Source organism: Salarias fasciatus, chromosome 22 (assembly GCF_902148845.1).
Source record: "Salarias fasciatus chromosome 22, fSalaFa1.1, whole genome shotgun sequence".
Lineage (NCBI taxonomy): Eukaryota > Metazoa > Chordata > Actinopteri > Blenniiformes > Blenniidae > Salarias > Salarias fasciatus.
Window position 1 is genome coordinate 15,520,450 of NC_043765.1, and position 288,358 is coordinate 15,808,807.

At 43.0% G+C, this 288,358-nt stretch overlaps 11 protein-coding genes, 5 long non-coding RNA genes and 2 pseudogenes across 18 annotated transcripts; 7 read left to right on the forward strand and 11 right to left on the reverse strand.

Annotated features, from left to right (window-relative positions):
* Positions 1-23,114: 23,114 nt before the first annotated feature.
* LOC115409785 (ladderlectin-like) lies at positions 23,115-23,669 on the reverse strand. Its single transcript, XM_030121062.1, has one exon. It carries the CDS (start codon positions 23,604-23,606, stop codon positions 23,115-23,117), a length of 492 nt encoding a protein of 163 aa, XP_029976922.1. The 5' UTR covers positions 23,607-23,669.
* Positions 23,670-40,275: 16,606 nt separating this feature from the next.
* Positions 40,276-40,761, reverse strand: LOC115409879 (ladderlectin-like). The gene has a single exon (XM_030121173.1). The coding sequence runs from the start codon at positions 40,759-40,761 to the stop codon at positions 40,276-40,278; it is 486 nt and encodes a 161-aa protein (XP_029977033.1).
* Positions 40,762-53,346: 12,585 nt separating this feature from the next.
* On the reverse strand, positions 53,347-53,835 carry LOC115409590 (lactose-binding lectin l-2-like). The gene has a single exon (XM_030120829.1). It carries the CDS (start codon positions 53,833-53,835, stop codon positions 53,347-53,349), a length of 489 nt encoding a protein of 162 aa, XP_029976689.1.
* Positions 53,836-78,620: 24,785 nt separating this feature from the next.
* Positions 78,621-79,174, reverse strand: LOC115409786 (lactose-binding lectin l-2-like). The gene has a single exon (XM_030121063.1). It carries the CDS (start codon positions 79,110-79,112, stop codon positions 78,621-78,623), a length of 492 nt encoding a protein of 163 aa, XP_029976923.1. The 5' UTR covers positions 79,113-79,174.
* Positions 79,175-93,037: 13,863 nt separating this feature from the next.
* Positions 93,038-149,385, reverse strand: LOC115408979 (rap guanine nucleotide exchange factor 5-like). Its single transcript, XM_030119925.1, has 26 exons — positions 149,112-149,385; positions 136,850-136,900; positions 134,772-134,878; positions 134,089-134,210; positions 132,420-132,597; positions 125,036-125,117; positions 124,845-124,893; positions 123,879-123,952; positions 119,569-119,754; positions 112,908-113,053; positions 111,870-111,970; positions 108,085-108,163; positions 107,858-108,002; positions 106,156-106,247; positions 106,004-106,034; positions 105,549-105,627; positions 105,148-105,297; positions 104,840-104,937; positions 98,023-98,145; positions 97,456-97,634; positions 97,074-97,164; positions 96,940-96,990; positions 96,736-96,823; positions 96,583-96,647; positions 96,172-96,226; positions 93,038-96,066 (listed from the first exon to the last, which is right to left on the reverse strand). Exons 1-26 carry the CDS (start codon positions 149,253-149,255, stop codon positions 95,948-95,950), a joined length of 2,685 nt encoding a protein of 894 aa, XP_029975785.1. The 5' UTR covers positions 149,256-149,385; the 3' UTR covers positions 93,038-95,947.
* On the reverse strand, positions 98,183-102,036 carry LOC115408980 (uncharacterized). Its single transcript, XM_030119926.1, has 2 exons — positions 101,021-102,036; positions 98,183-100,571 (listed from the first exon to the last, which is right to left on the reverse strand). The coding sequence occupies exons 1-2, from the start codon at positions 101,570-101,572 to the stop codon at positions 99,015-99,017; spliced, it is 2,109 nt and encodes a 702-aa protein (XP_029975786.1). The 5' UTR covers positions 101,573-102,036; the 3' UTR covers positions 98,183-99,014.
* A 10,621-nt stretch (positions 149,386-160,006) lies between the features above and the next one.
* On the forward strand, positions 160,007-161,238 carry LOC115409787 (interleukin-6-like). Its single transcript, XM_030121064.1, has 6 exons — positions 160,007-160,118; positions 160,207-160,243; positions 160,314-160,389; positions 160,483-160,575; positions 160,664-160,771; positions 161,062-161,238. Exons 1-6 carry the CDS (start codon positions 160,007-160,009, stop codon positions 161,236-161,238), a joined length of 603 nt encoding a protein of 200 aa, XP_029976924.1.
* Positions 161,239-164,796: 3,558 nt separating this feature from the next.
* On the forward strand, positions 164,797-172,113 carry LOC115408982 (uncharacterized). The gene is made up of 3 exons (XR_003933833.1): positions 164,797-164,977; positions 169,774-169,777; positions 172,103-172,113. It is a non-coding gene; the product is annotated as an uncharacterized LOC115408982 (long non-coding RNA).
* Positions 166,509-186,514, reverse strand: LOC115408981 (hyccin-like). The gene is given in 12 exon segments (XM_030119927.1): positions 166,509-167,918; positions 171,979-172,141; positions 173,206-173,293; positions 173,462-173,578; positions 174,151-174,246; positions 175,021-175,136; positions 175,209-175,273; positions 175,276-175,288; positions 176,094-176,273; positions 176,858-176,959; positions 177,621-177,702; positions 186,364-186,514. Coding segments are annotated over 11 exon segments (1,512 nt in total). The 5' UTR covers positions 177,672-177,702; positions 186,364-186,514; the 3' UTR covers positions 166,509-167,397.
* A 4,226-nt stretch (positions 186,515-190,740) lies between these two features.
* Positions 190,741-195,673, forward strand: LOC115409335 (kelch-like protein 7). The gene is made up of 12 exons (XM_030120470.1): positions 190,741-191,162; positions 191,346-191,448; positions 192,288-192,381; positions 192,555-192,679; positions 192,763-192,938; positions 193,028-193,202; positions 193,324-193,466; positions 193,609-193,846; positions 193,968-194,169; positions 194,392-194,489; positions 194,574-194,757; positions 194,828-195,673. The coding sequence occupies exons 1-12, from the start codon at positions 191,034-191,036 to the stop codon at positions 194,991-194,993; spliced, it is 1,833 nt and encodes a 610-aa protein (XP_029976330.1). The 5' UTR covers positions 190,741-191,033; the 3' UTR covers positions 194,994-195,673.
* Positions 195,517-199,398, reverse strand: LOC115409338 (protein asteroid homolog 1-like). Its single transcript, XM_030120472.1, has 7 exons — positions 198,877-199,398; positions 198,533-198,799; positions 197,650-198,405; positions 197,482-197,617; positions 197,184-197,410; positions 196,894-197,086; positions 195,517-196,561 (listed from the first exon to the last, which is right to left on the reverse strand). Exons 1-7 carry the CDS (start codon positions 199,226-199,228, stop codon positions 196,237-196,239), a joined length of 2,256 nt encoding a protein of 751 aa, XP_029976332.1. The 5' UTR covers positions 199,229-199,398; the 3' UTR covers positions 195,517-196,236.
* Positions 199,399-199,966: 568 nt separating this feature from the next.
* Positions 199,967-207,914, forward strand: LOC115409337 (SWI/SNF complex subunit SMARCC1-like; annotated as a pseudogene).
* A 3,895-nt stretch (positions 207,915-211,809) lies between these two features.
* LOC115409339 (uncharacterized) lies at positions 211,810-213,595 on the forward strand. Of its 2 annotated transcripts, none has more exons than XR_003933936.1 (6): positions 211,810-211,996; positions 212,079-212,218; positions 212,321-212,525; positions 212,634-212,738; positions 212,850-212,975; positions 213,267-213,595. It is a non-coding gene; the product is annotated as an uncharacterized LOC115409339 (long non-coding RNA). The 2 variants fall into 2 exon arrangements; XR_003933935.1 differs by having other exon boundaries at positions 212,321-212,507.
* A 1,978-nt stretch (positions 213,596-215,573) lies between these two features.
* LOC115409336 (tripartite motif-containing protein 16-like) lies at positions 215,574-217,591 on the reverse strand. Its single transcript, XM_030120471.1, has one exon. The coding sequence runs from the start codon at positions 217,352-217,354 to the stop codon at positions 216,230-216,232; it is 1,125 nt and encodes a 374-aa protein (XP_029976331.1). The 5' UTR covers positions 217,355-217,591; the 3' UTR covers positions 215,574-216,229.
* Positions 217,592-237,052: 19,461 nt separating this feature from the next.
* Positions 237,053-238,573, reverse strand: LOC115409544 (uncharacterized). The gene is made up of 4 exons (XR_003933980.1): positions 238,515-238,573; positions 238,033-238,223; positions 237,481-237,922; positions 237,053-237,165 (listed from the first exon to the last, which is right to left on the reverse strand). It is a non-coding gene; the product is annotated as an uncharacterized LOC115409544 (long non-coding RNA).
* Positions 238,574-243,695: 5,122 nt separating this feature from the next.
* Positions 243,696-267,894, reverse strand: LOC115409545 (uncharacterized). The gene is made up of 3 exons (XR_003933981.1): positions 267,885-267,894; positions 261,929-261,932; positions 243,696-243,822 (listed from the first exon to the last, which is right to left on the reverse strand). It is a non-coding gene; the product is annotated as an uncharacterized LOC115409545 (long non-coding RNA).
* On the forward strand, positions 253,185-255,638 carry LOC115409543 (uncharacterized). Of its 2 annotated transcripts, XR_003933979.1 has the most exons (4): positions 253,185-253,318; positions 253,873-254,057; positions 254,168-254,601; positions 254,857-255,638. It is a non-coding gene; the product is annotated as an uncharacterized LOC115409543 (long non-coding RNA). The 2 variants fall into 2 exon arrangements; XR_003933978.1 differs by having other exon boundaries at positions 254,168-255,638.
* A 19,825-nt stretch (positions 267,895-287,719) lies between the features above and the next one.
* The window catches only part of LOC115409791 (G-protein coupled receptor 20-like), a 10,010-nt pseudogene continuing 9,371 nt past the window's right edge, over positions 287,720-288,358 (forward strand).

Consider the following 288,358-nt stretch of genomic DNA (forward strand, 5'->3'; position numbering starts at 1 on the left):
AGCTGTTCAGAGCCGTTTGAGGAGACTGAATCTCACAGAGGAGAAAGTCTTTTATATCTCTGAGAGAGGCGGAGCTGCACTGAGAGAGTCTCATCAACAGCTTTGTTCAGGTCAATAAAAACTGGTGATCAAATGTTTATTTTGGCCTGTCACTGCTAATTTCGTGCTTGCCACTGATCACCCTGATGAATCTCCTATGACGTGATCATGGTGATTGGATTCATAGACGAATTATTCATATTCAGAAAATTGGATGAAGAATGCAGTGATGCTAGCGTTAATGTCTTTCCTGGTCTGTATTTTAATGTTGTCAAATCTCACCTGTCTGGGTTTGTGTGAAATATGTGAGTCTTATGACTGATCCTGCTCTTGAAGTCCAGCAGAAGGTACAGTGGCTTGACGACTTTTGATAGGAACACTTAACACATTATGGAAAATAGTAGGATACAGCAAATTACAGGAGATGTAAATATTAAAATAAAACTTGCGAACGTGTCTATCCAACCATTTTAATGATGTCATACAATCTGTTATTATACCAGAACATTAACCATTCTGATACGGTCAGCAAGTTTAGTGTTATTAACTCTGGCATAGATCTCTAATCTCTGTGAGAAACGTGACTTTTATGGAGTTATGAGATGAACTTTGACTCCTCATCTGGCCTGCCTCTGTCAGGAATAATGTGGAGGTAAATTTGGCAAGGAATTTGTAAAAATACACAGAAAACTGTAGATATACATTTCTACGCAGAGTTTTATGAGGAAATTCCTCAGGTTGAAAAAAGTTCATTTGACTGTGCCTCACACAAATTAAGGGATGGAACAGAATTAAGGGTAATAAACTATTTATTAGTGTACTGATGACAGGAAGGCCTTGGTTTTTCTTCGACCATGAAGAATGTATTCAATGACATCAAACAATCTGTCATTATACCGGAACATCAGCCAGTGTGATACTGTCAGCAAGTTTAGTGTTATCAACACTGGCATTGATCTCTAATCTCTGTGAGGATCGTGACTTTTATGGAGTTAAGAGATGAACTTTGAGTGATAACACCCCATCTGGCCTGCCTCTGTCAGGTAATGCAGAGGTCTACTGATGACAGGAAGGCCTTGGTTTTTATCTGGAATGACAGGACTTACCAGTAAACTTGAAACATCAATCAACAAAAAAACAGTGCAGTCCGACCATGAAGAATGAACCATAAACCAAGTGGAAACTTTGAAGATAAAGAGTATGTTTGGCTCTAGAGAGGCATCGTGTAAATTACAATACAGAGATTTCTCCATTCTATAGATTTTTGTTTTTTGTTTTGTTTTTGTGGTTCATATAGTGGCTTCTGATCTTTTTCAAAAACTATTTCAAAGATTTTGTTGTGTTTAAATCTAAACTCATTCAATGCAGATAATTATTTTTGTGGTAAAATGTAATCATTGAGTGCAACTCCCTCCGCTCAGCTCCCCCCCCCCCCAAAAAAAAAAAAAAAAAAAAAAAAAAACCTCTGTCAGGTCAGTCCGGGATGTCTGGGACATTATTTACATGGCCACTAGGGGGCGGTTTTTTTTTTTTTTTTTTTTTTTAAATGGTTGTAATTTAAGGCATGAATTATTGACCACTGTGGTCGTTTGAGTCGGAAGACTTGTTGGAAGTACCGATAGAGAATCAGAGTACCAACAGAAGTAAACAGGATTGTACAGGGAGAAGATGCAAACCCCACACTAAATAGCCTGGCCCAGACTCAAACTCACAACCTATTGCAGTTAAATCTAACAATTCTGCTCAAAGCAGATATTGGATATGCCTTCACACAGTTAACTGCTGTTGTGTTGTACATTTGGGAAACTTAGATGAGGAAAGACGCCAGTGTTTTTGCTTGAAAGCATAAAAGGTACGGTGGTACAATAAGTAATATTACATCACATAACATACTTCCCCCCTCTTCCTTCTCCCCTTCGGAGAGCGTTGCACAGGTTGCCACTCTGAGAGAAGTGAGTTTAGAAATTTCAGGCATGTCTCTCTAGGAGCGTGCAATACGCAAACACTTGGCCGGTGATTTAGCAAAGATTTTACTTTCCTAAATTCCTCGTCAGTATAATAACTAACTGTTAACTAGATACAGGTCAAGCTCAGCTTCGGGGAGTGCAGGCGCGTCATTTAAATCCATGGTCCAGTGAAGATGTTCATATAGATCTATTCCACCGAGCTCAAAATTTTTTTTCCAGGTTCCGAGCCTTGGGAACAGGATCCAGCTTTTCTTGGTATCATCCAATTTCTTGTAATTGTGCAATGTAGCGTACATTTGAACCGATACGATACGTTTCGATACCACTACCCGGTACTGGTACTGAATGGTAGCAATTTCTGTTACTTTTGTGTGTGTTTATTTGGTAATAAATGTTAATTTGTTGCTGGCTGCAGACGACTCGCTAATGGATGGTAGCATGCCAACGAAGGCTAGTGTGCTAATAGAGGTTAGCATGCTAACGGTGCCAAATGCAGGAGTTGTAGCTGTAAATCTGAAGCTGTTGAAAAAACTGCACTCCTCAGCCTTGAGAAAAAGCTTCTGCCAAACCAGGCGCTTCGTATGATTTTAAATATTCCCACCGTGGCGAGAGTAATCCGATTCACATTTTGAAAAGAGGAGCTGTGCTTTAGAGCGCTTTGTAGTCACGCTTTGTGGTTGCTTGGTCTTGTGCATTCAACGCTGCATTCAAGTCCACCATGGAAAATTGCCTCCTTTTCCACTCCTGCACAGTCACAAGGATGCGTTCAGGTACCGAAACATGGTATCGTTTGATTTAATGTGAATCGGTCAGTATCTATAAAAGTACTGAATTCGGTACCCATCCCTAATTGTGGCATGGCCCACAGAAGTTCGAGATGCCAACATGTAAATGGCTGCTGCGGCCCATAATGAAGTGTAGTGTGATGTAGCCTTTCAAGGCCTATTAATTAAGTTCTCGTCCATTTCATAAGGGTTTGACAATGGTGCTTCGCACACGGCATCATTTCTTTAAATAATGTCAGGCCAAATAGTATTACGAGTTCCAGTTTTTAAACCTTACATTTGAAAGTACCATATTGGCCCGAATATAAGACGACTCTGATTATAAGACGACCCCTATTTTTCAAATATCATTTTGTAAAAATAAAAATATGTTGAAGACAATAAGGTTGCTCATAAAAGAACTTTTTGTACAATTATTCTAAACTCAAAAACTCACAACAGAGATAACATTTCATGTGATTTAAGATTAAAAAAATATGACTGTAGTATTAAATAAAAAATATATTCTCTTTCTCAAAATAAGCAACAATTAAGTACCTTGAAGGTTCAATAACTTTGTTAATGATGTAAATAATTTTATAATCGTCATATTCAAGTTCTATTCAACTTCATGAACATTAATAATTTAGCCCTCTGTGAATGTTGGATCCAGTTTGGCATGTAGAGAACAGTTCTTCAGAAAGAAAGCATGAGATTTCAGCTGGTCTGAGCTTTTATCACTTTTTCCTGAAGGCACTGTAAACAAACAAGATATACATATAAGTGAACATATACACAAGTTGTATCACAACACACATCACTGTCTGAAAACAAAACAAGTCAGTATTTAAAGGTATACTGGAGGATTGTCCGCCGATTTCGTACAACATGGCCGATTTGCCATTTTTGGAGCACTGCGCATGCGCGGCTCCCTCCGTATGAGGACTGTGGGAGCGCGCACGTCAGCCACATGTCAGTTTGTTTACATCCGTGCAGCTGGAGCATCGTCTTTCCTCATAGGATTAAAACACATTTGTAATCATGTCGGACTCTTCTTCCAATCATACCTAAGAATACGATCCGTAAAGTAGTGTCTGTTTATAGGGATGAGCCGAATACTCGTTTTAAACGAGTACTCGTTACGGATAATGCATTTTTTCCAAATCCAAGTACAGCCCGAGCATTGTCAGTCATTATTCGTACTCATGCTGATGGGAGATCCTCATTGGTCTTTCATTCTGCTCCGTGCTCCACCGAGATGACAGCATCCTTGTCAGAGAAGCCAATCAGAGCTGATAAATTACAAATGCGGTATTTTATTTCTTTGTAGCGTGCATTGTGCCTGAGGAAAACCTTATAAGGTCGAAACGTCGGGTGATTGTGCATGCTCATGGTTTTTTTTCGGGGGTTTTTAAGTTTCGTTTTTTTTTTTCCTTTTTTCTCTTCTTTTTTTTACAATAATTTGGGCTTGTGCTCCACTGGGAGGCTGTGATCTGTGGGAGAGAGATGATAACTGGACCGAGGTCCACGTCCTGGTCATGTCCGTGGCACTGCAGCTGCGGACATGACCAGGAAGGTCAGCAGGGGCGTATGAGAGGTTTCCCTGGACACTGGGGAGATTCCGGTGGGGGTCATGGGGGGAGGCATTCATACAATTAAAATATTCATGTCTGACTCAATAAAAAAAAACACTTTTTCTGTAAATAGTTCCTTTACTATTGTGACCAAAAATATTCAAATTTTATTTCTGAGGCTTTTGTGTGAATAAATAATCATTTATATAACTTTAAAAATATTCATGTTCTGACTAAAATAAAAAAAGCCCAAAAATCTATACATTGTATCATTGAGACTGTTCTGTAAATAGTTTTCAAATGAAGAATCAATATAGCAACTTCTGAGCAATCCATATCAATTTCAGACTTAAAATAGTGCATCAATTTCTGCCCCAGCCCGTTTCCAGTTAAACCACGCCCACTTCCGGTTTAGACCACGCCTCCTCCGAGTACAGATACGGATACAGATAATTTGGATGGGTAAACAGATACAGATACAGATACAGATAGTGGTGTACTCGCTCATCCCTACTGTTTATGCAGCAGAAACACATTTGAATGGGATAATCAGCATGTTACCTGTCCAGCAGAAACTTCCCCACGTCCTGATCAGTCCTAAATCCCTTTTGTGCTTTGAATGTCCGCCACCTCGTAGAGGAATCTCCGAGTAAAACAAAGGTTTTGCCCTTCTTTTCTATGGCCTTTCTTCTATCCTCCGCCATCTCAAACAGTGTTCTTTTTTGTGGCTGGCCATCTTCGGAGACAGGGTCGTAGTGGGGTTGAAATTCAGTCCGGGAGCTTCATTTGGAGACCCGTTTTATCCGATAATATGAAGGGGGGGGGGGGAAGGGGGTGCTCGTGCTTCAACTCGCAGACCTGGAACAAATATATAATATACCGGGAGAGCGGACACGCACACGGGCCGTGAGAGCGATGGGGGCGGGGGTTTGAGGGGGTGCTTGTGGCCGCCGGCCCAGAATAGACCCCACCGGCCCGGAACACACCAGCCGTTCGGGAGACCTCCCGAACCTTCCGATGGCCACCCCGCCCCTATTCGGAGGTGTTCGCGGGAGGAACAAGCCGCTTCTGCAATGGTCGCTCCCGCTGAATGTCACTTCCTAAACAATGCTCTGCGCATGTGCGCCTCAAAACCAGAGCGCGCATAGAGGCGTTGACTCGACATGATACGTCATCTCGTAAAAGCGGTCCCACATTGATTGGCATTATGACTGCCCAATCACGAGTTGGAACCATACAATTCTGATTGGTTCTAAGTATCCTCCAGCATACCTTTAAAATCAAAGCCACTAGTGCAATGCTAACCATTAATGGAAATTAACATGCTAACGGAATTAGCATCTGCGTTGAAACTTCAAAACAAACCGACAAACTCACAAGTATCAACTTCACCTCTATCCTGAACATCAACTAAGTATATTCGAGTACTTACAGGCATATATTTTCGATGCGCTGTTTGAAATTAACCCTAGAAAAACAAACACCGGCCACACTTGCTCAGTCTTCTTCTCACACTGCTGTAGGCTTACACTCTGTGCAACTCACTATCACCCCCTGACGGGGCGGCTGAGCCACTGCATGCAAGCAGAGGCAGTACAGGTCACCGGTACTTTGGCTCCATGTAGTCCTCGATTATAGCACGACCCCATTTTTGAGAATATCATTCCTGGAAAAAAATATTGTCTTATATTCGGGCCAATATGGTACTTTGTCCTTTAAACCTTCAAGGAGTTTTGCCAGTGTACATCAGCACGATAGCAGATAAAAAAAATTGCATACTTAAACAGTTAACTCTTTTTTATAAACTACTTAGACATTAGCAGAGTTCAAACATCTATAAGAATGAGATGGAGAGTTAATTCATCACTCTAAGGCTCAGCTTATGTGACGTTTCAAGTGAAAATGCATCATTTTTGCATTGTTTCAGAAAGGTTGCACCTGGAAAATGGGCCCTTGGATCAATACTCCGCTGTATGTATGGAGTATGGACCCTCCATATAGCAATTGTTACTGACTACAGTATTTAAAGAAGACCACCTAATTAGTATAAATATTAGTATAAATAACATTTTTATTTGAATCAGTACCCTTTTATGTGCGTGGGAAAACCTCCTTTATTGGAATTTTTTCATTTCCCCATTACATTTTTCAAATTTACTGTACTCTCATAACCTTAATTCTTTTTATTTCTCAATCCTGGCATGTATTTGCATACCATGTTTATAGGGTGTGCATGTGTCACATTTTCATGAAATTACTAAAGTACTGTTGTGTGTGGACAGCCCATTATGCTCTGTACTTATCAACCCAATAGGAGATTATCACACTGATCAATGTCAACTGTCCCTGAAAAATGCAACAAGCATCCCCGGAGACATGCGGAACCTGTTTCGGCCTTTTCAAACGTTACAAGCAGCTGCTTAGCAAAACAACAAAACACAGTAAAAAGGAACACAATCAGCTTAAAAAAAATGTTTTCTATGTTATCTATTATTATCTGATGAGACATGGTGACAATTTCAAATATTAGTACAGAGTTTCAAATGCTGCAACCTTTTTAATAAGATCTGTTTTCTGTAAAATATAAATTTAAATAGATTGTTGAATAAATCATTTCTGGTGTTTGAACGTTTTGAGTCTGTCTTTGCTCCTAATGTATAATTTTTAAGAAATCAATAAAAAACACATGATTTGGAAATATTTGTATTTCATTATTTTTTAACGCCTATTTTAGGATAGATTTATCTTTTGAGACAAAGACTTTCATACATTCTTTCTTTTTTAACTAGAGACCCCAAAATGTGGCAGTATTATTATGGACACTGATTTAGGTGAGAGTGAGTGTACGTTATTATTATTTTTTAATTTGAAAAACAAAAACAACCCCCATGTCAATTAGTCACTCATTTATAGTAAAATCAGTGTAATCAGTAAAACGAAGCCCTGGAGAGAAGAGATAATGTATGTCTCGTGACTGGAAAGAGAGACAGATACGATATTATATGTCAAACGAAAGATTTATGGCCCCCAATAAACCCCTCCCCTTGCCATTTGTCCACCATTTGTCCAGCGTATGTCCACTGCGCATTTGTCGTCCCCCCCCCCCCCCTCCCCCCCCCCAAACTTCCTTCCGTCTGAGGTCTTTTGAAGTTTTTACGACGGGTTAGGTGTTGACACATCTGAAGGGATGAGAAGGAGCCAGACAGACGGTTAGAGGGGGGTGAATTTATATTGTACCTGGAGATGGCGGAGAAACGTGTTATGAAGAGGTTATATTACAAGCCGAGTCATCATGGTAGTTTCGGCGGGGTAGAAAGAAAGAAAGTCAGGGTGGAAGATGTGAAAGACTTTTTATCATCTCAAGACTCCTATACTCTGCATAAACCGGCTAGGATACATTTTCCAAGGAACAGAGTTTTTGTTACAAGACCTCTCAAACAGTTTCAGGCAGACCTTTGCGATAGGAAGACGGGCTCACCTTTGAGCGTGGTTGAAAGATTTAACCGAACGCTAAAGACTAGAATTTCACTGCTAAGAACACTAGACAGTGCGTGGAAGTCCTACCAGACTTAGTAAAAAGCTATAACAACACTCACCACAGCAGTATAAAACTGCGCCCGGCTGATGTGACTAAGGGCCTTCAAGTGTTTCACAATTTGTACGGTACACCTACACCACGAGACAAGAGAAAAAAATAAATAAAGACAGGATTTAAGGTTGGCGATGTTGTCAGAATATCCAAGTTGCGAGGGGCCTTCAATAAAAAAAATACGAACAGAGTTTCACGGATGAAGTATTTACGGTGTCAGAATGCATTCTGCGTACTCCGCGTGTATAAGATTAAGACAGCGAAGTGATCGAAGGTTCATTCTGTGAGCCGGAGCTGCAGAAAGGGGAAAAAAAATAGACTCATTAACATTTAACTCATTAACATTTCTCAATCATACAATTTTCAAACAGTCTGTTAGATATTACATTTTACTACAAACAGATATGTCCGGGTGTCTGTAGCACTTTAGGTGGTTATATGACCTTTTTAAAGCTCTCCAGAGGTGAACCTAAAAATTATGATCTAAACAAGAAACTCAGGTTTCATCTTAACATGTAAAGCAAATAATCAAAAGTGTTACTATTTGTGACCTGAAGATAACCAAATCTGCTCCTAACTTGAAATTTTAAGTTACTGCTCTCAAAACTTTGAAACATGTCGTGTCCTTTGTGATAAGCATCGTGAAATTCTCTGATATTTCCCAGTTAACGTGATCACTGGAAAACCTTCACATCCACCCAAGTTCTAATATATAGATCTGAAAATTAAGGCTGTGACTTTAACGCGTTAGTTACGATTAATTAATTACAGAAATTTTAACGCGATAAAAAAATTATCGCAAATTGTCGCGGAACGTTTGTCACCGGACGAGTTTCACCCGGACATATTTCGCTGTGACACCACAACGAAACAGCTCCCGACTTGGTGACTTTCTCGTTAAATCTGGCGACTTTCCAAAGCCTCCTGCCGACTTTTTTTGTCAAAAGCGACTAGCAACAAATTTAGCGACTTTTTCTGGAGCTCTGGAGACGCGACAGGACGTCTCGCTCTGCAGCTGCTGTCCTCAATGAGCTGCGGTGCTGCGTGAGCCCCTCCCCCGTCCCAAAGCACTCACAGGCGGCCAGTCTCATGCAGCGCTCCCTCCTGCAGTCAGAGCAGAGAGGAGACCCACACCACTCCTCCACACTTCAAATGAATCGCGTGTGCGCAAATACGCCACTGCTCACTGCTGAAAAACCAAGAATAAACAGAAGAAAATTCATTTGTAGTTCTAAACATATTTAGGGTGTTTTTTTTAACTCACATTTTGCTTCTCCCATGACGTTATTCCTCTCTCCTACAGCGTCCATTACAATTACATGCAAATTGCAAATTAGGTAACGACCTCATCTAGCAACTTCTGGCGACTTTTAGGACAGCCAATAGGGACTTTCCTTACTGGGGAGTTGGCAACACTGCTCCCGACGACAGCGCACTACTTGGTCTCGTGCACAGAAAATTTAGATTTAAAAAGCCAGCGGATGGCAGCGTGGATAAAACCAAAGCTGTATGCATATTGTGCAGCAAAGAATTTGCATCCCATCGCAGCACATCGAGCCTGCTATATCATCTGAATGCTAAGCATGTCGCAGCAGCGGCCAACACGCAAGCCTGGCATACAGCTAGAGTGGAAGAGGACGTCACTCCGACTACTTCAAGGACCCTCGTCCAGCCCAACAAAAGTTGCACTAATCAATGTGTATTGGTTTATTTGTCTTGGTTAAATTCCTCCTTCCCTGCTGAAAAAATGAACAGTGTTTAGTTGCTTAAGCTTATGTATCACCATATTGATTCACTATACCAAAATCCATTAGAAAAAGAAAGGTTCTCACTGATCTCGGGTCAAATATCGATATGCGATTAATTGAGATTAATTAATTACAAAGGCCCTAATTAATTAGATTAATTTTTTTAATCGAGTCCCACCCCTACTGAAAATACAACTCAAAAGGAGGGAAGGTTTTTAAAAAAGTGTATAAAATACAAGAAAAGGTATAAATGAATAGTAAAATCATTCAAAGACAGAGTCTCATTCTAAATATTCAAAATAAAGCCACACAAACTTAATCAGGAAGCGTAGACACGCGCTTGAATAAAAACAGAATAACTGGTTGATAATTTTCACAAACTCAAATTCAATTTTCTGTATAAGAGACAATAATGATGTTGTCGATGTACGCCAAACAAAACCGAGTCAGCAGGTCATGTCAGCTTTGAAAGCTGCTGTCTCACAGCTGCAGCGTAGACGGTTGGACTGTCTGAAAAAAAACAAACAACGATAAATTTGTAAAGCGATATTGTTGGTCACAGAAGGTGAAACTAAACAAATCCTATGTATTCCTGTGTACAGCAGAATACAAATACACAACTGTGTACCATTTCGCTCTGGCTGCTATTGATACTAAAATAGCATTAACATCTGGTACAATCGGAGTTAAATGAATGACGCTGAAATTTATTTATTTTTCCTGTGCAAATCTGTACTTCTTTGTTCCTGGTTTCAAAATGGGGTTTATTGGTGTGGTGTTTGGAGACAGACATGACACTCCTCGTTTCAGCATTGTTTGAACCACTGGCCTGATCCCCAGTTCTTTTTCCTTTGATAAGAGATACTGTTTAACACAAACAGGATATTTCGCATAGTTAATTGTTGCTTGATAAGGTTCCACAGCCAGCAATCCTACATGATTTGCAAATACAGATTTTCTTCTCCTTTCTAACAAATCCACAGAAACATTACCAAAGAACAGAATATGACAAGACCATGTAAGGGCAGCATTTCTATCAGAACAAAGAAAGAACAAAATAAAGTGCTTAGTTTAAGAAACAAATATAAACATCAGCTTTACATACCTTTTCCTGTAGCAATTTCTTTTCTGATCAGTCTCAACCAGCTGCACAAGAAAACAGAATATCAGCTCAATTTACATTTTGTCACTCTTTTTCTACTCTGACAGACAGTAATGCGCGCAGCTTTACACACTCTGTGCTGCAGTTTGCGCCGCTGTTTTACATGATTTGCGATGACAGATTTTCTTCCCCTTTCTAACAAATCCACAGAAACATTACAAAAGAACAAAATATGACAACCCCTTGTAAGAGCAGCATTTATATCAGAACAAAGAAAGAACAAAATAAAGTGCTTAGTTTAAGAAACAAATACAATCATCAGCTTTACATACCTTCTCCTGTAGCAATTTCTTTTCTGAACAGTCCCAACCAGCTGCACAAGAAACAGAATTTCAACTCAATATACATTTTCTCACTCTTTTTCTACTCTGACAGACAGTAATCACTCCGTGCTGCAGTTTGCTCCACTGTTTTAGGTGGTGTAAAGATTTGTTGTGCGTCAACTCTTGCCTGTATCTTGTTGATAGCACTCCCTACATATAACGTGACTCTGTTGCTCGTCTGATACTTTAAAACTGAACCATCTCTGAATTACTGAGCCACTGTTTTTTTTTTGTTTTTTTTTTTTTCTTTTACTGAATGGGGTTTTTATTGGGGTGTTGTTTGGAGACACACAATGACTCCCTGTTTCAGCAGTGATTCAACCACTGGTCTGACCCCATTTCTTTTTCCTCTGATCAGGGATACTGTTTTAACAAACAGGATATTCTGCATAGTTAATTGTTGCTTGATAAGGTTCCATACCCAGCAGTCCTACATGATCTGCGTGCTGCGTCCATAATTTAGATGGAACAGACGCTCAAACTGACAGAGGTTGTAACAACACATCCAACTGAATGAACTTCTGCTTTCATTGTATTTTGCAGGATTTTAATGAACAAAAATGCAAAGTGTCCTCGTCATACGACCAAACAATAACATTTTAGTTGCTATCTTCATCATCTGGTTGTCTATGGAGAAACTGGTAACAAATGTCAAGCATTTTAGTCCCAGTGATCATTTGCAACTGCACTTTGAAGTTTTTACGATGGGTTAGGTGTTGAGGAGATGAGTAGGAGCAAGACAGACGGATAGAGGGGGGTGAATTTATATTGTACTGAGAAAAGCGTGCCATGAAGAAAGTTAGGGTGGAAGATGTGAAAGATTTTTTTTATCATCTCAAGACACCTATACTCTGCATAAACCGGCTAGGGTACATTTTCCAAGGAACAGAGTTTTTGTTACAAGACCTCTCAAACAGTTTCAGGCAGACCTTTGCGATAGGAAGACGGGCTCACCTTTCCTCCTCTCCTCTCTTTCATCCTCTGGTTGTCTATGAAGAAACTGGTAACAAATAGCTAAAACATTTTAGCTACTGTCCCAATGATCATTTGTAACTGCACCGATGAATGGTTCAATGTTTCCGTGCACATCTTTTAATAATAACATCAGTCCCTCTGGAGAGAGACAAACAGTATTTGTGGACTTTCTACTCTGTCTGAGAATGGTTTATCTACTGGTCTGCTTGACAGGATGCTAATGTTCTGATTCCCTCTATTGTGAACAGTCAAGTCACCACATCAACATTTAGCAAAACAGAGGCTGCTTTCTGCCAAACAGTGAAATACTGTCCTACCGTCTGATGTATGTTTGGAATGTTTTACTGTTACTCACTCTGGAGCACAAATTCTATATAATCTTAATTTTGATAGCATATCTTTTTCCTAAAAATGAAAACATTTCTAAATCACAAACACATGTTGAAATTTCCAGCCATCTATCTCAACCGGTAACAGTTTTGACAGCGGTTCTCTTGGTGGGACACCAGAAATGCTGACAGTTTGAACAGTGTCATTACTTCATGGACAGTATATCTCCTGCTGACGAATACAAGAGAGAAATGCACCTACATTTCCGAGAAACTTTTTTGGTTTCCCTTTAATGTTTAAACAAATCTTTGGTATTTTCTACCGGTGTATTTGAAACTTGTGCCTGAATAACCATCATTATTATTATTATTTGATCACCGTCAGCGTCCCAATACTGTCGGCCTCTTCATTGTGTAGAAGTTTTTCTCCACAGAAAGGAAACTGCTCTCTGTTCTGGTGTAATGTTTGTCTTTGGTACTTGTTGAGTTTTGGCCTTGATTCAACACTTGTGGCACTCCGGTGGGTCTAGCTACTTTAGCTTCATCTCTTTTTTTTTCTTTTCCTTTGCTCACAGTCTCTGATCATTAAGGTTTCTTCCCCCTTGCCAGTGTTTGATCATTAGTATTATTATAATAACGTCGGCCCCTAAATCGTCGTTGATTTGGTCTCATCCTGTCTCGTCCTCATCCTCTGAAGCCTGGTTGTGTTGATACAAACGGTCTATACTCTCCCAGAGTTGTGTACAGCATGAATCTTAGCTTTTTCTTTTTTTTTTTTTTTTTATGGATTTGCAAACAATCCAGTTGCATCTAATTCTCTATTCCTTTTCCGTAATCCCACAGGACTCATTGAAAACACGTCTGGGGCTGCTAATTCTTTAAAGTATCAGCATCCTGTGTTCCCAGTCCATTAATGATCATTGACACAAAGAAAGGTTCAGCTTTATGCGACACTTTTAATTTGACCATTTCTTTCCAACATTTAAGAAATCTTTCTGCATATTCAGACACCTGTTCTTTAGTCCGTTTCTTACAGTGAAGTTCTCGTGTTATCACATCTGCTAAAGTAAGAAGCTTTTCCATAACTTTGTCATGTATCGTTCACCATAAAGTCCACTCATTTGAGAACAGGAATTCCAGAGTAGTTTTTCAGCATGATCTATTTGCACAGGGGGGTTACTGACTCCATCGTAAGAATAAAGATGGGTTCACTAAGGAGCAGGAAATGGCTGTAGTACAGGCCTGCAAGAATGCCCCGGAATACAACTGGCCCCCAAAAAACAGCAAAACGGGTCGATACTCAGATGCTTTAAAGAACATTCTGTGAGAAGACACGGAACGAGGGAATCTAATCTAACTTATCTCTTTCATCCGTTTGTCAACTTCTCTGATTGACCTGACCATACTAAATACACATTGGGAAAAAACTCTGTGGAAAACCACAAAAGCGTCAACTGACGCAAACAAATGGCTTTAGCACCTCTGCATGGTGAGGCTGTAAGGCCTTATTTGTACTCACTTCCAGAATCAGCACCTGTAGCGAGCTTCAAACACTCACAGCCAGACTGAGCGTCTCTACAGGCCTGATGTGCTTCTCACCTCCAGAGAATCATCATCAGCGTCCAAGTTCCTTCAACTTCCTTAAATCAGACACAAAATACGCGTCTCTCTGCTTTTCTTCACCTAGACAGGACGCCACACTGTCAAATGACTTCCTCAGATCAGAACACACACACACACACACACACACACACACACACACACACACACACACACACACACACACACACACACACACACACCCTCCCCCATGCTGACTCAGTGGAGGTGGGGGAAAGGAGGAAAAAATAAAAACGCTGAAGTCCTGTGGGCCCTCCTCTCGCCCTCCCTATAGAAGGGGCTCCCTATAGAAGGGTCTCTATTTATACGAGTCGTTAAATACATCAAGCCCTTGTTGGATCAGTCCAATTAAAAAATACAGATTTTGGAAGAAAAAAAAAATGGCTCAGGAAAGAATTCACATACCGATCATCCGGGACACACCAATCATGGTGTACGAAGAGACGCCGATCATCCCGAATGCGCCCAAGAAGCATGTGATGCATCTGCTTCGGACCCAGCTCCGTCCATTGGAATCGTTGAAGGAAGAATGGCCGCTGAAACCGTATGGGCGGCGTGGTGCATGGGGCTACGTGTTCAAATATACGACGGGGGAGCTTTGCCTCTATCAGCGAGGTGAGGGTGAAAAGCAGGGAGCTGTACCTTCTATAGCGATGCTGAACTCCAACGACTGGGGTGTACTGTATCACATGATTGTTCGACATTTTCGGGCAAACCCTGATGAAGGTGGCGCGAGGCCCGTCGATCCAACGCTGACACCAGGTCGGCCTCTGAAGCGTGAGTCCGTGGAGGGTGATGCACAAACAGGGTCTCCTTCTTGGAAAAAAAAGTGCTTTACAGCATTGCGTGGCAGTCCAGAGCGGGTGTTTCAGGCACTATGTGCTTTCGCGCCTGCATTTGTTGCTACGAAGGGAAAAAAGGCTCGGAGGAGTTTTCTTTGGAGACCTTTAATACCAGCTGCGGCGTATTCCATACACTGCTAAATGTCCCGCTGGTCGCATGGAAGGAAAGGTTTGGAGGACCGGACGATAAAATCGGCTCACTTTTTCGCAGCTGCTGCTACTGGAAAGACCTTCTAGCGGTTAAAAAAAAAAAACCTGTTTCCTTCGGCCTCCATTCAATCCTCCAGCTTTTAGTCCACCACGTCCACGATCCTACCAGTTTTTCTGCTTAACCCCGCCCCACGGACCTTCCTGCCACCCGTACACATTATAAAGACTGCGATCGATCATTCCACATCAAGAAGATATGGAGAACATCAGGAGTATCCGTAGAACCAGCTCTCGCGTCCTCATCGATCCGCTGTGGAGCAGAACTCCGTTGGTGGAGTACCCGATCAACATGTTTGCGGATGAATCGTCGAATTTGATCTCACCCGCTTCCCCGGACCCTGACTCTCAGCCGGGTCCCTCTCGATCGCTGTACACCATTCCCGAGACCTGCGACCCGGATCCAGGGTCCCTGGGAGATGATGAGGATCGAAGCAGGGAGGTGAGCGCTGACGACGGAGACCTTCAAGTGGATGAATCCCAAATCCCCGACTCTGAGGATTTTGTGGAGCCGGAACCAGCATCTTCGCCTCCTGACACTCCAGAGGTTGAGGAATCCGAGGATGAGCTGGACGGCTGGATGCCCTCGGCCATCATCAAAACCGTCAAAACAGCGGTCATCCATCTGCTGGACATTGTGACTCACAAGTACCGGGATGAGCTTTGCTACGGGTGTCAGATCAGACATCCGAATGAGAAACAGCATCCTTGTTTACAGCAGGTGGACGAATATTTCTATCAAACTCACTTTTGCCGTCTGATGGAAAAACTGTGTACCGACCGTTTCATTCCTGCTATTCAATGTTTGTTATTCATGCGCAACATTAAAATCGACGATGTGCGAGTCAAAACTGTGGCAGAGACTTTGCTGAGAGAGATGAGATCCAAAGAAAAGTTTGTGGAAACTTTTGCAGATGTGTACGACAATCTGATCGGGCTGGATGTTGTGAAAATTGGTGAGCTTGGAATTGTGAAAGAATGCTGGAATGAGAACTGAGGCAGGCCTGGAGCTGTCCTGATGTGTTCAGTATTGTTTTTTCCATCTAATCTTATTTTTAGTTTTGCATGTCATCATTTCTTTGTAGCTGGGCATACTGTTCTTAATTTAAAAGAAACTTTAAGTTGTGTGTTCATGTACCTTTTCAGTTTCATGTCCGTCATGAGACAGGTTAGTTTTACCCTACTGATGATGTGTTGTTGCAATAGTAATCCTTCTTCCCTCCTGCTTGGTAGAAAAATTGCTTTGTGTGTGTGTGTTTTTTTAAATAAAACAACAAAAAAAGAATCTGGTTTTCTTTCAGTGTTTCTGAAAAAACATGACTGACAAACGGTGGTTGAAAAAAGCATTCTACCCCCCTTCATCGACCTGCCCTCATCTGACGAACCATTTACGACCCAACCGTAAGTGTGTGTGTGTGTGTGTGTGTGTGTGTGTGTGTGTGTGTGTGTGTGTGTGTGTGTGTGTGTGTTCTGATCTGAGGAAGTCATTTGACAGTGTGGCGTCCTGTCTAGGTGAAGAAAAGCAGAGAGACGCGTATTTTGTGTCTGATTTAAGGAAGTTGAAGGAACTTGGACGCTGATGATGATTCTCTGGAGGTGAGAAGCACATCAGGCCTGTAGAGACGCTCAGTCTGGCTGTGAGTGTTTGAAGCTCGCTACAGGTGCTGATTCTGGAAGTGAGTACAAATAAGGCCTTACAGCCTCACCATGCAGAGGTGCTAAAGCCATTTGTTTGCGTCAGTTGACGCTTTTGTGGTTTTCCACAGAGTTTTTTCCCAATGTGTATTTAGTATGGTCAGGTCAATCAGAGAAGTTGACAAACGGATGAAAGAGATAAGTTAGATTAGATTCCCTCGTTCCGTGTCTTCTCACAGAATGTTCTTTAAAGCATCTGAGTATCGACCCGTTTTGCTGTTTTTTGGGGGCCAGTTGTATTCCGGGGCATTCTTGCAGGCCTGTACTACAGCCATTTCCTGCTCCTTAGTGAACCCATCTTTATTCTTACGATGGAGTCAGTAACCCCCCTGTGCAAATAGATCATGCTGAAAAACTACTCTGGAATTCCTGTTCTCAAATGAGTGGATTTTATGGTGAACGATACATGACAAAGTTATGGAAAAGCTTCTTACTTTAGCAGATGTGATAACACGAGAACTTCACTGTAAGAAACGGACTAAAGAACAGGTGTCTGAATATGCAGAAAGATTTCTTAAATGTTGGAAAGAAATGGTCAAATTAAAAGTGTCGCATAAAGCTGAACCTTTCTTTGTGTCAATGATCATTAATGGACTGGGAACACAGGATGCTGATACTTTAAAGAATTAGCAGCCCCAGACGTGTTTTCAATGAGTCCTGTGGGATTACGGAAAAGGAATAGAGAATTAGATGCAACTGGATTGTTTGCAAATCCATAAAAAAAAAAAAAAAAGAAAAAGCTAAGATTCATGCTGTACACAACTCTGGGAGAGTATAGACCGTTTGTATCAACACAACCAGGCTTCAGAGGATGAGGACGAGACAGGATGAGACCAAATCAACGACGATTTAGGGGCCGACGTTATTATAATAATACTAATGATCAAACACTGGCAAGGGGGAAGAAACCTTAATGATCAGAGACTGTGAGCAAAGGAAAAGAAAAAAAAAGAGATGAAGCTAAAGTAGCTAGACCCACCGGAGTGCCACAAGTGTTGAATCAAGGCCAAAACTCAACAAGTACCAAAGACAAACATTACACCAGAACAGAGAGCAGTTTCCTTTCTGTGGAGAAAAACTTCTACACAATGAAGAGGCCGACAGTATTGGGACGCTGACGGTGATCAAATAATAATAATAATGATGGTTATTCAGGCACAAGTTTCAAATACACCGGTAGAAAATACCAAAGATTTGTTTAAACATTAAAGGGAAACCAAAAAAGTTTCTCGGAAATGTAGGTGCATTTCTCTCTTGTATTCGTCAGCAGGAGATATACTGTCCATGAAGTAATGACACTGTTCAAACTGTCAGCATTTCTGGTGTCCCACCAAGAGAACCGCTGTCAAAACTGTTACCGGTTGAGATAGATGGCTGGAAATTTCAACATGTGTTTGTGATTTAGAAATGTTTTCATTTTTAGGAAAAAGATATGCTATCAAAATTAAGATTATATAGAATTTGTGCTCCAGAGTGAGTAACAGTAAAACATTCCAAACATACATCAGACGGTAGGACAGTATTTCACTGTTTGGCAGAAAGCAGCCTCTGTTTTGCTAAATGTTGATGTGGTGACTTGACTGTTCACAATAGAGGGAATCAGAACATTAGCATCCTGTCAAGCAGACCAGTAGATAAACCATTCTCAGACAGAGTAGAAAGTCCACAAATACTGTTTGTCTCTCTCCAGAGGGACTGATGTTATTATTAAAAGATGTGCACGGAAACATTGAACCATTCATCGGTGCAGTTACAAATGATCATTGGGACAGTAGCTAAAATGTTTTAGCTATTTGTTACCAGTTTCTTCATAGACAACCAGAGGATGAAAGAGAGGAGAGGAGGAAAGGTGAGCCCGTCTTCCTATCGCAAAGGTCTGCCTGAAACTGTTTGAGAGGTCTTGTAACAAAAACTCTGTTCCTTGGAAAATGTACCCTAGCCGGTTTATGCAGAGTATAGGTGTCTTGAGATGATAAAAAAAATCTTTCACATCTTCCACCCTAACTTTCTTCATGGCACGCTTTTCTCAGTACAATATAAATTCACCCCCCTCTATCCGTCTGTCTTGCTCCTACTCATCTCCTCAACACCTAACCCATCGTAAAAACTTCAAAGTGCAGTTGCAAATGATCACTGGGACTAAAATGCTTGACATTTGTTACCAGTTTCTCCATAGACAACCAGATGATGAAGATAGCAACTAAAATGTTATTGTTTGGTCGTATGACGAGGACACTTTGCATTTTTGTTCATTAAAATCCTGCAAAATACAATGAAAGCAGAAGTTCATTCAGTTGGATGTGTTGTTACAACCTCTGTCAGTTTGAGCGTCTGTTCCATCTAAATTATGGACGCAGCACGCAGATCATGTAGGACTGCTGGGTATGGAACCTTATCAAGCAACAATTAACTATGCAGAATATCCTGTTTGTTAAAACAGTATCCCTGATCAGAGGAAAAAGAAATGGGGTCAGACCAGTGGTTGAATCACTGCTGAAACAGGGAGTCATTGTGTGTCTCCAAACAACACCCCAATAAAAACCCCATTCAGTAAAACAGAAAAACAGTGGCTCAGTAATTCAGAGATGGTTCAGTTTTAAAGTATCAGACGAGCAACAGAGTCACGTTATATGTAGGGAGTGCTATCAACAAGATACAGGCAAGAGTTGACGCACAACAAATCTTTACACCACCTAAAACAGTGGAGCAAACTGCAGCACGGAGTGATTACTGTCTGTCAGAGTAGAAAAAGAGTGAGAAAATGTATATTGAGTTGAAATTCTGTTTCTTGTGCAGCTGGTTGGGACTGTTCAGAAAAGAAATTGCTACAGGAGAAGGTATGTAAAGCTGATGATTGTATTTGTTTCTTAAACTAAGCACTTTATTTTGTTCTTTCTTTGTTCTGATATAAATGCTGCTCTTACAAGGGGTTGTCATATTTTGTTCTTTTGTAATGTTTCTGTGGATTTGTTAGAAAGGGGAAGAAAATCTGTCATCGCAAATCATGTAAAACAGCGGCGCAAACTGCAGCACAGAGTGTGTAAAGCTGCGCGCATTACTGTCTGTCAGAGTAGAAAAAGAGTGACAAAATGTAAATTGAGCTGATATTCTGTTTTCTTGTGCAGCTGGTTGAGACTGATCAGAAAAGAAATTGCTACAGGAAAAGGTATGTAAAGCTGATGTTTATATTTGTTTCTTAAACTAAGCACTTTATTTTGTTCTTTCTTTGTTCTGATAGAAATGCTGCCCTTACATGGGCTTGTCATATTTTGTTCTTTGGTAATGTTTCTGTGGATTTGTTAGAAAGGAGAAGAAAATCTGTATTTGCAAATCATGTAGGATTGCTGGCTGTGGAACCTTATCAAGCAACAATTAACGATGTGAAATATCCTGTTTGAGTTAAACAGTATCTCTTATCAATGGAAAAAGAACTGGGGATCAGGCCAGTGGTTCAATCATTGCTGAAACGAGGAGTGTCATGTCTGTCTCCAAACAACACACCAATAAACCCCATTTTTGAAACCAGGAACAAAGAAGTACAGATTTGCACCGGACCCGAGGAAAAATAAATAAATTTCAGCATCATTCATTTAACTGCGGTTGTACCAGATGTTAATGCTATCTTAGTATCAATACCAGCCAGAGCGAAATGGTACACAGTTGTGTATTTGTATTCTGCTGTACACAGGAATACATAGGATTTGTTTAGTTTCACCTTCTGTGACCAACAATATCGCTTTACAAGATTAACGTTGTTTGTTTGTTTTTTCAGACAGTCCAACCGTCTACGCTGCAGCTGTGAGACAGCAGCTTTCAAAGCTGACATGACCTGCTGACTCGGTTTTGTTTGGCGTACATCGACAACATCATTATTGTCTCTTATACAGAAAATTGAATTTGAGTTTGTGAAAATTATCAACCAGTTATTCTGTTTTTATTCAAGCGCGTGTCTACGCTTCCTGATTAAGTTTGTGTGGCTTTATTTTGAATATTTAGAATGAGACTCTGTCTTTGAATGATTTTACTATTCATTTATACCTTTTCTTGTATTTTATACACTTTTTTAAAAACCTTCCCTCCTTTTGAGTTGTATTTTCAGATCTATATATTAGAACTTGGGTGGATGTGAAGGTTTTCCAGTGATCACGTTAACTGGGAAATATCAGAGAATTTCACGATGCTTATCACAAAGGACACGACATGTTTCAGAGTTTTGAGAGCAGTAACTTAAAATTTCAAGTTAGGAGCAGATTTGGTTATCTTCAGGTCACAAATAGTAACACTTTTGATTATTTGCTTTACATGTTAAGATGAAACCTGAGTTTCTTGTTTAGATCATAATTTTTAGGTTCACCTCTGGAGAGCTTTAAAAAGGTCATATAACCACCTAAAGTGTTACAGACACCCTGACATATCTGTTTGTAGTAAAATGTAATATCTAACAGACTGTTTGAAAATTGTATGATTGAGAAATGTTAATGAGTTAAATGTTAATGAGTCTATTTTTTTCCCTTTCTGCAGCTCCGGCTCACAGAATGAACCTTCGATCACTTCGCCGTCATAATCTTATACAGGCGGAGTACGCAGAATGCATTCTGACACCGTAAATACTTCATCCGTGAAACTCTGTTCGTATTTTTTTTTTATCGAAGACCCCTCGCAACTTGGATATTCTGACAACATCGCCGACCTTAAATCCTGTCTTTATTTATTTTTTTCTCTTGTCTCGTGGTGTAGGTGTACCGTACAAATTGTGAAACACTTGAAGGCCCTTAGTCACATCAGCCGGGCGCAGTTTTATACTGCTGTGGTGAGTGTTGTTATAGCTTTTTACTAAGTCTGGTAGGACTTCCACGCACCGTCTAGTGTTCTTAGCAGTGAAATTCTAGTCTTTAGCGTTCGGTTAAATCTTTCAACCACGCTCAAAGGTGAGCCCGTCTTCCTATCGCAAAGGTCTGCCTGAAACTGTTTGAGAGGTCTTGTAACAAAAACTCTGTTCCTTGGAAAATGTATCCTAGCCGGTTTATGCAGAGTATAGGAGTCTTGAGATGATAAAAAGTCTTTCACATCTTCCACCCTGACTTTCTTTCTTTCTACCCTGCCAAAACTACCAGGATGACTCGGCTTGTAATATAACCTCTTCATAACACGTTTCTCCGCCATCTCCAGGTACAATATAAATTCACCCCCCTCTAACCGTCTGTCTGGCTCCTACTCATCCCTTCAGATGTGTCAACACCCAACCCGTCGTAAAAACTTCAAAAGACCTCAGACGGAAGGAAGTTTGGGGGGGGGGGGGGGACAAATGCGCAGTGGACATACGCTGGAAAAATGGTGGACATATGGCGAGGGGAGGGGTTTATTGGGGGCCATAAATCTTTCGTTTGACATATAATACCGTATCTGTCTCTCTCTGGAAGATTAATTAGATAAAGGCTGATTTATGCTTTCTGCACAGACTTGACACCATAAAACACAGTAAGTTACAACATGCATTTTGAAAAACAGTCCTGCTGGCGTCACAAAAACCTTTATGGGAAAACCCATAACTAACAGAACTTCCTGGAACAAATTAAACCAAGTGACATCATTTCACTCACAGAATAGAAAACACAATGCTAATTGTTACAATACTAACAGGCATATATTATCCTCAGTCAGAAAAAGACCAACAACAATCTGAAAACTCTGTCTCACTTTATGTACTGTTTACAATCTTTTGCTAATCATATATATGAATTGACAATTATGTTTACTTTTTCGGGTCTTTATGTATTGTATTTTTAATCTAAAAGTTATAAACTACATCGTTTTGAAACTAATCAAATGTATCAGCATGATTTTTTCTTTACTGGTAGTTTGAGGAACTTCAAAAAAACTGACAAGCAATGAATACACTTGAAATTGACCACAACACAACTCAGAACTCCTTCAGTAACTGCAGTAACCAGAAATAACACATTTAAATGTAAAAATATGTTATTTGTTACATAACAATAAACATAAGCAAAAAAAAGAAGATGAATATAAACATTTTATTTTGCGAATAAGACATGGTCAACATACAAATACATGAGTCCAGGGAAATTATTGATACAGTCTCTCAACGAAGTCATGTTTGTTTTCAAAACAAATTCATTTGGTCACTTGGAATGATTCATGCAATCTTATAGAAACACCACTCATATTTAAGTCAGGATAAAGATTAAGAGTCTTTATTTTATATGTGGGATTTAAAATCATGGGTTAAAAAAAAAGAAGTTGGATCAGATCTTCTCAGCTACTGAGGGCAGATTGTGCGTAATGCGCAAACAAACGGCTCCATGCGAGAGCATCTTTCATCATTCCACTTCTTATTCACACCGAAGCTGGTTTCAACACATGGCTCTGGTCCTCCATTGTTGTTTGGCTCTCCAGTTTTCCAAAAGACAAAATCGACCCTGGATCCGTCAGACCACATCCAACTTGATTCCTCATGAATGTCGGAGAGTCCAATCCAGGTGCGTCCTTCAGTCAGGTCAAAGTTCCTAATCAGTGTATTGACAAAGTTGTGTTCCTCCTCACTGTGGATGGACACCAGGTTGGCTCCCAGTGACACACAGTGGCGTTCTGCTGCAGCCCAGGTCCTGTCTGTGGCGAAGTACCGAAAGCAGCGGCCATTGAAGTTGAACCAGAACGCTGGACAACCGCCACGCTGGAGCTTCGTGTTTTTCTCCTCCAAAGGAGTCGCAGCACAAAGAGCGAGGAAACACAAAAAGAGGAAAAACATCATGTTGAAGCTTCAAATGTCTCTGAGTGAGAAGGCCTTGATGTCTTGCTGGAGCTGTTCAGAGCCGTTTGAGGAGACTGAATCACACAGAGGAGAAAGTCTTTTATATCCCTGAGAGAGGCGGAGCTGCACTGAGAGAGTCTTATCAACAGCTTTGTTCAGGTCAATAAAAAATGGTGATGAAATATACAGTGTATTTTTGACTTTTTCCTGCCATTTCTTGCCTGTCATTTATTAGTTCAATTATATGAATGATAGTGAGTGGAGTCACCAATAAAAGGCAAAACAAATATCGGGTCAGTTGTTGCCCTCTGCTTCAGGAGAAGATCCTGAAATCAGAGGGAATTTCTATTCAAATATTCATGGTATTGCCAACAGAATACTCTTAGCCAACAAATTAACAGAGTGCATTCAAATTTCTTTTCCAGTGTCCAATAGTAAAGAACATCCAAACTCCACAAAAAAAAATCTCAAATTCAACCCAAGACCTTTTCAGTGTGATGGAAGTGTGTTTACAACAAATAAATTACACAAATTTTCTTTTCAAACGGCCTCTCTTGAAAATGTGAATGTCTGTCTAAATGAGATTACATGTTATCACCAAAAGACATTCAAATGAAAAAACTAAATAGTAAATGACTAGAGTGTGGAAGGGTTCCTGACGCTTGGACTATAAATATATCAAAGCAAAAAACAATTAGATTAGATGTTAACTTCTACCTTCTCAATGTCATTAATTATTTTTCTCTGACTGTTAGAAGTGAAATCAATCTATGACGTAAAATATCAATTGTACACTACACTACATCAACATTTGATATTAAATTTAGGATGAGTAAATGTCAAAACAAACCAAAACGAAAAAAGCTTTCCTCAAAGGCTTTTAATTATTTATTTGTAAGAAATTGTGTTTTATCACTCTAACATCAGGTTTGTATTTCAATCCTGTCAAATCTCACCTGTCTGGTTTTGTGTCAAACATGAGCATAATGACTGATCCTGCTCTTTAAGTCCAGCGCAAAGTACAAGTACAGTAGGCAGGAGAAGGTGTTTATGACTTTTGATGAAAACACTTTGTTGTTGTTTTGTCAAAGCAATTGTTGAAACATCATTTGCTTATTATCCAAATTTAATAAATAAGCTGTGCTAAGAGTATTTGGCTCAACTAAACCAAGAAAACAATGAGGACAAATCAACATGTCCTTGTTTTTAGATAGTTGTTGAACTTTGGTACATTCAGGAAAGTTGTCACATTTGAGTTTAATCTCTTTATTGTAGGATAAAACATCTTATCACTGCAATTAAGGAAATTGATTAGTATTAAAATAAAACTAATGAATGTGTCCAGCCAACTATTTTTAAAGCATCATAAAATCTGTTATTATGCCAGAACATCAACCAGTCTGATACGGTCAACCAGTTTAGTGTTATCAACACTGGCATAGATCTCTGATCTCTGTGAGGAACGTGACTTTTAAGAGATGAACTTTGACTGAGTGATTTGATTCCCCATCTGGCCTGCCTCTGTCAGGAATAATGCAGAGGTAAATTCATCAGGGAATTTATGAAAAATACACAGAAAACTTTTTGTGGTAATAAAAAAAAAAAAAAAATACAGTTTTCTGAGAAAATTCCTGAAGTCTGAAAATATGTTTGACTGGTTATTTTTCTCAGTTTGGTGTACAAGCCAAACACAGTGCAACATCATCGATGCATCTTCAGTGGAGATGATCACAACAACAAAACATACTTTTTTGTAAAATTAGATGAATGTCATTCCCTGTGTGATTGTACGACAGTCCTTAAAAAGATCATTAAAAACAGTGAATTGGTTTTAATACAAGCAGAAACAAGTATCCAATTGCGGTTTTTTTTGTGTCAGATCCATAAAAGTCACTTTAGCATCAATGTTATGGGTCCCAGGCTCGGTGATCACAACAACAAAAAGAAATATTTTGTCTGTGAAAAAAAGGCAGAGCTGGACACTAAAGGCTCTAATTTGACGGCGCAACTTGGCGATGATCACCGGCGGAGGCTGCGCATTCCTATTTTCGACAGGCGCAGAAGAGGGTTTCTGACCGGTCCGCTGCACTTGCGCCGAGATGGGCGTGGCGGTGCACCAGGGGAGGGGTCGACAGAATCAGCTGGGCGCAGTGAGAGTTTGGTGCAGAAGGTGTGAGCAGGCTGGGGAGCGGAGGATCTGATGACACTGACAGCTTGTCAGTGTCATGAAAGATACACAGAATCACTCATGAAGCACATAATTGTTTTAATTATCTTCTTTAGCACTAGAACAGCCAAAATGGTCTGACAGAGCATTTGGGTTTTTGGAATTCAAATAAATCTCTTAAAACTAATTTCCCTGTCCTCTAATTCTTTGACTTTTCCTAAATATGTGTCTTGTATGTTTTTCTGAAGCAAATAAGGTCCTAACAATGACACAAATAATATTACAAAGCATTTCTACCTCCAAAGGCCAACAGCGGTCTCACAGACTGCTGATAAAAAAAAGACGCACTTCACGGGGCTTTTTTTTTTCTGCTATTGATTTGTTTTGGTTCATGCGCGCATCTGAACAGGGAACGAGCTCTGACAGCAGACAATCAGACAGACAGCCAAAAATATCAAGCAAATCCCAAAAGAAAGACAAAAAAAACAGGCATAAATAAGAGATATAAGGTGGAAGAAGCTTTAGCAATGATACAGGACGTAAGTGAGAGGGAATCGGATGGCGGAGACGTGTCGGACATCAGCGATCTTGACTGGAGTGAAGAGGAGGAACGTTCTGAATCAGAGTCAGAACAGGCACGCGCCAAACAGCGAAACAAATTTAATCCTGCTGCCCCAAAAATGCCCGATCGACCTCCGGCTGCAGTCCAGCGCAGAACCTGCAGTGGCGCATGAAGCGCTCACGCGTCACCTCCAGGTATAGAGAATTACTGTAGGCTACTGTTAGTTTACAACTAAATAATTATAACATAAAATGGTGTAAAAAAAAAATAAACTAATGTAATAAAATTAAACACAACAGTGAACACGGTAGTTGACAGCAGGAGCACTGGCCCAGCGACTCCAGAGGTGCCAATTACAGATTCAGGTAAAATATTATATCCTTCATCAAAGTGCAGCAAGCCAGGTATTTTTCGTTTCCAAAATTAATTTTAGAACGAACATATTTTCTAAATACAAACCTTTGTCCTGTCGAGCCTGTAGTCCCAGAATCAAATGAGCAGAGTCAGGATGGTACCGTGTGGGAAGGTGTCCATCCTGGTGTGCAGCCGGGGAGACTTATTTTACTAATTTTAATATGCTTTTGATTATTATTGACGGTTAATAATACAACTTTTTTATGTGTGTTGGTGTGTGTGTGCGTGTTTATCAGGGACACAAGTGCGCGGAGTGTCAGTGAGAGGTAACGCTGCGCAAATGCGCACTGTAAAAAGTTAAATAAATTTTGAGACCTGATTTGAGGCATTGATAAAGCAGACATGAGGCATTAAAAGGTTTGCTGATCCTCTTGACTTAATATTTTGTTTATCTTATTTTCGTGCTAGGTTTCGACCGCTGTCAATCTTCCTCAGGCAAAGAACCAACAAAAAAAAAAAACACACACACACAAAAAAAAAAGAGAAAGAAAGAAAAGACAAAAGAAAAACAAACCACACGCGAAAATGGTTTCAAGTGGGTCAATGTACAATTCGGCCGGGCCCAGAGCAGGATACGTTGTCTCTACAGAGTTGTGACACCAACTCTGTCATCATGAATGAGTCGAAAATGAGGGACTCTCCGCTTTGCGTCGCCTCATTTATGCATGAACAGTCTCTATTTTGTGCTCGGAAGATCTCTCAGGTCATTTTGAACCGGCTTAAAGAAAATCCTTCATATGGACAACCAGTCCGTTTGTCACTAGAGCTGACCGCAACACACTCCACACAATGACAGCGGCTTCATTCATAGTGCCGTGCGTAAAAGCGCGCACTGTATGTAAAGACCTCGGCGGAGCCAATCGGCGCTCTGAAAGAAGTATTAGCCTGTCTGCATTGTTATTTCATTTGTCTGGTTCCCCAAGCTCTTCAAGAGATTATTTATTTTAAAATACCTTCATATACATTGTTGCTTCACTATGGTTTATGTTATGACCCGGAGAGTCAAACACATTTCTCAAGGACACAGGACAAACAGGATGAGGGTCCAGTCATTTATTTAACACTTTCTCCAGAGTCGGCGTCTTGAAGCTGGAACCTGACGAGGCTCTGGAGGAAAAAGAACCCTCATCACCCGTGCCCCAAAAACTGTATTCAAAAAAAAAAAAAGAAACAAAGTAGCAAACCAAGGAAGGCCCAGATGCGCCAGCCAAACGTAAGAAAAAGACGAGTTCACAGCCCAGCTGCTATGCAGCCGTCGAAGCTGATCCCTCGTCCAAACTAAAGACAAAACCCCAACTAAACCCGATCAAAAGAAAGGCGAAAACGGGACGGCTGGTCACACCTGGACAGAAAAAGACAGCGATCCAAAACAAGGGAAAAATCGGAAAAAGGGAACACAAAGCCGGCTAGTGGGCTAGCATGCCCTGCAGCAACATGCCTGCCTGTCGGAGCCGGAGTCCATGGCGCGCTGGCGAGCGCACCTGGCGACAGGTGTAACGAGGTGGGTGGGCGAGCGAGAGAGAGACCGGACGACGACGACCCAGAGCGCCGCCTCCACGCTGCTATTTATAGCGCGGCGGCGCGACTCGCTCCAATCAAAACCGAACAAAAAAGGAAGAAGATAATTACTTCAAAAAAAGTAACAAAACACAAAACAGGATAAATATTCCCTAAATATCTGAGAGGGGGAAAAAAACGTGAAACTGTCCGTAAAAAAAAAACCACGATGTGCCCGCAGCACATCACACCCCCACCCAGAGACACTGAATAGGATCGAGCAAGGCAACAAAAAAAAACCCCATAATGATCGACCTATTCAGTGCAAAACAAACATCTACAGGCATGAGAGAGCATCAGCCACCACATTATCCTTCCCGCGAATATGCTTGATAACGATGTGAAATGACTGCAGCCGCAAAGACCAGTTCATGAGGCGCCGATTTTTGTTCCTCATGCGGTCCAGAAACACCAGCGGGTTGTGGTCTGTGAAGACGACTGTGGGAGCACTGGAACCACCAACATAAACTTCAAAGTGTTCCAGCGCCAGGACCAACGCCAGTGCCTCCTTCTCAATGGTGGAGTACCATTTTTGATGTCTATTCAGTTTCTTCGAAAAATACGAAACTGGATGCTCCACCCCATCCGATCCATCCTGCAACAGGACAGCGCCCACGCCGGAGTCACAGGCATCCACAGCCAACTTAAATGGCAAGTCAAAATGAGGGGCGGACAAGACAGGAGCGTTGACCAACAGCGACTTGGTGTGTTCAAACGCGGACTGACACCGGCCGGACCAGCGGAAATCGACTTTCGGACTAAGCAAGTCCGTCAAAGGGGCAGCCACAGCCGAGAAGTTTTTCCAAAAACCCCTGTAGTAGCCCACCATCGCCAGATACCGGCGCAGCTCAGTCCGTGTGGTGGGAACCGGAACAGAGAGAATGGCCTCCACCTTCGCCTGAACAGGGCGCACCTGACCTCCCCCAACTCTTTTTCCCAGATAAGTCACCGTTGCTTGACCAAATTCGCATTTGGATAGATTAATGGTTAGATTAGCCTCACTCAGAGGCGCGAAAACCGAACTCAAATGGTTCATGTGCTCACTCCATGTGACAGAACAAATAACCAAATCATCAATGTAAGCCTCACAAAATGGCAAACCAGACAAGACGACATTCATAAGCCGCTGAAAAGTCGCCGGGGCATTGCACATCCCAAAAGCCATGACCGTGTACTCGAGGAAGTCGTCGGGTGTGACAAAAGCGGAGATCTCCTGGGCGCGTGCAGTAAGAGGCACCTGCCAGTACCCCTTCAGCAGATCCAGTTTGGACACAAACCGGGCAGCCCCAACATGGTCCACACAGTCCTCCATCCGAGGCAGTGGATAACAATCCGGCTTAGTCACCCCATTGACCTTCCTGAAATCCGTACAGAAGCGGTCTTCTCCATTGGCTTTGATCGTTAGGAGACATGGCGAACTCCACGCACTGCTGCTCTTCACAGCAATGCCGTGCTCCACCATGTACTCCACCTGACTCCTCAAACGGCGACGTTTGTCTGGATTCACCCTGTAAGGATGTTGCTTTATGGGTCTAGAATCACCCACATCGATGTCATGGCTGAGCACACGCGTCTGAGTGGGAATATCGGCAAACAGCGACTTATAAGACTGGATCAAACGAGTGACATCAGCCTGCTGGGAAAAATCAAGGTGGGAGAACAAGAGAGGCAGGTTCTCCAACGCCACCGAATTAGCAAACCGTCCCTGCGTCAAAGCTGCAGAAAACCCGTCCGTGTCAGGTTCAGCTCCGGGCAGCTCCTCCCGATTCGCAGCCAAGCTCACACGCGGCTCCGACGCGGTGACGTCATCTTCCCGCCCTGTCGCCGAACTACCGGACGAGGAAGACGCGCGCTCCACATACGGCTTCAGCATGTTGACATGACATAAGCGGGACCTCCGTCGCCTGTCGGGCGTGGAAACTAAATAATCCAAGTTCCCGACCCTTTTCTGAATGGAATAAGGCCCGCTGTAGCGCGCTTGTAGGCTTGACCCGGGAATAGGTAGTAAAACCAGAACTTTGTCACCGGGCTCAAACACACGCTCCTTCGCACGCTTGTCAAACACTGCTTTCATTTTTGCCTGCGCCACTTCCAGATTTTCCTTTGCGATCTCACATGCACGGCGCAACTTCTGTCTGAAATTACTGACGTAATCAAGGAGATTCTGCTCGGATTTGCCGCACAGCCACTTGTCCCGCAACAACCGTAACGGTCCGCGAACGGTGTGCGCAAAAACCAGCTCTGATGGACTAAAGCCCAGGGACTCCTGAACCACCTCCCGAATGGCAAACAGCTGTAAATGCACCCCCTCATCCCAGTCTTTCTCAAATTCCAGGCAGAAAGTGCGAAGCATTGTTTTCAGCGTCTGGTGAAAGCGCTCGAGTGCGCCCTGACTCTCCGGGTGATACGCGCTGGAGTGACAATGTTTGATATCGAGCTGTTTCAACACCTGCGCGAACACCCTAGACATAAAGTTGGACCCCTGGTCAGTCTGCACAACCCGAGGCAACCCAAACACTGAAAAAAACTTTGTTAAAGCCTTCACAACAACTGGTGTGGTGATTTTACGCACGGGAAAAACTTCAGGAAACCTGGTAGCCGCGCACATCACCGTAACCAGAAATTTATTCCCTGCCTTAGAACGAGGCAGCGGACCCACACAATCAACCAGCACTCGTTCAAAAGGTTCACCGACCGCTGGGATTGGATACAGGGGAGCGGGAGGAATGGTTTGATTCGGCTTTCCAGATACTTGACACCAGTGGCACGAATTACAATGGCGCACAACATCGCGCTTCAGTCCAGGCCAGAAGAAATTACGCAGAATGCGATCATATGTTTTCCGTATGCCAAGATGACCTGCCAGCGGATTATCATGAGCAAGTTTCAAAATCTCGGCGCGGTATGAAACGGGCATCACAATCTGCGTAACCACACTCCACTCCTCAGCGGGAGAGACATGTAACGGCGTCCACTTACGCATTAACAGACCGTCTCTCACAAAATATCCAGTGGACATGGACTCGGACCGGTCATCAGTTACTGCACCAACAAACAAATGCGCCAAAGTTGTGTCAGCTTTCTGATCTGCAATGAGCTGTTGTCTGGACAACGACAACGCGCTCACATCAGGTTTGCGCTCCGCACAATCCCCGCCTTTGTCATTCAAAACGGACGCGTCATCACCGTCGCACAAGAAACTGTCACTCAAATCGATGTCTTCTTTATTCTGCTGCTGTTCACGTTTAGCAGCTGCGCGCGTAACCGCACAGGACGTGAACACATCTGGAAATCTACTCCCCAGCTCATCCGGGCCTGTGCGCACAACCGGGACAGGTGTAACCTCGGGAGTCACCAGGACTCGACCTCCCGCCAAGTCATTCCCCATAATAACGGAGACACCATTTATGGGAAACCCGGGACGCACACCGACCACTGCGTCACTGGACCACAGCTCTGATTGTATCACAATTTTGTGTAAGGGAACGCCAACATCCTGCATATTGAAACTGCGCACAGGAACGTCAGACCCAACAGCAGTGACATCATTCAATGGTAGAACCCCCTCCAAAATAAATGACTGAGAAGCAGCGGTGTCACGCAGGATTTTAACTGGGATCTTCCCTTCTCCGCCAGACACAGACACAAATCCGTCCATAACGAACGGCTTGAAATCACCATAATCGCACTGTGTCCGAGGCTGAAGTGGCTGGCTAACGGGAGTCACCGTTTTAATCAAAGCCACAGGTTTTGATTGTTTTTTCTTCAACACAGAACAATTAGAAATGACGTGTCCCTTCTTCCTACAATAGAAACAAGTGACGTCGTCTCTACTCTTAGACTCAGGTGCCTCGGTTTTAACGTCGGCACTGGACAGAGAGCCAGAAACGGGTTCAGTGGGCACAGACACAGCCTTATTGCCATTACCGTTAATTCGGTCCCGCTCAAAACGACCGTAACCAAAGGGACGATCCCCAAATCCAGATTTATGCGTCAACGCATACTCGTCAGCAAGCACCGCAGCTTTAGAGACGTCGGTAACCTTGCTCTCAGTCAGGTACAGAGCAATTTTGTCGGGGAGGCAATTCTTAAAATCCTCCATCAACATTAGCTGCTTTAACTGGACAAAATCACTCACATCCTGCGATGAACACCACCGATCAAAAAGAACTTCTTTCTCTCTCGCAAAATCAACATACAACTGGTTGTGCTGTTTTTTTAACTTGCGGAACTTCTGCCTATAAGCCTCCGGAACTAATTCATAAGCACGAAGAACAGCAGCCTTAACCTTATCAAAATCCAAACTGTCAGCAGCAGACAAAGACGCATGAGCTTCCTGTGCCTTACCAACAAGTGAACATTGTAACAATAATGTCCACACCTCTCTAGGCCACTTTAAGGACACAGCGACTCTCTCAAACAAAGTAAAATATTTGTCAACGTCCCTCTCATTAAAATGAGGAACAAGACGAATATTCTTACTTACATCAAAGTCTTTCTGCTGCTGCAGCTGCTGCTGCTGGCTCATGGCGAGTTCCAATTCACGCAGGCGGATCTGAGCTTCCTGCTCAACTTTAGTTTTCTCCAGCGCCAGTCGTTGGAGCTCCACTTCCAACTCCTTCAGCCGGACAGATTCCTCTCTGGTCGAGGACAAATGAGGACTTTTTGGGAGCACTTGGGCAGAAAACAAACCACGCTCAACCAGTGACTCAAGTACCGCGGCTTTAACAGTGTTCTTTTTATCCTGCTTCGAAACGAGCACCTTATAGTGATCAGCAAGCGCCAACAAATCATCTTTGGAACACTTGTGAATAACATCCACGTTAGGCGTCTTTACGAAATCATCCAGGGAAAAAACGAACGACATTTCCGAAGCCGACGATACAGCAAAAGCACTGAGAACAAAACTGTCGCGCAGCAAACTGCCCACTACTCCACAAAAAAAATCCCCACAAACTTCCTCACTCAAACACTCAAAAGACAACCCACATGCAGCCAAACGGAAATTGCCCAAAAAACCAAAAGTTACCACTGCACAAAAAAACCCAGATCACAGGGCCAAAAACACTACAGAGGCAACAAAAGGGCAAAAATGGCCATCTGCCAGGGTTTTAAGTTTGAACGAGCCCCCAAAAATATGTTATGACCCGGAGAGTCAAACACATTTCTCAAGGACACAGGACAAACAGGATGAGGGTCCAGTCATTTATTTAACACTTTCTCCAGAGTCGGCGTCTTGAAGCTGGAACCTGACGAGGCTCTGGAGGAAAAAGAACCCTCATCACCCGTGCCCCAAAAACTGTATTCAAAAAAAAAAAAAGAAACAAAGTAGCAAACCAAGGAAGGCCCAGATGCGCCAGCCAAACGTAAGAAAAAGACGAGTTCACAGCCCAGCTGCTATGCAGCCGTCGAAGCTGATCCCTCGTCCAAACTAAAGACAAAACCCCAACTAAACCCGATCAAAAGAAAGGCGAAAACGGGACGGCTGGTCACACCTGGACAGAAAAAGACAGCGATCCAAAACAAGGGAAAAATCGGAAAAAGGGAACACAAAGCCGGCTAGTGGGCTAGCATGCCCTGCAGCAACATGCCTGCCTGTCGGAGCCGGAGTCCATGGCGCGCTGGCGAGCGCACCTGGCGACAGGTGTAACGAGGTGGGTGGGCGAGCGAGAGAGAGACCGGACGACGACGACCCAGAGCGCCGCCTCCACGCTGCTATTTATAGCGCGGCGGCGCGACTCGCTCCAATCAAAACCGAACAAAAAAGGAAGAAGATAATTACTTCAAAAAAAGTAACAAAACACAAAACAGGATAAATATTCCCTAAATATCTGAGAGGGGGAAAAAAACGTGAAACTGTCCGTAAAAAAAAAACCACGATGTGCCCGCAGCACATCACAGTTTAGTATTGAGGAGAGGAAATAAAATGTAGTTCATCATGTTAATGAAGCAGTGTCCTTCGCTGCAGTGCATTTGTAAAAAAGGAGAGGTGTTCATTTGATTGGTCAAATTACTCTCAGCTGGGTTAAACCCACTTTCTCTCCTCCCTCTTGCGCCACCTGCGCCAGTGGGCGGGATGGAGGCGTGACTGTGCCTGGTTCACGAAATTAGGACAATTTTCTGGACACACCCCATTGACTTTATCCGCCGACGGCGCAGTTTGCGCTCCGCTGACAGCGGGCGGACTCGGCGCAGTCTACAAAGCTAGAGCCCTAAGAGTCACAGAGGAACTCATGCCTTTCCCAAATCTCGCCTGAACTCCGTCCACAGAGAGTATCGCATCCATAGATATAGACAGTAGATACTACGTCCACCACGAGTCCCTATTGGCGCTGACAGGTGGAGCATCGAGCGGTCGCCCTCAGTGTCAACTATTAAACAGTGGTACCTGTTTGTCAGAGCATTTAATCAATTTTCTGATATGTGACACATCATAAGTATTTTGCAAAACACAACACACACACACACACACACACACACACACACACACACACACACACACACACATTTATATAAAACTGTGTTCTCGCCCTTCCTGGGCAAGCTTTCAAGCTCGGGTCTTCCACCAGAGGCCCGGGAGCTTGAGGGTTCTGCAGGATCTGAGCTGTTCTTTGCACTGTGCTCTTCTGGACAGAGATCTCAGATGTTACAGGTATTTCCTGGAGCCATGCATCCAGCTTGGGGGTTACTGGCCCCTGTGCCCCTATCACTTCTGATGTTGCCGTCACTGGAGATTGCTACATCCATCCTTACTGCTCTCTTCTCCACCACCACTATGTCAGGCTGATTGGCCATCACCAGTTTGTCCGTCTGAATCTTGAAGTCCCAAAGGATCTTGGCTTGGTTGCTCTCCACTGCCCCGGAGGGGCCAGAACTATTTTTTTTTTCTTTTTTTTTTAAAAATGTATAAAGAAACATCTTTGCAATTAAACGATTGTGTTGAAATACCAAAGCTCAATAAATACTAAGGGCTCTAGCTTCGTAGACTGCGCCGAGTCCACCCGCTGTCAGCGGAGCGCAAAGTGCGCCGTCAGCGGATAAAGTCATTGGGGCATGTCCAGAAAATTGTCCTAATTTTGTGAACCAGGCGCAGTCACGCCTCCATCCCGCCCACTGGCGCAGGTGGCACAAGAGGGAGGAGAGAAAGTGGGTTTAACCCAGCTGAGAGTAATTTGACCAATCAAATGAACACCTCTCCTTTTTTTCAAATGCACTGCAGCGAAGGACACTGCTTCATTAACATGATGAACTACATTTTATTTCCTCTCCTCAATACTAAACCATAGTGAAGCAACAATGTATATGAAGGTATTTTAAAATAAATAATCTCTTGAAGAGCTTGGGGAACCAGACAAATGAAATAACAATGCAGACAGGCTAATACTTCTTTCAGAGCGCCGATCGGCTCCGCCGAGGTCTTTACATACAGTGCGCGCTTTTACGCACGGCACTATTCATTTACAAAGAAAGACAAGGCAAACTGACAGGTGCATGGCTGTAGCAAATGCGTCGTGACAAGATGCAAGATCAATAAAACACACTAAGAGCCTGCCCAAGACTGTCCGAACCGTGTTTGGTTCGATGGTGTGAAATAACTTCTGACATCGTGCGGGTTTCCTCCTCAAAATCACAGGTAGAAATGATGATTCACCTGCTTTTTACGCTGTCAACGCATGCATATACAGCCATGCAGGATCCACATAGTTTCCGCGCCTGCAATATGTTCATTTTATTTTTTTAATCAGATCAGTCAACTGAATGAAGCTGCTGTCATTGCGTGGAGTGTGTTGGTCAGCTCTAGTGACAAACGGACTGGTTGTCCATATGAAGGATTTTCTTTAAGCCGGTTCAAAATGACCTGAGAGATCTTCCGAGCACAAAATAGAGACTGTTCATGCATGAATGAGGCGACGCAAAGCGGAGAGTCCCTCATTTTCGACTCATTCATGATGACAGAGTTGGTGTCACAACTCTGTAGAGACAACGTATCCTGCTCTGGGCCTGGCCGAATTGTACATTGACCCACTTGAAACCATTTTCGCGTGTGGTTTGTTTTTCTTTTGTCTTTTCTTTCTTTCTTTCTCTTTTTTTTTGTGTTTTTTTTTTTGTTGGTTCTTTGCCTGAGGAAGATCGACAGCGGTCGAAACCTAGCGCGAAAATAAGATAAATAAACAAAATATTAAGTCAAGAGGATCAGCAAACCTTTTAATGCCTCATGTCTGCTTTATCAATGCCTCAAATCAGGTCTCAAAATTTATTTAACTTTTTACAGTGCACATTTGCGCAGCGTTACCTCTCACTGACACTCCGCGCACTCGTGTCCCTGATAAACACGCACACACACACCAACACACATAAAAAAGTTGTATTATTAACCGTCAATAATAATCAAAAGCATATTAAAATTAGTAAAATAAGTCTCCCCGGCTGCGCACCAGGACGGACACCTTCCCACACGGTACCATCCTGACTCTGCTCATTTGATTCTGGGACTACAGGCTCGACAGGACAAAGGTTTGTATTTAGAAAATATGTTCGTTCTAAAATTAATTTTTGGAAACGAAAAATACCTGGCTTGCTGCACTTTGATGGAGGATATAATATTTTACCTGAATCTGTAATTGGCACCTCTGGAGTCGCTGGGCCAGTGCTCCTGCTGTCAACTACCGTGTTCACTGTTGTGTTTAATTTTATTACATTAGTTTATTTTTTTTTTACACCATTTTATGTTATAATTATTTAGTTGTAAACTAACAGTAGCCTACAGTAATTCTCTATACCTGGAGGTGACGCGTGAGCGCTTCATGCGCCACTGCAGTTTCTGCGCTGGACTGCAGCCGGAGGTCGATCGGGCATTTTTGGGGCAGCAGGATTAAATTTGTTTCGCTGTTTGGCACGTGCCTGTTCTGACTCTGATTCAGAACGTTCCTCCTCTTCACTCCAGTCAAGATCACTGATGTCCGACACGTCTTCGCCATCCGATTCCCCCTCACTTACGTCCTGTATCATTGCTAAAGCTTCTTCCACCTTATATCTCTTATTTATGCCTGTTTTTATTGTCTTTCTTTTGGGATTTGCTTGATATTTTTGGCTGTCTGTCTGATTGTCTGCTGTCAGAGCTCGTTCCCTGTTCAGATGCGCGCATGAACCAAAACAGATCAATAGCAGAAAAAAAAAAGCCCCGTGAAGTGCGTCTTTTTTTTATCAGCAGTCTGTGAGACCGCTGTTGGCCTTTGGAGGTGGAAATGCTTTGTAATATTATTTGTGTCATTGTTAGGACCTTATTTGCTTCAGAAAAACATACAAGACACATATTTATGAAAAGTCAAAGAATTAGAGGACAGGGAAATTAGTTTTAACAGATTTATTTGAATTCCAAAAACCCAAACGCTCTGTCAGACCATTTTGGCTGTTCTAGTGCTAAAGAAGATAATAAAAACAATTATGTGCTTCATGAGTGATTCTGTGTATCTTTCATGACACTGACAAGCTGTCAGTGTCATCAGATCCTCCGCTCCCCAGCCTGCTCACACCTTCTGCACTAAACTCTCACTGTGCCCAGCTGATTCTGTCGACCCCTCCCCCTGGTGCGCCGCCACGCCCATCTCGGCGCAAGTGCAGCGGACCAGCCAGACACCCTCTTCTGCGCCTGTCGAAAATAGGAATGCGCAGCCTCCGCCGGTGATCATCGCCAAGTTGCGCCGTCAAATTAGAGTCTTAAGAGTTCGGGCCATACCATTGTGGGTAACTTTGGGTTGTAGTCCTTTGTGATGTGCACACGTCAGTATCTCCATCAGTGTGGTTCACTTAGTTGATAAATTAAAAAGGGAGAAACATTTCAGATAAAAGTAGCACTGCCGTTTCTTCTCACCACTGCTGCATTTAATAGACTTTACTGCTTCTCACTGACATTCAGGACAGTGATTTATTTTTTACAGCCTAATTTGCAGGATTACATTAAAACATATTTGTCCTTCAGTTGCACAGTTGTGTTAAATTGACAGTAAGTATTGACACACACTGAATTGAAATTCATTCTAATACTTAATACTGTCTACTTTAGTGAGTTCAAGAAGAGAAGCAGATTATTTTTAACATTCTCCCAGTGTAGGGCCCAATCAAATAACAGGAGTTAAACTACAGGAAGATTGTTTTGTTTGTGTTGGACAAAGGTGTGCACTTCAGAGAAGCAACAAAGAAAGAACACACATGTATCTAACATCATTAAAAAAACAAACAAACCTGATTTCATAAAATATATATAGAATTAATGTATTAAAACTGTCTATTAAAGACTCCAAAAAGAATGCTGATGTTGCCTGTCAGCACCTGAACAGTGGTATTTCTTTAGAACTGTCTGAATACTGTGCAGGTCTTCTTGCTGTGTGTCTGACAGTCAGACTGTGACAGAGGACGACTGCAGCAAATATGTGAACAGAAATACACCTGGACCGGCACTTTAAACCTAATCCTAATATGACTGAATAGAAACAAGTCTATATTTGTTTATGACGCTTTAAGAACATGGCGTGGAACACAAAATGTGAACTCATTTATGTTTATATTTTTTTGTGTTCATCATATCATTTTTGTGCATGTTAATCCTTCCTGTAGCTCTCACAGTGTTTCCTGAAGAAAGGACAGAAGGACAGTGAATTTATGTTCAAGGCTGAGCATAAATTAAAGCTTCATGACACATCAGTACACTTCACCATTGTCCAGCTGGGGTTTGCTACATGTGGCATCTGTCTTCACTGCTGCAGCGTCTTGTTATTTACAGATGGTTTCTGGGCATCAGATCACTGTCAGCTGAATGAAGAGATCAATGTTATTTCTGCTGAGCGAAAGACAGCTACTTTTGATAAAAGAGAGCTTGTAACATATTGTCCACCTCACAACGACAGGAAAGAGGTGTCCTTTGTGATTTTTTTGTTAAGGAATTATTGATGCCAAAGTTAAAGTTCAACTTTACCGGACAGCACAAGAGGAGTTGAAGTTAAAAATGTGTTCATTTGACTGGCAGTCACTGTGTTTCTTCATATGTGTTCTTTATATTCATTCATCACTAAAATGGAACGACTGGAACAACTGTGATCGACCAAAGTTCACAGAAATCTGCATTTTAACATGATTTGCTTTTGGGGACAAGAGAAGGAGGGTATTTTGATGAATTCTTTGATTTTCATGACTTTTTGATAAATTCTTTAGCTAATTTAATGGTATTTCCATATGTTTATCCAGTGTCTTGTTTCATCTAACTCAGGGTCACACAGAAGGTCAAAGCAGCAGGAAAATTATTGCTTCGAAATGCTTTTCTTAAAGGATTAACAATCAAGTTTGAAATGATTAAACTGTATCACTGTGGTGTCCTGGTTTTATGAACTGTATGCAACTCAAGTGTCTGGTAAACAGTTTCTGAAGACTCTGAGAGAAGATGTTGTATTCTTATCCATGATTCACATCGCAAAGAGAGATCAGACTAAAACACAAAGAAAGCTGAATTAACTATAGATTCAACATGAACACACATTCAGGACAAAACAACGTAATAAGTTCTCAATGTCTTCATGCTTTGTGTTTTAAATTCAAAATGTAATGAATGACATTTTGTAAAAGTAAACAATTGTGCAAACATGTATTTATCTGCAGTGGTGGTTTAAAGAATTTCAAAAAGCCGACAGTCTTTTTCCACATGAAATTGAGCACAACACAATTCTGAACTTCTTCAAAAACTGCAGAAAGAAATAAGGAAAATGGGAAGAAAACGGACAACGGAGGAACAGGACAATCAAATTGAACATTATCAGTAATTTTTTGGAAAAAACAATAAACACAACCATAAGAAAGTAAAAGAATATAAACATTTGATTTTGTGTGTAAGACATGTTCAACATACAAATACCTGTCTTCATGTGGGATTTAAAATCACAGAACAAAACGCATGAAGCAAGACAAGATCTTCTGAGCAGCTAAGGGTGAGCTGTGCGTAATGCACAAACAGATGGAAATCTCGCATTGCAGTGATAGTCATTCCACCTCTTAGTCGGTCCCCAGTTGGTTTCAACACATGACTCTCCTCTATAGTTGTTTGGCTGTCTTGGACTCCAAAAGAAAAAGTCGACCCTGGATCCATCAGACCATATCCATTTTGAATTCTGATGATGGTCGGTGAGTCCAATCCAGGTGCGTCCATGACTCGAGTCAAAGTTCGCAATCAGCAATCTGACAAATTCGTGTTCCTGCACTCTGTGGATGGACACCAGGTTGGCTCCCAGAGACACACAGTGGCGTTCTGCATCAATCCAGGTCCGGTGAGCCGCAACATACCGAAAGCAGCGGCCATTGAAGCTGTACCAGAACGGTGGACAACCGCCACGCTGGAGCTTCGTGTTTTTCTCCTCCAAGGGAGTCGCAGCACAAAGAGCGAGGAAACACAAAAAGAGGATTAACATCATGTTGAAGCTTCAAATGTCTCTGAGTGAGAAGGCCTTGATGTCTTGCTGGAGCTGTTCAGAGCCGTTTGAGGAGACTGAATCACACAGAGGAGAAAGTCTTTTATATCCCTGAGAGAGGCGGAGCTGCACTGAGAGAGTCTTATCAACAGCTTTGTTCAGGTCAATAAAAATTGGTGATCAAATTTTTTTTGGCTTGTTGTCGCCAATTTCCTGCCTCCCATTGATTACTGGGATGACTCTCCTATCATACGGTCATGGCGATTGGACTCACAGGCAAAAGGTCAAAATAGGTCAAACCAGGCACAGTTGCCCTGACTGAAAGCAGCTCAGGGGGAATCTGGATTAAAATATTCATGGCACTGCCAACAGAATAACCACAGATTAATTACAGAAGTGTCCCTTTAATGGGGCATTCACACCGGACGCGTCGCGGGCGTCGTCGACGCTCGGGACGCCTCGAAGCTGACGCTTGTGACGCTTTAAACACGACGCTTGACACCGGGTGGTCACAAAGCTCGCGACGCTCGCGACGCTCTTGATGCACGTCAGTTAATTGGCGCGCTGGAGGCTGATTTCTGTTTCCAGCTATGGCGGATCGCATCAGGAGAGCGGCTTGGCTTTATTTGTTAAATAAAGCTAGACCGCGTCGTCGTCGGAAAAGTCGCTATTGGCTGCTCTGCTCCTCTCTGCTCTGACTGCAGCGGGGAGCGCTGCTGAGACTGACCGCTTGTGAGCGCTTTGGGACGGGGGAGGGGCTCTCGCAGCACCCGCTGCTCATTGACGACAGCAACGAGACGTCCTGTCACGTCTCCAGAGCACCAGAGAAGGTTGCTGGATTTGTCGCTAGTTGCTTTTGACAAAAAAAACGTCGCCAAGAGGCTTTGGAAAGTCGCCAGATTTAGCGAGAAAGTCGTCAAGTTAGCAACACTGGCTGGTTGGCCCGCATCGGTGCTCGGATCACTCGTAGTGACGTAGCACCGGAGGGATCGTCTCTGATTGGTTGACGCTCAGCGGCAGCGCGTCGAAAGTTCAGTTTTCCCAACTCTCAAAAAGCGACGCTCACGACGCTCCTGACGCCGGGGACGAGCGTCGTGGGCGTCGACGCTCGAAACGCTGGAAAAGCGACGCTCATGACGCTCCTGATGCGCCGCCCCGCCGCCCGCCGCTCCACGACGCTCGTCCACCATAGACTTTGCATAGAAAAGCGCCGCTCACGACGCTTGCGACGCGTCCGGTGTGAATGCACCTTAAGAGTTCTGTTTTGAAAATATGAATGTCTGTCTCAGTGAGATTACCTGTACAAATAAATTCAAATGAAAAGAAGAAAAAAGAATAGTACATGTGGAGAGTGTGGAAGTGTTCCTGAATCGTTGAAAATAAATGTTTCAAAGCAAAAAACACTTTCATTAACAGATGACTGTCCACAACTTCTACTTTCTAAATGACAGACATTAATTCTTTCATTTTTTTCTTGAGTTGTTAAAAGCAGTGGCCTATTCTGAAGGGCAATTTTACACTGGTTGCATTTCGGATCCAGAACTGATGCACAGCAGAAAATTACGTCACGCAGCAGGAGGCATAGATATATGGCCATAGATATGCATATGACTACTGACATTAGGCCCCATTATAATAAAGATGTGTATTTCAACCAGATTCGAGTGGATCTGGAGGTCCTCACCAGAGGTTTACCATCCCCACCAGACAAGTATATGTCGTGGAGTGCAAGGGGGAATTTTTATTTTGGAGGACCGACATCCAGTCGTACTCGTATGTGACTTCACGGGTCCACCGTCTCTCATCCAATCTCTGGTGTGCTGGCTGCCGTATGGAGAGAAAATAGACCTGATGTCTGATCTTGTGGCTGTTGCAACTGCGTGCCTCAAGTCACAAGTAAAATGCAGAGCCGAATAAAAACAGCATTAGGAGAAGAAAGTGAACGGATGAATGAAAAATAGATAGAAGAAGGTTTTTCAAGAAAATAAGTGTTGATCACTGCTGGTAGTATAACAGCAAGTTAACTTCAGCTAACAGCTGACAATCCCAGGTAATACTCAACCAAATGCTCCGTGTCTGACAAATAAACACCTGTCTGAGCCACAGTATAGACCAGGGTTCTCAAACTTTTTGGATCCAGGGACCTCTTACAGAGCAGAACATTTTTCAAGGAGCCTCATTAATCCTCATGTCAATTAAACACTAGCTGGCATTTTAACCCTAAATGCCAAACGAATGAATGTTCAGACTGAAATATTTAAGATCAGTGTAGCAGAATTTGTAACTCGGCAGATAACTCACAACTTAGTCACTCACATCACTAAAAGGTTAAATTAGTGAGAAGGGTGACGGTGACGGATGTCAAAGAGACTCGAAGATCCTCCTCTGCCACTAAATAAGAAGAGGACTTATTTGAACGTTTCCACAGTCTGTTGACAGAAGCACTAAGCAGCAGCAGGAGCTGTGGATGATGCGAGCAATGATCACAGATTTACCTGACACGTATCAGTCATGTCAGAGTTTTTATTGGTCCACAGCTCAGCTACATTACTACCCATATGTAGATATACACCTGTGTAAACCTAAGTTTGTTGTTGTATGTGATTTATAAAAAAATGAAACAACAATGAATATCAACTCAATCTTTGTTGGCTGTTTGTGAAGTTTTGTGCTCGTGCGCTACGTTTGCTCACATCTTGTGCTTCTCCTGGGCTCTAAGAGCCCCTGAACTCCAAATGTAGTGATGCCCCTGGTTCAAAGTGAAATTATCGTAAGTTTAATTATTAAAAAATGTAATAAGCAGTTGGAGCTAAGAGTATTTGATTTAACTCAACCAATACAATAAAAGAATCAAACATGTCCTTGTTTTTAATGGTTGTTGAACTTTGACACATGAAGGAAATTTGTCACGTTTCAGTTTTTATTTCTTTATTGGAGGATCAAACATCTTATCAGTGCACTTGATTAGACTGTAAAGAATCATGTAAAAACATCATATAATCTGTTATTATACCAGAACATTAACCAGTCTGATACGGTCGACAGGTTTAGTGTTATTAACTCTGGTACAGATCCCTAATGTCTGTGAGGAATGTGACTTGATTTGACTCCCCATCTGGCCAGCCTCTGCAGGAGGAATGCATAAGTCAATTTTTCAAGGAAGTTATAAAAATAAAAAACTGTAGTTCTAAACTAGTACGAAGAGTTTTCTGAGAAAATTTCTCAGGTTGATAAAAAGTTTATTTGACAGCACCTTACACAAACTGAGGGATGGAAGAAAATGAAGGGTAATAAACTATTTATTAGTATATTGATGACAGGAAGGCCTTGCTTTTTCTCTGGAATGATTGGACTTATCAGTGAATTTGCAATCTCAATCAAAATATCCTTGAGTGATAATAAAAGAGAATTTCTTTTTTTTAAAACTGTGCAGCTCAACCAATGAAGAATGTTCTCTCAGTATTTTCCTCTTTTTCTTTTGCAGATAAAATTTGCAACAACAATACGTCCAGCTACCATAGTGATCTGGAGCTGGATCTGAACACACCCTGCACAGGTCTCTCTCTCTCTCTCTCTCACACACACACACACACACACACACACACACACACACACACGCTCAGTCTTGTATTTCTATCCTTGTGGGGACCGTCCATTGACTCCCATTCATGTCTAGCCCCTAACCCTGACCCTTACCCTAACCCTAACCCACACCACAACAAAGCCTAACCCTAAAGAAATGTTTTTGCACTTTTACTTTTTTCAGTAACAACAACACGGTCAAGAAAACACTGTTTCTCCTACTTAGGACCGGAAAAAGGTCCCCACAAGGCACGTCGTTCCACGTTTTGCTATCCTTGTGGGGACATTTGGCCCCGACAAGGATAGAAATACAAGAACACACACACACACACACACACACACACACACACACACACACACACACAGTCAGATTGAAGTTGCCTGGTTCAGAGAACCAGGAAGTAAATTGCAGTTAAACAGTTACTTCTATTTAATGAAGCAACATTTCACTGGAAGACTGGAATTACAGGAAAGTTTACTTTGATTTAAAAGTAGTGGAATTCTAATCAAGTTCATGGGGGTGCCAAGTGTGAACACGGGATGACATAGCTGATATTCCAGAGAGCAGATGTTGCAGGTATCGGGCCGGTACGATCACCACTAACAGTTTATATTTATTTTGTGGGGGAGGATCGGTGACTGGACATGCAACTGTAAATAAAATAAAGAAAGGAGACGGAGACTATAGTTGTGTTGCCTTTGCTCTCTGCTTCTGCCGAGTAACAGGAAGCAGGAGACGCGGCACCCTAAAGCCGTCTCACAGCGGGGGCTGCCCCCTAGTGGTGATAGACGATATTACATTGTTCCTGTCCAAGCATCTACTACTATTGCTTTTACTTATTAACAATTCATTCAGAAAGTTTTTAGAATTTAATCAGGGCTGCCGACCAAAAATTTAGAATAATGATCCAAATTACAAAAAAAATCGTTAACTTTAAACAGAAGGAGCAGGTGAAGAGCCAGGGCCGGCAGCTGAAGGGAACCCACTACGGCGTGAATGATCAATTCCCGAAGGAGAGCCTGGATCGGCGCAGAGTTCTGTTCCCGATCAGGAAAAAAATCCATCTCGGAGGGCTCCCGCGCCGTCATCGCCGTGGATAAATTATTCATCAACGGCCAGCTGTTCCGTGACCCAAACATCACTCCGTGGCTTAACAGATTTTATGCAATGGGCCATTTTCACAGCTCCACTACTTCCTGAAATTAACTGTGCACATTCATTTCCTGTCTTGCATTATTGGCCAAAATGATTAATCCAGGTGTGTCTTGTTGCAGAAGTCTAAACAAGACACACCTGGATTAATCAGTTTGGCCAATAATGCAAGACAGGAAATGAATGTGCACAGCTATTTTCAGGAAGTACTGAAGCTGTGAAAATACCCCATTGTAACATTGATTATGATCATTGTATGTTGTTGTTGCTGTTGTGAACATGTGGATAATTTAGTTGTCACTACATTCTGTTTTTTTTTTTGTTTTTTTTTTTTTTGGGGGGGGGATTTAAATATTGTACCAATCTTATCAGAATTGTAGTTGTACAAATGTACTCTTGTCAGAACATTGCCAGATATTTACTCATTTTCCAATGATTTGTGCCATACAGTCAAATGAAGTTTATTTACTCAGTCTTCAGTCAACTTTTATGAGAAGTACTATTGCTTGCCTTTAGTTGTAATATTTTCAAGTATTTAGATTTTTTTTTTGTCTTAAAAACAAAACAAATACATGTCTTGACTTGCATTAGGTCCTGTATGGTCTTCATCTTTTGATTTAACCATGGTGCAATGTGGATCTGTAAACTGTACTCATGGCTTTACCTGGATTCGCCACGTGGGGGCAGCAACGTTCTTAAAGATATTTTAAAAAAATTCATTACTATTCCAGAATGAAAATTACATAATGTAGTCAACAACATGGAGTTTTGTTATTTTTCTTAAAGATCTTCCATTTAATGCACTATTTCATTGCTTTCAGGAGCTTTCTGCCTGAGAGGCATTAAGAAGTGAAAGATCCTGCCTGGTTTATAAAAGATGAGGTTTTCGCTGAAGCCTGGGGAGGGATTGAGGGTGTTTCATGTTTTAGACAGGTGGTGCTTTATAATACTTCCTTCTGCTGTGACAAAAGATTGCTTCTCAAGATCGCGCATACTTAAAAAGAAAATCAAGACAACTGTTTATTTTGCAAAAAATTCAGTCTCTCACAAGAAATAAAAAAAATCACATTCACGAGTGTGGTAAAAGTTGTTTCTTTAAATTTAATTACAGCTTTTATTTTGACCACATTCAGCAACACAAATGCATTTTGTGAAGTAAATGTTACGGAATGTGAAACGGAGGCTCAGGTGCAGAAGGCAGCCAGACACAGGAAGTGGGCTCTATGCACAACTTCACCACTTCCTAAACTTCAGGAGGCTCCTTGTTTCCTGTCTTTCATGATAGGACAACTTGATTAATCCAGGTGTCCCTGACCACTATAACCACAACAGTAATGGTCAGACATACCTGCATTAATTAGCTCATCCTATCATGAAAGACAGGAAGCAAAGAGCCTCCTGAAGTTCAGGAAGTGATTGAGTTCTGCATACAGCCCATTTATCAGGTTTATTTTTGAAACTGGAAGGGAAAAGTCCAAGGGCCAAGGTTCTGCACGCTGGCAGCTGTGGAGGCGAGGTGCTGCTTCTGTTGCAGCCAGGTGAGCAGGTGGCAGGCGAGGGAAGAACAAGGGTGGTCAAGGCTGACGCAAAAGAAGAAACAGGATACTCAGCATGGACAGGGGGCTTACACGAAGACACCTGGTAGAACTAACTGAGGGAGTGCAACGACCCAGCGTTGGAGAGTGGACTGCAGCCAGCTTAAATAGACAGCAGAGCAGGTGGAACAGATGAGGCGACTCTCCGGACAGGTGACTCCAATTAGCTGATGAGCCGCCCACGCTGCCTGCTCACCGACAGACAGAAGAGGAGAGGGAGAGAGCAGCAAAGCAGGCCTGCTCCATAGTGCCAGAGGAGCGGGTATGACAGTAAAATGATGTTAGTCACTTCTGTTTAATTAAAGCAATGATTTACTGGAACTTGAAGACTTCTCATCTTATATATCTTTATGGCCATTGTGCGATACACACAGCTCACGTGTCTTTTATTGGTTAGTTTGTTTTGTGCGTTCCAGCAATTTTTACAGCCAGTTATAAAGTTATCCAGACTGGGATTTGAGGCATGTCGAGTTTTGTTGTTTATGTTCCAACACTCCAACAGCAGAAATCTCAGAGAAGATCAGTCTGGAGGGTTCAGCAGACTCAAGACATTCATTCATTCATTCATTCATTCATTCATGCTCACTGATGCTGATGGTGATCATTGCCACGTATAGTACTTGACCTCTGCTCAGTGTAGTCGATGTCTTTCTCAGCTTTCAACATGTCATCTCTTGCATTGTGAATGTTGTTTTTTTCTCTCTCATCATGCAAATAGCCTCATGTGTTGTTTCATAACCAGTCCTGAAGTTGGCAAACTTTGTGTTATGACTGACAGTCACTGTGTCCATATGCATTCTATATATTTAATTATTGCTAAAATGGAATGACTGTGATCCAGTGGAGTTTGCAGGAATTCATTTTTTAATGTAATTAGGTACTGGAGGCAAGAAAGAGAAGAAGTTCTGCTAATTTTTTTGCCTTTTATGACTTTTTGATAAAGTTTCTAGTTAGTTTAATGGTATTTCCACATGTTCATCCAGTGTCTATCTTTCAATTATCTATGTTGCATTCAACTCAGGGTGACTGTGGGCTCCATCTGGACACAACGCACCCAGAAGATCAAAACTGCATTTCGATTATGAGTTCAAAAAGCTTTCCGTAAATGATTAATGAGCAAGTTTGAATTGAATTAACCATGAATATCACAGTGAAATAAAACTGATACCACAGAGGTTTGGAAATGTGTAATTTTACTGTCCTGGGTTTATTTGTACAACAGTCAGACAAACAGTTTCCTGAGATGAAGACAGATGTTCTACTGTTGTCCACTGGATTGGCTGTGCAAAGGGAGGGGAAACTAAAACACAGAAAGCTGACTCAATTAGCTTGATTTAACATGTAAATACATTCAATACAAAACAATCTGACACATTCCCACTAATTCCAAAGTCTTTGAGGAGTTTTATGATTGAGTGGCCTACAAAGCCTCTGCAGCCTAGTTCGACTGGCCACACCTCAGCCTTCCAACCTCTTGCTGCAGCTTCAGCTACTAGGTCAGCATAACGAAGCTTTTTCTGTTCAAAGGCCCATGGCATCCTCCCAGGGGACAGTGAGCTCTATGAGAAAGGAGCGCTCCTGGGACTTTGACCAGAAGACCAAATCTGGACGTAGGTTGGTTGCTGCAATATCAGATGGAAATATCAGACAGTGGTCCAAGGCTGAATCCCATTTCACCCCTTAGCCCTTCCCCTTGGCCCTACCCCTTAGCCCTCCGCCTATGAAACGGAGTGCTAAGGGGTAGGGGAGAAAGTCAACCCCTCCGAATTGGGACACCCCTCCGACAATCGCGTACGTCATCAGTAGTCGCCGCTGCCGATGACGTAGGCAGATGCGACAATTATCTGCCGAAGAAGAATGTTTTTCTTACATTTTAAAACTTTATTAATTGACAAAATACTGACATTTATGAACGTCTTTCGTTGCGGACGCCGCCATCTTGCCGATCTTGGAAGGCTTTCTGAGAAATCTGTCATCCAGTGGCGCCGGTGGCGAGGGGCGCTTGTTTTGTTCGCCTGGACCGTCAGTGGCGGGTGGGGTTAGTTCACTTCCGCATTGGCGGGGGCGCTCGTTTCCCACCCGCGCATTCCAGGCGGGCCGTGTTGAAGAAACCAGTTTATTGAAAATAATCGTCTATCTGTTGGGTTTGGAATGTGCCTGGAATGCGCGGGTGTGGAAACGATCACTCCCGTCAATGCGGAAGTGAATTCACCCCGCCCGCCAGGCATGACCTAGGCTGAAAGAACAAGCGCCCCTCGCCATCGGCCGATACCCCTCCGTTTGGAGTGTGCCTCTCGAGAATCTCCTTTTGGAGGGGTGACTGGCCGTCTTTCTTGGCCCTACCCCTCCGTCATAATGACAATTGGGACACTCCTACCCCTCCACGTGAACGCGCAAAACGAGGGGTAGGGCCAAGGGGAAGGGCTAAGGGGTGAAATGGGATTCAGCCCAAGTCAACACGCATTTCCCAGTCTCTGGCTCCCTGTAGTTGTCTGAGCTCAGGAGAGCAAGAGTTTGGTGCCTGCCTCTCTCTCTCCCGTACAAACAATATGGTCTGCTTGCTCTGGTCCTTGGGGTGGAGAGGCGTGGTGTTGATGGCTACTCTCTTGGCCTCTAGCTCCACTGCTAAGTACCTCAAAACGTGGTTATGCCACCAGGTATACCTGCCCTGAGTTAGACTGGTCTTGTACCCTACCAAGACGTGCTTGAGCGAAGCTGGTACTGAGCACAGAGGGCAGGCTGGATCTTGGCCCATCCAGAAATGTAAGTTGGTGGGAGGAGGCAGGACATCATATGTTGCCCTGATAATGAAGCTCAACACATTTGATTCCATTCCCCACAGCTCAGTCCAGGTGATCTTTCTCCTCTCCACATCGTCCCATCTCGTCAAGCGGCCTTGCTGGCCCTGGGAAATGGCTCTGGCACACCTACTCACTTCCTCTTGCTTGTGCACTTCCTCTATCACCAGGAGTCGGCGTTCTGCAGGATTAGCCTTTTGCCATGTTGTTCTTGATCCTCCCAGGCCAAAGCCCCCTCTGCCTTGTTGGATATGGCCCACAATGTCTTGATGCTGGAGGGCGGATTTTGCATCAGCCACTGCAGCAGCTGGAGTCCATTTTCTCCCTGTGGCCAGAGTTGGTGCAACTGCCCTTACCACAGGGTCCTGAGATTCTGTGAGTGTCATCTCCAGTCTTGTTTTTGCACTCTTGTATTCTTTGACCACACTGGAAATGTGCAATACCCGGGCTCCCCTCCCATACAGCCCAATGCTACTCAGGCACCTCGGCAGCCCAAGCCACTTCCTCACCTGGGTGTTCACCATTCTTTCAAGACATTTGACCTGCGACAGACTCATTTCACACATGGCGATTGGCCACATAAGTCGGGGCAGTAAGCCAAATTGGAAGCACCAGAGCTTCAGCTTTCCAGGCAGGGCAGTGCTGTCAATCTGCTCGAGGCCCTTGATTGTATTCTTCCTGAGCTCCTGCACTTGCTGAGTGTCTTTGAGTTCGGCATTGTACCACCTTCCAAGGTTTTTGATGGGCTTTTCTTGCACTGTTGGTGTTACTTCTCCCTTGATGTTGAAACTCTCATCAGAGAGCCGACCATTCGTGATGGAAATGCTGCGGGATTTGCTGGGTTTGATTTCCATCCTGGCCCATGTGATGTTTTCTTGGAGCTTGTTCAAGAGCCATTTGGTGCATGCCTTCTTAGTTGTTAATGTAGTCATGTCATCCAGAAACACTATTATTGGAGGTAGTCGGAGTCCACTGTCCAATCACTGACCTCCAACCACCCACTTTGATGCTTGGATGATGAGTTCCATTGCCATGGTGAAGGCCAGTGGTGAGATGGTCCATCCCGCCATGATGCCTTTCTCCAGCTGCTGCCATCCAGTACAGCCAACCTGCATCATCACACAGAACTGGAGGTCTTGAGAGTGTGCCTTGACTGGCCTTGTCAGAGGTGTAGCTTGCCATTAGGCAAGGCAGGCAATTGCTTGGGACCCCCTAGCCAGGAGGGGCCCCAAGTGGGCCAATAGTTTGACCTAAACAACCGACAGAACAGCAGGGCGAGGGCAGAGGTGACGACAGCCCCCCCCCCCCCCCCCCCCCCCCCCCCCACCACCCCCCCACCACCACCACCACCACCATTCCGATGGTTCGTGAGGACATAGCACACACACACACGCACACACACACACACACACACACACACCCGCTGAACGAGGGCGCTCGCCACGGGCTTGTCTGGGGCACATAACAACTGCCTGTCACACAGTCCCTGTAGAGGCCCCTGCTACTTTTTCATTGGGGCCCCAGGGGACCCTTGCTAGGGTACTGAGCCTTGTGATACTCTCCGGGACATGGAAAAACTTGAATGCTATCCAGAGCATCTCATGGGGGACCGAGCCAAAAGCATTTCCAAGGTCAAGGAATACAACATAGAGATTTTTCTTATCCCTCTTGGCACTCTGAATCTGATGCCAGATGATATCATCATATTCCATACAGCCTGAGAAGCCTCTTATTCCTGCTTTCTGCACTGCTGTATCGATTACATTGTTGTTCTGTCGAAACACAGAGAGCCGTTGGGCAACCACCCCAAATAATATCTTTCCCTCAACATTGAGGAGACTGATCTGCCGAAGCTGTTAGCGGTGAGTTCAGATTTACTACAGTTAGAGAATTGAACTCTGGCAGTAATATGTTTGGATTCTCGCCCTGCATTGCTGTCCCTGAAGTCAAGTGCCACACGTGACTTTGTTCATGAATTACAGGAATTTTTACTTTGATTTAAAAGTTGTGGAATTCTAATCAAGTTCATGGGGGTGCCAAGCGCTAACACAGAATGGCATAGCTGGGTAACCCTAACCCTAACCCACTCAGGTATTTATGAATTTTAATTTGGCTTCAAAAATACAACTGGAAAATAAAAAAGTATTTTTTAATTGCTTTGAGTACATTTCATCCTCTGTGTATTTTGCTTGTATTGTAGTGAAAAAGGTGAAATCAGAAATACATTTCAATGTCTTTAAAAAGTTAATCTGTGAAGAATGGGTCTCCTCTGTCCGGGGAGCATCGGGCCATGAAACAGGTTATAAGGCAGCGAGAGTTACTAAGAACTGAAACTAAATGAATCACTTGATGGAAGGAGATTTCATCAAGTGATTCATGTTGTCAGTGAAAGTTGCGCTGCAACAACAAATCAACCGAAACAGATTAAATCAACTATTTAAAGGTGCATTAAGGAGTTTTACAACCTTAAAAAATACTTATTTTCCACCATAAACATGTTACACATTTTTAATGATGTGTACAATGTGCCCTGACATATTCATTACAAGTACCTCTAACAGCGCTAAATTGTCACTTGAAAGTTGCAGTGCCGGTCCGGCACCAGAATTTTTTTGGGGAGAATTTGAAAGGAATGACGTAATGCGCGCTCCGGCTGGTTAAGTTTCGTTTTGTCCGACATTACTCCGCCAGATGCTTAGTGAGCAACAACTGAACAGGATCTTCCAGAAAGTAAGAAAAGACTGGCTTCTAGCACTGCCACAGCTCCAGCACAGACTCCACCAGGTAAAAGAAAGTTAAACTTTAATTGAGCGAGAGAGAGAGAGAGAGAGAGAGAGAGAGAGAGAGAGGAGAGAGAGAGAGGGGGGAGAGGGAGAGGGGGAGAGAGAGAGAGAGAGAGAGAGAGAGAGAGAGAGAGAGAGAGAGAGCGAAGAATAAGAAAAGTGTTTCACAGGGCAATTCTCTATGGTTCCTGTGCTATTCTTCTAAAATGCATCCCCAGCCACAGGGGGTTGAAGTGGGTTGGGTTGTTGGGGTTTCTGTTCCTTTGACACTTCATATGTTCAATAGATGGAACTTCAAAAAACTGACAAGCAGTGAAGACACTTTGCAAATGAAATTGACCACACCACAACTCAGAACTCCTTCAATAACTGCAGTAAGCAGAAATAACACACTCAAATGTAAAAGTATGTTATTTGTGACAAAACAATAAACATAAGCAAAAAAGTAGAAGATGAATACAAACATTGATTTTGTGAATAGGAAATGTTCAACATACAGATACATGAGTCCAGGGAAATTAAAACAAATTCATTTGGTCACTTGGAATTATTCATGCAATCTCATAGAAACACCTCTCATATATTTACTTCAGGATAAAGATTAAGAGTCTTTATGTTATATGTGGGATTTAAAGTCACAGAACAAAACACAAAGTTGGATCAGATCTTCTCAGCCGCTAAGGGCAGGCTGTGCGTAATGCACAAACAAACGGCTGCATGCGAGAGCATCTTTCATCGTTCCACTTCTTATGCCCACCGAAGTTGGTTTCAACACATGGCTCTGGCCCTCTATTGTTGTTTGGCTCTCCAGGATTCCAAAAGACAAAATTGACCCTGGATCCGTCAGACCACATCCATTGTGATTCCTCATGATGGTCGGTCAGTCCAATCCAGGTGCGTCCTTCAGTCAGGTCAAAGTTCTGAATCAGTGATTTGACAAAGTTCTGTTCCTGCACACTGTGGATGGACACCAGGTTGGCTCCCTGAGACACACAGTGGCGTTCTGCTGCAGCCCAGGTCCTGTCTGTGGCGAAATACCGATAGCAGCGGCCATTGAAGCTGAACCAGAACGCTGGACAACCGCCACGCTGGAGCTTTGTGTTTTTCTCCTCCAAGGGAGTCGCAGCACAAAGAGCGAGGAAACACAAAAAGAGGAAAAACATCATGCTGAAGCTTCAAATGTCTCTGAGTGAGAAGGCCTTGATGTCTTGCTGGAGCTGTTCAGAGCCGTTTGAGGAGACTGATTCTCACAGAGGAGAAAGTCTTTTATATCCCTGAGAGAGGCGGAGCTGCACTGAGAGAGTCTTATCAACAGCTTTGTTCAGATCAATAAAAATTGGTGATCAAATAATTTTTTTGCTTGTTGTCGCCAATTTTTTGCCACAAATTGATTACCGTGATGACTCTCACATGATACGGTCATGGTGATTGGACTCACAGTCAAAAGGTCAAAATAGGTCAAATCAGGCACAATTCCTCTCTGCTCCAGGACAAATTACTGCACTGTAACCAGCTCAGAGGGGATCTCAGTTAAAATATTCATGGCATTGCCAACAGAATAACCACAGATTAATAACACAACTGTCCCTTTAAGTGTCCCTTTCTTTATTTTGGAGGACCGACATCTGGTCGTATATGGCTTTACGGGTCCGTCATCTTTCGTCCAATCGAAACGCCAACCTCCGCTGGTGACAAATGCAGGAAATGCGAAAGTGCAGAAAAGCTGTAATACAAGGGGAATTCCAGCAGGGGGCGATGATTTTGGTTTCAAAAAGCCTGAATCTCATTGCAACCCATTCAAAAATGCTGATTTTCAGAGTGCAATTAAACATATAAATAGCCCAGTTTCAGAACATACAGTATTTTGGTCTCTATCACTAGTTTCACCAGCTCTGTTGGCTTGACCAGACTGATTTTTTTTTTAAAGAAATCATCTGTTGATTTTATTTTTTGAGTCAAAGTTTTGCATGAATTACTCTATCTCAGCGCCCCCTCTGTTCATGTGACACGGTCACATGACAGGCTCAACCAATCATGTTTACATCCAGTTTCAAATGTTCAGTATGGAGACGTCTTGCTCAAATCCTCAAAATGGGATTCCGAAACGCGATGGGTGACTTCACGCAAGTTTGATATATCTTTATAAACAATCAGTGGTCTTCGGAAAAAAAAAAAACAGGCAGTGGTCCAATCTCTTGTGTGTTGGCAGCCCAATGGGGTGAAAATAGACCCGCTGTTGAATCACTTGACTACCGGTATTACAGCTGTGTGTGTCAAGCCACAAGAAAATGCATTGCTGAAAAGCAAAAACTTGTGAGTTATCACACCTGTCTGGTTTTGTGTAAAACACATGAATCTGATGACTGATTCATGTGAGGACTCAATGAGGACTCTTTAAGTCCAGCAGACGGTATGTAGGACAAAGTATTTACATGTATTGATAGAAAGAAGGTGTTGTTGTTTTAAAATAGGAAGATATTTATTTTCTTAAATGTTGAAAAATATTTTAATCAATTAATAGGTTTTCTTTTTAACAAATTTCATTTGCAGTCTAAAAGCATTTGGCTCAACTCAACCAAGACAAGGAAAAGAAGTCAGCATGTCCTTGTTTTTTAATGGTTGTTGAACTCTGATACCTTAAGGAAATTGGTCACGTTTGAGTTTTTACATCTTTGTTGTAGAATGAAACATCTTATCAGTGTACTTGAGGAAACTATAAATCTTAAAATAAAACTTGTGAACATGACCAGCCAACCCTTTTAAAGACATCATATAATCTGTTATTATGCCAGAATGTCAGCAGGTTTAGTGTTATTAACTCTGGCACAGATCTCGAATGTCTGAGGAACGTGACTGGATTTGACTCCCCATCTGGCCTGCCTCGGTCAAGAACAATGTATTTGACAAGGAATTTATAAAAAGAAATACACAAAAAACTGTAGTTATAAACTAATACCCACAGTTTTCTGAGAAAATTTCTCAAGTTGAAAAAAAGTTTATTTGACTGTGCCTTACACAAACGAGTAATTCGTCCAATCCCTGGTGTCTTGGCTGCCATATGGGGAAAAAACAGACCTGCTGTCGGATCACTTGTGACTATTGCAGCTGTGTGCATCAAGTCACAAGTAAAATGCATCGCTATAAAGCAAAGGGGGGAAAGAGCAGTGAAGCAAAGCACTGCCACTTATACACTGCATTACTGTTACCTTATTACCTTGTTATGGTCTAAATTATTATCCAGCCCAGTCTCATGGCAATTCGCGTTAAATTAATCTATTGACTCCTGTCCAGGAGCACGCTTTGCACAGTTTTTCGTGTCCCAATCCACGCTTGTTAAACTAATACATTTCAATGAGAGTCACCTGGCCACGCCCCGCTCATGATCAAACGGTGCATATGCTATTGTTTCTTTTATTCAGACACTCAGATAATCACCAGTTTTACTGTGATTGCCCTGTCCACACTAAAGGGAACTTTAAAGATGTGCACACGCACAATCTTGCCCAACTAACCCATGGTAATTGCCATGAGACCGTTGTATTATCTCTGCTTGTGCTAGGAGTGATTTCCTGAGTGGCCAGTTTGAGTCACAGTGGAGCCTCAGCGATCGAAACAGGTGGTAGTTGCATTTTGTGAGTAAATATACTTATATGAGTGCCCAAAATTTTTCCCCTCGGCTACTAACATGCACGGTGCGCGTGATCCCGGCAGTGTGCTCCACGTTGCCTGTGCACGCTGGGGGGATTGCTGCCGGCCTCGTGTCACTCACTATATTTGAATCCACTATGTCTGATAATAACTGCCCACCTGTCAAAAGAACATTTGGGAGGGCAATTCTGCGCCCCTCCTGTACACTGTGCCCCAGGCGGCCGTCCAGTTCGCCTATGCCCAGAGCTGGCCCTGCACGCCACCCCAGCAGACCATGAGCTCCGTGTGCCGCAGGTTGGATTCCCCATGACTGTCCAAAATCAAATAAATTCTCCCAAAGAGGTGTCACACCAAAATCTGTGTGACCCATCAGAATCTGTGACTGTAGGGGGAGATTAAAACTAAATAAGAAGCCCTCTGTTTCTAAAGTTGAAGCCAAATTCAACATTCGTGTTCTCTGCTGCTCGAGCTTGGCTGGCTGCATGGCTTCAATTGCAAACATGGACCAACATGTTCATGTTTTTTAATGGCTTCAGAACTTTGATACGAGAAGGAAATTAGTCACGTTTGTGTTTTATGAAACATCTTATCAGTGTACTTGAGGAAACTGTAAATCTTAAAATAAAACTTGTGAACATTACCAGCCAATCCTTTTAAAGACATCATATAATCTCTTATTATACCAGAACATCAGCCAGTCTGATACAGTCAGCAGGTTTAGTGTTATTAACTCTGGTACAGATCTCTAATGTCTGTGAGGAACGTGACTTGATTTGACTCCCCATCTGGCCTGCTGAGGCAGGAACAATGCATTAGTAAATCTGGCATGGAATTAATAAAAAATCACAGAGAACAGCAGTTATACCCTAATATGCAGAGTTTTGAGTGATTTGAGAAAATTCCTCAGGTTGAAAAAAAGTTTATTTGACTGTGCCTTACACAAATTGAGGGATGGAAGAAAATGAAGGGTAATAAACTAATTAATAGAATATTGAAGACAGGAAGGCCTGGGTTTTTCTCTGGAATGATAGGACTTATCAAGTGAACTTGCAATATCAATCAAAATACCCTCGACTGATAATGAAGGAGAAAAAAAGATACAAAAAACTGTGCAGTTTGATAATGAAGAATGTTCTGTCAGTATTTTCCTCTTTTTATTTTGCAGCTAAGTTTTTCAAGGAATTTATCCAAATGTAACTAAATACAACAGAAGCTCTGTATCAGATATAAAGTAAAACATTTTTCTGAGAAAACACCTGAGATCTGAGAGAAGCAGTAATTATTTGCCTTTGCTCCTTTTCCTCAGTTTGAATGAAGACAAAGTGGCAGCAGTGCAACAACAATCCATCCAGCTTCCATAGTGCTCTGGAGCTGATCCCTACTCTCAACTGAGCAAGGCAGAACACACCCTGCACAGGTCTCTCTCATTCTCTCTCTCTCTCTCTGTCTCTCTGTCTCTCTCTCTCGCGCGCGCGCGCACACACACACACACACACACACACACACACACACACACACACACACACACACACACACACACACACACACACACACACACACACACACACACACACACACACACACACACACACACACACACACACACACACACACACACACACACACACACACACACACACACGTTTGTACAGCTATATGTTGTGAGGACATTCATTGACATAATGTATTTCCTAGCCCCTTACCCTAACCCTAACCATCAAAACTGAATGCCTAACCCTAACCCTGACCCTGACCCTAACCCTAACCCACACTACAACAAAGCCTAACCCTAAAGAAATGTTTTTGCACTTTTACTTTTTTCAGTAGCAACAACATGGTCAAGAAAACACTGTTTCTCCTACTTAGGACCGGAAAAAGGTCCCCACAAGGCACGTCGTTCCACGTTTTGCTATCCTTGTGGGGACATTTGGCCCCGACAAGGATAGAAATACAAGAACACACACACACACACACACACACACACACACACACACACACACACACACACACACACACACACAGAGCGACAGAGATTCACGTGATGCGGAAATAAAGAGGACAGGAGGAGAAAAGTCTCTTCACATATCACCAAAAAAAAAAGAAAAACACATCCATGCTGGCAGAGGTAGAGACAGAGATGTGAAAACCGAGAGCAGACAGATCCAGCCAAGTGCAGTCGATGTGTGACCAGCGCGGAGAGCGCAGGCAGCAGATACGCCTCCAGTGCGAACAGCCAAGCGCCGGCGAGGAGACGTTCGCGGCGCTGCTTCTACGCTTCCGCGTCCAGTGCATTCCTATCAGGACTCGTTTTTTTTTTGGTTTTTTTTTACACTTACTCATGTATTCATTGTGTGATTGTGTGTACTGACCCGTGACCCCCGTACCATGACGGTACAGGATGAATACAAATAAAGTTACACTCCTAATCAGAGTCGTACTATATTCGGGCCAATACGGTATGTATACCAACAACGTCACTCGTGACCCCTGCTTGACCCAGGAACTGTATAAGTTCAGGTCTCCGCCCAGGATCAGCTCCTTTTTCTTCTCACGTACAGTTCGTACTCATTGTGGATTACAGGACGTGCCTGTGCGGCATCACGACGCACCGTCGCTGGGAGCCTTGTGACCCTGAAGGTCGGAGCTGCTGATGCCCTCCTGTAAGGCTGTGACGTGTTGCGGTCCTGTTCACCTACTCGGCAACGCTGAGGCAGTGTCGCCTGCGGTGAAAGATTCATTCATAACCTCCACGCAGATGGTGAGGTTTCTGAATCTATTACTCTTCCTGACTGATGTAGGGTTACGGCTCGCTCCTCCCGGGTTTGTTTGCATGACGACCGCGGCCATTGTGGCGTGGTCGGTGTTATTGGGGCTCGGGGACGCCGCTCACGTCCCTTGCCCGGCTTCAGGAAGTAAGCAGCGGTCTGGCTGTTGTGATACTGTGCTTCTGACTGTTGTGAAGCCGCGTTTGTGCTCCCCACCGTGCGAGGTGCTACCACCGCTGCCGCGGTTGGTGAGGAGCACAGCGGGTATGCGGCGTACGGCCGCTGGCTCGGCTAAGCAGCTAGCCTGTGATGTGTGTTGCGGTGTAGGAGGCCAGCCGCCTCTTGCAACCGGCCGCTGCGTGTCTTTATGGTCTGTTGCACGTACAGCCGGCTTAGAAATTGTGCAGAGACTACATGCTTGTCAACATGAGGCCAGCTCAAAAGAAGAGTTGGTTGATGACAGGAGGATTGTTTAATAAGGCTGTATTTAATGACAATTGTGTTTAAAGATGTAACGGGGTAAGATTAAATCAGTACTGGCTTCTTCCTACATGTAGATGACTCTGGCTCCACCTTACCTTTCGCTCTTCAACAGCAAACAGACTGAAGTGTGTGGTTTCCATAAAGGACCCTGTTACTGTAACGTGTCACACTACAGAATTGTCTGGATTGAAATTCATGATAATCACCATACAAAATATTCAAAACACCACCACTACAAGCTTTACAAATGAAGTTATTTCATCTCCATTCAGCACCACGACTTAGAAAGAAATGCCAAATGCAAAAACACTGCTGTGCTTGTGTTGAGCAAGAACCAGTAAATTCAGACACATATGGGTGTAAAGGACATCAGCACCAGCAGTTGTTGAGTTGCTCCTGTGTAGGAGGTTGCCAAGTCTCGTTTAAACAAAGAAAGTCAAGCTTACGGTCCTTGAGGAGATCGTGGATGAGGAGTCCTTTTCCAGTGAGGGAGCGGATGTTCAGCAGACCGAAGCTGACGTCAGTGTTGTCGCTGGAGTGAGTAGCGTTAGCTGGAGCATTAGCCGACCTAGCCAGGCGGGCTAACACGCTGTGGTTGACAGTCCGGCCGGTGTTTCTGGGAGGACGGCGAGTGGAGGACCAGATGGAGGTAATCCCAATGGAGCAGCCGAAGACAAAGCCCCGCCGAGAGCCACGGTGAACGTATCTTGGGCGAGGCTGGAAGCCGATGTCCTGGAGGAACTTCAGAGCTGCCGGTGAAGGTCCGGGCCATTGAGAGCGGAGCCTGCGTAGCTCTGTCGCCAAGTACTGCAGGACTCCTTCCACGGGGAGATGGAGGAAGGAAAAGACAGTCCAGACCAATATGGACCACACAAACACCCTGCAGGCCCACATCGGAAGGCGTTGAAGAGAGGCGATGACGTGGAGCCAGGTGAAGAGCCAAGCAGGTAGTCAGTGAGCTTACGGTGAGCAGCCAGTTAGCTTACGGTGAGCAGCGGCAGCAGAGCGCGCCAGCGTTCACTCAACCGGAAGAGGATGAATGCTGTAATGGATTCAATATTATCTATTGTCGTTTGTCCAGCAGTTTCTGTTACTTCACCAGTTTGTGTTCACTGTAACACTGGACGAGAGAGAGCTGTTCAGCGCAAATATCCACAGTGGCCATGACACAGGGCCAATAGAAACCCTTTTCAACTGTATTTCAGACATCAAGTCATGAATGGCAGCTCAACCAGGACAAGACTGAGGTTTTAGTTATTGGTCCCGAAGGTCAGAGAGAGAAAATTTTACCTAAATTACGCGATTTTAAACCAGCGCAATCAGTTAAGAACCTGGGCGTGATTTTTGACTCTGAGCTAAATTTTATTCCACACATTAAAAACATAACTAAGCTTGGATTTTATCACCTTAAGAATATAGCCAGAGTCCGCCCGTTTCTCTCTCAGGCCAGTACAGAGGTGCTAATGCATGCTTTTATCTCCTGTAGATTACATTACTGTAATGCCTTGCTCTCTGGTCTTCCCAAAAAGAACATTTTTAACCTACAACTATTACAAAACTCAGTCACACGCATGCTGATCGGGGGTCGGGCGCTGGAGCCCCATGCATTAATGACCCTTGATTTCTCCTGGTGTGGACGGCCCCACTGGTAGTGTTTCCCCAAGATGCTCAGTGCCATGCCATGTCTCCTGTGTTCTGCGCAATATAATGGGAGAGTGTGTGCGTGTGTGTGTGTGTATGTGTGCATGCGTGTGTGTGTGCTTGTGCGTGTGGTGCATAATGTTTTTAATTCTTCTGGTTTTTATGTGTTTTTAATGTTCAGCACTTTGCGTTATTTTCATAAATATAAAAAGGGCTATATCAAGTAAAATTTGATTGATTGATTGACAGTTCACCAGAGCAAGCTGGAGCTGCAGAAACATCAGCATAGATTTATTTCAGTACTCTGCATCAATAGTACTGCACACTGGGCCCTGTATCCAGCTGGAGCAGCAGTGGTGAACGGATCTATGTGATACTTGATAGAATTCTACTTGATAGAATACCAGTATAGATGCTGAATGGTTTCCTGCATTAACTACAGCATGAACAAAGCTGCTACTCACCTCCGAGCTGCTGGGGCTTCATAACACAGGACAGTTGTTTGGAGGTGGAGGTGGAGTGGATGCTCCATCCTGACAATGCTACAGCTCCCTTCTCCACCCCTGGGCCCAGAGGAGGAGGACTCCTGGTCCAGGAGTGACTCCTGTCCTCCTGCAGAAACGTTGCATAAACTACACTTCATACAACACGACAACGCTACATGGAATATGATGTCCAGCTGGATGCAAAGCTAACTGGCTTAGCCACGTGCTAATGCTAACCAGCTGGCGTGCTGCGTGTAAACAATTTAAGACAAAAACCTCAGATTTCAGTGGTGGATAACTGCATAGTAACACTGGTGGTTGTATAGTTAAGAGTTTTAAAACTTACCATCACCTCCACCTCAGCCGCCGTCCACACAGTCTCCTCTGCCTTCACTCGCTGGAAGGGGTGGTCCCTGCTCTCCAGGACCGAAAATGGTCCGGGTTGGTCACGGCTCGTCACCCTTATGACGTCACCACTGGCAATGGAACTGCGCGCTGAACCTTGTCCATTCCGATATATTTCATACTGTATCAAAAAAAAAAAAAAGCTCTGAAGGCCTTGGGCCCCTACTGGCTCTGTGGCCGTGGGCACACGCCCACTTTGCCCATCCAGTAATCCGTCTATTTGAGTTGCGCCTTGCTCTGAACATAGTTCCAAAAAAAAAAAACACACACACATTTCGTCTCCTCTGAAAATACTTACATCAACACTTTACAATAATTGAACAAACTATGACATTGACCATGACTAAAGAGTGACTCCAGCCTCCTGTTGGTTCCTCCTCACTGCAGGAGACCACTGACACATCCTCCCACTGATACTTCTCCTGCCATCTAGTGGTCACACCACTACACACATTCAGCTTTTTTCTTCTCCACTATGGACTTCGACAATAGTAGCATCTCTGAACCTGGCACAAAAACATTTTGTCACCTCTGAAAATAAAAATTTTACAATAGAAAAACATAACTATGTTGCTCTTCAAACACGATGTGCAGAGGCATGAATGTTCAATAGAAAAAGATAAACAGGGTTGTCGTTTCAATCTGAATATGAATAACTTATGATTCGTGATTTCTGAGCTTCAGCTGTTAAAGGGGTACTACTGCCCCCGCGCAGAGCGCGTCCCACTCCCGTTTCCTTTTTATCCGCTTCTCAGACAAAGGTTTTTTCTGTCTTTTTGGTTCTGCCATCCGTGAGCACCTAAGGGTGGCGTTGCTAACGGTGGCGAGGGTTTCATGTTTGTTTTACGCGCTTTTATACTTGTACTCCGTATCAGTGCCGTGAAGCAGGTTTGTTCTCGCGAGATTTAGTCGGTCTGATCCTCTGAAAGTTTCAAGTGCTGTTTTCAGGACACAGAGTGGAGTGACCGCTGAATCACCATGTCAAGTCTTTGTTTATCCCCACACGGATTCTGAAAAACTTTTATTGAGGTAAAAAAGTTGCATAGTTCTGCTTTAAAGGATCACTGATTTGAGTCTCACAAGAATATTTGAAAGAAATGAGAATAAAGAGAAAACAAGCTAAACAGGCGAATCAGGCGCGTTGGAAAAGGGAAACATCTTACATGTTGGACAGGGGGACCTGAGGACCAGGATTCAACCTGAACATGATTTACCGCTGTCTGAATGATGCTGCTTCTACCTCCTGTCAGTACTGTATTTATCTTATGATAGCTATTTTACGACTACACACACATGTTTACTCTGTGTTTTGCTGCTCTTTGGTGCTGACTGATGTTGAACTGCATTCTGTTGGCTCCCAGCTTAATATAAGTAGTTACAGAAAATGACCAGCAGGAGTCGCCCTGTATGGCTTTCCTCATCGCAGTGTGTATACACAATGTCTAGCAGGGGACCCACAGCAAACAGAGCTTCTGTCTCATGTTCCTTTAGCATAAAAGACTCCAAAAAGAATGCTGATATTACCTGTCTGCCCCTGAATATTGATATTTCTATAGAACTGTCTGATTTCTGTACAGGTCTTCCTCCTGGGCGTCTGACAGTCAGACAGTGACGGAGGACGACTGCAGGCTGCAGCAAACCAGATGTGTGAACAGAAATTCACCTGGACCTGCACGTTAAACCTAATATGATTGAATAGAACAAGTCTGTTTGATTATGAAAAATTGAGAACATGCAGTGGACATAAAATGTGAGCTCATTTATGTTTATCATTTCTGTGTTTATCGTATCATTTTTGTGCATGTTTATCCTTCCTGTAGCTCTCAGGGTGTTTCCTGAAGAAAGGACAGAAAGACAATGAATTTGTGTTCAAATGAAGGCTGAGAATAAATAAATGCTTCATGAGACATCTGTACACTTCACCATTGTCCAGCTGGGGTTTGCTACATGTGGTATCTGTCTTCACTGTTGCAGCGCCTTGTAATTTACAGATGGTTCCTGGGCATCAGGGCTCTGTCACTGCATGAAGAGATCAATGTTTTTTCTGCTGAGTGAAAGACAGCTACTTTTGACATATTGTCCACCTCACAACGATAGGACAGAGACATTCTTTGTGTGTTAATGATGTTTTGTGAAGGAATTATTGATGCCAAAGTGAAAGTTCAACTTTACCAGACAGCACAAGAGGAGTTGAAGTTAAAAATGTGTTCATTTGACTGGCAGTCACTGTGTTTGTTTCTTCATATGTGTTCTTTATATTCATTTATCACTAAAATGGAATGATTGTGATCGACCAAAGTTTACAGAAATCTGCATTTTAACATAATTTGTTTTTGGGGACAAGAAAAAGGAGGGTGTTTTGATGAACTGTTTGATTTTCATGACTTTTTGATAAATTCTTTAGCTAATTTAATGGTATTTCCATATGTTTATCCAGTGTCCTGCTTCATCTAACTCAGGGTCACACAGAAGGTCAAAGCAGCAGGAAAATTATTGCTTCAGAAAACTTTTCCTAAGGATTAATAAACAAGTTTGAAATGATTAAACTGTATCACTGTGCCGTCCTGGTTTTATGGACTGTATGCAACTCAAGTGTCTGGTAAGCAGTTTCTGAACATGAAGACTCTGAGAGAAGATGTTGTATTCTTAACCACATGAGTCACATTGCAAAGAGAGATCAGACTAAAACACACAGAAAGCTGAATTAACTATAGATTCAACATGAACACACATTCAGGACAAAACAGCGCAATAAGCTCTCAATGTCTTTATGTTTTGTGTTTTAACTTTAAAATGTAATGAATGACATTTTGTAAAAGTAAACAATTGTGCAAACATGTATTTATCTGTAGTGGTAGTTTAAAGAATTTCAAAAAGCCAACTGTCTTTTTCCACATGAAATTGAGCACAACACAATTCTGAACTTCTTCAAAAACTGCAGAAAGAAATAAAGAAAATAGGAAGAAAACGGACAATGGAGGAAAAAGACAATCAAATTGAACCTTATCAGTAATTTTTTGGAAAAAAACTATAAACACAACCATAAGAAAGTAAAAGATGAATATAAAAATTTGATTTTGTCAGTAAGACATGTTCAACATACAAATACATTCGTGCAGGGAAAATATTTGTGAATTGTATTATACAGTCTTGAAATGAATCTCTGTTAAATTTCAAAACAGATTTATTTGATTGCTTGTAATGACTTATATATTCTTAAAGACAGATCTTTTATTTCTTAATTTCAGGACAAAGATACTTAAGTCTTCATGTGGGATTTAAAATCACAGAACAAAACGCATGAAGCCAGACAAGATCTTCTGAGCAGCTAAGAGTGAGCTGTGCGGAATGCACAAACAGATGGAAGTCTCTCAGTGCAGTGATAGTCATTCCACCTCGTTCCCCTGTTGATTTCAACACATGACTCTCCTTTATCGTTATTTGGCTCTCCAGGATTCCAAAGGACAAAGTCCACCCTGGATCCATCAGACCATATCCATTTGGAATTCTCATGATGGTCGGTGAGTCCAATCCAGGTGCCTCCATGACTCGAGTCAAAGTTCACAATCAGCAATCTGACAAATTCGTGTTCCTCCACACTGTGGATGGACACCAGGTTGGCTCCCAGAGACACACAGTGGCGTTCTGCATCAATCCAGGTCTGGTGAGCTGCAACATACCGATAGCAGCGGTCATTGAAGCCGTACCAGAACGGTGGACAACCGCCACGCTGGAGCTTCATGTTGTTCTCCTCCAAGGGAGTCGCAGCACAAAGAGCGAGGAAACACAAAAAGAGGAAAAGCATCATGTTGACGTTTCAAATGTCTCTGAGTGAGAAGGCCTTGATGTTTTGCTGGAGCTGTTCAGAGCCGTTTGAGGAGACTGAATCACACAGAGGAGAAGGTCTTTTATATCCCTGAGAGAGGCGGAGCTGCACTGAGTCTTATCAGCAGGTCAATAAAAATTAGTGATCAAATATTGTTTTTGGCTTGTCATCGCCAATTTCCTGCTTCCCATTGATGCCTCCCAGCGATGACTCTCCTATAATACGGTCATGGCGATTGGACTCACAGACAAAAGGTCAAAATCGGTCAAACCAGGCACAGTTGTCCTGACTGAAAGCAGCTCAGGGAGAATCTGCATTGAAATATTCATGGCACTGCCAACAGAATAACCACAGATTAATTACAGAAGTGTCCCTTTAAAGGTGCTGTAGGCAGGATTCCGCATCGCGGCCATCTGCTTAGGGTTACCTAAGCAAGATGGCGATTTGACCCATCTAAGATGGCGATTTGACCCATCTAAGATGGCGATTTGAAAGCCAGCACAGCCAATCCTGTCCTGTTTTCTCTGACATCACGCCCTTACGCAAGTTAAGCCCCTCCCACAAGAACGTACGACGAACGCCCCTCGACCAATCACAGTTAGAGCCTCATGGGCTCTTCTGATTGGTCAAAGATACCTGGAGCTGTCCAGATTCCTTTTCAGCTCAGAACAGAGACAGATGGAAACGCTGTGCCCTCGCGGTAGTACAATTATACTACACTCCTAAAGGATTATCAATGGATACTCTAACATTTAATCCAAAGAAAACACAGAAAAACTAGCATTGACGAGCAAAATCCTGCCTACAGCACCGTTAAGAGTTCTGTTTTGAAAATATGAATGTCTGTCTCAGTGAGATTACCTGTACAAATAAATTGAAATAAAAAGAAGAAAAAAGAATAATACGACATGGGGAGAGTGTGTAAGGGTACCTGAAGTGTTGAAAATAAATGTATCAAAGCAAAAAACTATTTGATTAACAGATGACTGTCCCCAACTTCTACTTTCTAAATGACAGACATTAATGTTGAAAGCAGTGGCCTATTCTTAAGGGCAATTTTACAGTGGTTGCATTTCGGATCCAGAACAGATGCACAGTGGAAAATTACATCATGCAGCAGGCGCTACAAGCATAGATAAATGGCCATAGATATGCATATGACGAGTGGAATTAGCCCCCATTGTAATAAACAGGTATATTTCCACTGGATCCGAGTGGATCCAGAGGTCCTCACTGGAAGTTTACCATCCCCACCAGATATGTGTTGTGGAGTGCAAGGGGGAATTTTTGTTTTGGAGGACCGACATCCAGTCGTGTGTGACTTCACGGGTCCACCGTCTCTCATCCAATCTCTGGTGTGCTGGCTGCCGTATGGAGAGAAAATAGACCTGATGTCTGATCTTGTGGCTGTTGCAGCTGCGTGCCTCAAGTCACAAGTAAAATGCAGAGCCGAATAAAACAGCATTAGGAGAAGAAAGTGAACGGATGGATGAAAAATAGATAAAAGAAGAATTTTCAAGAAAATAAGTGTTGATCACTGCTGGTAGTAGCAGCAAGTTAACTTCAGCTAACAGCTGAAAGTCCCAAGTAATTAATAAACCAAATGCTCCGTGTCTGACAAATAAACACCTGTCTGAGCCACAGTATAGACCAGGGTTCTCAAACTTTTTGGATCCAGGGACCTCTTACAGAGGAGAAAATTTTTCAAGGAGCCTCATTAGTCCTCATGTCAATTAAACACTATCTGGCATTTTAACCCTAAATGCCAAACGAGTGTAGCAGAAATATATACATCCTAACAGCTATAGTCTTACAGTAAATATATGTAACTCGGGTGATAACTCACATCTCAGTCACTCACATCACTAAAATGTTAAATTAGTGAGAAGGGTGACGGTGACGGATGTCAAAGAGACTCGAAGATCCTCCTCTGCCACTAAATAAGAAGAGGACTTATTTGAACGTTTCCACAGTCTCTTGACAGAAGCACTAAGCAGCAGCAGGAGCTGTGGATGATGCGAGCAATGATCACAGATTTACCTGACACGTGTCAGTCATGTCAGAGTTTTTATTGGTCGACAGCTCAGCTACATTACTACCCATATGTAGATATACACCTGTGTAAACCTATGTTTGTTGTTGTATGTGATTTTTTTTAAAAAAAGAAACAATAATGAATACCTTCTCAATCTTTGTTGGCTGTTTGTGAAGTTTTGTGCTTGTGCGCTACGTTTGCCCACATCTTGTGCTTCTCCTGGGCTCTAAGAGCCTCTGAACTCAAAATGTAGTTATGCCCCTGGTTCAAAGTGAAATTATAATAAGTTTCCTTATTAGCAAATATAATAAGCAGTTGGATCTAAGAGTATTTGATTTAACTCAACCAATACAATAAAAGAAGCCAACATGTCCTTGTTTTTAATGGTTGTTGAACTTTGACACATGAAGGAAAGTTGTCACGTTTGAGTTTTTACATCTTTGTTGTAGAATCAAACATCTTATCAGTGCACTTGATTAGACTGCAAAGAATTAAATAAAAACTTGTGAACATCTCCAGCCAACCATTTCAAAAACATCATATAATCTGTTATTGTACCAGAACATCAACCAGTCTGATACGGTCGACAGGTTTAGTGTTATTAACTCTGGTACAGATCTCTAATGTCTGTGAGGAACGTGACTTGATTTGACTCCCCATCTGGCCTGCCTCTGCAGGAGTAATCCATAAATCTGTGTGACATGGGATTTATAAAAATACACAGAAAACTGTAGTTATAAACTTTTTTTCTGAGAAAATTTCTCAGGTTGAAAAAAAGTTTATTTGGCTGTGCCTTACACAAATTGAGGGATGGAACAAAATTTATTACCCTATTGATGACAGGAAGGCCTTGGTTTTTCTCTGGAATGATAGGACTTATCAGTGAACTTGCAATCTCAATCAAAATATCTTTGAGTGACAATAAAGGAGAAAATTAAACAAAAAACAAAAAAACTGCGGTTAGACCAAGAAGAATGTGCTCTCAGTATTTTCCTCTTTCTTTTTCTGCAGGTAAATTTTGCAAGGTATTTATCCAAATTTAACAAATTACATAAGAAACTCTGCCTCAGTTACAAACTAAACAGTTTTCTTAGAAAATACCTGAGATCTGAGAGAAGTAGTAATTATTTGACTTTGCTCCTTTTCCTCAGTTTGGATTGAATGAAGACAAAATGGCAGCAGTGCAACAACAATCCATCCAGCTTCCATAGTGCTCTGGAGTTGATCCCCACTCTCAACTGAGCAAGGCAGAACACACCCTGCACAGGTCTCAGAAACACACACACATTCACACCTACAGTCAGACTGGAGTTACCTGGTTCAAAAGGAGAACCAGGAAGTAAAATGCAGTTAAACAGTTACTTCTGCTGAATGGAGCAATGTTTCAGTGGAAGACTGGAAGGCTTCTCATCTGATTTTATCTTTATTGCTATTGTGTGACATGCACAGCTCACATAGCAGGATCAAAACACTGGACAATGTACAAAGAGTCAGGAAACATTGGTGTTTTGGTTGAAGACAGATTACAAACAGTATATCAAACTTTTGTTGAAGTCAATTATGACGGATCGATGGATCCTGTTTCAGGAAATACCGCGTAAGCAGTTCATGTTCCAGAATTGAAGGTTAATGTGATGAATATCAGAATATCAGATCATCTATCAGTGTACACAGTGGAACTGTTACCAATGAGTCCAGATTCACTACAGTTAGAGAATTGAACTATGGCAGTAATATGTTTGGATTCTCACCCTGCATCGCTGTCCCTGAAGTCAAGTGCCAGATGTGACATTGTTCATGAATTACAGGAAAGTTTACTTTGACTTAAAAGTAGTGGAATTCTAATCAAGATTATTGGAGCGCCAAGTGTGAACACGGAATGACATATGTGATATTCCAGAGAGCAGATCAGAGGCTCAAGGAGAGTAAAGAGGTGAATAATGAAGCAATGGCAGCACAGGTGGGTCACTTCACTCACTGGGAGACTCCTTTATTCAATTCTGCTGGAGGTGAGCACATCCAGGGACACAACCAGGAGCTCTGCAGAGGAAAACATTCTATCCAGGTTGAAGGGTTGGACATACAGGGTTGAATAAGACTCTGTATTTAGTGATCAGGCATCATAGCATCAAGAGGAACCATCAGTCTGCTCATGGCTGTAGTTCCACAGTTAGCTTTAAGACTGATGCCTTCCATCATGATCTCCAACACTAACTAACTATTCCAGCTGGTGTGGCAGAAGAAAACACAGTTTGTTCAAAATGCTGAAGCTTCAGAAAAGAAGTAAGAGAAAATCCCTCAACATCCCTGCATGTGTGTTTTTGTTTGGTGGTTTGTTGTGTGTGTTCCAGCAATTTTTACAGTCAGTCCTAAAGTCAAGGACACTTCAACAGAAGAACTCCACCCAGAGTTCCCTGGAATCAGCTCCATGCAGCAGTAAACGTGAGAAGGCTGAAATCTAATTCATGTTGAACAATAAAGATGGATTATTCACAGTAGACAATAAAATAATATCTATTCTAGGAGGTATTTGTTCTGGTGGAGTGATAGTAATGTTCTGCACATCTGATAACAGAGTTTGGGACTCGAGTCTCAACGTGATGACTTCAGACTCCACAGTTGACAGTTTTTACGATTGTACTTTTGTTGACGTCATGATCAATTCACCATTTGGAGTAATTTGTGGTCATTCTAGAGCAGGAGGCCTTTAATCTGAGACACACTGTCGGAGACCCTCGACTTAAACTGTAAACAGCAATATGATGTCCAAACACGACCTGACAAAAAGGGGATCAGAACACATTGACATGTCACAGAAAACTGAGAATTTATTCATTTTCAGTCAGAACTTTGATATACTAAAACAACACTTCAGAAAAGACGTGACTTGAGCTGACTGAAGGTTGAGGAGACACAAGGGGAGACCGAAGCCAACATGTCCTTGTTTTTAATGGTTGTTGAACTTTGACACATGAAGGAAAGTTGTCACGTTTGAGTTTTTACATCTTTGTTGTAGAATCAAACATCTTATCAGTGCACTTGATTAGACTGCAAAGAATTAAATAAAAACTTGTGAACATCTCCAGCCAACCATGTCAAAAACATCATATAATCTGTTATTGTACCAGAACATCAACCAGTCTGATACGGTCGACAGGTTTAGTGTTATTAACTCTGGTACAGATCTCTAATGTCAGTGAGGAACGTGAGTTGATTTGACTCCCCATCTGGCCTGCCAGCTCTGAAGTCAAGGACACTTCAACAGAAGAACTCCACCCAGAGTTCCCTGGAATCAGCTCCATGCAGCAGTAAACCTAAGAAGGCTGAAATCTAATTTATGTTGAACAATAAAGATGGATTATTCACAGTAGACAATAAAACAATATCTATTCTAGGAGGTTTTTGTTCTGGCGGAGTGATGTTAATGTTCTGCACATCTGATAACAAGAGTTTGGGACTCGAGTCTCAACGTGTCGACTTCAGACTCCACAGTTGAAAGTCAATTTCTGACTGTGCTTTTGTTGACACAATGATCAAGGCAATATTTGCAATATTTAACTTCCAATCAGTCCTGGAACTAAAACCAAGCAGAAAACCTTTGAATTTTCAGACTTTTTCTCCAGTTTAGTTCCAAATTCAGATCAAATCTTTGCAGTGGGTGACTAACATTCATGTAGATGTTGACACTGATCGCCTCAACACTACATTCAGGGACAAGGTACCTTTTGTTAGTTTGATTTCCTGTCAAATTGACATCATCAGATACCAATAAACGGGTCATTTTCTTGTTTTTTCGTTTTTGCCCAAAAACGAAAAAACGAGAATTCAACTCGTTTTCTCGTTTTTCCGTTCTGACTGACAAAACGGATTTTCCACCCATTATTCCCTTTTTGACAGGTGGGCGGGGCTTAGGCCGCTCCCGTCAAAATAAAAGTCTTCTCAACACAGCAGTAAATGTCTGTCTGCTGGAGGAGGGTCCAGCCTCCTGTCAGGACTGTAAATATCTCATAGCAGTAATAATACTACTACACACACGATTACTCTGTGCTTCACTGCTCTTTGGTTCTAATTGTCCGACAAAAAAACTGCATTTTTTTCGATTCACGACTTCATGAAAGTAGTTTAAAAATAACCAGCAGGGGTCGCCCTGTATTGATCTGCTCATCACACCGAATGTATAAACTTGATATCTTAATAATCAATAGATATGTTGATATGCTGAAAATAAAAACATCTCCTGTGGTTATTTCTAACTAATCCAGCCTCACTGGACTGTAGCCTTCATTTGTGATCAGTGGAGTAACACAGTTTATAGTCATATTTCATGTTTTTACCATGTAAATATCATAAAACCAGGACAACAGCTCGCTTCCATACATATTTCAAATAGTACTTCTGACAGAGAAGCATCATAATTCATTTCCACAGATGACATGAACTCTGAAACTGGAGCCATGACAGTCAGAATGGTCTCTTTGTTGTCACAGTGTACAATGAGATTGGAGAATTTCTCCTTGCAGGAACAGCAAATATTATAAATGTAAAAAATATACAACATAAATGTCACAAAGGATTAATATTCTTTTTTTAAGTGGGAAAGAATTTTGAATAACAATGTAAAAAGGTGAATTGTACACTTTAGTGTGACTGTATTGCAGGAATTGAGTGGATATGACTCAGTGAACAGCAGCAGAGACACAGCTGCATTATATTGTTGAGCAGTTGTTTCATGGGAGAGGATGGCGGTGGCTCTTGGAAAGAGTCTTCACTTTAATGCATCTGTAAAGCCTCTCAAAGGGCAACAGGTCAACGAGCTGAGAACTGGATGTAATCTGTCCTTGATGAGGTTCTGAGTTCTGCTGAGGCACCAGGTACAGTCGATATGAGGGAGGGGAGGGGACAGCCAACAGTCCAATTTTACTGATGTATGCCATAGAGGTTTTAGAATATACAATCATGTTAACCCAGATTACCAGTATTTTTGCTTAGAAATTAATAAATCAGAGACCCCATGTGGCCAAAGACCAAAACCAACCATGAACCCAGCCTGGATGAGCAGCTCCTCAAATCCTCACCAGGTCAAACTGTCTCTTTTAACCAAGTTGAAACTAAGAAAAGGCCGGTTGTTTGCAGTGCTGTCAACAAAGCAAATGGTGCAAACTTTGAGAAAAGGAAAATATAAAACATGCTTTGTCTTATTTCACACTCCATATGTATTCATTCATGGCTTTGACTGAACTCCTATCATGCAGACAGTCGTGAAAATTAAGAAAAGAAAAAAACATTGAACGAGAAATGTGTCCAAACTTTAGACTGGTCGTGCTCCTCAATGTCAAACAACCACTGCAGCTTCCTGTCTTTGTTGTCACTACTGGAAATATCCTTATTAGTTATATATCAAAGTTTCAGACTTTGCACATGGCAATTTCTACATTTAGACAAACTCCATAACTCCTGTTAGAGCTTAAACTCTTTTTGCAGGCAACTTACACTCCAAAGGAGTGAGATAAAAGATAGAATTTATTCATTTATTGAATGTTCATGTGATTAGAAATATGCAAAAGATAAATAAACACATGCAAATTGGTAGGGGGAGAGTTTGGGATTGAGTCTTTCACTTTAGAAAGACTCCATCTACATAAATCCAGACCACCACCCTACACACCACCAGTATGACAACAGTCTGAGAGCATGGGTTCACACTGCTGACATGAGACGACCATCAGAATGGATACTGACCATTCCCAAGCACATTAAGAGGACTAATACTGACTCATCCCAGATATTATTATTATGGTCCGGAACAAGGGAAATGTAGTACTGTTATATTTGTTGTGCCTGCACTGGTAAGAAGAAATTCTCCAATCTCATTGTACACTGTACAACCACAAAAACGAATATTGTGATTCTGATGGCTCCAGTTTCAGCGTTCATGTCTGTGGAAATGAAGTATTCTACTAGAAGTTCTGTTTGAAATATGTATTGGAGACAGATTTTGTACTGGTTTAATGATATTTATGTGGTGAAACATGAAAATAAAAATATAACAATAATCTTTTTTTTATTATTATTATTAGTGTATCTATCCACATTTCTATTGATTAAGATATTGATCACGGAACACGGAGTGATGAGGAGATCCACGTAGGGCGACTCCTGCTGGTCATTTTTTTAACTACTTTCCGGAAGTCGGGTGTAAAAAAAATGCAGTTTAGCGTCTAACAATCAGGACAAAAGAGCAGTACAGCACAGAGTGAGCTTGTGTGTTTAACACTAATGCAGCGGCTATGATATTTGCAGTACTGACAGGAGGCTGGAGCGTCAGTCAGGCAGTCATACAGCGTTTTAAGACAGACCTTTACTCTGAAGAGCACGGTGCAAACATGAGCCAATCAGGAGCGAGAAGTGTTAAGCCTCACCCACCTGTCTAAAAGGGAATAATGGGTGGAAAATCCGTTTTGTCAGTCAGAACGGAAAAACGAGAAATTGAGTTGAATTCTCGTTTTTTCGTTTTTGCCCAAAAATGAAAAAACGAGAAAACGACCTGTTTATTGGAATCTGATGATGTCAATTTAACAGGAAATCAAACTAACAAAAGGTACCTTGTCCATTCAGGTCATTACTTCATACAATTGTCTTTTCGCAGAAGGTGAATAAACCTACTCATTACTTCAATCACACCCTCGATCTTGTTCTCACTTATGATAATGACATTGATCAACTAACAGTTTTTCCCCACAACCCTGTACTATTTGATCACTTCCTGATATGATTTGAGTTTACATTAACTAGCTGTAAAGCACCTGGGAAAAAAATAAATTTGGCAGACGTCTGTCAGAGAATACTGTGACCAAATTCAAGGAAATGATCCTGTCAGTATTAACTTCATTCCCATATGTGGACCAGTGGACAGCAGCTGTCCCAGTATCAGCCCCACTCAGGTTGATTTAGTTGTAGATGGAGTGGCAGCCTCACTCCGCTCCACGCTTGAATCTATTGCTCCCCTGAAGATAACAACAACTGAGGGGAGGATAGCTCCATCGTATAACAAACAACTGTAGGGAGACCGGGGACAGCCGTAACACAGGGACCGTTGTAACACTCAGTTTGACCAATCAGGAAGGAGCTGTGGTGCTGTCCTCAATATAACCAATGCCCACTTCCAAAGTGAGCTCACAGGTGAAGCTGCATCTCCCTATTGTAAAAGCTCTCTGTTTTAGAGAAGAAAAACTTTTTTTTTTTTTTTAAGAGAGAAAGATAAAGAGAGGGAGAACGGGGGGGGGGGGGGGGGGGGGGGGTGCACAACCTATGTACACATTCATGATGCAAAACAGTGTTGTCGACGCACCACACATAACCAAGAATCATCATCACCAACAATCGTCATCACCAACAACAATCTAGACAACACCAAAACAGAGCCGACAACCAATGCAAAAACTGACAGAACCATACATATATGTATATATATATATTTTTTTTTTATCTCCCCCCGACGAACCACATTAGTGAACAGACCAGACCACAAAAATAAAAAGAGGTGTAGGGAAGGAAGGAAATGCAAAGACACCACAAACCATTTTTTTTTTTTTTTTTGTGAGAATAGAGCTAGTAGTAACTAGTAGTACACTCGGGGCGTGCAACAAGAGAAGGCTACTACAGATCACCATTAGTCTAACCACCACAAGAAGACAAGGTAACCGAGTATGTGAAGAGTGATTAAAGAAGAAAAACTATTTTTCAGGCAAGAAAGTAAAAAATTTCTCCCTAAATATTTTTTACAGTGTCCATTTTGTTAAAGATAAAGTTCTTTCACTTACATACGTGCAAATATTAATTTCTCTAGTTTAATTTGATATGTTACAGTAGTGTCATCCTTGAAGCTAAATGCTAAAAATGGCTGCTTTTTAATGGCTGCCTGGGTTGGGGATGTTTGTAACAATTTTTAAAAAGAAACCACACTGTAGTCACAAATTGCAACCCCTGTATCGTAGTGTGTATGGTCTGTTTAGGCATGATGACACAGAAGATGCTGACTCCTCGGATGGTAAAAACATCTGCATTGTGTGCTTGTCGCCTTTGGTAATTCATGGCCAAAGGAAGTGTGGATCAGATGTCAGCAATGTAGATTTTGGGCCCATGAAGCCTGCACCCCAGCCAGGGACAAGGACATTTGCCACAATTGCCTGTCTGATTTATTTGGCTTCAAAAATACAACTGGACAATAGAAAAGTATTTTTTTAATTGCTTTGAGTACATTTTATCCTCTGTGTGTTTTGCTTGTATCGTAGTGAAAAAGGTGAAATCAGAAATACATTTCAATAAATTTCAAAAGTTAATCTGTGAAGAATGGGCCTCCTCTGTCCGGGGAGCATCGGGCCATGAAACAGGTTATAAGGCAGCGAGAGTCACTAAGAACTGAAACTAAATGAATCACTTGATGGAAGGAGATTTCATCAAGTGATTCATGTTGTGAGTGAAAGTTGTGCTGCAACAACAAATCAACCGAAACAGATTAAACCAATCATTTAAAGTGTGGACAACAAAGTTAATTATGGATTAATTGTCTCCTATGATTACTGACATCAGTTGTGTAACAGATCATATCATATTCAAGACTCTGCAGTCAGGACTGGGTGTAAAACATGACACCGGCTGACTGAAATAAAATAAAAGAGAAAAAAAACCTTTTCCCTGATGAAGCACTTTCTAATCTCAGCATCTTGGCTCGATAACTGTGGTTAAAATCTGATACATACTGCAGGTAAAGGACAGTCTTTCTATCTTGGTTATGATGTTTGACTAGTAAACACTGAGAAAATGTACAATTCATGAAATGACATTATTTTTCACAAGAAGGTGATGAAAGAGTTAAAAGTGTGATAGGAATAATTGACACATTAGGGAAACTTGTCAAATTCTGGTTTTTGTATTTTCATAGTAGGATACAGCAAATTACAGGAGCTATAATATTAAAATAAAACTTGTGGACATGTCCAGCCAACCATTTTAATAATGTCATACAATCTGTTATTATAGCACAACATCAACCAGTCTGGTACGGTCAGCAAGTTTAGTGTTATTAACCTTGGCATAGATCTCTAATCTCTGTGAGGAAAGTGACTTTTATGGAGTTATTAGATGAACTTTGACTCCTCACCTGGCCTGCCTCTGTCAGGAATAGGTAAATTTGGAAAAGAATTTCTAAAACAAACCGATAAAACTGTAGTTATGAACTAATATGCAGAGTTTTATGGGAAAATTCCTCAGGTTGAAAAAAGTTCATTTGACTGTGCTTTCAACAAATTGAGGGATGGAAGAAAATTAAGGGTAATGAACCATTTATTAGCCTATTGATGACAGAAAGGCCTTGTTTTGTTTCTGGAATGATAGGATTTATCAGTGAACTTGCACTATCAATCAACAAGAAAACAGTGCAGTTCGACCATGAAGAATGTTCATTCAGTATTTTCCTCTTTGTGTTGCTGTGGAAATTCTTATGTTCTTAAATTAAAGAATTTCTGAGAAGTCAACAAGTGTCTAAAACTTTCTCTCTCAAGAGCGAAGAATGAGAAAAGTGCCTCACAGAGCGATTCTCAATGGTTCCAGTGCTATTCTTCTAAAATGCATCCCCAGCCACAGGGGGTTGAAGTGGGTTGGGTTGTTGGGGTTTCTGTTCCTTTGTCACTTCATATGTTCAGTAGGTGTTCCTTCCTGACTGAGTACAGCCTCGAAGACATGTTAATGACACTCTGCTGTACCCCTGGCCACAGGAGTTCAGGTGGGTCGGCAGGAGAGGGTATAGCTATCAGCCTGTCTCTCAGAAGGACAGAGCTCACACTGAACTGATGGCAGTGGAGACCTCTCTTCTTGCTGCAGCTGGAATAAAAGAATCAAGGAAGTCATCGTTGGTGCATTTAATTAGTAGAATTTCCACAACAGTTTACAATCATCAGCTAAACAGTTTCACAACATAAAGACTGACAGAAGATGTTCTATTCTTCTCCACAGGATTTTACTGACTTTGCAACGGGAGGTGAAACTAAAACACCCAGGAAGCTGAATTAACTACGCTTGAACCAAACATACCATACCATAACATACCATAAACATGTAGAAACATTCAAAAACAATACAATCAATTCTTTATGCATATGAATTGACATTTCTGTTTTTACTTTTCTGGGTCTTTATGTATTGTATTTTGAATTCAATAGTGATAAAAGACATTGTTTTTAAAATAATCAATTGCATCAGCATGATTTCTTCTTTACTGGTAGTTTGAGGAACTTCAAAAAACAGTGAAGCAGTGAAGACACTTTGCAAATGAAATTGACCACACCACAACACAGAACTCCTTCAATAACTGCAGTAAGCAGAAATAACACATTCAAATGTAAAATGATGTTATTTGTGACAAAACAATAAACATAAGCAAAAAAAGGAGACGATGAATACAAACATTGATTTTGTGAATAGGAAATGTTCAACATACAAATACATGAGTCCAGGGAAATTATTGATTAGCGCTCCCATACAGTGTCTAAATGAATAATGTTCAATTTCAAAACAAATTCATTTGGTCACTTGGAATTATTCATGCAATCTTACAGAAATTTAGAAATCACAGAACAAAACACAAAGTTGAATCAGATCTTCTCAGCTACTGAGGGCAGACTGTGCCTAATGCACAAACAAACGGTTGCATGCGAGAGCACTTTACATCATTCCACTTCTTACTCGCACCGAGGTTGGTTTCAACACATGACTCTGGTCCTCCATAGTTGTTTGGCTCTCCAGGACTCCAAAAGACAAAATTGACCCTGGATCCGTCAGACCACATCCATCTTGAGTCCTCATGAAGGTCGGTGAGTCCAATCCAGGTGCGTCCTTCAGCATGGTCAAAGTTCTGAATCAGTGATTTGACAAAGTTATGTTCCTGCACACTGTGGATGGACACCAGGTTGGCTCCCAGTGACACACAGTGGCGTTCTGCTGCAGCCCAGGTCTTAGCTGTGGCGAAATACCGATAGCAGCGGCCATTGAAGTTGAACCAGAACGCTGGACAACCGCCACGCTGGAGCTTTGTGTTTTTCTCCTCCAAGGGAGTCGCAGCACAAAGAGCGAGGAAACACAAAAAGAGGAAAAACATCATGTTGAAGCTTCAAATGTCTCTGAGTGAGAAGGCCTTGATGTCTTGCTGGAGCTGTTCAGAGCCGTTTGAGGAGACTGTATCTCACAGAGGAGAAAGTCTTTTATATACCTGAGAGAGGCGGAGCTGCACTGAGAGAGTTTTATCAACAGCTTTCACCAGGTCAATAAAAATTGGTGATCAACTATATTTTTTTTGGCTTGTTGTCACCAATTTCTTGCCTCCCATTGATCGTCTGGAGTGTAGCTAATTGAAAAAACGTATCTTTGCACTCTCTTCCTTCTCTCCTCTGTTTTTTTTTTTTTTTTTTTGCTTGTTTGTTCACTTGTTTGTTTCCTTCACTCTCTGTCTCTCTACTTGTCTTTCTGTCCCCCTGTCAGGTCCAGCAATATCATGGATCAGTACTCAAAATAAATAAAATAAAGGAAGAAACCATGTTATCAAGAGGAGCTTTATACTTATAAAGTCCTTTTGGAGGAGCAACTCTGTCAGGCACATAACAGCAGCCAGACCTCCATTCTGCTGCTTCCATGCTGGACAGAACAGGAAAAGAAAAAGTCTCACAAACCCCAGCAAAGTCTTCCAGGAGCTGGTGGTGAGTTCGGAGCAGATCCATGGTCAGAGCTTGGACAGGTGGAGGACTGGGGCTGAAATCCAGAGGTGAGCTGGTCCTGCAGGCCATGCAGGTCATCGATCTGATGGATGATGTATATATATATATATATATATATATATATATATATATATATATATATATATATATACACACAATGGGGGAAATAAGTATTGAATGCATTAACTGTTTTGTCATTACATTTATTTCCAAAGATGCAATTCATGTGACATTTCTTCCAGACACTGGTATTAACTCAAATAATCCACACATGAAAAGAAATCACAACATTCAAATCCATAAATAGTGATTATGTGGAATTAAGTGCAATAAAAGTATTGAACACACTATCTGAAACTCGTTTAATACTTTGTGGAGAAGCCTTTGTTTGCAATGACTGCTTCCAGACGCTTGTTGTATGTATGAACTAATCGCCCACACTGCTCAGGTGTGATTTTTGCCCATTCCTCCGCACAGATTGTCTTCAAATCCTGAATATTCTTTGGTGCCCTCTGGTGAACCCTTATCTTCAGTTCTTTCCACAAATGTTCGATCGGATTTAAGTCAGGTGATTGACTGGGCCATTCTAACACATTGATTTTCTTTTTTTTAAACCATTCGAGAGTCAACTTTGCCGTGTGCTTCGGATCATTGTCCTGTTGAAAGGTCCAGCCCCGTCTCATCTTCATCATCCTGGTGGATGGCAGGAGGTTCATCTCAAGAATTTGCCGATAGATGTTTCCATTCATTGCTCCTTCAATTATATGAAGTCTGCCAGTACCACGAGATGAGAAACAACCCCATGCCATGATGTTTCCACCACCAATCTTCACTGTTGGTATAGTGTTATTTGGGTGATGTGCAGTGCCATTTCTCCTCCAAACATGGTGTGTAGTATGACAGCCAAAAAGTTCAATTTTGGTCTCATCTGACCAGACAACATTCTCCCAGTATTCCACAGGCTTATCCAGATGCTGTTTAGCAAACTTTAGACGAGCTTCAACATGCCTTTTTTTGAGGAACGGAGTCTTGCGGGCTGAGCGTCCATAGAGGCCATGGCAGTGGAGTGCATTGCCTATCGTTTTCTCTGTAACACTTGTACCTGCTGCCTCCATGTCTTGCTGGAGTGCTTTCCGGGTGGTCCTTGGCTCTTTGAGAACTCTTCTGACCATCTTTCTGACTCCCTGGTCAGAAATCTTGCGAGGAGCTCCTGTGCGCGGCCTGTTGATGATAAGGTGATGCTTCTTCCACTTGCGGATAATGGCCCCAACGGTGCTTACTGGAATACTCAGATTCTTTGAGATAAGTCTGTAACCAGTTCCATTCTGATGCTGAGCAACAATCAGGCTGCGAAGGTCTTGAGAGAGCTCCTTGCTTTTACCCATCATGAGATGTGTCTTATTTGACTACTTGGTGAAAAACAACCTGTTTATAGGGCCATCAATTAGCACTAACCCAGCTGATGTTGGTTTGCACTTATAGGAAGTACAAAGACTAATTACTTTCAGGTGTGAGATGGTATGGTGCCTTTCCTTGACAAACTATACAGCTTTCCCATGGTGTGTTCAATACTTTTTTCCTGTGTTATTGCACTTAATTCCACATAATCACTATTTATGGATTTGAATGTTGTGATTTCTTTTCATGTGTGGATTATTTGAGTTAATACCAGTGTCTGGAAGAAATGTCACATGAATTGCATCTTTGGAAATAAATGTAATGACAAAACAGTTAATGCGTTCAATACTTATTTCCCCCATTGTATATATGTGGAGATCTCTCATGGACAGACAAAGTCCTGCATGGCATGTACCACCGACAAATTGAAGAAGAGGCTGACATTGGAAAAACATACCAGTGGCTAGAAAAGGCTGGACTGAAGGACAGCACAGAGGGACTAATCATGGCTGCACAAGAACAGGCCCTTAACACAAGACCAATAGAGGCCGGGATCTACCACACCAAACAAGACCCCAGGTGCAGACTGTGCAAAGAAGCCCCAGAGACAGTACAGCACATCACAGCAGGGTGTAAGATGCTGGCAGGCAAGGCATACATGGAACGGCACAACCAGGTAGCGGGCATCGTGTACAGGAACATATGTACCGAGTATGGACTGGAGGTCCCAGGATCAAGATGGGAGACACCTCCAAAGGTGGTCGAGAACAATCGAGCCAAGATCCTGTGGGACTTCCAGATCCGGACTGACAAGCAGGTGATGGCCAATCAACCAGACATAGTGGTGGTGGATAAACAGCAGAAGACAGCTGTGGTGATCGATGTAGCAATCCCAAGTGATGGCAACATCAGGAAAAAGGAGCACGAGAAGCTGGAGAAGTACCAAGGTTTAAGGGATGAGATAGAAAGAGTGTGGGACGTGAAGGCAACAGTGATACCAGTAGTGATCGGGACACTGGGCGCAGTAACCCCCAAGCTGGGAGGATGGCTCCAGCAGATACCAGGAGCAACATCTGAGAGCTCTGTTCAAAAGAGCACAATCCTGGGAACAGCTAAGATCCTGCACAGAACCTCAAGCTCCCAGGCCTCTGGTAGAGGACCCAAGCTTGAAGGAGACAGACACAATACCGCCGGGGTGGCGAGAACACAATTTATTTATATATATATAATTTATATATATATATATATATATATATATATATATATATATATATATATATATATATATATATATATATATATATATATATATATATATATATATATATATATATATATATATATATACACATATATATATATATATATATATATATATATATATATATATATCCATCCATCCATCCATCCATCCATTTTCTACCGCTTATCCGGGGCCGGGTCGCGGGGGCAGCAGTCTCAGCAGGGATGCCCAGACTTCCCTGTCCCCAGACACTTCCTCCAGCTCCTCTGGGAGGATCCCAAGGCGTTCCCAGGCCAGCCGAGAGACATAGTCTCTCCAGCGTGTCCTGGGTCTTCCTCGGGGTCTCCTCCCAGTGGGACTTGCCCGGAACACCTCCCTGGGGAGGCGTCCAGGAGGCATCTTAAACAGATGTCCGAGCCACCTCAGCTGGTTCCTCTCGATGTGGAGGAGTAGCGGCTCCACTCCGAGCTCCTCCCTGGTGACTGAGCTCCTCACCCTATCTCTAAGGGAGCGCCCAGCCACCCTACGGAGGAAGCTCATTTCGGCCGCTTGTATCCGGGATCTTGTCCTTTCGGTCATGACCCAAAGCTCATGACCATAGGCGAGGGTGGGAACGTAGATTGACCGGTAAATCGAGAGCTTCGCCTTTCGGCTCAGCTCCTTCTTCACCCTGACGGACCGATACAACGACTGCATCACTGCAGCCGCTGCACCGATCCGCCTGTCAATCTCACGCTCCATCCGTCCCCCACTCGTGAACAAGACCCCAAGATACTTGAACTCCTCCACTTGGGCTAGGGTCTCTCCACCAACCTGGAGGGGGCAAGCCACCTTCCTCCGGTCGAGGACCATGGCCTCGGATTTGGAGGTGCTGATCCTCATCCCTGCCGCTTCACACTCGGCTGCGAAACGCCCCAGTGCATGCTGTAGGTCCGGGTTCGATGAAGCCAACAGGACAACATCATCTGCAAAAAGCAGAGATGAAATCCTGTGGTTCCCGAACCGGACCCCCTCCGGCCCCTGGCTGCACCTAGAAATTCTGTCCATGAAGATTATGAACAGAACCGGTGACAAAGGGCAGCCCTGCCGGAGTCCAACATGCACCGGGAACAGGTCCGACTTACTGCCGGCAATGCGGACCAGACTCCTACTCCGGTCATACAAAGACCGGACGGCCCTTAACAAGGGGCCCCGGACTCCGTATTCCCGGAGCACCCCCCACAAGACACCACGAGGGACACGGTCGAATGCCTTCTCCAAATCCACAAAACACATGTGGACTGGTTGGGCAAACTCCCACGAACCCTCGAGCACCCTATGGAGGGTATAGAGCTGGTCCACTGTTCCACGACCAGGACGAAAACCGCATTGTTCCTCCTGGATCCGAGGTTCGACTATCGGTCGGATCCTCCTCTCCAGTACCCTGGAATAGACTTTCCCGGGGAGGCTGAGGAGTGTAATCCCCCTATAGTTGGAGCACACCCTCCGGTCCCCCTTTTTAAACAGGGGGACCACCACCCCGGTCTGCCAATCCAGAGGCACCGTCCCTGACCGCCACGCGATGTTGCAGAGACGTGTCAACCAAGACAGTCCCTGCACATCCAGAGACTTAAGGTACTCAGGCCGAATCTCGTCCACCCCCGGTGCCTTGCCACCGAGGAGCTTGCCAACCACCTCAGTGACTTCAGCTTGGGTGATGGACGAGTCCACCTCTGAGACCTCAGCCTCTGCTTCCTCCACGGAAGACGTGGCGACGGGATTGAGGAGGTCCTCAAAGTATTCCTTCCACCGTCCAACAATATCCCCAGTTGAGGTCAGCAGCTCCCCACCTCCACTGTAAACAGTGTTGGCGGAGACCTGCTTTCCCCTCCTGAGGCGCCGGACGGTTTGCCAGAATTTCTTCGAGGCCGACCGATAGTCCTCCTCCATGGCCTCCCCAAACTCCTCCCAGATCCGAGTTTTTGCCTCCACAACTGCTCGGGCTGCAGTTCGCTTGGCCTGCCGGTACCCGTCAGCTACTTCGGGAGTCCCATGAGCCAGCAAGGCTCGATAGGACTCCTTCTTCAGCTTGACGGCAGCCCTTACTTCCGGTGTCCACCACCGGGTTCGGGGGTTGCCGCCATGTCAGGCACCGGAGACCTTACGACCACCGCTCCGAGCAGCTGCTTCGACAATGGAGGTGGACAACATGGTCCACTCGGACTCAATGTCCCCAGCCTCCCTCGGGACATGAGAGAAGCTCTCCCGGAGGTGGGAGTTGAAAGCCATGCTGACAGAGGGTTCCGCCAGACGTTCCCAGCAGACCTTCACAACACGTTTGGGTCTGCCAAGTCTGTCCGGTTTCCTCCTCCGCCAGCGAATCCAACTCACCACCAGGTGGTGATCGGTCGACAGCTCTGCCCCTCTCTTCACCCGAGTGTCCAAAACACGCGGCCGGAGGTCAGATGACACGACAACAAAGTCGATCATCGACCTCCGACCTAGGGTGTCCTGGTGCCAAGTGCACTTATGGACACCCCTGTGCTCGAACATGGTGTTCGTTATGGACAAACTGTGACTAGCACAGAATTCCAATAACAAAACACCACTCGGGTACAGATCGGGGAGGCCATGCGATCCAATCACCCCCTTCCAGGTCTCACTGTCGCTGCCCATGTGGGCGTTGAAGTCCCCCAGTAGAACAATGGAGTCCCCAGTCGGAGCACTGTCCAGCACCCCTCCCAGGGACTCCAAGAAGGCCGGGTACTCTGCACTGCTGTTCGGCCCGTAAGCCGAGATAACAGTGAGGCACCTATCCCCGACCCGAAGGCGCAGGGATGCAACCCTCTCGTTCACTGGGGTGAACTCCAACACATGGCGGCTGAGCTGTGGGGCTATAAGCAAACCCACACCAGCCCGCCGCCTCTCACCGCGGGCAACGCCAGAGAAGTGGAGAATCCAGCCCTTCTCGAGAGGTTGGGTTCCAGAGCCCAGGCTATGTGTGGAGGTGAGCCCGATTATATCTAGCCGGTACCTCTCAACCTCCCTCACAAGCTCGGGCTCCTTCCCCGCCAACGAGGTGACATTCCATGTCCCTAGAGCCAGTCTCTGTGTCCAGGGATCGGGTCGCCGGGCACCCTGCCGTCGGCTGCCACCCAATCCACACTGCACCCGGCCCCTACGGTTCCCTCGGTGGGTGGTGAGCCCACCGGAGGTCAGGCCCACGTCGTCCATTCGGGCTGAGCCCGGCCGGGCCCCGTGGGCAAAGACCCGGCCACCAGGCGCTCGCTTACGAGCCCCAACCCCAGGCCTGGCTCCAGGGTGGGGCCCCGGCTGCGCCATACCGGGCGACGTAACGACCTTTGTTCTTTTTCTACTCATAGGGGGTTTTGAACTGCTCTCAGTCTGGCCCGTCACCCAGGACCTGTTTGCAAATGGGAGACCCTACTAGGGGGCATAAAGCCCCCCGGCAACATAGCTCCTGGGATCATGCGGGCTCTCAAACTCCCCCACCACGTTAAGGTGGCAGTTCCAGGGGGAGATATATATATATATATATATATATATATATATATATATATATATATATATATATATATATATATATATATATATATATATATATATATGTATGTATATATATATTAGGGATGGGACGAGATCGAATGCCGCGAGATTGAGTACGTTTATATAAAGGCAAAAACTCTTTATTAACTAGAATATTGATGGAATAATACATTACATGGCGCACAGCCATATAAACACGTGTAAAACCCTGAATATGCTCATATTCATATTTAAAAACCCAGTCGAAAGGGACATGAAATACTGTTCTGCGCATGTTCTATCCGCAAGAAATCTTGGTCTTTTGAGTACACAAACTACTTGTCATACAGTTTAACTGATACGACGTGAAGAAAATGTGCGGAAACAACAGTTCAGTTCTTCTCTTTTATTGAAAAAACGGTGCATCGCATCAATGAACATTTTACCACGTCTTGCCGGCTTACACTCTTTTCCTAACAACATGCAGAGAGAGCCTGCAGCGGCTGCAGCACCCTTCTTCCTCTGTGGTGTCTGTGTAAAATAAGGTTGAACATGCAAACAGCACACCTAGTGGCATGAACTGCAAATGCACAAATGCAGTAATGGCGTCGTTTGTGCCCCGCGGTTTGAATGGGAAAAGGCGAACAAGGCGGCCGCCGAGGGCGCAGTGTACAGTGGAGGGCGCCGAGGCTGTTCAAGTGGACTCAATCTCGTGAATTTATCCAAATGTAACAAATTACATAAGAAACTCTGTCTCAGTTATGAACTTAACAGTTTTCTGAGAAAATACCTGAGATCTGAGAGAAGTAGCAATGATTTGACTTTGCTCCTTTTACTCAGTTTGGATTGAATGAAGACAAAGTGGCAGCAGTGCAACAACAATCCATCCAGCTTCCATAGTGCTCTGGAGCTGATCCCCACTCTCAACTGAGCAAGGCAGAACACACCCTGCACAGGTCTCAGAAACACACACACACAGAGAAAAAAAAAAAAAAAAAAAAAAAAGAAACACACACACATTCACACCTACAGTCAGATTGAAGTTGCCTGGTTCAAACAGAGAACCAGGAAGTAAAATGCAGTTCAACAGTTACTTCTGTTTAATGAAACAACATTTCACTGGAAGACTGGAATTACAGGAAAGTTTACTTTGATTTAAGAGTAGTGGAATTCTAATCAATTTCAGCCAGCTCTGAAGTCAAGGACACTTCAACAGAAGAACTCCACCCAGAGTTCCCTGGAATCAGCTCCATGCAGCAGTAAACCTAAGAAGGCTGAAATCTAATTTATGTTGAACAATAAAGATGGATTATTCACAGTAGATATTAAAACTATATCTATTCTAGGAGGTATTTGTTCTGGCGGTGTGATATTAATGTTCTGCACATCTGATAAGTTTACTTTGATTTAAGAGTAGTGGAATTCTAATCAATTTCAGCCAGCTTTGAAGTCAAGGACACTTCAACAGAAGAACTCCACCCAGAGTTCCCTGGAATCAGCTCCATGCAGCAGTAAACGTAAGAAGGCGGAAATCTAATTTATGTTGAACAATAAAGATGGATTATTCACAGTAGATATTAAAACTATATCTATTCTAGGAGGTATTTGTTCTGGTGGAGTGATAGTAATGTTCTGCACATCTGATAACAGAGTTTGGGACTCGAGTCGCAACGTGACGACTTCAGACTCCACAGTTGACAGTTTTTACGATTGTACTTTTGTTGACGTAATGATCAAATCAATATTTGGAGTAATTTGTGGTCTTTCTAGAGCAGGAGGCCTTTAATCTGAGACACACTGCCAGAGACCCTCGACTTAAACTGTAAACAGCAATATGATGTCCAAACACGACCCAACAAAAAGGGGATCAGAACACATTGACATGTCACAGAAAACTGAGAATTTATTCATTTTCTGTCAAAACTTTGATATACGAAAACAACACTTCAGAAAAGATGTGACTTGAGCTGACTGAAGGTTGAGGAGACACAAGGGGAGACCGAAGCCAACATGTCCTTGTTTTTAATGGTTGTTGAACTTTGACACATGAAGGAAAGTTGTCACGTTTGAGTTTTTACATCTTTGTTGTAGAATCAAACATCTTATCAGTGCACTTGATTAGACTGCAAAGAATTAAATAAAAACTTGTGAACATCTCCAGCCAACCATGTCAAAAACATCATATAATCTGTTATTGTACCAGAACATCAACCAATCTGATACGGTCGACAGGTTTAGTGTGATTAACTCTGGTACAGATCTCTAATGTCAGTGAGGAACGTGAGTTGATTTGACTCCCCATCTGGCCTGCCTCTGCAGGAGTAATCCATAAGTCAGTTTGACATGGGATTTATAAAAATACACAGAAAACTGTAGTTCGCAACTAAAATTTTTCTGAGAAAATTTCTCAGGTTGATAAAAGTTTCGTTGGCTGTGCCTTCCACAAATTGAGGGATGGAACAAAATTTATGAGTATATTGATGACAGGAAGGCCTTGGTTTTTCTCTGGAATGATAGGACTTATCAGTGAACTTGCAATCTCAATCAAAATATCTTTGAGTGACAATAAAGGAGAAAATTAAACAAAAAAAAAACAAAACTGCGGTTAGACCAAGAAGAATGTGCTCTCAGTATTTTCCTCTTTCTTTTTTGGCAGCTAAATTTTGCAAGGAATTTTTCCAAATGTAACAAATTACATAAGAAACTCTGTCTCAGTTATAAACTTAACAGTTTTCTGAGAAAATACCTGAGATCTGAGAGAAGTAGTAATGATTTGACTTTGCTCCTTTTACTCAGTTTGGATTGAATGAAGACAAAATGGCAGCAGTGCAACAACAATCCATCCAGCTTCCATAGTGCTCTGGAGCTGATCCCCACTCTCAACTGAGCAAGGCAGAACACACCCTGCACAGGTCTCAGAAACACACACACACAGAGAAAAAAAAAAAAAAAAAAAAAAAAAGAAACACACACACATTCACACCTACAGTCAGATTGAAGTTGCCTGGTTCAAACAGAGAACCAGGAAGTAAAATGCAGTTAAACAGTTACTTCTGTTTAATGAAACAACATTTCACTGGAAGACTGCAATTACAGGGAAGTTTACTTTGATTTAAGAGTAGTGGAATTCTAATCAATTTCAGCCAGCTCTGAAGTCAAGGACACTTCAACAGAAGAACTCCACCCTGAGTTCCCTGGAATCAGCTCCATGCAGCAGTAAACGTAAGAAGGCTGAAATCTAATTTATGTTGAACAATAAAGATGGATTATTCACAGTAGTTATTAAAACTATATCTATTCCAGGAGGTATTTGTTCTGGCGGTGTGATATTAACATTCAGCACATCTTATAACAGAGTTTGGGACTCGAGTCTCAACGTGTCGACTTCAGACTCCACAGTTGAAAGTCAATTTCCGACTGTGCTTTTGTTGACGCAATGATCAAGGCAATATTTGCAATATTTAACTTCCAATCAGTCCTGGAACTAAAACCAAGCGGAAAATCTTTGAATTTTCAGACTTTTCCTCCAGTTTAGTTCCAAATTCAGATCCAATCTTTACAGTGGGTGACTTTAACATTCACGTAGATGCTGACACTGATCGCCTCAGCACTACATTCAGGTCATTACTTCATGCAATTGTCTTTTCGCAGAAGGTGAATAAACCTACTCATTACTTCAATCACACCCTCGATCTTGTTCTCACTTATGATAATGACATTGATCAACTAACAGTTTTTCCCCACAACCCTGTACTATTTGATCACTTCCTGATATGATTTGAGTTTACATTAACTGGCTTTAAAGCACCTGGGAAAAAAAAATAATGTAGGAGATGTCTGTCAGAGAATACTGTGACCAAATTCAAGGAAATGATCCTGTCAGTATTAACTTCATTCCCATATGTGGCCCAATGGACAGCAGCTGTCCCAGTATCAGCCCCACTCAAGTTGATTTAGTTGTAGATGGAGTGGCAGCCTCACTCCGCTCCACGCTTGAATCGATTGCTCCCCTGAAGATAACAACAACTGAGGGGAGGATAGCTCCATAGTATAACAAACAACTGTCAACATCAAAGGAATCAGCTCGAAAACTAGAGAGGAAATGGCATCTAACCCAACTGGAAGTATTATGTACTGCCTTGAAAGAAAGTCTGTTAACCGTAAAGAAAGCTGCCGACTATTCCTCCTAATGGAAGAAAACCAGAACAACCCCAGGTTCCTCTTTCATACTATAGCCAGGTTGACAAAAAGCCACAGCTCTGTCGAACCTCAGATCCCATTAACCTTAAGCAGTAATGATTTTGGAAACTTCTTTAACAACAAAATCATAACTATTAGAGATAAAATTGAAAGCACATTCCCCAACGTGGTCACAGACCGATCAATCACATCCTCAGATCTGTCAGTAGAACCTGACTCACAACTACTCAGTTTCCATCCTATTGAACTCTCTGAGTTATCCTTAATTGTGGCCGAAACTCAACCTACAGCTTATTCATTGGATCCAATCCCAACAAGACTGTTTCAAGGCATTTTCCCCCTGATCAGCACATCAATATTAGATCAGATCAACCTATCTTTAGTAACAGGTTATGTACCACAAACCTCTCCTCAGAAAGCCCACCCTTGATCTCGGTGTTCTCTCAAGTTACAGACCAATATCCAACCTTCCCTTTATTTCTAAAATCCTAGAGAACGTTGTTGCAAGTCAGCTTTGTTAGCATTTATGTAACAATGACCTATTTGAGTCTTTTCAATCGGGTTTCAGAGCTCATCACAGTACAGAGACAGTACAGAGGTAAAAGTCACTAATGATCTTCTCACAGCCTCAGATAGAGGACTGGTCTCTGTTCTGGTTCTGGTCCTGTTAGATCTCAGTGCTGCATTTGATTCTGTTGATCATGATATCCTTCTACAGAGACTAGAATATATTATTGGGAAACACTTTACTTGAAGCACCCGGTATAACACATTATAAGTGTTTCTAAGTAGATATGAACACTCATAAATGATCACAATGCAGTCACAATAACTCACTATACAGCATAGGATCAGGGTTAGGGTTAGGTCCTGGCATTGTGATAATCTATGAATGTTTATAACTATAGCTACACACGTTATAATGGCATTATAATGCTTTATAAATGTACTTATAATGTATTATACAGGGGGGCTTCAAATAAAGTGTTACCTATTATTGGGATTAAAGGTTCAGCATTAAACTGGTTTCAATCATGTTTAACAGACAGGTTCCACTTCGTCAATGTTAACAAAGACTCTTCTGCTTCTTTCAAAGTTAAACGTGGAGTTCCACAGGGTTCTGTTTTAGGACCTACACTCTTCACATTATACATGCTTCCTGTAAGGAACATCATCAACAAACACTCCATTAACTTCCACTGTTATGCAGATGATACAGAGGTCTACTTATCTATGAAGCAAGATGACACCGATCGACTTGTCAAACTAGAAGCTTGTCTTAAAGACATAAAAACCTGGATGAGTCGTAATTTTCTCCTCCTTAATTCAGATAAAACAGAAGTTATTTTATTTGGCCCAAAACACCTGATGAAAAAATTATCTAAACAAATACTGACCCTAGATGGTGTTGCTTTAACTCCCAGTAACACTGTGAGGAACCTGGGACTGATCTTTGACCAGGACTTATCCTTAACTCCCCCATTAAACAGGTCTGCAGGACCTCCTTTCACCTGCATGATATTTCTAAAATTAGGAACATGCTCAAAGCGATGCTGAGAAATTAATCCATGCATTTCTTAACTCCAGAGTAGGCTACTGTAATTCCTTGTTATCAGGGGGCCCCGATAACTGCCTAAAAAGTCTTCAACTGATTCAAAATGCTGCAGCAAGAGTTCTCACAAGAACCAGTAGGAGAGATCTCATCAGCACAATATTACCTTCTCTTCACTGGTTTCCTGTTAAATGTAGAACAGAATTCAAAATCCTCCTCTTAACCTATAAAGCCCTGAACAACCAGGCCCCATCATATCTTAAAGAGCTATTAATCCCATACTGTCCCAGGAGAACGCTTTGTTCTCAGAGTGCTGGTCTGCTGGAGGTTCCAATGCTCCTCTGAAAGTAAAACAGGAGGTCGAGCTTTCAGCTATCAGGCTCCTGTTATGTGGAACCAGCTCCCAGTTTCTGTTAGGGAGGCTGACACAGTCTCTGCTTTCAAGGCTCGGCTTCAGACCTTTCTATTTAGTAAACCTTACAGTTAGGGCTGGTTCAGGTCTTCCTGGACCTTTTTTCTTGTTTGGTGCTGTAGGCTGGGAGCTAGCTAGCTAGCTAGCTAGCTCTCTCTTTCAGTGTCTCTGGGTTTGACAGTTCATTCCACTATGGGAGACTAAAAAGTCAGAACAACTAAAATCCTGGAAGAAGAGGTTGTCTCTCAGGTGGACTAGAGCCATGATTGAGGGATCTTGAACAGAACATCAATTGCGGCTGATCCACTGATCTAATGTGACAACCTGGACTCAATGGATGCAAACAGTTTCTCATGAGGCCTCAATCAATACAATTGATCCATTGATTGAATGAGACAAGCCAGACCCAGTGGGTGCAAGCGGTTTACTTAACCCTGGGCTCCTACCATTTGGAACCAGCTCCCACTTGTGCTTCACTTGTCTGCTGTCTTTCATGCAAAGTTTCATAATGTGTCATTAACCATTGTCTCTCTTGTCGTCTGTGATCTGTCTTGATCTTGATCCACCTGCTTAAGTGGACCATTACTGAGTTGATACAAGAAATATAGGTCTGTCCTATCTCTCTCTCTCTATCCCCTCACCCCAGCTGGAATAGCAGAAAGCCGCCACCTCTGAGTCTGGTTCTGCAAAGGTTTCTTCTTTTTTAAAGGGCGTTTTTTTCTTTCCACAGTCGCCTATGCTTGCTCATGTGGATCTGTTGGGTTTTCTCTGTAAAAGTGTCTAGAAATGACTATGTTGTGATTGGCACTATTTAGATAAAGCTGAATTGAAAGCTGAATTTGGAGTAATTTGTGCTCATTCTGGAGCAGGGGGCCTTTAATCTGAGACGCACTGTCAGAGACCATCGGTCTGCCTGACAACACCTGAGCTGTAAACACCAATATGATGTCCAAACACGACCCGACAAAAAGGGAATCAGAACACATTGACATGTCACAGAAAACCTAGAATTTATTCATTTTCAGTCAAATTTTGACATAGTAAAACAACGCTTTAGAAAAGACGTGACTTCAGTTGACTGAAGGTTGAGGAGACACAAGGGGAGACGTATTGCTGTGTGGCTGACTTTTTCTTTTTCCCATTTACAACAGATAAATAATAACATACCAAACTTAGGCATATATTTACACATCGACAATATTACAATAGTAGAAAGCCTTCCACATGTCCTCTCTCACATTGTGAACTCTGTTTTTTTTCATCATGCAAACCGTTTTTAAACATTAATTTAAAAAACAAAGGAGAAAAAAAAGCCCATCAGCAACTTAACTTCACATCATCCTGACACTGAACAACTAAAGAGTGACTCCAGCCTCCTGGTGGTTCCTCCTCACTGCAGTAGACCACAGACACATCCTCCCACTGACGCTCCCTTCTGCTGCCATCTAGTGGTCACACCACCACACACATTCAGCTTTTCTCTTCTCAACTGTGGACTTCTACTATAGTTGCATCTCTGAACATGGCACAAAAAACATTTTGTCACCTCTGAAAATACATAAATAAACATTTTACAATAAATAAACATAACTATGCTGCTCTTTGAACACTATGTGCAGAGGCATGAATGTGCACGTGTGCATCCTGTATAAGTCAATAGAAAAAAGACTAAAACAAGGCTGTCGTTTGAAACTGAACATGAACAAGTTATGGCTCGTGATTTCTGAGCTTTAGCTGTCAATGGATCACTGATTTACGCTTCACTAAAATAATTGAAATAAAAGAGAATAAAAGAGAAAAACTCAACAATAAAATGTCTCATTTTGAAAATATTAAAAAGCTGCAACAGCATCAGTAAGACCAGGAGCAAATAGTTAACAATCAACACATTACAAACTACTATATTTCTTCTGTTTAAGTAATACTTTGTGCAAAAAAACTTCAGCATGTTTGAATATTACAGCCAACTGAGAGCTAATATTAAGTTTCAGCTTGAACTGAAGCAGAGCCTGCAAATCATTCAGGGACTTTGCAGATGCATGAAATGTGAAGATTCAGGTTTTTTTATGGCATTTATGAAGTACAAAGAAACACTGGGAGCAACAAAGAACGACTGGTTAATCCCACTTTATGGACATATTTCCATCTTATTTTTAAAAACTCTTGGCTCCTATTAAAATGCTTGTGGTGACATCTTCCATTGTAAAGCACTTTTCCCTTCAGGAATATATTTCTTTGAATGAATTTAATAGCTTGACCCGGACATGAATAGAAACATTCAATTGAACATGAAAACTGCATTTCTCCTCTTGATCTGTCTGCATCATAATTGTGATCGTAATGCTTGAAATATGACCACAGTCCCAGGCAGCAGTTCTCTCCTGGTGACTACAAAGTGATCATTTTATTAACAAGGCAGGCTGCTTCCTCACTGCTTTGAATAACAAGTATGTGTCATTCAGTGGTTTGAAGAAAATGTCACACAATTTAGGAATTGATTAGATTAACAAAGGATAATTATTTTTAAGAGGATTATAGCAGAAAAGATAAAGGATGAATGAATTAAAGTCCTTTGAGGCCATTTTCCCTTCAAAGAGGAATTTTGTGTTCTTGTGCTTCCATCATTGTTTAAACCCTGTCATGTTTCTCACAGTTTACATGAATAAACAGGCGTCTTCAGTCAGAGAATCAGTGTCAACATCGCCTCATAAACATGATTAGATGCATTCAACTTCCTATTTAAAGTCCTCTGTTGAAGTATTTGGAATTGACTCCAAAAAGTTTGATTTATGAGGAAAAAAGCTGCTTTTTGCTGCTCAGCCATCAAAATATCAGTCAGTAGTCAGATCAGCTTCACCTGATCGAGGACTGGACATCTGAGGCTCGTCTGAGCGAGAAATACAAGTCAGTGACAAAAAGAATCCTAAACAAAGTACATCTGTAGTGTTGCAACACTCAACGTGACATTTGGCACTGAAACATGTTTACAGTAGGTCCTTATTATATACAATGTAAAATCCACTCTCTTTTGACACCAAAGCATCAGAGAGATGAAAAAAATAAACAAAAACAAAAAAAAATAAATGAAAGAAATGAAGCAGGATTTTAAATTAAGCTGAGAATTGTTAATTGCTCGTTACTCACAATCAGGAAGCCTTCATGTTTCAAACGTCACAGCCTGTCCAGAAAGCTGGACACTACTCACTACTCAGGTTGCTCCTGTTCTCACTCATCAACGGTTTAAACTGAGAGTCATGGAGAATAGTCACAGAATTACAGGCTTGTAAAAATGTACCAGTGTTTCAGCATCGACTGCTGCTTCATAACCGGAGAAAAACTCCACATTAGAACTCACCATATCAGTCAGATGAAATCCTGTTTGACCACTGACAGGGGGGTTGTTCTGTTTTTCCCCACAGATCAAACTTTTCTCCAGATGCTTCTGTGGTGAAAGTATGAAGAAGATATCAAGTGTTCTGGAGTGTGACGAGGCCTTGACAGAAATAAACATTCCACCTGCTGAAGAGGCTCATAAATAACCAAAGACTGCTCACAAGAACAAAACATATTCATTCTAATAGATACTGTACAAACTAATTACAGCCTCCTCAAGGCAATTTGTCCACCTTGCTGCACAGGATCTGCTCCAGCAGGAAATTCGGAGTGTGTGTCGAGTGTTTCCATCCTTTAAGTCCAGGGTATAAACGTCTATGAAGAACAGGCTTTCTTCAGACCTCCTTCAGGTCCGTTTGGCGTCGCTGCTGGTCCTAAGATTCTACCACAGTGTGTGTTTGAGTGTCTCCCACGTCACACAGAGGTCCTTTTCCCACTACGAAGTGTCCACTGGGTTTGAGTTTTACTCGGTGGGTCGACATGTGAGTGTGTGTGTGTGTGTTCAGGCGCGCGGCTCCAGTTTGTGGGACAGCTCGAAAAGCGTCTGCTGATTGTCGATGATGTGCAGGTAGTGAACGCTCGCCCTCACCTCTGCACTGTCGACCCCGATCACCTCATTGCCTGAGAAAGAAGAGTTTCCTGGTCAGTCCAGCGTCCTGCTTTGGCCCCGACGTGTCAGGCTGTGACAGTAATGCTCTCCTGAAGGTCCTGAAGGACCGGACTCACCTGGTTGGTCGCTTTGGCAGTGGCGGATCATTCTCACGGTGTCTGCGATCATGTGCTGGTGGTTTAAGACAAAACACAGTTTCTATTCCTTCACACATATTTCTGCATTTTCATTAAAAATGTTTCAAAGTAACTCAGGTATGTCTTAAGGTTTTTCGGCAGCCGATCGTTAGTTTATTAAAGGATGCAGAATTGAGAAATGTCCTCCAGTGTTATACCGGAAGAGAAAAAAAAAAGGAAATTGTAGAATAAACTACCTAATTTGATACAGATTAAGAAATGAAAAAGCTTTAAAATAGGATATTCAAAACAAACAAATCACAGCTAGAAAACTAAATTTCAGTAAAACTCTGCTTTGAAAATGTTTCGCAGTCGTGTTTTCATGTCACATTTCTGAGTGACTCAACTCACCAGCTTCTCAAAGTTGACCAGGTTATCATGGAAGGTTTTATTGCCCTCGTGGATAAAAGTGATATCTATGAGCAGCAGAAACACACATCAAGGTTTTATTCAGTGTTTTTCTTTGTGTGTGAATGTTTGTGTGTTTGTGTTAAAAAGGGATACCTTTCAGGAGAAGCGGCATAAAAGGGATTTTGGGAGGTTTCATCCTCTTGAACGCTTCTCTGTAGGCTTTGTGGTTCAGAGATGGATCCTGGACAGAGGTGGAAAGCAGATAAATTAAAAAGAGAATTAGAAAATGAAGAGAAATTTAAAGATCTGAACCTCAAAAATCAGAGCAGGAAACTATTTCCATCATCAAAGCCTCACCGTGATGAGCTCCAACTCAGAAAACAGCTTCTTGAACTTCCCCGGACACTTCTGAGAAAGAAGATCTCTGATCAGAGCCACATTTAAAGTCTAGCGTCTGTGCTTAAAGAGATTAAATTCAGCGTCTTACTTACCTCCCATGTTTGGTTGAGTCTACTGACAGCAGCCGTGTTCAGACCCATGATGATGGCAAATGCAGAATTTAAATTTCTTTGAGCTTTACAGCTGTAAGGAAGAAAAGAGAAAAAGAAACCCAATGGAGCAATTTCGATTCAATAAGCTTTACCATATCTATAATTTCAACCTCTTTCATTTTTTGCTTTTATGCCATTTATTTATTAAAATTTTCCTCTATATATATCAGTTCTAACATTCCTGTTCTAATCTTCACGTTTCAGGCCGGGCCAAGCTGTGCCTGCTTGAATATCCTCACTGGAAGATAAACTGCAGCAAAATCCTACATCTGAAATTCACTTCTCTTCTCTGGAGAGCTGTGGTGTGTGTCTGTGAGCTTACTGAGCGGCGATCTTGATGAACTTCTTGAGCAGCTGCACTCTCTTGTTGAGCGACACACACATCAGCACCTCTGACATGACCCACTGCTGCACCTCGTTGCAGCGCTGCAGCAGAACGGAGAGCGCCGCCGTGTGGCCGGTCCCCGGAGCGCGGCTCAGAGTGTAGTACACCAGCTCCTGCTGCATGTTGACCGAGGAGACGGGGACTATGAAATACATGATGAAATACTCCAAACAACACCTGGACTCTTAGTTATTGCTGGGACGGCGGCGAGGTGTTTCTCCTTCAATACATCTGAATGTGAGCCAGCAGGGCAAATGGAGAAAATCACATCTGCATGACAGCGTAATGCAGAGTTGGTTTTTTTTATAATCTGTGCGATGTGGAAGCATTTTCATGAGAAACATTTCAGCTAATCTGTAAACTCAGTCTGTTCTCATGATCCAGCAAGTCCTGCAGAACATTTGCATCTTTAATGCTTTCGTTCCAGCGATCTCTGTCATGACTCATGAATATGAATTTATTATGAAAGTCTGCACGTGGGTGTGTGTGTGTGCGTGTGTGTACCTCGTGAATGGACTTAAAGAGGCTCCAGTCCAGGTGTGTGAGAGCAGCTGCCACATCCCAGGTGTTGATGCCCAAGAGGCGAACTGGCCTCCTGCTGAGCTCTGCACTGTCTGTTAGAGGAGGCTGCACAAGCAAACAGAAGAAACGCTGCAGAAAACATTGCTAACAATACATACAATGCACATTTGCTGCCAGCCTTTGTAGTTTAACAGTAATTATTGTGTATGAAGCACAGAAATGTGCGCTATTGTTGAGTTCTCAGGTATTTGACTATTTAAATTTGGCTTCAAAAACACAAGTGGACATTAGAAAATATTTTTCCTAATTGCTTTGAGTACATTTTATCATCTCTGTTTCTTGCTTTTATTGTAGTGAAAAAGTTGGATCAGAAATACATTTTAATATCTAGAAGCTACTCAGTGAAGAATGGGTCTCCTCTGTCCGGGGAGCATCGGACCATGAAACAGGTTATAAGGCAGCGAGAGTCACAGCAGACTGAAACTAAATGAATCACTTGATGGAAGCAGATTTCATCAAATGATTTATGTAGTCAGTGAAAGTTGTGCTGCAACAACAAATCAACCGAAACTTTAGGTTACTTACGTAACCCCGGTTCTCTGAGTAGCATGAGTGAGTGTCTCACATTGGGAACGCCTACAGCGTGACCTCATCAGAAGCTCCTATTGCACTCCGCCAGCCACCATTGGCTGGAGTCAAGCGCGTCAGTGTCAGGGAGGGTGGAGACCCTCCCCCTATAAATAGTCCTGACACTGCGCTTCCCGTCATTCTAAAGACACACACCTCTTCTCGCTACGAAGAGCAAGGAGGGTGGTCTGGTGAGACACTCACTCATGCTACTCAGAGAACCGGGGTTACGTAAGTAACCTAAAGTTCTCTTTCATAGCATTCGTTTCGTGTCTCACATTGGGAAAATCCTGACTCCCGGATTGCTGTGCAGATGTTACGAGGCAATGAGCACCCCGAATCCAACATCACTGGGGCTGCGCCAAATTAAGCACTGAATGCGCCAATGTCGGAGCCGTCACATCAAGCCTGTAAAATCTGGCGAAAGTATGTGAGGAAGCCCAGCTCGCAGCAGCGCAGATCTCCTCAACGGAGACCCCTCTGAAAAGTGCCCATGAAGTCGTGAGACCTCTGGTAGAATGCGCACGCAGGCCCTCGGGAGGCTGCAGTCCCTTGGCATTATAAGCCAAGGCAATAGCCCACACAATCCAATGAGAAAGCCGTTGCTTCGAGACCGGCCTCCCCAGTCGGCTCTTAGCCCAAGACACAAAAAGCTGGTCACTCTTCCGACAGCTTTTCGTCCTGTCTATGTAGACCCTTAAGGCTCGCACCGGGCACAACATGTGTAGCCGCTTCTGCTCATCGGAGGAGAATGGCGGTGGGTTGAAGGACAAGAGGTCAATCGGAGAACATGATCCCAACACCTTAGGCATGAATGCTGGGTTGGGCTGTAAAGTCACTCTTGCATTCCCTGAGGAGAACTTCGTGCACGCTTTGTGTACCGACAGAGCCTGAATCTCACCCACTCGTTTAGCCGAAGCAAGACACAGCAGTAAAGCCGTCTTCAAGGCCACGAATTTCAAATCCACCTGTTCCAGGGGTTCAAAAGGTGAGTCTGAGAGGGCATTAAGCACCAAGGGGAGGTCCCAGGATGGTGCCAGAGATCTGCACACCGGAAGTTTACGGCGTGCGCCCCTCATAAAACGGCAGATCAAAGGATGCTGACCTACTGTCTTCCCCTCGAAGCCAATATGACAAGCCGAAATTGCTGCCAGATAGACCTTTATGGTGGAGAAAGCTCTTCCTTTATCCACCATGTCTTGTAAGAAAGACAAGATCCCAGTCACAGAACACTGGAAGGGAACCTGATGCGAGTCTGAGCACCATTTTTCAAAAACCGACCACTTTCTCCCATAAAGGGTCCTCGTTGACGGGGCCCTAGCACTCTGAATGGTCTCAATCACATTCAGGGGAAGGCCCACAGTCCTCAGATTAAACCACTCACAGGCCAAGTCCACAGAGCCAGCCTGTCCGGGTGAGGATGAAATATTTCTCCGCGCCCCTGAGACAACAGGTCCCTCCGGGTTGGCAGGGGCCAAGGCTCCTGATACAGGAGCTGAGTTATCTCCGCCAGCCAGTGCTTTGCTGGCCAGTAAGGCGCTATGAGAATCATCGTAAAGCCCTCCTCCTTCACTCTGACTAGGGTAGGAGAAATCAGAGGTATCGGGGGGAATGCATACAGGAGAGTGCGAGGCCACTGGTGAGCCAGTGCGTCCACCCCCAGAGGTGCATTCTGGTCGTGAAGCGAGAAAAACAGGGGACAGTGAGTGTTCTCTGACGTTGCAAAGAGATCCACTGATGGTCGCCCGTAACGCTCCCAAATCAGGCTCACCACATCTGGGTGAAGCCTCCATTCTGCATAAAGGGGGTTTCCCCTGGACAGGAGATCTGCTCCACAGTTCAGAATCCCCGGCACATGAGTAGCTTTCACGGACAGGAAGTGTCTGCTGCTCCAGACAATCAGTCTGTGTGCCAGCATGTGTAACTGCAACGACCTCAGGCCGCCCTGTCTGTTGATGTAGGCCACCACCGTGGTGCTGTCCGTCCTGACTAACACATGATGTCCCCTCATGAGAGGAAGGAAGTGTTTCAGGGACAGTTGAACAGCCATCAACTCCAGATAATTTATGTGGAATGAGCGCATGTGAGGAGCCCATGTCCCATTCACCGCTCTCCCTTCGAACACGCCACCCCAGCCCACTAGGGAGGCGTCTGTCGTGACCACTTTCCGGCACGTAATAACTCCCATTGGCACTCCCTGAGTGAGGAAGTTTGTGCTTCTCCATGGGACTAAGGCCGCTGTGCATGCCACAGTGACTCGCACCCTGCGTGCGCCATGACGGCGTGGGTCCAGCTTGCGAGAAGCCACCCAACGCTGCATTCCCTTCATATATAGGCGTCCCATTGGCACCACCACCAGGGCTGAGGCCATCAGTCCCAACAGACGCTGGCAAAGCCTGAGAGACACAAATTTTCCCCTTTGAAAAAGGGATAAACAGTCTCTTAGCACCTGTAGCCTTTCTCCAGTCAGTCTCACTCTGGCCTGAGCTGAGTCTATTAACAGGCCTATGAAAGTGATTTTCTGACAAGGAAGAAAAACACTCTTTTCCAGGTTCAAATTGAAGCCTAGATTCAACAGGTGTGCCGTGAGTTGCCTTGTGTGATCTGCTGCCTCCTGGTGGGAGGATGCCGCAATGAGCCAGTCGTCGATGTACGTTGCGACGCGGAGACCCCGCCCCCTCAAGGGTCCCACCGCCGCCTCCGTACACTTCACGAACACTCTCGGGCTCAATGACAGACCAAATGGGAGGACTAGATATTCGTAACTTGTCCCCTGAAAGGCGAACCGAAGATATTTTCGGTGTGGTGGGTATATTGGGATGTGAAAATAGGCGTCCTTGAGGTCGATTGAGGTGAACCAATCGCCTGGTCGCAGAAAACGCAGCAGGGAGGCGTGCGTTAACATCCTGAATTTGTATTTCCTGAGGTGACTGTTTAGATCTCTGAGATCTAAAATTGCACGTTTGCCGCCACCTCCCTTCTTGGGAACCAGGAAATATCTTGAATAAAACCCACTCTGGCAGTGTTCGGGAGAAATAATTCTTATAGCTCTTTATTCTAGCAGAGCAGAAATCTCTTCCTGCAGAAAACGAGCGGCGTCGCCGTGAGCTTGTGACTGAATTACTCCCCTGAATTGCGGAGGTGTTACAGCAAACTGGAGCCGGTATCCCCTGCTCAGTGTCCTGATAACCCACTCCGAGTCTGTGCACTCTGACCAGCCTGCTATTTTCAGTGACAGCGGGCTGACAGGCCAATCTGTCATGCATGGAGTACCGGCGCCCTCTAGCGGCATCGCCGCGCGGAGCTGCTTGTTCGGTACTGCGCATGCGCGAGCCGAGACTTGCGCCACAGGCTCGTCTGTGCCGGAGACAGGAATCACTCCCTCCGGGACATGACAGGTTTTTTTTTTCAACACAGTTTTTGTTTTGTTTTTCATTTTTTGTAACTGCGCCCTCGGCAACGTGCCTGGATGCGACAGTTGAAACATGTTTAATGTTGGACAACATTGAGAAGCGCTTGTGAGACGTGTTTGTGGACCGCTGGGGGATTCCACCTGCTGGACACTGTCTCTGCTCCTCTTTATGGGGCGCTGAGCCGGGTCAAACATCCCGACATCCAGACGCCAAACGGAACCGAGCTTTGTGAACCTGCTCGTGAACGCTGCTGCCGGCGGAGCGAGCGGGGCCGGAGAGGGGGGCCGGGCCACATCGCTCCCGACTTCTGGGGAGGCTAGGCCAGCCGCTTCTTCCTCCTCACCACCTGAGTGGAGGTGGAGGGAGGCTGATCAGGCTGAGATCCCTCCCGTGTGGAAGCCTTCCTCTGCCACGGGCCTCTCGGAGGCTGCGCTCCCGGCGGGGCCTGGGGTGCAGGCTGAGGCTTCGGCACCCTGGGGACCTTGAAAGCGGGTGGTGGTGGCCGAGCCGCTGCCTTGGCATAGGATTGGCGGGGAGCTGGAGGCGTGGAGGACGGCGCCCTCCTCGGCAAACACAGCTTCAGGGCTTCATCCTCCCGCTTTTTCTCCTCACACCTCTTCTGCATGGAGGCTACTGCCGAGCCGAAGAGACCCTGCGGCGAAATAGGAGTATCGAGGAGATCCTCCTTCTCCTTCGTCGTCAGGGTGGTGAGGTTTAGCCAGCGCGCCCGCTCCTGCAGAACCATCAGCCCCATCGCTCTGCCCTGTGCCTGGATCGCCACCTTCTGCAGGTGGAGGCAGTGGTCGGTGATGATGCACATCTCCTCCCACAGTGTCGGGTCTGGCGCGGCTGTCATCTCCTCCTCCAGCTCCGCTTGGTAAGCCATCAGGAGGGAGGTTGCGTTAACAGCCCGGGCTGTCAGTGCCGCCGCTCTGTACGCCTTCTCCGTGAGGCTGGACTGGAAGCGGTCTGCACTGTTTGGGAGTGTGCACCCCGGCGAGGACAGTGATGTTTTCGGGTGGAGATGAGCCGCCACCACGGGCTCCACCGGAGGGATGTTACGGAGACCGTGATTCTCCATCCCCTCGCAGTCGAGCACGGAGCTGCCTGCCACGGGGTGTTTCTCCCTGTATGGCTTGTCGCGCCACGAGACAGTGAATTCATCCAGCAGCTCTGGAAAAATCGGCAGCAGCTGCTTGCCTGATCTTTTCACCTTCGGCAACCTTTTCCCATCAAAATGGGAGCGCGTCACGTCAGGCTGCGTTTCAGGCCACTGGATGTGGAGCTTAACCGCGGCGCGTTTGCACACGTCCTGCAGGTCCAAGTCCATCACCGGGGAAGTGGAATCCCCGTCTCCTGCCGGAGCTGTCATCGTGGTTTGGGGTTTTGAAACCCGGCCCGACAGAGCCAGTGGAGAATCATCATCTTCCTCATCTGTCATGAGGAGATCCGATCCTCCGTCAGAGCCGCTGTCTGCCGCTTCAACGACGTAACCCAGCGGACCTGCCGTGAGGTTGGAGTCGTCAATGGGCAGCGGATCTATAAAGTCGAGCTGGTCCCCCCAGCTGGGTCCAGCCTCAGCTTCGGGGGCCACCTCCATGAGATCCGTCGGCTCTTGCCCTGCTGCGGTGGAAGCCATTACCGGGTCGCCACCGGACAAATTCGTTAAACGAGCCAGGCGGCGACGAAGCACTTTGAGGGAGAGGCGAACACAGTGGATGCACTCTTCCGCGGACTCAAAGGCGGCTTGGGCATGTTTCAAGCCGAGACACACGACACACATCGGGTGAGTGTCCCAGCTCGATATTTTATTACCGCAGGGGCAGGCTTGCGCCTTTGGTTTAGCCTCGGCTTCCGTGGCGGCTAAGGCGTTAGCCATGCTCACCTGCAGCTGCAAAGCTGTGAAGCGGGCTATGCTGCACCGGCTAACGCTAACCTGGCTAGGCTAGTGGGTAGCGGGAGCAAGGTGGAAGTGTTGCGACTTCCAGGGGCTTATAGCGGGAGTATTGCTACTCTTCCTCAGTGTTAGCTGGTAAAGCTAATGCCCCTGAGTATTGCTACTCGGGAGTGTTGCCACTCGGTTGTTTCTGCCGTTGAAAATATTGCTATTTTCGCCAGCGGCTCAGACTACTGTTTGGAGACAGGCTAGTCTGAGCAGTATCACTCGGCTTCTGTGTCAGGCCGAGAACCCAGCGCCCGGCGACCGAGTCTTTCGCTCGTTCTGTGGACGGTTAAGCTAGGTCCCGGTGAAACAGCTAGCGCAAGTGAGGAGGTACGGAACTTCTGCTCGTAGCGAGAAGAGGTTTTAGAATGACGGGAAGCGCAGTGTCAGGACTATTTATAGGGGGAGGGTCTCCACCCTCCCTGACACTGACGCGCTTGACTCCAGCCAATGGTGGCTGGCGGAGTGCAATAGGAGCTTCTGATGAGGTCACGCTGTAGGCGTTCCCAATGTGAGACACGAAACGAATGCTATGAAAGAGAACCGTTTAAATCAATTATTTAAAGTGTGGACAACAAAGTTAATTATCGATTCACTGCCTCCTGTGATTACTGACATCAGTTGTGTAACAGATCATATCATATGCAAGACTCTGCGTCAGTACTGAGTGTAAAACATGACACCAGAAGACTGAAATAAAATTAATCCTAAACCTAACCTTAACCATCTATTCTGTAAACTGCAGATTTAGTTTATGTCAATGATCATGAGAAACTCACTGAAAGGCTAAATGTAACAGGAAAGGAGATTTCCATACCAAGATCTCGTTGAGATCCCTGCGACAGGCCACCAGCTTCCCCTGTGGGGTCAGAGACTCTGAATACACACAGTCGCTGGGCTGCAGCACTCTCCGATCTGAGACAGACAGACGCAAACGATCAACAGGTTGAAGAGGAAAATAAATCCACTGCTACCTGCTCACAGAGGCAACCGCAACGATGACTGTTAGTTGAGATGCAAACTCAGTTCATCAACTACAGTTTCATTAAAGAGTGAATACCAACACGCCTGTCCTGACAATGTTTCATGCATGTGTTTTCTTCTTTCCTTTGTATTTTTCTTTACCTCCAGTTTGAGAGACCACAGCGAGCATCATGTCTTCTTCCGCTCTGTCCATCTTCAGACTCACAATCCGCAGAAGCTCGTGGGCCTCCAGTGAGGGGTGTGTGTGGACGCTCAGGTACGAGTCGGCGCTCACGTACACACAGCAAATAACTGGGGGGGGGGGGGGGGGGGGGGGGGGTGAAAACATGGTAAATAAGAAGTAAACAACAAACCCAGAAGAAAACAGAGACTTGAGTTCATTTCGTTAAGTATTCAGGCAGATGAAATCTCTGAGACACTGTATTTAACACATTTGCATGTGGACATGGAAATTAGACTTCACAGTCATTGTTCCTGATCGGGTACGGTTTGGCGCCGGGCATTGTGTTATGTAGTTTACATTGTGTGTGTTTGTTACTCACCCTCTCTCGTCTCTGTCTGTGGACTGCGGGGCTGCAAACAGTTCTCCTTCAGACTCAGCTGCTGATACATTTGTTTGCTCTGATAGAAAGAAAAACAGAAAAAAAACACATTAAAAAAAAGATAGCATAACACTGAATGGAGCCTAAAAGTGTTCAGACACACGTGTGTCGTTCATGTTGAAATCAAGCATCGACTTTTCAAGCTCAATGTTTATTCTTGTCAGAGATTTGTGATTTTCTGTTGAGATGCTAAAAAAGCTCCTGGGTTTATACATGACCAAGATGAGAAGAGTGTTTTTTTGTTAGAAAATGAAGACTTGACAGTGCCAGTCTGCTGTGTGTGAAAGAATGAAAAGCAACTGTTATTCTGCTTTGGACAATGAGGCTGTGTCTGGTGTAAAAATAACAAAAATGTGTTTCTGAGAGGACTCTCATAAATTTCTATGGATCAATACCTTTTGGTTTGGAGGGCAGTCGTCCACCGTGCTGCAAGATAAAACACACAGCATTGAGAAATGCTAACAAAATAAACAGCACAGGCAGAAACACGCTAACTGCATGTCGTCTCATGAGAATCCAAATGAAACACGGCGACATTTGTGCTTACTGTCTGCGGCGCAGAAGTTTCTGGAACTCCTTCAAGTCTTTCTCCAGAGTGGGGAACTCGTACAGGTCCTCTAAAACACACCTGTAGAGAGTCTGACACACCGAGACAAACACAATCAGCATCAACATCTGCCTGAAGACTTTTTATTTGAACCCACTGCAGAATGTTGTAAGTTACATTTAATATTTGGCAGGAATGACAGAGTGAGGAACATTTCACATGTGGGACTATACAAAGAGCCGCCCTGAAACCGTGTGATTCATTCACTTTGCATCCCCTGAATATTAATCAGCAGAGTCACTCGCTCATTGTGTTTGATGCACAGCTACAACGCAAAGCACAGACACTGCCAAATGCCTATCAAATACATGTGATTTTGTTGGTTATTTTATTAACACATTGGCAGACAAGGTATAACTTTAGGCTTTGGGACGAAGCTCCTCTTACAAATTTAAGCAGATATTTGACAAACTGACTTCATCTTCACACTTAATATTAATCTACCTCTAGCGTAACAATAAAATACATTACGTAACATGATTTTTGCATTCTTTGCTTCTCTTTTATAAGCGGCCGTCTGTCTTTAGTGATTCTGAGACAATCCTAAGTTATGCTCAGTAAGTCCATGACAACATAATAAATATCAGAGCAGTTCTGGTCTTAGTATTTAATGTGACTCGGCACACTCTGCTCTGCAGTGTCTGAATGTGATCATGTGTGTTGCAGTGAATTAGTAAGCATGACAAACTCAGGAGGTGATGATACTAATAAATATTAATCATGTGGCGGCCCCACGGCGCTGTGCAGAGGGTCTGTGCTGGTTGTGTGTCTTGCTGGTGTGGCAGGTCTCTGGCTGGCTGGAGCAGGAGGCTCATCAGGCAAGTGGCCTCAGCTTTATGGTCTTTTTTTGTGGTTTTCTTCGCAAAATCTTTTGGAAAATTCATCTATTTCCCCATTTCGTTATGTCACTGGAGTCAGGCCGTCGTAGCTGCACGCATGCACACACCTCTGCACGTCGTCCTTATCGCTGCCATTGACCCACCATAGCCTCTAATCCCAATTCCTCGCTCGCTCCTCTGTTACTAGGCAACTATCACCTGGGTTACGCACTCCGTATGAGATTATACCCATGCCAACACTACCACTTCGGTTTCCATGGCAACCCAGCACCGAGCAATGGAGCTGTCAGGTTACGGAGGGACGAGTGATTGGTGAGTGTGTGGACTTGTACGCGTGTGATTGTGTCGTGTGTGTGTGTTTAGATGTGTGTGTCTTTGGGAGTCACCGCTGGCGCAGACATCCCGAGTGGAAATAGCAGGAACACAGCGAGACAAGCGGTGCAGCTGTGCAATTTGTACGTGTGTGTTTAACATATTAATGCACTGCACAGAAACCCACACACATTTGGATTTAGACCTCACAAGATCACATGGATTTTTTTTGTTTTTTAATCAGGAAGAGGCAATTAAATCTTCATCAAGGTTTGCCCGATATGAAAAATCTAAACTGCAATTCAGTTTGAAGCAAGATCCAATCCTAGAAAGCACTAAAAAGGTGCTGGAGCACACACTTGATGTGTAGCAAGCAGAACTTCAGGAAGGACAACCCCATTTATAAACAACACAGAGACTCAAATGAAGACGAATGAGGCTGTGGCGGCTCTCAGTGAGATGTGAAAGGACAAAATCCGCTGCAGCTTTACCTTCATGAAGCTCCGGACGTGCTCCTCTTCTTTGAGGAAGTCTTTATAAAGTCTGCTCCAGTGAGACACCAGCTGCAGAACCTTACGCTTCCTGAAGAGGGCGTCTTTGCCCTCCTCCTGGCCCCTGCAGCGGGCACTGCTATAGGTGACCACCAGTCAAGGAGACAACAAAGAGGTGTGTGTTTGTGTCTGTGTGTGTGTGTGTGTGTGTGTGTCAGTAAGGATATTGTCCCAGCAGGGCTTGGCAGAGGTCGTTTGTGGACATGAACACCAGGTAGGTCAACAAGAAGTCATCAAGCAGCATTTCTGAAACAAAGAGAGCACATTGTCGTCACGTCACCGGGAAATAAGACTCTTTGTGACTGTTCAGCACCAGAAACTGACAAATAGTACACTTTCACCGCTTCATTCATCTCGGAGTATGATGACAGAATTACAGAAACACGTGAAATACTTGATTGGCCTGTTCCTGCAGAACGTGACACATACATGCTGTTAATAATTAAAGTAGATGCAAACTGAGTGACTCTGGTAAAAAAAGAAAAACAAACACTAAAAGAATATTGTCCTGTGATGACGTGACCTGCACAATACTGCAGATTAACACTCGTATATCTGGATCATATTATTGGTCTTGGTAACTGCATCATAGATGTAGTTTCCAGAATAATGATCTGTACCGCTCCAAAACATTAATGCCTTCTACCTCAGTGGGCAAAGAATCAAACCAACAGTAATGGAAGCAAATAACTGCTATAAGAGGTAAACAAACTATGAAAAACTGGCAAAATGCTTGAGTGAACTAATCAAACTTTTTTTAGTACGTTTTTTTTTTAAACATACATTAAGTAATAGGACAATAGCGATAGAGGTTAATTTAATGCAACCAATGTTTAACAGATACTCAGTCAGAAATTAATCCAAATGGTGAAAATGTAGGATTGTGGTTCTGATGATACATTGAAATTAAACACGGGATTTAAAGCACTGAAACATCCTGAGATCAGGTTTTGGGGGTATTCTTTCAATGACTGCCCTATAAAGTAATTAATTTGTTATTTAAATCAACTCTCAATTCAAACTTTCATCTCAGGACAATCATGTATATTTACTGGGATGCCTTCATCATTTCTGACATTGTTTTAAGCGAAAACAGGAGGCTGATTTCAGTGAACAAGGCTCCAAAATCCCTCTGTACACCACAAGATTTAAAACAAACTGTGCACAAGCAAACTGAGGAGCTACATTATTACAAGGATGAGTGGAAATTTGTAAGATTTGTTGCTCCGTTTTCTCACATTTATAACTATTGCCAAATGAATTTATCAAAGTAGAGCAAGCAAAGCGAAACTGTGTGTGTGTGTGTGTGTGTGTGTGTGTGTGTGTGTGTGTGTGTGTGTGTGTGTGTGTGTGTGTGTGTGTGCGTGTGTGTGTGTGTGTGTGTGTGTGTGTAAAAACTCAGCAGGTGATCAATGGTAAGAACCAAATATCTGCAGCCTCAGGCCCAAGAGGCAGATGGGTAATGAGCCAAGCGAGTGTGTGTGTGTGTGTGTGTGTGTGTGTGTGTGTGTGTGTGTGTGTGTGTGTCTGTGTGTGTGTGTGTGTGTGTGCCCCATGTCAAACAGCATCCCTGGGAAAATGTGTGACCCAAATATGGCTCGGTTAGACAGAGAGCAAAGTAATCAATTATAGAAGACTGAGCATGGGCCGCGGCATTAATATTTGATCAACTGTCTTCTCTTTAAAAATAAAAACACAACTTTCTCCAGAAATATTTTTAGGCAGGTCTGACGGAGCTTATCACTTTTTCAAAACCCTTTCTGACTTTCTTTCCCATCACTTCCTTTTTCCTGAGCCCTTTTCTCTTTGCTATGGCAGCAGAGCTCTTTCTTGACCAGCTATCAGGTTTTTCTCCCCCCGCCCCCTGCTTTCCATTTCCTTTCCTCACTCTCTCCATCCAAAACTACCCCCCCCACCCCACTTCCCTTCTCCCCCGTTTTTCATTTTCTCCTTCTTGCCGATTACATTTCCCCCCGCCACTTCACTCCTCCTACGCTCACTCTTTCTCAGCTCCCTCTGATGATAAATATCCATTTTCATCTTCAACATATGCCCTCTGCGTTTGCCCGCTGGCACACACAAAGTCAAACACATACACTCCTAGACACCGCGGCACGCACACGTCCAAACACACACACACACAGTACCCTGATGAATAACTCATTCGGTTCTGACCTTGGGGACTTTATCTCCAGCGAGAGGGGAAAAAGAGAGAAAATGCATGTGTGCTGAACTAATCGCAGTAATCTGCTGCTGTGTTTTTTGTTGTGTGTGTGAGTGTGTGTGTGTTTTTATGTGTATGTGGAGAGGGCTGGTTGGGGTAATCACTCTCTCTCTCTCTATGGAAGCGTGTTCGAGCCTGTTCAACATGCTGCACAGCTAAGCCCCCTGAAACGGTGCAGCGATGCTCAGCAGCATCCCAGAGGGCCGACACACACACACACACACGCTCACAAATACACACAGATAGAGTCATATACGAGCACAATGAAGCCACGCCACAGACACACACACACACACACACACACACACACACACACACACAGCCAAACATGCACATAAACTCTGCATCCCTATTTCTGCCGCTCCCTCTGTTCCCACTTTTAAAAAAGAGCCTGCCTTTTCTGTTTTCAGAGAATAAAATTCAGGCGGGCATCCTCCACAAAGGCCATCTCAGTTCTCTCTCCCTCCTTCTCCCACATTTGTCTCTCTCTCTCTCTTTCTTCATTGGCTTGCTGCAGTTCAGTGAGATGGCTCCCTGTGGACTGCTGGGAACTGGTAGTGCTGAGGAGTTGATGCATAAAGGCGCCTTGTCTCCAAACGACACTAAAGGCAAGAGGAGGGCCGTTCGAATCCAGGTTGAGACCCACATGTGCAATGTCTAATAAAAACATTACCATAATGGACTCTGGCTTCACAGCGATAGCCGGATTTAATTAAAAGAATTAGAAGTTGAGATCTATTGGATAGGAAAAGTAATTGGCTTGTATTTTTACCAACCTGAATTTCTCCTCTCTCGTGGTTTTTTTCCAAGATAAGCACTAAAATGACCACAGAACATCGTCTCTCTAGAAGTCTGCAGTCACCACAGATACAATTAAACAATGAATGAATTAATAAAAGGAGCTGGAATTAGTTAACAGCCATCATGATATTGAAAAAATGATTAATCTGTGTTCCCCCTCGGGTTGTGGACTCGTGTAAACTGGTTAATTCTAAACGCACCTCCCTTTTATTGTTGTTTTAAATTCTGCTGCCTTCATCGTTTTCTCCGAAGCTCCCTGTACTGCAATAAAACAAGCAACAAAACGACCCCCATGGTGAAGCAGCACAGTCATACCTTCACTTCTATCCGAGGAACACAGAAACTATAACGTCAAGGGGGTGGGGGGGTGTTGTGAAAATGAGACATGACAGTTAACAGTCCGCTGAAATTGTTTGCTGTGGAAAATGCCTCCGGCATCCAGAAGCGGGTATTTCACAAACTCATTAGAGCGTTTAACCTCTGGAACGTTCTTCACATTTGGCGGCAATGACACGGCGGGGCGAGCGCACGTTCACACCTGCATGTGTTGCCGGGGTTTTACTCACGCAGGCACAAAAAACACCACCGGTGGGAAGTGCCTAACCCTCCCGGGTTTCACCCCGCTGCGGGGCAAATAAAACAAACAGAAAGGTCCAAGACGGGGTGTGTTGGAACTTGTTGTGCAGAACCAAGAAAGACATTCCTCTGAGAGGAGGTGCGTTGCTTGATTTTACAAATCCCACAAGTCATTTCAGCTGCTTCGTGACTCACTTCAAAATAAACAAAATTGTTTTAATCGCTAAAATTCCTGTCCATATTTTGTATTCTTTGAATATCCTACGGAGAAAGTCGCATTGTTTGTATATGTACCTTCACAAAGATGCATGCCAAAGACGTGTGTGTGTGTGCGTGTGTGTTCAGATTTACCGCTCTCCCTGCTCTCTGGTGCCCCTCTTTGGTCATCCAGCCTCAGGTCACTTAGCAGATGCTCCAAGATCTTCAGCGGCGTCCCCGACACCACCACGTATCTGTAGGGAGAAGAGTGAGAGGAGTCTTCCTCAGTACAGCTGGAGTACAGACTCCCAGTCCTCCATCGTCCCTCGCTCCCTTCCTCCACGTCGTCGTCATCAATGTAGCGAAAATAGGGAACGTCGAAAGTGCAGATGTCTGAAGTGCTGCCGTTGTCGTCATGATTGCTGGTGTCATCGCTGTCGTCGTCGTCGTCATCTCCATCTAAATCCTCCTCTGCCTCTGCGAGAGTAGCGAGCTCAGAGGTCATCCTCATAACTGAGAAGTAAAGAGTGATCAGCCGTCCTCTGAGCCGTGCAGAGCGGCGAGGGGCGCTCCTCCACGGGGTGAAGCCGTCTCGCCGTCTACTCCTGTCGGCTAAGAGCTCCACAGATTAAAACCTCTCCCTGACAGCTCTTAGTAGCTCTGGGAGGGAACTGATTGCTACTGAAGATGGTGAAAATTGTATACACACACACACACACACACACACACGCAGAGACACACATACACACACCCACTTAACCTGCCTGTCACCGACACTCCCTGCCTTCGGTCTTTGCACAAACTGACTCGGATAGTCACAAATACGGACGCTCCGGAAGAAATTGCACAGGAGAAAACACAAACGACAACAACATGTAGAATCCCTCAGATATACCGATGTGTAAAAAGAAACAAAGCTGCAATAGACGGAACTTTATTGCCTTTCCGCTGAAAACAAAAAGCCATTCTCTTCTTACTGCGCTCTGCCAGAAGCTAAAGCATACATTATCTTAGACACACACACACACGCGCAGACGCACACACACAGCTCACAATACAGCTGATATTTTGCACGCACACGTAAAAGTTGTGTGAAGCACCTTCAGACACCAATGTGAAAAAAAAATGGAGGGAGGAACATTGTGATTGTTAGTTTTGGAAGGCCCTCATTATGTAAGAGCAGCGACTGACCTCTTGTCACAGTCCTCCTCTCTGGAGCCGCCCCCAGACGAGGTGGGCGAGGGGCGGTCCGATGGCGACGTCACCGAGGACGTCACTCTCTGCAACACCAACACGTCCCGTCCTCGCTCCTTCAGGCAGACCCTCCCCACCGCCTCCTGGAGAAGAGAAGAAGCAGGACCGAGAAAAGGAAACATCAGAAAGTGAAGCAGGAACCGTCGGGAGAAGGAGTGGCGTGTTCAACATTTCAGCTGGAACAGAAAATGAAAGCAAATGCGGGGTATCATGTAACTACTTCAGTTCATATTTATGCGTCGGTTTCCTCTGGATTTGTACATTGTCATGCTTTCTGGTGTTCATACAAGCCTTATGAAGCCACCGATGCTGAACAGTGGAGGTAAAAGAGATTCCTTTTATGGACTCTGGTAAATCTGACTCACTCAGTAACGTGATCCGGTTCACTTGAGTCATTTGAGCCCCGCCCAGCTCTAATGCCCAGTGTCCATACCTGGAAACCCTTCTGTCTCCGTCTTTTAAATAGTTTAACAGCAACATATAAGACGTTTCAATCAAGGTATTTTACTTTTTTATGTCTCCAAAATGTGAACAGAAAACAGGATAGCAACCTGCCTGGCTATTAAAAAGGCAATTTAGCGAGGCAGAGGAATCATGCATACATCGCGTGGCAGGTACATCTAAAGGAAAAGGAAGTAGTGTTATTCCATGATGCAGAAACCAACAAGAAAGCAGCAGCTTGGTTTCAGATTTACTCTGCTGTGAAGTGCCATAATCCCAATCATACAGCTCATGTCAAAATCTGTTCCAGATTATATGCAGACACTGAAAAATATGTCAGCCAATCAGGAAATCTGTGCATCTGTGTATGTATGTGAAAAGGTGTTTTAAACAATTTCCCTGCTGAATTGCTTTAAAAACTGCAAGTTCACCGAGCAGAACTGGTTCCATCTTGGTTGCACAGGGTGATCACTGATTTCTCTTCTGTGCATTCACTTAGCCTCTTTCTTAACTTCTTCACTTTTTCTAAGTCTAAACATTTCAAAACAAGACACGCAAGCTGAAGGGCAATTCATCTGAGCCTTCAGGTGGTAATGCATAAAGAGCAGACATGACTCACCTGAAAACTAATGTTCAGGCTCAGAATCACTGTAATTTGTTCATTCACAGTTTCTGTACATTTTTGAACTTTTGTATGAATTTTAAGGTTTTCTATAAAGCTAACTAAGAGTAATGCACAAAATTCCAATGCACCTGTATTGTCCTGTACAAATGACAGTAAACCTCCATGTTATTCATGCAGTCTCTGAGTGCAAGGTTAACTGGTATTGTGCAAACTTCGAGCCACGTGTGAACAGTTCTGCTCATTTTGAATAGATTTTCAAACATCGACATAGTTATCTCAAATAAACATGCATTGTCAAGGTTGTGTGTATTTAACGTTTCTCCAGCACATTAGCAAACAGCTCCACACTCTTTTCCACACCTGCAGACTCGACTCTGACGGCTGCATCAAAGAGAAACATTGCATTTCCTGCCAAAAGAAAAAAAAAATTGTCATGGTGTGATAAATTAGTATGAGGACAACTAGGAATGTGGTGTTTCCACTTGAAGTGATCTCCCTCCCCAAAAGTGAACCGTGATTTGATCCGTGACTGTGACACATGCGCGCACACACACCTGCTGCGACAGTCCAGTATAATGGGAACAGAGCTTCAGACGAACAAAGGAGCACAATGAGAAAGCGCCCGAGGAGGAGGAGTAACAGAAAAGAAAAAAAAAAAGAAAAGAAAGGAGAGGAGCGAGGGGAGATCAAAGGCAGGGGACAGGAGGAAAGATAAAGAAGCTGCGTCGCTCTCCTCCGGCGGCTCGCTGCAGTCTCTGTCGCAGCCAGAAGGACCGAGCAGTAACAGACACACGGGGCGGCGAGTGTACGCCTGCCTCGCTGCTGAGTTTACACATTCATGAACCACAGTTACACAGATCCCTGCTGATCATGTACGAGAAATAATAAAAGGAGCTGAGACTCAAGAATTACAACTGCAAACAATGCAGGAGTCAGAAACTGTAATCATAACAAGCATCTGGAACAACTGGAAGTTATAGGAAGAACTGATGGGATTACAGACCAGAAACTGCTCCAACATACAAAATGTATCATTAAAAAGGGGAGAAAATAACAAGCAAACACAAAAATGCACAGATTTTGTGACTATCTTTGAAAGCAGGTGTCTGATCCAGTCAGACAGCAGGTGAGAGCGGAGTTGACTCAGACAAAACAATATTTCAGCGCCGCTCTCTCTGCGACTGCCTTTATGTGCAGACATGTCCTGATGACTTATACTCCACTGCAGGATGAGACAGATGTTTGGCAGACACCACCTCCTCCCCCTCGGGTGGTTTACTGTGTCTCGTCAACTCCAAATAAGTAAAAACACACAACACTTTGTTGGTTGAGCCTTTTGCATGTATTGTAGAGAATGAAACTAAGATTGCCAAGCAGTGAAATTTACTTTAACTCTCATCAAGTTTCTTTGGTTTTACTTGGATCCTGATGAGCTTTTGTCCCGCTGAGAATTTAGGCAGTTTGTCCATTCAAGAAAAGAAGAAAACAAGCCTAAGCATGCATGTCGGGTTGCAAATTGTCCAAACTGAATATAATTACAGTATCTGAACAGTGCTAGTGCAGAATATCAATGAAAGAAAATCAATATTTTCAGCGTTACATTCAGGACTTCTTGGTCCGGTTATACGCAAACACTCACATTAAACACATTAAAAAAAAAAAAAAACTGCTAACCAATTCGTGAAACCCACTTGTGGCCAATCTTCAAAGACACTTTCATTATCAGCTCTTTATGTAAGCTGATGAAATAAACTTCCTGAAGGAGGCGGAAACACCAAGATACGAGCGAGCGATAAGTGAAGTGGCGGCAGGTGATTTAAGGAGATCTGACACTCCACGCTATTAATTACATTTTGGACGGGCACCGAGGCCGCGCCCTGCAACCCCGATGAGAGGTGGCGATAAGGCGCTCACGGAGCGGTCAAAGGGGGACGCGGAATATGAGCACGTCATCTGAGGTTACGAAACAAAGCAGCCCCGCTTTTATCAGACGTCTCCGCTCCAGACCTTTCCTGTTTCTCCACAAAGCTGAAAGGAAAAACACTGTAACCTAGAAATACAGTCAAAAATCACATTATGTAACCACACACACACACACACACACACAGGAGCAACAAATTGTTGTTTCCAACCACACACACTCTTTACAAAGAGGCCAAGAAAAATAACTCAGTAGTCAACATGCACAAACACACACACACACACACACACACACACACACACACACACACACACGCACACACTCTTGATCAAATAGCTTCCTCTCACAATGTAATAAAATTAAAAAGTTATTTGACATGCAAATTGCGAGTAACTATCACATAGATCCTCTCACAGTTAGTGCAGAAGTAACAGGGGGGGCAAATGGCCAATTAGCCAAAAAATAACATTATTTTATCCTGAGAAAGAATGTCAGTCATGAAGAACAAAAATATACAGAGAAGGAATTTGGACATTGGGTAGCGGAGGGGTCAGACAGTTATGCAATAGAGATGGACAGAGGGAGGGAGAAAGAACAGGAGAGGAGAGCAAGAAGAAAGGCAAGAGACTGTGAAGAGACGCGAGGAGTGCGGGGGAAAGTGAGTGAGCAGTACAAGAAGACAGTGACTAATAAAATGAACCAGGAGACTTAAAAAGCAACTGCTGTGTCATTTTTATCCAGGAACACCTCAAATAAAATGAAACATCTAATAAAGATTTACAGATGAACACATCTGCATTACAAAGCACAAACTTTATAGAAGCTATAAGATCATCCATGGCTGGATATGACATTTCTGGAACTGTACGGTGGCCTGTCTCAACTAACAGGTGTTTCAGTCTTTTCCCCCGGCGTTATTCCATCCCTTCCTCTAATTCAGCCATCTGTACTTCCAGCTCTCCTCCCTTCCTTCACTCACTTTTTTCTGCTTCCCCCTCTCTGCGTCTCTCTGTCTGGAAATGGGCAGACTTTATGCTCCAGAGGTTTGAGATATTGGAACAGAAAACAGAGACCAGAGGGCAGCTGCCTGCTGCACTCGACACGGGGTCAAGCGTCACTCCAGCCAGCTCTCAGAGCTCAGTTTGAGAAGTGCCAAATAAAGGATCGGTTTCATGTTCAGCTTTGCACAAAGTGAATATTTCTGTATGAGAAGGCCCCTTTAATACCACCTGTAACTATCCCCGTACTGTCTGATCTCACACACACATACACACACACCATTTGAGACAACATTGTTCAGAGGAAAGGTGGGTTTCATGGAACGCTTAAAAGGAAACACTCTCTGTTCCTTTCCTGTGTGCGTGTGTGTGTGTGCGTGCGTGTGCGTGTGTGTGTGTGTTGACTATACTGAGTCATATCTGTGTTGTGATAGCTCTGGGCCTGATTCCTGGAAATGGATAAGAATAAGAAAACACAATGGCTTTAGGTCAGCAGCACACACACTGTATCTGTAACCATACTGACACACATACACACACACAGCGATTCACACAGGTATGAGACAGGAACTCAGGCCACTCGTGCACTGTGCACCGTGCATGCTGTGACCTTCTCGTCCCCCTTGCAGGCCGACCTGTGCTGAACTTTAATGTCTGCGTTCGATGCAGAAACACAATAATGCAAGTCAGAGCAGCAGCTAAAAGCGCTCAGATGACAACAAGAGCCATATATCACTATGGAAACAACCCACACCGGTTTGTCAGAGCTTATCTGTCACAGAAAAAAAAAAGAAAAGTTAAAGAAAAAGGAAATCACCATGACAACCAAGTAAAAGAGATTGGTCTGGAGCTTGTTGCTTGATTCAGGTTTGTGCAGATCTGCAGTGAGACAGCAGAAGAAACCTGCTGCTGCACATCAGCTCAGACAGACAACCTAATCTAACACGCATTATGTCTGACTGCATCATTACATCATTAATTTCTGAGTATATTTTATATGTACTAATAAACAACAGCCGCACGTGGTTTTCACTGCGGTGAAGGAGAGCGGTCAGCGGACTCAGCGGTGTCAACGACGTCCAGCCACATTCTCATTCAGAGTCAAACACTTTCCTCTTTCATGTCTTCAACATCATTTCCCAATAACAACACTGCTCTACTTTTATGTTGTAGTCAAGTTCTTTCGTCTGACCTTGTTTTTAAGAGAAACTGCAAAACAACTTCATATACCACAAGCACTGAAAATACAAAACACCATTAATTTCCTTAGTTTGTCTTATGTCTGATGTGAGGGATGGTGTGTGTGCACTGAGGACTTTCTGTGTTCTGCCTATTTTATCCAAGTGACACAACATACATCTGCTTGCAGAGGAAACAGTCTGTTAACTGTACAAGCACTGCATCAGTAATCTTTGACATAAGATCTACAGTGCTACAAGATCTCTAGCAGTGAAATCTCTCTAAGCAAAATAAACCTCTGGTTCTTCATTCTGAAGACGTCATAATGGCTGGTTTCCATTAGAGTTGAAGATTTTTTTTTTTGGAGCAGTGTGCTACATTAAGGTCTCAAATAAATTACTGCTATGTTTGCCTATATAGAAAAAAGTCGTGCTGTTGGTAAAGTAGTTTAAAATGGACAAAATACAAATCTAAGATTCAGATCTATTTGCAATGCCACTAGAGATTTAATAGTAAATAACGATGTAGGATCAGTGAGCTTCCTGAAGCTTCTCCAAATGAAACCTGAGCTTCCTCAGATGCCTTAAAATTACAAGATACAATATTTAAACTAACCTAAATATGGGTTGAGTGTTTAAATTAAAGGTAATAGCTTGGAGCTACAGATGAGTCTGGTTAAACTCCCTCTCTGTTGCATAGCTACTTTAACTGTCTAAAAAGTGCAGCCTCCTTAATTACTTATGTATACTTGCAAGGAGCGAAAGCAAAAATATGCAGACTTTGGAAAATCCCCAAGGCTGCAATTCTGTCGGACTCACACAACTCAAGAGGAAGGGCAGTAAATACACACACACACACACGATGATGCAGGGCAAAAATCAGACGGCGCTTTGCTTCGTCTCCTGCCCGCAGGTGTACGGCGGGGTGGGATTATACAGCGCAGCGCCGCACTGACACCCTGCTCATTATGGGCGTGCACTGACTCAGCGCCGACGCACACTCACAGGCTCCCACAAATGATTATAAGCTCCAGCCTGCAAACCGACACACACCGACTTGACGGACTGTAAAAGAGAGTGTGAGATCACATCACACTGAGCCATTATTAACACCCACGGTGCAGGAGCGGGGGGAACTCAGTGGAGCCGAACTCTGTGCATCCATACGACGAGCAGCCTGTATAACGGCATTAAATAAAGCATTTACACACATCATTCCCAACCTGAATCCATGAGTAACTCAGACCTGAAGCGAGTGTGCGCTTAAAAGTGACGTCAGTTCTGACAACACTCACCACATGACGTCCGTTACTCTCAACTCACACTGACCATTAAGCCGCTGTGCAGATCACGAGTCTTGAAGCTATACTGCGTGGTATTAATGCCACTTCAGGTTATCAAAGCCTCCGTCACACACCCCCCCCTCTTTACTCACCGCCTGGTTCCTGTCCGGCAGCCGGTAGTTGTGGTTCTGCAGCAGCCGGCAGCCGTCCTTCGCCAGCCGCTGAACGGCCTCCAACCCCAGCCGGCTGGTGAGCTCCTCGCGGCCGCACACCGTCCCCATGCCTCCTCCTCCGCTGCTGCCGCCGCCGCCGTCCCGCAGCGCGCACATCCCGCCCAGCTGCAACACAGGGGGCATGAAGACATATCTCAACCCGCAGTCCCAAGACATGGCAGAAAGCTGTCGGCGTGCGTCTTTTGAGGAACAGAGCTCAAGAAGGGGGAAAGTTTTCGTCCGGTTTAAGCATAATCCAGAAACACGCAATGACAAGTTCCCAGCTGCCTCCTTAAGTCCATAAGAGGAAAATGAGAAGAAATGATAATCCTGGGTCGTTTTCTATCTTATCTTGTTCTCCGTTATTCTTCTATGTCTCCCATATTCTTCTTGTTGCAGCCAGTAATTCCTTTTATCTGTTGCACTTCTCTCATTGTCTCGGTCTTACTGCTCTGTGTCAGACGATCTGGCAGAGTAAGAGTGAGTGTGTGTGATTAGTAGCATGAGTGGGCGGGAGTGGGTATCCGTGTGAGTGTGTGTGTGTGTGTGTGTGTGTATGTGCATCCTCCCCTCTATATATGGAATTCAGTTGAACAGGACTGAACAACAGGAGTGTCAGATTGAGAAAAACTTAAATATACTAAAAGTGTGTGTGTAAACTGAACGTTGCCACACAAATCAGTGTTTTGTTTTTGTGGACGTGATGACAGAGCGTCAGTGTGTGCCGCCCCCCAGTGTGCCACTAGTATGATGGTTATCAGAGGTGATATGGTGCGGTGGCTAAGTTACTCTGTTTATTTTCCTTGTTGGGGGGGGGGGATTGGGTAACCTTTCCTGTGAGCTCAACTATCCCACGGTACCATGCTCCAGCAGAGGGTAACACACACACCCATGCAGAACATCATTCATTGTTTACTAAGAAAATACCCCCCCCCCCCCCCCCCCCCCGTGATAGCTCTTATCTGGTCAAATAGCCACGTACACACAAAAAACATCATATCACAAACAGAGTCTGCTGTCCCCTGCTGTTTCCTGTGAACCTTTTCTCTATGTTCTAGCCAAGCCTGAGATAAATCTGTCTCGCGTGCGCTTGTGTGTGTGTGTGTGTGTGTGTGTGTGTGTGTGTGTGTGTGTGTGTGTGTGTGTGTATTCTCCTTTGTATCTTAAGCTCCATCTTGTGTTTGAGCTCTAAGACGGGCCAAAACTTGCAGAAAGTGGAACACAAATGCAAAAAAGTAAATCCTGTCCGCTCAATATTACTGCAAAATCCAAAGTTGTTGAACAATGTAGACAAAACAGTTTTGTGCTGTGAAAAAAATTCAAATATAATAATTTTCTAAACACAATGACCTTTAAGGTTTTTTGGTTGCGGAAACATTTGGCAATAAAAAGCAAAGTTTCTCTGACTCTGTACTGAGGGTTTCCGATCCTCTACCACTGCGATGCGTTCAGGCTCATGACTGAACTGGGAGCTTTCAGCTCCAGCCAGAGATTTTCACTGTGATTTGAGTGACGATATCTTGTTGGACAGATGACAATTTAAGTTTAGCTGACAGACTGATATGGTAAATGGACTCAGTTTTATAGTGGCTTTCACTGCAATCGCCAGTCTTCAAGGTGTTTGTACGGTATATTCTTCCATCAATCGTCCGGACTGCTCTTGATTTCACATTTTCATGAATACAATTAATGCTCGCAGTACCAGTGGCAGTGATTCCTTCAGCTCGGTGTTCTTTTCGGAAGTAGTTACTTGAATTGTTTATTAAACTACTGTGATGTTTCTCACGAAGCTATAATAAACATGTCCAAGTCATTTTTTAAATTATTTATATTTTCTATAAACATAATATTTACCATAAATGTGCCTTTTTTAATCATTTTCCTAGTTATTTGTTGTTGATCCCTTCATCTGCTTTCCTTTTCAAATCAAGTCCTTTCTGTACTAAAACAACAAAAAGCCCAGTATTGTGCAGAAATGTAAGTATTTGTGATTAAAAGTGATTTTGATAGAATCTGACAAACCAAATATTGTATTATGATTATTTTTTTCCCCCTGCACTATTTTCCTCATGACTAAAACATGATTTCTTTGGCCAAAAATATCCAAGCACTATGCCTTTAAACTGAATGAGCACTCCCATGATGCATCACTTTTAGCAAAAAGACTTTAATTGGGTTTAAAGTTCAATTTCACAAGATGAAGATTTCATCAAAATACATGATTTGGCTTTAAAAGGAAAAAAAATCCACTGAAATGTCATTAATAGTTGCAAATTTGCATTTATTTGACAACAATTTTACTTAAAAATGAGGGTGGGGCAGCAATTCTGTCCAGCACAGCAGCTGTATTTGTCTCTTCCTACATTAAACAGACTGAATAATTAACGTCTGTTTGATGCACACAGTGATTATGAATTCCAGCCTGGGGCGGATGATTAATCTAATAGACAAAGTTCACAGATTTTACTGCACCGTCACAAAATTTCTGTATATTTTCCGCCAAAAGACTCAGTGAGCAGCGGAGCCGAATTCAGATGCTAATGCTCTTAAATGCCCACATCCATTCGCAATTGACTTGAAATCTGTTTCCATTGTGTGCATAATTTGTTTTCAACTTGTCTAAATGCGTTAGCCACAAAACCGGCTGAACGTGCTCGCAATCAGCGAACGAGAAGACAGAGTGAAGTGTGACGGGCCGTTAACCACGGCGGCATTCAGAGCCGGCTGAATCTACGACGTGCTCCCTCCAATTTACATGTTTTTTTCTATCTTTTGTTATTGTCAGACAAAAGATAAAACAAGCTGTAAATTTGATCGTCGCTCATAATTAGCTTAGCATGAGCTGCAGAAAACACAATAACGACGAAAGGAGAAAAGAAAAGTGGGTAATGAGAGCAACGATGCTTCCAACCCGACCGCAGCGAATCCAGAGAGGAGCAAAAAAAACTGAGCCGAGAGACGGACCAATGGATTTCCATCACATCTAATAGACAGAAGATTTCATAACGAAATCAGTGGGATCAAGAACACACCAGAAAACTTTATTTCCCTTCTACCACACGTCGGGTCTCCAGGATTAATCAAGCCAGTTTCATTTGTGCCGAGAGGCTGCAAGAAGTGGTTTGTTTTGCATTAAAGATCTACGAGCTACAAACACAAACCACTGACATCCTGTTAAAAGGGCTATATGTGTAATTGTGTTTAAATGATTCCCTTTTTGCTGTTTTACTCCTCTCTGCTCATCTCTCTGGCGTAATCGGAGGATGAATAATTGATAGAGAAAAAGAGGTTTCGGCTGTTCCGAGATGAGACCAGAAAGCAAACACGCCTCCCGCTGCACTCTCTTTTGACCCCATTTTCTGCATTCGTACGTACACCTGCACATGCATGCAACTCGCAACTCAGTGACCTTTTAGGGAGAACGAAGCAGTCAGATCAAGATGATAACCGATCAGTGATTGTGGATGTCGAAAGTAATCAATATCTGTGAGAGTCGTCATTATTTATTCAGAATAGCAGCCGCTGCTGCTTAAATTTAAGATGGAGCATGTAACTTACAAGCATTTCGAAGGTGGATTTCACTACATGTTGATTTGGTGATTAGTGATGTCGACTTGCGCTGGGAATACTCGATGTTTGAGTGATTGTGGGGGGAGCTGTGTGGAGTTTGCATGTTCCCTTGTGCCCGTGTGGGTGTTCTCCCACTCCCACCACACGCAGAGCTGCCAGATCTCATGAGGGAAACAAGCAACCAGGCCTCTAAAAACAAGCCCAAAATAGGCTACTTTCTCTAGAAGCTGAGTAAATGAAACAGAATCTGAAAATTATATACATATATAAAGAACAAACATGCTGAGTTTGCAAAACCATTTAACATTTAGAATTTACTGAACCGCATCAAACAGATCGCGCGGTGTGAACATTTGCAGATCTTTCTCTGGAAAGAAATACATTTTAAACCAAATAAACCTCTGATAATTGCACTTTATGCACATCTCAATTCACAAATGCACTGAGATGAGAGCAAGCCTTAAAGCCACGTTCATACTACTGATATTTATACTTAATGTTACAGGAAAACAAATCTAAGTTGCTTTTCATATTGACTTGGCCACAGTGCAAATAATCCCAAAAGCATGTGTTTGAGGTGAAACTGATTGGAGATTAATCGCTTTCAGTATGATGGGTGTGTGTGTGTGTGTGTGTGTGTGTGTGTGTGTGTGTGTGTGTTTGTGTGTGTGTCCCCTCACCGGACTGCGCTCCTCACTGGGGGTGCTCGGCTCCTGGTGGCTCGTCTCCGTCGTCTCAGAGTCCTGCTCTGATACTGCAGCCAATCAAACAGGAGTAATGAGCCTTCTCATTTGTTAGATTACCAAACACACACACACACACACGCACACACACACACACACACACACACACACACACACACACACACACACACACACACACACACACACACACACACACACACACACACACACACACACACACACACACACACACACACACACACACACACACACACACACAAACACACACACACACACACACACACACACACGCTCAGTCTTGTATTTCTATCCTTGTGGGGACCGTCCATTGACTCCCATTCATGTCTAGCCCCTAACCCTGACCCTTACCCTAACCCTAACCCACACCACAACAAAGCCTAACCCTAAAGAAATGTTTTTGCACTTTTACTTTTTTCAGTAACAACAACATGGTCAAGAAAACACTGTTTCTCCTACTTAGGACTGGAAAAAGGTCCCCACAAGGCACGTCGTTCCACGTTTTGCTATCCTTGTGGGGACATTTGGCCCCGACAAGGATAGAAATACAAGAACGCACACACACGCACACACACGCACAGTCTCGTATTTCTATCCTTGTGGGGACCTTCCATTGACTCCCATTCATGTCTAGCCCCTAACCCTGACCCTTACCCTAACCCTAACCCACACCACAACAAAGCCTAACCCTAAAGAAATGTTTTTGCACTTTTACTTTTTTCAGTAACAACAACATGGTCAAGAAAACACTGTTTCTCCTACTTAGGACCGGAAAAAGGTCCCCACAAGGCACGTCGTTCCACGTTTTGCTATCCTTGTGGGGACATTTGGCCCCAACAAGGATAGAAATACGAGAACGCACACACACGCACACACACGCACACACCAAAGAAGAAATCACACTCAAACTATCTGTCAACTTACAAGCTTTGCGGGTTTTTCGGGCCAGAGCTGCAGCCAACTCACTTTGTACCTGTGATCACAAAGTTAATGTCATAAGATGAAATCAAACAGGAAAACATGACTGTTGTTGTTTTGTTTTCGGTTCGGCCTGAATGGGTTTAAAAACTTTACCAGTCACTGCATCAACTCTCACATTTACGACCCAAACTGACCGTAGAGGTGAGCCTCTCCAGAGCTTTCATCTGAAGGATCTCGCTGCAGATGTCCCTGTTGCCCTCAGAGTCTTCCTCTGACCTAAAGTGACACACAGTGATTTCATTTGCAACTGTGGAGCACATAATTTGCAAAGCTGAATGGCACCAAGATGAAAAGTTAGCTGCAGGATTGCATCTCTCTCTCTCTCTCTCTCTCTCTCTCTCTCTCTCTCTCTCTCTCTCTCTCTCTCTCTCTCTCTCTCTACGCTGCCCCCTGGTACGACAAGGACAGAACTACAGTCAGTGAATCTCATGATGTGGAGCCGTTTCTCAAATAATTCTGAAGGTTTTTTTCATGATTACCACACTACAAACTGTTAATATTAGTCTGAAATAATCACAATCAAACTATAAACACAATCATCTAATCAACTAATGAATTTCAAGTGCAGCATTTTTGTACATCCTGTTTCATCAGGTGAAACAAGTGATTTTAATTTTACTCTTTATTCTGCATTTGTCCCTATAGAGACAGTATCACTCTCCAGCTAAAAACATTAGCTAAACATTATTTATTGCCAACCCAAAGCTAATCTGGAATGACATTTTTAGTTTGAATATTTTATGCCATTTCTCCTCCAGAATAAAGTGTTTTCTGCTGTGCAGTTTTCTCTGCAGTCTGACTTTGTAGTTCTGCACACGTGCCTCTGAAACAGGCATGTCTCTCGGCTCCCTCCTTCTCCCTTTCATGCGGTTTCATGTAAAATAGCTCAGAGACACACCCGTCTATTGATGTTCCTGAAGCTGTGTGTGTGTGCGAGTGAGTGTGCATGTGTGTGTAGCATGTGGTGCACTGGCTGGGTGTGTATATGTTCAAACTCTAAAGATTTGTGCTAATTCTGAGCTTTAGTGTTCTTGTGAAATTCGGCTGTGTGTGTGTGTGTGTGTGTGTGTGTGTGTGTGTGTGTGTGGGTGTGTGTGTGGTATAAACAGGTGCGTGTTGTGGGGATATACTGAGCAGGAACACAAGGCTGTACAGGAGACGCTGCACCTGAGGGCCCCTCATCTGATAAGTTCTCTTGCAAAACCACTGCTTGGCATCATGGTCTCCCACACACCCCTACACTGTATATACACACAAACACAAACACACACTGCTTTCCCTTCGAGCACGCGCCCAGGCATAGATCAATTTGCATACAATTTGGATTTTATCAACAGATCCCTGTGGCACTTGCAGTAGTTGTAGAAGCTGGAGGATGAGGATGGGAGGAAGATGAAGCTTTAGCCAGCTGTGCGTGTGTGTGTCTGTGTTTGTGTGTGTGTAGAGAGAGTAATCTGATAAAGCGGTGATAGATGCAGAGGCGGGGGAGATGGCGATAAGACATTGCCCTCGGCCTGACACTTCAGTTATCAGCTCACAGAGAGACAGAGGCAGGTGGACCGTCAGACATCTGGGGGAAGACTGAACACGCGTACGTATCTTTACAGTAAATCATACACTTTAGTGCAGAAAACACTGATTTCCACTTCCCTTTCAGCCTGAACTCTGGTTCCCAAATGCGTGACAAGTAGAACAGGGAAGATTCAACCATCGGTCACAGCGTTCTCAAAATTATTTTTCAACAAATCGTTTTCTGTGTTTTCTCACAAACGCAAAAAGTCAATTTGGTTGTGATGAAAATAATCTATTCTGAGATGTCATGCTAAATTTATTCACATCAGGGTCATTAACTTCTTCAAACCAGCATTCAAATGGTAATTTGGTGACTCAGCCCAAGTCTGAATTTGCCGCGGTCGGCGTCGAGGCACAGTAGGAGGTTTGTCACCAGCCATTAAGCAGCACATAGCGGTGCCGATGGAGGATTAGCATGCCTGCTGCATGCGCCGCCCTCGCATTAGGAACATGTCAAGGGTGCACGATGTGGAGAGAATCCATGTTTAATGGCAGTTTCAAATTTACCAGAACAGGTGACGCAGACGCTGCAGGCAAGAACCAGATCGGCTTCGCGGCAGATGCGGCCGGAATGTTCCCGTTCCTCGCAGAGAATTAAGAGCATGTAATACGATGCAGACAGCGCGATTCACACCGAGAAAACGATGCATTCTCTGTAAAAACCAACAACTGCCTAATCGCCTCATGTCAGGCTAAAATATTTTCTCTCTATTCTCTAAATTTGTCTCGTTTTCTTTACCATGCAGAGGATCGGGGTCTGTTTGGAATCAGAGCACTGTGCAAGGCAAGCAAGTGTGTTTTGTCCTCGCAAACAACGGTGTCGTATTTTAGCTCCGGGCGACTTCGGCACAATGCGGAGTAGACTGTATTTCTAATACACAAAAACTGACAACTTAATAGTTATCGACCCCACCTCGGCACTAAACAATGAAGTGTGTGTAGATAATGTGCTTCACACAATACAGGGGGAACAAAGAGAGGGAACCAGGGTATGTAGATTTGTGCAACATCTATTTGTTTGTCATTCTTTTGTGAAGGAGGCGGTATAAACTCTGCCAGAATATTCATCAATTTGAAGGTCACACTAATATTAAGCTTGATCTCAAAGTGGAATTGTTGCCGAGTTTGTGTTTACTGATGAAAAACATGTTCATATACTCTGCAATGTGGGGCCACAACGTTCCACACGAGGAGGATAATTATTAAATCCAATCCAGTGATCGAGATGTGCATCACATTCACACAGATCACCTGTGTTCCAGGTAAAATAAATGAGAATAACATCAGTTCTCTGTCAGTGCTGTTTGTTTGGATTGCACGGCTGCAGTCTAACAGGACTCAAAGTCCTTTCTTTCTTGCTCCAGCATTTGCATCTAAACATTAGCTCACCTGTGATCAGCTCGCAAAACTGAACAGGAACTAAACTGTAAATGAATAAATGTAACTATTTTCACGGTAGCTGGCAGAACGTCTACGTCACGGTTAAACTTTAATGCCGTCTCCTCTGAAGAGCGCTATATGTGAAAGCTCTCTCGACTGTAATGTGAGGGAAAGTATGAAAAAACAGAGAGAGGGATTTCCTCTCCAGTGAGGCTTCTTTAAATGGAACGGCGCCGAATTCACAGGCGAGAGGAGAAAGACGGAGCACGAGGAGGGAAAAGTTCCTTGTGCAACATTAATAATTAACTCTCTCATGGTCCTTTGATGCATGAAGGTGAAGTTTGAATCCTGCTTGAAACCATGAGGTTCCTGTTGTCTCTGCCAAGTTCTGCAGTGAAAATTAACCACGAGCTTCCGTGATCACAATGTGCTCTCTGCGAGGGGATACTGTTGCACACACACATACACACACACACGCATACACAGCTCCTCTGGGGCATGCGAGCAGTGTTGGCATGAACGGAATAATAATGGATGAGGATGAAAGTGCTAAACGTCTTCAGCACATGATGCAGCTGAGCTAGTGCACTTATTTAGCAGCATGCTGTTGTTTTTCATTGGGTTTTATGAGCAACTTTAAAGGCAGAAATCACAAGATTGTGATTTTAACGGTGCAGAAATATGACACATAGAGGTGATCAGTGTCAGTTTAATGCTCGCGTCTTTACATAGGACAACAGCCAGGGATGGGAAACCATAATAATTCATGCTCTTCATAATAATTCATTAAGAGAATGAGCTTTTCTTTGCTTTGGTCTATTACTCTTTTTTGTCAGCTTCTAGAACCAAAGCTGCAGATTATCAGGTGTCCGACTGGAGAGAGAAACTGAAATGAGTCAGGGACCAAGCTGTATCCTCCGAGCTGACGGCGTTTGCCCCCACAGAACAGAGTTTATCAGAGACCGCCTCCAGAAAGTGACGGCGGAGGACGGAGCCGCCTGCCGGCAGTCCTCGCTTCAACCCCGCTGAACACCTGGAGGATCAGCTTGAGCGAGCCGCTTGTGCCAGAGCGACCAACACAACCACGCTGGCCGACCTGCTCCAAACGCCGGCTGAAGAACAGGATGCCATCCCCGAGCGGCGGCGTGAGCCGGCTGGCGAGCGCCATGAGGACGAGCTGCCGGGCCGCCGCGGCATCGTGCAGATCTTCCACTCGCTACTGAGGCGCCAGTTTGTTAAATAACAATCAAATCATCCAATCCAACCAGCCACATTACGTAAGAGTCAACAGCAAAGGAAAGCAAGTGGCAGAGGGGATTCGGAAAACATTTTTTATTAGATTCTGAACTCTGCTATTCATCCCACAAATGCATGCAAATGAGAAAAGTGACACCGTTTCAAATGGAGTTTAAAACAAGCTTTGTTCACACTAAAGGGAAAATTTAGGAAACTAATTTCCTTATTTTTTGTGTAATTATCCATAAATATTACTGAAGGTAATATTAGAAAAAAACTGCAATAAATAAGTCTGTTCAACCCACTTTAAACTAATTGATGCTCTTTAAATTACAAATAAAGTACTGAACACTTTTCATCATTGCAAACTGAACTCTCTGTTCCCATGGCCACCATCACTTCATCCTATTATCTAACTGTTCAGTCTATTTTTTTTTTTTTTATTTCCAAAAACGAACCAATATTAACTGGTGGAATTATGGATTAGCCGATGCGCCGGACGTCTTTGATGCAGCTAATAGAGTAACAGTGTGAGTTCGTCCCACACAGCCACAACTGCTCTCCTTCCCACGGAGACGGGGAGGCGGAGGAGGGAGGGTGCGAGACGGGAAGACAGAGCGAGAGAATGAGAAAAGACGCCTGCGGATCAACTGTGTAACGCTTAAAAAAAAAAAGAAAGAGTGGATGAGATGAGACCGATGATTGTTCAGTCTCATCTTTCTCTCTTAATACAAAAAAAATGAAGGCAATGCAGTATACTTAATGTACAGAGAATCCAAAGCAGTCATTTTATAGTGGATCATTTGTATTAATGAATTAAAGTTGAAGCAACAGGACTAATTGGGAAAAGCAGCTGGAGACGAAAAGGCTCAGAGATGAAATTGGTTAAAGCAAAAAGGGATTGTTTGGTAGAAACACCTCTCTGAGGAGGAGAGGAGACTTCTGGCTTGTTCTCAGCATCCAGTTCAGAACCCAGCATCTCTGGCAGTGTAAGGTTTGTTAAAAACCTGCACAGCGGCAGTTTACACACAGAGTCCATTAATGCTGACAGGTATACAGAAGTTACAAGTGAATCTGTTTCCTGTGGCTTTCAGGGGAAGCCTTGCAGATCGCAAAAAAACCTCCAACGTTCATCACGACAGCAGCCTGCAGTCCACACATTTCACCAAAAGAAAAGAAAGTTTCTCCCTGCTCCAGTTCAGACACAAGCTGTCATTACTGAACTTCAATGGTTTAGCATTTAATTTAAGATTTGTTTATGCCGATTTAATGTACAATTTTAGTTTATTACTATCAGTAGACGGTGAAATTTGCCTTTAACGTGCTTGAAACAAAGATCATCCAACTCAAAACTCTTGTAAACATTGGTGAGCAGCAGCAGTTATACCAACTGACAGAATAATACTTTACAAATACAAAATGCCAGAGCTGAATCTAAACATTTTAGGAGGCTAAACATTTTTGAGATTTTTTCTAATATTTTTAGATTAATCGTCTGATGCTTTTATGACCTGCTGTGGATTGAATCATGAGTTTATGAGAATTATAATCATTACATTTTATTGACATTTCTTCTAAACTTCATGGACGCCCTGCACTGTCCTGACTGGTGGATTCACCTGGAGGGTGGAGCCTTGCTGCAGAGTGACTCATGCACACATGCCAGCCGCTATAATGTATATAAAGCAGCTGATGAAGGAGACTGAGGTGCATACAGTACGTTACATGAGATTTACATTAGTAAGTATGACATTCAATTCCCCTCCCTGTCGTCCTCTCTCCCCGCCGTCCGTAAAAAAACACCCTTTGAAGTCGACACACAGAAGAATGAGCTGACATGTGAGCTTGTTTCTCCGCTCTCCATATACATGCTTCACTTTTTTCTTTTTTTTTTTTCGAAATCACCCGTACACCACGTATAAATCTCTCACTCTCTCGTGGTCTGAGTGACAGATTGAGTTCAGAAGCAGCCTCAGCAGGAACGCCACACACAGGAGCGGCCAACTCTGGCTGACACAAACGTGTGTGTGTGTGTGTGTGTGTGTGTGTGTGTGTGTGTGTGTGTGAGAAGGTGAGCGTGCCTCCAGTCGAATGTGTCTCTCACACACGCAGGCTGAGTATTTTAAACGCTGACTCAAGATTAGCTTCCCGGCTGGGGTTTAAGGAGGATCTGAGAGTTTGTACTTATGTTGCGGGGACAGAAATGCACTACAGACTGCGACGGTTCCACCGGTTTGAGCACAGTCGCCTGACAGATCACAAAGAAAATCATCAGACGAGACAAATGACCTCAATCATGTCTCCAAATTGGAGGCCTGTCACTTCAGCTCCGATATTCTACCAGAGCGATGAGCTTCCTCTTCAGGTCAGTGGAGATTACCCAGAGCTTCTGCGCCGACTTACAGTCACACTCAACTTTGTTTAACCTACTTTTCATAACTTATCATTGTGAGGGGAAAAACCCAATACAACTCAATGATTTCCTTTCAAAATGGGACCTATTTAAATTTTAATTCATTTTCATATCAATTCGATATTTTTACTGCATCAAAATTGTGGCAACTGTGTTTGACATTGTAGTGGCCAATGTAAAATAACAGAACAGCAGTTCTTTTCATTTCTTCAACATAAAATGAAGAATTCTACATACATTTTGCAGATACAAGAGCTGGAAGTTGTGAGTTGTTGTATGAGGTGGATTACTTAAAGGTGCATCTGAAAAAAATCTTGAATAAAATGATTGAATGACTGAATGAATGCTTGTTGCTTACATGTATTTCGATGTATGACAGTGGACTTATTATTATTAAGTATTAATATTTTGTTCTTTACAATTTTATCTTCATTGACTTGATAGTTGAGGCTGCTGCCTTTCCAAGATGGTTATGGTGGATGATGTGAGTCTTAATGATCCCAATTAAACATTTTAAAATGTAAAAAAAAAAACATTTAACTTTATGCCGTGACAGTAGAATAATCCCAAAAACAATTTTACAATAAACTTTGTCTTTTTGCCATTTCAAATAATTATCATAGCATAAATCAGCAGTCAGGCCAGTGTGTGGGAGCGTCTGAAACTCACATTACCGTGGCAGTTTAGGGGTGTTTCCTCACACTACTAGAAATAAAGACTCATGAGAGGCAGCAGTGTTGTGAGGAAAGATATTAGTTTTAACAAATAAATCCCTGATGGCCTGTCACGACTGTTACACCACTTTCATAAACGGTATATTGATTCTTTTAGGTGTTAAATCTAATCAGCACTCATCCATCGCTACCTTGAGGAGAGCAATCGCAGCATCACTGCAATCAAAGATTTCGGGCACTTACGGGCTGTTGGCGCCTCCGCCGGAGCGAAACTGGACATAAGGGGCAAGTTGGAGGAGGAGCTTAACTGCCTCTGGCCACTCCCCCTCATTGCAGCGGAACTCGCAGGACGCCGAGTCGCACTCCTCGAAGCTGAACTGGTAATAGGAGTTGGAGTCTGAAAAGACAACCCGCTGGTCCACTGGGGGGAGAAAAGACACATAAGCAGACATCACAAACCTATAATGACTAAAATAACCCAAAAATGGTCAGTCTTCATTCTGCAGTCTCGGATGAACATTTACAAGGTAGAATAAAAAAGCTCAGCGTCACACTGGACAATGATCTGAATTCATTTCAGTAACCGTCAAATTTCCATATCCATCCCGTCGCCTCTGACTCTTGGTTTATTTCAGTCGGTTCACTTGGATTCAAAAAACGCACTGCGACGATACCGATATGATGGCTCATTCCTGAAAAAGCGATCCAGCTATAACACCGGATGAAATCAACGGCAAAGCCAAAAAATATCCGTTGCAGAATACTGACAACAGCAGGCGTCAAGTGCCTTATGATTAACTGGCTAAAGCGTACAATACCGCGGATTGAAAAGATCCAGAAAATCCTTCAGATGGAACAAATAATAATACACCTTAAGGCTGCGAAAAGAACGGTGGAGCCCCGCCACCTGCTTATTATCACTGCCGCTCCGCCCCCCCACCTATAGCCTAATCCCTCCCCCCACCACCTCTCTCACTCCTCTTTTATGAATTTACTTCTCAACTTCAAATAAGAAAATGCACTTTCTAATATTTTCTTTTCCCATGTTTGATTCATTAATATCATTCTCAAGCTGAATCATTATTAAACTGCATAGGAGGTTATAAAACTTCAGTAAAAATAAATACAGCGATGTGTTGTTTTTTTTTCAGTGGGAGCTCATTGAGGATTCCACTGTGGTCCAAATTTGATGTAATTCAACAAACAGGATTCACCAGAAATATAAATCCTCCTCCCACAAAAGAAGTGCACTCATTCTAGCTCCAGAGAAAGGGCGGAAAATTGCCACTCGCACAGAAACCTGGATAAAGTCTTCATATTATGGATTAACCAGGCCGATGAACTGTGCCTGAGCTCCACTGTTTATCCTTTAACACATTTAGACCTGAAGCAACACGAACACAATCCTCCCTCCGGAGCGCAATTCAACTACAATGTACTTTTTATAAGAAGCTATCTCTTCAAAGACCCGTGTCGAATGAAAAGGCATCGTACGAACTGCGGAAGTACACGACGAAATAACATCACGCCCGGCTCTAATTAGAGAAGCAACACAAACGTTTCAATAAAGGATCATAAGGGATAAATTACTCGGCACTCCGACGGTTCAGCAGGCAGTTAATTGTTGGTAAGACATGGTTTCAGATGAATTACGGAGGATGTTTTGGGCAGAATAATTACTGTAATTACTGGGAGAAGGGCTTCAATAAACACTGTACTGAGTCCTGTCATTGTTTTACCATCTTACGTAAAAAAAAAAAAAAAAAAAAATTAAAAGGTCGTGATCGTTTCTGTTGTTCTGCCTTAAGAGCAGCTTTTTAGCTTCGGCGGCTAGAAATTTTAGGGCACAGTCCAACAGTCCAAACCTGGGGCATGTTAGTGTGTGTGTGTGTGTGTGTGTGTTTTCTTTTACCAGACAGCAGGACTCCCAGCTCCAGCAGCACCTGCCAGACGCGCACGGCAGTCGTCCGACAGCGCACGTACACACACTGCTCGCAGAGCCACTGCACCAGCTCCACTCCCACATAGCTGCGCCTGTTCAAACACACACGCGCGCACGTGCACAGTTTTTATTTTATGCACACAAGTCAGTACGTATTAAGATACACGACGCACGAGAACACGCATCCATACAGACTTCCTCCCTGTTGTTGTTTTTTTTCTTCTTCTAATTTAATCAATATCATTGATTATTCATTAGTTCTCTGTAAGCTGTTTCCTACGAAACGGTGAATCCTTTCCGCCGGCTTGTCCCGGGGGTAAACTCCTCCTGCATGTGTACGCTGTGCATTTGTGTGGGCGGACGCAGGGGGACGGCTAAGAGTATCTATTTATATTTGCGTCCAGATGTTCGGATGGTTCTTGCACGCGTGTGAACGTCCTGCATGTGCAGCAGCGCGCCGCTTCACGGCACATGCGCTCCCGGGCCAACTCCTGCTCTCCTATATGTAACATCTAACATCCCGCTCCATTCATCTCGCTGCATAAACAGCTCCGGCAGGCCAGTCGGGGACCGGCGAGTCAGAGCGAGTGCATCAGTGGACTCATCGATCCGGCGCCGCGCACACAAACACAAAGAGACAGGGACAAGTGTACCGTATGATCCTGGCCAGGTGGATCTTGTCTTTAGCCGGGTACGGTCCGTGAGAGAGGAAGGCGTTCCTCACCGCCCGGCCAGCACATGGGAAACTTTGGGAGCAAGACTGACACACACACACATACACACACACACACGTTAGTGTTAAAGAGGTGTAAATGTAACTAGCATCACGAAATTCAACGTGGATGTAAGATTTCAGAGAGCGAACGTGGCGACACGCAGCCGTCATTGAGCGGCTCACAAGGACAACTGGATTCCCTCCCTCCCTCCCCGAGGAGGGAAACATCGACCGAGTCTACACGCTCAGGAATAATCCTGCTGTTGACTCTGCCGTAAATAAGACCGGATTTCAATTAAGCTGTTTACATGGGCTGCCGGTTCTATTAAATTCTAATTATTCCTTACATGCATTAGAACAAAAACCATTTACACTGACACAAGTCAAAATCACACCGCGTACACACGGCGTTGCTAAGTATGGTTGCTCAGTTTTAAGCAGGATGATTTCATTCAGCGAGGAAACAAGGAGCTGATTGTTCATAACTCTACTTTTCAGAAGCTGCTTTGTGAAAACAATAAAATTGTGTCTCGATTATCAGGGCTCGTTTCAATAATCATGGATAATTTCTTATTTGTAAAATGGATGTTGGGGAAAGAGGATCTTTTCGCCAGAAAATCTAATTTATTTTTGTTTAAGACACGAAATCAAGATTATACAATAAGCTATGATGCAAAACCATAAGCATTATGGCTTTGATGACTGAATGCTTATGCAACCCACCTACATGTCTCCCGCTGAAAAGCCAAAATCCTCTAATTAACACACCTCCCATAAAGCTTTTTACTGCCTCTGGAACCAAACAGTCATTAACACCAACATTACAATTTATTAGGAACTTTTCCTCTTAGCGTAATGCATGCCATGTTCTGAAAAAACAGCGTGACTGTTTACTTCCCATGAGTTACAGGAAGCAGTCCTTCTTTACTCTGAATCCAAACCACAATTTTTTCATACATTTTGTCCGTTTATATGTAAAAACAGAGGAGATCTCATTCACTGTTATCTAAGGATTTATGAAAGTTATTTTTTTACAAATGACTGTGCTGTCTCTTCTTCACGTATTTAGACGTTCTGTCTTTCTTTTCTTTGTTTATTTTTGTTTTTTAGTAGTTTGAAATAAAGCTTCTCCTAAACTTGTAACTCATAGGAATTAAGTGAACAGACCACAGTCCATGCTGTGAATGAAAGGAAAGATACATTTAAAACAAGTGAAATCAATCCAACAACGATGAAAATTTGGTTTAATTACATCTTTTTTGCCAGAAACTTAAAATAAATAGTACCAATGTCAAATCATCCGGATGAAATTTCTTTTGTTTTGCATGATTTAAATTTTAGTGACTGGATTCAGTCATCGTTTTGGAAGCGTATTCCTCAATGATGTCTGAACAAAAAGCAGAGATCTTCAGAGCAAACTTGGCTGAGCGGAGATCCCTTCTGAGGCTTTGTTTCCAGGCGTCACCATGCGGAGGTGATCAAAGCCGAGCTGCTCTGCACTCAGCGCCACATCAATATTATACGTAGCCGGTATCACCGAGCCAAAGTAGAAAAGAAAAATCTAATGAAATACAAACAATATTAATACATAACAAAGCAGAGGGACACACAGCAAGGCAGATTCAAAGAGCTTTTGTCACAAGATAAACAGATGTGCTTTCAAACAAGCAGCATCTTTACCTCGGATGATGTCTTTACTTTCTGCAGATGTTTTTAGTGTTGAAAGAAAACTACTCACAAGACACTTTAGAGCCCTGCAGCCTTTTTCCGAGTGCAGTAATAAAGTACTTGCCAAACCACATTAGGGTCATGAATGAGGAATTAAGACTCTCAGTCAGTGTTTGTGTGAAACTACAGAGCAAAATAGCTGATATTTTAAAATTAGGAATGAGGTCACATGTGTTCAGGATAAACAAACAGTTTTTGTTTAATAGTAAAACTGAAAGAATGACATCATTGTCTGCGTGCGTGTGTGTGTGTGTGTGTGTGTGTGTGTGTGTGTGTGTGTTTTCTCACTTTGTGTACTGTGGGTCCAGAGCTTGGTCCAGGGATAGTGTCAGGTGATTGCTGTTGAAACAAAATACACACAAGCCATCAGAGCCAACGCACACATGACGACACACACAGTAAACACAGCGAGCAAACACGCCTGATGAGAGACGGACCAGTTCAACCGATTCAAAAACATCAGTCATAACTAAAAACCAGCAGCTATACGTACTCATTCACACTGAGGGAACTGAGGATGAACATCCTCCACAGACACGACCAAGTCCAGTTCACCCGACTCAGTCTGCTTTGAGAAGCCTCCAACTTAATATTGCAATAAAAAAATATCATGTGAAATATAATGCTGCTGCTTTATGTGTGGCAATAACAACAAAAAAAAAGAATAATCAATCAGTAATCCTCATATAAAGAGTAATCACATTTCATTCAAACTGTGAAGTGTTCATAGACAATCAACCTGATCTCCACTCCTCTATGTTCAGGTTGGTCAAAGTGGTGCTCCATATTTTCATGCACGCTTTAAAAACTTTGAGAACCACTGATCTAAACAACTCAGCCTGATAAACAACAACCACTAAATCAAACAACACAGCAGGAAAAAAATTGTTCATCCCTTAAACTGTAAATATCAAAATGCAATTTCCAGCCGAACCAAGGCGCAGCAGTGAGAACGACTCTCAGATGTAGAGACGCTGGCTTCAGCCGCAGGAACTGAGCAGCGAAGAGAAGCAGCTGGTGTCTCTGCTGACTGATGGTTCCTTCTGCTTTCAGATGCACACAGGCATCACAAAGAATCCCAGAAATCACTAAACGATAATAGTTTCACACAACTAACATTGAAAATAAAAGCTTTAAAGCATTTTATTTACAATAATCAAGTTCTCTGGCTAATAGGAAAAGAACATCTGATCTCAAATATTTCAGTACTATGAGTTGCTGTCTGTTTTTGTGACTAATAAATGGAAATTATAACAAAAGAAGGATTTAAATATATAAATGTATGAGTATAAATCTAAATAATGGAAATCATGACTAAAATTAGTCATCAAGGGGCAGAAAACCACATTCACATCTCTGGTTAACTGATGGCTGTAATTAACCTCACATACATAGCTGGAGAAGTACGCAGTACGCACAGGAAGAACATGCAAAGTCAAAGCTCATTACCCAGGAAATGCAGATCCAGAAATTAAATATTGATTTTTTTTTTGGAATGTCTGTTGTTAAGCCTCACTTTTTTCACCTTGCATAATGGAAAACAGGACAAACTACAACAAATACTTCCCTATCTTTTTTTAAGACCAGTTATGAATCATTTAAATCAATTACATCTACGTTTTTGATTCACACCATCGATACCATCTTGTGTAAAGGTTCTGACTTTTCCCTTTCGTGAACGCAGAGCTGCCACCACAAAAACTGAATGACCATTGTTATGAACAATGGACGATCCCATTATGCTACTGAAGCCGTAATAAATGGGAGTCATGTTTACGACCATCAGCCTTTGCCCTCGGTGTTTCCACTCCAGCTCCACCTCCCCGTGTCCGGAAATAAGCTTTTAAGCTTTATGGATTATTGTGGTGCTGCTGGGTGCAAGACGGCAGCGCTGTTGACATTGTGGTGACATACTGGTCATAAAATGGATTAAAAATGATAGCAAGTGTTTGATGAGGTGGAGAGGAAACGGCACCACGTGCAGACTCATACTTTTGGAGCTCGACGGCACGACGTCACGCCTTGTGCTGCAACTTAAAAAAAAACTTTTTAAATTACCTTCACAAGGATCTATAAAAAGTCCAATAAAATTAGAATTATATGAATTATGCAAATATGAAAAAGAAGGTCAAAAGGTTACAATCGTGACATGTGAGTCCACGAAACCTGCAGTCTTCAAACTTCCAATATTAACCTTGTAAAACCACTCTGTGAATAAATAAGTTACTCAGTCTGTCGTCCGTTACTGAGTCACTCGGGCAAATGGAAGTATTTCCTTGTGTGGGTCTGTTTATCTCCGGCAACTTTTATTGTGTGCGATTGTTTTACAACACTTAATGGTACCATATAACATCAAGACAGTGTATGTTTTGAGATATCTTTTGCACTCCTTTTTTCAGAGTAAATTTCAAAGAGAATAATGTCCCAAAAAAAAAAAGAAAAAGAAATGATTATTTCATCTGATTTAAAACACTAAAGCTTCCCAGACACAAACACAGACTGTAGAAGAGCATTAGGATGGCGAGCACGTCGCCAGCGCACATGAAGAAACAGACAGATGCAAACCTCTTGCAATCGGAGTGCAACTGGTCTCTGAGATCAGCCAGGGAGCAGGCACCGCTGACAGAGTTGCGGGTTTGAATCCCTCTGGAAACCTCCACTCAAACTGAGCCTTTGCCAGCAACTGTTGCTGCCGCTGGCGAGGAACAACAAACCGCCAGATGAAGCCAGATAGAAAAATACAAAGACGTCAAATGAGCTAAACAAAAGCACCTGAGACGCAGAGGGAGGAACGCTGATGAAGTGCAAGGGGAGGAGGATGAGGATGGATATGGGTATGACAGACGGAGAGGAAAAGCGATGAGGCGGTGAGACAGAGAGATCATCTTAATTATAATGGCGAAAGAGAGAAAGTGCGAGCAAGACAAAGACAGAGAGGGAGAGAGAGAGAGAGAGGAGTGCTCGGCTCTGGAGTCGCAAGAAAATGAAATAAGAGTGATGATTAGAAAGATGTGGAGGAGAGTGTGTGATCCTCATTAGAGCGATGATACCGTCTGGGATGTCGCACTCAGACGTGCACACAAAACATGCGCTGCGCTGAAGCTCACACACACACACACACACACACACACACACACACACACACACACACACACACACACACACACACACACACACACACACACACACACACACACACACACACACACACACACACACACACACACACACACACACACACACACACACACACACACACCTCTTAAGGGGAGTTAATCACAGCTCACCAACTCTTCATTATAGGAATGGATTCCCCATTTAGGGAAATATGCTCCTCTGCTTTCTTAGCCAGACTCAGATAAGGAGATCAATACCACTCCCGTGACATTAACTATGAGGCTAAAGCCAAAAGCTTGTTAGCTTAGCTTAGCACAAAGACTGCTTACATGTAGAAAACTGAGCCAGGCTCCGTCGAAAGGTAATAAAACCCTCTAAGCAGCACCTCTAAAGCTCATTTTAAATGGTGTCATTGATCCAAAACTGGAGGTCGACATTTTATACATTACACAATGGATGAATTGATAAAACAGTCATAAATGTACTTTATTTTATCTTTAGGAGCGTGTTACAGGGGGATAGTTGGTGTAATAGTAGCGAAGGCAGGGAGTAGCTGAGGTGGGTGAAGTGGTGGCGGATGATCTCCCCTGGAGCGCAGTTTATTCCAGTTCTCACTTGTTTATCTGGGCGCCTGACATTTTGCAGTTTATGTGTACAACAGTGTATAACTTCAGTGCTATTTTCGTCTAATTACTTCTACTGATACAATTAATTCTTCCCACCAGATCTCAATAATGTTTTGCTGTGTTGAGTTATTTTTTTGTTTGTTTGTTTGTGTGCTTTCATTCCAGTTCAGTATTTAATTCTCTATTATTTTTGTTCAAATTTTGAACAAATGACTAACAATTTTAATTTAGTAGAGAATAAATTATCTAAACTAAGTGAAAAACTGAAGAAAATAGCATTTGACAGATTATCAGATTATTTTCAGCGATACCTTTTCAAAGAGCGGCACGCTGGTAAAGGACCGGCGTTTGTGGCATGAGCAGCAGAGTTGGACAAGTTGGTTGCGAACATGAAAACTTTGCGTAATCTTCTCTGTCAATGTCAGACCGCTTTTCGTTGCAGTTGACTATTGATCCGAGTTGTTAAACTGCAGTCAGCTCTGCTGGAAGAGCGTTCGATCCTCCCCACTGCGAGTTTGGTTCAATATTGTGGAGATATGGATTACCGCTACAGTATTTACAGGATTTTATTTCTGCACCTGACTGCCTACAAATTTGGTTTTAGAAGGTCAAGACAAGTTAATAAAAACAGCAAAGGAAAACAGGAATTTATTCAGAGGCGCAACCCACACTCAGCTGCCCATCCCACAAATGAATGTTCTTTACAAATCAAGCAGTAACTGAGCAGGAAATGATCAGAACTTCCAACAGTATCACATTTATTTCCAAGAAGCGCTGCTGCAACAAAGAAAAAACCTGCCAAACACTGATTTCCTCTCTAGTTCTGTCCATCGATAAGGATAATACGAACGTGTGTTGCACTAATCACGACCACATAAAGGGATAGAACTGGAAGTCACGGTGTTCAGAAGGTCAGCTTTTCTGATTAACAAAGTGTAAAGCTTGAGTTGGAGCTTTATCAGCTCTGAGAAACCTTTACGGAACAGATCAGTAATTGGCCGTAAAAAACACAAAGTCACTGAGGACGTACTCCGAGATATCCGTGGAAGTGAGAGCTGGTTTCTGTTCCTTCAGAGTTTGGCTTGAGGGTTAAGTCGAGCACTCCGCCCAGCCAGGCAACATACACTAAATCAACTGTTTGTGACTCTCGCTATCTGTCTCACTCTCTCCCTCTCTTTTGTCTTGGTCTCTCCATCTTATCTCTCCATCTCTCCGTTTCCTCGTCTGGTGAGCGCGGATCTCTCAATAGGTCTTTGTTTCTGCGGCATCATCTCTCCTTGTAAACACACTCCAGGCGCACGCCAGCGCCAGAGGTATTTCATTCACACCGCTTCGCAACAACAAGGCATTTCTGTCGCCTGTGCGACCGCATGCGGTTCTGCCCGTCTCCCTCTAACAAACACACGCTCCCCCTATTACGGGGAATGTATGGGCGCCGCCGCCGCAGCCTCGGAGGCCGAACGCGAGCGAGGGGAGAGCGGAGAGGAGCCGAGGAGGGAAGATGAATGAAAGCTATAAAGACAGAGCGCATGCTGACACGCTTATCTGTGTGATGACTTCAAAGTGTGTGCAGAGCGAGCAAGGCGGAGAGAGGGGGAGAGCGAGAGCAGGAGAGAGCGAGGTCATTATCTGAAAGAAATGGATTACTCTCAGATTAGATTGCTGAGCACAGTGAAGAGCTGTAGCACGGCATGCTTGGCAAGCCCTCCGTCTCACACACACACACACACACACACACACACACACACACACACACACACACACACACACACACACACACACACACACACCACACACACACACACACACACACACACACACACACACACACACACACACACACACACCACACACACACACACACACACACACACACACACACTCAGCGACACGTTCGCACAAAGCTCCCGTCGACTCCTTGACACATCAGTCATACGAGAAAGTCAAAATGGAGAAATCAATACAGCTGTAGCCGAACGTAGACAAACACACACACACACACACACACACACAGACAAGGTGAAGCTGTCAGGAGAAGCTCTGTACAGCACAAGACCTCTGGTCTGCCAAAACACACACTTAATATCTACACTAGCTCATATGTTTCAGTTATTTTATTCAGAAACTTGTCATTTTGAGCTTTTATAATGGTTTTCTTTGATTTTACTTAGCATGCTGTCGTATAGACTGATACACAAAAATACTTTGAACATCATGAGGAAAGCATTGGTGGTAAAGATGTTTGTTTTCAACAGTATACTTCGTTTAAAGTGTTGTCATTCCAGCCTTTAATGCACTTTAAATAAACAAACATGGGGAACAGTGTTTGCATTTCTCACCATGCAATGTTCATCCCAGCCCGCCTCTCACTCATGCTTTCATGTTTCTTATTTCAATGTACAGCATAATGCAGTTATGGATGTGGAATATTGCCGGCAGACATAAAAACACAGGAGAAAGCACCATTATGCTGCATTCATTATGTAGAAATAAGATCACATTCGAGGGAATTTGACACACTTCCCTTTTCGACCGTGATTAAAAAGTCACAGAGCCTGCATTAGGGGTGCGTTAGGTTCCATAATCTAATCTAACAGCCAGAAATACAACACGATGCAGTTATACATGCCGCTTGTGAGGAACATTTTGTATATCTAAGTTTGTGTTGTCGTACAGCAATATTCTGGATGTATTATCGCAGCGCGCGTCCACACATCCCATTCAAATATTAAATATCTGGCGTGCTCCAACACTGCTGAGGTTGGTTCTTTGCATCTCTGAACACGAGAAAGCGGTATAGAAGAAGAAGAAGACATTAAAGGGGACAAAATCTGAAATCATGTCAAAAAAAATTGCATGACTAAAACTAAGAGTGCAAGTATTTCTGAAAAAACACTGGAAAAAATGTCTGCATCCATCACGAGCTTTGTTTTCAATGAAAGGCAGAAAAACAGAGCAGCAACTGCTCTAAGTCGTGTTCCCCATCATTGAATGACTTTGCCACAAAGGTGTGTGTGTGTGTGTGTGTGTGTGTGTGTGTGTGTGTGTGTGTGTGCAAACTGCAACCAGAGTCTGAATGATTAGTCGATTAATTGATTGCAAGAAAATTAAAAGCAGCGCGCTGGGATACCCTCTGTGTTCCGACACTTTTCTGCCATTAATGCTTTCAGCAATCCGTGCTACAGTATTTCCTCTGGGGGATCAGAGCAGCCATTGTTTCCAGCACACATCAGTGCACCTCGGACTCCCGTGACCCCGATCAAGGTTCAATGGTCGCATTTTATTGATGACATTTGGCAGGTGCTGACTTCCTGGCTGCGTACCAGAAACGTCACACATAGCCTCCTGTTTTGTCCCAGTCTTCAAGCCTTAAAGTTAATCTACACACAGCACACAAACATGCTTTGTCTCATGCAAAGTAATTATCTTTAATTGAATGTTACACTCTCCAATGTTTATCTCATTGCAAAATAATATTGTTAACAGTAGGGCTGCACGATTATGGCCAAAATGTCAATCACGATTATTTTTGTCAATATTGTAATCAGGATTATTCATCACGATTATTCATTATGTTATGTAAAACATACCTTTTTATTGCACTTTTTTTTTAAACAAACAAGTGTCAAATTGAAGATGTGCGTCTTCAGCACTTCAGCGAAGTCTGGTGTGCATGCACACATAATTGAAGATGTTTTAATTAGAATCTAAACAACTATTTAGAACCATGTCAATGTTGTGAACGATCGCTTTCCCTTAGAAACGAACATATAGACGCGCCGACTGTGAGTTTTTTAACGTTGACCAGACCTCTGTTCTGAAAAGAGCCGGATTCTGACTTTGGAACCTGAACGCCTCACAGCTGAGCGACCGTCACTTGCTGCATTCTAACCCCTGAGAGCAACACGATGATCACTGAACAACAAGATGAAGATAAAACAACAAGAGAACAGTAAACAGCCACGCTAAACCCAGAAATGAAACCTACCAGAACAATGATTCCCTCTTTCTCTCCAAGCCGCTGCTACGCCGCTCACATCCTGAACTGTCCGTCAATAACAGCTTTTCCCGTTCTGTCCCAGACGCTCAGCGTTTACATCTTCTTTCCACCGGTACAGAAGTTGAGATGTGTTCCATCGACTGATGTTTGAGCATGAAGGAATCGTTCAAAGCCAGGTAGTTCATCGGTGGCTAACAGCTAAGCTAACAGCTGACTGAGACACCGCAGTGGCGTCCATCAGCAGCTACTTTTACGGAGTGTCCCTGAAGGCAGCAGGAGCTACACGGCTCAGGTCGCCCCCTGGTGGTTGGCTGATTGTTGGATTAAAAAAGTGCTTGATTTGACACGCAACAGAGCCCGTTTTTCAATTTAAAAATCGCGACGATCATCTAAATTTAATCGCAGCAGCCAAAATCGTGATCATGATCAAAATTCGATTAATTGTGCAGCCCTAGTTAACAGCTGCTGGGATCCATGGGTCATAAAAACCCACTTTACTATGCTAATTAGACGCTTTAAATCTGAAATATATCTTCATAAAACAGTATATATATATATATAATAATATATATATATATATATATATATAGATATATATATATATATATATATATTATTATGCATACTGTGGTAACTGCTTCACTTCTGATCTTTCAAAAAAATCTTAATTGGAATTTTATGCTATCGCAATGAATAAAGAAGAAATCATGATGATCTCGGGACCATCAGATTTTTTTTTTTTTTTTTTTTTCCACTGCTGCGCTTTGCTCTTAAGCTCTATGGCACCTCTGAGGGGAAGCCTGCCTCACTCAGTGAAAACCACTTCAGCAAGATTTAAATAAAGATCCATGTGCTTCGTTCACACTGGTTTTACTCCTTCCTCTGGATTAACAGTCAAATCCAACCAAATGCATGACTCCACAGCGAAACTGGTTACACAACAAAGAGTCTAACCTTGAGGTTGGATTTTATAAATGAAATAATAAAGTAAACAGTCTCAGCTGGGCTTGTCGTGATCTGCCTGTCTTTGTGTTTTATGAGAGTCAGGTGGAGCAAAAAGATGGCGGAGGATCTAACTCAGGTAGACGATTCACTACGGAAGGCGGGGTTGGGGGGCAGATGTGGGCCGGTGGCTGCTGTACCGGACTGTCGCGGTGATGAGGGAGCAGAGCACAGCTCAGTTTACCAGCCCGTCTACAAACCCACGCTCACCTACGGTCCCGGCCTCAGGGTCATCACTGAAGGAATGAGACTGCAGACGCAACCGGCTGAAATGAGTTTTCTCTGCAGGGTGTCGGGCTTCACTCTTCGCGACAGAGTGAGGAGGTCAGCCATCCGGGAGAGGCCTACAGTTCGGCTGCTGCTTCCCCACACTGCGGTGGCTGAGCTTTATACGCCTTCCAATCATCTACCAGGCAAGCCCCACTGGCAGGGGACGTCTTCCTAGACCCAGAGCGGACTCTTCCTCAGCCCAGACAAGCTAGAGGGATGCTGCCACTGTGAGGGGAGTGAGAGGGGGGAAAAAAAAAATGGATGGACCAATATGTGTCTCTCAGATGTGGGCGACTTTGACTGAGCTTCAGTCAGCCCTTTGAAAAAAGGAGGGAACAGGAGCCAGGTTCTCCTGGTCGTAAACTGGCTCCGAAACAAAGCACCGAGGCAAGTGCAATAAAAGGTAAAATGTCAGCAAAGTGTTCGCAAATCTCTGTGCTCCTGTCACACCGCGGCCAATGAAAGGACAAATAATTGAACCAAAGCAAGTCACAACAGGTAATTACAGACTTGATCCTCCAAGGTGAGGCTGGAGGCTGCAGGCCGGACCCAAAGGCGGCAGATGGCTCGGTGCAATAAAACAGTTTCAACTCGCTTCATAAGCTGTCGGCAAACATCAATGAAACACACGAGGTAAAGAAAAGAAAGAAAAAAAAAAACTGCTGAGGTGGGATGTTTGTATTCTAACAAAAGACACACAACACCTGAAGATACTGTAAGTCACAACCAACAAGAGTGACGCAGAGTACGATCACTGCTTAAAACGCTCTTCGGTGCAAACAAACATGTGAGTGTGAACATGTGAGCCTGTGTTAAATGGAGCATGTTGGAGCTACCAGCGTCCAGAGAGGACCAGCCTGCACAGCAGCCATGCCTTTACACTACTTACCCACGCCTCATCACACTCAGCCACACATGAGCACACTCACACACCGAACCGGTGAAAGAAATGAGCGGGAAAGAGCAAAATGCATCAACCATCAGTCTTCCCAACGTCTTTGAAGTACAAATGGGAGTAAAATGCATCAGAATTATTGCATTTTTTCACCGATATTCAGATATTTTCCTCAACATATTGTTGTAGACTGTAACATCGGCTATTTATTTTGACGGGGAAAACTGGACCGCACTAACAGGTAACAGGAAACAGTCAAATGTAGGTCATTTGAGTGTCAGTTTAAGAAAACAGATGTAACATGGCATGAACTGGGTCTCCTCGGTGCCGCGCGGTGTCATACTACAAAATGCTGCATATTTTTAGCACATCTGGCTCCGGTGGGACTGGACACTCCGGCACGCCGTCTCACATTCCCACAGAGGGAGCCGGGGACGTGTTTTTCTCCCGGCTGTCACCCATAATGAAGATGAGCAGCGCTGACACACCGAGCAGCCATTTGGCTTGTCAGGTATGTTCGTTCCACGCCGACGCACACACATTAACTGCTCAGCTGATCAGTCATCATGAAAGACCCAAGAGACTCGTGATGCAGATAAGACGGTTGATTTGAAATTTCGCCTGATTAAAGCTTGGTAAAGTTGGGGAAATTGGAGTGTATTGAATGATTATGGAAATATGACTTTGATTGCTGCGAGCCATCAGACAAACCAGGTAACGGAGGAAATCAATGTGGATTTTTCCACAACTTGTGTTGGAAAAAAATTTGAAAAAAAGACTGAATAAATGGTTTTAATGTCACCACTTTAATCAACACTAAAAAGTGAAATGCAGATCTGCTTGAAAGGAAACTCACGGTGAATACTGTTTGGCATTCAAAAAAAGTTCCCCTAGTCCCCCAGAGGTAGACACAGCAACCACTGGCCAACACGAACTTCTTTTTTTTTTTTTTTCTTTTGACAGTGATTAATTTGTAGAGGGCAGCGATCCCGAGCTCTTTTCTGTGTCCTGTGAGGAATAAGTCTGAACTCTGGCTGGAGTTTCGTTTTTTCAAAACAGTGTTGAGGGCAACGTCACTGAAAATGGTTGCCTCTCTGGAGAACAAGCTGGACGCAGTTCACAGCTTGAGGGGCTGCACTTCACTCGTGGAGAGAGGTGATTCCTTTTTCTTTTTTTCCTATTGAAAGTCCTCCAGTTGACCATTCTGAATAATGACTCAGCTGTAGACTAGAATCTGATCCAGCCCTTCTGATGGAAACAGACTTCACATTTATAGAGCATGCTGACTATTGAATAAAAACTGTGCTGCAGCAATCAAATTCCTTTTGGCAATTTTTGAGAGAAGTCCTTCATAATTACATGCAACACCAAACAACAGTCTTTTTGTTTGGAAATGACAATCTTTCTCTGTGTTTTATTACAATCTAGTGGAATGAGGTGCCAAAAACTACAATTACTGTGTGCTTTCGAAAGTTGCATAAAACAATAACAGATATAGGATGAAATGTGTTTTGATATACTGCTGATAATCCCGTTATTTGAAATTAGTAATAAATTTAAGACATTTACAATACATTTGATAAAATGTATTACAATTTTGGCCAATATCTAATATTTTTATCCATCTACTTACAGTACTCGCACTCAGGTTGCAAGGATGAGAATTCAGCAAAGGGCACAACAGACAGAGAACTGGGAGGAAAGGAAACACAAACAGGCACAGGAAAAACATGCAACCTTGTAGAGGATAGAAAACAGTGCCAACCACCGCTTCACTCCAACCAACCATCATATCCATCTATCTTTACTACTGCGTCCAGTTCGGGGTTGTGAGGCTGAGGAGCTGATTCAGGAACACACAGGACAACTGGCCAGTCCATTAGAGGACGAACGCAGAGAGACAAACAACAACACGTTCAATCTGACAGGAAATAAAGAGTCTACTGGCATGCATGTTTATGAACTGCGGGAGGAAAACAGAGCTTCTGGTGAAAATCCACACAGGCACAGGAAGGACATGCAGCCATATCATCAATATGGTTAAAAAAAATTGATTTATTGAAATTTTGTTTAAGTCTGATGCTGTGCTGAATACAGTAATTGACAATCTATAATGAACTATCGATTAAAAAAAAGAGAGAGATAGAACAATGGCTGGGTAATATTAAAGTCCACACTGACACATTGGAATGAAAATAATTACGGTGTTGTGAAAAAAACAAACAGGTTTTGTAACAAGTATTACAGCTTGATGTGTAAATCAGTAGGTGTGTGTGTGTGTGTGTGTGTGTGTGTGTGTGTGTGTGTGTGTGTGTGTGGTGGAGGAGATGATGGGGAAGGGGGGGGGGGTTGCCTTGACTACCAGAGTGTGGAGGTATGATGTCTAACAGCAGTTGTTTTTTATGGATGTAGCACAGACACACGCACACGCACGCACACACACACACACGGTGCCTCTGCGACAGCAGCGCTGGCAGCGAGAATGAAAACACCTGAGTCGTGACGGGGTTACGAAGCGGCCTCGGAGCGCAAAGTGGCGTGGGGGAAACCTCCGCCAAAACTCGCCAGCGGTCACCAAACGTGGAAATAAAATTAAAAAAAAAAGCAGGGCAGGACGGAGAGTCCGCCGGAGATACTCACGCTCTTCTTCCGCAGGTGCAGCCCGTGCTTCAGGAGCCCCGGCAGGTCCCGGATTTTGTGTTTGAGTTGCGCCTGGTCCCGCGCGCTCCTGTTCCACCGCAAACCCGCGAGCAAGCCGTCCTCTGCGGGCTCCGAGTCCTCCATGCTGCGCGCGCTCCCCCCCTTTTTCTTTCACGTCCCCGTCTGTCCTGGTGCTCTCGGTGTCTACGGTATCCTCACCAGGCGCACCGCCGCCGCCCGCGCCCGTTCGCCATTTCCCCCCGCCTCGCGCCGCTCGCACTCTCCGACCCGCATCTGCAGCCGAGCCGCGCGCGCCGCCTCTACGACCTGCTCCGTGTTTTCCGCAGCACGCCGCCGCCGCCGCCGCTGCTCCACCCAGTGATTGCGCGTCTTGCTCCTCAATACCACCAGGTTGATGTGTGTGTGAGAGAGTGTGTCGCTCCGGGAGGAGGAGGAGGAGAGGAGGAGGGGAGGAGGGGGGGGGGACGTTACAGGTGCACAGAAGCGTTGCATCACTTCCACCTTTCAATCTCTAATCACGTCTCGGATTAATACAAAGCGCGCGCTGTCGCACCCGTGCGTTTTTTTTTTTATTTGTATTATTATTAGTTGGAGATACAACGAAAAGGATTGAAAGTGTTTGGGGTGAGTGGAGGAGGAAGGGGGAGAAGAGAGCAGCAGAAGGCACGCGCTGGGGCGACGTCACCAGTTTACCTGGCTCATATTTCCATAGGTAAACAAAGAGCAGGCTCAGCGCGCGCCTGTGTGGCCGGCTGGGAAGTAATCCACCTTCAGGAGCCTCTTCCCCGAAAGGTGTGTGAGAGAGAGAGATGTGGAGCCTGAAGTTCCAGTTCACCTTGTAAGGAGATATCCACAGGAACCAACCTGAAGTAAACACACACAAGCACAGGTAGAACATGCAAACTCCTCATCAAAATGCCTCCAAACTGGACTTGAATCAAAGATGATATCAAGGTGAATCTATCAATCTCTTATAACTCATGCAGACTATACAGAAATTAAAATAATGTGTGAAAAGGCAAACTGAAGAATAGCCCACAGTTAAAAAAAAAATAAATTGTTCCTCTCTGTGCTGTGTATCATGTAACCTTATCCTGCACTGAAAGGTTTGCCTGTTATCGCCCCACAATCTCCACCGCGTTTCGCTTTGCCCGATATCAGATGGCTCCTGCATTTGTTGTATTGTAGATGGAAACAGTGACAGCGTTCACAGTCAGTTCTGCTTGTGTTCCTGAGCCGTGCAGCGGTGACCTGTACAGTGTCATCCATCTGCTCTGGAGCCGACTGCACATAAAGTACAGCAAGGACCATTTTCTCTTTCTGGCTTCATGTGAGGCTTTCACCTCCGTTGCCACTATGATCACACACAAACCTGTGTGAACTGTAAATTAGCCCTGGGACAACTTGAAATTCATTCTAAAGCTTTAAAAAGATCACAGCCTCCTTCAAAGTCTGATAAATACGCTTTAGTGAAATAATTTAACAGAATTCATTTGAATTCAAGGGGCTCAAGTTTATCTGAGCTTGATACTCAATTTGATATGAAGCGGAGCAGAGTTCAGTCTGAGTGCAGCGGGTTCAGTTGTATAACTGAGATGTCAAGTCTGTTTCTCGATAGGACTTGTAATCTGGGATAATTGCCGCCTTTCAGGGACTCAGATTATACCAACACCATCGCTGTCAGGAGCAGCGGCCCAGATAAACTGTTTGGCAGCTGGAAAACAGAAATGCATTAAAAATGCTAACAGTTCTGGAACATATACTGAGATTTGTTGTTTAATTGTGTTACACAGACACACAATAGTATAAAATACACAGTGTCCATGCCATGCTTTGGATGTCATTGCCAATTTCTTTGCAAAAAAATTGGACATTAGACACAATTTTTTCAAGCAACTCCTTCAGCTTTTCCTCTGACCGTTTTTTTTAAGATAAATTTCAGCACAAATCTTGTCACTTCATCAAGACTTGCAGCAGATTTTTGGTTTCCAGATATTTGAATGAAGAAGTTGTTAACATGACGGTAACAAAACAAAGAAGATGTCGCTGAAAAAAAATGTTATAGTCAGTATGGGTGTGCGCCCTGCAAGGACAAAACACACATAAACCAAGTCATGTCAAGTTTTGTGAAATCGATGAAGTTCTGATATCAATTTTGGGTGAAAATAAAGAAGCAGGGAACAGAGGATGTGGTACTTGATAAAGGTCCAGCTGTTTGGTTTACATTGTCAGTTTAGAAACATTAAAGCTGCAGTACTGAGTAACAGTTAAAGTAAATGTTTGAAGAAAGGCCGAGTTATTGTATGTATCTTTTATTTTGTTTTTTAGTGACTCATTTAGATGTTTTTTTGTTTGTTTTTCATCTTCACCTGGATTATGTGGGCGTTTCTTTGTTTCATTGGATCTGTTTGACTGAAGAGGCAACAGATGCAAACAAATTGGTTGGTTTGAACAAAATCTTTTCAGATCAAGCTTCACCTCAAACCAGCAAGGACGAGTAAGAACAGAGAGAAAAGAACATTTTTCTAATTTTGTCAGAACATTGTGTTACAGTCGAGGGCTGCCACTTTGATGCAATTGAACAAAAACACATTCTGAATTTCACTTCTTATCTGGTAAGAATGAGGCGGTGCGGCTGGAGTCAGATTCAGAATCCTGTCTGATTTTATTCATCTTTCTCACTGTTTTATCCCGGTGATAGTCAGTATTGTGCTGCTGACGGTGGGAAACGGCAGACTACAGACCGGACACGTTACCCATCTCTTCACACAGGACTCACAGAGAGAAGCAGAAGAAGCAGAAAAAGGCTAATTTTCACCAAGACCCAGAGCAGCTAAACAGCAGCAGATGCTTTCAGCTGCTCCACGGCGAATTTAGAAATTGTAATGGTATTTATATTTATAATTGCAGTCTCCTGGAATGGAAAGGAGGAAATAAGGGAGACTCTCTGTGTTGCTGAACTTGCTGAAGAAGCAGAAGAAAAAGCGGAGGGACTCTGGGCTTTCTGGAGCCGAGTCTGGAGGATGATGAAATGTGCTGCTCTGTGGTCCGTGGGGAACGCTCCGGGACCGGCCGCTGATACACCAACACACAGTCACATATGCACACACAGCAAAATCAAACAAACCTGATAACAGAGGACTACTATACACACACACACACACACACACACACACACACACACACACAAAAACACACACACACGGTTGAGTCTATACTGTACATACAATGTATGATGATTACATGTAGAAGAATGGATTATGGGGGAGGGGAAAGGACTTAAAGAAGGGATGGAGAAGGAAAGAGAGGAACGAGAAGGCCAAAGGGAGAGAGGGAGAGAGAGAGAGAGAGGAGATAGTAAACCAATTACCATAAACTAGAGAAAGCCTTTCATCCCAAAACTGTCACAGCACACACATACACACTTCTATCTTTTTTAACCAACCCTCCCCTGAATACAAATGCAGTATCTACACACACACAAAGACACACACACAAAGACACACACACACACACACACACACACACACACACACACACACACACACACACACGCTCAGTCTTGTATTTCTATCCTTGTGGGGACCGTCCATTGACTCCCATTCTGTCTAGCCCCTAACCCTGACCCTTACCCTAACCCTAACCCACACCACAACAAAGCCTAACCCTAAAGAAATGTTTTTGCACTTTACTTTTTTCAGTAACAACAACATGGTCAAGAAAACACTGTTTCTCCTACTTAGGACCGGAAAAAGGTCCCCACAGGCACGTCGTTCCACGTTTTGCTATCCTTGTGGGGACATTTGGCCCCGACAAGGATAGAAATACAAGAACACACACACACACACACACACACACACACACACACACACACACACACACACACACACGCAGTGGTCAGACATCTCTCTTTATCACTCACCCACACAGATATTCAGAGCTCTTTTCAAACAAATGCACTCTTGATTAAATATTGAAGAGAGCCCGTGGCCAACTGAGCAGAGATACAATTCCTCTCGTCTCGTACAGAGCTCTCCATCCGTGGACGAAGGAGAAACAGAAGAAGTGCCAGAAGGAGGAGGAGAAGAAGGGAGAACGCAGTGGGTTGAGAGAATGACACAAAGGAAACGGGAGGATGAAACGCTGTGCTGTGGAGAGAGGAGGGAGGAGAGGAGAGGAGGGATGGGAAAGAGGAGAGGAACCAGCAGTTCTGGGATGAAAAGAGGCGGTGACGGAGGAACTCGGAGCCGACAAGAGGATGGAGCAGAATTATAAAGAAAAGAAAAGTGAGGAGAGGAATATGGCAAGCAGAAAGCTGAACTCAGCAAAGGCCGGGGCAAGGACAGAAACGAGATGCAACAATCCCACCGTGAAAGAACCCAAACTGTACTTCAGGTACAGTAGATGAATGAAAGTTCCTGTAAACTGTCACTGGTGCAGCAGGAATCATCAGCCACCAGGCCAAGCAGTGCTTTTCCACTTACTTCTGTCAATAAACGGTTTCCCCTTTCAGGTTGTGATCACTGTCAGGTCAATGTTGTATTTCCATCAACATATTCACTGATGACTTCAGAAGTTGTTCGGTGCTTTTAGAACAAACAGAGAAAAGAAGAACAAAGACGTGAGCAGCTGCTCGGGGATTCATGTGGAGATGAATGTGCAGCTCTGAGTGAAGAAGGTGCAACCAAGGTGGAGCGAGGACAACTCCTTCCTGCTAATTAGACGGGAAGCAAGCACAGGAGAGATGGCGTGCGCACGTGCACGTGTGAGTGCATGTGTAGCAGCCTTTGGTTGCTACACCTGACATTTGCGTGGACCTCCCTCAGTGAGATTCTGCACAAGTTTGAAAAGAAGGTTTGGACTGTGTGCAAAGTGTAAACAACGGTGCATAATTCCATCTGCCAACCACTTCTTGCTGTTTTGTAATTTTATTAAAGTGGGGCTGAAATGCATTGAGGGCGATAACACTGGGTCCTTCTTTTGTTCTCTGACCTTTCTCTCATTGACCTCTGACATTAACAACGCATTAATTCACAACTTTCTCTCACTTGGGACGGATGTTGCATGAAAAACTCAATAGATGCAGCAGGTTCTGAAGTAACCACTTAAGTCTCCATACTTTCTCAGTGTGACACTGAGCTGAAATGTTTACAAACTTTCTTTCTATATTGATATTTGCCAAAGACGCGTGCTTCCTGCGTTTATGTTGATTTGATGAGTAAACTGTGTGAGTGAGCTGTGGACTAAAAACAGAAGGACATGTAAGTGAAATCAACCGTTTATGTGTAACGTAAATCTTAACATCCAACATCCTGTGTTTTCTTCCAACGCAGAATTACTTCAATATAAACTCAGTCCACACAATAATATACGCAGCCTCTGGGAATTCTGATTGATGATAGTTATATTATTTGACTGGTGTGTGTGGTGTGTGTGTGTGTGTGTGTGTGTGGGGGGGGGGGGGGGGGGGGGGGGTGGGGTCACTGTCTTTGGACGTGTCAGGACTGGGCTGAGGTTTTCAGTCAGAACTACCACGTCAGTGCCATCTAGCGGCAGTCTTTATGAACTGCAGGCTGGACTCTCCCAGCCTTGGCTGCTCTGGTGCAAGAAGGCTCTCTCTCTCTCAGAAGTGAGGGGTTTTAAGACCAGACACTGAGCAGAGAGCTGAGACCGCAGTGAGTCTCCCAGCTGAAATGTGTCTGAACAGAACAAAATATGAAAACAAAAACACAAACTTATTATTTGGGGAAATTTTTTTAAGTGGCGTGCATTGAAGTCTCCATCAGGACTCAGACTGTTTTTTTTAAGACAGAAGATGAATTTCATTTCACACAATGAAAATTACTGATATACAAACTATAAGAGGATGAACTTTGCTTATTATCCAACCTGTGCATTGATAATTATGATTCGCTATGTGAAGAGGCAGTTAAAATGAAAATAAACAGGTTTCCCGGGGGTTTAAAAGTTGACATCAAACAAGTCTTTTTTATCTGAAGCGTGTGTTCATTTTGTGTAAAGCCATACAGTAAAAACAATACTGTACTGTGGGGTAATCCTCATGACTCAGACACATTTCAGAGAGGATGTCCTCTTCATCTCGGCGGTTATATTTAGCCCGTCGGTGTTGCAAATCGGTGAAAAAGATTTCTTTGTGGTAACAGTGGAATTTCAGACAGCGTGGTGCAAACACCATATTTTCTTAATTGATGTCATGAGTTAAAAAAAAGATATCCTTACTATTTGACTATTACTTGTGTTTTTTCCAGAAAATTCAAATCAAACTTTGTATGTATTAAGTTAATGTCCATGATTTAGAGTGCTGGTTTACAGCTGCATCTACTTTCAGTGTGAATAAAATATTGTTACTGTACATTATGTTATTTATTTTACTACATTTGCTTTTTGTATCAATGTGAATTCATTTTATTCAACTGGCAAATCAGGGGAAGCTGTTTTTCTTCTGGTCTCAGGGACACTGGAATGTTAGATTTTGAGATGAGCTATCAATACTATGATCACAAAGGAAATCGGACTATCCAGTGAACATGCACAGGGGGATTTATGTTAAAATACTTTCAAAAGACACAATTTGAAGATATATTTACTGTGAGGCAGGAGTGTAAACACTACACCACTGTAGAATTCATACAAGTGTATTTACATGAAATTCATCTATGTGAAAAATTGCAAAAATAATTCTAATTGAATAAGAAAACAAAGGGAGAAGAGAACAGATTCTCATGTGTCAAGTTATTCAAGAATAAAGGGAAAAGGACTATAAGTCATGAGCTACAAAACAACTCTAAAATGTTGGCTCTACTGTGGATTATCAAAGTTCACTTTCAAAGAAACATTAATTGTTAAGTCTGTCCTTTTATCATTACGGAACATTACGGAAAAAGTTATGGACGGATTGCAATGAAACTTTGTGGAAAGGTGGGTCTTGGCCTAACTTAGAACCCATTAAATGTTGGTGATGATCCGGATCACTGTCTGGATCCAGGAATTTTTAAAGGATTCTTTATCATTGAGAGATAGGGAGTCTTTCACATAGTTGGGCATAACTCAACAATAAATGACAAGGTGGCTTAGCAAAAAAATTACAGTGTAAGTTCTTCAATGACTCTAACTGATATCAGCTGCTGATCCAGATCACGGAAGTATTCCGGATACCAGGATCCAGAACAGACAAAAACAGGGGGATTCCGGAGAGTCAGTCACTGTGAGGAAACACACTGAGATATGAACATGCAACAAACAGCTTTCTCCCATAGATTGTCTGAATTGGGGTGAAATAAAATATTTTTTTTTATTATATATGGTGTTCTTATTGTTGTTGGCCACTGATTTGAGCTGTGGCGGAGGTCTGCGCTCTCTGAGTGCCAAATTCTAGTTTTTCCTGTAACAGAAGCATAATGAGAAGATGCTACGTGGCTTTAATGCATAACCTTTATTTATTCTTACAATGCAGCAGACGGACAGGAGTGCTGCACAGAGGAACTGAGATTCAGTGGCAAAATACCATGTTTCTTTTGCAAGTAGATATAAAGGGTCTCAGGCGCTTGATTGTTGAGTCCAAGAAAGTGTTCGAGGTTGAACTGATTGCTTTAAATTGGTGAATGTGTGTGAGTGTCTGAGTTTTATGCTTTCCACAAGCGTGTCCTTGGTTTATTGAGGTATGGTGGGTTTTTTTTGGTTTTTTTTATAAGTTTCATTTCTTCCAGCAGCCCTGTGACCCTAAGCTGAATGAAAAGATGATTGAATAGAGTATATATTCCTGCACATTAAAAAAAACAAAACAAAACAAAACAAAAAAAAAAAAAAAAAAAAAACAAGCTTAGTGTTTTGTTTTCAACAAGGACCGACTCAGGGAAATTAAAAAACTCAAACAATCATATCTGACCATAATCATTAAACAGTTAATTCAGCACATTTTGAGTTTAAATTAGTTTACCCTGCTATTTCTGAAGATGAACTGTGTCTGCTTTAGGGCTTTGTTCATCAGCACTGCGTCATGTTGGTTGAATATCAACCATTTATGTTCAAATGAAGGTATAATGTTATATTCAGTTTATCAGACCAGAGGACTGAGCAGCACGAGCACACTGACCCTGAACCCAGTCAACCTGTTTATAATATTCTAAAGACTCTAAAACATAAGAAGCTAAAGTAAACTCTTCTACTGGAACATCCTAAAACACTGTCCTCCCACCTCTGAGCTATTCTGGAGTCTCAAACTGTCCGCTGAAGAAACTCAAACTCCCCCCGATGTTACAACATCCTCACTAGAATACATGCCTCAACATAAACTCCAATCCAGGTCGCAGCACGACGCAGGAGTCCTCTGCTCGGCTGAGGAAGTCCCTTGAGTTGTCCCACAAGACGGGGAATTTCTCTTTAAAGATAGACGGCAGAAATAGCTGAAACAGAGCTGCACGTTTCAGTGTTTGGAATGAACCGTCTGCAGCCACAGGTTCCAGCTCAATGAGGAATTTCATGGCAGAAAACGTGAATGTGACAGGGACCTGATGAAAACAGAAAAAGTGAAGGAGAAAGTGAAGTGAAAGTGGATTCGGAACATTTGCTTTCCTCTGAATGTTGAAGGAAACACGACATCCGGCAGCTTTCAGAGAAGAAACGCAACTGGAATGAATGAATGAATTAATTAATGCAGGTGACTGACTGACTGTTCAGCTGGGGTCAATATGTGAGCGCCATATTCAACACAACTTTATTCATCATGTTGAAGAGATGAAAACGATAAAAGATTAGCTGCTGTATTAGAGACGCAGATGAGAATCAAAACAGTCTCTCACGTCTGCAAAGTCTGCAGCACATTTACCCATTGAGAAAAAAATGAAAGAAGGCTCAGCTGTTAAAACCTACAACTAAAAAAATTTATGTAAATGAGAATTTTAGCCCATCAAGCCCATCACCATCTTCAACCAACTTGGTTTATTTTCACTTCTAGATTCAAAGAAGTGAAACTTTTATTTATGGCTTAAATGATATTAGAGACACTCAATCTCAAAATAAAGATGTTTTACTTTACATATAAATATATATAATATATATATATATATATATATATATATATATATATATATATATATATATATATATTTTTTTTTTTTTTACATAAACTGTTAAAGTTAATTTATGAAACCCTTAATTCAAAATCTTAAGTTCCTTTATGGATATCCTTGTCTAACCTTGAAACCAGCACTTACTTTTTAAGATGATCAGTATTTCATGCAGTAGAAAATTTCAACCCATTATGTGTTTAATAAGGTCAAACTCATGGACCTCATAGAGAACTTTATGCAAACCAAAGGACTTTGTCACCTTCAGCAGCAGAGTGAACTCTTCTTTTTTTTCCTGATTCAAAGTGAAACCTCATTTATTTCCACTGAATATGGGCGAGCACCATTTGAAACTCGTGTGATTCAGCAAACCGGTTTCATCAAAATTTCACGAAGCGTACTCGCCCGTGGAAAACAGAAGAGTACAGTGACTAAGATGCAAACCAGGAACACGAAACACAGTGTAACAGTGAAGAAAGACAAAGGAAAATCACTAATTTCCACAGAAAGCAGATTACTTCTCTGCTGTGAAAGTTCAGACTGCAGGCGGTAGGAACCTCGGTGTTTGGATTGTGGGATAAAACTCGAGCAGTCCCAGGAAGAACATGCAACATTCCATCCGTCAATAACCATCGTTACAGGGAAATATGGTGCTGATTCATTCTCAGGCTTGAGTAGTTTTCTTCTGTACAGTTAGGGTGTGTATGGGGCTGTGTGTATGTGTGTGTGGGTGTGTGTAAGATAAACATAAGAATACATATTGGAGATCCTTCATGTACGCGTTCTGATAATTATCTGGGCTTACTGTGACTCAAGATCAATAATAACCGAGCGCAGGCTTCAGCACAGCTCTACAACTGTGTGCTGAAATACAGAAGGAGTAAAAGAAAAAGAATTTGTCTGTCAAAACTAAAGTGTATTTTACTTTCAATGCTTTGAAATAACAGCGTGATTTTTTTTAAAGGTCTAATCCGTGGCATTGCGACATGATTAATTATTTAATATTTTTCAAAAGAAATTTGTTTAATTTTAATTTTGAGCACTTTTTATAGCAAACCTTTTAAAACCTTAAAAAGAAAGGGAAACACTGTTTCTTCTTCTTTTTTTTCATATAAATATTAGAGTCACCAAAAGGGAAAAAAAAAAAAAATCAAGTATAAAGACAGAATAAATGTGGAAGAACGGTGAAATTGCCTCACATGTTTAGTGGTTTTTTTTTGGGGGGGGGGGTTTCAAAGTGGATTTCCCATTTAAATGTTGGGGTTAAAAATACCAGAAGTTTTTTTTTCCTTGAAGATTTGCCAACGCTGACAGAGGAAACTCACCACTGTCTGCTGCATCGGTTCTTTTTTCTGAATAGAACCCTTATTTATTGCCCAAGCATTTTTAATTGTTTATCCTATTCAGCACACATCCTATATCTTTAATCTGTTTATCTTGTGTATGTAGTCTTCATTACATATACTTTCTGATTAAATTATATGTATTTTCTTTGTTTTTTTACTGATGTTGCAAGACCAGAATTTCCAGTTTGGGATTAATAAAGTAACTGTCTCTTTCTACGCTGTGTGTGTTTGTTAATGATTTAACACATTTTTCTCCTTATTCTTCACACTACTACTACCATAACAACATTATTATTATTAATGATGATGATGATGATGATGAAGGCCATCTCCACATGCAACACAAACCGCAGCCTGACCGGATGCTTTTACGCAAATGTTTTATCTTGTGCCTGTAGCAGGGAGGGAGCGGGAAACCCCTCCAGTCTGGTGTGAATATAAGATGCAGGCCAAAACTGAAGGCCGGCAGCTCCTCCCGGCGCCGCCAGCCCTCCGCAGGCCTCCGACCAGAGCAGCCAGTGTTTTCCAGCAGTGCGCCATGCCCTCCAGATTTAGTAAGTGATTTGCAGCCGGCTTCCTGTCTGCCTTCCTCTTTTCACTGATTCATTGACGACTCTTTCCTCCCCTGCTCTCCGGGTTCAGACCCGCTCTCCGCGCTGATGCTGGCGGCTCTGCTCCTGTGCGGTCCGGCGCCCCGACCCCGGGCGCCCCCACCACCGACCCGGCGGGGGACTCCTTCGGGCGAGGAGGAGGGGGGAGGCGACCTCTGACCTGCTGAGCACCTGGAAAGCTCTGGCCGGCATCGCCAAGCAGCACAAGAAACAGGTGCGGCGTCGGTTCACCGTTCAGCAAGTTGCAAGAGTTTTGTCGGCGGATCCTTAACCTCGATCTTTGTGTTGATGATTCATCCTCCATCAGTTCGAAGACGAGTTCCACAAGAGCGTGACCATCCTTGAAAGCTACAAGACCTCTTCTTTCCCCATCAAGTGCCCAGAGTTCAATTTCAGCAGGGTATGAAGCCTCCTGTTACTCTGGGAAAAATATATATTAAAATGAAAGTATGGGTCAATCTGAACACTGTGTGTGTGTGTGTGTCCAGGAGGCCTGCTACCACAGGTTAGCCAAAGGCCTGCAGGTCTACACGGTTCTCCTCCGGCATGTGGAGCGGGAGTACCCCCAACAACCTGATCCTGTCCGCCGCCAGGCTGTACAGCAGCGTCCTGATCCAGGGCATCAAGGAGAAGGTCAAGTCTGGAGGACCAGCGAACGGCTGGATCCAGAAACAGTCACGTCGTGTTATAACCAGCGGTGGAAAGAACCATGAAAATTGTTCTCCACTTAAATTCTACTTATTTGGATGAATATGAGTCAATCCGATCCACCATTCTGTATATTATACTGTATTTTTCCATCGTGACTCCACACTGTACGTTGACACGACCTCTGACCCCAGATGCGGACGCGGGGATCAGGTCTCGGCTCTGACCTCTCGGCCAGGAGGAGCAGCTGCTGCGGGAGTTCGACACGCCGGACCGCTACCACCGGAAGATGACGGCGCACAGCATTCTGCACCACCTCAAGGTCTTCCTGGCCGACGGCACCAGGGCCATCTTCAAGAGGGAGCGGGCCTGGGCCGGCAGGAAGGCCGTCACTTTCCACGCCGCCAACAGCTGACCGCAGCGAGCCCGACGCCACGGAATACCTCGGGGAAACTGACTGGTGCTAACGTGACTCCTTGAAGAACTGTTAGTTTATTTATACTATTTATAATTAAAGAGAAGTGTTATTTATTAGGGAATAATTCTCCTGATCGCCGTCGAAAGAATTTGCACTTAAATTTTGATGTTGAATAATCTACGATGTGTGTGAACAATGAAATATTTATGCAGTGAGAGGTTTTATATGGCAGTGACTGTGCGCCACTTCAGTTTACTATTTATTTCAGATCCTTCGATGTGTCGTCGCAGAAAGTTGAGAAATAAAACTGAATCTTTGCATCAATGAGAGGCGAGTTTCTTTCTTATCACACCACCACACACACACACACACTCCTGCAGTTTTTCAGCTTGTGTGTGCGCTGAGGTTTGAAAATGTGAAAGAAAAAGTCATCATAACTTCCTTAAATCACTGTTTCTAAATCATTTCTAACAATTTGTGAAATTTCCAAACGAAGCGATCTCTTTCACATGCAGCAGCGCTCACGCACGGATTCACCTCTGGAGCAAACTTCAAGGTCAAAAATTAAATGATGTGCACGTTGGGACTGTTGATATTGTGGAAAATGTTAAAGACTAAACAAGTGGTTTCGCATCTCGTCGAGAGTTCCTGAGATAACAGCTTCCCTCCCCACACGACCCGGATCAGCTGGAGCGCGTCGGGACCGAAGATACGTCGACCAGCAGCAGACGGACGTCGTTTATCAGGATTTATTTTCATATATTTTAACTTACAATTAAATAAACATGAAACAGAATGTTCACCCAACATCACCGTCAAACATTTAAAAAAAAAAAAAAACCTCAGCTCTCCATAACCAGTCCATATCACACACTTCCAGGGCCTGTTGAACCCTCCATAAGACGCCCGGATCTTCAGCAGTCAGGTTCCAGCAGAGGGGATCAGATCGCTGCTTTTCACTCGTCGTCCAGCAGAAGAACAGTCGAAGGCGGGCTCCTTCTGATGACTTGGTCACGAGACGACGACGAGCGGAGAGACGTCCTTCAGCCCCACAGTAGACTGGAGGAAAGAAAAGTTGCTTTTTTAATACGATCCGTGCAAAAAGCAGCGTTTCGGATCGCGGTTCTGGATTCTCTGAGGATCTGAGGGAACCTGAAAGTGTTGGAACATTTAAACGAAAGCCTGAAACAAACCTCGACGCGTCAATACATCACACCGGTATTTCTCCCTGATATGTGTGTCAACTGTTTACTTCCGGTTTGAACCGTCACAGATTTAAACAATTTGTGACTTAATGCGGTTAAAAACACTCCAAATATTCAAAAGTTACAAAAAAATGAGTTTCATGACATTTATTTCAAAACCAGACGAACTAATCTAAAACTATTTTGGTCGCTGTCAGGGTTTCCCGCCGTGCTGAGGTCTGCACAGATGAGCTGAATGTGGAGAGACTTTACATACCAACATTTTCCACTCATCACCATGAAAAGCTGATGTGTGGTTAATGAGCCTGCAGGCCGGCGCTCGGCCCCCCTCCAGGCAGACGTCCCCGGCCCCAGTCTGGTTTCACTTGAGGCTTCCTTCTGGTTACACAAGGGAGTTTTCTCTGTCTGCGGGGAATTGCTGCGTTTCTGTCTGTATTAATGTAGTTTCAACCTGACTGAGGCCAATGAAATGACTACCAGAGGACCGACCGGGTGCAAGTTTTGTAGGAACCGCGTGATAATTTTCAATCCGTCCGTCTCCTACGCCGTTTCATCCTGCTGAAATCCGGCGTGCTGACGTCTTCTCACTGGAAGCTGGAAGGAACCAACGTTCCCATGCCGTCACTGCTGACTGGGTTTAGCGCGTGTTGCTTATCCGTCATGATCACCCATCATTTCTAAACATTCCAAAGAAAGCAGGAAGCCGGTGAGCGCGGCCTCAGCACTTCCGGAGCACCAGGGGCAGATGGCAGACAGGACAGAGCAGCAGAAGCACTGGACTCTGCTCCTACAGCCGCCACATTAAATACACACTGTTACAATTTTACTATTAACGCTCGTCTTTATTTACCCAGAAAAACCTTTTAAGATTAACAATTTTTGATGCATCCCACTTGCACTTTGTAGATGATCACACAGAGCGGAAGGTGGATGTTGTTCTGTGACTGAGCTCACCTCGGACTGTCGGGTTCAGGCATTCCTGGATCCGCTCCTCGTTGAAAACCTGCAGAGTAAAGTCACACGGGGGAGGTTAAAAATGACGCCCGTTACTTTGCTCAAAGGCAATCAGACAGAAATTCATGCATGCAGAGGAAACATATTTCGTAAAGACACTTCTTTTTCAAAACATTTTGGACGTAGAATATGTGCATCAACAATGACGCGTCGGTTGGACGGATCCCTATCAACCAAGATGTTCGCCCGAGTCAGCAGAACTCCCATAAGTCATTGCATCAGGGCTCACTGACAGTCAGCAGCACGACTGTTTCCTCTGTATTTCTACATGAGTTCTCTGGTCACTGACAGAGTGAAAGTTCAAACTCTTTCTAGGGAAAAGAGACATTCGCAGAAGATTACAACAGCCCGGCGGTGCCACTCCCTTCATCCACAGCAACAATATATGGGAAACTTTCAGCCGTATTGCGTTTCTATTTCACTGGTTCAGAGATGTCTTTCAGAGACCAGCTCCAGCTCCAGTGAAAATGGTTTCAATACAAGAGAAGAATTCATGGCTAAAGTTGGACACAAACTGAAATTATCTAAAAATTGCCAGGATGGGGCTAGAAATAGTTTTGTGAAAGTCTGACCACGGCGTCGGTGTTTCCATTCTGCTGAAGTCAGAGAGATTCACACACAGAGGGTAACTCCACATCCAAAAGTTACAACTCAACTTCCTCATCTGTGCTTCTGCACTTCAACCCACAGCCAGGGGTCACAGGGTTCCAGATGAGGAAACACCTGGAGGCAGGCACGCGTGGAGAAGAGCAGCGTGCATGTCACTGTCGCCTGACTTCAGTGAGTTAACGTCATTAAAAGCACATACATGGAAATCATCAATAAAACGTTATTATAACTGTTTCATTGTGCATGCATGTTTGTCCCTGTCACTGAGCCAATCAAATCACAAGACAAGGTCATTTTCTGATATGAAGTTGTTTTGAATCACTGAATTTAATCAAATATAAAAGCTGAGTATGCTTCTGTGCAAGGATAACTCTGAAACAGCCTCACAGGAAATCACTAAAGATTATATGTTGTTCAAATTCACCTCTATGAATTCTAGTTCTTGGTGGTTCGTGATTAAATCCCATGATGCTTTTTGGATCGATGTGGTGCTGTGTTGTGTCAAGTGAAGCTGATATGTTGGGAACAGCAGAGATCAGAGTGTTTTACTGTCAGGAGCCACAGCCCGCCTGCAGGTAAACACTCTGTGTGTGTGTGTGACCCTAAATCAGTTACTTAGGAGGAAACACACCTTTTCATCTCGTGCTGGTTGGATAAACACACAGCTTCATTAACCGTCACTAAAACAGCATTACGGGATAACTCGTGGTTTGGAAGCTAACCAGCTGAGCTAATGCTAACGGAGCATGCCTGCCCCTGCACGCGGGCCCTCCCCTCGCTCCTGTCGGGATACTGACCGAGGTAGAGCACGGTGGGGATGAAGCCCCACCGGATGACAAACTGCCCGCACTGGAACAGCTGCTGCAGCCGCTGTTTGGTCTCTTTGCTCATCTTGGCCATGAGTTTCTGTCGAGCGGCGGCGGCGTCTCTGCGGCTTCCAAGGACGGCGGAGGCGGAAGTGACGTCATAGAACAGTAGAACGCAGCGGAGCGCCCCCGCGTGGCCAGGTGAGTCATTGCAGATGGAAGGGGTGGGGGGGAGACTTCTGTCCTGTAACCGTATTCACTGATAACACAGGAAACTAAAAAAAAAAAACCACTCAGATATACACTAAGTTATTATATATTTTCTATAAAAAGCATTCAACATTTTACATATATTTATTGGAAAAAAAACATTTAATAAATAATTTCTTTGGGAACACACTGAAGGACAACATGACCCTCTTGTTCAGACAGAAATACTGAAGAGAAATAATAAATTCTCTTGGGAAAATGCTACAGCTGGGACATGTGTAATACTGAATCGATTAAGTTCAATGCAGTTTTATATTACCGTATTGTTACTGTAAAAGTTTAACAACTACTTTACGCCCACTTTGTTCCTGCACAATATTTGCCTTTTCACTTTTATGTAATTTCTATTTTTGGGAAATATTTAGACGATCTAGAATAGGTGTGGCAGACTGAAGTATTTAACAGATAACGTGCATCAGTGCAATTAAAGTGATACTTTGGACATGCTGAAGAGCGACAGTGGTGTAGAGCTACTACACTTGTCTCATAGTCACAGTGTCAGTTGTTGGGGAAGCCTCAGTATCTCTCATGTACAGTACTGATGACGGGAGGCAGGAGAATCACTGAACACACAGTAACGCTCTATCAGACAACAGGGAAAGACAGATTACATGGTCAAATAAGCAAGCAAAATACCTGGAAAAAAACATTTCGGAGCACACATGTGAAATATAGAAACACTTTATTCCCAGAAGGTGTAGCATGGAGTTATTTTCAAACATAAAAAGGCCAATATAATCAACTTTAGTACAACAGTATGATGTACAACAACAGCTTACTCATTCACATTCTGTAAACCCACGTACAAAGAAATATGGAAATATGATTGTTATTGTCCCACCAAGCTACGGACACTCGACAGCGCTAGTACACGGACACCAGGACACACGTTTGCTCGAGGGTGGGGCAGCATTAACACTTGATTTAGGACATCCAAATGTAGCCGATGGGTGGAGTTTTGTTTCTTTCTTGTATTTTCCACCACATCTGTCGATGCGATGAGAACGGCGACGGGAGAGACACTCGGGGGGGGAAAAACACATCACTTAAAAAGTACTAGGAAGAGCTGGAATGACGGGAGGATTCGGAGGACAGGAAAGACGCCTCGTCGTTCCAGATTTGCCGGCGACGCTGAGCAAGAACAAGATTTAGTTACCATTTTAAACTTTTGTCGTACAGTCGGTGAGACATTACAGTCAAAGGAGCGAGGTTTCTCTCAAGGGAAAAATAATCACGTTTGAGAGTCAAACCTCTCTCGTCCATAAGAAAATACCAAACATCCATGTGCAAAATTCAATACTTAATAAATCACACAGCGATCAATACCCATAATCAAAATCTTCTTTGCTATTTTTTTTTTTGCTTTTTTTTTTTTTTTTTTTTTTAAATTAAATCCACAGCAGCTCAGAAAGGTGCTCAAGGAACGAGGGGAAGGAAACGTATTGCTTCTCCGTCGTGGTGAGAATACAGTGTGATTGTAAACATGAAGACCCCGATCTTTACAGACTGGTTGGGATACCTAGTGGTTCTTTACTGCGTCGATCTCAGAAGGAGCGAGTTTCTCTACAGAAGCACCGGTGGAACTACTGAGTGTTGGTCTGATCAGTCCAGAGGACAGAAAACACTGAACAGGAGAGATCTGTATTGCTATGGGAAGGGGTCCGAGATTTATTTTCCTTTTAAAAAAAGTAGTAGAAACACTTCGTTCAATAGGAGAATCACACCTTGTATCAATCAGCAGCCTTTGTCTAAAATAGTACACACACACACACACACACACACACACACACACACACACACACACACACACACACACTCACAACACACTCACACACACTGCTCACACACCTCACCTGCCCTCTGACAAACCCTGGCAAGGGAAGGACAAAGTTACGGAAAAGCCATGCGGGGCAACAAATGCCAATTGAGTCACTTTCCCGATACTTTTCCACACAGTTGTTTAGTGATAGTTTTAAAATGCGCCCGTTTCGGACAGGCGGCGGAGTTTTGTCCTGCGAGGAGCGCGAGGATGGGAGAGAGGCGAGACGGCACGCCGGTTTACAGTACAGACATGTGACGAAGCCTGAAGTGGAGTGGCGGCGGGGGAGGCAGGGGGTGGGGCGACAGTGGGAGTGCTTCTTCGCTTGTTCGCAGTGCGCTGCGGTTGGCATGGCTTGGAGTTCCAGGTCACAGGTACAGGGTCACAGGATCCGTGATGAGGGGGCTCGTACGGTCCGAGAGTCACCGGGGGTTCAGAGGTCGGAGCCCAGGTGCACGCTGATGCTGGGGGAGCGCTGCGTGTGGTTGGGCGCCGGGCTCAGGTAGCCCAGCCCTTCCTCTTGCAGGCTGCAGGAGTAGCGGCCGGCCTCGGAGGCGGCGGCGTGGTTGTTGGTGTGGGGCGCGACGCCGCTGGCCACCTGCTCGAAGGAACGGGAGAAGACGGCGCTGGCGGTGCGCGTCAGGCTGGTGAGGGCCCCCGCTTTGGGCACTGATTGGCTGGAAGTGAGCGTCAGCCGCTTGACGGACAGCTCTGCGTTCTCGCTGGCGGCCCGGCCCGTCATCAGGGGGCCCGCCTCCTTGTCCTTGTCTTTGCTGGTGCGCCCGCCGAGCCGGCACTTCTTCATGGCCTTGGCCCCCAGGTTCAAAGTGGTGACGCTGTTGCTGATGGTGATGGTGGGCGGGGTCACGTCGGGCCCCACGCCGCCCGGCCAGACCCCTTCGTCCACCTCGGAGATATCCATCAGCTCATCCGGGGAACCCAGATCCACTGCGTCTGCGACACAGACAGAGAGGCAAACAAGCGAGTGAAAACCAGGAGCAGAGGAACCGCGGCGACCTCCTCTGTAATCCACTCAAACTTCTCAAAAAACGATTATCTTCTCAAAATGAAACACTGGGGATTAAATTTTCCTGCACAGAAGTTTGCATGGATGACAGAGGAGTTCTATCGGCGTCCAGCAGGTGGCGCCTTCATACCATGACCTCGGTTAAGAGGCGGCTTCGCCACCTGACTGGACCCTTGTTAGTAGATCAAGCAGAGCGGAGACACCAGTCAGTGGCTTAGAGGCAGAGAGTGCATGTTTCATCCCAGAGGCAGGAGAGGACGGCGGCTAAGAGCACAAAGCCCGGGAAAGACCACGGAGGAAAGGTCGAGGAAAGCAGACGGAGGCGGAGGAAAGTACGCCCTACTCCTCTAGAGACACACAGACACCTGTCCTGCTGGGTTTAGCTCATGCATCCGAGGCCGTGTGAGCAGCCAACCACCTGTAAACTCACAGAGATGCTTTTTGATGCTATCACTGCAACAGAACACCAGAGAACAGCTGATGTGCAGATAGGCAGGCCTTGCTTCTCATGGTCAGATTCAGTATTTAGAGAGGATTTAAAGGAAAGAAAGAAAATAGGAACTAAAATCAATCTGAAGACCTGCATATCTTCCTCCAGCTTGTAGCTACCAGTCAGAAGGAAGTAATCTGTCGAGGCGCAGCAACGAGAGCAAGAGCCAAAAGAACAAGCTCTAAGTTTCAAGGTCATCCGGGTTTTATTTCACTGAACGGAGGAATCGATAATCAAAGAGTTTGTTATATCGATTGTAAAATGTTCAAAATGTGGCATTTTGCCCCCCTCCCCCCCTCTGCTGTACAATCTTCCCAGTTTGCATTGTCCATCTGGATAATATTCATTTAGAATATCAATAAAGAATAAAAATGAATGTCGACATAACCCCACTATATAAGTATTTCTCCATACTGTGTATAATGTTATTTGCTCAGGTAGAAGACATTTTCCTGCAATTTCATCAATCAGAAAACTCTTCCTGAATCACAGCACAATCAGAGAGCATCGACACAATCACGGGTGTTAAGAGATTTAGAGAGAGAGAAAAAAAAAACTTTTGATTTGATTTTGCCAAAAAAAAAATACAAGGATTGTAATCTACTGTGCCTAAGATTTTTTTGTAGGTTCTGGAAAGAATCAGCAGCTTATTCAGCAGACCAGCAACAACCGCTCCATCCAATAAAGAGTCACATCTGCGTTGCAGACGTTCGTGGTCTTAAACCCAAAAACTGCATCTACACTTGAGAGGGAAACAAACCCTGTAGATCACAAACTAAATGTTGAACAACATCTACAAGCTGTAAGTCAGATGCCTTTTGACATTTTTAAACTGATTTAATTCAATTTCTACACTATGAATTCTTTTGCTTATTTTGACATTTTTGACAATTACGCAGCGTGGGGGCAATTTGTTTAAAAAAACTGTGGCTGAGAGTTCAGTGATAAAGCAGGTAAATGATTTAAATACCTGTAGCCCTCAGTCATTTTAGACCTGTTTAATCGATGTTGTGCTTTCCACTTCATTATTTTCCCCAGAGAGACTTTACATCATCCTGAGGATGTGATCCAGTCAGGCACGTTTTATTAAGATGAATTCATAACGAAGTTATCGATCTGTTATTCACTGAAGTCTTGAATCATTTATTTAGTGTCGGAGTAGCGTGGCAGGAGATCGCTGTGAAGAAGCTCGAGCCACAAAGGAGAGAGTGAATGAATGAATGGATGGATGGATGAAGATGGAGAGACGGGTGAGAGGAGCGGTGCGGTTAGGTAAAGACAGGTTTGTGGAGCCCGGTGCAGAAGGTAAGAGGGGGAAGTTGTCATGCAGCGTTTTAGACCACACCCCCACACACGGTTACCTAGGCCACCCCGGGGGTGGGGCGGGGGGGAGGGGCTGGACCTTAGTACTGGCTCCTCCCTGTGGAGGCCGACCCAGAGCCCTCATTCTCCACCATTCGCCTCACAGACTTCTGCCTCCTGACCTCCTGACCCCGTGTGGCGGCGTCGTGACCCCGGGGGTCCAGGCTGACCTCGGAGGCGCTGCCCGACGTGTCGCCGTCGGAGCGTGGCCGCAGGGAGTCTCCGTTGGGCATTCGCTCGCCGCTCACGCCTGTCACACTGATCTCGGGGATGGCCACGCCCCCCAGCGGAGCCTCACTGTCTACACTCACCTCCTGGGACTCTGGTTTGGGGGGGAGGCATGGAGGAGGAGGGGGAGGGGGTAATGGGACAACACACAGACATGTATATATGTGGAGACACACACACACACACACACACAAACACACGGATGGACAGACGACAAACAGGAAGCCATGTGCACAGACGCACACGGCCAGAGAGGAGACGCACGGAGGCCATCCACGAAACGGCAGACGAAATAAAAAAAGAAAAGAAATCATAGTGATCAGAACACAACACATGGTCAAAGTAAAGGCTGCATGGAGATGAACACAACACACACACACACACACACCATCTAAATGGAAGTGCAGTTCATGCTGGATCACCACTCACCCCTACGCAATTATTAATATTTAATAGAGTTTTCCACCGTCGTCTGCTCGCGACAAAGCTTTCTGCCTAAGTAAGCAGCGCTAATGAGGACTCAGAAGAGCAGGAACAGTGACGGGAAGAATGGAGGTTCGGGGTGAGATGACCTGCTCATTAAACTTGCTGTTACTAAACCAAAAAGGCTGTAATTTACTCGACTTTTCTGCAGTCTGTGAAAGGAGAGACACTTTTTTCCACTTCATGCCACTAATAGGATCTCGTGATTTTGCTTAATGGAGTTCGCAATAAAAGACGGGATCATCTGAGTGGATCTGAACAGCTGTTAATCATCGGTAATTACAACTTATTACTTGGTGTTGGAATAAACATGCGCCAGAGAAAATTACCGAACCTCTCTATGCATCGATACTGACAGTTGTGCTAAAACACTCCAGAGACGATCTGGAACGTGCAGTCAGTCCTCCGGGATCTGGATTAACTTTTACTCTCAATTAAAGTGACTTATTTTTCCTAATGTCTCCACTGGGGGGGCTGCACTGTGAGGACGGGGGTTATAATGTAACGCCGAGCTCTGAAACTCAGCGGCAGAAGGCAGTAATGCTCGCCGTCAAAAGATTAGTGGTGCTGCGGTGAAAGCAGCCACTTACATGTTAGAACGAACAGCATCTGCATGAAAGCCATGCTGTGAGGGAATGTTTGTCAAACTACTTTAGACTGATTTTTTATTCCTTCAGAATTTCTCAGGTTTTCTTCTCTAAAGATATTGTAAAGTAAAAAGATTTTAAGGATTTCCTGATACGTTTTTGTGCTATAATTAAGAGGACTTTAAAAGTAAACTCTACAAACATTCCTGTCATCGTCTGGTTGAGCTCAGCTGAGATCAAACTCCGGCTGGCAGGAGTCACGCAGCGGCTCTGTTGCTGTGTCACCATTGGTCGCCGTTTCTTCACCGACTGATGTTGTATTTTGTAACACGCTTCATTTAATCTGCATTCTACTTCAAACACTGTTCATTTACTCCGACTTTCTGTTTTCCATTGTCGCGTTGAACCTGCGTGCAGGACTGACTGTTCCTGTTTGATCTGTCGCCGTGAAATCTAACAAATCAGATCAGAAGGTGTTGTTTCAAGTGAGCAGATTATTAAAAAAATAAATACATAAAAATGGAGGAAAAACAGCGTGGCCTAACAGGCAGAGGATGGGAACTCTCCGAGCTCAGGGGACTGGAGGATGATGACGACACTTAAAACACCACGATGACTGTCAGACGGTGAAGTGGGTGGATGAATAATAACGAGGTCTGAACCTCAATCTCTCTCCTCCAGACAGGACGTCGTTCTTCCTGCTTTTACTTTTTATTCAAGTTTACAGCCATGTTTTAAAATTGATATTAAAATAAATCTTCTCACACACAGAGTTCCGTGTCACACTCTCACTTTGTTTTGTCTTTTTTTTTTTAATTTCCCGTATGCGCGTCTTACCGTGTCTCTTCCAGCGGTGTCCTCTGATGGAGAGGGAGGTGACTGCGTTGCGGGAGATCCTGGAGGCGGTGGGCGTGATCTCCACCTGGATGCTCCGTGCACCCTCCTTGTTGTTGCTCTTGAGTGCTGCTCCGTGCAGCGAGGACTTGATGGCATTACCCACCTGAAGGCACGAAGAGGTTTGCTTCAGATCTATAAGTCAACGCTTTACCTCTTTACTCCTATTTAAGATCCAGGTTAAATTATCACCTGTATATTGCAGTTATAAGAGACAGATTTACAAAGTTGAAGAACAACAAAACTACATAGAAATGTCTTGAATTTGGTCAGTCAAGCAAAGAAAAAAGAAAAAAAAAACAAAAAAAAAACACACAGATGGATCAGAAATTTACAAGTACACAGTGAAGCTCTGCTCATGAGACTACACCACCAACATCTGATTAATCGTCACTTTTACACCAGAGTTGTGCAGAGGGCCGACTGCAGGAGCACAGCGCCGACTGACAAAGTTGCCCAGACGAGTGATGTAACACAAACAAAAATGATTTTTTTTTTTCTGTTCCTCTCTATGAAACGCGGTTTCACAAGTCTTTATGTAATAAACTCTGCTCGGCTGGAAATCCTCAAGTGACACTCGGACTAATTATTGGTGTAAGCGGTGAATACGTAACATGAGGTAGAGAGCATGTAATCACAACACAGCATGCCTTTTGTGCTGGTCTCACGAGGGACCCTCATTAAGCGAGGCTAAGCTAGCTGCAGCCTGCGGTATTCGGCTTTCAAGACGGAAACACGGCATCCTGAAGGGTTGCGGGATTTCATCCGGCTCACAAAATGTCGATCGCACATCTGTCCATTTATCCCGAGCCAGTGGCAAGAATTCAAACGCTGTGCGTTTTGACTGTTGTGCACGAGCACACCTTGACTTGTGTAGTAATGCTGTAAGCTGAGGCTCAATCCGCTACTCCCTGGGCCTCAAGGATTACAGCTTAACGGAGCAGAGTGGAAGGCATGTAAATAATCTAGTGGGATTACACTGTGCTTCAGTCTCTGACACACATACACACACATACACAGCGGCGAGCACAATGCACTGTACTGTGTATGAATCAAAACCACAGGTCAGCATGTGCATCTCAATCACATGTTCTATTTCAGACACACAACACACACTGAAAAACAGTGAAGAGAGATGTGATATTGATGTGAAACTGGCGACACACTCACCAGGAGAGCCTCGGGAAACAGCTCGAGCTGGGCTCGATACAAGACATCATCCAGGGCTTTGGACCCCAGTTCAACTTCACCGTTACACCTGCACACAGTCAGAAAGAAGCACCAACAGCAAGTTCGGATGTCAATTTATTAATACATTTCAAAACACTGTGTGCTGCAAAAAGAGACTTTACAGCAAAACTCAGTCTCATAAATTCTGTGTCTGTGTCTGCAGGTGTGTGTGTCAGGTGTGTGTGTGTTTGCTCACAAAGCGTAGTGGATCCCCGTGATGAGCTGAACCAGAAACTCGGACGTGACCGTTAGCCGTGTGCTAATGCCTTTGTAGCGCCTCATCTGTTGTCGTGGGTAGCCGCATATACACACCCTGGAGGACGACCGACAACAACGGGAGCAAAAAAAAAAAAAAGCGTGTATGAGTGAGAAAAAGGGAAGCGGAGAAGCCACTAACGGTCCGTTCTGTTGCATTCTGCACTGACGCAGTGGACTTCTCTGCAGCGAGCTGGTATGAAACAACAGCAACGACACGCAGAGGTAACAGTAGTACATCTGTAGCTGCTGAGGCCGTCACATTAAACTGATGCAAACTGTGGAGGGGAAGTCAGAGCTGATGACTTCTTCTTCAACTGACGGCTTATCAGAGCAAAGCTCAGCTGGAGTTGGCAGATTACCAAAAATCACAGAGCTGGGACGTCTGTACAGCCCTACACTGAATTACCTTATCTTGATTCTCTTAGGAGGAAAAAAAAATCATCAAGTAATGGTAAAAATTCTGCAAACCAGCAAGTAAGAGTGGGTTGTGGAAGAAGCGTCCAAATGAAAACACGATGACAGAGACGCCGCCAAAGTCACAGTGGAAAAACAAGCGTGCTGGCACGAAGCCCTGGAGTCCGAGAGCCAAGTGACCCACAAATGTGATGTGCAGTGTCTGTCCCGTACCTGGAGCTGAGCTGGCAGAGCGACTGCAGGGAGGTGGAGGTCATGTAACTGAGAGCGGCGTTGTAGCACAGCAGCAGGAAGGTCAGCACCTCGAACCTCAAAACACAAACACACTTGATTTTGCACGTCATCTTCAACTACATTACAAAAAAAAAAAAAGACCACAAACTTTAACCTATCCATGTGGAAATGCACATGTAGCTGAACTTTGATCATTATTACTGCTATTTGAATGTATTTGAAAAGACTGAGGGATTATTGAGTGCTTTATGAGAATAACCAGCTCATTAGGTCCAGCAGCATTTTTAGAAATTTCAGTCATGCCGAGGGGATTATATTTAAGTATCTTTGCATAATCTTAGAAACCAGACTTGTTTTGTTGTCTCAAAACTTCTTAAGGGTCGCTGGTTATTTTCGGTATGCGGCTATTTCGAAATAGTGTTGTAGGGCTGTAACAAAAAAAAAAAAAAAAAAGAGAGAGAGAGACAGAGAGAGGAAAAAAAGAAGCGGATGTTCAGCACAACCTCCAGACTTTTTGTCATGGCTAATATGAATTAGAAAAACCCCGACAGCAGTACAATAACATCAAGTCCAGCAAAGCAAAGACGACTGCCACGGGCCATCGCTGGGGCCGAGAGTGCACGAGTAAAAATGAGCCGTGACAGCAGCTAAACTCGGCCTCTTCACACAAGTTTTCCTGACTCCGTTTCAGGCATGTGACGCTGTAGATGGTAGACTGTGATTTCTAGGCATGCTTTAAATCTGAAGCGTGCACTGATAGGGAGCTCCACAGGCGTTTTCAGTCAGCCTGTCCTGTGCGATGGCTGCCGCCTTGCTCAGCGTGTCGCTCACGGTGGTGGACGCTCATACCTGTTTTGTGCCGTAAACGTTTCTCTCTGGAGGTGAGGCCCGCTGTACACAACCCTCCTCAGTCCGTGGTTGGCTAGAGCTCCTTCTGTGAGGGCCATGGAGCCGATGGCAGAGGGCTGAAGGCCAAGAGACGCTTATTTAACTAACTGTTTCTTGAAGGCTGCTGGTTCAACTCTGTGCAGACTCACCTCGTGGTATACTGAGGGTTTGGAGAGGGAAGGAACAGTGAAAGATAACACTTTACTTTGTCCATCTTGTCAACTATTTCCTGTAAGAGAGAGAGAGAGAGAGAGAGAGACAGGAAGAACATTTTGAAGCGGGTGGGAAGAAAAAAAACCCCTCTTATGTTGTGTGTGTGTGTGCGTGTGTGTGTGTCCTTAACCTCAGAAGAGCGTGTGGTGATCTCTGAAAGCGCACTCCTCTGTTTAGTGTGGGTGTTTGTGTGTGCACCTCAGGGTTTCCTCTCTACGCTCGCTCTGTTGTGTGCATTGGCTTATTTGTGTATACGTTGTGAAAACACACCCCGGGGTCTCGGCGCCCCCTGTGTTGGACGATAATGTCAAACGTATTAATGGCAACATGGCGGCACGTTGAGTGACAGCTGACCTATTCTCATATTCACAGAGGAAGTTGGGAGACGCTGCACTTTGCTGATAGATGGGATGGATGAAAATGGAAGTGGAGACACTTAAATAATTACATGTGCAGGCGCCTCCGCTCATGAAGGATTATGGGTATTTGTGAGTCCATCCGATGTGATAGGAAATTCAGTGTTTCAGTTCCACTTTTTCCTCAACTTTTATTTCCTTCAGTGCAACGAGGAGAAGGAAATCCTTCAGAACTCATGATCCTGATCCCAGAAATAGCTGAGCGGTTAAGTGGCATGCTGTGAAAATGGCATGATTACACACACCAGCATGAGACTGAGGACATCTCTACTGTTTCGCTTGACTTCATCACATTAGACAAATGACATGAAAAAGAGGAGCAAAGCTCTTTCTAGTGATAATACACACAAAATTACAACTGAAAATCCCAGACGGCGATAACGACGTCTTCATCTCCTCCCCTACCAGATTGTAAATGCCCAGCAGCAGGGCCTCGATGCAGCCGGAGGTGTGGGGGTCTCTGGCGGCGCTGGCGGACAGGAGGCTCCACAGGAGCTCTGGCAGGAACTGTAGCGTGAAGCGCTGCAGCTGCGGCTCGCCACTCCGGTAAAACTCAAACAACTGGTGACACACTGGCTCCAGCAGCTGGGGGGGAGAAGAGTGGCAAAGGAAGGCGCAGAGCTCCAGCATCAGTCTGGACTTATTTATTTTAATTCAATGAGTTTTGAATAAAGTCCATTCAATCAGCAGTGGTTCAAAAATAAGACTAACATTTTGCCTGAAATTATAGTCAATAAAGTGGGGTTGTCTTATGTTTAGAATCAAACATTTAACTCCTGAGGTCATGGCGAGTTCTGCATAAGCCTTTCGAAACAAGAGGAGCATGCCGGCTCCACAAAGACAACAGAGCTGGTCAGACGTCAGCACGGTGAGCAGTGACTTGGCGATCACTGAGGAGTGAGGAGGAAGCTATAAACGCATAAAGCTGCTGACAAAAATGCTGCATTTCAAATGTTTTGGACGACGCACTACGGGAGTGGAGCAAGAGAAGAACGACAGCTGGAATATAAACTGGCGAGGCAGGAGATCTGTGGTGAACAGGTTGAGGACTCTATAATAATACTTTATGTCAGGAGGAAACATCAGAGAAGTTCTGCAAAACAACGTTCCTGCTCAGGTACTTGCAATCCAGTGTTCAGTTTGAATAACAGGTGATTGTGTATACATACGTCACTGTAGTTCTCGCGGATGACCTTGTACAGCGCAGGAACCAGGGAACCTTTGTCTCTTAGCGAGGCAGCATAGGTGGAGACGGCACTGTCAGGGAGGGTCTGAAACACACACAAACAGCTGAAGTTTGATGCACCACAGACTTCAGTCTGACTAGCAGTCTAAAAATAAGCATGCTGTGTGAGAATGTAAGAGGTGAGAACTAAATAACCGGAGATTTGTTGATGCGGGATAAATTTGATCTGTTCAAACTTGACACTGAAGCATAAATGCATCAGATACAGTTCAGGACACATGAGAGATTCAGCCAGGAAAGCAGGCGAGGATCTAGTCTCTATATTAATACGGGAACTGGTTGGTGTCCTCTGAACAGCTCCAGACAAGAGTTCAGCTACAAAATGATTCTTAATAACGTTTAAGCCTAAAGAGGCACTGTATATGTTTCAAGGGGTTAACTTCATCGAGAGGAGACGCCCGAGTGATCTTCACATATTCCCACGGATAAATCGCCTCTGCTCCTTCGCTGCCGTCCCTGACGAAGCTGCAGTTTCGATACCAGTCACGTATCTGTGTCTGCTCACGTCTGAGTGGGAGCGTGTAATTTTCCAGGAATGAGGCACTTCGGAGAGAGTGTTTTTTTCCTTTTTAATATGTAAGAAATAAACTCAGAGGATAATGGAGAGAAGCAGAGAAGGCACTGCATGCAGATCACAGGTATGGGCTTTCCAGGACAGCACAAAAAAAAATGGAGTAAAGCATTACCTTAAACTCTGACAGCCATTCCTCCACCACTCCTTGGTCCATAGCCAACATGTTCCCTCATCTGCAGTGGAGTCACCTCTACCTACAGGAGAGTATAAATAAACACGCTTTTAGTATTGACAGCTTATCAACACGCACAAAAACAAGAAGTCAAAGCTGGAACGGTGCTCCTTCCGTGTTTACCCGTCCTTTAAGGTTTGTTTTTCCACCTGTTGACAATGTTCTGCTACAAACAGCAAACAGTGCAGCGGTGTCAATACTACCAAAGAGAATCTTCTCCTCCTCCACTCGCCTCCTGTTCCCCTCTTCTCCCCCCAGCACACACACACACACCTCTGCAGCCAGTAGCTCCTCAACTTAGGCTCACAAACCTGCAAATCACCCACACAGAGAAGCCTGGCTGCCTTCACGGTGGAAGCAGCGATGAGGAACAAGCATGGCACAGCTGAAGCTCGCTGAACAGGCAGTACAGCTTGGATGTCTATAAGCAGAAACGGAGGGTAAAAGAGGCCGTCCGTCTCTACCTTGTTGCACGTTTTAGAACAAAATCCCAGTTATTTGTCACGACACTCGCTGGCTGCATGTCCATGCCCACCTTCCCTCTTTTTCTGGTCAGTGTTTCTCTTTTTGTGCGATTTTAATTCTCACTCTGTTGTAATACAGAAGCAAGAGAAAGAAAAAAAAAAAAGAGGTTATTTTTAACCACACTTCAAAACAGCTTCCACACTGTGGAAATAATAAGGACATAGAAAAGTATATCCTTTCATGGAAAAGTCTGTATTCAATCAAGCACTTCTGTTTGATTGTAGATAACAATGGCATAATAAACTTCATGTGGCGACATCTCTTGAGTGCTGATGCTGCTGGAGCTCAATTATCTTTGCCAAGATCATTCATGTGAATCGGAATATTAGACAGACTACTACATTATTCTTCCACAGAATCAAAGAAACGTATATTAATGACAGTTTAACGTTTTACACAACTCAAGGCAACAGGAGTCGACAGCAACACTGTGTCAGACAGTGATCGCATCTTATTTCATGGCGGATTTTCTCCGTCTCACACCAACGGCTAGTTGTTGTTTGAGCACTGGATTCTTGAATATTCTTCAAACTGAGGTTTTTTTATGAATGTTTTCTAATGTTTAATGCTATAACTATCCATCCAGCAGTCAAGAAATGCATATCAAAATTCAAGGTTAACAACATGAGACTGAAATCTATTCGGATTAGGACTGTATGATATGATGCAAACATGCAAAAATGCTTTCAATAAAAGTGATAACACTGTTTGAACTGCTAATATCTTGGTGCTTCAATATATGTTCTTCTAAATAACAGTGCTCTTTTTCTTGCCCCTAATTTACAACAGTTGTGATCGGATCTCGTCTTTTATTGGCATTTTTTTTTTCTACCATTTGCAGTTTTTTCATATATTGTTTTCTTATTTGTGCGCCTCTGACTTCTTCCATTTGACCAGGTATAAAATAATAGAGCTGTCCTTCAAAAGAAATATTCCTGATAAATGACACTCTGAATTTGCGGAGTAGTAATCATGCACCCTGCAGGGAAACAATTTACTGCAGTTGAGCCATTTTTTTGTGACATTGCATTTTATCGCAACAACAATACCTTTGCAATATATTTTGCCGCCCCTAAACATCTTTTCCTGCGGTGCTGTGAAACCCCAGAGAGGAGACTCTTTAACCAGGACCAGAAGCAGTCTGTGCCTCTGCTGAGAGCTTCATCTGTGCACCTCTCTGAGGATTTATCCGATTTCACTGGGGAATTTGTCGCGTCTCAGTTGGTTCTGCATTCTCAAACTGCAAGTACAAGGCTAAACACAGGCTGCAAGTCCATGTTTGGTATGTCTCGTACACCAGCTAAAAAAACTAAAGAGGGAGGAATAAGTCCTTCTCATACGTCATGCAGAAACATGTGCTGGGATGTGGACTCCGGACGGGATAATTATGTCTTTTCAGGCTCCCCCACTTTCTGCATTTCACTGAGGGCAGAAGTTGCACACACGCACTCCGAAAGTAATGTGAACTAGCTCATGAGCAGAGCTGGATCGGGAGATAAAGTAAACATATTCTGAGCTTGGAAAATTACAGAACATGAAATTAGATCTCTGATGTTAATAAATGTAAATATTCCAAAAACTGTGTGATAAAAGGAAAGACTTGATGGTTGTTGTCCCATTATTATTCAGATTGTCCATTTACTCATCTTCCCACGCATCATTTCTTTTCTCTCAACTTTCTTCCCTCCTTCTGTATCCAGATGCGGTTTTTTTTCCCCCAATTATTCTGGTGCGGGGTCTCTCCACGGCAGCCAGGTGTCTATTTATGGACTGTACCAATAACAGGAATGACAGGGGAGGAGGGGAGCTGGTGACTCATGAAATCGGAAAGGATTATAAAGCGGAATAGCCTCCATTTAGAGAAATTAGTCCTTTGTGGCAGCTTGTTGTTCTGTTCCTTCACACTGCGGAAAACGGCACAGAGCGCAGCGATATCTAACACAAGCATATGGCTTTTAATGGCAGGCTTACTTGAGTAAGAAAATAAAGGCTGTGTGTTGGAGTGAGGATGACTCAGCCTGGGTAAGAGGACAGATTCTCCTCCTACGGAGTCACTTTTAGAACATCAACTCTCTCCACGCTGGTGTCTGGGGCGTGACATCTGTCTGCACCTAGAAGCATGCTGGGAGGACGAAAATGAGCATCTGGACATCATGACGCCCACCTCTGCGATATACCTGCCTCAGAAAAAGCAACCGGAGAGAAACTACAGTGACCTAAAGTCAGAAAGTGGTATGAGAGAGTCAAGCTGCAATATGAAGTCTGGATTTCTGGAGTGGCACGATGATATGGTCAGAATCTGATGTAAATAACATGAAAGCATGAATCCTTCGTGTCTTGTGTCAACTGTTTTCACACGACTTATGCAACCGTATGTCCACGAATATTAAATCTGTCAAGCGCTGATGTGTCACACACCACAAATAGATTCAAAAATCAACTTCACAGGTCACTTTCACTGTGTGAGTGGCGAAGCAGCGCCTTCCATTTTGAAACATTCGCTGCCGGTTCAGTCGACGTGCCAGCTGTTGACTGGACCGAGCAGCGACCAGTTAACAGATCAAGGCAGATCAATAATTCTTGGAATTTTGGAGATTTTTCTTTTAAGTTTGAAGTTGTGGAGGTATTTTCTAACAACCAAAAACGTAAAAAAAAAAAAACGCAGAATATCAGTCGTAGGTTCGGTCAATAGAGATAAACGAGCTGAAGTTACTGGTGTTATCTTCGAGACATCGACACAACGCACAGCAGACATATCGCAGAAGGCTGACCCAATTTAACAAGGGCAGACACAGGGTGACACTTTCGCCACAGTTTTAAAACAAGTGAGAGTTTTATAATGTTCGACAGTTTCAGAATGTGTGACAATTTTAGAAAGTTGCGTATCAAAAGCTTCAAGGTTATTCTGACAAAAGATGAGTGTAGTTTATTTATTTCAGAGTTTTTTTTTTCTTTCATGGTCTTTTAAAACAACAGTCGTCAAGTTGCCATCAGCAATCTTCATACAATAACACTGCACTCAAAACACCAGACTAAAGACAAAAACCTTCAGAATGCAGCATTTATCATGTTGTTTATTGACTAAAGAACTTGAAGGGTTTTCTCTTTTGATCGAAACTGCCATCATCATTACTCACAATTTATCCGACCATCAGAAATCTCTACATAGTTTATCATCAGAACTGCAGCAATAACCACCTCACATGAGCGACGGATTAAAAAAATTAGAGATTAACATCAACAAACCAACAGAACCAAATGCAGCTATTCTACAGTCGTCACTACGCAACTTCACAATGTTATTCTAACAAATACTGTTCTGCTTGAAGACATATTCAATTTCTTACTCGATAAACACATTTAATCAAACTTATGAAATAATGAGTTTTCTAATCAACACCTCATTGTTCAGTAAATTGTTTCACCTCTGCTAGTGCAACAACTGTAACTAAAATGCACCGAGGAAAAGCTCATTAAAGGGGCTGCTCATCTGTGAAATAATGATCATTTAAAATAAACCCGTGTTGATACCACAAGAGACAGTAACACAAACAGTGCAGATTGCTCTGCCTCAAAGGTTTGTAGCTTACATCGACACACTGCAGGTGGACACAATCATCTGGGAGAGGAAAATAGAAAACTAATTGTTTTAGGAGTGTAATATACAGCATAATCATGTCATTGAGCTGATTTTCAATCTTCTGTCTCGATCTGGAAAACTTGTAAGCCGTCTCTACTGCGCTGCGAATAATGAAGCAGTATTATGGATGAGGGGCTGAGTGAAATGAGGATGAGTGAAAGCAACAAATCAATAAAGTGAAGAACAAATAGATGCATAATAAATACGGACAATCAGAGCAGGAAGATAAAGCAGAGCATAAATCAATAGCTAAACAAATTGAGGGATCGTTAAAAGGAAGCACAGAGTAATGGGGGGGGGTGAAGAAAATGTACGACACCCCATGAGGTGGATAACTCAGGAGGGGAAGCAACGGCATCGATAGTTCATTAGGTTTCAATTTGCGCTGCACCTCCCAGCCTCTGACAGCCACATGAGAAATGGAAGCTGCATCACACGCCGGTCCCTTGAGGACTCGAGGAAGAAGCAACATGTGAAGTAGCTCGACTGTGTTTTCCAACTTCCTCACGGCTGCGTCCCTCGGACGGAGCCGGCCACGAGCCGGACGGCGGAAGGAAATGTGTCATGGATTGCACAAGTGTGTGTTTATTCAATGGCTGGTTTGACAAAAACCTGTTCCTGTGAGCTCGCTCAAGTTGACAGCTCATTCCCGCAGAATTCACACCTACACCACAGTCCTCAACTCTCACACACTCACGCACGCACGCACGCACGCACGCACGCACATGCACACACGCACGCACACACGCACGCACACTAAATGAGCTTACTTCAGACTCCTCCTTCTCCCGAAGACTTTGTCCAGCACAAACAGGTCTCCTTTCAGTTTACATTCCTAATCCTTGTTGTGGAGTTGCATGTCCTGACAGACACTTTCTTGCTAAACACCTGAAGCAGAAACACAACATCGCCACCAAAGCTTTCATTCAGACTGATTCAAAACCCACAACAAAACAGAAGACTCAATTGAAGACATACCTCAGTGGAAAAGCGATCAGAAAACTGAAGAAACCCAAGTGACAAAGAAATAAAAGAACACACACGCACACATCCCTCCTGCTGATTACCTCATTTCCTATTACACACACACTGTGGAAGCTCCTCTTTTTTGAGGAAGCGATCGGGCCAATAGGAGCAGAGGTCTGAATGGAGGAAAGACAGAAAGCAGAGAAAATGAATAAGTGGGTGGTTGTGAGAGCGGCCGAGCTGCCCCGTGCTTTTTCCTGTGGAGCAGGGTGCAGCCACACAAACTACTAGTTAGTGAGACGGTGACTGTGATGTTGACACTGCTCAGAACTCAACACTCGAAAGAACTCAACACTACACTGACATGAATGGGGGAAAAAAAAAAAAGAAGCTGAATAACCCAAAACCAAAGTCTGACTTCAGCTCTTGTAAAAGACACACCCAAAACCACAAACAACAGCTCAACCATGCCAACCAGTATGAAGACAAGGAACCGTAGAAGTAGGCTCCCATGAAACTGATCCCTAAACACATATTTCAAGTTGAAACTGGCCTCCAACAAGGACTGTCTCTTCATTTTAAAAAGCTTTGATCTTTAGACTGACTTTTAATTGAGAATCATCTAACGATATTCTAGATTGTGTCTGACAGCTCTTTCATCACGTCATTTTTACTCCCTTGCAGTAAATTTTATATCATTCTGTAATTAACTGTTATATTAATGAAAATACTTCATGGTACTTCACAGGGATCAGTATTAGGCTCATGAATGATTTGCTTGAATGAACATTGCATTAGCTACCACATCTATGCCAACAGCACACTGCTGGAGATTAAAACTGAATCGGAAGCCAATAACATTAACGTGAATATTGTTTCACATCATTAATTGTATGAAACAAAACTTTTGCGTCTCGAATTTTGGCTCTGCAATCACAGAACACTGTCAGATTTAATGTTGGACTGTAATTCAGTTTAAAATCTGACATTGCGAACACTTAAAAATTAGCATTTTTTTCACATGAGAAATAGTTTGTTGTTAAACATTTAAAAAATTTCAACTGTTTAAAAAATGCTTCTGTTTTCTCAAGATCAGATTATTGTTTACAGCCAAATACTAATTAGATGCTAGAATATTAACTTTCACTAAGAAAAAAGCAGGTAACATTTGTTTCAGTAACTTGTGGAGCTGTTTACAATCTGATGAATCAAAACTATTGAATTATTTACTTGTCAATATTTGACAGGCTATTAGTGTATTTAAAGAGCAGCTAATTAATTGGATATTCTTATTCATAATAAGAAACTGGTACACATTTCACATAGACCTGTGCTTGTCTATTTTCATTCCTCAGTTGCTCGGTTTTATTATGGGCCTGACAGAGCACCTTTAAATAGTGTAACCTGCTTGACAGATTGACAGCTGGTGTACAAATAAAGACTGACTGAGACATGAAGAAAAAGCTGTTTGGGAGCTACTTCGGAGAGCCGTGGGGTGTCCAAGTAAAGGTGAAAGCAGAGTTAAAGCTGTACTCATAAAGGTCGCCGCCTCTAACCCAGCCAGAGCTCACAGCTTGACCCACCTTCTGTTAACCAGGCCTGTTGAGAGCGATTTGCAGCAGTCACCGGAGTGAAGTGCTTGGTTTGGCATACCTGCTTTCATTTCTTTTGTTTTTTCATGCTGTCTGTTGCTACGTTCTTTATTTGGACCATAGCTTCCCCTGTGGTTAAACCTGTTGCATCATTGCCTCCCACCCTGCTCTTCCTTCAATAGCAGGTTGCCTATAGCTTGGAGGGAAAGGGGCAGGAGGGTTCACTTTTCTAACTTCTGTTTTTTTTTTTTTTTCTTTCTCACAATCTTATACAGCTACCTGCAGCTATGTAGACATGACAACAGAGTGTGGTTTGTGTGTGTGGTTTTTGCTGCTGAGGGAGACAGATAGAGAGATCTGACAGGGAGGAATCCTCTTATAGCAGCCCACGCTCTCTCTTCTGCTGCCTCTAAGCCAGTGATGCATCTTTGTCCCTCCTCTTGCCTCTCCTCAAACTCCCTCACTTCCTGCAGCAAGGGAGCCTGAGAAGACTATAATTACCATAATTGATTTTTCAATTTCAACTGGCATTTTTTCTCTCTTCATATCTTCCTCTTCATTTGACTCAGCTTATCTTATTACAGTTGGTACTATTAATGCTCAACCGCAACTTCAATTGAAATCCCCATTTAAGTGCATATAATTTGACTGTTCTTCTGAAGACTACGATGGTGTTAGAAGGGTGCAGCATCTATTACTAGTGTAATATAACATGTATTGTACTCTGTATGTAGATTGCACACACTAAATGAATACGAGAGAGAGAGAGAGAGAGGAGAGAGAGATTACAACAGTTTCTGAATTGCTGAGATATGTTATAAACCTGCAGGCATGGGTGACTTATGTGACTTTGGATGACAGCAAAGCCTGCAAGATTCTTCCCTGGCACATGACCTGCTGTGCCTCCTTGTCAAAAAGCATTAAGTGGCTCCAGACACTAGCGACCACGGATGCAATACATTAACAACCATGCACTTATGTTATGCATCCATGCACAACCTAATGACACCACTTAACTGCACACATCCACTCACATAACAAATCTATGTAGTGTGAAGGCGAAGTCTCCACACAGAACTAAAAGAAGAAAAAACCACCCTATGAATCCACATCTCAAGCCACAAACTGCACGTTTTTTCATTAATAACTTGCATAACACCACGCTATTGGGTATTCAGTGAAGCAAGAAGAGTGTAGAACACACCACTTTGCCATAGAGCCTGACAGCTGCCAATTGCCACAGGAAAACCCAGCAGCGGCGAACTGGTTTGAGGATCACATGACAACAAAGTGAAAAATCCTAACAAAGCAAAACGTGTATATGTGTGGTGATTTCTGTTCTTCTGTCGCACTGTAGCACACACGCACTAATCGGGAAGAATACCATCCAAACAGTGCATTGCATCAAAAACATGCAAGCCCAAGTGAATGAATGAGTGTATGCAAATAGAATAAAACACAACTTCAAACATGCTAATCACATATTTCACATGGATCACTTGAGGAATCTGAAGTACACGCTCAGATGGCACCACAGGTATGCAGCCGCAGGTACAAAGTCTGCCTCTGACGGCTGTGATTTCTCTTCTCCAGCAGCATCGATAAGGTCAAACACGTATGAAAACCTCCCCGTCCAACCAGTTGTGTTGTTTCATGTAATCTACCTGATCTGAATGGAAACTACTTGTCCCGTGGCACTGCTATTGAAAACTGGTAACACGAGTCGTGTTTAAACAATAAAGGCTTCTTTTTCATAAAACAGAAGCAGACTGTAACATAGTATTTATCCGTATCAAGGCGTTTGTTAAGCCGTATCAGTGAAAGACTGTAAATTAATCCTCTCTATCTGGGCTTGCTGAATGACTTGGAGCTGTCACCGCGGCTGCTTATAGATTAGCTGGTTAGCTAGCCCCGCTAAAGGCGCGACACCAAGTAATGCAGACTCCTGTTGTGTACTTACTGGCATGCTATCTGTCCGTGGTCTGGTATCACTGTCCCCTCTCGTTCCGATAAGACCAGTGAACAGCTATCGCTCCGCTACTCCATAAATCTTCTCAATAATTCAACAACACCAGCTCCTTCCATCTTCATTACTTTCTCCACTCAGACAACCATAGACGAGGGGACCTGGTCTCCCCTGAGTGACAGCTACTCTGAGCCAATCAGAGAGCGGGATGTAATTGATTCGGCACGCCTTCAAGTTAAGAGCCAATCTGATTGGACGGTACTCTGTGAATTGATAATTTCCATAATCATGGTAGGTTGTCGCTGTCAGCCGCTGATCTTTGACAGCAGACTGATCTCTTAAACGGTTGCTCTAAGATAACCCTATATACATTAAATACATTTTAATCTGTTTCTTGTATGTGAACAGTTTGATATACTTGATCTTGACAGTGCCCCAAGTAAACCAAGAAAAATAAAATAATAAAATGAATATAAATAACAGAATAACAATGAAACAGCCATATTAAACCATGTTGTGTCCCTCATATGGGACCTGATGATAACTGATGTCACAGGTTCCCAATAATAAACGCATACATTTCTTTAAATCAAGGTTGTTGTTTTTTTTAATTGCCTATCCATTTTCATCAGGAGAGAAATGTGGTTTTGTTGTGCTCTGCTGTCAATTGCCCACTTTGTCACATTAAAGATAAACCCAAAGCACAACTCTGAAACTGCTTTCCATTGGTAAATAACACATGGCCACTTGACAGTGGCCTTTGGAACAATGGATTTGCCTGAATTAATTATCAAGATTGCATTTGACCATGTGTTTGTTTGCTTTCACAATAACAGGAGCTGGGAAGCTCCCGTTTTTAATCAGTAGATAAATGAGATGGGGCTTCGAGGGATATTAAGATGCAAATCTGCTCCCACAGCATGTTATAGCAGTTAACCATAACATGTGCAAATGTAATTACAAACCTCTACATTGTGTGTGTGTGTGTGTGGTGTGTGTGTGTGTGTGTGTGTGTGTGTGTGTGTGTGTGTGTGTGTGTGTGTGTGTGTGTTACATAAGTGATGCATGATTTCTTTTCCTTCACAGCCTGCCTGAATAACCACCATTTTCAAAGTTTAATTACTCTTGTGACAAATCACAGCAAAAAAAAAAAAAAAAAGTAGGAATAATAATATAGAATACAGAAAATGGACAACATTTATTATTTTTGAACAAAGAATTTGGAAAATCTTTGTAGTGATATTTCTGGAAGATAGAGACAAGTGTAACGAATAAGAAGTGAAAGCAAGTGACCATAAAAGTGAGTCTATATTGCCCCCCTGTGTTAGCTGATAAACTTACACACATGGAAGGAAACAAAGGGACACTGTTACTCTTAGCAGCAGGCTGAGATTTTAACAAAATTCCTCACGACCTGACAATGTGATTGAAAGAACAAGGTGATGGCAAATCTTCATGATCTTATCATACATGATGTCAAAGGATGTCACGTTTTGAGGCTGTGCATGGCTGCAGATATGAGTTGGATTACTGAAGGGAGAGCATTTCCCTGTTCTACTCCGGCTGAATGCACTGTGATTGTTGACTTCGAATAAATCCTTTAAAAGATGCATACTACAGATGAGCACCAGCTATCTGAGCAGCCTCCGTGAAACCTCCCCAGCCTGTTGTCTATATCTTTGAGACAACTCCTTTGCTCTCCTCACTTCCTTCATGTTCTCCTCCAGGTTCTCGGCCAGTCTTCCTTGCTCTTGGTAACTTTCTGCCGCTCCGTTCACTTGCTTGCCATCTGATCCTGGCTACGTAGCAGCCAGCCAATCAGCTCCTGCATTGTGGTCCCCTTTGATACAGTGGCCTTGGCATTCTCGGATGTGCCTCTCACGCATCCTGAGCAAACTGCAGGTGTGGAGCAGTGGTTGCTCATTACTTTTACCCTCTGATGAGATAGGAAGCACGCTGAGGGAGAAGTCGTAGCCCTTTATCATGAAGAAACCTTGTATGTGGCCTCTGAAATTGAGAATGATGATAAAAAACAGACAGAAATTAAAGCTGAGGCATACTGTAGACCCACAGCATGAATTGAAAAGTATCATCAGTTTAAAACTCACTTTGCTTTGCTCTGATCTTTTCCACACACTCAGCAAAACTCAAAGTATCTTTCTGAGAACAGTCGCAGCTCTGCTGCAGGTTTCTGATATGCTGGACCATGGCCTCATGGCGTTCTTGTTGCTCATTGAAGGTCTCAGCCACGTCAGAGAAGCGCCGATCCAACTCTGGCACATTCACCCGCCTCATCACCAGCTTTCCAATCCGCTTCACATCCTGAGCATCTGGACATAAATAAAAGGCACAAAAAGCACATCCAGCTCAAACACATCAGCGATGTTGGTGAAGCATCGACAAACAGAGATGAGGTACCGCTGTGTGTGGGACGTGTCTGCCTGGCTGATGCTGCTCCAGCATCAGCAGACACATTGCAGGGCGCTGGTTGCAGGAGAGGCTGCCTCTGGGAAAACAAAAATGAAAAAGTCAGTTTTGATATGAATATCTTTGGTCTTTTTTTCCAGCATGAAATGCACAATAGTGTAGTGGTGAGTAGGGCTGCACAATATTTAAAAAGACCCTAAACTGTGCTGACAAAGGGGTATATTTCACTTCAACATTTTAACATTACAACATACCAGAAGTCATTCCTAAAGTACAAAAAAATCACATACTGAGAGTGTATTGCTGCAAGGCATGTCATTATGACAATATTCAATAACATGAATATTTCATGAATATCATGCAGCCCTAGTGGTTTGATATCTCAACACACAGTGAGGATGTGCGCAGATAATGGATCCATTATTTGTGCAAAGATCAGTCTCTCCTTTGCACGTCTTAGAAATTGGTAACAGAGCTCAACCTCAAGCATGCGCATGTTCTCAATTTTACGTAGAAGAAATGTCAGAATCTGGCATGCATATTTTTGTGGTCTGGTTCCTTGGATGGACTCACTAATCGTTTTTCTGTCAGTGCTCAGTCATGGTCTGGGTGGGTATGAATAACGTGTTCATTTCTCCAAACCTAAACTACAACATGTAGTTCAAAGTGTCTTGTTGAGACCTGTCGATACTACTGGCGCTGAAATCAAATAGTTCATGGATGGCCACACAGTGATTTTTTTTTACAAGTAAAGTAGAGACAGAGATTCTCTTGACAGTTTCTGCTGTTAAAGACATTTAAAAGTCTATAATCTCTTACCTCTCCGCTGTGGCCATCGCGCGTAAAACAGCAACACAGAAAACGGAGCATTTTCCGCAGCCTCGCTGTCTTTCGATCAGTTTTCAGGTCACTTATTCTCGACAATTGTCCTCACAAACCAAACACATTCCACTGTACGTCAGAGTCATGCGGCTCCCGGGGGAGAGATTTCCTGTTTTTCTTTTCTTCTTCTTTACTTTACAGCACCGATAAGAAGCGCGTCAGACAGGTGCGCCTGCAGGTGAAAGGCGCGTTCTCTAAAGATGTTCTTAAATATGCAGCTGTCTTCAATCAATAAAGTATAAAACAGATTTATTAGTAAAGCGAAAAATTTTAATGAAATATACACATCTATATAATATAATTCAATAAAATGAGGTGGGAAACCAAGCACGTGGGGCAAAAACAAACGGAAAGAGTGATTTTTGTTCTTATCCCATAATGATGTTTTGCATCCCATTATGTTTTGTTTTCATTACAAAGCTATTTTCAGTTTTGGGATTTTTTTTTCATTTTCAAAATCCTTTAATTTTATTATTATAAATTATTTTTATTTTATTAAAAATATTGAGCGTGCTTCATTTTATTGTATTTTTTTAACTACATACCAAAATGATAACATCAATTCTACAAAAAATTATAATGACATTTTCACTTTTATGTTTTACTTGGCAAAACAATGAAACGTTCAGTTATTTCTTTTTTTTAAAGATGCAATTTTGGTCCGTGCATGAAGTATAGTTCATTGTTGTTGCTCACACTGTACAAAGAAAACACTCGTTCTTCATGTACGGACCCAATTGTGACCCAGTGATATTCTTGACAGACACTCATGACTTTGACTTATCAAGTGATGAAGAGACTACTTGTTGCTAACTGCTCCTTATAAGAGGCATGCAAATATGAAAACTGTTTACCTTTCTTGTATTTTTAACGTGCTGTCTTTAATAGATGCGTCAATTTCTCTGTGAAAAATATGTCTGGTTCTTGTCAAGGTGGATTGGTTCGGCAAAATGTCTTGGGAGTCAAGTGCAAACAAACGTGTACCTGTTATGTTTCCTCCTCACCACGTGGGGGCAGTGACGCGCTAATTCCTTCATAGTCGAGCCTGAACGCAGCTCGAGAACAACACAAGCTAGTCCCGGGTGTTGAGAGACTTAATACACTAATAATACGTCTTTATTATTATCTGAACTCCTGTCCGAAGGCGGTTTTTAATTTATGAGCTTCGTGTAGGAACTGCATTCAGACTGGCTGCCTCGAAATCCGGAAATATCTCCATAGGCTCCTGTAAATTGTTGGTGAGCTGACAACAAAGAGCTCGCAGCTGGACGCAGCTGGCAGTGCTGCTGCTCTGAGAGTCTCCTGTTCTCACAGAAACATACAGGTGAGTAGATCAAATTAAGAACCAGGCCGACATGACGGGAATGGCCTCTCCGGAGAAGGCGTCCACCTCCAAGAAGAAGGGCGAGAGAAAGTGTGCCAGCAAGGAGGAGTACAGGCAGCTGTCCGGCATCATGGGGGTGATGAACAGCCTGAGGAAACAGGTAAAGAAAAGATGCAGCACGTGAGGTTACCTGCAGCCATGTGGGGATTTGTCTAATGTGTGTGTGCATGCATCCAGTTCCAAAGAGTAAAGAACACAGAGGGGTGATGGATGGTGGTAATGGAGCCCTTTCTTCCTTTCTCTCTTTCTCTCTGTCTCTCTCTCTCTCCCCCCTTTCTCCCAGGGTACACTGTGTGATGTGACCCTGGTGGTTCAGGGAAAACACTTTCCAGCCCACAGAGTTGTTCTGGCTGCTGCCAGCCACTTCTTCAGCCTCATGTTCACCAGTAAGTGTAGCATGATAACTTTAATACACAACACTGTGTTCAGGAAGAGGTCTGTGGGAGACTCTCCTGCTCGAGGAATAATGTGATTTCCACCTGTACCGTGTCTTTGGAGAGGTAGTAGATTCAGACATGTGTTGCCTGAAATAAAGCTTTAATGTTTCTGCTATTAATACCTGTATTGTCATTTATTAATACAAGAGTAAGACATATTAGCAAAGTGAACCACAAGCTTGGTGCTTAACATGAAATTACATGTGCATGCTGTGTTTGTGGTTATATTTAAGGATGCACATTACTTTTTGCATGTTTCTAGAACTGATTGACGTCTGCTTTATGCTTAACACTTGAGGCTTTACAAACTGATATACATCATATGTTTGCATGATATAAAGCATTGCCCTTTATTCAGCTGTCAGATGAACATCACAAGAGAAGCAACGAATATATCACTACAGGAAAGATGCAGATATTTCTGTAATTAGGTGAAAACAAATACTTGTGGTTTTCAGTACCTGCATTCTCAAACAGTCTACAGGAGTTGAAAAATATCAGCATATTGTATGTCAGTGAAAAGGATCCTTGCTAAATCTTTACTATTACATTTTCTTCAAGACAAAACATGTTGTACTTTTAACAGCATTGTGTATATTTTAGCTGAAGATTCTGACACATGACCGACCAAATCATATTCTGCCGATGTGCACAGGTTACTCATTAGGTTACTCATTCCTGAGAGGTAAAGTACAACGTGGTCATACAAAGTAATAAATGTTGTTGTCAACTAAAATGCTGCAGGAATAAAAATCTGATGCTTCCATTCTACTTTTTTCCATTTTCAGCCAGAATGATGGAGTCGATGTCCCATGAGGTGGAGCTGAGGAGCGCTGAGCCTGAGATCATTGAGCTGCTGATTGAATTTATTTACACCGCACGGTAAGATTTTCGGTGGAGGCTGATGTGTGTGTTTGTTATGAGGCGATTTAAAAGCAGTGTGACCAACAGAATTGGTGGTATTTACTTTTTATCAAAAAAGTTGTGTGCTTGGTGATAATTCTGTCAAATAACTTACATATCATTGTGTTTTTGTGTGTGTGTGTGTGTACCAGCATCTCAGTGAACAGCAGCAATGTGCAGTCATTACTGGATGCAGCCAACCAGTACCAGATAGAGCCTGTGAAGAAGATGTGTGTGGAGTTTCTCAAAGGACAGATTGATGCGACAAACTGCCTCGGTAACTTTCTAATTGATGATACAGAAGTTCCCGTAATGTCATTTCTTTCATTTTAACAGTCTTCATCTTCTACCCCCCCGCAGGCATTTCGGCTCTCGCAGACTGTATGGACTGTCCCGAGCTGAAGGCAGCAGCGGACGACTTCTTCCAGCTTCATTTCACAGAAGTCTACAAGCTGGATGAATTCCTACACCTGGATGTCAAACAGCTGACGTATCTGCTGCACCAGGACAAACTAACAGTCCGTGCTGAGGCGCAGGTACACACCATCTTATCTTATTTTGTATGTGAAGGAAAGAATGATGAGCTTTTCTTTTTAATTTCAAGTCTTGCTGTTTCTGATTTTAGATTTATGATGCTGCGGTGCGCTGGCTGAAGTACGACGTATGCAACAGAAAACAGTACATGGTGGAGGTGCTGGGGTGTGTCCGCTTTCCTCTGGTCTCCAAAACCTTCCTCTCCAAGACTGTGCAGGCTGAGCCGCTCATTCAGGACAATCCGCAGTGCCTCAAGATGGTCATCAGTAAGTATACATCCGGCGGAACTACGGTTGTCCGTTCGTCCGACTCCGATGCAACTTGGTCTGACTTGCAGGAGGGTTGCAGGGGAAGGCGAGCTCTCACTAAGCAGTGTTTGTGTTTCAGGTGGGATGCGTTACCACCTGCTGTCCCTGGAGGACCGCGAGGACCTGGGAGAGAGCAGCAGGCCACGGCGCAAGAAACATGACTACCGCATCGCTCTTTTCGGAGGCTCTCAGCCTCAGTCCTGTCGCTATTTCAACCCCAAGGTATCAGAGTGCACATGCTGCCTCTCCTCCCATGGAACACCTGTATAATATGGTATCACCCCACAGTGTGATTGCCAAGTTTAAGATTATTTCGACTCGTATCAGTGGCATGCGTCAAGCGTCAGGATGCCTCCTCACACAGGAATCCACCTGGACAGACATCCGCTGCCCCTTTGAGAAGCGCCGGGACGCCACAGCCGTCTTCTGGGACAACGTGGTCTACATCTTGGGCGGCTCGCAGCTCTTCCCCATCAAGCGTATGGACTGTTACAACGTCCTGAAGGACAGCTGGTACTCCAAGCTGGGCCCCCCACCTCGCGACAGCCTGGCCGCCTGCGCCGCCCAGGGCAAGATCTACACATCTGGGGGATCGGAAGTTGGTGAGTGGCGTAGAAATGCATGTTTTATTGTCTATCAAGTTGATTCCTGACAATGAGGCGCTGTAAGAGTACTGCGGTACGAGTAGCAGCAGCGCTGATCATGGTGTTCTTGTGTCCACAGGGAGCTCAGCCCTCAATCTGTTTGAGTGCTACGACACGAGGACTGAGTCGTGGCAGATCAAAGCCAGCATGCTGATGGCGCGCTGCAGCCACGGCTCGGTCGAGGCCAACGGACTCATTTACGTCTGCGGAGGAACGGTGGGGAACAACGTCTCTGGCAGAATCCTCAACAACTGCGAGGTCTACGACCCGAGCACGCAGCAGTGAGTCACCACAAACACCCAGCTCTGCAGATTTTGCTTATTTTAATGTGCATATTTATTTTTCTGAGAAATAGGATCAACAATTCTCTTTACCAGTTAAAATGTTTAGACTATTACTGATTGATCGGGTTTGAAAGGCCAAACGTTAGTTTCTAGAAAAGTCCACACACAGCAGCACATAATCCGCTATGTGGTGTCAAACTCCCAATTCCACATTTCCAGATGGAGGGAGTTGTGTGGGATGAGAGAAGCCAGGAAGAACCACGGACTGGTGGTGGTCAACAACAGGATCTACGCTGTTGGCGGGCAGGGGCCTCTGGGTAATGCAGCAGCCGTTGTGTTGATCAAGACTCAGCAGTGATGGTACTAAAAGGTAGAAGTGTAACACTGTCTTGTCCTTGCAGGCGGGCTGGACTCAGTGGAATACTACGACATTGCCAGTAACGAATGGCGTGCGGCGTCAGCGATGCCGTGGCGAGGGATAACGGTGAAGTGTGCCGCGGTCGGGGATGTGATCTATGTGCTGGCGGGGTTTCAAGGCGTGGGGCGACTTGGACACACCCTGGAGTACCACACAGAAACTGACCGGTAAGTGGATCAGCCACCTGTGGGTGAGCTCTTTTTCTTTTTTTTTAACCTTCTTTTCTTCCTTGTTCAGGTGGGTGACCTGCAGCAAGGTGCGAGCCTTTCCCGTCACCAGCTGCCTGATCTGTGTGGTCGACACGTGCGGAGTCAACGAGGACGAGGACATGGATCTCATCGACTCCCAGCCACACGCCGCATCCGCCGCCTCCTCGGCTGCGTCGGCCTCGTCGTCCTCGTAGCGCAGACAGCAGCAGGGGGTCGCGGTGCTCGTCAACCCGCTGAAGGGAGCCGATCTTTCACCAAAATGATTATTTCACCCAAACCAGCTCTTGGGTCAAGAGTGAAATAACTGTTTATTTATAAGTGTCTTTTATAAGTTGTTAGTTTTAATAAATAAATGTTAATTTTCTTTGACTTTACCTTCTTGAGGCAGACGGGGTTCGGGCAGGAGCCTGAGTGCACTACTGAAACTGAGCACCTCATTTCTCCACGACGCAAACTGAATATCTGGAAATAGGGTTTGGGTTCCGCTGATGCCGAGAGACATTGTGCTTATGTAGAGATGTGTTCAGGTATAATATTGTACATTGTTTTTACTGTAACCTTCTCTAGTTTTCCCAATTTTCTTTGTAACTTGAAGCTGATCTAAAACTGTACACACAATGTAAATGTGCCACTGGAAAAGAACACACATTTTTACAGTTAAAAGGCCCCCAAACCTTTTAACGAGAAAAGATTGTAAAGCAGGATATCCAGTTGGATTGTGTAAAGAAATTTTATTGTAAACAGGATTTAAAACATTTTTTATTACATTTCTTTTCTTTTCTTTTCAGTTTTGTGGCTGGTAAACCTCTTGCTGTTATGAGTGTGGATATATTTTATTTTACAGGTAAACAATAAAGCTGTTTCAGTAATTCGTCTGCTACATCGCGTTACGTCTTTAAATCATGATGCCATTGCCAGTCGTAGAAAATACTTGAGGACAAGTAGAAAATACAGTGAATACTGACATGTAAAAAGCAAGTTTGATTCTCATGATAACAAAACAAATTAAGAACACTTCATTTGAAAATATTAAGGCAGCAGCAAATAAGTGGCATATCGTAAATTGATCACTGTGTTGATAGCCAGATAGTTTTCTGGTCCATACTCAACATTCCAGTTAAAAGCATGTTTTCACATAGATAAATAAAATTTCAGTGATAAACGCCAGCATGTAAAAGTAGATTAAAACATGTCAAGAAGTTACTACAGGAAAACCGATCAGATGTTTTGATACATTTGTCTTGACGACACATGATTTGAATATAAAAACAGTCAGATGGGAGTTAAAACACTGCGGGACACTTAAAACAGGTTGACATTAAGGTGCGTTACAAAGATTTATATCCCTGAGTACGTTTTGCAAACGACTGACTCGTCCCTCTTCATTTGGGCCCATCGGAAAAAAAAAATAAATCAGCCTCTTTATTCTTCTCCATGTTAGTCATCATCAAACTCTTCCTCGGACATGAGGAGTGCAAATCTGTTAGCGAGCTCATCGACACCTCCACCGCGTCCCTGAGCTCCTCTTCCTCTTCCTCTTCCTCTTCCGCCTCCCCCTCTTCCTCTCCTCCCCTGGCCTCTGCCTCTGTTCTCCTGCCCGTCGACAAGGAGAACCCATCGGCCGGAGACGCAGCTCTTCACAGAACTCAGCAGAGATGCGTAGAGTTTCCCAGAGAAGGATCCCACAGGTAGCAGGCTCTCTGCCGGTCGGCCCCCCTTCAGATACCTGACGAGGCCGTGGGCCAAGGTACCGCTGAACAAACTGGAACGCAGAGAGGAGAGAAGGTTCCGTCTGATTTCTCAGAGATCAGGGCGATGAGCCACTGAAATAGTAAGCCTTAAAAACGTTTTTTGGAGGGGTTCAAATCAATCTCAGAAAAACTTAAAATAATGTTCTGAGATGGCAAGAAAATGTAATAAAAAAAAATCTAAATATGCATCAATGACTTTAATCTAAATTTAAACTAAAACGTTTCGAGTGATACTTATTATTCAAAATGAACGTTTGTCAGGTAAAAATCAGCGCTTCCATGATTATAATTTGATAATAAGTTAAGAGGAGAAATATTACTCTGACGCACCGCCGCCTCTTACCGTGGCAGATGGGGTGCAGGCAGCGGCAGCAGCAGCAGCTGATTCAGGCACAGTGAGCTCCAGAGGCAGGCCTGCCACTGGCTGAAACCGTGAGCCACGGCGAGATCCAGGCCTCGCCTCTCCCCCGCTCTCACACGCTGTCGATCTAGCCCCGGCTGCACTCCACGCTCTGTCGCCCAGTTTACGTGATTGACTGGTATGACGAAGCAAAAAAAAAGATTATTGATTAATAACTGATTGACTAATAAAATTACATTTTAGTGTTCTCAACTAAATGTGGCTGAACTGACGGGAGTGTTGGTGGTCAGCAGCCTCGGGCTGGAAAATCCGGGACAGTTCTCCGTAAACCATGCAAAGCAGCAAAGCCTGCAGCTGGGGTTGGGAAGGTTTTGGTGTTGCATTTTGCATCCAGAACGCCGTCACTGCAACCGCCAGCTGCATGTGGGGGAACAGGAGACAGAGCGGACTCTGATATCCCAGGGTTTCCAGAAGAACACTGAGGCGCACAGCCGCAGGCCTGGGTACAGAGCAGGGGAGAAGACATGGGCATTTCTCCAAAAGAAAAACACTGAAAATATTAAATAAGACAGTTTTCTTTTCAGGTTTACCTCAGCAATCCCTTCCAGGTGTAAATGATTTCTGAGAGGCTGTACCGCCACACTTTTGATCTTCATGTTGAGGTCCAGACGGTCATACTCCTCCACAAAAAGTGGAGCCGCTCCTGCTGCTTGCCCATGCTCAGATCATCATTTGCACTATGCTGTGCAGGCAACCCGTGGCTCGGACCCCTGCCTCCACCACGTCCTCTCCCACCTCTCCCTCCCTGTGGTCCAGCCGCCTGCTGAGGACCTCCACCTGCTCTGGGCTTCTGCAGTAAGATCGCATACACGGCCTGGCGTATCGTCTCAGAAACACAGTGACTGCTGGCTAACTTACTGTTCTCCACCTGTGCGATGAGCATGGCTCTGTGCTTCACTAAAACATCTATCACCCACTGAGGAAGAAGCCCTTGTGCCGCAACCAGTGACAAACACTGTGGCAGCAGTGAGATCTGCCCCCCCAGAACCGCACTGCCAGCTCCAGAGAACCAGCGAGCCAGGGAGCTCGGAGAGTCGATGCTGTATTCCTGCATGGCTTCCCTCAGCTTGTGAGTGATTACACCCACTTGTCCTTTATTGCCTCCAGCCATGAACGCACTCACATCCTCTAAGGCCTCTGCTACATTACGAAAAGAGAAGAGCCAGAGGAGGAGGCCGTCGATACGCGAAGCAGATCCTCCGCCTCTACCCGAGAAACTATTCTCATTCAACATAGCAAAGACTTTATTCGCCTCTTTCGGAGCACCATAATCATTTCCAATTAAGACGGCGGCCAAGGCCAGCGTCTCGTGGTGAATGCTACCAAACCACTGGCAGAGGCCAGAGACGGTGTAGCAGCGAGCGGAGATGTAGCGGTTACTGGCGTTGCCGCTGAGGTGATTCCAGCGGAAAAACTGGAATGGCAGATAACCCCCTGGGATGAGAAAACAAAAGTTATAATATGCAAAAACAACAACAAAAAAATCATTCTTACTGTAATTTCTTATAAAACTGTAAACTTGTGTGTTCATGTGTAGTGAATATTCTGTCACTACCCACACCTGGAAGGTCAAATATATAAAAGTCACTGTCGCTGGTCAGCACTGGGCAGTTCCACTGGCGTGCCAAACAGGCAATCTCCCAGTCCGCCTCGGCTGGACACTGCACCAGGGGGACTCCCATCTGGGTGAGGACCTGGATCAGGACGTGTCGTGTGAGGATGGGAAGAACGCTTCCGCTGCGGCCATGAGCGAGCTGGTCCGCCTCCTTTATCTTGGACTGCAGACGCTGCCGCAGAGTGGCAAACTTCTTGTCGCTGGGATCCATCCCTGAAAGTCATGAGAAAAGATGGGACGTCTCAAAATCAATTATAGAAATGTGAGGACTGACAAAGCATGATCTTTACCTCCATCCAGAACCACATAAGGCTGGATGCTGCAGGTTTTCAGCGCTGAGAAGAACTGCTGCAGGCGGAGAGAGAACTGGTCGTAGTCTCCTCCACGCTGCTGGTCCAGCCCGCTGTTAAAGTAGAGGCGATAGTAGAGGCTGGAGCCGTCGATCACGAGGCGGCTGTCCCTGAGCTTGACATCTTTGAGAAGGTGTCTATGGCCTTCCACGTACGAGGTCAGACCGTGGACACCCATGGGGGACCTCAGGGCGCTGGAAAGAAATAAAGCGAGAATAGTCAGATGTACTACTGCCGACGCACTGATGCCACACAAGGAAATGTGCAGATGTGCAGCGGTTTGTGTAGACATCCGGCTGCAGGAACATTATGAAACAAAAATTTTAAACCACGCTGGAAACGAAGAGCTGAAAGCTGGAATTATTGAACAAATGACTGCAAAGAAACAATGATGACATGTGATTGAACTGAAACATCTTCAAACGTATAATCAAGGCAGTAATTCTGAAACAAAGCTCTGAAATATGTAAGTATACCAACCAACGTTATTTCCCCTCTACTTTCTGTTTATGTTTTGTTCAGTCACTTCCTTTCCAGTATCACACTTCAAAATAAAAGCAATTGATTACAACTCTTTTTCTTGTATTCTAATGTACACACATGTATTATTATGTCCAACATAAGTATTTATTAAAATTCACTCATTTCTAAAGCACGGGAGCTTTAATATATGTGACTGTTACATGGTGAAAACTAAATACCTATATTTTGAATTTTGACAAAGGTGCCAAATGTCGCGAGAGAACGGAAACGCGACCGAACGAGGGAGCAGCTGTGTTCACTGGTGTTTCGGATTAACTGGTGTCCCTGTTATCTGGTGACCAACTTCCTGTCTTTAGTAACAGCGTACGTAAAGATAACACACAAATAAAGTAGCACTGCACTTTTAAACTTTATTGTGAATGCAGTTAAACGTCGTGCACCGGGACAGCTACAGACTTATGTCGGGGTTTTAACATTTCAACATTTTTAACATTTGAAGAAAACGGAAGCTGAAGGAAGTCGGTTCCCAGTTAAAATGGATACCAGTTAATCCGAAACACCGGATTCAAACTTCACCATGGCCGCACTGTCAGGAGGAACAAACCTCGGGCTTCCCGGGATAAGTCAAGGCATTCTCGCAGCTTTTGCACACCGGAAAAAAGATACCAGCCCGTCCACAAGGTTCTGGGAGAGTCCGGACAGCGTCGCGCAGCTGGAGGGGGTCCGACAGTGGATCGGGAAGCACTACAAAAAGGTTAGCTAGCCTCACATGTAGCCACCCACCGCTAGCAAGCCCAGCGGCTCACAGCGTAAACAAACACACCAGCTGCCAGTATTTACACAGACAGTCAGCATTGATGAGATCAAAACAGTTTAGAAGTGAATAACAAATAGCAGCAGGTGTGACCGCTCTCTGTTCTTCTGGTCGATTTCATTAAAACACGGCAGCTGCGGAGAAAACAGCGGTGATGTGCAACACATCACAATAAGCCATCAGGGTTAAAAATGCACCGTATATCACCTTTTTTTAGATCATTCTGTCTCGTGTGCCCGGCTTCAGATTGAGGACATTTACTGCAGAATTACAAAGCTGAAGAAGCAGATGAAATGTTACCTCTGCAGAGGAGCCTGGCTCTGCGCTACAAGCAGCTCAGGAGAGGAGGAGTGACCCCATGTAGATGCATGCACTAGTCTTGAGGGCGGTTTCTCCTCTCACATCCCAGTACTCGGGACAGGTAATGCACGATCTGCCGATTGCAACAAATAGATCTGTTAGTTGCGCAAAGATCCATCGATCGCTCAGCACATATTACCAATGCAAATTAGCTTGCAATGGTCGCAATCGATAAATCGTGCAAGTTTATATTTGGTAATCGATGGATTGTTTAATTAACAACAATGAAATGATCAATTTGTGCTGGTAGATCGCACCCATCACCTGAAAGACACATGCATCACATGACTGCAGTGAGCTGTTATTTCAATGAATATATAAAGAATACTGTTAACAGTTGGCGTGTTTTCTCCCAGCATGTCCTGGTGGATTCCCCATCCTGTCAGGCTCTGGCTGCAGTCACCCTGCAGCTTCTGCAGTTCCAAGAGGATGCTTTTGGACGACAAGCAGTCAGTCCTGCACTCACCAAACTACCTGTGAGTTTTCACTAGTTGTCATCAGATGATACTCTGAACATGTTTGACAAAAAAAAAATACTGGTTTTCAAGATGCAGTAAGTCTCGAATGTGCTTGACAAATGCAGGTGCATTGTTGCTGAGTTGAGGAAATAAATGGAATTACAATTATAATGATGTATTATAAAAACAGACATTTGAATTGACATTAGCTCAAGCATGGACTGACCTCCAGTCTTGCTGTATTTAGAGATAAAACTCAATCAGTCTGGAAATTTGTGTTCTTGATAGTCATGTTATTATTGAAAGATATTATATTGAAAAAAGCACAATGTTGATTTTGAATTTTCCTCTGTAGGCACAGTGCTTCCTGGATTTGGGGCCAGGTGGCGGCCTCTGTCACATTCTGGGCACTGCGTACAAGTTCAAGGTGGAACAAGGCTGGTGGGTACTCAGCTTTTACACAACTTGTGATAAATTTGTTTGATTTTTCATAAATGAATTACTGATGATATTTTCATTCCCTCCGTACTGAAACATAGGCGGCGATTTGACCTGCAGAATCCGTCCAGAACTGAGAGGAATGTGGATATGTTTGTTACAATTGAGAAAGCACTTACACAGGTAACAAAGGAACAAGTACTAATGCATCCACCACAGATGTTTTTTATATCAATTCACACCAACTGTTCTGTTTCAACAGAACAACTGTATGTCTCTACCTGTGGTGTACCTGGACCTGAGCCTGGATCAAGAGCTGAGCAGCAGACTGAGTGGTATCATCACTAAACACCAGGTAAACCGCTGAGTTAAAGGCCAGTCGACAAAATTTGACAGAGTCCTTGAGAAAAATGTCTCTGTTATTGCTATGACTTCATTTCAGTGATAATCACTGTTTGTGTTTTTTGGTTTCTTTTTTTAATGTAGGGCACGGTCACTGAGGACAGGATGCTCGCCAGTCATCACGTCTACGCGTCGCCATCTTCTACCGAGGAGGGTCGGTTGAAATCTGTGTCTTTATGTGCTTTTGTCAAGGTCAAAATATATAAACCTTCACTTAAACTACACTGAAACTCTTTTGTGCTCACATTTAGATGAGTGGATGCGTCCTGTTATGAAGAAAGACAAGCATGTCTTGGTGCACTGGGGCATGCACCCCGACAGGTAACACACGAGCAAACACACGGACAGAGACGCTCACAGATGGAGAAAACAAGAACTCGCTGACTGTGACTTTTTTGTTTCTAATCAGTTATGACAGCTGGCTTTCCTCCAGTGATGTTGAGGCAGAGGTTGAGGAGCCGCCACATCCAGAAAGGCCCTGGAAGGTTAGTGTTTTAGCTGACATAAGAAACGCTGTGTACCACAAAAGTCACACTTGATGTCAGCCTACACTGCCTGTCAGTTATTACTCTGCGTTTGCGTGTGCTTCAGGTCCATGCTGGTTGGGTTCTCGACACAGATGTCTTCAATGAGTGGATGAATGAGGAGGATTATTGTGTGGATGAGAGGAATGTCCCCGTCATCCTCCGTCGGCGGATTCATCTCCAAGGTGATCAGGTAAGGTCTGACTCGGGGTATGAGGTTATTTTCAGTTCGGTCTCAAACTAATGACTTCTGCTCTGGTATTTTCTTTTTATGACTGTTGTAAAAGCTGCATTTATTTTTAGAAACATTTAGAACTTGTTTTAGAGTTTTCGTCTGTATTTTACAGGATCCAAAAGTCACCCCATCGAAAAGAGAAGGCGCTCCCCTTCTCCTCCTGCCACTGAAGGCAGGAAGAAAGGAAAAAAGGGGTAGGATAAAGAGGTTTATGCTGGTTTGACACCACCACAGCGCAAAGTTTCAAATTTAATTAGTTTCCTTTGCTTGCAGGAGAAGGCGCGGACAACCAGAGGAAGAGCCAGAAGAGGACCTGACCAAAGACATGGAGGATCCCACGCCAGTGCCCAACATGGAGGAGGTTGTTCTGCCCAAAAATGGTAACAGACGGCATGCTTTTCGTGCATTGCCAACAAGTTTTCTGTTGCTTTTTACTTATTAATGCTTTGTCTGCAGTGAACTTGAAGAAAGACAGTGAGAATACGCCTGTGAAAGGAGGAATCATGGCTGACCTGGGTAAGAGGAGTGCTTGGATATTCCAGCTTTAAATATACAGTCATGCTTTTCTTTTTCTTTTTCTTTTTTTTTGGAACACATTTTGTTGTTTCTAAACACAACGAAAATCCAAAACACAGAAACGAAGCCTTCCACTCCAACCCATCAGACAGCACGTTATTCAGAGTTAGAGAAGCAAAACAGTCAAATTAACCAGGATGATGATAACAGAATAATAACTGTTTGATTAGACTCATATTTTGACTCGTTCTCTTTCAGATGATCAAGAAGATGATTTTCCAGGAAGGGTAATCATGACATGATGTTTCTCAACGTCTTTCATTTCATGTTGTTTTGGTTTTCATATTTTTTTTTTTATTTTTTTTTAATGGAATTCAAAACTCTTATTAAAGTGTCTTCGCTCACATGTGTTCAGGACGACGAGGACGGAAGAAGTGAAATCCCGCGGCTCTCAGAAGGAGAGGAAAATATCACGGAACAAACGCATCACATTATAATACCAAGCTACACCTCTTGGTTTAATTACAACAGGTGAGTCGAGAGATTTCAAACAAGTGTCACCTGGTTGTGATTTTGCCAGATTTCCAGACTAATTAGAGAAACTTCTCCAGCATTCACTCAATAGAGAAACGTGCGCTGCCTGAATTCTTTAACGGAAAGAACAAATCGAAATCTCCTGAATGTGAGTACTGCTTCAGATTGATTCAGACGATCCGACCGAAACGTTTCCCCGTTATGGTGAAGAACGTCTTCCACTGACGTCCCACGTACTTTGCAGCTTCCTGGCATATCGAAACTTCATGATCGACACGTATCGGCTCAACCCCCAGGAGTATCTCAGTTCAACGTCCTGCAGACGAAACCTCACCGGAGATGTCTGTGCCGTCATGAGGTAGAACTTGATGCGTGGGGGTCAGGTTTTGTCCAACCACGCTCCATTCATTTAAACAAGGCTCAAATATGGAAAAAGATTTGCAAAAAGATTAAACACATATCTCTGCTCTGCTGTGTCTCTGCTTACGTGATAAATTAACCCAAAGTGAAATTGTTTTGCGTGCAGGGTTCATGCATTTCTGGAGCAGTGGGGTTTGATCAACTACCAAGTGGATGCAGAGAGCCGCCCTCTCCCCATGGGGCCTCCACCCACGCCACATTTCAACGTCCTGGCTGACACGCCGTCTGGGCTGGCCCCCTTACAGCACAAACCCCTCCAGGTTTGTGCTGCCGCTTTCACACAGACGGAACTTCACAGACACTCTGTATCTTAAACTCCTTTCAAATGATCTCTGCCTCTGGCTCTTCCTGCAGGTTTCGGCATCGCAGCACATGTTGTATTTCCCTGAAAGGAGCAGAGAGAAGCCGTCAGACTGCCAAAACTTCGGTCTGCGCACTGACATCTACGCCAGGAAACACCCCAAGGTCTCACTCCCAAACAGCACAAAATACAGACAGTAACACACTGGAGCCTGTTGCTCCGCCCACAGTTAATTCAGGCATGACACGACATGATTACTGAATGTTCAGAGAAGATTCTCCGACACAAAATTGAAAAAAGATCTGTCCAACCTTTGCCTGTCGTCAGCTGGAATCTGCTCCAACCCACCAGTCTACTAGTTTACAAGTTATCGTTTGAACTAATTTCTCTGCTTTTTTCTGTTTCAGACTAAAGGAGCGAGTGCAGGGAGGGAATGGACAGAGCGGAGACACTCCTGCTACTGGAAGTAAGGCTGTAGTTTTGGTTTTCTGACACATTGCTTCATGCTTTCATGGGTGTGAAACGGATACATGTTGATACGTGAGCTCTTCTTTTCCTCTGATGGCTCTTTTTAAGATTTACAAGTCAGTATGTCCTCTTTCTGTCCCCTAGGCTCTGGAGGTTTACAGAGACGACTGGAACAAAGTGTCGGAGCACGTGGGCTCCAGAACGCAGGACGAATGTATACTTCACTTCCTTCGTTTACCAATAGAAGACCCTTACCTGGAGGACTCGTCGGCCTCTCTGGGCCCACTGGCGTATCAACCTGTGCCTTTCAGCCAGTCGGAAAACCCTGTCATGAGCACCGTGGCCTTCCTGGCGTCTGTGGTGGATCCACGCGTGGCGTCAGCTGCAGCGAAGGCGGCGCTGGGTGAGCTGATCACTCTAGACTCCTGGATGAAATCTCACTCTCAGATTCAAAGAAATGATGTTGTGGTGACTCTTCATCTTTGTCTTCAGAGGAGTTTTCTCAAGTGCAAGAGGAATCCGTGGATAAAACCTCTGAGAAGTCCAACCTAACAGAAAAAACAGGCAAAGAGACGTACACGTTCTCATAGTTAAACAATTATGTTTCAGTCTCACTTCTGATGTGCTCATTAATGTTACTTTCTTACAGAATTAATGGATGTAGAGAATCTGGAGACAAACTCCAGTTCTCATCAGGTAACAGAAAGTTTTATTCTTTACCTTTTCTTTGCTCGTGATTTGCATTGCCTAACTTCAGCCTGTGAATTCATCTCAGGTCCCCAGCGAGAGCCGACGGCCTCCAGCTGGAACCCAGCGGGCCGAAGGTGGAAGGAGAGCGAGTGAAAAGGGAACACATTGAGAACATGCTTCCCGAGGAGAGAGACGGTGCGTTGATATGTCCAGCACAGTGTGTGTGTGCATCCCAGTCTGGGTATATTAACAAGACTTTGTGTGTTTGTGTATCAGGAAGAGGAGATGATGATGAGAGCATCGGGCGTCGTGAGGGAGATGGAGATGAGGGGAGGAGGGTGATGGAGCTGGAGCTGGTGGAGAGCAGCGTCTCCACAGCGGCTGCTGCTGCTCTGACCTCAGCTGCCACCAAGGCCAAGGTAGAAACTGTCCTCCAACTGAAACACACACTGCTGAGTCGAGGTCAGCTGACACAATCCTGTGCTGCTTAGTGAGAGAATCAGCCTTCATACAGTGATAAAGCAAGGTTTTCCTCTTTGTTTCACTGCTTTATCCCCACACACTGTTTTTGCTTTGCCAATCTGAAGTAAAACTCTTGACGCTCCACATCTTCTGAATTTGCAGCACTTGGCAGCAGTAGAGGAGAGGAAGATCAAGTCCCTGGTGGCTCTGCTGGTGGAGACCCAGATGAAGAAGCTGGAGATCAAGCTCAGACACTTCGAGGAGCTGGAGACCATCATGGATCGAGAGAAAGAGGCTGTGAGTAGAAAATCCACTGATGTTGCTCAAACCAAGGTCACCCAGTAGTGTTCACAGCTGTGGGGTGTTACCGAGTCAGGACTGATGTTGGTGGGAGGGGACAAAGAAAACAAAGAATTGTTTGTGCCATTGTCTTTTACACTGATGGTGTTTTTTTTTTTTTCTTTTATCAATTGATCTAGAATATTTGACTTCAAATTCCTTTCAACAAATTGTTTGAAAGGTCATACTGCTCTGTCACTGGTTGAGAGGACCTCAAACTGATCTGACTTGGTGGTTGTTGCTACGATATAAACTGAGAAAGACTCGGGAAAGGACAGTCGCATTGGAGTTCTGTTCAGAGTGGTGGCTTTACTGTCAGTCAGCTGACTTGTGTCTGTATCCTTCGCAGTCCTAAATAATCCTCCTGTGAGCGTCGAAACCCTGATTCCTCATCTTTGGCCTTGTCTCAAAAAAGTTCCACAGCAACAGCTCAAAGAATGTCAACGATCATGTGTTGCAATGAAAAGTCTGTTCCATATACACAGCGTGATGTGTGACAATAGAAGACATGTTCATTGTGTTTGTGGTGTTTACCAGTTAAAAACATGTCAACGGCTCATGAAATGTGGAAATGGATCAAGGTGTTTACAGGAATTCCTCCTTTATGCACATCAGTGAGAATGACCTTTGGGGATGTTTGATCTATTTAAAGCTCCTTTATTTCTGAATTCTTCAGATTTCAGTGGTTTATAAATCGATTGTACTACTGCAACAATCCCACCAAGAATCATTGTAATCAAATCACATCTCACTTCAATCTCTTTCTGAAATTCAGCTTGTTTTTTGAGTATTTTGCTCCTTGAGCTGTTGACATTTAGAAACACAATAACAAAGTGTCCTTGTCGTGCAGTTGGAGCAGCAGCGTCAACAACTCCTGTCTGAGAGGCAGACTTTCCACACGGAGCAGCTGAAGCAGGCAGAGATCAAAGTCCGCCAGCAGAGGGGAGCAGCAGGGCCAGGCGGGCTACACGGTGCAGCATTCAGGTCTGACACACCACACACACAACACATCTTTTCTGAACACTTTGAGTTTTGTGTTTACATCTTGATGCTCCTCTCTCCTTCAGGTCAGCCTGTGTCCAATCGATGATCCTGCTGGAGCAAACGCCCAGTCGATGGCCTCTCGACACCCTGGAGCTCCCAACGGCATGTGTGAGAGCACTCTTCAGTTTCCGCTGGGTTAATGACACACTGCTGATTTTATTTATGTATGTTCACTGATAGAAACTTTCTTTGCTGATTTTCTCAGGACCCGTTCCTCACAGCCTGATGGGATAGCTCCTGCTCAAACCGGCCCTCCATCATCCAGTCACAACTAAACTGGAGAACAAAAGGTTTTCTTTCAGCTAAATAATGTTGTCTGTTCCGTCAGTGTTGACTTGGTTGAAAAGTTTGACAAGAATGTCAACACAAGTGATGTGTCGCGTTATCGTCCCAGCCTGTCTTTTGTTTGTGAAATGTGTGTGTCCTGAAGTGAGAGTCGAGGAATCTTCAGTTTCATCCTGACTCATTAAAGTTGCCTTTTTTAAGAAGCTCACTGTGTTGTGTTGTGATCTTTAAATTCTTTCAGTTTAATTTTGTTCCACCAAAAGGTGTACAAGGTGTGGTGTTCATGCACATGTTGTCAAAAAACTAAATGTTAAGACTCACATGAAGCCAAAAGAGTTTGACAGCAGTGATTATTTTGAAATGAGTGGAAACGATCATGGAGTTGAATGAAATGATGAAGCAATCCTGAGCATCTTATTTTACAAATCTTGTTTGTTGCAATAAGAAAAACCCCAAAGTCCTGTTGAACATTGCTGTGGATCTTGTTGCACCTTCAGCACCTTATGTGCCCGTCATGGGAGGAGAGTAATAACTTCTTAAACCTCTTTGTTGCATGTTTTGGGGGAGAATAAAGCCTGTTTAAACAGCATATGGTTAGAAAAACAAGGTTGCTGCTTTAACAGAAAAAAAAAACAACTGTTGAAGATATTCATTTTGCCTTTTATTTCACGTCAATTTAATTTTTGTAACAATATTTGAATGTTGTGCAAGTACCTTTGCAACTGGTGCTGGTGCATGGACGCAAAAAAATAAATGTATGTAAAACTGCATCTTATGTGTAGCTCTAATATCTGTTGACAGCCCTTAAAAATAGATTGAATCCAAATAACTAGTCGTCTCAGAAATATTACTTCATGCTTAAAAAATAATCTCATTATCATCTTTGTCCTGAAAGATAATATGAAGCGTGTATCTGGTTGAAAAATAATTTTTTTTAAAGATTGATTTCAGTTGAAACTACAAATTAAACATGACAAAGCCAACACACTGATCATTTATTCCACCAAAGAAAAAGTAGCTGATCCAGCTGAATATCCTCAGAAGTGCAGTTGTTTTTCCACAAGGTTCTCTTGGTAACTTTGTAAAGGAAAAGGAAAATCATGTAACTGATGGTGAATTACATGACAGAAGCACAACTTTTATTCCAGCAACATAAATAGTCTGTATATGATGATGACGGTGTCTTCCAGAGTATTATCCACGTGTCGAGAGGATGAAAACATTTCCATTGTTGATACACTTTGTGGCAAATCACACTTGATTTGAAATTGAACAATAAGATGCAGGGTGGACGTCTCACAGCAATTTGAACAGTTTGTGCAGCAGCATCACACAGAAAGGACTCAAGAGTGTGTAGCTGCTGCAGACCTCCACACTCAGCCGGCTAAGAATCGGAAGCCACCTCCACCGTGAGCCGGACGTGACGTAAAGCTATCCTTTCTTCACTTCTGATTGGCTCTTCCACCCCAGCTCCTGACGTCACCTCTGTGCTCCATTCATCAGCTGGACTTCACGGTAGGTTTACTAACGTTCTTTTCCTCGTGAATGTATCGAGTAGAATTATTAATCCCCGACACCTCCAGTGTTCAGACTTTCTTGACCAGTTAGACAGATGACTCTCTCTGTCGTGAATTAGATTAGATCAAAGCACTTTTTATTTTAGAACGCTGATAACGTCGGCTAGTTGAACTAGCCCCTGGATAACTAGTTTCCTGCTTATGGTCGACTTTTCTTACAAAAGCGCAAAAAATGCATTAAACAGAAATGAAATATCCCAAATATAGTCTGAGGCCTCATATCAAGTTAAGTTAGTGCAGGGAATTTGTATCGAAATATGACCGTATTTACAGTTAATCTCAGCAGCATGCGTTAGCTCAACAGTGTTTTTCTCATTGAGGGAACATAGAAACTCCAGAGATCAGAGGTGCTGTGGAAATGTTTGACGTTATAAATTGTCATGGTATTGGAATTAGAAGTTTTGTTAGTGTGTTTGCATTAGACCCTGAATGCAAGTCAGAGTTTTGAGTTCTTTTATTTGGGCATACACTGAAAAGAGATGGCCATGGCTTGGGTGATATAGCGTGAGTTTATCTTAACATCAATCTTAATATAACATTTCTGTGTACGTTTAAATGGGGATATGAGAGTTTTGTGTACATTACATTGGCTTTATCTGGAACTTTGCTTATTTGTTTTCTTGCTTGTATGAAATCATACAATCAAAAATAACTTTTAAGCTAAAATGTGTTCACTGATGCACCTTTATACTTTTTTTCTTCCTGCAGATGCATGTTTCAATATTTCTAAAAACTTCTTTGCCACAAGTGAGCTGCTGCACAACATGCTGCAAGCAGTACCACTGCCCTATTTGCCCTAAGCTGAAGTCATTTCCACTACCGAAGTTTGATCAACACATGGCTGTACATGTAAAAAATGCAGTTGATTTTCAAGGTAAGACTTTCGTGCATGTGGAGGACAGCGCATAATGTAACGCATGTCTGATACCATTGGGCATCCACATTGGTCCTGTTAGTGATGTATCTCATTTTTCCTCCTTCCATTTTTTTCACTTCACGTGTTGTTAGAGGGGGCATCAGAAGCAGAAATTAAAGGTGTTTTTTGTTTCTATGTTTCAGGAAGTTTTTGGGAGCATGTTGTTCTGATGTGTGAGGCGTAACTGTTTTTGCCACCACACTGACCCAGTGTTGGAATATTACACCATAGACATGACATGCTCAGAATCACATTCAGTGAATATATTTCTCAAATAAAACTTTCTCAGGTTAAACAATAGGACTTATCAATGATGTAATTGTGGTCTTTCGAAGAAAAAAAATGCTGCTGTTGTTTTTTGAGGAACCGAAACCTGATTAAGTAATATCATAACGCTGAGTCTCGCAGGGTTTATCTGTATCTAAATATTTTTTTCTTTCATTTTTTTGTAGATATGTTATTTGCCGCTGCAACCTACCGTGCAGAGACCCGGGTCATTTCCATTGCCCCCTGTGTGACAGAACGGTGATTCGCAGAATGGATATGGAATCCCATCTTAAGCTGTGCTCCGCCCAGTGCCTCCCTGCATCGAATGAACAGATCCCTTCTCCTCACCAACCATCGGTTGTTTCCCCTACTTCTTCTTCAAAAGATGCGCCTGTTCCAGTTGTTGCCTCTCCTTCCACAGCAGCCTCACCGGTTTCTCCCCCTCCTTCTCCAAAAGCTGCTCTTGCATCAATTGCCTCCTCTTTTTCATTGACTTCTTCTCCTCCTCAAGACACATCCACACAAGTCACCCCGGAGCCACAGCATTCCAAAACACCAAAAGCGCAGTACAAGCAGGTGAAATGTCCTGTCTGTAGCCTGACATTGTACCAGAAGAATTTCCAGAAACATATGAAAAGGAAACACACCGAAGGAAAGGAGATAACAGCTCAGGATCACCTGAAGAGTGTCTGTGTAGACGCAACCAATGGCATATCTGCAGTGAAGAGAAATAAGCATGGCTCCTCTGTGCCAATTCATGTTCAGAGTAAAACGTGGGGGCACGTTCATAAAGTGCAGTGTGAGCTGGAGGAGTGCAGGCAATATCATTTATTGGCAGTACGAAGTGGACTTGCGTCCAAGCACTGTGAGCACATCCGCTCACTGCAGTACTGCACAGACACTGCGCAGGAGGAGTGCCTTAAAGAGGAGACCTTAACGGCTATGGTGCAGCAAAATATTTTAGAGGAGGCAAAAAAAGTAGCCTGTCTAAAACGACAAAGTCAGGCTCAAGCTTCCCATGTGCCCCTCTGTGTCCAGGTCAACCTGCAGGACACCCAGGGACGATTTAGTTTTTCTATTCATGAACCAAGGCTGCACCATTACAGTCGCATCGGCAGATTAATGGTCACATACAATCAAAGAGAAAACACATGGTGCGTTCCTTGTGCCCAACCGAGTGTGTCATGTGTCCACAAAAGTTATTTGCAATGGCACTGTTTCAACAGGATCCAAACATCTTTAAAACAGTGACAGCTTTACCATCCACGCCCAAAAAAGCCCAAGCTCTGAGTATCCTCCATCAGATGAACGTTTAAAAGCAGCTGGTGCAGTATCTGTATTTTAACAAACGACTCCCACAAAACATCCCAGATGACCTCACCAAGCCAAGAGAAGGAAAAGACTTTTTGACGGAGCTCCATCCAGCAGAAAAACTATGTGCTGTCTGTCCCGGGTCAGTACAGCTTGGCAAGTCCTCCAAAATCACCCAGAACGCAAAAATTGTAACAATGAATGGAATAATTAAGAGTAAGTAATTGGTTTGTCGCACCGTTGATAGAGATGATGTTCAAACGTTAGTTTTAATTAATTCCTTTTTTTTCCACTGCAGATGTCTCAACGTATTTCAAGCAGTGTCCAAGTTGCAGTTCAGTGTATCGATACCAGGAGTGGACGGATGGCCTCCATAATTTCAATGATCACGTGGTGTTAAGCCTCGAGCTGTGCTTGTTTTTGAGGCACAGCCTGCAGGTAATAAATGCAGTGGAAAATTTTGTCAACTGTTTCGACTATATTGTTGTTAAATGACACTCAAGTACAAGTTATAATTGTTTTTTAATTTGATTGTTTTAGAACAGAGTCTCAGTGTCAAAAGTCATCAACTCACTGGAAAGCTTGAGGAATGAGAAGTTTCCACCAAGAGACACCATCCAGCATGCTTATTTCCACTTCGAGGCACTCGCTGGCCATGATTACGCCATCTCTTCTGTTTGTTGTGGCGACCACCCTTCGATAGCTGTGATGGATCTCCACAAGAAAGGTGATTTCAATTTACCAGGTTAGCTTTGCATTTCATATTGATTAAAGGTTTTCTTTTTTTAATGTACAATCTCACTCCCTTCAGAAAAGAAAAAAAAAAATCTCAAAATGTCCTGTTTAATTGCAGTGAGTGACATGAATGAAGCTCCAGAGGACGACTGTGGTGAGGGTGGATGAAGAACAATTCTGGGACTCAGTCAGCAGGAGAGGATTGCGCGAGGATTTTTTCAAAGTATTAATTTTTTTAATATTGTCAATCTAGATTTGTCTCTCTATATAGCAGAATATCAAATATCAGAGTGTCAATGTCATCATTTCTGTGTATCTTTTTTTTTTTGCCTAGAGTGACCTGCCGCATTAGCCATGGCAAGCTGTTTTCCCACTACACAGACTCATCAAAAGCTCTCCTTCGGGGTGACGTTCAACCAGTTTTTGATTGAAAAAGAGGAAGCTTGGAGCCAGCTCTGAGGTTTGTCATATACATGTGCATTTTCTGTACATACATCTATATATTTGTATAAATTACCTACATTCATCAATCTTTGTGGATGTATCTGGTTTACTTGTGCATCAAATTTTGGGAAATTTGTTCAGTTGCTCTGAAACACAAATGGCAAAAAAAAAAAAAAAAAAATACGACCAATTGAACTTGATTTTGATCCTGAATGATTGAACAAGATATTTTATGGAACAGGAACAACAGCATCAAGAGCCCCTTCGTGTATTTGTACTCTTAAATACTCATGCTTTATTTCCACAGGTGAACGCACATCACAGGATTATGGAGGACTGCAAAAAAAGCTGCAAAGTGGCTTTGAGAGAATGATCACCCATTTGCAGCAAAGGTGGATTTGGCAGAAGCTCTGCAGATGGGGGGGAGAAGCTGACAGATTGCCACAAGGACTATGAGCATGGGCGAGTCTTCATATGAAACCATAGAACTTGAGGACAAAGAATTGATTCTGGAGCCATTTAGGTTTGTGTTTCACGCTGTGGAAGATATTTGGAAGTTCCTTGAAGAAATTGTTTATCAGGGATACTGTGCTTATTGTGAGTGTAAAATAAATAAAGTCATGGGGTTTTGTTTTGGGTTTCTTTTAGGTCACTGAATCTTTACTATCTGTGTCATTAGTGCTAGTCGTACATAACTTTTCTTTAGACAAATAACATTGTAAACTCAGGTGGTTATGCAAAGACATTCAACCTTTCATACAGCATCTTTTCATTAAGAAGTACTGGTAGAAAACAGTTTAGCGTCTCACAGTTTCCGTTTCTGGCATGCAAGATCTCGGCGAACAGGCATAACTCCGCACAACACCGTAACACTCTCCTGTGTCCTTTTTCTCCGTTGAAATTTGTCGTTATCCGCAGCTTTCACCTCCATGTTTCCGAGATATAATGAGGGTGCCCAGTCTGGATGAGTTTCATTCATTTCATGAACAGGTCCCCCTGAAAAAACACACACACCCATTATTACTTAAAAAAAAAAAGAGGTCAGTTATAATGTACTCTCAAAGTCAATCTCCTATGAATGAGGACAATTATGATATAAACTCAAAATTAATCGATAAGTAGGAAGTGGAGGAAGAAGAGAAAGAGTCTACTAACACTGCAACACACTAGCAATATAACAGAACTTACCAGTCTGAAAATGCCAGGAACACACCGTGTGTGTGTGTGTGTGTGTTGGGTGTGTGGTGTGTGTGTGTGTGTGTGTGTGTGTTTGGGTGTGTGTGTGTGTGTGTGTGTGTGTGTGTGTGTGTGTGTTCTTGTATTTCTATCCTTGTCGGGGCCAAATGTCCCCCACAAGGATAGCAAAACGTGGAACGACGTGCCTTGTGGGGGACCTTTTCTGGTCCTAAGTAGGAGAAACGTGTTTTCTGGACCATGTTGGTGTTACTGAAAAAAGTAAAAGTGCAAAAACATTTCTTAGGGTTAGGCTTGTTGTGGTGTGGGTTAGGTTAGGTAAGGGTCAGGGGTAGGGGCTAGATATGAATGGGAGTCAATGGCCGGTCCCACAAGGATAGAAATACAGACTGTGTTTGATTGTGTGTTGTGTGGGGTGGAGTTGTTGTTTGTGTGTGTGTGTGTGTGTGTGTGTGTGTGTTTGTGAAAACTAGAGCTGGGTAACGATTAGATTTTTTAATCACACCCCAATCCTGGAGTTAATCGCGATTAAAATGGCTCATTTGAAGTCTGCGGATTCCATTCAAAATGTGTGTGTGTAACATAAATAATTTACAATTAAATCAAATATGATGTATAATAGCTTAAATGACAAATCTTTCCAAGATTGCCCCCAACACACACACACACACACACACACATACACACCCCCCCCCCCCCACCACCACCACCCACCACCACCACCAATAACAGAGCAGATGAAAAATAGAAGTTTCTTATGAGCACTCACTTCCTCAAACTTCCTCAAAATTCAGTCACGCCGAATTTTGCCTCATACTTACCTTTATTAAGCCAGATTGTGTGGAAGGGAAATGTATTTTATTTTGCGTGTTTTCAGCGCCTGAAAAAACGCCAACTGGCCGAAACGCTGCACCGACAAAACACGCGATTGAAGTTTCACTTTCATTTTCTTCATATTTGCGCTCCTTATTTCAGTTTGTGCTTCATACCAGCATTTTCCTCGTGATTTTTCTGATAATTCGTGCTGAATTCAATATGGCAAAATAATGAGGATGGAACGTGTTTCACCGCTAAAAGCGCGTGTATGTGTGTTTTTTTTACGCTCAACTGGAGGGCGGTGTGACTTGGTTTGGGCACAGGACAGATTAGATTAACGGCGACATTTTTTTTTCTCGCGCGATAAAACGGCCCAGCTACTGAAAACCCAGACTGGAATGATCACTGAATCTATTTTATTAAATATTCCATGTTGATTGACTTGGTACACAAACAACATTTGAAGCAAAAACTTTTGAAAAAGAAACAAATAGCAGAGTTAATAAAGCAACATTTCACTTTTTGACAGATTTCATATCTTCAAAAGAAACCTGTGTGTGTGTGTGTGTGTGTGTGTGTGTGTGTGTGTGTGTGTGTGTGTGTGTGTGTGTGTGTGTGTGTGTGTGTGTGTGCGTGTGTGTGTGTTGTCACTACAGTTTAGTTGATTATAGGAAGTTCCTGGCACTTCAAATTTAGAAATCAATGTTCTTAAAAGCTGAGTGTAAATTGTTGACTGTTGTCAACTGAAGTCATTTCCAGCTAAAAGAATCAAACGCCCTGCGACTTGGTGACAGATGAAGATCCAAAAACCCAAAACAATCAGTTCACTTTTCAGGAAAATCCACAAATCTTTACTCTGAAGGATCAAATGTCAATAAAGAATTATAAAAAATGAAAGATTGATCAATCCAAACATGTGAAGGCTCCTAATTTCCACTTCAAATCCCCCAAGGTGTGAAAAGCTGCAGCTTCCTGTGGTCAATGAAGAAGAAAATCCTGTTTGAGAAGCTTGAAAAGTGAGTCCAAAAAAGTGAGGTGACTGATGGCTGCAGCTGTCATGTTTTTCTTCACTAACTCAGCTCCTTTCTGCCTCTCCACACTCGTCCTACATCCTTTTATCCTCGTAGAAAGTCTCTGAGAAGACGGCCGACCAGCTGTTGGTTTCAAATCTTCTTCCTGTCAGAAATCTCATTAACGTCTCAACTCAGAAAATGTGGAGGCTCCTATAGAAAACCACACAAGGAGACCTGATGGAGTCCTTTACTCAGGTTTCAACAACACTGCAGAGGATCCAGAACCAGAAAGATAAACTCCAGCGTGTATCGGTTGAGTGAAGGTGGTCTGGACTCTGTGGAGGAGAGTCATGGTTTCAGAGACACTGTAGAAAGACAGAATACCTGCTCTGTGATCCAGGTACACTCCGACTCTGGAAGACCGAGGACCTGAGACGGGAGTACTGATGTCGTTGTGCCAAAAATTAAAACTGTTAGAGTAACATTCTAAAGCCCAAGATTTGTCATTAAATCCAAATCCACATTCCTTCCCTCCCCCTGCTCTGCTGATGTTCTTGTATGCAACTGCTATATCAACTCCTCCTCTCCTCTCCACCTCCCAGTAACTACGTCCAGTCAGGCTCTCTCTGTTCAGGACCTGAGGATATTCAGTGAATCTGTCTGGATGATCAGAATAAGGCTGAACTTCCTTTGTTAAAGTTACTCTTCTGTTTCCATCAGATAATTTAAGCTTTCTGTGTGCAGAGTTTGGATCCAGTGTGATCTGCTGTGAATACTGTAAGAAGTCTGCTCTGCTCTCTGGCTGTGGTTGTAGCAGTAGCAGTGGCAGTTGCAGCTCCTCTTCAGTCTCTCTCAGAATGTCCTGTAGTTTGTCTCTGCTCTCTGACACAGCTGCTGCCACATCCTCAAAGTATCTGAGAGGAGCAGTCTGGATGCTGGAGGAGTGTGTGGGCTCACTGAGTGCTGACACTGAGGTGTAGCTGTGGAGAAACTGGGTGTGGTCCTCTGTGTGTGCCAGCTGCTCCAGCTGGATGTCTTTCCTCTTCAGCTCAGCGATCTCCTGCTCCAGCTTCTCCTCAAGCTCTTTGAGTCCACTCACTGCAGTTTGCTGCTGGGATCTGAGCTGCCGCTTCACCTCAAGGGTTCTTTTCTGGATAAGACGGATCATCTGGGTGAATCTCTCCTCGCTGTGCTCCACTGCTTCATCAGTGGAGACATTGATGGCCTCCATCTGCTGCTGAAGCAGCTTCACATCTTTCTCTCGCTCCTGGATTCTCTGCTGGATGTTTTGTCGACTCCCCTCTAGCTCCTTCTGCTTCTGGCTCCTTTCTGTTGCAGCTGGGACTGTTTCATGGCCTCTGTGTTGGTCCATGGTGCAGAGGTAACAGATACACTGCTGATCAGTGCGACAGAAAATCTTCTTCACCTCATCATGCAGAGAGCAGATCTTCTCCTGGAGCTTCTTGGAGGGCTCCACCAGCTGGTGTTTCTTCACTGGAAGTACTTCATTGTGACGTTGGAGGTGGTCCTCACAGTAAGAGGCCACACAGACCAAACACGACTTTACGGCTTTCAGCTTCCTCCCAGAGCAAACATCACAGGCCACATCTTCAGGTCCAGCACAGCAGAGATCAGCTGCAGCAGCTTGGAGTCCAGTCTTCTTCTGAGCCATTTTCTCCTCTAAACAACAGTCGATGTTTCAAGAGTTTCTCTTCCTGCTCATCAGGTTTGAAGCCCAACCCTCCTCTGGTTTCCTATTCCTGTGAACGCTGGCCAGCCCTGGTTCTGCTGGTGAGCTGCTGCCCCCTGTAGCTCAGAGACGTCAATGATCCCTCAGCTGTGAGATCTGTGAAAGAGGAAGAGGCTGTGACTTGGTGTGGAAGTCACTAGGGAGAGGACGTCACAGGTTGATTTCATTCAGGAAATCCAGCATCATCACTTCACCTTCCAGCTGTCGTTCAGCTCGAATGTCAAGCTTCAACTTCTGCTTTTCAACCCACTCACTCTTTCTTTGGTGTGTCTCCAACTAATAATCCCATATGTGGACTTCCTGTTTGAATCCACAGAGATGTGAAAACTCAGTTGTTAGCTAATGCTAGCCACTGTGGACACAAAGGAAGTAGTAAGTTAGTAAAGTAGCTGCTGTGTTTCTTGTAATGACCCCTCAGTGTGTGCGGTCCTCATCATGGTCCCTCAGCTGTTTGATTGGAGTGTTAGCATTAGTTTTCAACTCACACCAGTAGAAATCCTGAGCAGACGTTCAGCCTCTCTTTCCTGTCTGCTTCACTTCTGGAGAAGTCACTAATTTATCTGCTATCCATCTGTCACCATGAGTCAAAATGTGGCTCCACCCACTCCTGATCTGAAGGGAGGGGTGGAGGAAATGTAGACAGAGAGAGTTCAGGGTGTGAACACACACTCTGTGTTGAACTGACAAGTTGATTAGAGTTCAGTGAAGAGTGGATCAATTCATGAACATTCACACTAACTTCCACATGCCTCACTGGCTTCCTTTTTCCTCCAACACTGACTCTGAAACACACATCAGTCCATATCAATCAATCCTGCTCAATCCATTAATCTCCACTGGGTTTCTCCCTCTACTTCCAGGCCTTCAGTGATATTCTCAGATAATATTTAAAGGTATAATACATGAGCTCTCCTGCTTCTCCCAGGAAACGCGGAAGCGTGGGAGCGCGACCTCCTCTTCTCCGGGCGTGCATGGCTCTGTTTACAGTTTCTGCGATCGGCCTCACTCATACGTAAGCTTGATTTCCGAAACAGTTCCAGTTTCATTATGTCAGACTCGCCATCGGTAAGTACTAGCTCAGAAGCTCACTGGCTACTTAAACACTCTGAATGCGCATGCGTAAAAGGGAGAAGCTTATTGGGCGCAAGCACGTAGAACCGACTTACGAAACCAGCTCGTCAGAATGATTGACAAACAGACCCACCAGTTATTTAGGTGATCCACCAGGAAGTCAAAGCAAATTGAAAATCCTGTATTACACCTTTAAAGGTGCATTAAGGTGGCGGTATGCACCTAAGTTGTTGGTCGCCACCCGCAATTATTCCAAAGAAGAAGAAGAAGACCTGAAGAGAATTTAAAACTTACGCCAGAAATTCCACAGGGCAAGCTCAACTTTCAGCCCTGGCTTCGATGGTGACTGAGAAGGATCTGCTGATTGAACTGAAACGCACGGATAATATATATGATAGAGTAAATGAACTCTTTTTGAGGAAGGAAATGAGGATGGATTTTATTTACAAATAATCGGGATTTTGGTGAGTATAATGTTCCTCTTTTCCTAAATAATATTGCTGTTTTATTAAGTTGATGCTTATTGTATATGCACAAATGTAGTAGGAGACTTGTGCACTTCAGCAAAGGCATTTATTGTGGCTGCACAAGTATCTATCTGCTGTGCAACAACCCTTTATATGCATATCTGTTTAATAAAATATTTTTTGTAGACATAAAATAGTTATTGAGAGGTGGATTGGTTCAGGCGAATCTGTTCTGAAGGCCTTAGTGTGAAATGCACGGTCCGCCACTGCAATGGACTCTATGCACAACTTCACCACTTCCTGAACTTCAGGAGGCTCCTTGTTTCCTATCTTTCATGATAGGACGAGTTGATTAATGCAGGTGTGTCTGACCTCTGTACAACTTCAGACACACCTGTATTAATCAGCTCATGATTGTAATGAATATGTCAGGGCACATTGTACACATCATTAAAAATGTGTAACATATTTATGGTGGAAAATAAGTATTTTTAAGGTTGTAAAACTCCTTAATGCACCTTTAACTTTGTGTGAGAGAAGACTTTGACCTGCAGTCAAATCTTCATTTATTGACCACCTCAGATCACCTGGTTGACACTAACGCATGAGATTCTGATCTGTTGTTTTAAAAGACATCAATTTGATTTCACTGAAAGAGAATTTGGTTATTAAGACTTTCTGGGAATTTGGAGATGAAATCTCTATCTATTGATGATAACTAATAATACAATGTTGATGCTTTAAAACGTTTGGTGACAATGTCTTTAGTTTATGATAGCTGTCACAAGCAGTATCTTGTGAGGGTGTATGCTTTTCGGTGTGTTTGTGTTGGGGGGGGGGGGGGTTGTCTCTCAGCAGACTGGAGTCATTTTATATTTTTAATTGAACCTTTATTTATACAGATGGGTCCCACTGAGACACAGGGTCTCATTTTCAAGAGGGACCTGTCTGTAGCAGCAAACACAAAATTACAAACCAACAATGGAAAAATCCCTGAAAACATAAAACAATTGACATAAAACATAAAACATTAGAATGGTTCAGGTCTTAAGAGCAGGAGAGAGGTAGTTCAGATGATGTAAAACTGCTATAGATTCTTTCTCCATCTGTTGTAGCAATAATTTCAAGTCTCCAAGAGGAGTCCAGGTGGACAGCTTCAGTTCCTGCTGCAGTGTGTTCCAGGTGGAAGGACAGAGAGGGAAAAGGCCTTTTGGTCCAGTTCGGTCCGGACTGAGGGTATGGCAGTGGTGGGCCGTCAGGGCCTGCAAAGCCTTCTCTGCTGGCCTAAAAAGTATCTGAATTACAGACTGATGTAAATTATATTTTGTCCATAAATAATTAATAAATGATTCAAAACGGTATGTTCCAGTTCCTTTCATAGTTTTCCCGTGGTTGCGCTGCTTCCAGACATGTTTTTTTTCATATTAAATCATTTAGTCAATCAGATTTCAGGCATCATCTGTTGCTAGGATAAAAAGAAATCTGCTCGAGGCCTTCGCTATCCGTTCTGATAGCCCAGTAAAGTAAAGTGAAGCGTCAAACAGACAGTTGCTTCCACCAATCAGAATTCGAGTTGGCGACTCAGCGCCTTCTAGCTAGCGTACACCAACAACAGCATATCCAGGCCTTCTTATTTACATTCACCAAGAGATACAGTAGGGGGCGGTATGCACCTAATGTAATGATATCAGCAAATGTGTATTTGCCCAGCAGTGATGTTTAATGTGAATGCTATTTATACCTCCGGACAGCAGGGGGCGTTCGGGGGACTGTGAGTAGATACACCGGAGTGTCATGACATGTTGGACGTGATCCTGTCTGTAAATATGCCGTAACGAGTTCTTCAGATAAAGTATCTTTCTCTTCAAACAACGGCCTGGTTATTGAGAACCCCAAGAAGAAACAACACATGGTGTCAGAAGAGGGATGTTGAAGAGAGGTACCGGATGCAAATATGAACAAGGAGGACGAGCTACCGAGGCAAGCTAATGTTAGCCACCGAGCTAGCGATACGGATCCATCAGTTCAAGAGTAAATGCTGTGTTGCTATCCCGCCGTGAGAGAAAGAGGACGAGCGACGACAACATGGACGGCTTACACCCACCTCCCGCCCTTCAGCTTACTGGGAATGTGGCTGAAAATTGGAGGAGATTCAAGCAACGCTTTGCTTTGTACTTATCGGCGATTGGACTTGATGAGGCAAGTGACAAAAAGCAAGCAGCAGTGTTTTTGCACGTTGTAGGTGAGGACGCACTAGAAGTTTATAATAACTTCACATTTGCTGATGGAGACAGCATGAAGCTAAACAAGATAATGGAGAATTTTGAAGCTTACTGCATACCTAAGAGAAATGTGACATTTGAGAGGCACAGATTCTTCACGTGTGTACAGAAGACAGGAGAGACAATTGATCAATATGTGACAGAGCTACGGAACAGAAGTAAGACGTGTGAATTTGGAGGACTGACAGACTCTTTAATAAAAGACAGACTTGTGTGCGGGATCCCTGATAATGGTCTAAGAGAGAGGCTATTGAGAGAGGAAAATCTTGATCTGGAAAAAGCATTGAAACTGTGCAGAGCGGCTGAGACTGTAAAAGTGCAAGCAAAGGAACTATTCAGTGACAGCTGCAAGGTTGATGTTGTGAACAAGAACACGCACAGAGTCAAAAAGAGTGCTGCCTCTGAGACTAAACACCAATCAAAGTCACCAGTTAACAGAAACAGTAAAGAAAAGACTTGTGGTCGTTGTGGCACGCAGCATCCTCCTAAAAAATGTCCAGCATATGGTAAAACATGCAACAACTGCAACAAAAATAACCATTATGCCCGGTGCTGCAGAAATAATGCCCCAACACAAAGCAAAGTCCATACAGTGGATGAAGATGACACTGAGGAATTCTATGTCGATGCGGTGACAGACAACAATGTGGGAAAAAAGGATTGGATGATGACACTCAAAGTGAATGACACGCACATGGAGGTTAAACTGGATACTGGTGCCCAAGCCAATGTTATATCAGAGACAGAATTCAAGAGAATCAGACCCAGACCCAAAATACATCCAACTAAAGTGAAAGTAAGTGGATACTCAGGAGCAGAAATACCTGTGAAAGGAAAATGCATGGTTAAAGTGACACACAAGGACAAAGAACACACACTAGCGTTCCTTGTGGTGCCAAAGAACGTGCAGCCCATACTAGGTTTACACGCCTGTGAGAGACTGAACCTAGTCAAGAGAGTGCTTGTTGTAGAAACTGATGATGTCTTGGACTATGATGAGTTGATGAAAGAATACAGTGATCTGTTCCAGGGTCTTGGCTGCCTTTCAGGAGAACACACAATCAGAGTGGACAGCAGTGTGCCACCAGTCATTCACCCATGCCGCAAAGTACCATTCGCTCTTCAAAAGCCACTGAAAGATGAGCTGGACCGGATGGAGAAGCTGGAGGTGATTGAAAAAATCGATGAACCAACGGAGTGGGTGAGTTCTCTTGTCATTGTTGAGAAAAAGAATGGAAAACCAAGGGTATGTATGGATCCTAGAGATTTGAATAGAGCCATACAGAGAGAACATTTCAAACTCCCCACGAGAGAAGAAATAATGTCACAGTTTGCAAATGCGAAGTACTTCAGCAAACTAGATGCGTCGTCAGGATTTTGGCAGTTAAAGCTGGACGATGCAAGTTCAAAACTATGCACATTCAACAGTCCATTTGGCAGATACAGATTCCGGCGGCTGCCATTCGGTATTGCTTCAGCACCCGAGGTGTATCACAAGACAATACACATGATCTATGAGCACCTGGAAGGAGTGGACACATCAATGGATGACATCATTGTGTGGGGAAGCACAAAAACAGAACATGACATGAGACTGAGAAATGTTCTTGAGGCAACCAGGAAAGCAAACCTGAAGCTAAACAAAGAGAAATGCCATCTTGGAGTGAAAGAACTGACATTTGTTGGAGACATCGTGAGCAGTGAAGGCATCAGACCAGATCCCAGAAAAGTGTCAGCAATCGAAAATATGCCGAGACCACAATGCAAGAAGGATGTACAGAGGTTCAATGGCATGATCAACTACATGGGAAAATTCATACCCAATCTCTCTGAAAAAATGGCACCCCTGAGACAACTGACAGAAAAGAAGATTGAATGGGAGTGGAATCATGAACATGAGAAATCTTGGTGCGACTTGAAGAAGTTGCTCACAGAAGAGCCAGTTCTGAAATTTTATGACCCAGTGAAACCGATCAAGATCTCATCAGATGCATCACAGAGTGGGCTTGGAGCAGTTCTGATGCAGAAGCATGGTGACTGGCAGCCTGTTGCATATGCTTCGCGATCCATGACAGAGGCAGAGACAAGATATGCACAAATCGAAAAAGAACTGCTCAGCATAACATATGCCTGTGAAAGATTCCACCAGTTTGTGTCAGGGCAAGCTATCAGTGTTGAAACTGACCATAAACCGCTGATTGCTTTGTTCCAGAAGCCGCTCAATGACTGTCCACTGAGAATCCAAAGAATGATGATCCGACTGCAACGCTACACGCTCAACGTGATGTACACCCCTGGTAAGCTGATGTACACAGCCGACACCTTATCCAGGGCGGTTGACCCAAAAGAGCCAGCAAACACCAAAATGGACACTGATGTAAAAGCATATGTGGACATGATCACGAGCGCACTGCCTGTTGCAGACAGGAAAATGGAGCTCATCAGAACAGAGACAAGCAAAGATGACACGTTACAAACACTGTGCAAAACTATCATAGACGGATGGCCTAACTGTAAACAAGACTGTTCGCCTGTCATTCAAGAATACTGGAACTGCAGAGCAGAACTGTCTGTGGTGGAAGGCATCGTCTACAAGGGAAGCAAACTAATCATTCCAAAGAGTCTAAGAGGAGAAATGCTCAAGAAGATACATGCAGGACATCTTGGCATCGAAAAATGCAAAAAGAGAGCACGTGAAGTGATGTATTGGCCACGGCTTAATCAGGATGTGACGAATGAGGTGTCAAACTGCTCAACATGTTTGAAGTACCAAGCAAGTAATCCTGCAGAGCCACTTAAGCCACACCCTGTGCCAGGCCGACCTTATCAGAAGGTGGGTGCTGACCTCTTTGTTTCTGGAGGAAAGGAGTACATTGTAGTCACAGACTATTATTCCCTGTATCCAGAAGTCAACAGATTGCACACTACAACTGCAGAGGCTGTGATTACATCCATGAAAGCCATATTCGCACGACATGGTGTACCAGCTGAAGTTGTTACAGACAATGGACCGCAATTTGCCAACATGAAGTTCAGACAGTTTGCCACAGCATGGGACTTTGTTCACACAACATCAAGCCCTCACTACCCGCAGTCTAACGGACTAGTGGAAAAGTCGGTTCAAACGGTGAAGAGACTGATGAGTAAGGCACGAGACAGTGACACTGACTTCTACCAGAGCCTGCTGGTCTACCGCACAACGCCACTTGAGTGTGGTGAGTCGCCTGCTCAGCTCCTAATGGGACGACGCCTGAGATCAAACCTGCCCATCCAGGATGGCCTACTGAAGACAAAGGAGGGAAACAAGGTGAAGAAGTTCAAGGAGCAGCAAAGAGCAAAGCAGAAGTTCTATTACGACAGAGGAACAAAGAACCTACCGGAACTTCATGCTGGAGACCAAGTGAGGTTTAAAGACAAATCAAACACATGGACACAGAAAGCAAATGTTCTGAGTGAAGTTCAACCAAGATCATATAACATTCAAACAGAAGATGGAGCTGTACTGAGACGAAATCGCAGAGATCTTCTCAAGGAACCTGCAACTGGAGAACAGAGGATTGAGGCTACTGAACAACCTCAACACACACTCAAGACTCCATCACCTGAGTCACCGGCCCAGGTGAAAGAACAAACAGTCAGAAAGTCTTCAAGAAATGTGAAGCCACCTGAGAGACTCATTGAAGAGATTTAAATGTGTTTATATGTTGGTTGTAAGGCCATGATGGCATAATGTCTTTAAGTTTTAAATACAGTTGTGTACTTGTGTGGTACAGACTGAGGTTAGTACAAGCTGATTTTGTTGTTAATTTGAAGTTAGTTGAGTTAAGCTTTACAAAGTACAAAGAGAGTTATCATTATTCACAAATTGTATAGATAAGGTGAGACAATGTTAATGTGTCTATACGGATTAAGATTGTATGCCTGTGTTCTGAAGAAGAAGAAAATGTTATTCTGATAGTAGCATAAGTCTTTTATGTTATTAACTGAGAGAGGTTATGTTTCTGAAAGTAGAAGGCGATTATTTTGATCAAAAAACAAAAGAAGGAAGATGTAATGATATCAGCAAATGTGTATTTGCCCAGCAGTGATGTTTAATGTGAATGCTGTTTATACCTCCGGACAGCAGGGGGCGTTTGGGGGACTGTGAGTAGGTACACCGGAGTGTCATGACATGTTGGACGTGATCCTGTCTGTAAATATGCCGTAACGAGTTCTTCAGATAAAGTATCTTTCTCTTCAAACAACGGCCTGGTTATTGAGAACCCCAAGAAGAAACAACACACCTAAGTTGTTGGTCGCCTACCTCAATTATTCCAAAGAAGAAGAAGACCAGAAGAGAAATAAAACTTACAATACCACAGGGCAAGCTTGACTTTCAGCCCTGGCTTTATGGAACTGAAACGCATGGATAATCTATATGACAGAACAATTGAACTCTTTTTGAGGAAGGGAAGGAGGATGGATTTTGTTTACAAATAATCGGGATTTTGGTGAGTAAAATGTTTCTCTTTTCCTAAATAATATTGCTGTTTTATTAAGTTGTTGATACTTATTGTATGTGCACAGATGTAGTAGGAGACTTGTGCTCTTCAGCAAAGACATTTATTCTGGCTGCACAAGTATCTATCTGCTGTGCAACAACTCTTTATATGCATATCTGCATATAAGATTTTTTTATAGACATAAAATAGTTATTGAGAGGTGGATTGGTTCAGGCGGATCTGTTCTGAAGGCCTTAGTGTGAAATGCACGGTCCGCCACTGGGGTATGGAGAGTGTGATGTAGTCCAGGGAGCGGAGACTGTGATGGGACTGTTTCAGTGCCATGTATGTGGACAGAGAGGGGGAGGAGTCCAATCATGGATTTAGAGAAAAAAATGTACCAGTGCCTGGTTCCCCCTCCCAATTAGGTTCTGTGGCGGTTTCTCCTCTTTCCAGTTATCCTGTAAGAGTGCCAAAGGACCCTGTACAGTATGGCCAAACACAAGATCATTGGGGCATCTCCTGGGGGCTAAGCCCCCCCATGAACTTAAGTCCTAGTGACACCCCTGATTTCATCATTCTTTCAAAGATTTTGGTGTTTTGGATTTCCAGTTTATTAAAATATGTATTTCTGCAGCTGTCATCAATAATAGAATGAGCTTTTTCTGACAGTGTGAATTTGTATGCTTCAGTCACCAAGAATAGCTACCAAGAAGCAGTGTTGGTAATAACGGCTTTAGATTATAACAGCGTTAGTAACGGCATTATTTTTTTCAGTAACGAATAATCTAATTAATAGACCACGTTGGAGTTCCGTGTGCGCAGGGGATTGTGGGTAGGGTGAAAGGTTAAGGCTCATAAACAATGGGGCAAGATGGCGTCATATGATGAATTCTTACGTTTGGTGAAGTTTTGAGAGACAGGGGTATCTCTAGCCTCGTGAACCAGACCCACCCACTCCTCATCCACATTTGGATTTGGACTTGGGCTTAGTCTGGATAGGAGCCCATAGAAACCTCTTGCAGGGGGTGTCATTTACTCCTTTGACTGACAGCGCACTTCAGCCAGTCAGCGCTTCAAAACAAATACGTCATCAAAATGCGTTCGCTTCTCTAATACCCCTTTCACACTGGCCCAAAAAAACCTGTTTAAACCGCTAATTAATCGGCTCCTCATGGCAGTGTGAAAGTGTTCACTCGGCATTAGACCCGGGTTTTTCAACCCTGCGGGTTTTTAGCGGGTCGCTACTATCTGCTTTTTAGTGGGAGGGGCGAAAGTTAGTGTGAAAGGCAGACACAAGTCGACGCGGTAACTTACGTGATGACGTTGACGCAGCGTGGCTATGTTAGCGCGCTAGTTGTTGTTTCTGGACACAGCGTCAGATTTCCTTCATCAAGATGACCCAGTATTGGCAAGATAGCGAGACCAGAGAGCTACTATGGATCCGTGGGAAAGAGGAGATTTGTCTACAGGTAACGGGGACTGAGCTCTTGTCCGTTGTTTAGAGATTTGGTGAAGAAACATGCAATCTGAAAGTTGACTGTGAAATGTGAAGATTGATTTTTGGTTTGTTTTGCCGCTGACGGCAGGTGGTCGGCTCAGACAATATTCTGCCTGGTGTCATGTTAAAGTGTATGTTTTCTAGTTTCATGCAATATTCAAAATGTTGGGATGGAGGAGAAGTTGCGTTTTGTGTCGGGAGGTGCAGGTGAGAAAAGTGTATCAAATTGTTGCATATGGATTTTAAAGTTGTTATAAAACAACCACTCGGTCATCAAAGTGCAGTTGGAGTGTTCAGTTTATGAGATTATGGCTTCTTGTTTGAGACACAATTGAAAGAAATCGTCCTCACAGCATTTTATTCAGTTTTTACACATGAAGTGGACCCGGTACAGGATGTTTCGGGCTGAACGGTTTAAGATCATTAGAGAGAGAGACAGATATAGCACTAACTCAAAAATGTATGATTTTAAAATCATGCTATCGTGCACAAATAATTAAAAAAGTAAGATTATTCCATCTGTTATTCTGTCCTTTCTGTTGCTTCACCCATTTTCAATGTTGTCTCATGATGGTGCTATAAGGAATAAAAAAAGAGTTATGGTTCATGGTTTTTTGTTGTTTTTTTTGCCTTCTAAGACACTTCAAGCTGTTCTCTAAGCTGCTTCCTCTGCAAACACCTTGAAAGTTATGGGCTCAACACTTCAACTTTATCTCTTCTTCACTGAAAGAACATGCCTTTCTTATTCTGTTGGTCATTCCTGGACCCTCTTTAATTGTTCACTGTGTAGCATGGGACTGTTGAAAAGTTGTTGAGAAAAACTGTGATTAAGTTTTCTTAGAAGAAAAAAAGACATGGACCAAAACTTGTTTGTTTGTTGTCTCACTTATTTACTTTGTTGCATGCAAACACAGTTGATCCAAGTCCATAACAGTATCAGGCTAATATTAAAACATTTATTTGTGTGGGCATGGGAAATGTTGTTCATGCTAATAAAAGCCAGTCACAGTTATAGCTTTGCTTGTCAGGTATGAATGAATGAAACTGAAACTGAAACAGTTTTCAGTATCATAGGACTATAGCCACACAATACTGAAGGATCCTCAATTGAACACAGGGAACAATGGCCACCACAATAAATTAATTTGTTTTATGTAAAACAAAAACTGTCAGTCATCTGCAAAGTAACACAACAGTTTAGTTTTCAATTTTATTTCAATATAGGCCATGGAATTGATATTTTTGGAAACCTTACACTTTGTTGAGCTTTTACTTTATGTCACAGTAAGATACAATTACATGATCAGTTATATCCATCCATCCATCCATCCATCTTTCCTTGAGTTACAGTTGAACGCTGTGCAGCAGGGTGATTGCCTGAGATACTCTGACGGCCTTTAGATACTGGGATGAGACAGACTTTCAGACTTTCATCTCAGTCACAACTGCTACCATAATCAAAATAAAGCTCATTATCATATTTGTCCTGAAAGATAATATGAAACCTGTATTTGCTTGAAATGTAAACACATTTTTTTAAGTTTTTTTTTTTTAATAATGGATGTACTCTGATTTCAGTTGAAGAGTCTACAAATGAAATATGACAAAGCCAAGATGCCAGCCATTTATTTCACCCAAGAAAAAGTAGCCAATCCTAAGACATAGATGGGTGGAAAACACAGATTGCAGAGTAAATAAAAACAGTGTATTAATTAAAGCTGCAAGCGGCAGTGGTCGGGACCGAGGCAACCCACCGGCCCGCGATTGAGACCGTCCTCGTACCTTGCTGACTGAAGTCCAGGTCACTGGGATCCTTGCTACTCCATAAACATCCATTTTCATGAGTTTACCTCATTTTCTGTTGCAAAGGGGCTTTTATTTTGAGGGAATTTTGGGCTTTTGTTTTGGATGGAAAGGTAGTACATGATGTCATTAACAATGATTAACCCAAAATTTTCCATTAATTTTGTTTTAAATGTCATTTTTTTGCAAAAATTGTACTTTTCTTTTGAAGGGGGTTGAGACTCTTATTTTGATAGTCAGGTCTCCTCCACTCCAGCAAACATAGAAATATCAATTTTTTTGAGGTTTTTAACTGTAATTTTTCTTAATGAGCTTAATGAGCAATTAATTTGAAGTGATTTTTAGCCTTTTACTTTGAAAGGTATGAATTTCTAATTGCTAAAAATATATATAAAAGCTTTTAAGAGTCACTGAAAGAAGGAACTGACTGTCAGAGTTTGATTGACAGCTGCTCTCAGTGCAGTGACTGCACTGTACGCCCATATATGGTCATGTCAGTTACATGCAGCTAGAGTGCGAGACGGCAGAAAAACACAGTTTCTCTTTGAGAAACAACTGCTCCAGAATCCATTCCTGTTGGACAAAACTGCACAAAAATGTTCTCATTTGATAGGAAAATTAGTTGTCTTTCAGTTGGTGAGGCTTTCAGAACAGTCAGACTTTTAGTTTAGACAGGAGAGCCCTCAGTTTGTGAGAAGCACGAGCTTTTCCCCCATCCAGCTCCATTATAACTGACAGCAAAAAAAATGCAAAAAAAAAAACCATCCAGTCCGGGCGTGCGTGCCAAATTTATTGAGTTTTTGTGCATGTTAAGGGGGTCAAATTTGGGTTGATATACGAGGTCAGTAAAAGAAGAAAAAAGAAACACCGGAAGAACAATAGAGACCTTGCCCTATGGGCATGGTGGCCCCCGGGCTCTGTCCCTATTAAGAAACGGACAAAAAAAACAATCGAGACCTTGCCCCCTGGGGCTCGGTCCCTAATAACAGCATCATTTTCACAGGAAATCACATTTTGTTTCTTTGTTCTCTGTTGCAGTTTATGCATTTTCCAATTTATATTTACTAAACTCATGTCAAGAATATGCAATGTGTGAAAAGTGGTAATACCATCAATTTATTAAGGATTCGCCCGTAACTCAGTAGAAATATTGCAGTACAGTGTCACTGTCACTGCAGATTCATCTAAAAGTCCACATTGTTTCCATTAGAAAGAGTCAGTGTAATCACTTCAATGCAACAAAACTAAACCAGGAAGGCAGATGATCCAGCTGAATATCTTCACAGAAGTGCAGTTGTTTCTCCACAAGGCTCTCTTGGTAACTTTGCAAAGAAAAAGAAATATTATGTAATTGATGGGGAATTACATGACGGAAGCACAACTTTTATTCCAGCAACATAGACAGTCTGTATATGATTTTCCATTATTTATTCACTTCATCGCAAACTAAATCATACCTGATTTGTAATTGAATAACATGATGTATGGTGGATGTATTACAGCAATTCGAACAGATTTGCAGCTACAATGCAGCTTAAACAGCATCACACAGAAAGGACAGCAGAAGAAGAAAAATGAGAGACAATACTCACAGCTCAACTGGACTCCAGTGCTGGGAAGAATCTTTGCTGTTCCTACTTTGCTGCCTTGAAGTGACACTGTTGTTCTGCTCCAATAATCTACACTGAAGCTGCTCTAAGACTGCACTCACTTAGAAATCAAGTAGGTTTACAACCATTATTTCATTTCAAGACCCAAATGTACCAAAATAGAACCAAGATCATTTAAAACTAATACAAAGCAGTAACAGACGTCTCCTTCACACTTGCTTACATTTAAATAATAGAATTGGTAACACTTTACTTGAAGCACCCGGTATAACACACTATAAGTAGTTATAAACACTCATAAATTATCATAATGCTTTATAACTCAATATTCAGCATATGATTAGTTTTATTAGTTTTATTCACTGTTTATGTGGACAATGAGAATCACACTGACACCTGAATCCCATGAAGATTCATGGCCAAGTCCAGCAGAAAACCTGACAACAAGCATCATTACAATCAGCTATGCTGAAGCAGGGAGACATGGAAAACATGCAGGACTACGGCCCTCAAGGACTGGAGTTTGACACATGTGCTCTGAGAGACACCTGTCTCCAGGGGACACCACCCTTTAGGGTGTCCCCTCATCAGACCTGTTTACTCAATGCACCTGTGTCATTTTGTGACCGGTAAACAAAAAAGGTCTGTTTTTCAAGTCGTACATTTTGCAATTTTAGTTGTTTTTTTTGTTTGTTTTTTTTTAAAGAAAAGGGGGAATCTCATCTGATCGTGACACAAATATGTCTGGTCTCGTCTCATGAGCTGAGTGTCTTGTCACACTATGTGTGAATGAGGCCTAACGAGAACATTTTTTGTCTGGGCGTTGTGTGGGAAATGTTGTGCATGGTAATAAAAGCAAGTCAAAATTATAGCTTTGCTTGTCAGGTATGAATGAATGTGAAAATGAAACAAACCGTTTTTTCAGGGGAGTTATATCTTATAACCATAGAGACACAACTCTGAATAATCCTCTATTGAAAACAGGAAACAATGGCGACCACAATAAATTCATGTGCTTTAACCAGAAACTTTCAGATATCTGCAAAGTACAGTGCAGTTTAATTTTCTATTTGATTTCAATATCGGCCATGAAATTGATATTATTGTAAACTTTGAACTTTTATGACCTTTTACTTTATGTCACAGTACGACACAATTACATGATAAGTTATATCCATCCATCCATCACCTCACCCGTCGTCTACAAATGTGACTTGTGTTACAGCTGAACACCGTGCAGCAGGGTGATTGCTGTTTACCAGAGAACACCAAGACTGGCAGATCCACCTCTGGCCCCCTGTGTTCTTCATGGATAAGAGCAGGTTCACACTGAGCACATGTGACAGAGCTGACAGAGTCTGGAGACACTGTGGAGAATTCTACTGCCTGCAACATGCTCAGTCCTTGATGGTGTGGGGAGACATTTCTTTGGAGGGCCATACAGCCCTCAGTTGCTCGCCAGAGATACCCTGACTGTCTTTAGGTACTGGGATGAGACTCTCAGACCCATTGTGAGACCATCTGCTGGTGCGGTGGGCCCTGGGTTCCTTCTGATGCATGACAGTACCAGGACTGACATGACTGAAGTGTGTCTGAAGTTCCCTCATGATGAAGGCATTGACGCTCTGGACAGACCTGTCTGTTCTCCAGACCTGAATCCAATCAAACACATCTGGTGCATCACGTCTCGCTCCATCCACCACCAACACGCTTCACCACAGACTGTCCAGGAGTTGACTGATGTATTAATCCAGGTGTGGGAGGAGATCCATCAGGAGAACATCCACTGCCTCATCAGGAGCGCCCAGTCTCTGTAGGGAGGTCACACAGGAACATGGAGGACACACACACTGCTGAGACTCATTGACTTGTCTTGAGGAATTTCAACTGAAGCTGGATCAGCCTGTCCTGTGATTTTCCATGTTCATTTTTAGAATTATTCCAAATCCAGTCCTCCATGGAATAACAGGCTTGATTTACACTGATCATTGTTTTGTTATTTTGTTCTCAGTGTTTTCCACTATGTAATGAATGAAGGCTGTCAACTGGAATATTTTAATTCACTGAGATTGAGGATGTGTTATTTCAGTGTTCCCTTTATTTTATGTTTTCTGGGCAGCAGTCTGCCATACAGCAATCTCCAAATGCAAATACAATTTCTCCAACAATATTTATCTGACAATCCTGAATAAATGTATCCATCTTTAAAGTATTATTAAGATTCCCGTATTTAGGCTGATCGCTTGAATCATCTGACTGAAATATGCTGCAGAAATAATTTATACAACATCCTTGAAATAAGAGCAAAAAGGTGGAAAAGGGACCACAATGAACTGAAATGTCAATATGCTGCTTTGCTTTCTTGGCTATTTGAAAACTCAAATATCCTGCTGTCTTTTGATGTGCAGCTGCAGTAAAATTTGTGATTTGCTGCCATCTCGTGACAATTCTGCTTATTTTCACTGAGATGAGATAATTTATTTGACGTATTTGCCCACTGAGCATTTTTCTGTCTAAATGACGTCTAAATGTTTCTTGTACGTCTAGTCTAAAATTGGTCCACAAGCGGTCTAAAAATTAAAGTTTTTTAGCGGTCTAAGCCGAGACGTCTTTTAGTTGTCTAAGCATTAGCCGTCTTTTAGCTGTCTATCAGCTGTCTATTAGCCCACTACGTCTGTACGCCTCGTCTCATCTTAGACGTTTAAATAACCACTAATATAAGTATATTTGTAGACGTCTAAACTTAAAGAGCAACTAAGATTTGAATTTCGTAATTGGCTAGATGATGGCATCCAACGCACGTATCGCCCACGCCCCTGCATCCATCGTACGTCATCGAGTACAGCCCTATATAAGCAGATGCCTCCCCGAGTCGGGCCAGAGGGAGCGATCTTTTTCATAGCGATTATCAGATTAGCATTGTTTTAGCATTAGCATCATTTTAGCATTAGAGTTAGTTGGTTAGATCATTTAGCGTACGTGAGCAGGGCATGCCCGCCCACCAGCCAATCATCATCGTGTCTTCATCACCCCCCCCCCCCCCCCCCCCCCCCCCCCCCCCCCCCGGCATTCCCCTCTCCCCCCTCCTCCCTCCTCCCTGCTCTCTCCTGCAGCTGATGTGTGCGGCAGAAGCGGACACTCGCGCTTCATTCAATCTAATTGTAGTAACGCGCCACTTCATATTCTTAGTAACGGTAACGGCGTTGCAACGATGGGAAAAGTAACTAATTAGATTATTCGTTACTGAAAAAAATAACGCCGTTATTCCCGACACTGCTTGTCAATGACTAAAAGTTTTTTTTCCACAAATCACACAAATTTATTGTGGTCGCCATGGTTTTTTGTTTTCAGTAGAGCATTCTACATTGTTGTATCATATGGTCCGATGATGGAAATCCCCTGAAAACTGTGTGTTTCATTTTTTTACAATTGCTTAAACTCGATTTTGAAAACAGGGCTCGGAATTTCAAAATACTACACACAATTAGCCCAACCACACACACAATATGGAAAACACTTCAGATCCTGTGCAAAATGAAATACCATTGTAAAAACTATATACACATTTATAAAAACCATGCTATGTTACCATATAAAATACACACATTTCATAATGCTTAGTTCTGTTTGAACCAGTTACACACTGCTGTGTTTAACTTAAAACACTTTTGGTTGTTCTACCTCTGGACCTCTCAGTGAATAGATTACTGTAAGTGAGGTACACAAATGCAAATATACAACATTGTAAATTCAAACACATCACAAGATCAATGCTGCAGACTTTTCAAAATATTATTTGATTTTTTTCATATAACCACATTCAGTTAACATAGACAATCACAAGAAAACATATCCCAACACTGTAAACCCACAAAATAGACAAATAAAAATACTGTACTACCAGTACAGGTTAAAAATATGTAAAGAAAATGAAGAAAAGAAAAAGAAATCTGTGTAAAATTAAATGAAATACTAAACATCTCTTGGTCTAGCTGGATCTGGTCAGAGAATTTCATCTACATGACAGGCAATATCTTCATTGGCAAGACAACGTGTGAAGAACTGTCTTGAATGGTGGATCCATCCTTCCACAGCTGCGGCGTCAATTTGGTCACAAGCCTCTTCCATGGCCTGAATGAGGGGCATCTGAGTCTGGGGCCGGAGATCACAAACTTTCCACCGCCATGCCGAGAAAAAGTCTTCCATGGGGTTTAGAAATGGAGAGTATGGTGGAAGGTACAGGACTGTAAACAGTGATGGTGCTGAAACCAGTTCTGGACCAGAGCAGAGTGGTGGAATGACACATTGTCCCAGATGACAATGTAGGGGATCTGGTGCATTTGGTTATTTACTGTGGAGGCTGTGCAAACTGTCCAAACATCTGATCGTTTGATCTGTGTTGTAAGAGCCCATATTGGCATGACGGTGGAGGACCCCAAAGGGTGATGTCACCCCCAAGCTGCCCTGGGACATTACAGTCATTATAGCCCTGTGGCCAATGATGTTTCTCCCCTGTTGCATTTTTATAGTGCGCCAACCTGATCGGTGTGTCTACAATAAACAAATCCTCGTTTCCATGTACCTAATGTAGGTGTTTAACCAAATGGCTCATGGGTGTGATGATTTGTCCATCAGTGCTGTGGAATTGCAAGGAAGTGACATCATGATATACGTCTGTGTCTAATGTATACGAGTGTGTTTAGTGTTGCAAATGACTGTATGTATAGTTCTGCAAAAAGTGTGAGGCTGACTTTGTGTTTATAGTGGTGAAACTCTGGTCCTGTGTTTTGCTCCTTGAGTGTAAGGTATTGATAGATATGTGATTCTTTTGTTTTTAGTGTTTTTGCAATCGTAAAAAACTGTCAACACGAAAAGCCAAGATACCGATCATTTATTTCACCAAAGAAAAAGTAGGTAATCTCAAGAGATAGATGGATTGAAAACACAGACTACAGAGTAATTAAAACCAGTGCATTAATAACATGAACAGCATCATTTTCACATGAAATAACATTGTTTTTTCTCTGTCCTCTGCTGTAATTTACGCTTCCCAATGTATATTTACTAAACACAAATCAAGAATATGCAATGTGTGTACAGAGGTAACACCATTAATTTATTGAGTTTTCACCTATAACTCAGTAGAAATATTGCAGTACAGTGCAGAGGCGGAGCGTGGGTCTCAGTACAGAGGGGGCGGAGCATTCTCGATGGGCCCTTATGATAGTAATTTTACCATTCAAACAATACCTCATGCTACCATCAAACAACACACTAATGCTCACTTTTATTGAGCCAAGCAAACCTATATGCCTCAGAAAGCAGAATAAAGTCACAAACCAGTTCACAAACTTGTTCTGAAGAACAAATACACATATGCACGCACATGCACGCATACAAATGCAGCCTGTCAGCTGTCAATCTCAGAGCGTCCGCTGTCCATGGTGCTGAAAACTCATATAAAAAGTCACAGGCTACATCTGTACCATCTTTGATACAGCTTAAATATAAAATGAACACAGCTGGTCTAAAATTACACAGTCTACTCAGATAGATATAGACACAGCTATCTATATCTTTTGGAATTCAGGTATATTAGAAAAAAATAGACTTGGGTCTCTTATAGTTGAGAGCAACACAAGGCACATTCAAATAGGCAGGTGTTCAAGACCACAGCATTCTGATAAAGATCATATTTTTGAAGGTTTCACTGACTCACCAGTGGCTCCGATGTTAGGTTTTGGGTAGTCCCGCTAGCGGCCAGCATAGTGTTTAGCATACTGTTTAATGCTTAATGCCGCACAGCCAATCAGCGCTGGCTTACAGCTCTGATGCATTCATGGACAGTCGTAAATTAAGAATTGGCAAATTGGATCCCACACTCATATGCTATACCTTCTCGCACACACTGCACATTTTATTATAATAATTTATTTCCGATTAAATGTGAACACATCACATGAAATGGGGCCCTGTGGCCTTGTGGGCCCTGGGGCGACCGCCCCCTTGCCCCCACTCTGGCTCCGCTACAGGTACAGTGTCATTGTCACTGCAGATTCATCTAAAAGTCCACATTCTGTGAAAAAGCCAGTGTAATCACTTCAATGCAACAAAACTAAACCAGGACAATTTTTTTTTTTTTTTCCTTTTAAGGCAGATGATCCAGCTGAATATCCTCATAGAAGTGCAGTTGTTTCTCCACAAGGCTCTCTTGGTGACTTTGTAAAGGAAAAGAAATATTGTGTAATTAATGGTGAATTACATGACAGAAACACAACTTTTATTACAGCAACATAAATAGTCTGTATATGATAATGAAGAGAATATGTAGGCAATATCTTCCATATTTGTAAAGAGCATGAACACATTTCCATCGTTTACACACTTGACAGCAATATTTTTTTGTATTTGAACAATATGATGTATGGTGGATGTATTACAACAATTTGACCAGTTTGTGTAGCAGCAATGCAGCTTAAACAGCATCACACAGAAAGGACAGCAGAAGAAGAAAAGTGAGAGACAACACTCACAGCTCAACTGGACTCCAGTGCCGGGAAGAATCTTTGCTGTTGCTTTGCTGCCTTGAAGTGACACTGTTGTTCTGCTCCATAAATCTACACTGAAGCTGTTTTAAAACTGCACTCACCTAGAATCCAAGTTGGTTTAGAACCTCTATTTCATTTTAAGACCCAAATGTAGCCTACCAAAGGAGAACCCAGATCATGAAAAACTAATACAAAGCAATAACACATATCTTCTTCACACTCGCTTACATCTTAATAATAGATTTTTTTTTCCATATCACATTTACTAATAAAGAGGATACAGCACAAAGGAAATTGATTGAACAGTTTCATTAAAAATCATAACCCATGTAACTGGTGTGGATTACATATTGATTCTGCTGTCGATTTGGGCTAAATATGTTTGCAAGCTGGTTTCTATGAAGCTAGGGCTTTTTCCCTGAAAAAGCTAAAAGGAAAAAGGAAAAAGGATTATTGATTGCAATCTGCTATTCAACACGTTGTTTTAATTTTGCAATGCCAAATCATTTAAAATAGAAATTTCAAAGAACAACTTACCCTGCTGTTGAGAGCCATGCGGTGCAGATGCTCTGCCGCCGCCGCTGCTGCTGCGGCAGACTGCGGTAATTCTGGTGGGGTTGGTCATGTTGCTGCGGCTGCCGAGGCTGCTGCTGCTGCTGAGGCCAACGTTGCTGTGGCTGCTGCCGGGTGTAATGCTGATTTGGCATCTAATGGTGCCGCTGCTCGTGCTTCACCACCATACAAACAGGACCACACAACAATGTTACCACCGTTCAACACCATTTGACATATTGACCTTCATCATGAAAGTGCCATCAGAAATGTTTCTACAAAAAACTAAACAAAACACACACACACACACACACACACACACACACACACACGTGTATATATATATGTATATATATATATATATATATATATATATATATATATATATATATATATATATATATATATATATATACTATCAGTATATAAAAGTGTGTGTGTGTAGATAGATAAATAAAACTACTTACTTTTTCTTCATGGTGTTGCTTCGAGGAGTAAAATCAATTATGACAATGATGCTTCTCTGTCAAACTGACAACATTTAAGCCTCCTGGAAGAAGCCACACCCTCCAACCCACAGCCACTGAAAATCTGGTTGGGGTGGTTCAATGACTGGCTGACTGCTGGATGGTTTTATGAATGTGAATGTCTGATCATGTGACCGTGTGTCTGAAGTTCCTTCATGGTGAAAGCACTGATGCTCTGGACAGAGTTATTCTATTCTATTCTATTCTAATCTAACAGAAGATTAAAGGTTAAAGTTGTTAAAGATCCAAGTGTGCAATCATGGTGTAAATTTCATGGCCAAAATTTAAATCAAATAGACGCGTACACTGGTAAGATGGAGATGGGGGCAACATTCGACCCATTAACCTGTAATCTGCCTTCGTTTTGCGGATGACTCAAAGTTTTTGTTTTGCAGAAACGCATGAATTTAATCTGGTCGCCAATGTTTGCTGTTTTCACGAGAGAATTCGTCAGGGTTTTGCCAGGCCAGTCCAATGTTGTAAGTCCCCTGAAAACTGCTTTAGCTTAATTCTCATTCATTCATGTCTGGAAAACAAAGTTTTCATCTGGACTGACTTTTATGAGCATTCACAACACTCCCTACACACTCACAAATACATTTTCTCACATATTAGCACAGCACTTTCAAGGACTTTGATCAACTGTGTTTGCAGTCCTGGATTCTCAGCACTAAGGTCTTTGCAAAATATATATTAGACAGACATAAATATAATCACGAGAAGAAGATGCATTTATCTGTGCACAATGTTGCTGATTATACTCAACACCAAAGGCCTCTTGAGGCTGAAATGACGGCTTTGTACTGGCATAAATGTAAATCTGACCATTTCATGCTCATCATTATCAGGGAGCAGCAGACTTCACAGAACCAGTTCTGACAACAGACGACACACACTCATGTCAGAGGTCAGATTATGAGTTTCATCAGAAGACAACATTTTCAATGGAGCTGTGCTTGTGTTTTGTTGTCTGTTGGTCTGTTGTGTTTATCTTCTTCTTCTTCTTATGCATAACACGAAGAAGAAGAACAACAACAAGAACAACAAGAAGAAGAAAAAACATAATTGTACCGAAGGAAAAGTGTTATCCAGTGCAGGAGAATGATTGTCGTTGTGATCAAACATGAAGAATTGGTTCTATCAGGTCATCAGGTTGAACTTCAATTTGTACTCAGTCTAAAAATTCCATTGAGGCTTGTGGGGAATCACTAAGACCTAAGAATTTGACAAAAACAAAACATTAACCCCCCACAATTTATCAAAACAGCAAAAAGAGGAGCAGTTATGAGCACATTGTTTATGACAGAGTGAGACTGACTTGAGTTGCTGGTTTGCTGGTTTGTACAGCAGTTTGTTTGACATGTTGACTCAAAGTGTGCACACTCATGAACCTGCACGTACATTAAAGTTGTTTATCTTACTGTGGTTTATGAGGTGCTACCTCTCTCAAAATACTAGATCCGTCCTTAGAAACATGTTAAATGTCCACAACAAAATACCTCAAAGAATGTCAACGATCACGTGTTGCAATGAAAAGTCTGCTTCATACACACAGCATGATGTGTACAATAGAAGACATGTTCATGTTTGTGGTGTTTACCAGCTAATAACTTGCCACCAGCTCATCAAATGTGGAAATGCATCAAAATGTTTATGAGAATTCTTCCTTTCTGCCCACCATTGCGAATGAGCTTCGAGGATGTTGGATCTGTTTAAAACTCCTTGGCTTTGAATTTTTCAGAATTCAGTGGTTCTCTGTTAAAGAGTTCATAAATTTATTGCAATATTGCAACAATCCCACCAAAAATCAGTCTGAGAAAATCATGTTTGACTTTAATCTTTTTCCGAAAAGCAGCATGAAGCATTTTAAGTATTTGTGCCTTGAGCTGTTGACATTTAGAAGGAAAAAAAACAAGTGTCCAGGTGGGTTACACAGTGCAGAATTCAGGTCTGAACACACACACACACGCACGCACGCCCACACGCACGCACGCACGCACGCACGCACGCACGCACGCACACACACACACACACACACACACACACACACACACACACACACACACACACACACACACACACACATCTTTTCTGAACACTTTAAGTTTTATGTTTACATTTTAATGCTTCTCTGTCCTTCAGGTCAGTCTGTGTCCAATCAGATGATTCCTGCTGGAGCAAACGCCCAGTCGATGGCCTTTCGACACCCTGAAGCTCCCAACGGCATGTGTGAGAGCACTGTTCAGTTTCCACTGGGGTCAATGACACACTGCTGATTTTATTTGTGTATGTTTACTGACATAAACTTTCTTTGTTGATTGTCTCAGACCCGTCCTCACAGCCTGATGGGATAGCTCCTGCTCAAACCAGCCCTCCATCATCCAGTCACAACTAAACTGGACAACAAACAGTTTTCTTTCAGCTTAATAATGTCGTCTGTCCCATCAGTGCTGACTTGGTTGAAAAGATTGACAGGAATGTCAGCACAAGTGATGTACCGGGTTAACAGCCCAGCTTGTCTTTTGTTTGTGAAATGTGTGTGTCCTGAAGTGAGAGTCGAGGAATCTTCAGTTTCATCCTGACTCATTAAAGTTGCTTTTATAAGAATCTCATTGTGTTGTGTTGATCTTTAAATGCTTTCAGTTTAATTGTGTTCCACCACAAAGTGTACAAGGTGTGGTGTTCATGAAAATCATGTCAAAACAAAACAGAAAGAATCATTTTAAGACAAGACAGTCTGACAGCAATGATTATTTTGAATGAAATCGCAGTGGTTCAATCTCCATGTTTCCAAAATACATTGCATGGGATTAGTTGTGTGAATACAGAACATCGCTGGAAGGTCTCTCGTCTTTTTTATCAGCTTATCCTTGGTTCCAGCTCAGATGTGAAGCCAGATCTCCAATTCACACAAACCCTGTTAGCTGGTGGCGACAGGAGAAAGTCAGAGGCTGTTTGTGTGTGTGTGTGTGTGTGTGTGTGTGTGTGTGTGTGTGTGTGTGTGTGTGTGTGTGTGTGTGTGTGTGTGTGTGTTTTCTTTAATACAGCAGTTAGAGCTGTTGAGGGAAGTTATTTCCTCTGGAAGTACCGTGACGTTACACTTCATGTGAGCAGTGAAAAACAAACAGAGAGGTTATCTTTGAAGGTTTCCTGCTTAAGGAGTTGCTGAAAAAGTATTTTGAGGAAAAAATACTTTCGTTCAAGCATCATATGGTTAAAAATGTTTCTGATTTAAAGCGACACTTGACAACTTTTCAACCTTAATAAAACATTTTAATATCTTTTTGTGATGTTACATCGACTTACAACTAGTTGAATGACCCATCTGTCACAGGCTGAGGGCGTCAGTATTGGTTTCACTTGGACTAAGCAACTGTGAGGAGGATGGTAGGAACCCTGCACACTAAAAAACTCCAAATGTGCAGACTGCTTTACGGCATGGTCTCCGAGGAGGGAAGTTACATTTACCAAAGTTGAAGGGGCTGTATCATGCAAAATTCATTTTTTGTATGTTTTAACATGTTATATAGTTATGTACTCACCAAAAACACCCCCAAAGCATTTTTTTTCCTTTGTGCCTGCATGTTTGAGCTTTCCTCGTGTTTGTGCTGCTCAGAGAGGCAGCCCCTCCCGCACCCGTGAAAACGCTCTGTTTCCCACGTTCACGTCACACGGTGAAGATGGCTCCCCTGAGCCCCTCCCGCAGGCCCTCGGCAATCAGTGTTGCCGCTTTTTTCTAACGCTGATTACGGAGATAAACTTTAACCGTCGTCTGAAAGCAACAATCAAGCAGGAGCAAGAGTCTGAAGGGTCTGCGCCTGGTGAGTTTCTAACAGGAAAAGACGTTTTTGCGTGTCTTTTTGTGTAAAGAAGCTAGAGCTAAAGAGCTAAAGCTAGCCAGCATATTTGTTTTGAAGCACTGATTGGTTGAAGCACGCTGTCAGTCAAAGTCCACAGGGGGAGAGGCAGGATTTTCAGTGAAACAGAGCGTTTTCTCTTCCGGGTTTCAGAATTAGCCCCCAGAAAATCTTTTATTTCACACAAAATTACTTTTCCTTAATGCCAAAAATAAACTATTACCATGTTAATGCCATTTCTAGGGTTTGGACTAGCTAAAAAAGCATGATACAGCCCTTTAAACATTTATTTTCAGCATCATGATATAACATTGTTTAGCCACCATTACATTCATTACCTCGTCGCTATCCGTCCTTCACACAGCCACTGGAAACAAATGTAGGCGAGTTCAGTCCCACAGCATGCCACCGGGAGCAGCATTTTACGACGCCACACGCTAGTCCTCATAGGAACTGGAGTATTCGTTCAGGCAAAACACTACCGCTTTTGTCCACTGGTGCTGCCAAAATCAACGAAAACTGAAAGTTCCTTAGTGTCGCTTTAACACATATTACAACTGTTGAAGATATTCATTTTGGCTTTTATTTCATGTCAATTTAATATTTTGTGCAAGATTATTTGGATGTTGTGTTCATGACTTTGCAGGGATGTAAAAATATTGAAAGCTGTATCTTCAATGCGGAACTCTCATTTCTGTTGACAGCCCATGAAAACAGATTGAATCTAAATAACTTTTAATCTAAGAATTATTATGTCATGCTTAAAAACAGACAAAAATGCACAAGAACAAAATTCATTTTGTGAAACGTAACTGATGAGTGTTCAATGTCTGTAAAGATGGAAAAGATACATTGAGTCTCTTTGTTTGGTGTGCAACAGACTTCAGAATTGGTGTGCGAACACACACACACACACACACACACACACACACACACACACACACACACACACACACACACACACACACACGCACACACTCACACACACACAAGAGTTACGAATGTAACTACAGTTCTATGAATCCCTACTGACCGCCAGAGGCTGTGCTGAAAGCACTGGAATGACGTATGCCAACTTGGTCACGAGGAATCCCAGGGACCCACCTCACTGAAAGCCTCTGCCAGGCCCAGGATCACCCGCAGCAGATGCGGAGGCACAACATCCAACTCGTAGAACCTGGAGAAGGCAAAGACCAAGAGGCGGCAGCATACAGTTCATCCAGGGGCACCCCTTTCACATCTCCTGGAGTACTGTCCGGTCTCCTGGTGTCTCCTCCATGCTCTGGACACTGTGCTGACAGACAGCTCACACTGATGTGCCATCTTGGATGAGCTGCACTACCTGAGCAACTTCTGAGGGTTGTTGACACCACCTCATGATTTTTCCAGGGCTCAGAGTAATGACAAAATGCAAAAGTGACCACAATATCAGTCAGAATGGTGAAGTGGTCTTCTGTCACCACCTGCAGAACCTCACCTTTATAGGGCCTCTCTTGCTATTTATTTTTCATTTCTACCTGTCGTCTGTTCAAGTTGCACGTCAGCAGGTGTTGTGTATTTGTCATTCCTGGCCCCCTGTTATTCACTGTGGCATGGCACTGTCTCCTCTGGATGAGCTGAAAAGTTGTTGCATTGAGAAAAACTGTGATTAAAGAGTCTTAGAAGAAAAAACAAAGGACGAGAACTTATTTGTTTTTGTTTCACATAATTTGCTTTTGAGCCAAGTCCATAAAAGGCTAATATTAGAGCATGCAGGCGTGGGAAATGTTGTGCATGCTATTAAAAGCCAGTCAAAATTATAGCTCTTCTTGTCAGGTATGAATGAGTGAAAATGAAACAGAAACAGTTTTCAGTATCATAGGACCATAGCGACACAACACTGAAGGATCCTCTACTGAATACAAGAAACAGTGGCCACCACAATAAATTTGTTTGTTTTATGTAAAACAAAAACGTTCACTCATCTGCAAAGTAACAGAAGAGTTTTATTTTCTATTTGATTTCAATATCGGCCATGAAATTGATATTATGTAAACTTTGATCTTTTATGAAATTTTACTTTATGTCACAGTACGACACAATTGCATGATCAGTTATATCCATTTATCTATCCATCCATCCATCCATCTATCTATCCACCCACTGTACCCGACATCCACAAGTGTGTGACAATTGAACACCGTGCAGCAGAGTGATTGCTGTTTGCCAGAGAACACCAAGACTGGCAGATCCACCTCTGGATCCCCTGTATTCTTCATGGATAAAAGCAGGTTCACACTGAGCACATGCCTCAGAGCTGACAGAGTCTGGAGACGCTGTGGAGAATCCTGCTGCCTGCAACTTGTTCAGTCCTTGATAGTGTGGGGAGACATTTCTTCGAGGGGCCGTACAGCCCTCCTTTGCTTGCCAGAGGTATCCTGACTGCCTTTCGATATCAGGATGAGACTCTCAGATCCATTATGAGACCATCTGCTCTGAAGTGGGCCCTGGTTCCTTCTGATGCATAATAGCATCAGGACTCACGTGGCTGAAGTGTGTCTGAAGTTCCCTCATGATGAAGGCATTGACGCTCTGGACAGACCTGTCTGTTCTCCAGACCTGAATCCAATCAAACACATCTGGTACATCACGTCTCGCTCCATCCAAGTCCAGACCTCCATGGAATAACAGGTTTGATTTACATTGATCTTTTTAATGTTATTTTGCTGTCAGTACATTCCACTACGTAATGAATGAAGACTGCCAACTGCAATATTTCATTCATTGAGATTTAGGATGTGTGATTTTGGAGTTCCCTTTATTTTATAACTTTTTGGTAACACTTTACTTGAAGCACCCAGTATAACACATTATAAGTAGTTATAAACACTCAAAAATGATCACAATGCTTTATAACCCACTATACAGGATTAGGGTTAGGTCCTGGCATTGTGATTATCTATGAATGTTTATAACTATGGATACACGTGTTATAATGGCATTATAATGCTTTATAAATGTACTTATAATGTGTTATACAGGGGGGCTTCAAATAAAGTGTTACCATATATATGTGTGTGTGTGTGTGTGTGTGTGTGTGTGTGTGTGTGTGTGTGTGTGTGTGTTTACACAAATTTGAAGTCTGTTGCACACCAAACAAAGAGACTCAATGTATCTTTTCCATCTTTACTGAAAACTCATCAGTTACGTTTCACAAAAAGAATTTTGTTCTTGTGGATTTTTGGCTCTTTTTAAGAATGACGTAATAATTCTTAGATTAATAGTTATTTAGATTCAATCTGTTTTTAAGGGCTGTCAACAGATATTAGAGTTCCGCATTTACGATGTAGCTTTCAATATTTTTACATCCCTGCAAATTCACAAGCACAACATCCAAATAATGTTGCACAAAATATTAAATTGACATGAAATAAAAGCAGAAAGGAATATCTTCAACAGTTGTAATATGTGTTAAATCAGAAACATTTTTTAACCATGTGATGCTTGAACGAAAGTATTTTTTCCCCAAAATACTTTTTCAGCAACTCCTTCAGCAGAAAACCGACAAAGATAAACCCTCTGTTTATTTTTCACAGCTCACATAAAGTGTAATGTCAATGTACTTCCAGAGGAAATAACTTCCCTCAGTAGCTCTAACTGCTGTACTAAAGAAAAGTGCACACACACACACACACACACACACACACACACACACACACACACACACACACACACACACACACACACACACACACACACACACACGCACGCACGCACACAAACAGCCTCTGACTTTCTCCTGTCGCCACCAGCTAACAGGGTTTTGTGATTTGGAGATCTGGCTTCACATCTGAGCTGGAACCAAGGATAAGATGATGAAAAAGACGAAAGACCTTCCAGCAATATTCTGTATACACAACTAATCCTATGTAATGTCTTTTGGAAATATGGAGATTGAACCACTGCGATTTCATTAAAAATAATCATTGCTGTCAGACTGTCTTGTCTTAAAATGATTCTTTGTGGGTTTTTTTTATGACATGATTTGCATGAACACCACACCTTGTACACTTTGTGGTGGAACAAAATAAAAATGAATGCATTTAGAGATCAACACAACACAATGAGATTCTTATAAAAGCAACTTTAATAAGTCAGGATGAAACTGAAGATTCCTCGACTCTCACTTCAGGGCACACACATTTCACTATCAAAAGACAAGCTGGGCTATTAACTCGGTACATCACTTGGGCTGACATACTTGTCAGTCTTTTCAACCAAGTCAACACCGACGGGACAGACGACATTATTAAGCTGAAAGAAAACCTTTTGTTCTCCAGTTTAGTTGTGACTGGATGATGGAGGGCCGGTTTGAGCAGGAGCTATCCCATCAGGCTGTGAGGACGGGTCTGAGACAATCAGCAAAGAAAGTTTATGTCCGTAAACATTAATTAATTCAGTCATTCATTCATTTTCCAAGCTGCTTGTCCTTTGCATGGTCATGTGGCTGGAGCGCTTGTGGGGGCACTGGCTGTAGCGGAGCCAGAGTGGGGCCAAGGGGGCGGTCGCCCCAGGGCCCACAAGGTCATAGGGCCCCGTTTCATGTGATGTGTTCACATTTAATCGGAAATAAATGATTATAATAAAATGTGCAGTGTGTGCGAGAAGGTATACGCATATGAGTGTGGGCTGGAATTTGCCAATTCTTACATTACGACTGTCCATGAATGCATCAGAGCTGTAAGCCAGCGCTGATTGCCTGTGCGGCATTAACGAGTTTTTTCTTTGCACTTGATCTGAACTCTTTGGAGGGAAGTTAAACAGCAAAAATGGAAAAGAAAAAAAACACCAATCTGGCGCATTCAAGAGAAAAGCAAAAGAGAGAAAAGAAGTTGGTTGCTTCTTGTCATCAATTAACGTCTTACTTTTCATCAACATCGCACCATGGCCGCTAGAGCCCAACAACGCCGGTGAGGTGACTGGAGACAAGACTATGCTAGCCAGTAGCGGTACTACCCAAAACCTAACATCGGAGGCCAGACTTTCAAACCTCACCTTGCTGAGTGTCGAGCGGGACATTAAAATTGACAAAGAGAAAGTGGTCGGCAGGTTTGCCGCCATGAAGGAGAGGAGGGCAAAACTTTAAAAGACGACCACAGCATGTACAAAGTTGTGAATTGTTCTGGATTGTTTTGTTCGAGGATGTTCAGGGATTATGGAGTAACCAACTGAACTGCGGGCACCAGCACAGAGAGAGCCTCTGGTGAGTCAGTGAAACCTTCACAAATATTATCTTTAAAAGCATGCTGTGGTCTTGAACACCTGCTGAATGTGCCTTGTGTTGCCCTCAACTATAAGAGACCGCCGAGTCTATTTTTTTTTTAATTATACGTGAATTCCATCTTTTTAATCATACGTGAATTCTGTCTATATCTATCTGAATAGATTGTGTAATTTTAGACCAGCTGTGTTCATTTTATATGTAAGCTTTATCAAAGATGGTACAGATTTAGCCCGTGAGTTTTTATCTGAGCTTTCAGCACCGTGGACAGTGGACGCTCTGAGACTGACACCTGTCAGGCTGCATTTGTGTGTGTGTGCGCGTGCATATGTGTTCTTTAGAACAAGTTTATGAACTGGTTTGTGACTTTATTCTGCTTTCTGAGGCATATAGGTTTGCTTGGCTCAATAAAAGTGAGCATTAGTGTGTTGTTTGACGGTAAGATGAGGTATTGTTTGAATGGTAAAATTACTATCGTAAGGGCCCGTCGAGAATGCTCCTCCCCCTCTGTACTGAGACCCACACTCCGCCTCTGGGTGCTGGTTCTCCTGGGTATGCTCATAGCCCTCTGCCTGAGTGGTCGGCTATTCTGGTCTTGGGCCCTCGGCTCTGCCTGCCCGGGGTGTCTGTTGGGCTTTGGGGTCGGCGTCAGCCGGTCTTGGTCCCCTCGCGCCTGGGCCCCATGGCTGCCAGGGGTCCTCGCCAGTGCCTTCCTCTGCCCCCTTCTAGAATTGTGCATGGACGTCTTTCTGGGGGGGTGGCTGGGATCTGGGCTCTGGGACTGTGGCTGGTTGTATGGGCCCTGAGGGCCTCTCTGGCCTGTTTATGGTTTTCTCATTGGTCAAAGGTCACATTTGCATGATCAGTGTCACACTTCCATGATCATGCTGATATTTAATCACGCTTCATATTCTGCATGTGGACTCAGTCACCCTGTTGTCTTGTGGGGTGTTAGACTAATGGCTATCTGTATTAAGTTTCTCCTGATGCCCTGGTGTGTAATTTGATACCTGGATCCTCAGCTTGCACGTCTCAGATAACTACCAGCTTTGTTATCTAAAAAGTCCATAGGATGCCCTCTGTTATGTAGCAGCAGGGAGGTGTCTGCTCTCTGTACCCTGTGCAGGGTGCTGCTGATCGGCCACTGATAAGGTGACCCAGTATAAAAGCAGCCCTCCTCCCACCAATCAACCTTTAGCGCCCCTGCTGGCACTGGCATCATTTCTGGGTCAGAGGTTGTTTGACTGAAAGGGCAACTGTTGGTGTAATACTCCGTGCTCCACTCTTGTGCGCCACTGCATTGATTGGCCGTGGTTAAGTGCTGGTGGCTAGAGTCCTCTCTCCCTCCCTCTTCTTGGGCGTGCGAGTGTGTATCTGGTCCAGTCTCAGGTGCTGCTGTGGTCAGCTCGCTGAGGCACTGCTGCTTTATCTGCAGCTGCTTTGTCTCCAGCTGGTTTGGCTTCAGCTGGTTTGTGTCTGAAGCCACTTGTTTCCACCACCTCCAATCCATAACGGTATCAGCCCGTGCCGCTGCGGTGATCTGGCGACTGCACCGCGGAGCAAATCCCTGGTTGCCTTGCGCAGGCCGTGTTACATCTGCACACTACAGGCTGGGGAGTGGTCTTTAACTGGGGCTCTGTCCCCTTTTAGAGTGAGTGATTAAATGAGTGTGTGAAAGTGTGGGTTGTGTATGTGACAGTACTGATATGTGTCTACGTGTATCTTTTTGTTCATTTTGGTTTATTGTGTTGATTGCAGCCCCACTAAGTGTTTTATTTCTTTCCCTTTGTTGTGGCTGGAGGCCGGTGGTGGAGGTGCTGGTGACCTGGTGGTGGCATCCCTCTGTCTTGTTGTGTTTCCGGTGGTGGGGGTATCTCCTTGTGTGGTTACCACGGGTTTGGTGATTTAAGTTGATTTATTTTTCCTTTGGAAGGTCCCTCCCCTGCACTAGCTCAGGGCCACCCACTAGGCCTCAGTCAGAGTAAATCTTCCCTTTCCTCCCCCGACTGAGTTTTCATGCATGCTTGATATATCTTTGAAATCTATTCATTTATTATCAATTCATTATGTTCTTTTAAAAGCAACTTTAATGAGTCAGGATGAAACTGAAAGTTCCTCGACTCTCTGTTCAGGGCACGCACATTTCACAAACAAAAGACAAGCTGGGCTATTAACTTGACACATCACCTGTGCTGACATACTTGTCAATCTTTTCAACCAAGTTAAAACTGATGTGACAGACGACATTATTAAGCTGAAAGAAAACCTTTTTTTCTCCAGTTGTGACTGGATGATGGAGGGCCGGTTTGAGCAGGAGCTATCCCATCAGGCTGTGAGGACGGGTCTGAGACAATCAGCAGAGAAAGTTTCTGTCAGTAAACATACACAAAGAAAATCAGCAGTGTGTCATTAACCCCAGTGGAAACTGAACAGTGCACTCACACATGCCATTGGGAGCTCCAGGGTGTCGAGAGGCCATCAATTGGGCGTTTGCTCCAGCAGGAATCATCCGATTGGACACAGGCTGACCTGAAGGAGAGAGAAGCATCAAGATGTAAACACAAAACTCAAAGTGTTCAGAAAAGACATATGTGTGAGTAACATGTATGTGTGTGTGTGTGTGTGTGTGTGTGTGTGTGTGTGTGTGTGTGTGTGTGTGTGTGTGTGTGTGTGTGTGTGCGTGTGTGTTCACACCTGAATTCTGCACTGTGTAACCCACCTGAACACTTGTTTTTCTTCCTTCTAAATGTCAACAGCTCAAGGCACAAATACTCAAAAAACTTCATGCAGATTTTCGGAAAAAGATTAAAGTCAAAGTCATGATTTGCTCAGAATGATTCTTGGTGGGATTGTTGCAATATTGCAATAAATTTATGAACTCTTTAACAGAGAACCACTGAATTCTGAAAAATTCAAAACCAAGGAGTTTTAAACTGATCCAACATCCTCGAAGCTCATTCGCACTGATGGGCAGAAAGGAAGAATTCTCATAAACATTTTGATGCATTTCCACATTTGATGAGCTGTTGACAAGTTATTAGCTGGTAAACACCACAAACATGAACATGTCTTCTATTGTACACATCATGCTCTGTGTATGAAGCAGACTTTTCATTGCAACACATGATCGTTGACATTCTTATTTTGATGTGGATTTTTTTTAGACTAAGCCAAAGAAGAGGAATCAGGGTTTCGACGCTTACAGGAGGATTATTTAAGACTGCAAAGGATACAGACACAAGTCAGCTGACAGAACTCCAATCCAACTCTGTCATTTCCTGAGTCTTTCTCAGTTTATACCGTAGCAACAACCACCAAATCAGATCAGTTTGAGTTCTCTCAACCAGTGTCAGAGCAGTATGACCTTTCCAACAGTTTGTTTAAAAGAAGCTGAAGTCTAAATATTCCAGATCAGAAACACTAATGTCACCGTACCAGACAATAGTGAAAACATTTCTAACCTATTTGTTAAAAATGAAGCAGCAAAGCAAAGTTGGAGGAAAACACATGTGAAGTGCTCATACACGTGTCAGATTTTAACATTGTTAATGTTGCTTTATCATTGCAGATGAGCAGGTATGAAGGCTGATTCTCTCACTAAGCAGTCAGAATCGTGTCAGCTGACCTCGACTCAGCAGTGTGTGTTTCGGTTGGACGACAGTTTCTACCTTGGCCTTGGTGGCAGCTGAGGTCAGAGCAGCAGCAGCCGCTGTGGAGACGCTGCTCTCCACCAGCTCCAGCTCCATCACCCTCTTCCCCTCATCTCATCTCCCTCACGCCGCCCGATGCTCTCATCATCATCTCCTCTTCCTGACAGAAACACAGTCTTGTTAATACAGGCAGACTGGCGTGCACACACACACACACACACTGTGCTGGACATATCAACGCACCGTGTCTCTCCTCTGGAAGCATGTTCTCAACACGTTCCGTTTTAACAGGAGGTTAAAGCAAACAGAAATTTAACATGTTTCTAAGGACAGATAGTATTTGAAGAGAGGTAGCACCTCATAAACCACAGTAAGATTAACAACTTAAATGTACGTCCAGGTTCATTAGTGAGCACACTTTGAGTCAACATGTCAAACAAACTGCTGTACAAACCAAAAACCAGCAACTCCAGTCAGTCTCACTTTGTCATCAAACAATGTGCTCATAACTGCTCCTCTTTTTGCTGTTTTAATCAGTTGTGGGGGGACTAATGTTTTGTTTTTTGTTTTGGTTTGGTTTTTTTTGTTTTGTTTTGTTTTGTTTTTTTCAAATTCTTAGGTCTCAGTGATTCCCCAGAAGCCTCAGTGGAATACATAACAGACAACAAAACACCAGCACAGCTCCATTGAAAATGTCTTCTGATGAAACTCATCATCTGACCTGAGTGTGTGTCGTCTGCAGCCAGGTGCTCCTGCTGTCAGAACTGCTTCTGTGAAGTCTGCTGCTCCCTGATAATGATGAGCATGAAATGGTCAGATTTACATTTATGGCAGTACAAACAAGTCATTTCAGCCTCAGGAGGCCTTTGGTGTTGAATATAATCTGCAAAATTGTGTTGTGCACACAGATAAGTGCATCTTATTCTCATGATTATATTTATGTCTGTCTCATGGTTTCTTATATCTTATATTTTTTTAAAAGACCTTAGTGCTGAGAATCCAGGACTGCAAACACAGTTGATCAAAGTCCTTGAAAGTGCCGACCTAATATGTAAGCAAATGTATTTGCGAGTGTGTAGGGAGTGTTGTGAATGCTCAAAAAAGTCAGTCTAGATGAAAACTTTGTTTTCCAGACATGAATGAATAAGAACTAAACTGAAACAGTTTTCAGGGGACTTACATCATTGGACTGGCCTGGCAAAACCCTGACGAATTCTCTAATGAAAACAGCAAACATTGGCGACCAGATTAAATTCATGCGTTTCTGCAAAACAAAAACTTGGAATCAAAAACAAAGGCAGATTACAGGTTAATGGGTCGAATGTTGCCCCCATCTCCATCTTACCAGAGTACGTCTCTATTTGATTTCAATTTTGGCCATGAAATTTACACCATGATTGCACACTTGGATCTTTAACAACTTAAACCTTTAATCTTCTGTGAGAATAATACCCGGTCACATGATCACACATTCATAAAACTGTAACATTTCATTTGGAGACAATCATATTCATTTGTGTTTGTTTATTCCTTATTCTGTTTAATGTTTAAAGATGAAGGTTCCAGGTTTGTATTGTTAGCATTGAATTGAGAGGCGCACCGGGGGTGGAGCCAGACAGAGAGAAAAAAAGAGCGCGGGGGCGCAGAGTTTTTGGGAGTGAAGAATAACAGTGCTGAAACCTGTCCTGCCGTACTGGTATCAATTTATTGAGCACGGAAGACAGCAAAAGAACCGACGGACAGAAGACATTGTAACCCGCTTAACCCACTGCTCTGGAGACGGAGAAGACGGCGATTTTTAAGGGTTACAAAACCATCCAGCAGTCAGCCAGTCATTGAACCACTCCAACCAGATTTTCAGTGGGTGTGGTTTGGAGGGTGTGGCTGATTTCAGGAGGCTGGAATGTTGTCAGTTTGACAGAGAAGCATCATTGTCATCATTGATTTTACTCCTCGAAGCAACACCATGAAGAAAAGGTAAGTAGTTTTATTTATCTATCTACACACACACACACACACACACACACACACACACACACACACACACACACACACACACACACACACACACACAAACATATGTGTTCTTGTATTTCTATCCTTGTTGGGGCCAAATGTCCCCACAAGGATAGCAAAACGTGAAACGACGTGCCTTGTGGGGACCTTTTTCCGGTCCTAAGTAGGAGAAACACTGTTTTCTTGACCATGTTGTTGTTACTGAAAAAAAGTAAAAGTGCAGAAACATTTCTTTAGGGTTAGGCTTTATTGTGGTGTGGGTTAGGGTTAGGGTAAGGGTCAGGGTTAGGGGCTAGACATGAATGGGAGTCAATGGAAGGTCCCCACAAGGATAGAAATACGAGACTGTGCGTGTGTGTGTGTGTGTGTGTGTGTGTGTGTGTGTGTGTGTGTGTGTTTTGTTTTGTTTATTGTAGAAACATTTCTGATGGCACTTTCATGATGAAGGTCAATATGTGAAATGGTGTTGAACGGTGGTAACATTGTTGTGTGGTCCTGTTTGTATGGTGGTGAAGCACGAGCAGCGGCACCATGAGATGCCAAATCAGCATTACACCCGGCAGCAGCCGCAGCACCGGGGGCCTCAACAGCACCTTCAGCAGCCGCAGCAAGATAAGCAACCCCACCAGAATTACCGCAGTCTGCCACGGCGGCGGCGGCGGTGGCAGAGCATCTGCACCGCATGGCTCTCAACAGCAGGGTCAGTTGTTCTTTGAAATTTCTACTTTTAATGATTTATCATTGCAAAATTAAAACAGCGTGTTGAATAGCAGATTGCAATTGATAATCCTTTTTCCTTTTTCTTTTTAGCTTTTTCAGGGAAAAAGCCCTAGCTTCATAGAAACCAGCTTGCAAACATGTTTAGCCCAAATCGACAGCAGAATCAATATGTAATCCACACCAGCTACATGGGTTATGATTTTTAATGAAACTGTTCAATCAATTTCCTTTGTGCTGTATCCTCTTTATTAGTAAATGTGATATGGAAAAAAAAATCTATTATTAAGATGTAAGCGAGTGTGAAGAAGATATGTGTTATTGCTTTGTATTAGTTTTTCATGATCTGGGTTCTCCTTTGGTAGGCTACATTTGGGTCTTAAAATGAAATAGAGGTTCTAAACATACTAAGTGAGTGCAGTTTTAGAACAGCTTCAGTGTAGATTTATGGAGCAGAACAACAGTGTCACTTCAAGGCTGCAAAGCAACAGCAAAGATTCTTCCCGGCACTGGAGTCCAGTTGAGCTGTGAGTGTTGTCTCTCACGTTCCATCTTCTGATGTTCCTTCTGTGTCATGTGTGTGATTGTTCAAATACAAAAAAATGTTGCTGTCAAGTGTGTAAACGATGGAAATGTGTTCATGCTCTTTACAAATGTGGAAGATATTGCCTACATATTCTCTTCATCGTCATATACAGACTATTTACGTTGCTGTAATAGAAGTTGTGCTTCTGTCATGTAATTCACCATTAATTACACAATATTTCTTTTCCTTTACAAAGTCACCAAGAGAGCCTTGTGGAGAAACAACTGCACTTATATGAGGATATTCAGCTGGATCATCTGCCTTCCTGGTTTAGTTTTGTTGCATTGAAGTGATTACACTGACTTTTTCACAGAATGTGGACTTTTAGATGAATCTGCAGTGACAATGACACTGTACTGCAATATTTCTGCTGAGTTATAGGTGAATCCTCAATAAATTAATGGTGTTACCTCTGTACACACATTGCATATTCTTGATTTGTGTTTCGTAAATATACATTGGGAAGCGTAAATTACTGTCACGGTGCAAGGTGGAAGGACCCAGGCGCAGACAGCAGGGGGAGTTCAAAGAGGGTATTTTATTTCCAAGGGGAACTCAGGAGGGCAGGAAACCAGGAACTCGGGAAACTCAAAAAACACAGCAGGTGCAGGACAGGACACGCGAACACACGGACAGACCCTCAAGGAGCCGACAAGACACACCAGGACAGCAGGACTTATAAAAGGGGCAGGACAGGTGCAGCACATTAGGGAGGTAACGAGACAGAGACCAGACAGGAGAACATGAGGGCAGACAAACACAAAACAGGGCCCAAGCGCCCCCACATGGGTGCAGGGGCACAGGGAGTCACAATTACAGCAGAGGACAAAGAAACAAAATGTGATTTCCTGTGAAAATGATGCTGTTCATGTTATTAATGCACTGGTTTTAATTACTCTGTAGTCTGTGTTTCAAATCCATCTATCTCTTGAGATTATCTACTTTTTCTTTGGTGAAATAAATGATCGGTGTCTTGGCTTTTCGTGTCTACAGTTTTTTACGACTGCAAAAACACTAAAAACAAAAGAATCACATCCCGATCAATACCTTACACTCAAGGAGCAAAACTCAGGATCAGATTTTTTTTTTTTCATTCAAAAGATAATACAAAATATATACAAAAAGAGAAAATAATACAATGATGAATGAAAAAGGAGCAGAAAGAAGAATAACTTATAATGTCTGCCCTCATATCATGTTTTCCCAGCCTTTACAAACACCATCTTTTTCACCTGATTTTACCTCAGTTACACACACCTATTAATTTTTTTTCTTTTTTTTTTCTTCCCCTTTTCCCCTCTATCTACCTCTACATTTTCCAGCAACTTATACTCCGTCTACAATTTCATTCATTATCTGTCTTTGAAATTCCGAGACCAACTTCATTCTGTCAGAATAGAATCTTGCAGTGTTGGACACATATCTCATGTGTCCAACACTGCATAACTCCTCAGTAATGTAGTTTTGAAATTTCTTTTAAATGCTGCGATTGTTTGCAGTCCTTTTACTTCTTTCTGAAGTGCATTCCACAGATTGGTTCCCTTAACAGTCACAGTGCGTTCCATTATTTTTGTTCTGAATCTGGGTTTTTTAAAAATATCAATCCCCTTTAGATTATAACAGCTTTCCCTTTTTTCGAATCTTTCTTGAATTTTTTCAGGTAACATGTTCCTATTAGCTTTATATAATATCTGTAGTATTTTATAGTCAACTATATCATCAAATTTTAAAGTATTATACTTAATGAATAATGGGTTTGATGGGTCTGTCTTTCTATTATCATTTATAATTTTCAAAGCCTTTTTTTGTAAAAAAGGTTGTGTATAAGTTTTACAGGTTGTCCCCCAAATTTCCACACAATAAGTTAGGTATGGAATAATTAGTGATTTATATAGGTTAATTAATGCTGACTGATTTAAAACTGATTTTACTCTATATAATACTGCAATGGATTTAGCTATTTTATTTCTAATATAATTTATATGTGACTTCCAGCTAAGGTCTTTATCAATAATAACACCTAAAAACTTGTTTCCTGTACCCTTTGAATTTCCATCCCATCTGTCTTAATTGATATATCTATATTATTTCCTCTATCATTAAACAATATATAATTAGTTTTTTTAACATTAAAAACTAAATTGTTGCCATCAAACCACTGTTTTATCTTCTTGAGTTCTATATTAACTACTTCTATTACCTCCTTTAATTTTTTCCCGAATAAAATAGTGTTGTGTCGTCAGCAAACAAAATACTCTGTAATACTTCCGATGCTTTAGATCAGGGCCGGCTCTAGGCATAGGCAAACTAGGCGGCCGCCTAGGGCGCCACGACCCCAGGGGGGCGCCGCGGTCGTACAAGGGGCGCCACGACGCACTGTGTTCCGTGTGCCCCGCTGTGCAACGGTCCGACGCACTGCGCTCCTCGTCCTTGGCGCTGCCCGGCACTGATCGGTATTGTTCGGCATCGCTCCTCAGCCCCCCCCCCCCCCGCTCAACAAATGTCGGGACCGCTCGAAAAACACGCTCCCAAGGAGCGCTCGTCTCGGGCTCGCCTAGGGCGCCTCTGAAGCCCGGGCCGGCCCTGCTTTAGATAAATCATTCATATATAGTATAAACAATAACGGACCAAGAATCGAACCTTGAGGTACCTCGCAATTTATATCACACAAGTCTGATTTTATTTCATTAATTTGAACATACTGTTTTCTATTTTCTAAATAACTAGTTATCCATTTATGCGCAATCCCTCTGATCCCATATTTTTCAAGTTTCCAGAGCAACTGTGAGTGGTTTATCATGTCAAAAGCTTTTTGTAAGTCAATGAATATACTTACAAAAAAATTTTTTTGTCAATTTCTCTTGCTATTTTCTCTGTTAATTCCATTATTGTCATTGCTGTTGAGTGATTTGCCCTGAAACCGTACTGATTGTTAATTAAGAGATTTTCCTTGTGTATGAATTCGTTTATTCTTGATGCAAAGATCTTTTCTAAAATTTTTGAAAATTGTGGAAGCAGTGACACTGGCCTTTAATCTGAGAATTCATGTTTATCCCCATTTTTAAAAAGAGGAACAACTTTGGCTATTTTCATTTTTTCAGGAAAAGTTCCGGTTCTCAAAGACAGATTACAAATGTATGTGAGTGGTTCAATGACTGACTCAAGAATATTCTTTATAATCAACATGTCTAATCCCTCACAGTCAGTTGATCTTTTATTCCCAAAGTTCTTCACTATTTTCCTTATCTCATCTTTTTCTACGTTCACAATAAAAATACTATTTACATTATCAATGTCCATGTTGTCCCTTGCATTTGTTGTTTGTGGAATTTTTTTGGCAATATTAGTCCCCACACTTACAAAATATTTACAAAACTCGTTAACAATTTTCTTTGGTTCTGTTATTTCAAGATCTTCCTTTGTAAAATATTCAGGGTACAAATTCTTAACTTTATTACTCTTTGTGACGCTATTTATTATTCCCCATGTTGCCTTTGTATTGTTCTTGTTTTCATTTAATTTTTCACTATAGTAATCTTTTTTCCGGTTTTTGATGATCCACAGTAATTTATTTTTATATTTCTTGAAACGGTTTTCTGCCTCTTTTGTTTGCGTTTTAAGGAAATGTCTGTATAAATTATTTTTCTTTTTGCAAGCATTTTTTATCCCTTTTGTTATCCATGGTTGATCTCTTATTTTGTCCTTATAACATATTATTTTGCAATTTTTATTATACAACCTTGTCACAATTTCTATAAAAGAATTGTAAGCCAAGTTGACATCTTCTACATATACTGTATCCCATTTCTGTTTATTGAGATCATCATTTAGTTCCCCCAGTGCCTTTAATGATCTATTTCTAATTTTTTTAAGTGTGTTATTGTGTACCACTTTTTGATTGTATTTCAGTACTGTAAAGATAGGCAGATGATCACTAATATCAGTCGTTAAGGTTCCTCTTACTATAATATCCTCTACATTTGTTAAGATGTTGTCAATTGTAGTGGCACTGTGTGTTGTTATTCTCGTTGGTCTTGTTATTAATGGAAAGAGACCCAAACTGTTCATTGAATTTAGGAAATCTGTTGTTCTTGAGTCTGTCACATTTTCGAAATTTATATTAAAATCTCCACAATTCACTTGTTTCTTATATTGTGTCCTTTCCAAATTTTCCGTCATTTTATCAATGAACAATTGCATACATGACTCAGGTGGTCTATAAACACAACTTACCAATATATTTTTTTCTGTATTAGACATTATTTCCACTGTTATCTTTTCTATTTCATCCTCCAATACTGTCATCTCATTTATAATTTTGGATTTTAGCTTTGCACTGATGTACAGCTCAACTCCTCCTCCTCTTTTGTCTTTCCTGTTTAGTGAGAAGAGGGAATAACCCTCCATTTGAAACTCGGTCATCATATCATCTTTAAGCCATGTTTCCGTTATTGCAACAATACTGAATTTCGTTTTAAACCCATTTAAGTATTCTTGAATTTTTGTAAATTTATTGTACATGCTTCGAGCATTTAGATGTATAATGGATAGCGTATTATCTTCACTTTTTGCTGTGTTAAGAGCCTCTTCGTTGTAGTATTCACATTTATTTGTAATGTTAAATACATTTTCATCTACTCTTGTGTCTATGTCGTATATTTTGTTTTCCTGATCCATATGTTATATATATGTGTATGTTTTTAGTTTGATTGTTTTTCAACTCACATCTTGCTGTGTTTCGATGTCATTACAAATGCAACTTTTCTTGACCAATAATTATGATTGTTTGTACTTTGCGAGATCTTTTATGCTTTTCACGTGTACAGCATTTGTTCCTTCTTTTTGCTTTATCCATATCTTACAGTTCCAAACCCATGTTGCTATTATGTGATTTTGTTTTCTAAGCAGTCTTGCTTCTTTTGCAATCTCAGCATTTCTTTTGGTCAAATGATCATTTATATAGACATTCCTACCTTTCAGTTTCTTTCCTTGTTTCATCAGCTCTGTTTTGTGTTTCCTGTTTACAAAACGTACACCACTATAAACACAAAGTCAGCCTCACACTTTTTGCAGAATTATACAAACAGTCATTTGCAAAACACTAAACACACTTGTATACATTAGACACAGACGTATATCACGATGTCACTTCTTTGCAATTCCACAGCACTTATGGACAAATCATCACACCCATGAGCCATTTGGTTAAACACCCACATCAGGTGCGCAAACGAGGATTTCCTTATTGTAGACACACTGATCAGGCACTATAAAAAGGCAACAGGGGAGAAACATCATTGGCCACAGGGCTATAATTACTGTAATGTCCCAGGGCAGCGTGGGGGTGATGTCACCCTTTGCGCTGTCATTTCCCTGAATGGGGTCCTCCACCGTCATGCCAATATGGGCTCTTACAACACAGATCAAACGATCAGATGTTTGGACAGTTTGCACAGCCTCCACAGTAAATAACCAAATGCACCAGATCCCCTACATTGTCATCTGGGACAATGTGTCATTCCACCACTCTGCTCTGGTCCAGAACTGGTTTAAACACCATCACTGTTTACAGTCCTGTACCTTCCACCATACTCTCCATTTCTAAACCCCATGAAGACTTTTTCTCGGCATGGCGGTGGAAAGTTTATGATCTCCGGCCCCAGACTCAGATGCCCCTCAATCAGGCCATAGAAGAGGCTTTTGACCAAATTGACGCTGCAGCTGTGGAAGGATGGATCCACCATTCAAGACAGTTCTTCACACGTTGTCTTGCCAACGAAGATATTGCCTGTCATGTAGATGAAATTCTCTGACCAAATCCAGCTAGACCAAGAGATGTTTAGTATTTCATTTAATTTTACTCAGATTTCTTTTTTTTCTTCATTTTCTTTACATATTTTTAACCTGTACTGGTAGTACAGTATTTTTATTTGTCTATTTTGTGGGTTTACAGTGTTGGGATATGTTTTCTTGTGATTGTCTATGTTAACTGAATGTGGTTATATGAAAAAATCAAATCATATTTTCAAAAGTCTGCAGCAATGATCTTGTGATGTGTTTGAATTTACTATGTTGTATATTTGCACTTTCTCTGTGTACCTCACTTACAGTAATCTATTCACTGAGAGGTCCAGAGGTAGAACAGCCAAAAGTGTTTTAACTTAAACACAGCAGTGTGTAACTGGTTCAAACAGAACTAAGCATTATGAAATGTGTGTATTTTATATGGTAACATAGTATGGTTTTTATAAATGTGTATAGTTTTTGCAATAGTGTTTCACTTTGCACAGGATCTGAAGTGTTTTCCATATTGTGTGTGTAGTTGGGCTAATTGTGTGTGTTTTGAAATTCTGAGCCCTGTTTTCAAAATCGTGTTTAAGCAATTGTAAAAAACTGTGGTAACACTTTACTTGAAGCACCCCTGTATAACACATTATAATTATATTATAGCATTGTATAACTATAGTTATAAACACTCATAAATGATCACAATACTTTATAACATCAGGACCTAACCCTAACCCTAATCCTATGTTGTATAGTTGGTTATAAAGCATTGTGATCATTTATGAGTATTTATAACTACTTATAATGTGTTATACCGGGTGCTTAAAGTGTTACCATATATATTTTTAAATGTATGCGCTCTGATTTCAGTTGAAGGATGTTCATATTAAACACGAAAAGCCAAGATACTGGTCATTTATTTCTATTTCTATTTTTAGAAAAAATAGTCAATTTCAAGAGATTGATGGGTGGAAAACACAGATTACAGAGTAAATAAAACCAGTGCATTAATATCATGAACAGCATAATTTTCAGAAGAAATCGCAATATGTTTCTTTGTCCTCTTTTGTAGTTTCTACACTTTCCAATGTGCATTTACTAAACTCAAATCAACAATATGCAATTTGTGTTCAGTATAATACCATCAATTTATTGAGGATTCATAACTCAAAAGAAATATTGTTGCATCAAAATCATAAAAGGGGGGGGGGGGGGGGGGGGGGGGGGGCACCATGCTTTTGACTCCTCTTTGGGGAGGCTCGCTATTCCACACTTTGGAAACCACTGGTCCACATTGTTTGTGTGGACAATGTGAAGCACACTGACACCTGAATCCCATAAAGATTCATGGCCAAGTCCAGCAGAAAACCTGACAACAAGCATCATTTCAATCAGCTATGCTGAAGCAGGGAGACATGGAAAACATTCTGGACTGCGGCCCTCGAACACTGGAGTTCGACACATGTGCTCTAAAGAGACACCTGTCTCCAGGGGACACCACCCTCTCGGGTGTCCCCTCATCAGACCTGTTTACTCAATGCACCTGTGTCATTTTGTGACTGTTAACCAAAAAAGGTCTGTTTTTCAAGTCATATATTTTGCCATTTTAGTTTTTTTTAAAAGAATAGGAGGAATCTCATCTGGTCGTGTGACACAAATATCGTGTCTGGTCTCGTCTCATGAGCTGAGTGTCTTGTCACACCCCTAATGAAAACATTTTTTGAGTAGGCGTTGTGTGGGAAATGTGCATGGTAATAAAAGCCAGTCAGAATTCTAGCTTTGCTTGTCAGGTATGAATGAAAGTGAAAATAAAACAAACCGTATACAGGGTAGTTATATCTTAGAACCATGGAGAAACAACTCTGAATAATCCTCTATTGAGAAAAGTTGGAGCAGCAGCGTCAACAACTCCTGTCTGAGAGGCAGACCCTCAACACGGAGCAGCTGAAGCAGGCAGAAATCAAAGATTTTCTGATGCCACTTTCATGATTAAGGTCAATATGTGAAATGGTGTTTTCGTAACATTATTGTGTGGTCCTGTTTGTATCGTGGGTGAAGCACGAACAGCGGCACCATGAGGTACCAAATCAGCATTACGCCGAGCAGCAGCCTCAGCAGCAGCAGCAGCAGCAGCAGCAGCATGACCAAGTCCACCAGAATTACCACAATCTGCCACAGCAGCAGCAGCAGCAGCAGCCTCACTGGCCTCGGCGTAGGCAACAGCAGCCTCACTGGCCTCGGAGTAGGCAACAGCAGCCTCACTGGCCTCGGAGTAGGCAACAGCAGCCTCACTGGCCTCGGCAGCAGCCGCAGCAGCCTCAGCAGCAGCGGCCTCAGCAGCCTCAGCAGCAACAGCAGCCTCACTGGCCTAGGCAACAGCCTCAGCACCCTCAGCAGTAACAGCAGCCTCAGCAGCGGCAGCAGCAGCCTCAGCAGCAACAGCAGCCTCACTGGCCTTGGAGTAGGCAACAGCAGCCTCACTGGCCTTGGAGTAGGCAACAGCAGCCTCACTGGCCTCGGCAGCAGCCTCAGCAGCCTCAGCAGCAGCGGCCTTGGCAGCCTCAGCAGCAGCGGCCTCGGCACCCTCAGCAGTAACAGCACCCTCAGCAGCCGCAGCAGCAGCCTCAGCAGCAGCAGCAGCATGACCAAGTCTACCAGAATTACCACAATCTGCCACAGCAGCAGCAGCAAAGTAACAGGACTGTATGACTTTCAACAGAATGGTGAGCTGTTCTTTGAAATTTCTATTTTCAATGATTTGGCATTGCACCATTAAAACAGCATGTTGAATAGCAGATTGCAATCGGTAATCCTTCTTCCTTTTTCTTTTTTGCTTTCCCAGTGAAAAAACTGTAGCTTCATGGAAACCACCTTGCAAACATATTTAGCCCAAATTGACAGCAGAATCAATATGTAATCACTGTTAATAACACGGGTTATGATTTTAATGAAACTATTCAGTCAATGTCCTTTTGCTGTATCCTCTTCAACAGTAATGTGATAGGAAAAAAAATTATATTATTAAGATGTAAGTAAGTGTGAAGAAGATATGTCTTATTGCTTTGTATTAGTTTTTCATGATCTGGGTTCTCCTTTGGTAGGCTACATTTGGGTCTTAAAATGAAATAAAGGTCCTAAACCTACTTGGTTTCTAAGTGAGTGCAGTTTTAGAACAGCTTCAGTGTAGATTCATGGAGCAGAACAACGATGTCACTTCAAGGCAGCAAAGCAACAGCAAAGATTCTTCCCGGCACTGGATTCCAGTTGAGCTGTGAGTATTGTCTCTCATGTTTCTTCTTCTGATGTTCTTTCTGTGTGATGCTGTTTAAGCTGCATTGTAGCTGCACAAACTGGTCAAATTGCTGTAATGCATCCACCATGCATCATCCTATTCAATTACAAATCAAGTATGATTTAATTTGCTAAGTGAATAAATAATGGAAATTATCATCATATACAGACAATCGATGTTACTAGAATAAAAGTTGTCCTTCTCTCATGTAATTCACCATCAATTACACAATATTTACTTTCCTTTACAAAGTCACCAAGAGAGCCTTGTGGAGAAACAACTGCACTTCGATGAGGATATTCAGCTGGATCATCTGCCTTCCTGGTTTAGTTTTGTTGCATTGGAGTGATTAAACTGACTTTTTTCTAAAAATATGGACTTTTAGATGAATCTGCTAATATTGAGTTGTGGACAAATCTTTAATAAATTGATAAGATTAATGCTGTATTTGTATGTTCTTGATTTCTATTGAGTACATATACATTGGAAAGTGTATAAGCTACAGCAGAGGACAAAGAAACAAAATGTGATTTCCAGTGAAAATGATGCTGTTAATGTTATCAATGCACTGGGGTTTTTTTTGTTTTACTCTATAATCTGTGTTTTCCACCCATCTTTGTCTTGGGTTCAACTACTTTTTATTTGGTGAAATAAATGACTGGTATCTTTGTCATGTTTAATCTGTAGATTCTTCAACTGAAATCAGAGCGCATCATCATATGTTAATGAGCTCAATTTTAATTATGGTAGCAGTTGTGACTGAGGTTACATGAAAGTTGCTCAATATGAAAGTCTGTGTGTGTGTGTACACCTATTTGAAGCCCGTCGCATGCTAAACAAAGAGACTCAATATATCTTTTCCATCTTTGCAAACATTTAATACTCATCAGTCACGTTTCATAAAAATAATTTTGTTTGGCTCTTTTGAAGCATAAAGTAATATTTCTGCGATTACTCGTTATTTAGATTCAGTCTGTTTTATAGGCTGTCAATAGATAGCCTATTAAAGCTACACATTCGGTGCAGTTTTAGATACGTATAATTTTGCATCAGGAACTGGCACCAGTTACAAAGGCACAAGCACAACATCCAAATGTTGCACAAAATATTAAATTGACATAACAGCCAAAATGAGTATCTTCAAAAGCTTTTTTTTTCTATTACAGCAGAAACCCTTTTTTAACCATATGCTGCTTAAACAAGTTTTTTTCCTGAAACACATTTTCAACAACTATTTCAACAGAAAACCTTCAAAGATCACTCCTCTGTTCGTTGCTCACTGGTTACATGAAGTCTAATGTCAAGGTACTTTTATTGATTAAACTTCAAAGTAATTATGTCTGAAAACATGTCTTTACATGGTGAGGGTGATTCTGGTGATGAAGGATGACCTTATCAATCCTTCCAGAGGAAATACCGTAACTTCCCTCAGTAGCTCTAATTGTTGTGCTAAAGAAAATTACAGACACACACAAAACAGCCTCTGACTTTCTCCTGTCTACTGCTGTGATTTCATTCAAAATAATCATTGCTGCCAGACTGTCTTGCATTCATATGAGTCTTGAATTTTTTTAATGACAACATGTGCATGAACACCACACCTTGCACATTTTGTGGTGGAGCAAAATTCAACTGAAAGTATTTAAAGGTCAACACAACACAATGAGCTTCTTACAAAAGCAACTTTAATGAGTTCAGAGGAGACTGAGGAGTCCTTGACTCTGGCTTCAGGGAACAAACATTCCACAAACAAAAGACAGGCTGGGCTGTTATTGCAACACATCACTTATGCTTGTCAAACTTTTCAACCAAATCAACTCCAACGGGACAGACGACATTAATAAGCTGAAAGAAAACTGTTTGTTCTCGAGTTTAGTTGTGACTGGATGATGGAGGGCCGGTTTGAGCAGGAGCTATCCCATCAGGCTGTGAGGACGGGTCTGAGACAATCAACAAAGAAAGTTTACATAAGTAAACATACAGAAATAAAATCAGCAGTGTGTCATTAACCCCAATGGAAACTGAAGAGTGCTCTCACACATGCCGTTGGAAGCTCCAGGGTGTCGAGAGGCCATCGACTAGGCGTTTGCTTCAGCAGGAATCGTCCTGCTGATGTTTCCAAGATGGCGCCGCGGATGGATGCCTTTTGGTGCACACTCTTATTTTCCTTATTAATTCAGTTTTTTTGCTTGCATTCTGGGACCTCTTACACCAGCCAAGAGCTCAGAGCCACGACCCCAGACAATCTTCGCCCATGTTCATTGCATCTTCAGTGGATTCATTGACCATTATAACCAAAGGTGCGCTCGCTCTGGCTCTGAAATGCCGGAGTAGAGGGAGATGGGTGAGCGCGTTGGTGTGTCTTCGGAGGCGGGGAAGGCGCACACACACCTTTACCTGAGATATTTCTCTCCAACATCCGCTCTCTGAGAAATAAAATGGACAAACTTCAGCTACTGATGGTGAAGAACAGAGACTACTCTTCGTCTTCTGTGCTGTGCTTTACGGAGACGTGGCTGTGCGAAACAACTCCAGAGTCTGCGCACCTGACAGGATTCCAACTCTTCAGAGTGGACCGCTGCACGGAACTCTCCGGGAAGATGGAGGTACAGTGGATATAAAAAGTCTACACAACCCTGTTGAACTGCCAGGTTTCATGATGTAAAAAAGTTGCGTGCAAGACAAACAGTTTTATAACTTTTTCTACCTTTAATGTGACCTATAACCTACAATGCAAGTGAAAAAAACTGAAACCTTTAAAAGGGAAAAATATTACATTAAAAAAACTGAAAAAACCTGCTTGCAGAAAAAACTTGCACAGAAACCAACTACGCAATACAAACAATCTACAACCCCCATAAACATCACTATAAATACCTTTGACCTTTTTAACTTTGTAATTGTTGTAAATTATATTAGTTCTGTAAATCATCGCCATGTTCATTGCTGTTGTTATTGCTATTGTGGTATTTGTTTGTGTCTTAATTCCTCCTACTTATATTTTATACTTGTGCCTTTTTAAATCTGTTCCTATGTTTGTCTATATTTGCACCTCCACCAAAACAAATTCCTCGTATACGCTACTGTACCTGGCAATAAACCCGTTTCTGATTCTGTTTTCTGATTCTGATCCGATTGGACACAGACCGACTTGAAGAAGAGAGAATGATTAAAGCGTAAAGACAAAACTCCCAAGTGTTGAGAAAAATACTCCTGTGCTGTGCCTGTGTCTTCAGACCTGAATGCTGCACTGTGTAGCCCGCCTGGCTCTGCTGCTCCCTCTGCTGGAGGACTTGTATTTCTGCCTGCCTCAGCTGCTCCGTGTGGAAAGTCTGCCTCTCACACAGGAGTTGTTGATCCTGTTGCTCCAACCGCACGACACAGACACTTTGTTACTGTGTTTCTAAATGCAAATACTCAAAAATCTTCAAGCTGATTTTCAGAAAGAGATTAAAGTCAGATGTGATTTCAATACAATATTTTTTAGTGTTTGGTGACACCACCTCATGTTATCTCTGACTGCGGTCAAGCCAGCCGACGCTCTGATAGTCAAGGGAGCCGACACGTTGTTTAGCGATGCGCACATATTCTGCGCATTATCGTATAAGTGAAACTGAGACGATTGCAAAACAAATGTCAAGTGCCACAGATCATAACTCACTTTATTCAGAATTAACAGAAGACACGTGAATACTGTTGATGAATACTGTTGATTAAAAAAAAAAAACGAAACTGAACAACAAAGTAAGAGGAAAGCCTGTGCTAATACTGATTTTCAGTCAAAAGGTCAAATGAACTTGGAGATATTGAGCTAAAATATTGTATTTCTCTTACAAATATGAATTGTTTTTTACAATATTTAAAGCTAAAACAACGAGGTGTGTCATAAACAGGCACTGTAGTAATGTCATTAACAAGAGATTTGGAGTTATTTGGTAAAATAACCTGGGAGCGATTAAAAAAAAGATCCATAAAATATTAATAAAAATTATTAGAAACAATAACAGAGGGAACAAAGAGGTTTGTCTGAAAGAGATACTATAGTAATGTGATTCACAATTGATTTGGAGTCAATAGGTCAAATAGCCTGGGAGCTATTGAAAGAAACCTCTTTTTTTCATACAAATATTAATAAAAAGTATTACGAACATTAACAGAGGAAACAAAAAGGTGTGTCTGAATCAGACAGTGTAGTAATGCGATTCACAACTGATTTGAAGTCAATAGTTCGAATAACATGGGAGCTATTTAGCTAAAATACTGTATTTTTCATAAAAAATACCAATAAAAAATATCAGGAACATTAACAGAGTGAACAAAGAGGTGTGGACTCATGTGGCTGAAGTGTGTCTGAAGTTCCTTCATGATGAAGGCATTTGATGCTCTGGACAGACTTGTGTGTTCTCCAGACCTGAATCCAATCAAACACATCTGGGTCACAGACTGTCCAGGAGTTGACTGATGTATTAATCCAGGTGTGGGAGACAATCCATCAGGAGAACGTCCACTGCCTCGTCAGGAGCCCAGTCTCTGTAGGGAGGTCACACAGGAACATGGAGGACACACACACTGCTTAGCCTCATCTGACTTGTCTTCAGGATTTTGAACAGAAGTTGGATCAGGCTGTCATGTGGTTTTCCACACTCTTTTTTAGAATGATCCCAAATCCCGTCCTCCATGGAATAACAGGTGTGATTAACATTGATCATTTTTATCTTATTTTTTCTCAGTGTTTTCCACTATGTAATGAATGAAGCATGTCAGCTGAAATATTTAATTAATTGAGATCTATGATGTGTTATTTCAGCAAAGTTCTGAGAAGTCATGAGAACAGTCCAGAACATTGGAAGCAAATGAAATCGTTGGAAGAACTTGAAAGTCGTCTTGACAAGGGCCTAACAATAGACAGAGCTGAGATGGCACTCATAACAGACTTTCTTTCCTGGCAGTACGAAATACTTGAGGTTGGGTTAGATGCCATTTCCTCTCTAGTTTTCGAGCTGATTCCTTTGATGTTTACAGTTGTTTGTTACACTATGGAGCTATCCTCCCCTCAGTTGTTGTTATCTTCAGGGGAGCAATCGATTCAAGCGTGGAGCGGAGTGAGGCTGCCACTCCATCTGCGGCTCCCTTGGAGGAAAAAAACACAAAGCTCCAGCGTGGCGGTTGTCCACCGTTCTGGTACGGCTTCAATGACCGCTGCTATCGGTATGTTGCGGCTCACCGGACCTGGATTGATGCAGAACGCCACTGTGTGTCTCTGGGAGCCAACCTGGTGTCCATCCACAGAGTGCAGGAACACGAATTTGTCAGATTGCTGATTGCGAACTTTGACTTGAGTCATGGGCGCACCTGGATTGGACTCACCGACCATCATCAGAATTCAAAATGGATTATGGTCTGACGGATCCAGGGTGGACTTTGTCTTTTGGAGTCCAAGAGAGCCAAACAACCATAGAGGAGAGTCATGTGTTGAAACCAACTGGGCAGAGACTAAGAGGTGGAATGACTATCACTGCACTGAGAGATTTCCATCTGTTTGTGCATTACGCACAGCTCACCCTTAGCTGCTCAGAAGATGTTGTCTGGCTTCATGCATTTTGTTCTGTGATTTTAAATCCCACATGAAGACTTAAGTATCTTTGTCCTGAAATTAAGAAATAAAAGATCTGTCTTTAAGAATATATGTCATTACAAGCGATCAAATAAATCTGTTTTGAAATTTAACAGAGATTCATTTCAAGACTGTATAAGACAATTCACAAATATTTTCCCTGCATGAATGTATTTGTATGTTGAACATGGCTTACGCACAAAATCAAATGTTTATATTCATCTTTTACTTTCTTATGGTTGTGTTTATTGTTTTTTCCAAAAAAATTACTGATAATGTTCAATTTGATTGTCTTTTTCCTCCATTGTCCGTTTTCCTCCTATTTTCCTTATTTCTTTCTGCAGTTTTTGAAGAAGGTCAGAATTGTGTTGTGCTCAATTTCATGTGGAAAAAGACTGTCAGCTTTTTGAAATTCTTTAAACCACCACTGCAGATAAATACATGTTTGCACAATTGTTTACTTTTGCAAAATGTCATTCATTACATTTTGAATTTAAAACACAAAGCATAAAGACATTGAGAACTTATTGCATTGTTTTTTCCTGAATGTGTGTTCGTGTTAAATCTAGCATAGTTAATTCAGTTTTCTGTGTGTTTTAGTCTGATCTTTCTTTGCAATGTGAATAATGTGGTTAAGAATAAAACTCCTTCTCTCATTCGAGACTGAAAGGAGGAGGTGGAGGGAAGTCCTCCCGACCATGGTGGTGGCCATCTGACACTTCATGTCAGTAGCACCCCCTGTTGAATGAGAGCCCTACGCTGGATTTTGAGCTTTGCCCCCCCCCCCGGTAAGACAAATGCCCACCCACACCTGGCATCCTAGTAACACCACTGGTGGCCATCATGCAGTCACTGGCAGAGAGAAACATTGCACTCAAGGGATCAACGGAAAAACTTTATGAACCAAATAATGGCAGCTTCCTGAAAGAAGTTGAGCTCATGGCCAAGTTTGACCCTGTATTTCCATTACCATTTCTTTGATGAGAATGCAGGATTTTCTCGCCTGAATCCAAAAGTTCACACATTTTTACAAATTTGCCCTGGCTATATGGATGATCCCACAGGCATGAATTTTTTAGGATACATCCATGAAAGGCTTGTGACACTCACAGTAAAATGACATAGTCATCTTGCGAGACATTTCTTCAACCATGTGCACTGCATGAAAAACTGCTGATTTACTGTTGTGGCTGCTGAGTGGAGCTTGTTTTCATGGCAACAAACATACAGCTGCAGACTCTCATAGCTGATCTCAGCTCAGAGCTCACAGTGAATATGGAGGGGTTTTACACCACACACACACACACCACACACACACACACACACACACACACACACACACACACATTAATCTGGCAGCAGCTGGCAGGCACAATGCCAAAATTTTCTTGGGAATTTCTACTTTTTTGTTGTTGTTATTTTTATCCAACTTTCTCAAGCAATGAGAAAGTTAGATAAAAACAAAACAAAAAAAAAATAATTATTATTAAAAAATAATTAAATAAAACTTTTAGTTGAGTCATGAATTCTATTGTTGGGCCCGCCTGGGCTCAGCCCAAAGGGGTAACGTGGACCTGACCTCCGTTGTGCTCACCACCCACCGAGGGAATCGTAGGGACGGGGTGCAAAGTGGATCGGGTGGTAGCCGACAGCGGGGTGCCCGGCAACCCGATCCCCGGACACAGAGACTATAGCTCAAGGGACATGGAATGTCACCTCACCTCCACATACAGCCTGAGCTCTGGAACCCATCCTCTCGAAAAGGGCTGGACTCTTCACTTCTGTGGTGTTGCCCCTGGTGAGAGGCGGCGGACTGGTAAGGGTTGCTTATAGCCCCACAGCTCAGCCATCATGTGTTGGAGTTCACCCCCAGTGAACTATCGGGGATAGGTGCCTCAGTGTTTGTTTCGGCTCACAGACCGAAAAGCAGTGCAAAGTACCTGGCCTTCTTGGAGTGCCTGGAAGGGGTGCTGGACTCTGCTCTGACTGGGGACTCCATTGTTCTACTAGGGGACTTCAACACTCATGTGGGCAACAACAGTGACACCTCAAAGGGGCTGACTGGGTCACATAACCTCCATGATCAGAATCCAAGTGGTGTTATGTTATTGGATCTCTGTGCTAGCCACAGTTTGTCCATAACGAACACCATGATCGAGCACAGGGGTGTCCACAAGTGCACTTGGCACCAGGGACACCCCAGGTCGGAGGTCGATGATCGACTTTGTTGTCGTGTCATCTGATCTCCAGCCGAGTCTCTTGGATACTCGGGTGAAGAGAGGAGCAGAGCTGTCAACCGATCAACACCTGGTGGTGAGTTGGATTCACTGAAAGAGGAGGAAACCAGACAGACTTGGCAGACCCAAATATGTTGTGAGGGTCTGCTGGGAACGTCTGGTGTAACTCTCTGTCAGCAGGGTTTTCAACTCCCACCTCTGGGAGAGCTTCTCTCGTGTCCTGAGGGAGGCTGGGGACATTAAATCCAAGTGGAACACCTCCATTGTGGAAGCAACTTCTCGGAGCTGTGGTCGTAAGGTCTCCGGTGCCTGTCATGGCGGCATCTCCTGGACCCGGTGGTGGACACTAGAAGTAAGGGCGGCCGTCAAGCTGAAGAAGGAGTCCTACCGAGCCGTGTTGGCTCGTGGGACTCCAGAAGCAGCTGACAGGCCAAGCGAACTTCAGTCCAAGCGGTTGTGGAGGCAAAAACTCGGTTCTGGGAGGAGTTCGGGGAGGCCATTTAGGAGGACTACGGGTCAGCCTCGAAGAAATTCTGGCAAACCATCCGGCGGCTCAGGAGGGGAAAACAGGTCTCCACCAACACTGTTTACAGTGAGGTTTTCGTCCTGGTCATGGATCACAAGACCAGCTCCATACCCTCCATAGGGTGCTCAAGGGCTCTTGGAAGTTTGCCCATCCATTATACATGTGTTTTGTGGATTTGGAGAAAGCGTTCGGGCCGCATCCCTCATGGTATCTTGCCAGGGGTGCTTTGTAAGTACGGAATCTGGGGCCCCTTGTTAACGGCCGTCCGGTCCCTGTATAACCAAGACAGGAGCCTGGTCCACATTGCCAGCAGTAAGTCGGACCTGTTCCCGGTGCATGTTGGACTCCGGCAGGGCTGCCCTTTGTTACCAGTTCTGTTCATAATCTTTATGGACAGAATTTCAAGGTGCAGCCAGGGACCAGAGGGGGTTCGGTTTGGAGACCACAGGATTTCATCTTTGCTTTTTGCAGCTGATGTTGTCCTGTTGGCTCCATCGAACCTGGACCTGCAGCAAGCAATGGAGCGGTCTGCAGCCAAGTGTGAAGCAACAGGGAGAACAATCAGCACCTCCAAATCCAAGGCCATGGTCCTTGACCGGAAGAAGGTGGCTTGCCTTCTCCAGGTCGGTGGAGAGACTCCAGCACAAGTGGAGGACTTAAGTATCAAGGGGTCCTGTTCACGAGTGGGGGAATTAAATATGACAAAGCCAAGATGCCAATCATTTATTCCAAAGAAAAAGTAGTTGATCTCAACACAAAAATGGGTCAAAAGCACAGATTAGAGTAATAAAAATAGTGCATTGATAACATGAACAGCATCATTTTCACAGGAAATCACGTTTTTGTTTCGTTGTCCTCTGTTGTAGTTTGTACACTTTCCAATGTAAATTTACTAAGCACAACTCAAGAACATACAATGTGTGTACAGTGCTAATATCATCAATTTATTAAGGATTCGCCCATAGAAATTCACCCAATAGAAATATACCACTACAACGTCATTGTCACTGCAGATTAATCAAAAAGTCCACATTGATATCCAGTCGAAAGAGTCAGAGTAATCACTTCAATTAAAAAAAAAATAAAAAATAAATAAACCAGGACAAAGTTGTGTTTTTTTTCCTGTTAAGGTAGATGATCCAGCTGAATATCCTCATAGAAGTGCAGTTGTTCCTCCACAAGGCTATAAAAAAAGAAAATATTATGTAATAGATTATGAATTACATGACAGAAGCATAACTTTTATTCCAGCAACATAGATGCACTTTGTAGCAAACTAAATCATACTTGATTTGTAATTGAACAATATGATGCATGTTGGATGTCTTACAGCAGTTTGAACAGTTTGTGCAGCAGCAATGCAGCTTAAACAGCATCACACAGAAAGGACAGCAGAAGAAAAAAAGTGAGAGACAACACTCACAACTCAACTGGACTCCAGTGCTGGGAAGAATCTTTGCTGTTTCTACTTTGTTGCTTTGAAGTGACATTGTCGTTCTGCTACATAAAGCTAAAACTGTACCCACTTAGAAATCAAGTAAGTTAAGGGGCATTATTTTATTTTAGGACCCAAATGTACCAAAATAGGACCAAGATCATCTAAAACTAATACAAAGCAGTAACATACACCTCCTTCACACTTGCTTACATTTAAATAGGATTTTTTAAATCATATTTACTGTTGAAGAATATACAGCACAAAGGAAACTGAACAATTTCCTTGACAATCATAATCCATGTCATTCGCTTTGATTACATATTGATTCTGCTGTAGATTTTGGCTAAATGTGCTTGCAAGATGGTTTCCATGAAGCTAGTCTTTTTTTGCTGAAAAAGTAGAGAAGAAAGGATTATAGTTTGCAACAGACTGTTTAATTGTGCAATGTCAAATCATTCATACTTACTATAGTAATTATAGGCACACACCGCTCCAACTCCTGCTGCTACTGCTGCAGCTGCTACTACTGTTGTTGTGTCCGCTGTTAATGCGATGTTGCTGCTGCTGCTGCGCGTGGTTGTGGTGGTGGTCAACCCGCTGCTGGTGGTGGTGGTGGTGGTGGTGGTGCGTGTTTTGCGGCTGTGGTTCCTGGTACAGCATTCATCCACCATACAAACAATACAACACACTAATGTTATCAAAACACCAATTCATATTTCCACCTTAATTATGTAAGCGCCATAAGGAATTTGTCAACAATAAACAGAAACAGAAAGAAAAGTATTAGCAGAAGACTAAGTTATAACCACTGCTCAGTGTATAAAATAATGCATGTCAAAATAGTCCAATACTTTCAAAGAAAATCCTCAGAAAACACATCTGTGTGTTTAAAACTTACAGCTCCATTATCTTGTTGCTTCGAGCAGTAGAATCAATGACGACAACAATGACTCTTTTTCACATTGGCAACATTTAACTCGGGCCCATCCCAGACTGGTAAAGAAGCTACACCTTCCAACCCACACCCACTTAAATTCTGGTTAGAGTGGCACATGGTTGGCACGATGGATGGTTTTACGAATACTACTGATCATCTTGTTCCAACAGAAGGTAAATGATTAAAGTCTTTAAAGATCCAAGTTTGTAATCATGTTCTAAATTTCATCGCCACAATTGAAATCCTTTACTTTGTGGATGACTAAAAGGTTCTGTTTTGTCAAATACATGAATTCATTCTGGTCACCATTTGTTGATTTCAGTAGAGAATTCTTCCTTTTTATTTCAGGCCCCTTGTATGATGTAACTCCCCTGAAGACTGTTTCATTGTCACTCATGTTGCATAGCTTGCACAGTTCCTATGCATGCACAAATACATTTGCTGTGTGTGTTTGCATGCAAAAAAGCAAATTATGAGCTAGCAGTCCTGATGTTGGGTCCCCGTCCACGTCTCCTGGAGTACTGTCCGGCCTACTGGTGTCTCCTCCATGCTCTGGACACTGCGCTGACAGACACAGCTCACACTGATGTGCCATCCTGGATGAGCTGCACTACCTGAGCAACTTCTGAGGGTTGCTGACACCACCTCATGCTTTGTCTAGGGGTGAGAGCAATGAAAAATGCAAACGTGACCAAACATCAGTCAGAATGGTGAAGTGGTCTGCAGCCACCAATTGCAGAACCTCACCTTTATAGGGCCTCTCTTGCTAATATTTTTCATTTCTACCTGTCGTCTGTTCCAGTTGCAGTACTGCAGGTGTTGCACATTTCTCATTGCGGACCCCTGTTAGTGACTGGCATGGCACTGTCTCCTCTGGATGAGCTGAAAAGTTGTTGCATCAAGAACAACTTAAGGTATCTTTGAAGAAAAACACAAGGAACAGAACGTACTTGTTTTTGTTTCACATAATTTGCTTTGTTGCATGCAAATACATTTGAGTCAAGTCTCTAAAAGTATTAGGCTAATATTAGAACCTTTATTTGTGCAGGCGTGGGAAATGTACATGCCAATAAAAGCCTCTCAAAATTCTTGCTTTGCTTGTCAGGTATGAATGGTGATGAGGTATGAACAGTTTTCAGTGGCGTTATCATCATAGAACCATGGAGACACAACACTGAAGAACTCCTCATTGAAACAACAAATCAGAATAAATTCTTTTTTTTTTATTAACAAAAAACTTTCACTCATCTGCAAAGTAACAGAGCAGTTTAATTTTTTCTATTCATTTCAATACAGGCTATGAAATTGATACTATTGTAAACTTTGAACTTTTATGACCTTTTATTTATGTCACAATAAGACACAATTATATGATCAGTTACATCCATCCATCCATGAGGACGGAAATCACTCCGCTTTGTCTCCGCGCATGCACACGGATGTGGCGATTCGGAAAACTCTTTGGAAAGACCAAATGTGAAGAGACAGAAAGATGGCATGTTCAGAGCTCGGCAGTAACTTGCATGTCAGATAATATGAGCACAGCTTCGGCCAAGGAGCCATACCCATCCTAACATTACAGTATTATGCGTGCAGTAATAATCGGCTCCACCTCCCAACCTGTGCTACTCAGAAACTGAAATTTAAAAAAAAAAAAAAAAACTCTAAATGTGCTTAATTATCTGTAAATAATTTGAAATAACAGAGCAGACAAACAGCATGAAGCGCTGGAAAACTCACTCCAGGGAGGCGGACTTTAGGTGCGATTCCACAAATCACGATTACAGTATGCCAGTCGCCTGTTCCAGCCATGCACGGCTGAGACTCCAGAACCCTGTGAAGATGATCTCTTTCAGTTGTTTCTCAAACCAGAAGCCTTAATCTCACTAACTGAACGCTCCAGCTGCACTTTGACGACCGAGTATTTGTTTCTAACAACTTTAAAATCCAGATGCAATGGATTCGACACGCCCCCCCTCACCTGCACCTCCAGACACAAAACGCTACACAATGTAAGAATCCGTCTGCTCCACCGCAACATATTGGATATCATATGAAACTAGAAAATCTACACTTTAAGACGACACCAGAATATTCTCTGAGCCGACCAGCTCCCGTCAGCAGCAAAACAAACCGAAAACCGATCTTCACATTTCCAGCCAGCGCCTCAGATCACATGTTTTCTCACACACTTCTTCACCAAATCTCAAAGCTATTCACACCAAACACAGCGTATTTTATGTCCTTCCCATTGGTGTGGTCATTTCCATCTATTCACACTCTCCTCCAACCAAAATTATTCGCATAATCCTCTAGAATAGTGAAAGAGCGTCATACGCCTGAATGTTGTTTTCACTCCACATGGCGGCGACTACCCGATGTGCATTGCGAGGCCGGGTGTGTGACTTCAGCTGCAAATACTCTACAGGTGAACTATGCGGCCGCCTTGGGTGCAGTGTAACGTGGGCACCGTACACTGGGTAGCCCCCCCCCCCAACAAGGTCATAAGAATTGACATCAGAGTGTAAAGAGGAGTTAGAGTTCTAATATGATAAGGAAATCTAAAGTAGTAACAAATTGAGTCAAGCGATTGGGGACAGAAGTAACGGTTGTGAAAATTGTGCTTAAATTTTGCTGTTTGTGTTTAGCAATCAAAAAAAAAAAACTGTAAGAACAATGACTGGACATGAAATTAAACAAACCTGCGCTGGTGAATGGCTGCCGGTGAATACGGGCTGAAATTGGAGAACGATGAAGACTCCCACTTAAGAAACTTACCACCGGCTCCACTTGGTAGGACGTATTTTCCAGCTGCGCCGCTGTCCAGAACCCATTCAAGATCACACCTCAAAGCATGAGTGAGCGATTGCGTGCCAGACCTTCTTGTGAAAGAGTGGGCATGTTCACACTCGGCAGTAACCTGCGTATTTGGTGAAGTGTCTTGAACCGATCACAGGTGAGAGCAGGCACCAATGCGTCATCACACCTCGTAATGGGTCTGCACTCAGAATACTTCTTGAGGACGTCTGGCTCGGTCCGATGGGGTCTGAAGGATCCTGTGAGGCTGCGGAGACGGAGTTGCAGGCTCGTGCAGCCTGATCTGCTGAGGAGGAAGTTCACGAAGAAGATTCACCGACGAAGAAAAGAAGAAGGGAAGATGGTCCGGTCGAGCCTTGGCTTGCAAGGTGTTCTGCAGACCATGTTTTACTCCGTGAGTGAGGCGTGTGCTGAGCAGTACCTCTAGGAGAGAATGGTTCTGGGTGGTTCGGGATTTCCGGTTTGCTCTGGGGCTTTTAGCTGCAGCTCTGCTCAAACAAGTTACACGACTCCTGTCGTGTATGATTTGTCCATCAGATCCATGCTTTACCATCCATGAGTTCCCAACATTCTGACCGAAACTATCCAGTCTTCAACACTGTAGAAAGTTATATGTTGTATCATATTTTTATGTATCATGTGGCGTTGCACACAAATCTTTTAAGTGTTCTTGTTGTTCCTGTCTTTTAGAGCTAGGGTAGACGATGTTGAAGAGACTGCAAGAGTTGAAAGTCGCACACCTCAACCCATCCCCCCTAGGCTCCTCCTACTCCAACCAGTGCTTGGCCCAACGCCACACCCCCACGAACGTGACCGCGCCGTGACCGTCCTCTTTTACCCGGACATGTCCACTTTTTACGTCCTGTCGGGGGCGTCTGGGCGGGTTTTTTTAAATTCAAGGAAATGTCCGGGGTTCACTGTTTCTCATAGCACATAAACGTAAATTGACCAGCGCTTTTCACACAATACTATGATACTTTGTTGCACGACGTAATTACCGAGAGGCGGTCTTGTGAGCCGATCTGCGCCGCGTGCTCACACAACACACACACACACACACACACACACACAACACACAGATGGAGCGGAGCAGACGGGGCTGTTCAGACAGCGGAGCACAGCATCTGATTGGTTTCTTAAGAGCGGTCCGCGCCTTACGATTGGTCGAAGTTTTTACTGTCCTTTGGCCGAGACAGTTGTCAGATTTTTTTCCGCACCTTTTCCGTACACATAATGTATCTATATAACAAAAGAGGCAAACATGAAATGACGTGCAAAAGGAGAGCAAACACACATGAGTAAATACACACATGTAAGGTGACTCTGTGCTCTACAAGCGCCCAAAAACTAGATCGGTCCGGGGTGGAGGGTGGACTGGGAGAGGGGATGGGTGGGGTGGCGGGGGGATAGCTGGAGGCAGTGGAGTGGGGGGGGGGGGGGGGGGGGGGTTTAAGGGGATAATCAGGCTGGGAGGGGGGGTGGTGGTGGTGCGATGGCTTTCACAGCTTGGGTGTAGAAGCTGTTTCTGAGTCTATTTGTGTGGCATTTATTAGTCTGGTATCTTTTTCCTCAGGGGAGGGGGGACAACAGGGGGTGGCCTGGGTGTGTGGGGTCCCCTGCGATGTTGGAGGCCTTCTTCTGGATGCGGTCAGTGAAGATGTCCTTGAGGAGGGGTGGTGTGGTCCTGATGGGCTTCTCGGCTGCCCTGACGACCCGCTGAAGGTTTCTTCTGTCCTCCACTGGTCAGCTGCTGGACCATGCTGTGCAGCACTACGACAGGAGGCTCTCGATGGTGGCTCTGTAAAAGTTGATGAGTTGTTGGGGCAGGCGAGCCTGCTTCAACTTCCTGAGGAAGTATAGTCTGTGTTGTGCCTTCCCCACCTTGCAGGGGGTGTTAACAGCCCAGGTGAGGTCAGCCGTGATGTGCAAACCAAGGAATCTGAAGCTTTGCACCCTCTCTACTGCCTCTACAATGATGCAGAGGGCAGGGTGCTACGTGCGTTGATCCTCCTAAAATCCACAATCAGTTCCTTGGTTTTGCTGGTGTTCAGGTCCAGATTGTTATTGTGACACCACCGTACCAGAAGCTGGATCTCCTCCCTGTAGGCCGTCGCATCTGCGATGAGTCCTACGACGGTGGTGTCATCGGTAAACTTGACGATGGTGTTGGTGGAGTGGATGGGGATGGAGTACAGGAGAGGGCTGAGGACGCATCCCTGTGGTGTCCCGTGTTCAGGATGAGGGTGGAGGATGGGCGGCCCCCCAACCTGACATGCTGTGGTCTGTTGCTTAGAAAGTCCCGTATCCATGTGCGCAGTGAGCTGCCGAGGCCCAGACTGCTCAGTTTGTTGAACAATTTTTTGGGGCACAACAGTATTGAAGGCGAGCTGAAGTCCACAAACAGCATCCTTACGTACGTGTTACTCTGGTCCAGATGAGTAAGAGGCTGTGTGGAGAGTTGTGATCACAGCGTCTTCTGTTGACCGCTTTGCCTGATAAGCAAACCGGTCCAGGTCAGCAAGGACGGCAGATCCGATGTGAGAAATAATGAGTTTCTCAAAACACTTTGTGATGATGGGTGTGAGAGCAACTGACTCATTTGTATAACATTTTGCATAACATTTGTAAGGATCTTATATATGTTTGGCTGTCATATATTACAAGTTCCATATACGTCATGTGGTGTTGGTGTATGAACGAATCAGTCAAAACTAGCTAGCTCACCGGTGGCTAGCAGGCAGCTATGCTAACAGCTCACTGACGTCGGTAGCGAAGCAAAACAGTAGTGCGTTTTACGCAGTGGGTGTCTAAAAGCAGCAGGGTGCTCTCATGGCACAACAGGTTGTGTGGCTGCTAGTCATGTAACATTATTTAGTTTTAAATTCCTGACATTGGCCAAGTTATTTAATTGCGTGAGAAATTTCAGGTGTGGCGTGGGGCGTGTGAATTGGCTGAAATGTGGGAGAGTTGAGATCCTTGGGCTATTGTGTAATTTCCTTTGCACTCCTCTTCTTCCTTCTTTCCTGTCAGCCTGCAGGGTGTGAAGGCTTTAGTCTGCAGGATGAAACCCTTATCAAGACCTGCTCACATTGTGCCTAATCCACTTTTTCAAAATGCTTTTGACACTGTTGCTCTTTGGGTGGTGACACCGACAAATCTTTGACTGAAATCTTGCTCAGTAGCCACCTATTTAAACATGCTGTGCTCAACCCGATTCTTAACAGCCAAACTCTCATCCAGAAGAGCCTAAAAATTCCGCTTTTAAAACGTCCCTTTATATCAGAAATTCTGGAAAAAGTGGTGGGCTAACCAGCTAACTTCATTTTTAGGAGCAATACAATCTGTATGACAAATATAAATCAGGGTTTAGAAATATTCATTCCACTGAAACTGCTCTTTTGAGAGTTTCTAGTGGTGCTATGATGGCGGCACACTCCAGTCGCTACACAGTCCTGGTCTTACTGGACTTGTCCTCAGTGGCATAACCATCATCTCAGAATTAAGGGGGACAAATTTTTCAGAGGTCTATTGAGTGATTATCATCCTCTTGCATTCAATCGCAGTCACAGTACAACACCAGGAGACCCACTTTGGTTCTTTAAACTATAAACGAAAAAATTCTAAAGTTTTAGCTGGAAATCTCTGGTGACTTTCCTCTGGAACATCTCCGGAAGAAGCCAGAATCATTAAAGGGGACGTTGATTGGCCGGTTTTGATCATTCATATTTAATTTCTAGCCCCCCCTAGAGGGCCTATACAGGATACCCAGCACTGAAAGCTTCTTAGATCTTTGTTTTTACTGCGCCGCTTCGTTGCTTTTCCTCCTTCCTCCGAAAACGCTCTGTTAGGTTGACTCCATCCGAGTCTCATCCATGTGCGCATTCCACTCGCTGTGACTGGTCAAACCCATTTTGCCGGTACGGAAGTCGAGATAACTGACAAGCGTTGCCATATCAGCTGTTGTGAAAGGGCACATTCTTCAGAAATCCAGCCTTACGTCTTGGTGTAGGCATACCATGTGCCATTATGCTAGGATAACTCCGATGCACCATAGACCATGCTGCACTATGTGTTCGTTTCAACTTGTAGTGATCCCACACTTTGCGTCCCAAAACGCTTACTATTATTATTATTATGGTAGAAAACAGTCACCCGCTTGCCCCCGTGTGGCAGATAACCCCTGTTATTTACTCGCCAAAGAGAAAATTCATCTGCCGTTGGCGGCTGTTAATTTCGGACGTTGTGGTAATTCTAACTTTTTTGCGCTATTTCCCCTATCAGCTGATGATTTCGTCGAGCACCCCACCTTACCGTCTAAAATAACTTTTATAGCTAACACAAATAAACACGGACACTGAAAAGTTCCAACTTAACGCTTGCAAAACAGTGCCGTGCAAAATGCCGTTGCCAGACAAAGACTGGAGTATTTGTCTTCTTCTGACCGGAAAAAAAAACTAATTTCCACTGCTGCCCTTGGCGGATTTCGTCTTCAGGAAAGCCAAATAAAACTGCCTTTCCAGGACATCCAAATAAACATTTTCTGGAGCCATGTTCTCTGGATCTAACACCAACACACGGACACCAGGCACAGAGAAGCCTGGGCCGAGTCTGAGCATGACCATATAAGGAAGCCCGGATCACATCTACGTCACAACGGTCCCGGCTTGAAAAAAAACCCAGTAAAACAGCCTTCACAGCCGGGGTCAGAACATTTTCAGGGCTTGCAGGCAAAGACATGAACCGCATTATTTGACACTTTGGCGTCTTTTCACATTGGTATCAGGACTATTTAATAGTGTTTTACAGGTTTAAAAAAGAGGTCCACCAATCAACGTCCACTTTAAGCATGCCAACAACAACAATGAACATGAAATATTCAGTAAACGACATTCCTGTCAAGATATATTAATGACCACAGAGAATGGAATGGAAAGTGACAGAGTAACAGAGTAATGAGCCCACATAATTAAATTTAACAGCATGGACATAGAAAGTGACAACACTACACAACATTATCATTTTAGTCAAACGTGACAGCACAGATGTGCAAAACTAATCAAGATAAAGAAAAATATGATGAAAGGTAAGGTAAAACTATGAACTTTACTTTCTGCTTTAAGAATACAAGTATGCAGTAGTCAATATCTGTAAAAGAAATAAACAAAAGCGTTATAAATACAATATACATCTTTACACATACAGCAATCAATCTCTTGATTAACTATCTCACCAAATAATAACATCAACTTGAGGTGTTGTTTATAGATAAGCAGAAGCAATTTTACCAAAATAAATAAGTTACATTAAAAAAGAAAGTGTTTTTGTTGTCGATTCTCTACAGTTAAATAACTGTGACATTAATGTTTGTGTAGTGGAGGTGGAGGAGGTGAGGTGGCCTTATAAATGTATAAACAATAATATACATAAATAAATGACAAACTGAATGAAAAGTACTTCTGTACCTGTGATTGGCCAATATATCTACCTAATCCTCTATCATAGGAATAAAGACGTTCCTGCTGTACATCTGCTGGGTCTCCTCCTTCTCTTGTGACAATAAAGATGTTTTTTTTTGTTGTTTGTTTGTTTTTTGCATGCAAAGCATGGTTTTCTTTTAAATAGAAATACGAGTGAAATTGTTGTGGAAATTAAGTGTAAGTCATCGTTTAGGCTATACATATTTTAATCTCAGTCACTTCTAATCTCTTTTCATCTGTGCATCATGGTGCTCTGGTCCATCTCCTCCCTGAATAATGTCAAGCAAGAGTGGTAGCAGTGATTCACATTGACACAATGTTCATTCAGCGAGTCTTCAAAGCTCTTTTTTTTTGTAACCAGTAGACCATTCAGCCATCACCTTGTTGGTCCTTCGCCACCAGATGTTTCCTATTGTCGTCTTTGATCACAGCTGTGAACATCTTCTCTCCCAGAGGCGAGCTGATCCTCATCTTCGCCTGGTAAAGCATCTTATGTCTCGGCCGCCTTAAAGTAGTTCTTTGACAAGCTGCCTTCGTATTCACCACTGTGGATCACAGGTTCTAGGAGGATGAGGAGTTTGTTACCATTGTAGATCAGAGGGCTGATTGGAGAAAAACTTAGTTTATTCAGCTGAGCAGAAAAGTGAATTGTATGTATATATATATATATATTATATATATATATATATATATATATATATATATATATATATATATATATATATATATATGTGAAACACTATAATTGCCATGTCTTATATCTTGGTGTTTGAATGATGATGCCTAACCCTAAGCCTACACACACACACACTCCATTGTCCCGCCTGCATACACACTGGAATACACACGTGCAAAAAGCACACACATCATACATTGCTGTTCTTTCTATGATTTCTTTTGTTTTGTTTTTGTTTTGTTTTGTTTGGTTTTGTTTGAATTTCCTTGCCATTAATGAAATCCAGTTTGGGAAGTCATGCTGAGTCAGACTGCCTCTGATAACACACACACACACACACACACACACACACACACACACTCACACACACACACACCACACACACACACACACACACACACACACACACACACACACACACACATCACAATTGACAATGATTTTCATATTGTGCAGATTTCATGTAACCTCAGCAACAACTGCTATCTGTAAAACTATAATTAAAATAAAGCTCATCATCACTTTAGTGTTTGCTCACTCTGATGTCAGCAGAAGAATCTAAAAAAAGCATGACAAAGCCAAGATAGCATTCATTTATTTCACCAATGAATAAATAATGGACCTCAAGACATAGATGGATCAGAAACACAGATTACAGAGTAAAAAACAGTGTATTAATAACATGAACAGCATCATTTTCACAGGAAATCACATTTTGTTTCTTTGTCCTCTGCTGTAGTTTATACACTTTCCAATGTATATTTAATAAACACATGTCAAGAACATACAATGTGTGTACAGTGGAAATACCATCAATTACATAAGGATTTGCCCATAACTCACTATAAATTGCAGTACATTGTCATTGTCACTGCAGATTCATCTTCAAGTGCACATTGTTTTCATTAGAAAGAGTCAGAGTAATCACTTCAATGCAATAAAACTAAACCAGGACAAAGTTGTTGTTTTATCCTTTTAAGGCAGATTATCCAGCTGAATATCCTCATAGAAGTGCAGTTGTTTCTCCAAAAAGCTCTCTTTGTGACTTTGTGAAGGAAAGAATTCATTATGCAATTGATGGTGAAGCACAACTTTTATTCCAGCAACATAGATTGTGTGTAAAGGATGATGAAGAGAAAATGAAGGCATATCTTCTGGATGGTTAACCATATATGTAAAAACGATCAACACATTTACACAGTTTCTACACGTACAAACTACAAACAGCATCACACAGAAAGGGCCACAGAAGAGGAAACGTAAGAGACAACACTCACAGCTCAACTGGACTCCAGTGCCGGGAAGAATCGTTGCTGTTGCTACTTTGCTGCCTTGAAGTGACACTGTTGTTCTGCTACATAATCTACACTGAAGCTGTTTAAAACTGCACTCACTTAGAAATCAAGTAGGTTTAGGAGCATTATTTCATTACAGACCCAAATGTACCAAAACAGATGCCAGATCATGAAAATCTAATGCAAATCAGTAACAGACATCCTTCATACTTGCTTGCATTTCAACATTTCGATAATACCATTTTTTCTAATAATGTTTAGTGTTGAAGAATATACAGCACAAAGGAAATTAAACAGTTTCATTAAAAATTATGATCCATGTCATCAGCTTTTATTATATGTTAATTCTGTGACTTTGCCCAAATATGCCTGCGATGTGGTTTCCAGGAAATTAGTCGTATTTCTCTGAAAAAGCAAAGGAAATAAAAAAGGATTATAATCAGTTCAAGGTGACAATAAGTGCAACCTGTAATGCAAGATGCGACATGCTGTTTTAATTGGCCTTTCGCAAACCCCACCCCTAGACAGGCATTATCCAATCACACGTTCTGCCAACTGTTACTGTTATATGGAAAAGAGACAAGCCTATGGAGTTTGTGAATCGAACAGTAGTTGTGTTCTTTCCCTTGTCAAAGTCAAAGACACAAAGCATTAGTGCCTGCAATGGCTCAAACACAGTGGAAGGCTGAAGGCAGAAGAAAAAGATGTTTGCAGTTCAGAGATTTTCTTCTTCTTCTTTGGAGCGGGTGGCGACCAACAACTTAGGTGCACAGCGCCACCTACTGTGTCTCTTGGTGAATGTACTTCAGTTTACATCCTAATCACCGTATTCACTTCAGAGATCTGTGAAACCGCAACAGTATGTATTTTGCGACACTGGGCTGTCATGGAGGAGTGGAGTGAGCGGACCATGAGGAAAATTGGAGAAACTAATGAGTTTTTGGATGATTAAAGCCGTTTTGGGAGCCGGCGCCAAACATTAGCTAACAGTATACAGATGTCTGCAGCTCGACTTTGGATCTAAATTTATTCCGAACCACTTATCGGATCAGAAACCCTTCTTGATGAGTATATTGTTCTACTTCGTTCTATAAACAACATGAAAACTGTTTAAACCGAACTTATCCTTTAAACAAGTCCAAAACCTGTTGTATTGTCATCGTTATACTACCAAAATATATTTACATACATATAAACACAGATACAGATACACACCTCTGTGTATGGGTTATACGCAAAGGATAGTTTAAAATAATGGTTCCCAAACTGTTTTCCTTATAGCCCCCCAAACTTCTTTCTAAGACAGACACACACACACACACACACACACACACACACACACACACACACACACACACACACAAAACCCTAAACCAAAAATCAAGTCTTAACCCTCAGAAAGGTCAAAAAAGGTCTGTCGAAAAATGAGGACCACCAAAAATGTCCTCACTTTCCAAAATTGTCCTCACTTGTAAGAAAAAAACCCATGGTCCTCACAAAAGGTCCTCACAACTATAGCTGTACAAGCGCGCGCACACACACACACACACACACACACACACACACACACACACACACCAAGGTTTGTATTTCTATCCTTGGGAGGACACTCATTGACATAATGCATTTACTAGCCCCTAACCCTGACCCTTATCCTAACCCAAACCACAACAATGCCTAACCCTAAAGAAATGTTTTTGCACTTTTACTTTTTTCAGTAACAACAACATGGTCAAGAAAACACTGTTTCCCCTCATTAGGACTGGAAAAAGGTCCCCACAAGGCACATCGTGCCAGGTTTTCCTATCCTTGTGGGGACATTTGGTCCCCACAAGCATAGAAAAACGTGCACGTGCACGCCCACGCACGCACGCACGCACACACACACACACACACACACACACCAAAAGAATGGAATGATTCATTAGAAAGACATCTATTTGAACCTTTGTGTTCTCTTGTGATTTTTTTTTAATTAATAATATACAGACTTTTGATTCGCCAAGTATGTCTGCTATGACGACTTGATAGTTATCGCATAAAAACATAATTATGGTAAACTAACTAAGGGGGGCAGGGCTTTTGCGAAAGGTCAATTGTGCAATGCCAAATCATTGATAATTGAAATGTCAAAGAATGACTTACCATGGTGCATAAAGGACTTTGCTGCTGCTATTGCTGCTACTGCTGCTGCTGTCACAGCTGACGGTGGTATTGCTGGTGCAGCAAACGCCATCAAAACAGCAGCACACATTACCAACAAATCAGTAGTTGATATCTTGACCTTCATCATGAAATTGCCAAAAGAACTTTCTCTATAATAATAGACGGGAAGCCAAACATTAGTGGAAATCAAACTGAATCACTACTCAGTGAGTAGATAAATGCATGTCAAAACTAAACTTTTCAAAACTAAACAATTAGACAAATTCTCAGAAAAACACAATTACACACAATATTACTTACAGTTCAATCATCTTGTCGGCGTCGAACAGAATCAATGATGACAATGCTGTGTCTCTCTAGTGTTGTAAAACATTTAACACTGTCCCATTCAAAGCCACACCCTAAAGAAAACACGCCCACTGGAGCTCTGGTTGGAGTGGTGCAATACATGGGTGGAGATAACTGATCATTTAATATCTTATTCTTACAAAAGGTCCAAGTTTGCAACCATGGTATCAGTTTCATGGCTTCAATTGAAATCAAATAGAAAATAAACTGTTCTGTTACTTTGCGGATGACAATCAATCACTCAATCAATCAATCAAACTTTATTTGCAAAAGCACTTTCCACGTTCATAAAAAAACAGCGCAAAGTGCTGAACAGTAAAATCAGTCATAAAAACAAAAAAGAACAAAACCGCACCATCGATCAGTATGCACACACACACACCCAGGTGTAAACACAAATACAAACAGACACACTTCCAGTTTGTTATGCACAAAAGAGGAGACATGGCATGGCACTGAGCATTATGGGAAACACCACCAATGGGGCCGTCCAGACCGGGAGAAGTCAAGGTCAGGACTGCTGGGGCTCCAGCACCCCCCAACCCTGCCAGATCAAGGGAACCCCCACAACAAGGTGGGGAGTCCTCCAGGCCAGCCTGGACCAGAGGATCAGCGCACAGCAACCCCCGCAGTGGACTGGATCCAACTCCCGGTGTGAAGGATCCCCCCCCTCAGGAAACACTGGAGTTAAACAGCTAAAAACTTAAAAGGATATGGTACAAAGTTAATATAAAATAAGTAAGATAAGATTATAAAGAAAAAAATAAAAATAGAAATAAAAAACTAAATATTAGAAGTACATAATAAAATAAAATTACACAAAATAATGATGGAAATAACCGTAATAAAAGGTCAGTTAAAATCCTGATTAAAAGGGTGTGTTTTAACCTCCCTTTAAAAATATTAACAGTCTCTGCGGTCCTGAGGTTCTCTGACAGGTTGTTCCACAGGCAGACGCTGCAGTGGCAAAAGGCCGCCTCACTGTGGGTCTTGGTTCTAGCTTTTGGGACGCACAGTAAGCTGCTGCCAGAGGACCTCAGGGCCCGCGCGGGTCAACACGGTAAAAACAGATCAGCTAAATAAGAAGG

What these genes read in the sequence shown, in the direction of transcription:
- LOC115409785 (XM_030121062.1), bottom strand. Translation starts at nt 23,606, where the DNA reads ATGATGTTTTTCCTCTTTTTGTGTTTCCTCGCTCTTTGTGCTGCGACT.
- LOC115409879 (XM_030121173.1), bottom strand. Translation starts at nt 40,761, where the DNA reads ATGATGTTAATCCTCTTTTTGTGTTTCCTCGCTCTTTGTGCTGCGACT.
- LOC115409590 (XM_030120829.1), bottom strand. Translation starts at nt 53,835, where the DNA reads ATGATGTTTTTCCTCTTTTTGTGTTTCCTCGCTCTTTGTGCTGCGACT.
- LOC115409786 (XM_030121063.1), bottom strand. Translation starts at nt 79,112, where the DNA reads ATGATGTTTTTCCTCTTTTTGTGTTTCCTCGCTCTTTGTGCTGCGACT.
- LOC115408980 (XM_030119926.1), bottom strand. Translation starts at nt 101,572, where the DNA reads ATGTTAACGCACGCCTCCCTGCTGCGTTTTCTGCGACCAGGCGATTGG. An exon ending in TGATGGCCTCAGCCCTGGTG is followed by an intron (nt 100,572 to 101,020) that starts GTGGTGCCAATG and finishes GCTGGCACACAG; the next exon opens with ACTGATTGTCTGGAGCAGCA.
- LOC115408979 (XM_030119925.1), bottom strand. Translation starts at nt 149,255, where the DNA reads ATGGAGGACTCGGAGCCCGCAGAGGACGGCTTGCTCGCGGGTTTGCGG. An exon ending in GCTGGGAGTCCTGCTGTCTG is followed by an intron (nt 132,598 to 134,088) that starts GTAAAAGAAAAC and finishes TTCTCCCCCCAG; the next exon opens with TGGACCAGCGGGTTGTCTTT. An exon ending in GGCGGAGGCGCCAACAGCCC is followed by an intron (nt 125,118 to 132,419) that starts GTAAGTGCCCGA and finishes GTGTCACTTTAG; the next exon opens with GTCAGAGGAAGACTCTGAGG.
- LOC115409787 (XM_030121064.1), top strand. Translation starts at nt 160,007, where the DNA reads ATGCAGGCCAAAACTGAAGGCCGGCAGCTCCTCCCGGCGCCGCCAGCC. An exon ending in ATGCTGGCGGCTCTGCTCCT is followed by an intron (nt 160,244 to 160,313) that starts GTGCGGTCCGGC and finishes TCGGGCGAGGAG; the next exon opens with GAGGGGGGAGGCGACCTCTG. An exon ending in ATCCTGTCCGCCGCCAGGCT is followed by an intron (nt 160,772 to 161,061) that starts GTACAGCAGCGT and finishes CCTCTCGGCCAG; the next exon opens with GAGGAGCAGCTGCTGCGGGA.
- LOC115409335 (XM_030120470.1), top strand. Translation starts at nt 191,034, where the DNA reads ATGACGGGAATGGCCTCTCCGGAGAAGGCGTCCACCTCCAAGAAGAAG. An exon ending in GTCGCTATTTCAACCCCAAG is followed by an intron (nt 193,467 to 193,608) that starts GTATCAGAGTGC and finishes CTCCTCACACAG; the next exon opens with GAATCCACCTGGACAGACAT. An exon ending in ATCTGGGGGATCGGAAGTTG is followed by an intron (nt 193,847 to 193,967) that starts GTGAGTGGCGTA and finishes TTGTGTCCACAG; the next exon opens with GGAGCTCAGCCCTCAATCTG.
- LOC115409338 (XM_030120472.1), bottom strand. Translation starts at nt 199,228, where the DNA reads ATGTCTACACAAACCGCTGCACATCTGCACATTTCCTTGTGTGGCATC. An exon ending in TTATATATTTGACCTTCCAG is followed by an intron (nt 198,406 to 198,532) that starts GTGTGGGTAGTG and finishes TTCTCATCCCAG; the next exon opens with GGGGTTATCTGCCATTCCAG. An exon ending in GTAAACCTGAAAAGAAAACT is followed by an intron (nt 197,411 to 197,481) that starts GTCTTATTTAAT and finishes CTCTGTACCCAG; the next exon opens with GCCTGCGGCTGTGCGCCTCA.
- LOC115409336 (XM_030120471.1), bottom strand. Translation starts at nt 217,354, where the DNA reads ATGGACCAACACAGAGGCCATGAAACAGTCCCAGCTGCAACAGAAAGG.